Raw genomic sequence first — 288,358 nt, 5'->3', positions numbered from 1 at the left:
TCAGATAAGTTAATGTTATTCATGTTAGTGTAACTCCATTTTTACATGCTAACTAACAATCTCATCTCATCTCATTATCTCTAGCCGCTTTATCCTGTTCTACAGGGTCGCAGGCAAGCCGGAGCTTATCCCAGCTAATTACGGGCGAAAGGCGGGGTACACCCTGGACAAGTCGCCAGGTCATCACAGGGCTCTAACTAACAATGTCCAAGTTAACTAGCTATGTGTTAGCATTAGCCATGGACAAGGCTATGGCAACTTGGCAGGCAAATCCATAGAAAGTCATTTGACTAACCAGACTGCATAGCTATTGTAACATTATCGCTAGCTCTAAAAGCACAGACAACTTTGTTGCAAGCTTTCTCTTGGAATAAAATGCTTATTTACTTCAATATGCTTCCGCAGGTTGGACGGTGAGTTTTTGTAGGCTGTGATTTGCTCCATTTTAGGCAAAGAAAGCAAACATTTAAAACGAAATGAATCTTTAATCCGTATAGAAAACTGAAACATTGGTTCATGGGCCATGGGTGTGTGCATTCCCCAGAAGAACTGCCTCCTTCAATTCTGCCATCAACTGATTGTGTTCAAATAATGCTGCTGAGAAATCATTGAACTTGATTTTATGCAGTCTATGGACGTGACGTGACCCTAGTGATTACTAACAGGCTGTCTCCGTGTCCCCTGTGAAAGAAACAATCACGTTTTCGAAAGGAAAAGAAAAAAAATCCACTTTCAAAGCTGCTTCAGAGTAACAAATAACAAGGACCTTGATAGAAATGTAGTGGAGTGAAAAGTACTATATTTGTCTTTCAAATTTAGTGAAGTTAAAGTTAAAAGTTTCCAAAAAAAATAATACTCAAAGTACAGATACTCAAAAAGTGTACTTAAGTACAGTACTCAAGTAAATGTACTTTGTTATTGTCCACCTCTGGTCAAAGATTACTGATCTAAGATCTGTTGTACTATAGAACTGAAGAACTTGAGCATAACTAATTAAAAGTGGCAGTGTGGAACCCTATTGCAAAAAGTAGGCTAAATATCGCCACTTAGCGGATTTGATCATTAAATCCCATCTTTTAAGGTTTGGAAAAGTGGATGCATGGGTGGCACAGTGATGTAGTGGTGAGCAGTGTTACCTCACTGGGCTGGGTTCAAGCCCAGCAGCCCACGGGGGCCTTGGTTGTCTTGATCGTCTGTACCTTGGTTCAAGGTACAGACGATCTCTGTCGAGGGCTTTTCCTCATTTGAAGTACAGTGTGTAAAAGTGGACTCTGCTACAACTCCATTGGTGTGTGCACTTGTATACAGGCCGCCAAAATCAGATAAAAACTTCATAAATGAGTTCTCGAATTTCCTGTCTCATTATGTTACATTCTATGACTGTCTGTTGGTTTTAGGTGATTTTAATATTCATGTCTGCTGCCCGGAGGCACGGTGGTGTAATGGTTAGTCCTGTCACCTCACAGCAAGAAGGTCCGGGTTCGAGCCCCGTGGCCGGCGAGGGCCTTTCTGTATGGAGTTTGCATATTCTCCCCGTGGGTTTCCTCCGGGTGCTCCGGTTTCCCCCACAGTCCAAAGACATGCAGGTTAGGTTAACTGGTGACTCTAAATTGACCATATGTGAATGGTTGTCTGGGATTAAGGGTTCTGCTCTAAAATGGTTCCACTCATACCTCCAGCAAAGAAACTTTTCAGTGTCCATAGGCCAATACTCTTCACCCCCTGCGTCTTGCAGTGTCCCCCAGGGGTCCATCCTGGGTGCTGTTCTTTTTTGCCTTTATATGCTCCCACTGGGTAACATCATTAGAAAATTTAATATTACATTCCACTTTTATGCTGACGATTCTCAATTGTACCTCCCTCTAAAATCTGGAAATTCCTTGCAGCCTCTTCTGAACTGCCTTAAAGAAATTAAAAACTGGATGGCCAATAACTTCCTCCAGTTAAATGAAGACAAAACTGAGGTCATAATCTTCGGCCCCCCAAAATCCAGAAATTCCATCTTGGCAATTTTGTCTCTTTTACTCCATTTGTCAAAACCCATGCAAGAAACCTGGGTGTTATTCTAGACTCCCAACTCAGCCTTGACAAACAAATCTCTTCTGTTGTTAAGACTAGTTTCTACCAATTAAGGATCATTGCAAAACGTAAATCTGTTCTGTCATACAATGACCTGGAAAAAGTCATCCATGCCTTTATAACTTCACGCTTAGATTACTGTAACTCCCTTTATTTTGGTCTCCCTCAAACACTGGTGTCATGGCTTCAAATTGTCCAAAATGTAGCTGCTAGTTGCTTACTAACACAAAAAAACATGAGCACATCACACCTGTGCTAGCCTCATTGCACTGGCTTCCTGTCCAGTCTAGGATTCAATTTAAGATCCTGTTAATGGTTTTTAAAACTCTTCATGGCTTGGCTCCAAACTACTTAGCTGCTGCTATTCATCCCCCTGAGGCTCCCATGTCTCTTAGATCTTCCAGCAGAGGTCTCCTCCATGTTCCCCGAACTCATCTTAAGCTAAAAGGTGACAGAGCTTTTGCGGTCGCTGGTCCTCAGCTGTGGAACCTTCTGCCTCCTGACATTATAAATGCTCCCTCTATTACTGTTTTTAAATCCAAGCTCAAGACACACTGTGGGGGCGTGGTCAACCGTCGGTCTGTGACCAGAGGGCGGAGTCAGGGAAGGGAAGTGGCAGAATCACTGCACCTGATGTCTATTAACGTGTGTTTGTGTGTCTCCCCCAGTGACTGCGCCCTACATAAGGAGAGAGAGAGTAGAGGAAAGGAGCTCTCTCCCCAACTAGACAACTGATGTGTGCGTGTGTCTGGGAGTGTTTGTATGAGAACTGAAAAGTGTCAAAATAAAGAGTTTTTGGAAACTCAGTTCTGGCCTGCCGTACTTCTGTGCTCCACCCACCTGCTCCTTCCGGAGGGCGACTAGCGCCTGGTGCTGGCTCTGCTGGGCCATGGCGAGGGCGTGCACCAGGTCCGCGAAGGGGGAGGACTTCATGGGGCTGTTCTTCTCTGTGCTCCTTCCCGGGTTTCGGCACCACTGTAGTACTTGGAGCGGGTGGGTGGAGCACAGAAGTACGGCAGGCCAGAACTGAGTTTCCAAAAACTCTTTATTTTGACACTTTTCAGTTCTCATACAAACACTCCCAGACACGCACACACATCAGTTGTCTGGTTGGGGAGAGAGCTCCTTTCCTCTACTCTCTCTCTCCTTATGTAGGGCGCAGTCACTGGGGGAGACACACAAACGCACGTTAATAGACATCAGGTGCAGTGATTCTGCCACTTACCTTCCCTGACTCCACCCTCCGGTCACAGACCGACGCTTGACCACACCCCCGCTGCGACACACACCTTTTCACATTAGCATTCCCTACATTTTAACTGTTTTTGTTTTGTCATGTCAGAAATTAAGTGTTTGTCTTTTGTTACTGATGTTTAATTCAGTTATTTTTGTTTCTATATATATTTTTAGGGCCCGAGCACCGTTCGGTGCAAAGACCCTATTGTTTTTCGAAGGAAAACAATAGGGTTGAGCACCATTTGGTGCAAGACCCTATTGTTTTTCGAAGGATTATTATTATTATTAGGGCCCAAGCACCGTTCGGTGCGAGACCCTATTGTTTTTCGAAGGATTATTAGGGCCCGAGCACTGTTTGGTGTGAGATCCTATTGTTTTTCAAAGGGATTATTATTATTATTCTGCCGCGTTTGGCCTTATTTGAGGCATTTCCCATGCACAAAAACTCATGAAATTCGATACACATATCAGTCATTGTCATCGCTACTCAGTCACAGACTTTTGGCCCTGGGCATGGCCCAGGGACTTCATAGCGCCCTTTTTTCCATTTCCCATTGAAATGAATGGGTAGAACTTTGGAATGATGATATCATAAGGCCATTTGGAGTGAAATTACACATGGTCATTTCTAACATACTCCTCCTAGACAGTTCATCAAATTCATTTCAAACTTGGCAAACATGATGCCAAGATATTGCTGAAGTTGAATTGCTAAGGGATTTTTGATATGTTGAAATATTATAACATATGCCAAGATATTGCTGAATGTTGAACTTGATATCTTGTAATATGATTCTGATACTCTTTAGCCGTTATGGGCCTGTCTGGTATAGCGCCACCAACTGGCCAAGGAAAGAATAGGGTTTTGAATATGTGTGTTTTGACACATGATGAATTTTAACATGCTCCTCCTAGACGGTTCAGGAACGTGAACACACACACAGTCTTTGTCTATCTCTCATCCGTCAAGCAGTCATGGCATTTGCAACATGCACATCACCTTTGAATATTTGATAAGTATATGACATGTGACTGTTTTGTTGGGTGGTGGAATGTCCTGGGTTGCGGAACCACACGTGCGAGGGCCCGTCAAGGCCGCTAGTGGCTTTAATATATCTATTTATTTTTACACTCTGTACAGCACTTTGGTCAGTGTAAACTGTGTTTAAATGTGCTTTAGAAATAAATTTTCCTTCCTTCCTTTCTGTGTGGAGTTTGCATGTTCTCGCCGTGTCTCTTTCCATGTTTCCTCCAGGTGTTCTGGTTTCCCCCCACAGTCCAAAGACATGCAGGTTAGGCTAGTTGGTGGCTCGAAATTGACCGTAGGTGTGAATGTAAGTGTGAATGGTTGTTTATCTCTATTACCCTGTCCACACTAGGGATTTTGTACCGATACGATACTACTTTCGTACCGCAACACTTGTCCACACTAGCAACTATACCGGTACTGTAGCGGTATAACTGTATCAGTACGAAACCCACAAATGTATGGGTTTCGTACCGGTACAGTATCGGTACTGTAGCGCTTCGCTGTAGTGTGGACAGATGAAGAGGTTCTGTATCGATACAAATATAATGCGCATGCGCAAAGTCACACACCTCAATCGATGTCTTTGCTGAATAAAATAGTGAAGAACGGAGATTCGTTTTCTTTGTTTCTTTCTCAACTGCCTCGCGCGTGTTATACGATTCGACTGAATAAATGACCACCAGAAATACAGACTGTACATTGACAACAAAAAGCACACACACGTTGTTTCATCCGCCATATTTTCGGAAGGAAGTTATTCGGTAACCACGGAAACATTTTGCGCACATGCATTTCAACTACCGTGAAAGAAAACCGCAAACATTTCTCGCTAGTGTGGACAGATGCACTAAACTGTACCGGTATACTTTGTATCGATACAGTTATACCACTATCGTACCGGTATAAGTGTGAACGCAGCATATATGTCAGCCCTGTGATGATCTGGTGACTTGTCCAGGGTGTACCCCGCCTTTCGCCCGTACTTTTGAGGGTAAAATCTCAGTGACAGGGGACGGTACAGTTTAATACTATTAGGTTTTTTGTTTTTTCCCTGAGATTTTTTTGGGGGGGCTTTTTATAATTATGTCTAAAAACTTCACTCCAGGCTTTCACTACATTTAAACACAAGTTTGTGAAAAGTACTTTTAGTTTATTGTATTATAAATAAATTATTTTGTCATTTCCATTTGGCTACAGTGACTTACTTCAAACTACAGAAACTATATTAGCCATGTCAAGCCTATGTTTTAGAGGAACATAATTTCCTGTTTCAAAGCAAGATTATGGCAGTCAAAGAGCTTGAAATATTTCAAGTGATTAGCAAAGCGGGCAGCATGGTGGTGTAGTGGTTACGCGCTGTTGCCTCAAAGAAAGAAGGTCCGGGTTCAAGCCCTGTGGCCGACGAGGGCCTTTCTGTGTGGAGTCTGCATGTTCTCCCCGTGTCCGCATGGGTTTCCTCTGGGTGCTCCGGTTTCCCCCACAGTCCAAAGACATGCAGGTTAGGTTAACTGGTGACTCTAAATTGACCGTAGGTGTGAATGTGAGTGTGAATGGTTGTCTGTGTCTATGTGCAGCCCTGTGATGACCTGGCGACTTGTCCAGGGTGTACCCCGCCTTTCACCCGTAGTCAGCTGGGATAGGCTCCAACTTGCCTGCGACCCTGTAGAACAGGATAAAGCGGCATGAGATGAGATGAGCAGGATGAGGCAATTCCAGCCGGAATAAAGAATGGAGAGAGGAAAAAAATTGTGATGTTTGAGTGAAATTTCCAACAGAAGTTTGCTTCAGAAGTTCCAGGGGTGTGACTACACGTTTAAAACCTCAAGCAGCAGCTCACAGATTCACACAGACAAGGAACATGTCTCAGCTCACACACAAGAGATCCTGTCTTGGACCTCTATTGTTTGTCATTTATGCATCCAACCTTTTCGTGATTGTAAATGCACATCAACCTAGCATTCATTGTTCTGCAGATGACTCAGCTCTGTCTCTCCTTTAAACCTGATTCGCAAGCAAGTCAAGAAGAGGCAGTTATGACAATGCAGCACTGTATAGAGGACGTATGACAATGGATGCTGACTGACTGGCTCAAGCTTAAGACGACAACAGTTGTCTATGGTCAGTGAAGGCTCTCTTCTTGTTGGTGACCATCAGATTAGTCCAGCTCAAGAGGCCAAGAATCTGGGCTGCTGGTTTGATCAGCAACTTAGTATGGGGACACATCAATAAGATCTGTAGTGTGTCTTATTTTCACTTGTACAATATGAGAAGCATAAGAAAGTTTTTATCAACTGAATCAACTAAGATGTTAGTGCATACACTAGTTGTTATTATTAGAATTGACTATTGCAATACTGTGATGACCTGGCGACTTGTCCAGGGTGTACCCCGCCTTTCGCCCGTAGTCAGCTGGGATAGGCTCCAGCTTGCCTGCGACCCTGTAGAACAGGATAAAGCGGCTAGAGATAATAAGAGATGAGATGAGACTATTGCAATAGTTTATTATATGGTTTGCTGCAAACCCAATTGTGTAAGTTGCAGCATGTCTAGAACACAGCTGCGCACCTTATTTGCAGTGTTTCCTGCTGTGGCAGCGGGGGCGTGGTCAAGCGCCGGTCTGTGACAGGAGGGCGGAGTCAGGGAAGGTAAGTGGCAGAATCACTACACCTGACTGCAATTAACCTGTTTGTGTGTGTCTTCCCAGTGACCGCGCCCTATTTAGGGAGGGAGAGCAGAGAGTAGAGGATCTCTCCCGAACCAGACACCTGATGTGTGTACGCATGTTCCACTGCAAAGTGTAGCAATAAAGCTATTTGTTGAACCTGATCTCTGTCCTGCCGTCCTCTGTGCTCCAGGTCCCGGGTTTCAGCACCACTGTAGCCGTTCTTATGAAGGGGTGGAGCACAGAGGACGGCAGGACAGAGATCAGGTTCAACAAATAGCTTTATTGCTACACTTTGCAGTGGAACATACACACACAGCCAGATACACGCACACACACATCAGGTGTCTGGTTCGGGAGAGATCCTCTGCTCTCCCTCCCTAAATAGGGCACGGTCACTGGGAAGAGACACACAAACAGGTTAATTGCAGTCAGGTGTAGTGATTCTGCCACTTACCTTCCCTGAAACCGCCCTCCTGTCACAGACCGGCGCTTGACCACGCCCCCACTGCCACACCTGCATTGATCATATATCGCCTGTGCTTTTTAAGCTTCACTGACTGTCATTGCAATTTAGAATTAAATTTTAAATAATAATAATAATAATAATAATAATAAGATTTAATGCTATTCCTGGGCTAGCACTTGAATATATTAATGATTTAATTAACATAAAAGTTACATTGTGCTATTCTTTAAGATCAAATATTGAGCTACTCCTTGAGTTTCCAAGAGAGTGAACAAAGCGGACATTGGGGGACAGGGCCTTTTGTGCTGCCGTGCCTAAATTATGGAGTTCACTACCAAGTAGTATTCATAACTGTAAAACTCTGGAAACACATTTATTTAAGATAGCTTTTATAAATAAGCTCTAATTAGAACCTTGATTATCTTTTTTTGTGTTTATCTTTATCATGACTTGATTGTAGTTTTAGCTTAATATCTACAGTATATCTCTCAGGAGTGCTTTGACTACTGCCTCTGAGTCTTGTTTAGCTATGGGAAACACTTCAACCCATTTTGAAAACATGTCAACTATTACTAGGCAATACCTTTTCCCTTCACTTGGTGTCAGTTCAATGAAGTCCATTTGGAGGTGATCAAATGGTTTGTCTGGTATTGGGTGTGCTGCTTGAGTTAGTTTGATACCTTGACCTGCATTATTTTGTGTGCATATCAAGCATTGCTTGCAAAACTTCACAGCATAATTTGAAAACCCCTCTGTGAACCATCTCTTTGTTACTTCTGCTACCATCCCCCCTTTTGACACATGGGTGAGCCCATGTGCCAGTTTTGCATAGAAAGGGAACATGTATTTTGGTAGACAGGGACAGCCCGAGGGACAAACCCAGACCAAGTTTGCAATGATACAGCCTGCCTGTTTCCAGACTCGTCTCTTGTCCTGGGTGGCAGTGCTCTGAAGGTCCGCTAGCTGTAAACAGGGGGTAGAAACCTGAGGAAAAGCAAGGTTAGAGGGTGAACTGGAAGCTGAGGCTGCACACTTAGCTGCCGCGTCCGCCCTGGCATTCCCTTGAGACACAAGATCAGTATTGTTAGTATGGGCAGCACACTTACACATAGCAATGTCTCTAGGGAGTAGACTAGCATCCAACAACTCAGAGACCAGTTTATGATGTGCAATGGGAGATCCTGTGCTAGTGAGAAAATTTCTGTTTCCAAATGGTGCCAAAATTGTGCACAATGCCAAATGTGTACCTGCTGTCTGTAAAAATATTGACAGATTGCCCTGCAGCCAATTTGCATGCCTCAATGAGGGCCCAGAGCTCTGCGGCCTGCGCCAACAGGTTTGAGGACAGACACGATGCCTTGAGGACCTCGTGATCTGAGACTACGGCAAAACCTACTTTCTTCTTTCCTGTCTCTCAATCTCTGGAGGCTGAATCATCCACATAGAGGACCATGTCTGGATTTTCCAAAGGGTCGCTCTTTAAGTCTGCCCTGGGGGAACAAAAATCATTAGTGAAAGCAACACAGTCATGTGGTTCTCCATCATCCTCTGTAGGGAGAAGAGAGGTAGGATTCAGAACAGTACAACGTTTCACAATGATGTTAGGCATATCAAGTATGACAGTGTTATACTTCAACCATCTCTGTGCTGACAAATGTGACGTCTTTTTCTCCAACAGAAGCAGGGAGACAGCATGTGGGACCAAAAGGGTGAAGTTAGAATACCACACAATATTTCTGGAGGCAGTTACCGCCTTTTCAGCTGCAGCAACTGCACACAGGCAAACAGGAAGTCCAGCCGCTACTGGATCCAGCATGCTGGAGAAGTAAGCTACAGGTCTCAACCTATCCCCATGTTCTGCAAAAGAACAGAGGTCATAAACCCTTCTTTTCACCTACAGTTTGAACAAATGGTTTATTGGGGTCAGGCAGTCCCAGAGTGGGTGTGGTCTGCAGAGCGCTCTTTAGGGACGTCAGGCGCGCGCAGGACAGCCGCAGCATTGACTGCTTGGAGATCTTGGACAAACCTCCACTCATCGGGCTGGGATGGTTTTCTTGCCTTCTTAACTGGAAAAAATAGGAGTGCGCACTGGAGAGTCCTGGCAAGGGACAATTACATCTGCCTTCAGCAACGAATCAAAGACCGGTCTTATACATGCGATTGCTTCTGGTTTGAGTGGGTATTGGGTCTGTCTAGGCCTGAAATCTGATTTGGGGGTGATCACCACTGGTTCAGCATTCTTTATTAGGCCTACATCATGTTTACCCTTCGCCCAAACGGAATTTGGAACTCCCGCCAATTTGGGGTGCACCTCTGCTGGAGTTATGCCTGTGGAAACGGAGACAAACAGGCCACTATGGCCGGGGTCCCCAGGATCCTGGTCATCAGTGGCTAATATTACGCTGCGCTTAACATACACACACATAGCATGACTTTGTTTGTAGACCCCAAGCTTTGGCAAAACAACACACTCGGGTCCTCTGTTTGGGACCATTCATTGCCATTGACTGTGCACTTCTTGACCCATTTCCCCACGTCTTTCCAATGGGTGGCTTGTGGCCTTGCTAATATAGAATATAGGGATTGCTATAGGGATATAGAATTAATGATGTCAAAGAAATCATGTTGGCAGCAGCCGACCCCAGAGTCCTCTGACATGAGGCCACGTATAACATGTTTTGAGAACACTGCAATGAACAATGATGCACCTGTTTGGACAATGAGTAAAGTGGACCTGCACAGCGCAGTAATGTTTAGACCAATACATAGTTTGAGGGTCAATCTTTCATGTGCAAGGGGGTCTGCAAACCAAGTCTTTTCAAACTCTACATCTTGCCCCTGGTGAACATGTGCTGTGCAGTGTAAATCTTCCTTTTTCATATAATCTGTGTCAAATGATGAGTTGTTCAAGTGTGCGAGCTGTACAAGGTGTTTGGGAGTTTGTGCGAGTTGATCTGAGCAGAGCCGCCAGACATACACATACAGGGGGCTTCCAAACCCATACTGCACACTGCACATTTCAGTAACTTCAATAGTTAGTCCATCTGGAGTGGACGTGAGATTTACTTCTAATTTGCACATTAAATCGCGTGCTAACAAATTTACTGGACATATATGTGAGATGAGGAATGAGTGGGATGTAACTATTCCTCCCTCACTTTTACACGGGAGGTTGACTGAGAAAGTTTCGGTTACAGGTCTTCCTGAGATGCCCATCATCTGAATTTAATTTGAGCTGAGCGGTGGGTCTACTGGAAGTACCCCATGTTGTATCACTGAGTGTCCTGCTCCAGAATCTACTAAAAAAAAAAATTAAAAAAAATCAACACATGCCCACATACAGTGAGGGGCATACAAGGGAGTTTAGAGAAGGGAGTAGTTGTGTGTTTTAACAAACTTAATGTAACTTCAGGTGTATCTATCTGGACTGGTGTATCAGGCATTTCTGTGTGGTCTTGCTGTTGCATGCAGGTGCTGCTACTAATGTGTTTAACATTGTGTGAATGTTCCTGTCTATGTGTATCATCAGGTGTGTGTTACCTCCCCTGTTCTCTGTGTGGGGCCCATTCCCGGAGTCCGCCCGTCAGTCTGCTTTGCTGTACTCCTCACAGGGCCTCTGGCTGCTACTGTGGAGACAATTTCGAGCAATGTGTCCCTTCTGATTGCAGTTGTAGCAGGTTGCACCTTTTATCCAGGACGAGTCACTCCAGGTCATCCTGTCTCGGCCCCTACCTCGACCTCTTCCTCCTCTTCTTCCTCTTTGTCCAGGCTGAACAGTCTGGACAAGAGTGAGAGTGGCAGCGTGTAGGTCTTGGTCTCTTTGTGCCGACTTTGTCTTCTTCTCTTTCAGCAGCTTTTCTGCATGCACAGCGTACTGCTCGATCTTGGTGAGGCTCAGGAGTGCCCTCCACTGCAGCCAGGTTCAGGGGCCTGGTCAGGCCACTGTGGGTTTTTTTTTTCCTCATGCGCGGTGGTGAGACGGGCGAGAAACGCTGACACCACTTCACCATCTTCTTGCTTACACATACTGATCTTAGTAATGTCTATGTTCAAGGGAAAAGCACTGTCCAGACGAGCACAGAGAGCAGATGGTATCTCTGTACTCACTATTGCCAGCCGCACTCCAGTCTGGTGTAGTCATTCGCTGGTCAGCTTTCGGCCACTCTTTGGAAACTTTGTTCCAATCTATACCCATCTTGATCATGATTAGGCGGTGAATTTCATGGGTGGTCGGCACAGGTGGCTTCTCCAGTGAGGAGAGGGAGGAAGCTCCTCCTTAAAAATTCTAAGAATAAAAAGTTGAAATTGTCTTGACCAATTTAATGAATTGCTGTCCTTGAATATTACTATTTTACTGCCAAATACAACATGTACATTATATTCGTTTCTCTGGGTGAAATTACATTAGCACCCCCTATCGCTCGCTATTAGAAATTACTGCACGGAGGATCTTCCTCCCTTCGGCTCCCATTCACTCCGATTCAAACAGTCTCCAGCACTGGCGGCTCGTGGTTAACATAGACTTCAATGAGAGAGAGGAGGAAAATCCTCCTCTAAGAGGGTGGGACTAGCTAAGAGATCTGACAAGTGCTACAAAATATCAACCAATAGGCTGTAGCCCTAGTTGCGCAATGAACCAATAAGTAGAGGCCTTAGCTGCCTGGGGGGAGGGGTTATCTTATCAAACTTAACTTCTAGATCCGGTGACTCGGGCACTTCGGCAGTCAGAGTGAGAACGGCGAGGTGGAAGTGGATTGACTATGTTATAGATATTCTGCGAATAAAGTAATGGAAACAGAGGATGTGGTGAATGTTTTGCTTGCAAAACCCTTCCATGGGCTGAGCTAAAGTGAAAAATTAGCCATCAAAGCAGCAGGTAGACCAACCCCTAAAATCGAAATCACAAAACCCAATGGCAAAGGCAGTACAGTGAATGCTACATGGTTTGCTAGGTACACATGGCTCACTGGTAGCGTTACCACCCATCGATTATATTGCTGGCCCTGTTTGCTAATGAACAATGCCAAATCACAAACGTGGAGTGTTCATGGTTTCAATGATTTAAAAAATCTAGATAGGGCAACCAAACGCCATGAGAAGTGTCAAGACCACGTTGGTGCTGCTATCCGACTGTCCTTACTAGGCACCATGCCAATAGATAGGGTGGTAGACGAGGGTGTGCGGCTGCAAATCCAGCAGCACAATGCTAAAGTGAGTCGCAATAGAGAGGTATTAAAATGTCTGATAGATGCAACAGCCTACCTAGGCATGCAAGAGTTGTCACTGAGGGGACATGAAGAAGGGGGGAATTCGGACAATAAGGGCAATTACAGGGAGCTAGCGGAGGTTATTGCTCGCTATGATCGTGTTCTGGCAGAGCATCTGGAAAGTTCGACTGTCTTCACAGGCATGTCAAAAACAATCCAGAATGATCTAATATCCGCTATAGCTGGTTCAATTAATTCAGAAATCCAAAAGCAACTTAACACGGCACCCTTCTTCTCGTGGCAAATCGACGAGACCACAGACATAAGCTGTCATTCACAGCTGTCTGTCATCTTGTGCTATGTCGATAATCAAGGTACAATTCAGGAACGCTTTCTAGGATTTTTTGATGTGTCCAGTGGTCGCAGTGCACAATCCTTGTTCGATTTCGTGCAGACTGAGTTGTCAGGTTTCAATTTCAAGGATAAACTTGTCGCTCAGACTTACGATGGTGCCGCGGTCATGGCCTCGGACTTGAATGGCCTTCAGGCTAAAGTGAGAGAATTGGCTCCCTGTGCAACATTTGTCCACTGCTATGCACATCGCTTAAACCTAGTTTTAAGTCAGGGTGTTAAGACCATTCCCCAAGCAAAATACTTCTTTGCTCACTTGGGTGGCTTCACGTCTTTTTTCTCCAAGTCCAGCAAGAGGGTTTCTTTACTCGAGGAGTTCAGTTGCGCCCGCATTCCCCGGAGCGCTCCCACTCACTGGAACTTTTCCTCTAGGGTCGTGAACACGGTTGCTTCAAATTATGATGAACTACTTCAGATTTTCGAGAACATTACTGAGCGCCCAATGATGGATGATGAGACAATACGTTTAGCTGATGGTTTGAGGTCGAAAATGCAAGAGTTTGAATTTGCGTTTTTACTCTTCACTTTTGAGCAGTTGTTTTCGCACACTGACGTGGTGTTTGACATCTTGCAGCACAAATCCATGGATGTCGCCTTTTGCAAACGGCGAATAGAGAATCTCCTGCAAATATTGGATGAGCTAAAAGTACAGAGCGCCTTTGACAAAATCTACGTCAGGGCTGCCTCTCTAACAGAAGACCCTGACTTGTCTCACAGGGTCAAAAGAAGGCTGCTTAATCCCCGTCAGTCCTACAGAGCACTTTATGATTCCATCCACGACAACTTGCGCACTCAAATAACTCAGCGCTTTCAACACCTCGACCGCTTGCGCTTCATGGAGCTTTTGGATGCGGCGAAATTCGACTCGTTCAAAATATAATTTCCTACGCAGCTACTGTCAAATTTGATGGAGACATATGGCCACCTTTTTGATCAAGAAAAGCTGAGAATCGAACTGCAGCATTTTTATCACAATGCAGAAATAAATTCATCAAGAAAACTTTGCGATGCCCTTGGCTTCATGAAGTCCAGCGGTCTTGATGGGGCGATGCCACAGTTGTACAGGCTCATGTCCCTGATTGGAACAATTGGCGCAACCTCTGCAGGGGTTGAAAGGAGTTTTTCGTGCCTCAAGAGAATTAAAACGTACACACGCAACGCAATGGGGCAGGAGAGATTAAAACATCTGGCCATTATTTCAATTGAAAAAAAGATTCTCAAGACACTCCAAAAAGATCCAGCGTGGTACGATCAGGTCACAGATAGATTTGCAAATCAGACAGCACGGAGAATTGACTTGATATATAAATAGGGAGCCTCAATCAGTTGGCCTGAATCATTCCTTAACATCAATGTTTGTCTTAAACACGGCTATATCCCATGTAAATAGTTGTGAAATAATGTTATTGTTGTTCTTTTACTTGTTGACTGTTGCCAGTTGTTTGACACCGTGGAAAGGATGTTAATGAATTATTCAGGAAAAACTATTATCAACTCAACCCGTGCGTGTAACTATAGCCGGTCCAGCAGGTGCGGTCGCATTGGGGCCCGTGACCTTCAACCAAGCATTCCTTCCTCCCTCACTTTTACAAAAGCCAGCCGCCACTGGTGGTCGGTTGGAATTCCCTGCAAAACATCAACAGTTCGTTACCAAATCTCTTTCCTCCTACCTCTCTCACATTGGGAAGAGAAGCCATGCTTTCCTTGATATCAGCTGTCATCCAGGGTCTGTGGACTAGAAGCACGCTGTCAGCTCCAGCCACTTCCACCATTGGAAGATGAAGAACTTCAGACTTTAGGTTATGGCCTTGTGGACCCACTGGTGAGCACGTGGTCAGGTCCAGGAGGGTGTCTTTTCCATTGCCATATGCAAGACCAGATCTCGTGTGTGACAGAGAAGCGCTGAGAGGCGCTGATGCTGGAGGCGGCTGGTAGGCTGGGAGAGATTCCAGAGGCTCAGTTTTTTTTGTTTTTTTTGTCTCGATTTCTCCCTCTTTCTGTAGATGAAGCACTTGTGGGAGTGATGCTCCGCCTTGCTGAGGAGGCAGTGTGTGTCGGGGTGGTGGGGCAGACTCCAGGTCAGGGTCCATCTGAAATTTCAAACACTGAGAAGAGGGTGAGAGCCCTGCCTGTCGTTTCTCTCTTTTGTACTCTCTCTTAAGTGTTTCTTCTTTCCATGCAGAAAACGCCCTCCAGTCCCCTAAGAACTTAACATTATCTGCAGACTCTTCTTTTTCCTTCCGTTTCAACTTTTCTTCTAACCGTTCTATCTGCCTGGGACTAAAATTGCCCTTTTCAGGGAATTCTAAGTCCTTTACCCATATATCAAACTGTGCTAAGCAATCCTCACCATACAAGGTTTTCATAAACTGGATGTTTGGGCTGTCATAGGAACATCCAATTCTTATTATAGCACATGTAGCTTCACACTTGCTTGCTTTTATCTTTTCTTTCCCTAACTTACCGTTTCTGTTCCTCATTGTACACTGTTATATCAATAGGTTATGACAACAATGGCTGACTTTTTTTTATCTGGATCACAAGAAGAACAAGTTGGACTATGTCCAAAAATGCGACACAATAATCCTTTAGGTATGTTCTTATTAGTAAACAATTTATCTGACATTTGCCTTAAACTAAAGTAGGTATCATTTAGCACAACAACCTCAAAGACAACTCACGCACGTGTACAAAATCTGTTTCTCTGTTTCAGAATTTGGAGGAGGACAGTACTCTGTTAATTCATCAATATTTTGCGTGCACACCAGTGTGTCTTTGCGACTTTGTAATCGAACCTTTCTATCCCGTTCCTCCGACGGGCCAGTTGTTCACGCAGAACAAAGGGAGCAAAACTCAATTCTCTCCCAGTTACGAATCGCTGAATGTGAGTCCATCGAGACACGAACCTGTACTTCCCTCGTTCAAGTAGGTGAGCCGTTACCCAGTCGTCACTTGGGCGGATTTTTCTCTTACACAACCCAATAAACTACTCGCGCTTTATTGTCTCAAAATTGTGTTTTATCCGTTTCGGCAAGCATATTGATGGTACCACAGCTTAGCAGTCCTCCTGGGCTTGGACAAACTTCTGTCTGTCTCTTATATCAGTCTTCCTTGACTGGGACAATCTCTGTCCATCTCTTATATCAGTCTTCATTGACTAGGACAAATCTCTGTCCGTCTCTTATATCATTCTTTAAATACTAGGACAAATCTCTGTCCATTTCTTGTATCATTCTTTAAATACTGTTTCCACTAATTTCTTTACACAAGAATACAAAGTTATCACTTACTGGTTCGGTGAGCCCTGATGGCCTGGTCTCTCGTCCGAGTTCTCAGCTCCGCACCGTAGCCTTGGGAGTGTTCCGTCGTCCGAGGATCAGATGCATAGGGCCCACCCAGGGACGCCAAATTGTAATGGAAACTTCTAATAAACACTTCAAAACGCTTAGCAGTCGTCTTTTCAGTTATTTATTATAGTAGATCATATAACAGATATATAAAATAGGAAAGGAAAGAGAAGAATAGAAGACACCACTTCTGATGATGCCGAGAGTATGCGCACTCTGAGTTGTGTTTTAGTGGCTGGTATCTATTATACTCTAAAGGCATTCACTTACTGCTTGCATCTTCACGTGATTGGCTCAAGATTTTCTATGAAGCTTTGTTAAAGCGTGCACCTGGCGTGCTCTGGTATGTGCAGGCGAATGCGTAGTTATGGAGAACTCGGGCACCCTGCTTATCACCAGCCAAGGCCACAGAAAGGCGATTACAACATGGGAAAAACATCTTTCTCAGTACACTAAGCTACTTTAACTCAACATACAGAAACACAGAGAATAATAATGTTCATCCATTAAATTTCCCTCACACATGTTATTTAGTCTATGGCTGTATTTATTCTGCAGGAAAGAGATCAACACAGGTCATGATTTCTCATTTAAAAGTACTTTAATTTCCATTAGAAGAAAGTGATTTTCTCAAAACAAAGTGCAGGACAAACTTTAATAATAAAACATTAATAGGGAGTAAAGGAGCCATCTTCCATTACTACATTTAATATTAATAATATATTGAACTAATGATCTAATCATTACAACAGTAATCTTCATGTCTTATCCACAGTGTGTGTGTGTGTGTGTGTGTGTGTGATTTTATATATATATAAAAATTTGGAGACGAATGATCCGCTGTGGCGACCCCACACTGTAAGCAATTGATGTAATTTTTACAGTAACTTTTACAACAGTGTTGTATTTGTCTTTTTTACAGTATTTATGGGCAGTCCTTTATTATTACTGTAACCTTACTGTACATGCGGAGTTTTACAGCGCTTTTACAGCATTGCATCATGGGATAAGTCTGGATTTTGAATTTTGGGCGGCCAGCAATGCAGCTTCTGGGACAAAGGTAACTAAATGTTAGCCTATGTAACTTACTGTTAGTGTAATGTGTAGCCTATTTTTTTAAAATTAATATCGTAGTTACAGTATATAGATAGTTCTGCTTATCTGAGTGGATAGCCTGTGACGTTATGGACTTTAGCGATTGCATTCAGACGAAGTCTCAGGCTGCTTGAAACTATTAGATGCCTTGGCTAAAAATAAATCTATGAAATAAACGTTTGTGAATCTGAATGTCATGTAGAATATATGGAAAGGATGTGAATTCTCTCGTGTGGAAATCTTTGATAACAGCAATGAAAGCTGAGCCATCTGCTAATACCGTTAACAGCGGTGGGCTTGCAGCAACACATGATGGAAGGCGGGTCTGTCATACGTGCTGTCACAGCTGCAGCAACCAATCATATTCGCTGGCACAGCCCCAGCAGCCAATTGTGTTCGTTCACTCTGAGGGAATGGGAGAAGCAGCTCGGCTGATGGCAGCTAGTCACCCAGTTAGATAGCTAGCGGCTAATGGCTGTTGATGGCTGATGAAGGCTGAATTGTTTGAGAATCCCACATAACTGTTTTCATGGGCCAGTTATTATCATTGTATCACCCACATACCATCTAAACGCCGTAAAAAAATATTGTGAAAGAAGTGGTGTCTTCAGGTGTTCTCTATGCAAAGCTATGAAGGGATACAGGGGATACCAAATCAGGTGCCTCACCGTGCTTTTGCTGCGGTCAGTTTCCCTTGGCATTCATTAGTAGTACCTCAGTACCCAGCAGTACTACCATCATGCATGGCCGTGAACTGAAGTAATTGGATTGTGAGTTATGAGGTAAATGTTTGCTTCATGTTCTTTTCTCTAATAATCGCCATGAACATATTTTGGAATTGTTTTTTTCCACAGCATATTTGGAGCGGTACAGTAGGCTACCACGTCCATCAATCGGTAAGTTTGTTTCCTTTTACTGGACTGCGCATGTGCATCTGACCCATAGTGAGAAAGTGCTAGAATGTTCTCGCAGCTCCATTCCAATCTCGACTTCTGATAGGAGCGTCACGTTTGCCTCCTCAAGTTAGCGTTAATGCTAGTTGTATTTTAAAAGAGCTCTTCTGTTTTGTTTTTGTATATTTTGACCTTATATTAACTGTTTCTACTTTTTTTTACATTATTCCTCATTATTTTTGTCCGTTCCTCCATTTATATGGACACGTAAGTAACAACCACCACTCCACGTGTTGTGAAGGTGAGCCTGGCCAATGGCTAACTAGCATTAGGCTAGGCTAGTGCTATTAAGTGAGTTACATAGACATTTTCCATCTTTCCATTTTCCATCTTATGCACATCTTACAATGTTTCAATGTAAGTTTAGTTTGTGTGGGAAGGAATTTGATAAAGTCTGTGAGTATACACAGCACATTAAGTTGCACAGCAATACTGCAAATTGTAGATTTGCATGTGGAGTGCCTGAATGCTCCAGACAGTATGCAAAACTCCGTGCTCTCAAGGCTCATATGTACCGAGACCACAAGGCAGTCACACCCTCTAGTAGTAGTGGTGATAATCTAGTGTGTACTCCTTTGGCGTGCGATATATGTGCAGTACGGTGTGAATCATCATCTTCACTTGTAATTCACTTGAGGTCTCATTTACGCTGTGGATTACACGTTGAATGCCCTTTTAGAGGATGCAATGCAAGGTTTTCCGTTTTGTCCAGTTTTGCGTCTCATGTCTCTAAGAAGCACCGCAATGACTGTGTTGAACATGAAAACCCCTGTAGTGTTGAAAGACCTGATGCCAGTGAATCGATGAGAGTGAAATATATGTTAGCAATTATTCTGATGAGCAAGAAGTACCTCTTGCTGTTGATGAATCCCTCTTTCTACAGAATATTACACTTTTCTATTTAAAACTCCAGGCTAAACTACTCTTGCCGGCACCTGTGATTCAAGCCATTATTGACAGATACCAAGATGTCCATGATTTTAGTCTGACTAATATGCTGAACACCTTGAGTCAGAAGTTAACTGCCCTGGGAATCCCAGAGGCCACAATTGTTGACATTATAGACGAAATTAGAAAAGATGACATCTTAACAGCCTGTAATAGTGGTCTGAGCACAGATCAGAGGAGAAAGACAGCTTTTAAAAAGCATTTTAATTATGTTGAGCCAGTGTCTCATTTATTAGGAATTAATGAGAAAGGTAAGGAATCATTTGCCCAGTATGTTCCTATTAAAGAGACATTGGCAGCACTTTTTAAAAGCAAGTCTATGCAAGAGCAGTATGCTGCAACACGTTGCAAACGATCACCACAGGGCATTTTACAGGACGTAGATGATGGTAAGGGAGTTCAGTGTAACCCCTTATTTAAAGCCGATCCATCTTCTCTAGGTATAATTCTCTATCAGGATGCATTTGAGGTAGTGAATCCGCTTGGCTCCTCTAAAAAGAAGCATAAGATACTCTCTGTGTACCTCACGCTTACTGATATCTTGCCGCACAACAGATATGCCATCGATAACATGCAGCTGGTTCTCCTGTGTAAGGAGCAAGATTTTAGGTATTTTGGGATGGACAAGGTGTTTGAGCCCCTTATTAGAGATCTTAAAGCACTTGAGGAGTCTGGCGTGAAGATCAACAATGGACAGGCTGTCAGAGGTCGACTCTGTGCGATTTCAGGTGACAATTTAGGGTCTCACAGTATTGGTGGGTTTGTGGAGAACTTCAGTGTGAGCCACTACTTTTGTCGATACTGTGATGTGAAAAGGTCACAATTTGAGGGTTCTCCATTAGTTCGTGGCAACAGCCGTACACCAGAGTCATTCTAGAAACATGTACAGGAATTGGGAAAGGGTGACCTAATTTCTGAATGTGATGTCAAATCTGACTCTCCCTTTAACCAGCTGGCATTCTTTCATGTTTGCCAGCCTGGATTGCCCCCATGTCTGGGCCATGACCTGTTCGAGGGCATCGTTTCCAGTGACCTTAGTTTGTTGATTGGCCTTCTACGCTACGTTCACACTGCAAGGCTTAATGCTCAATTCCGATTTTTTTGTGAAATCCGATTTTTTTGTGAGGTTGTTCACATTAACAAATATATGCGACTTGTATGTGATCCTCAGTATGAACGAAAAGCGACCTAAAAGTGTTCCGCATGCGCATTGCAGGATACGACGATGTCACACGCAGTGAGCATGGCCAGTGTTTACGGAAGTAAAACCGCCCGGTTGCGGTATGACCCATCCAATCTAGCTTGAATAGCTGTATCCCCCCAAATGGAAATCAGCTCCCTAACCTCTGCGTCCTTCCATTGAGAAGATTCAGAACCTTCACAGCCCGAAGCGTCCCTCGCATTGATGTCATGCGCAGGGGCGCAGATACGTTTTTTGAACTGGGGGGGGACAAAGCTGCCAGCAAACCAACCCCAATATGCCTGTCAAACTTGTTGTGGGTTACCATAGCAACCAAGCTCGAGCTCGCAACCTGTGCAGTCTGCGTAGCTCAACCAACCGAATATCAGTCTTTGTTTTATGTGAGTTGTTGCAACTATGTATACACTGCTGTGCACCTCAATAAACCGAATGGTAATTAGTCTTTTGATTTTTCCGTGAGGTTTGCCTTATGCAAAGAAAGACAGCATAGACGTTTTTTCCTCCCTATAAGTGGGGGGGACCAAACGAGGTGAATTTAAATCTGGGTGGGACGAGTCCCACCCTCTATCTGCGCCCGTGATTATGCGCCATGTTGTTGTAACTTTTTTTGAGAGACCCGCCGCCTACTTCAGCGCAGAATAGTGACGTTTGTGGCTTGTTGATGACGTGTAAGTCAGATGAATGCGACCTGGCGGTTCAGACTGAAGTCGCATATGAAAAGATCGGATAGGAATCGGAATTAGGACCACATATCCAAACGGCCTGGGTCGGATTTGAAAAAATCGGATCTGTGTCATTCATATTGTCAATAAAAGATCGGATACAGGTCACATATGGGCGAAAAGATCGGATTTGAGTCACTTCAGCCTGCAGTGTGAACGTAGCCCTAGTGTCTGAGAATCATTTCACCTACACCCAGCTCAATAGGAGCAAAGACCAATTCAACTACAAAGGAAACGATGCCCTGGACAAACCAGCCAATGTTTCCCCAGGTACCAAAAGGCTTACGGGTCATGCAGTCCAGAACTGGTGTTTTCTGCGTCTGCTCCCTCTACTGATAGGTGATTGCATCAGAAATCCATGTCACAATGCTGCCTGGAAACTTGTGCTGCTGCTCAGGGAAATTGTAGAGCTGATTTGTGCACCAGTAATCACCACTGATCAAGTTTCCTATCTTAAGATAGTTATTGAGGAGTACGTCTTCTTTCGCAGACAGCTTTTCCCCAATGTGCCTCTAAAGCCGAAACACCACTACTTCCTCCATTACCCAGACCTCATCATCCACTTTGGCCCACTAATTTGGCTTTGGACCCTCCGTTTTGAGAGCAAGCATACATTCTTTAAAAGATGTGCTCGGAAATTGCAGAATTTTAAGAACATCTGCAAGACCGTTGCCGAGAGACATCAGCTCTTGCAGGCATACCTGAGTGCAGGTGAAATGTTTCAGCCATGTGTATTGCTGGAGAAAGAAATGCCATTCTATGTGAATGATTACAATGTCAAAATCCAACAGGCTGTTATTGGTTTGCATTTCGAATCTAACAATGCAGTAGCATCTCACACAGTCACGGTGAAGGGCACCTCATACAAAAAGGGAATGTTTGTTTTGCTGCAGAAAACTGAAGATGAACTTGAGGTTGGTAAGATAGAGCTGGTCATAGTGCACAGTGACTCTGTGTCTTTTGTCTCAGAAAAATATTGTTTTGTGAAGTTGAGGGATATGGGGGTGTATAGTGTTCTGGGGACACCCCAAGATGAATTTGTTTGTGTGAGGTATGATGATCTACTGGATTATTATCCCTTGGCTGCCAACAATATGTGTGGCATTACAATGATTTGTCTCCATCACTCTTTTGCAGAGACATATGGCTTCAGCACAAGATGAACTCAGGACGGCTGTCCTGGCAGTGCTCCTGGGCCTTCCTGCTGAAACACTAAGCACCTTGATGGGAGGCCTGGAAGACCTTGGTGTGGAGAGCAAGGAAGATATGAGCCTTCTAAGTGAAGAGAATCTTCTGCCCTTTCTCCGTGCCTTTTCATCTCAAGGTAACCATAGGTTGGCTGTGTCTTGTTCAAACACACTTAAACCGTGTTAACACTTTTTGTGTTTTTTGACAAATAAATGGTTGCTAAATTAGAAGTGAATTTAGAAGTGTAGGAGATCGCTGCAATGTTTAGAAATAAAAATCAAAACACAAACATTGAAAGGGGTGTGAATGTATGTTATGAATTTAATATTCTCCTCTTTGTTCTCTTCCTTACATCTTACATTGTTATATGGTTCTATTTCATTTATTCTTTCAAAAAGACAAAAAAAAAAACTAATCCTGTTGAGCTGGCACCTTGCCGTGGTGGATTAGCTTGCGTGTCTCTTTCCATGTCAGCTGTTGACATTTGACATTTTCGTTTCACTATTGGTGAATTGATTTGGTAGAGACCAGACAAAGATCAGCTCTTAATCATTTATCTTTGCCATAATCTCATCTCACTACACGTTTTAGACAAATATCTGTATGTATGTGGCAAATGAATGTTCTTGTATTTTGTGTTGAATTTAGGGAGACTAGTGATTCGGAAACTGCTTGGAGTACACCCCTAATCTCTTAGCTGTGCAATCTCTAGACTTAGTTCATGGTACATTTGGTAGACTTTTTGTATGGCGAAAATGTGATGGGTGTTTAATACACCATAGTATGTATGGGTCATAATGGAGTAATGATAAATATTTTTCAGGTTCCTTCTCAGCCCTATCTCCTCCTGGGTCTCCAGAACCATCTTCAACCTGTTCCCCTGCAGGGAATCCACAACTCTCCACACCTGGGACACTCTGTACATCAAGCCCAACTCTGCCTTCACCACGCACATCATGGCCTGGAAATTTCAAGGTTTGTGGAGGGCTGATCTTAATCTGTTTTACTTGTTAGGTATGCACATAGATGCAGTCGGCACCTTTGGCCCGCCCCAGCGAGGAGGAAAGGCGGAGCCATCGAGGGGGAAAACATTTACTTATACATGGGTTTCTCCGTTTGCAAACAGCTGCGCTGCACGCGCATCCAGAGATGCCAGAAATGCTAAGTGGCTAGGTGTTTAACATTGAAAGTCCCATTGGAGCAGTATAGTGTGTGGTTAGAACCTGTTTTCTAGTCGGCTGGCTGTTGTAGCTGTTTCTGTGGTTTCTGTACTCCTACTGACTCTGTTTGGAAGAACAAATGTCATCGTGTGTACATCAGAATAGTTTTATATGCGCTCTAAAGTTTTATTGTATCGCGCCAATCACATGTGAGCGCAGCCTTTGAGTGACAGCAGCTTCCAAACAATCAGAGGCTGCATCTGATCCCGAAACCCCGCCTTGTAACCAGTGGCTACCACTGGGCTACAGAATATTATGTTATTTAGAGAGCATACCAAACAATTCCGAGCTACATGACAAAATGTTCTCCTAAACTGCGTCCGCAAGAGTACAGAATCCACGCAGGTGGATAAAACAGCCAGCTGACAACAGGTTCTTATCATACACTGTGCAGAGCTCCAATGGAACTTTCAATCACAAAAATATCTCTCCATTCAAGTCCTTTTTTCTTGCTGTTATGGGATTAAAACCCATGACTCATTGATTCCAAGACCAGCCAGGTTTTCGTATATTGTAACTAATTGTAACAAATCAAAGTATCATAAAAACATGTTTTAAGTTCAAGATAAGTTGGAATGCTGCATGTTGAAATTGGCCGGAATTCTCCTTTAAGATAAATAAACTTCAGGATAAGTTCTCGCAGCAGGTTGCGTTATATTATCAGTTGGCTTTTTACAGTGATACTACAAAATTCCTATCCTTGTGTCCTATTTATTCCACATTTTTTGTTTGCATTCTTTAAGGTTAACTGGTCGAAGATGCCACAAGAGATCAGGTCAGCCATCACTAATTCCACCAGGCCAAATCCTGCCGCCAGAAGAGCAATGGTCAGAGAGCTGGTTGACCAAATGAGGGTGCACAATGTGAATCCCAATAGAGGGATCTGCGTGAAGGTTGTGAATGAGATAATACATCAGTACCCTGTATGTTTTGGGGATGTAAATGATGACACAGTTGCTGGAGCATCACTCATCCAGCAGGTAAAAACTAGAATTGAACACGTCAACCGAAACGTCACATTGGCACGGTTAAGAAAAACTAAGCAGAGCAGTCCCCAGGTACGAGCAAATGGCGGACAGCCTGTTGACCAGTATGGATGTGTCCAATGGGCACCTCAACAACTCCCCTCAGGCGAGACCGAAGAAACGTTGCAAGGGATGAAGATTCAGATGCAGCAGCTATATGCCCAGGTAGATGTAGTGGAAATTAATGTTAATAATTAATATCTTACATCTTGGATGCACAAACTTGTATTTTCTTTTTGTTGTTACCCCCCACCCAGGAAGGAATGTCAGGTGTGGAGAGAGGAGCGCTGCAGACTTGGCTCCAAAAAATGTACATTCTCCAGCGCCAGGACCTAAATTGTGACCCACCACACAGCATCTCGAAGCTGAAAGAAGACTGGCCGTATCTCTTCTCCCTGCATGGCCTCTTCCAGCACTTCACCGAGCTGACGGGAGTCCCCATCCGAGAGAAGATGGCAGCCGCCATAAACGACAAGCAGCACAAAATGTTGGAGTACTTTGCACAGCAGAAGACGCCAAGTGTAGAGAAGGCTGTACAAAAATACAGAAGTGGCAACCAGTCAATTTGCCTGGTCATGTGCCTGCTGGCCCACTTTAAGGAGCAGGATGATGGTATCTTCCTCATAGTTGATGTGAGTATAACTTGCATTACATATTCAACCACTCCCTCCCTTCACTCTGTCCTGCTACTTTTTAATTGTTAATAGGGCTTGGGATTGTGACTTTATGTCCATGGCAGACATGTTACCAGCTTGTTCCTTTGTTAACTCTGACCACTGCGCTGTTCATAGACGTACTCGCTCTCGTGCGGCCTAATTTTTACTTACTATTTGCTATCTATACTATTGTTATTATTATCCTACCTGCTGGGGGAGCAACCACGGAGACCAAGTAAGTTATTATTTAGATATTGTAATACTCCACTGACTGATTAGCCTGGCCATCAGACCGCCATCTATACTGGCATCATACATTGAAGCTGATTTGCCTCTTGGTGTTGAGTACAACCTCGGTTTTGCCTGATGGATGTGGTTCTGCCTTGCTCCACACATACATCTGGGAGAGTGCTGTGTTGGATTTGTTTTCAGAAGGAGTGGCCTTGCCACCAATAAATTCCTTCAAAACCATTCTCTGTTTGTCTTTTAAAGACGCAATATGTTGTAGATTTGACAATACAGTTGAAATTACAGAGTCAATGCTGATGCGTCACTTCCACCATTGTTGTCCTACTTTGAGGCTCCCCAAATAAGTGAGGAGCTAATATGAGGAGCTAAACCCCCTTGTGGAGGTTTGCAGAATCACCTATATCTGGCGAGAGCCAGGTTAGAGTACTAATGACAGGTCTTGTTTTCTTTGTTGTGGTGTACTCAACTTACTCATGGTTACCTTATTGTTTTTCTTCTCCAGCCCTCTGCCACAACTGCGGACATTCACACATCATCAATCGCCCCATGCACACCTCAATTAATCGTACCAGGTATAATTTTTCCTTATTTTGTAGAAGTTCTTAAAAGAATGCCTGTGGTTGAGGGAAGCTCTATTTAGTGTTCTTTGAGAGTGTGTTGCGCAAAGTAAATCGTACAGTACATTTGTGAGATTAAAGGATGCATTGTAGGTAGCTCTAGTGTGCTGTGTAGTTTGTAGTTATGTTGTTGATGGATTTCAGGTGAACTTCTACATGCTGACACGTGGTACATGTCCATCGAAGGTCTGTGTGTGTGTGATGGGGCCCCATAGCAGCCTGCTGCATGGCTTAATTGCTATGTTTGCGGCATATTACGTCTTTAACCTGCAGTATCCTGCAGAAGCAGCAGCCACCCTAGAATTCATCCAGAGGTGTGTTTCAATTGCACTAGCATTAAAATGCCCATTGCCAAAACTTGTTCTACTGTACACACATACACGCCACCACATTTCTCTCTTCCTAACACACAAACACACCCACATACACACATGCACACACACAGTAATCTCTTCCACTGAAATGCATCAGTATTTTTATTTATTTCAATAATTAAAGGAGAATTCCGGGCCATTTCAACGTGCAGTGGTGACGCTACCTTTGACTTGATGCTTTTTTTGTTCATCCCTTTCCGTGATCCTTGCCTGCTAACTGGGGGGCATACTGGGTTTATTTTTTACATAGTGGTTGAAGCGTCTTAACTTACTCCAAATATCATCCCAAAAGTTACGCAACATCAACAGACACCTTGCAACACAACACTTAACTTTTTGTAATGATATTTTGAATATGTTAAAACATAGTACAACTACATGTTGAAATTGGCCAGAATTTCCCTTTAATTATTTGCCCACTAGACCCTCTACACCTATTGCCAGTAGGTTATTTGTTATTACCAACATGCACAGCCCAATTGTGTTTTTCCCCCTCTGTCTTTTCAGAGCCTTTTGTGGCATTAACACCCAGACAGGCAGCAAGACCGGGCAACGACGGGGGCTGAACACACCAGTGTGCACTTTGTTGCGAAAAATGTTAGATTTTCAGTTGGTGGGTTGCCTGTAAACTGGTGAGTGCTGGGGTTAGGTAGGGAGGGAGTTGGTGTAGCTACCACCGCTCTGATGTAGCCACCACCACTCAACACAAATAGGAGGTGTCTCTCTCTCTCTCACACACACACAGTAAAAAAAGTTTGTAGTGTTTGTTAGTTTTTCACGATATTGAATAGATGAGAAGATGCAGCACAGTGTGTTACTATAAAGGCTACAGTACATTCTTCTGTTTTTTGAAAGTGGATCAGGTGCATTTTTGTGCATATTATGCATTTTGTGCACCATAAAACTTCATTACAGTTTTTTCACAATTGCTAACACACATTTTCTGAAAGCATGTCTCACATTGCCTCACATGTCTCAGAGCTCTACACACAAATCCCAAAACTCAGTGTCATAAGAACACAAATACATTTTTGCCACCCTTTCATGTGCGCTGCGAGTATAAAAGCAATATTTCATAACACATACCATCTGTAGTAAATTGAACACTGAACAAAAAAAAGGTCTAGGTCATTATGATGTTTTTCCACTCATCTTACAATAGTGTGTTAGCATATGCACATTGGAGGTCAATGGTTGTTATGAGTGTCTATTGAAATGATGGCTGTGTGTCATTTTGACAACAAAATAGCGTTTTTTAAAGTTAAGTGTTTTGAGTGAAGAGTGTCATTTTGCAGGAAAGTGAGGTGTTTTGCCCATTGTGTGTGAGTTTGTTGGATTTGTGTGTAGAGTTTTGAGAATGTGAGACATGTTTTCAGAAAATGTGTGTTAACAATTGGGAAAACTGTAATGCTCATAGCGCACAGACAGGGTGGCAAAAATTAATTTTACGTATATTCCTGACACTGTGTGTGAGTTTTGGGATTTGTGTGTAGAGCTCTGAGACATGTGAGACATGCTTCCAGAAAATGTGTTAGCAATTGCGAAAAAACTGTAGTGAAGTTTTATGGTGCACAAAATGCACAAAAATGCACCTGATCTACATTCAGAAAACAGAAGAATGTACTGTAGCCTTTACAGTAACACAATGTGCTGCATCTTCTCATCTGTTCAATATCACATGTAATGTTTTCCCTTGTTAAAAAGCTCTGATTTTTTCTAGTTAACAGTTGTGACAAGTGTTCATCCCAGTGATGAAGTATACATCGAATGGTAATGGAATTTAGAATTTTGAATGTCAGTGTGTTCTTGACAAAAACAAGTCATTTTCTTCATGAAAATTGTGCCAAATGCAGAGAATTGTGTGTAGTGTTTTGAAAAAAAGTGTGTTAAAGAACTGCAATTTGAGTGTGAAGCAGAAATTGTGTTTGTAGTTTAGCTGAATTGGTTAAGGGAGTTGGTGCATGAGTGACATGTTGTCATCATTGTGCTACAAGTACCCAGAATTGTGTGTAAACAATCGTGAAAAACTGTAACAAACACTACAAACTTATTTTACTGTGTGTGTGTGTGTGTGTGTGTGTGTGAGAGAGAGAGAGAGAGAGACCTCCTATTTGTGTTGAGTGGTGGTGGCTACATCAGAGTGGTGGTAGCTATTCACAATTTCCCATCTGTCCCAACTTTTTCTGTTTTGGGGTTGTAGTTCATTTCCAGAATTTATGCTGGCGATTAATTTTTTTTCATTTTCTGTTTTTTTATGAATGTTTACTACCACCATCAATGTCTATGATTTCTGTAAAGTCTGTTATACATTTAAAAAATAACTCCACAGGGTCTTCATTTGGTTTTTTGTCTCTTTTAAATATGATGCATGAAGAGACTGTTACTTGTTATAGGGCAGCCATGTATGAATTCAGCAGCCCCCGTGAGCTTTTGTTTCATTTATTGTTACTGATTGCATTAACTGTTGTAGACAGTTGCTGTATTTTAAATAAAAAAAGTGGATAACATATACTACTTTTTTGTGTTTCTTTTCAGAAGGATGAAAGAATTTATCCAACACTAAAAAAATTTACTGTAAATTTTACAGGAAATTCCTGGCTAATAGTTGCCGCAAATTTACTGTAAATAGGATACAGGACTATTACCGTAGAATAAACACAAGGTACTGTACTTAATACAACACACTACTGTAATATATTACAATATCTTCATGTAAATTTCCAGGAATTTCCTGTAAAATTTACAGTAAATTTTTTACAGTGTACACTCAGTGTTCGAACTATGCCGATATTTTCGGGGGGGGTCCCTTTTTTCCCCTGGGGGGGGGGGGGGGGGGGTGCTTGCGCTTGTCTCAGAGCGCGGATCTCCAAACACATGAGAAGCCCATCTTACGCACATATCACACGGACTCCACACCTCCACACACGCATCGCGTCTGAAGTCATAACTCATCAGGGGAAATCGTGTCCGCATTGGCATGTTCAAAAAACAACCTCGCGTCAACAATGATACCACACGCAAGAAAAAAAAAAAACAGTCAGGCTACTCAACAACCAACCTGGCAGCAGCAGTCGTTGTCATATCGGTTTATTTTATCTTTGATGTAAACACAACACTTCGGATATGCAAATGCTTCCTGTTACACACGATTGCTATGTCAATAAACATCATTTTGCCAATATTTTAGAGACCCCCCAACATTTCCCAAATCATGTTTTCAAGGGATCTCATGTCTGTTTTAGGGGATCTCGGATCCCCCGAGTACCCCTGTAGTTCGAACACTGCCTACACTGCTGATGACTTGAAAGCCTCCAAAGGGCTACAGGCTTACAATTATGTTGTTAGTGGCTTGGTTCGTGATATTACAGCTGTTATTAAGAATAACCTACACATAGTTATGGCCAAGGTAATCTTGTTGATATTTATCTTTTAATAATATATCTTTTCAGTTGAAAAATGAATACTTTTTGTTACTATTAAGGTATCCCTAATTTAGGTTAATTTATCCAAATTATACATATGTATTTATGATATGCCTACACAACAACTGCTTTATTTATATAATAGGAGGGAGAGCAAGCCCCAAACCATCCTTTATTATTATTATTATTATTAAATTGTAGAAGTCTGGGAGGCTTGCTCTTCATACAGTTATCAACTTGGGGCCAATTTAGCATGTTTTAAATCTGAATTTCTTGCGTTTGCTTACCTCAAATGGCCCTTTTCCACTACCCTTTTTCAGCTCGCTTCAGCTCACTTCAGCCCGACACGGCTCGCGTTTCGACTACCAAAAAACAGCACGACTCGGCTCGCTTCAGCCCTGCTTAGCCCCTAAAACTCGCACCGTTTTGGAGTGGGGCTGAAGCGAGCCAAACCGTGCCGAGTGAGGCTGGGGGCGTGAGGAGACACTCCCCTGTGCACTGATTGGTGAGGAGGAGTGTCCTCACATGCCCACACACGCCCCGCGAGCACGCTGGGATCTGTAAACACCGTAAACCCGGAAGAAGGAGAATTACGAATTACGAGAATTATGAAGCCTTATGCGCCTCACCTCATCTATACGCTCTTGCCAGTATCTGTTGGCGTTGTCGGTGACAACAAGCCACAGAACCAAGACCAGCAACACTAACGACTCCATGTCCTCCATGTTTATTGTTTACTATCCGGGTCGTGAGACTACCGCTTAAAAGATCACTGATGTCACTGTTTGCGCTGCTTAACGACATCACGTGACGTCCACCCATTTTCGCTAACTCCACCCAATGTGTCCAACCACTTCCAGCCAGCACGGGTCAGCACGGTTGTAGTCGAAATGCAACTCCAACAGCCCCGCTCAGCTCGACTCAGCACGGCACGGCTCAGCCGCGTTTGTAGTGGAAAAGCGGCAATAGTGTCCGCAGATCATGTAGACTTATCCATTATATCCACAGTTTTTTGCCAAGTCTCACACAGGTTTCTTTCAAGTCTACTGTTGGGCCAATAAATCATAAATAAAACAGCTCAGATTTGTTTGTTTAAGTCGTTTGCCACTCCACTTTATTCTCGTGGGTTCACTTATTTCCCCCTAATCATGAGTTTGTTGGTCTTCCAAAATGGCACAGGGTCTGTTTACTTCCGGTTTTGGGTGACGTCAGTGAAAGGGGTCTATATGTGAATCGGAATTGCTGGCCCGTTCACTTACTGCAACCGATAAAACTAGCGCCCATAAACGGCTCATGCTGGCTTGCATTAACCGTGATGAAAGCTGTCTTCCTTATTTTAAAACGATGAACACGGAACGGGCGGCACGGTGGTGTAGTGGTTAGCGCTGTCGCCTCACAGCAAGAAGGTCCGGGTTCGAGCCCCGGGGCCTGCGAGGGCCTTTCTGTGTGGAGTTTGCATGTTCTCCCCGTGTCTGCGTGGGTTTCCTCCGGGTGCTCCGGTTTCCCCCACAGTCCAAAGACATGCAGGTTAGGTTAACTGGTGACTCTAATTGACCATGAGTGTGAATGTGAGTGTGAATGGTTGTCTGTGTCTATGTGTCAGCCCTGTGATGACCTGGCGACTTGTCCAGGGTGTACCCCGCCTTTCGCCCGTAGTCAGCTGGGATAGGCTCCAGCTTGCCTGCGACCCTGTAGAACAGGATAAAGCGGCTAGAGATAATGAGATGAGAACACGGAACAGAACAAACGAACAGTAAACTTAGTACGCCAACACAAACAAACAAACTGTGCTGCAGGTCGCCACTGTGCAGCGCCCCCTCTCCTCAATTAATTACATTAATATAAGATATAATAAACGTAATTGAGAGAAAGAAATAACTGAGTCATATGCATGAATGAAACTCACTGAAACAGTATAATTCTCAGGAAAAAAAACTATATAAAACTTTTATATTAATAAAATGAATTTAAACCATTCCTCTGTGGTTCATAAGGTCCAATTATGTACCTTCACTTATTTTTGTAACTTTAATTCATATTCGGTTAGAAATAGAGACTAAAGGTAGAAACAAAATGTACCCTTATGGGTAACTCCACATTCAGTGAAAGGGAAGGTTTAGTATTCAGGCAGAATGACAGCACTTACCTCATTGTGGTCAGTCTCTGTGTATCTCACACTGTGAAAACAGATCAGGGAGACTACAGTGATACAGATAGAAGCGATTTAAATCCCCACCCATTTGTTCAGGAAAGGAAACCGAAAGTGTTCTCATTTCAAATGCAGCCTCAACTCTTTGGATGGCATCATCAGCAAATAACTATAAACATCTGGATTGAAATCGTAAATGAAGTAACTGAGTCTCAAATATCAAGTCATACTCATTTTTAACAACATAATTTACAAAACAGCACATTTGTGCATTATGCAGTATTAAGCAGAAGATGATAAGCTCCTTCCTTTAACTTAAATTTCCTTTTCTCCACCCACAGCACCACACTGGAGTCACAGAACATGAATGAATGAATGAATGAATGAATGAATGAATCCAAAAATAAAGGCAGAAATAAACAAAAAGAAAATATTTTAAAATGTATTGAAAATATATTAGTTTTGGACAGACCTCCTATACTTTTATCTACCACACATTTTTTTATTTCACTGAATGTGGACTTTAAGGGAGCAACAGCCACAGAAATGAACAGTGTGAATGTGTGATGGGGGGCATGCATGTGTTTTTGACAGTGTAAATTATTTTGAGTTGAATAACTAATGGTGTCCTTTAATGTAACCATGCAGGCAAAACAACATAACTGCCAGTTAATGTGTGTACAGTGTCAAAGAATAAACCATGATATAAGACACACTGTCTGGGTCTCTCTGGAGAGCCTTGAAAAAGTCAGAATTCTTGTTTTCTAATGGACAATCGAAAAGGTGTCGAGAGCCTGACACAGCTTTTTCTAGGTAAATGTCCACATGTCTAAGTGATAGTGTACCACTGCAAAGCTAGAGATGGGTCACTGCATGGTGGATTAATTGGTTGTCTTTCTTTTTTTATTCTAAAAATTTTCAGACATGCAGCCACTTTTCCTTCCATCCATCCATCCATCCATCATCTGTAGCCACTTATCCTGTACAGGGTTGCAGGCAAGCTGGAGCCTATCCCAGCTAACTACGGGCGAAAGGCGGGGTACACCCTGGACAAGTCGCCAGGTCATCACAGAGCTGACACATAGACACAGACAACCATTCACACTCACATTCACACCTACGGTCAATTTAGAGTCACCAGTTAACCTAACCTGCATGTCTTTGGACTGTGGGGGAAACCGGAGCACCTGGAGGAAACCCACGCAGACACGGGGAGAACATGCAAACTCCATGCAGAAAGGACCTTGTCAGCTGCTGGGCTTGAACCCAACCCAGTGAGGTGACACTGCTCACCACTACATCACCGTGCGACCCATGCATTCACTTTTCCAAACCTTAAAATATGGGCTTTAATTATCAAATCCGCTAGGTGGGGATATTTAGCCTACTTTTTGCATTTGGGTTCCACACTGCCACATTTTAATTAGTTATGCTCAAGTTCTTCAGCTCTGTAGTACAGCAGATCTTAGATCAGTAATCTTTGACATTCAGCTCTTATACACACTCAGAAGAAATGGTGGTGGGGGGGGGGGGGGGCTTTTTATAATTATGTCTAAACACTTCACTCCAGGCGGGGCGGCACGGTGGTGTAGTGGTTAGCGCTGTCGCCTCACAGCAAGAAGGTCCTGGGTTCGAGCCCCGGGGCCGGCGAGGGCCTTTCTGTGTGGAGTTTGCATGTTCTCCCCGTGTCCGCGTGGGTTTCCTCCGGGTGCTCCGGTTTCCCCCACAGTCCAAAGACATGCAGGTTAGGTTAACTGGTGACTCTAAATTGACCGTAGGTGTGAATGTGAATGGTTGTCTGTGTCTATGTGTCAGCTCTGTGATGACCTGGCGACTTGTCCAGGGTGTACCCCGCCTTTCGCCGGTAGTCAGCTGGGATAGGCTCCAGCTTGCCTGCGACCCTGTAGAAGGATAAAGCGGCTAGAGATAATGAGATGAGACTTCACTCCAGGCTTTAGCTACATTTAAACATAAGTTTATGAAAAGTACTTTTAGTTTATTGTATTGTAAATAAATTATTTTGTCATTTCCGTTTGGCTACAGTGACTTACTGCAAACTACAGAAACTATATTAGCCATGTCAAGCTTATGTTTTAGAGGAACATAATTTCCTGTTTCAAAGCAAGATTATGGCAGTCAAAGAGCTTGAAATATTTCAAGTGATTAGCAAAGCAAGACCAGGCAATTCCAGCCGGAATAAAGAATGGAGAGAGAGAAAAAAAAATAACGTGATGTTTGAGTGGAATTTCCATGGGAAGTTTGCTTCAGAAGTTCCGGAGGCGTGACTACATGTTTAAAATCTCAAGCAGCAGCTCACAGATTCACACAGACAAGGAACATGCCTCAGCTCACACAGACAAACATGTCTCAGCTCCAGGGAATCTGGGACTGTATCCTACTGTACAAGACCTGGTTAAGGTCTCCTCTTTTTCCTGTACTGTTTTCATTGACAGTTTACTTAAGTTTCTGTTTACCTTTTGTGCTTCTGGACCTCCTGTCATCCAGAGTGGACCTGGTGAGAAGATACAAAATCCAGCAGAAACCAGTTACCTTGAGGATGATGTGGACCTGTCTGGCTCTCTCCCTCTACAATCACTTGGTGTACATCTTCCCACTGAGTGTGCTGCACTGGTATTGGAGACCTGTCATCTACCCAGCAGAGGCTCCCTGTTTCCTCGAAGTCATCGGGCACTTGGTGAGCTGTTTGCTGCTGTTCGATTTCAAGTACTTCATCTGTAGCAAAATACAACATCCGTGTCACCACACATAGCTTTTAAGCTACGCAACACTTCCACAACATGAAGCTGACCACGACAACATTCACGTTGCCCCACGTAGCTTTTCCACTATGTATACACCAAACAACTCCAACTGCACCGAAACGCTACACCTAGCACTTAACTGCTCATTTCCCAAACTCAGTGGCTTACACAAATCACTCATACACAACACTAACAACACGCCAACCAACACATATGATTTTCGGCTCCCGGACGAGCCCCCACTTGTTACGACCCCATGGATGTAGGTACAGCAAACAAATGCTGTAAATGCTCACACGTCTAGGGATCTAACAAACAATCCTAACATCCAGAGACCCTAACCTAATGTGTGCGGTTAACATGACAGTCTGTATGTACAACACTAAAGTGTGTGTGTATGTGCCCCAGGGGAGAAAAGGCTTACCTCAGGGGCCAACGCAAGCAAGGCCCAGTGCCGACCAACTCAAGCGATTAGTTGTCCATTCAAAGATATTAGAAGAAAAAAAAAACTCCTCGTCAAAATCCACAAGGCCTAGGCTGCTGAGGAAAAGCTGCTCCCGTCATTCAACAGATGGAGATAGGAAGTCGTGGCTCTTCGACTTCTCTCCCCCCACTTCCTTATAGTGACACCCCAGACTGGCAGCCAGCTCCCCCGGGGGGAGTATGAGGTGTGGAAATGCATTGTGTAGTGCCTGGTGCATCTCCTGCACTTTCCCTACACTTCACCTACCGTGACAGTTACCAAATCTCTTTCCTCCTACCTCTCTCACATTGGGAAGAGAAGCCATGCTTTCCTTGATATCAGCTGTCATCCAGGGTCTGTGGACTAGAAGCACGCTGTCAGCTTCAGCCACTTCCACCATTGGAAGATGAAGAACTTCAGACTTTAGGTTATGGCCTTGTGGACCCACTGGTGAGCACGTGGTCAGGTCCAGGAGGGTGTCTCTTCCGTCGCCATATGCAAGACCGGATCTCGTGTGTGACAGAGAAGCGCTGAGAGGCGCTGATGCTGGAGGCGGCTGGTAGGCTGGGAGAAATTCCAGAGGCTCAGTTTTTTTGTTTTTGTTTTGTTTTGTCTCGATTTCTCCCCCTTTCTGTGCATGAAGCGCTTGTGGGAGTGATGCTCCGCCTTGCTGAGGAGGCAGTGTGTGTTGGGGTGGTGGGGCAGACTCCAGGTCAGGGTCCATCTGAAATTTCAAACACTGAGAAGAGGGTGAGAGCCCTGCCTGTCGTTTCTCTCTTTTGTACTCTCTCTTAAGTGTTTCTTCTTTCCATGCAGAAAACGCCCTCCAGTCCCCTAAGAACTTAACATTATCTGCAGACTCTTCTTTTTCCTTCCGTTTCAACTTTTCTTCTAACCGTTCTATCTGCCTGTGACTAAAATTGCCCTTTTCAGGGAATTCTAAGTCCTTTATCCATATATCAAACTGTGCTAAGCAATCCTCACCATACGAGGTTTTCATAAACTGGATGTTTGGGCTGTCATAGGAACATCCAATTCTTATTATAGCACATGTAGCCTCACACTTACTTGCTTTTATCTTTTCTTTCCCTAACTTACCGTTTCTGTTCCTCATTGTACACTGTTATATCAATAGGTTATGACAACAATGGCTGACTTTTTTTTATCTGGATCACAAGAAGAACAAGTTGGACTATGTCCAAAAATGCGACACAATAATCCTTTAGGTGTGTTCTTATTAGTAAACAATTTATCTGACATTTGCCTTAAACTAAAGTAGGTATAATTTAGCACAACAACCTCAAAAACAACTCACGCACGTGTACAAAATCTGTTTCAGAATTTGGAGGAGGACAGTACTCTGTTAATTCATCAATATTTTGCGTGCACACCAGTGTGTTTTTGCGACTTTGTAATTGAACCTCTCTATCACCGTTCCTCCGACGGGCCAGTTGTTCACGCAGGACAAAGGGAGCAAAACTCAATTCTCTCCCAGTTATGAATCGCTGAACGTGAGTCCGTCGAGACACGCACCTGTACTTCCCTCGTTCAAGTAGGTGAACCGTTACCCAGTCGTCACTTTGGCGGATTTTTCTCTTACACAACCCAATAAACCGCTCACGGTTTATTGTCTCAAAATTGTGTTTTATCCGTTTCGGCAAACATATTGATGGTACCACAGCTTAGCAGTCCTCCTGGGCTTGGACAAACTTCTGTCCATCTCTTATATCAGTCTTCCTTGACTGGGACAATCTCTGTCCATCTCTTATATCAGTCTTCATTGACTAGGATAAATCTCTGTCCGTCTCTTATATCATTCTTTAAATACTAGGACAAGTCTCTGTCCATTTCTTGTATCATTCTTTAAATACTGTTTCCACTAATTTCTTTACACAAGAATACAAAGTTATCACTTACTGGTTCGGTGAGCCCTGATGGCCTGGTCTCTCATCCGAGTTCTCAGCTCCGCACCGTAGCCTTGGGAGTGTTCCATCGTCCGAGGATCAGATGCATAGAGCCCACCCAGGGACGCCAAATTGTAATGGAAACTTCTAATAAACACTTCAGAACGCTTAGCAGTCGTCTTTTCAGTTATTTATTATAGTAGATCATATAACAGATATATAAAATAGGAAAGGAAAAAGAAGAATAGAAGACACCACTTCTGATGATGCCGAGAGTATGCGCACTCTGAGTTGTGTTTTAGTGGCTGTTATCTATTGTACTCTAAAGGCATTGGCTTACTGCTTGCATCTTCACGTGATTGGCTCAAGATTTTCTATGAAGCTTTGTTAAAGCGTGCACCTGGCGTGCTCTGGTATGTGCAGGAGGATGCGTAGTTATGGAGAACTCGGGCACCCTGCTTATCACCAGCCAAGGCCACAGAAAGGCGATTACAACATGGGAAAAACATCTTTCTCAGTACACTAAGCTACTTTAACTCAACATACAGAAACACAGAGAATAATAATGTTCATCCATTAAATTTCCCTCACACATGTTATTTAGTCTATGGCTGTATTTATTCTGCAGGAAAGAGATCAACACAGGTCATGATTTCTCATTTAAAAGTACTTTAATTTCCATTAGAAGAAAGTGATTTTCTCAAAACAAAGTGCAGGACAAACTTTAATAATAAAACATTAATAGGGAGTAAAGGAGCCATCTTCCATTACTACATTTAATATTAATAATATATTGAACTAATGATCTAATCATTACAACAGTAATCTTCATGTCTTATCCACAGTGTATATATATATATATATATATATATATATATATATATATATATATATATATATATATATATACCGTAAAATACCAAATAATAGCCCGGGCTATTATTTGTCTCAATCACGTAAGAGACCCGGCGCGTATTAGAGACTAGGCGGCTATTTGGAACAGGCGATTAATTCCTTCTTCACAAACACCTTCCCCAAAATCTACCTCAAAACGGGGAAAAAAATCATTCTCAGATAGGCCTACTTTTAACCAGTATAACTTACAGTTTGTTTAGAGTTAGATTACAGATAGCACGGTGCCGACTTCGGGGAATTTTGAAGACGCGCAGAATGCATCTTCGCATGGCACAGTCGGGGTGGATAAAGGATAAATCACACACCTTTTCCTGTTAATGACTAGTTAAGTGCATGCTTTACAAAATAATCAAGAAACCACACCATTGTCTGTGCGCAGCACTGTGATTTAATTACTCTGCAAAGTTATGGTCACTTGCTATCACCCTCACCCATGCAGCCTCCACCCTTTGCGCTTCGCGATGTCTGTCAATCTGAAATTGCATGGAGGGCGCGACGTTGAAGCAACATAATTAGGGTGCGAAGTGTCAAACCAAAGGGTTTTTTCTTATGCTGAAAAATAAGTGACCTGCAGTGGCTACATACTGTCATCTTGCATCACGTTTCTCTCCAAGACGTCTCCCTATTTGGCGGATATGAGCCTATTCCCCGAGTGAGTTGGTACGGTGGCTCGACCCCGTAGAAAACTTAAAGTTCGGATGAAAGTTAGTTGAATAGGTTACTGACTTGTAGGCCTACATGTTGCCTGCCTGACGCGTGCTTCTGCCCAACTTGCACGACAGATTACTTGTTGAAAAGGCCCCTTGGATTAGATTGGCCGCGAGCAGACTGAAATGCATGTTAGAACGCTCTCACCTTTTTTGTAAAGCGTCTTCCAGATCCGAATGGGTAAGGGCAAGTGAAATGGTATAAGGTCTTTAATAAAACTCAGTGTGTGCTTTGACGCATGCATTCGGCAATTTCGGTCGTTTAACAGAAGCAGCAGTCCAACCTTGGAAACCCGCAGTCCTCAATGTCACCACACACGCTGGCTTTCGTTGGGTATACCCAAAGGGGTATTCCTCATTCGATGACGTAAGTGATATCCCACACACCCATGTCAAACGTAATTGGCTAAGACATCTGTCAGAAGTTACGGAGTTGCATTCCTCAAGAAATATTACGGTAGACCAAGATTAACATTGAAATGGCATGTTTATTATCACGCAAGTTACGTGTAAGTTACGTGTCATTCTGAGATGCGCAGATAGACAGTAAAGGGAATTCCGAATTCCCTTTACTGTCTATCTGCGCATCTCAGAATGACACAGGACAATGGGCGAACTAGATTTTTTTTTCCCCCAGCCACGGCGCGCCGGAACGCTATCACCCCTGCGTAACAAAATGTTGTAAGCAGTATTATAGAAATAATTTCATTCATATTGTTTCGGTAGAAAACTATGCAATGCAAAATCGTTTAAACACCAGAAAACCAGAAAAGTGCTGGGCCTCAAGATTCTAGATAGAACGTTCGGACGCTTTTTTTTTTTTTTTTAGACCCCGGCGAGTATTCGGAACCGGCCTTTATTTGTCACAACACACGCGTACACCCGGCCGTTAAAGGGAACTCGGCGGTTAATTGGAACTCGGCTATTATTTGGTATTTTACGGTATATATAAATTTGGAGACGAATGATCCGCTATGGGGCGGCACGGTGGTGTAGTGGTTAGCGCTGTTGCCTCACAGCAAGAAGGTCCTGGGTTCGAGCCCCGGGGCCGGCGAGGGCCTTTCTGTGTGGAGTTTGCATGTTCTCCCCGTGTCCGCGTGGGTTTCCTCCGGGTGCTCCGGTTTCCCCCCACAGTCCAAAGACATGCAGGTTAGGTTAACTGGTGACTCTAAATTGACCGTAGGTGTGAATGTGAGTGTGAATGGTTGTCTGTGTCTATGTGTCAGCCCTGTGATGACCTGGCGACTTGTCCAGGGTGTACCCCGCCTTTCGCCTGTAGTCAGCTGGGACAGGCTCCAGCTTGCCTGCGACCCTGTAGAAGGATAAAGCGGCTAGAGATAATGAGAAGAGATGAGATGAGATGATCCGCTGTGGCGACCCCAAATCGGGAGCAGCCAGAAGAAGAATATATAATCTAAAATTTCAGATAGCATACAGTCACCATTAACTATCATGAATGTGCAAGTAATCGGCTATATATCAAACAGGTTATTAATTAAAAAATATTACTGGATTGAAATCTGAAGTTCACAAAGATGACTGAGATAATCCTCATTGTCTTCACAACTCAGCGCTTTCTCAAAGCACTCTATGGCTTGTTGCTTTTCTCCTTGTTCCTTATGAATTATTCCAAGTATTCCAAAGGCCTCTCCGTCCTCTGGGTTGTTCTCAATTCTTCTCTTTGCAATCTTTTTCAGACTTCCAGCACTTTTCTTCCCATGACATGTCTTTGGATTTAAAGTCAGACATTCAGTGTAGTGTTTGATGGCAGCAGGCTCACATTTCATACTGTACTGCTGGAATTCTGCATAACAGAGATGAACATACTGGCAGCCCTCATTTCTTTCTTTAGCTGTCTGAAATGTATTCTGGAACATTTCTTCTGCTCTCTGCATATCCCGCTTCGCCCCATACTGGAGGGCCAGATCGCTCATAGCAAGGATGAAGCCAGTCTTCAGTTCGGTCGCCATCTCCAAATGGTAGATGCACTGCTCTTGAGCTTGCTTAATTTCAGCACCTTTTTTGTGGTGGCTTCCTGCAAACCTCAGATTCTGGATCTTTTTCTTATAGGAAAGCCCCAGCTGATGGTGTATAAAGGCTGCATTGGTCACTTTCTCTAATGCTCTCTTTAGGAGGGCAATAGACCTGTCCACAGACCCTTGATTCCGCAAAAACTTTGCAACATATCGAATCACATGTGGATGTTCTGGAGAGCTCTCTAAGGCTTCCTCCACTAGGCTCTCTGCCTCATTGCGCTTCTTGTGAGCAGCCAATCTAAGAGCAAGCAGAACCTTAAGAACATCATCATCTGGGTTCGTGGCTATGGCCCGTCTAAGCTGATCAATTGAATTTTCAGTTGAAGTTTCATTTGACGCCGCTGACTCTTGGAGTATATACTCCAGCCGATACAGAACAATAGCAAGGCCGCTATTCCATTCACCCTCCTCTGGTTCCAGCTCCAGGGCCTTCTTGAAGCACTCTTTAGCCCTTTCATAATATTTGCGAGAAAACTTAAGTAATGTCCATCCTTTTTCTCCAAGCACCTCAGCATATGGGACAGATGGATATTTCACTTTAATCTCGCTCAGCTTACTCAAGTAGCTTTCACACTCTGTGAAATTACCCATGTGATAGTATAACCATGCAAGATCTCCATAAGCAACAACAAGCAACTTGTCACAGTCATTTCCATGAGACTTTGTGAGCTCTACAGATCTCTCAAAGTTGCTGAGAGCCTCAGTATTGGAGCCAAGAAGAAATTTCACAAATCCCATATAGCTGTGTGCGCGTGCAACTCCTGCCTCTCCTCCAAGATCCAGGTTAAGCTGTTCTTCTAGCCTGTTCAGAAGGTCAGTGAGATCTGCATCATTTTTGTTCAGAGCCCAGGTAAAATGGCATTCCAGCTGAAGAAGTCTGGGTTTGAAAATTGTGTCTTGTGTTGAACTAGTAGAGAAAGAAATATGGTTAGGTTTTTTTCTTTATCAGACATCTAGTTTTAGGTTTGTTTACCTGACATGTTTCGACATACGTAACTGTCCTCTTCCTCAGAGTGTCACCAGATGTTGTTGGTGACACATCTTATCAGCTGATGTTTCCGAAGGTGTGACCTTCCTGTCTGGTTTGACAGGTCGGTCATGTCTTCTGCTGTCCGTTCGTCCCCTGCAAGATGGCACTCCAGGTATGGGAGAGCATGTATGCTCCCTCATCCCGGTTGATGGTCCTCGGGCTTCGCTTTCGGATCTCCGTGGCCCCCCTGATCCAGTGCTGATGTTTGTTATCTTCTGTGCGGATGACTCTGGCATTCCCCCAGTCCATAATGTGATTTTCTCTTTTGCAGTGGTCTGTTATGGCTGACTTGTAATTTTCCTGTTGTGCCTTTTCTTTTATTGTTCGGGTTTGTCTTATACAGTAGCTGTCTCCTTTTCGCTCTCTCTTTCTTATGTTCATTTTTCCTTGTGGTGAAGCTCCTCCCTGTCTCCCCGATGTAGGTCTTATTGCATGATTGGCATGGAATCTCATATATAGTGTTGCATTTGTTTTCCGGATGTATTCTGTCTTTGGGATGAACCAGAATCTGACGGAGTGTTGTGTGTGGTTTGACAGGTGTGTTGATGTTGTGTTTCCTCATTACTCTTTGGATGCGTTCTGTTATTCCTCTGATGTATGGCAATATTACTACTCCCCTGTGTTCTTGTTTGTTGCTTTGTTTTTTCTCTTTCTTCTGTGTTTTGTTGTTCTTGACCTGTTCTGCCCCTTTGGATATTGCCCACTGTGGATATTGACTCACAGACAGGACTCACAGACCAACACTGCAAAAACTCAAAACAACTGGCAGAAGAACTAAACAACATCAAAATGCAGCAAGACAAAGTTTTCATATCACACGACGTCATATCTCTTTTCACCAGAACACAAACGGAAGCCACCATACAGGTAGTACAAGACAGATTAAAAATGGACAGGACACTCAGGAAACACACAAACCTCACAGTACAAGACATCATTCAACTCCTTCAATTCATCGCCACATCCACATACTGTACTTTCAGTTTAGGAATATAATATACAGACAAAAGGAAGGTTTTGCCATGGGAGACCCACTATCGGCCATCATGTGTGGTTTTTTCATGGAAGACCTGGAGCAGAAAGCTCTCACTACAATACCGGCAGAATACAGACCAACACTCTGGAAAAGTTACATGGATGATATACTGGAAAAAGTGAAGACGGGATACACTCAACAACTCACCGACCATCTCAACACCATAGACAATACCGGCAACATAAAATTCACACATGAAGAGGAAACGGAGCAGTCAATAGCATTTTTGGACCTAAAAATACAACACACAGAGAATGGGGACATCAAAATAAAAGTACACAGAAAACCCACACACACCAACCAATATTTAAACTGGACTTCCGAACACCCCATAATGCACAAATTATCAGTAGTCAGAACATTACATGAATGCGCAACAATAATCACAGATCCACAGGACAAAGAACAGGAGGAACAACACATACAACACACACTGAAGGCATGTCAATGTCCACAGTGGGCAATATCCAAAGGGGCAGAACAGATCAAGAACAACAAAACACAGAAGAAAGAGAAAAAACAAAGCAACAAACAAGAACACAGGGGAGTAGTAATACTGCCATACATCAGAGGAATAACAGAACGCATCCAAAGAGTAATGAGGAAACACAACATCAACACACCTGTCAAACCACACACAACACTCCGTCAGATTCTGGTTCATCCCAAAGACAGAATACATCCGGAAAACAAATGCAACACCATATATGAGATTCCATGCCAATCATGCAATAAGACCTACATCGGGGAGCATGGGCGCCGCCGGGGGGGAAAGGTTAGAACAATTCTAGGGGCCCAGCACTGCCATGGGGCCCTTTAAGGGGCTGATAATATGCTTTAAATGATTTTAATAAGACTTTTGAAATAACAACAATGCAATATTCCATCTGGTAAAATGAGCTAATTGAACAAGGTTGTCTATTTCTTGAGTTCTTCAACATATTGTCATTTAACCCTCCCCCTTTTGCGAAATGGTACGGTCCAGTTCTGGTAGAAGCGCGATGCATTAAATCTGTGTGCTGATCAGTGCAACGCTACTTGCTGCTGTGTCGCGGTGCAGCAGCCAGACAGCCAGCAGTGGAGTGCGTACAGTCTCATCTCATCTCATTATCTCTAGCCGCTTTATCCTGTCCTACAGGGTCGCAGGCAAGCTGGAGCCTATCCCAGCTGACTACGGGCGAAAGGCGGGGTACACCCTGGACAAGTCGCCAGGTCATCACAGGGCTGACACACAGACACAGACAACCATTCACACTCACATTCACACCTACGGTCAATTTAGAGTCACCAGTTAAACTAACCTGCATGTCTTTGGACTGTGGGGGAAACCGGAGCACCCGGAGGAAACCCACGCGGACACGGGGAGAACATGCAAACTCCGCACAGAAAGGCCCTCGCCGGCCACGGGGCTCGAACCCGGACCTTCTTGCTGTGAGGCGACAGCGCTAACCACTACACCACCATGCCGCCTTGCGTACAGTCTATGATCGCTAAATATGAAGAGTGGCTGTCAAAAACGTAAAGAAAGGCAGCAGAAAGCTGAGAGGGACCGGAGAGGCAGACAACTGGTCACTCAGTTTTTCCCAAAGAAAGGTAGCTAATCGCTCACATGTGTGTTCAAAATATTAGCGAATGGTAAATGAACAGTATGAACGTGGTTGGATTAGCCTATCAAGAGAACACTTTTACAGTTTGTACAGTGACATTTTTTCCATTTTAATAACTGAACTGACTTGTGTGATAAACAAGATGAAATATTACGTTATGCTGGTGCTAATAACTAGTGCTAATAACCAGTTTCATAACTAATGGGGTGCCCTAAATATGCACAGATTCAGCCTCAGGGGGACCTCCGCCCTACCAAACCACTGAACCCCCCTTTGGAGAAGGAGGTAAGCAGCAATACAACCCATAAATACTTTAGGATTGAAGTTTTTAATGAGCGAGCGCCATATACAGTTTGCTAGATTAAAGTGTTGCTAATAACGGACACCAGTCAAGTGTTTGACATGGTTACGTGTGTGGAATGTTCACACGTTCTAAACCATTGGTTTCAAATTGAGGAGCTGGAGAAAGCGCAGCACACATAAAAGAGGGATAGAGGTTACAACATATGAAGAAATACGTACGTAATTGATCAAATTGAAATGTCACTCCGTGTCACTTTGAAATAAATTTATAATAAGATGTTTCCTGTCTTTTATGGGTAACATTTGTAAGGCTACTGAGTATGGAGTTCATTTAAATGCATCAAACTTTTTCATGCATTAACTAACTAGGTATTTTGATGCTGGGTAGAAAACTTTTTCTATGATTTATTAGCAGTCACATCACACATTTCACTACCAATTGTCCTAGCACAAGAAGGCATGTGGTAAAATCTTGAATTTTCATTTGTGATTGTAAATGCACCAGAATTAGTCACTGACCAGTTTTCATCTAGTCCCTGGTAGGTTAATACATAAAATGTAATAACAAAGTCACAAACTCAAGGTCCATGGGCTATCAAAAGTCAAATAATGACAATAGGGCAATTGTGACGAGGGTGGGCAAAGTTGGGGGGCCCAAAATTCTAATCTTTCATGGGGCCCAAAATTTCTGGCGGCGCCCCTGTCGGGGAGACAGGGAGGAGCTTCACCACAAGGAAAAATGAACATACACTGTAAACCCAAATAAGTTGAGTTTACTTAAAAAAAATTGAGGAAAGTGGTTGCCTTAAAAAAAAATAAGTAATTATTAATGATTGAATTGAGTACCTTAAACTTACAATCTTCTGGTAAGTTTAAGGTACTCAATTCAATCATTAATAATTACTTTTTTTTTTTAAGGCAACCACTTTCCTCAATTTTTTTTAAGTAAACTCAACTTATTCGGGTTTACAGTGGAAAGAGTGCGAAAAGGAGACAGCTATAAGACAAACCCGAACAATAAAAGAAAAGGCACAACAGGAAAATTACAAGTCAGCCATAACAGACCACTGCAAAAGAGAAAATCACATTATGGACTGGGGGAATGCCAGAGTCATCCGCACAGAAGATAACAAACATCAACACTGGATCAGGGAGGCCATGGAGATCCGAAAGCGAAGCCCGAGGACCATCAACCGGGATGAGGGAGCATACATGCTCTCCCATACCTGGAGTGCCATCTTGCAGGGGACGAACGGACAGCAGAAGACATGACCGACCTGTCAAACCAGACAGGAAGGTCACACCTTCGGAAACATCAGCTGATAAGATGCGTCACCAACAACATCCGGTGACACTCTGAGGAAGACGACAGTTACGTATGTCGAAACATGTCAGGTAAACAAACCTAAAACTAGATGTCTGATAAAAAAGAAAAAAAACCTAACCATATCTAATATACGACATAATAAACGTAATTGAGAGAGAGAAAGAAATAACTGAGTCATATGCATGAATGAAAATCACTGAAACAGTATAATTCTCAGGGGAAAAAAAACTATATAAAACTTTTATATCAATAAAATGAATTTAAACCATTCCTCTGTGGTTCATAAGGTCCAATTATGTACCTTCACTTATGTTTGTAACTTTAATTCATATTCGGTTAGAAATAGAGACTAAAGGTAGAAACAAAATGTACCCTTATGGGTAACTCCGCATTCAGTGAAAGGGAAGGTTTAGTATTCAGGCAGAATGACAGCACTTACCTCATTGTGTTCAGTCTCTGTGTATCTCACACTGTGAAAACAGATCAGGGAGACTACAGTGATACAGACAGAAGCGATTTACATCCCCACCCATTTGTTCAGGAAAGGAAACCGAAAGTGTTTTCATTTCAAATGCAGCCTCAACTATTTGGATGGCATCATCAGCAAATAACTATAAACATCTGGATTGAAATCGTAAATGAAGTAACTGAGTCTCAAATATCAAGTCATACTCATTTTTAACAACATAATTTACAAAACAGCACATTTGTGCATTATGCAGTATTAAGCAGAAGATGAAGCTCCTTCCTTTAACTTTCATTTCCTTTTCTCCACCCACAGCACCACACTGGAGTCACAGAACATGAATGAATGAATGAATGAATGAATGAATCCAAAAATAAAGGCAGAAATAAACAAAAAGAAAATATTTTGAAAGTTTTGGACAGACCTCCTATACTTTATCTACCACACATTTTTGTTTTATTTCACTGAATGTGGACTTTTAGGGAGCAACAGCCACAGAAATGAACAGTGTGAATGTGTGATGGGGGGCATGCATGTGTTTTTGACAGTGTAAATTATTTTGAGTTGAATAACTAATGGTGTCCTTTAATGTAACCATGCAGTCAAAACAACATAACTGCCAGTTAATGTGTGAACAGTGTCAAAGAATAAACCATGATATAAGACACACTGTCTGGGTCTCTCTGGAGAGCCTTGAAAAAGTCAGAAGTCTTGTTTTCTAATGGACAATCGAAAAGGTGTCGAGAGTCTGACACAGCTTTCTCTAGGTAAATGTCCACAAGTCTAAGTGATAGTGTACCACTGCAAAGCTAGAGATGGGTCACTGCATGGTGGATTAATTGATTGTCTTTCTTTTTTTATTCTAAAAATTTTCAGACATGCAGCCACTTTTCCTTCCTTCCATCCATCCATCCATCCATCCATCCATCATCTGTAGCCGCTTATCCTGTACAGGGTCACAGGCAAGCTGGAGCCTATCCCAGCTGACTATGGGCGAAAGGCGGGGTACACCCTGGACAAGTCGCCAGGTCATCACAGGGCTGACACAGACACAGACAACCATTCACACTCACATTCACACCTACGGTCAATTTAGAGCCACCAATTAGCCTCACCTACATGTCTTTGGACTGTGGGGAAAACCGGAGCACCCGGAGGAAACCCACACAGACACGGGGAGAACATGCAAACTCCATGCAGAAAGGACCTTGTCGGCTGCTGGGCTTGAACCCAACCCAGTGAGGTAACACTGCTCAACACTACATCACCGTGGCACCCATGCATTCACTTTTCCAAACCTTAAAAGATGGGCTTTAATTATCAAATCCGCTAGGTGGCGATATTTAGCCTACTTTTTGCATTTGGGTTCCACACTGCCACATTTTAATTAGTTATGCTCAAGTTCTTCAGCTCTATAGTACAGCAGATCTTAGATCAGTAATCTTTGACATTCAGCTCTTATACACACTCAGAAGAAATGGTGCTAAACTGGACCTTTCTTTGTCACTGTACGTTCAAGAGCACATTTAGTTTTCACCTGGAGATAGTGCACCTTTAAAAATAATTAAATGACCTAACAGGTTTTATCGTAAAGATTTAAATATACAGTATGTGCACCTTACTAGATAAAGGATACATACAAAAAAATACTCTTGAGGGTAAAATCTCAATGACAGGGGACGGTACAGTTTAATACTATTAGGTTTGTTTGTTTTCCTGAGATTTTTTTTTTTTTTTGGGGGGGGGGTGGCTTTTTATAATTATGTCTAAACACTTCACTCCAGGCTTTAGCTACATTTAAACATAAGTTTATGAAAAGTACTTTTAGTTTATTGTCTCATCTCATTATCTGTAGCCGCTTTATCCTGTTCTACAGGGTCGCAGGCAAGCTGGAGCCTATCCCAGCTGACTACGGGCGAAAGGCGGGGTACACCCTGGACAAGTCGCCAGGTCATCACAGGGCTGACACATAGACACAGACAACCATTCACACTCACACCTACGGTCAATTTAGAGTCACCAGTTAACCTAACCTGCATGTCTTTGGACTGTGGGGGAAACCGGAGCACCCGGAGGAAACCCATGCGGACACAGGGAGAACATGCAAACTCCGCACAGAAAGACCCTCGCCGGCCACGGGGCTCGAACCCGGACCTTCTTGCTGTGAGGCGACAGCGCTAACCACTACACCACCGTGCCGCCCTTAGTTTATTGTCTCATCTCATCTCATTATCTCTAGCCGCTTTATCCTTCTACAGGGTCGCAGGCAAGCTGGAGCCTATCCCAGCTGACTACGGGCGAAAGGCGGGGTACACCCTGGACAAGTCGCCAGGTCATCACAGGGCTGACACATAGACACAGACAACCATTCACACTCACATTCACACCTACGGTCAATTTAGAGCCACCAATTAGCCTCATCTACATGTCTTTGGACTGTGGGGGAAACCGGAGCACCCGGAGGAAACCCACACAGACACGGGGAGAACATGCAAACTCCATGCAGAAAGGACCTTGTCGGCTGCTGGGCTTGAACCCAACCCAGTGAGGTGACACTGCTCAACACTACATCACCGTGGCACCCATGCATTCACTTTTTCAAACCTTAAAAGATGGGCTTTAATTATCAAATCCGCTAGGTGGCGATATTTAGCCTACTTTTTGCATTTGGGTTCCACACTGCCACATTTTAATTAGTTATGCTCAAGTTCTTCAGCTCTATAGTACAGCAGATCTTAGATCAGTAATCTTTGACTTTCAGCTCTTATACACACTCAGAAGAAATGGTGCTAAACTGGACCTTTCTTTGTCACTGTACGTTCAAGAGCACATTTAGTTTTCACCTGGAGATAGTGCACCTTTAAAAATAATTACAAGACTAACAGGTTTTATAGTAAAGATTTAAATATACAGTATGTGCACCTTACTAGATAAAGGATACATACAAAAAAAAAATACTCTTGAGGGTAAAATCTCAGTGACAGGGGACGGTACAGTTTAATACTATTAGGTTTTTTTGTTTTCCTGAGATTTTTTTTTTTTTTTGGGGGGGGGGGCTTTTTATAATTATGTCTAAACACTTCACTCCAGGCTTTAGCTACATTTAAACATAAGTTTATGAAAAGTACTTTTAGTTTATTGTATTGTAAATAAATTATTTTGTCATTTCCATTTGGCTACAGTGACTTACTGCAAACTACAGAAACTATATTAGCCATGTCAAGCTTATGTTTTAGAGGAACATAATTTCCTGTTTCAAAGCAAGATTATGGCAGTCAAAGAGCTTGAAATATTTCAAGTGATTAGCAAAGCAAGACCAGGCAATTCCAGCCGGAATAAAGACTGGAGAGAGAGAAAAAAAATAACATGACGTTTGAATGGAATTTCCATGGGAAGTTTGCTTCAGAAGTTCCGGGGGCGTGACTACACGTTTAAAACCTAAGCAGCAGCTCACAGCTTCACACAGACGAGGAACATGCCTCAGCTCACACAGACAAACATGTCTCAGCTCCAGGGAATCTGGGACTGCATCCTACTGTACAAGACCTGGTTAAGGTCTCCTCTTTTTCCTGTACTGTTTTCATTGACAGTTTACTTAAGTTTCTGTTTACCTTTTGTGCTTCTGGACCTCCTGTCATCCAGAGTGGAGCTGGTGAGAAGATACAAAATCCAGCAGAAACCAGTTACCTTGAGGATGATGTGGACCTGTCTGGCTCTCTCCCTCTACAATCACTTGGTGTACATCTTCCCACTGAGTGTGCTGCACTGGTACTGGAGACCTGTCATCTACCCAGCAGAGGCTCCCTGTTTCCTCGAAGTCATCGGGCACTTGGTGAGCTGTTTGCTGCTGTTCGATTTCCAGTACTTCATCTGGCACTTGCTGCATCACAAGGTGCCATGGCTTTACCGCACATTCCACAAGGTGCACCATAAGCACACGTCTACCTTCGCCCTCACTACAGAGTACTCGGGGGCTTGGGAGACGCTCTCGCTCGGCCTCTTTGCGGCGGTGAACCCCATGCTGCTGGGCTGCCACCCATTCACTGAGATGCTCTTTCATATCCTGAACATGTGGCTGTCAGTCGAGGATCACTGTGGGTATGACCTGCCCTGGGCCACACACAGACTTATTCCTTTTGGATTATATGGAGGCGCTCCACATCATGACCTTCATCACCAGAAGTTCAAGGCCAACTACGCTCCATACTTTACTCACTGGGACAAGCTGTTTGGGACACTTCACTCAGAGTGAACAAAGAAGGACTTTCAGAACAAAATACTATTTTGCATCAAAATGAACTCAGACTTTTTTGGATTCAATGAATCTATAAAATGTAAAATAATAATAATAATTATTATTATTATTATTATTATTGTTGTTGTTGTTGTTATTAATATAAACCTGTATTTGCTATTTATTGAAAGCACATTTTGAAATCTTTGTATGTATTTAATTGGTATATATGAAGTATACCTTGTATGGTTTGTTTTGCTTTTTGACCAAGAACAAAACACCATAAGCTGTATTAAAAAACACTCTTTTAAACATGAAGTACAAAGTGTGTTTGTGTGTTGAATCAGAATTTTTATATTAAACATCAGATTAATATAACTGGGCATTAATTAATTTCTTTTAAAATATCAAAGCACAAGGAATAATTTAATCTTTTAAGAGAGTAAATATGATTTCACAGCTGCATGTGTAGCTGATCACAGCTGGCATTAAGTGAGTGGGAAGACATGGGTGGACAGTACAGTGTAATTACGTACACATTTGATAAATACCTTGTCAGATTAAAAGATGATGAATGTGATTCAAGTTGAGCATATCTCTGCTAGGCAACATTGTTGAATTCTAAGTGCTCGAGCGTAGTATTTTAGCTTTGCTCTTAAACCACAAAATATGTGCTGTTTAAAACGGTCTTGTAATTAGAGAACAAGGCATTCAATTACAGCCTCCACCTGTTTTTGTTCACTTATTATCTGAAGCAGTTTTAATACAGCAGCAGCAGCTCAGATTTGAATTGACATCCAAACATTCCCTCATTTTCAGTTATTTCTTTGTCATGGCCAGGGTTATGATGGAGCTGGAGCCTATCCTTGGAAGACTAGGTGTGTGTATATAATTTTTTATATAAGAATAACATAATCTCATCTCATGAGATTGTTATTCTTATATAAAAAATTATATACACATCTAATCTTCCAAGGATAGGCTCCAGAATAACATAGTACATATAATAATCATCCCATAATCACTTTATTTGATGTCACCTACAAGAGGATGGGTTCTCTTTTGAAGCTGGTTTCTTCCTCACGTCATCTCAGGGGATTTCTCATTGATACCGACTGAATAATTATTCAACTGAAAGTTTCTTTGTGCTCCTGTCACTTCTGGTTTTGTCATTAGAGAGCCAAATATAAATCTGCATCCAGGTGTCTGTCAAGCTGCTTTATGGCAATGACTATTGTTAAAAGCACGAAGCAAATAAAAAAGTAATTAGTAAGGAAATTGTGCAAGAGGTGAGAACATTTACTTTCATCCCACTTCCTATTTCCAAATCAGACATTCCTTTTCATTTTGAGGAACATTGTTGGGATGCCAACATACATACATACACACATTATCTGTAGCCACTTATCCTGTATAGGGTTGTAGACAAGCTGGAGTCTATCCCAGCTGACTATGGGCGAGAGGTGGGGTACGCCACACAAGTCGCCAGGTCATCGCAGGGCTGATACATAGAGACACACTACCATTCACATTCACACCTACGGTCAATTTAGAGCCACCAATTAGCCTAACCTGCATATCTTTGGACTGTGGGGGAAACCAGAGCACCTGGATGAAACCCACACAGACACGGGGAGAACATGCAAACTCCAAACAGAAAGGCCCTCGCCGTCCGCTGGGCTCAAACCACGGGCGCAGATAGAGGGGGGGACGGGGGGGATTCGTCCCACCCAGATTTAAATTCACCTCGTTCGGTCCCCCCCACTTATAGGGAGGAAAAAACGTATATGCTGTCTTTCTTTGCATAAGGCAAACCTCGCGGAAAAATCAAAAGACTAATTACCATTCGGTTTATTGAGGTGCACAGCAGTGTATATAGCTGCAACTGCGCAGACTGCACAGGTTGCGAGCTCGAGCTTGGTTGCTATGGTTACCCACAAGTTTGACAGGCATATCAGGGATAGCTCCTCCTAGTTCAGGACCCCAACACGGCATGATGAAGGGTGCCAAAAGGCAGAAAACGATTGCATCGTTTAAAAAAAAAAAAGACTGTAAGTAAACTGTGCCTTACTTTATCATATCACCTTGCAATTTTTTGATAGTCTGTTCAAAGTAATGTCGTAGTGAAAGTAAAATCGTACGGAGTAGAGAAGCCTTTCTGGTAGCCTCCTTCTTTCGGTGGTAGCCTGTAGATACAGGGCTCAGAAGGCAGTTTTAATGTTTAATCTGGCGTTCCCTGCCATAATTTCAGCGAGCATATTGTTTCATAAGGAAACTTTGCGAAGAGTTGTTGACTGACTGCCGCTCACGCAACACACAGGCACAGTTAGAAAGTCAGGATGCACTGGTTTACACTTTACACACACACGCGTAGCCCAGCCTCTCGCTATGTTTAACAGTTGGAACTTAGCGGTTTTAAAACTAGTTTTGCAATTTCTGTGCGTGATGATAATGTGTAAACTTTGGATTTCCATAGGCTATGTTAAAATGTTATCATTGTCCTGGCCTGCAGGTAGTTCCTGGTGATGGCAGTGAGGGAGGTGAAATAACATGTATACACACTACCGTTCAAAAGTTTGGGGTCACCCAGACAATTTTGTGTTTTCCATGAAAAGTCACACTTTTATTTACCACCATAAGTTGTAAAATGAATAGAAAATATAGTCAAGACATTTTTCTGGTCATTTTGAGCATTTAATCGACCCCACAAATGTGATGCTCCAGAAACTCAATCTGCTCAAAGGAAGGTCAGTTTTATAGCTTCTCTAAAGAGCTAAACTGTTTTCAGCTGTGCTAACATGATTGTACAAGGGTTTTCTAATCATCCATTAGCCTTCTGAGGCAATGAGCAAACACATTGTACCATTAGAACACTGGAGTGAGAGTTGCTGGAAATGGGCCTCTATACACCTATGGAGATATTGCACCAAAAACCACACATTTGCAGCTAGAATAGTCATTTACCACATTAGCAATGTATAGAGTGGATTTCTGATTAGTTTAAAGTGATCTTCATTGAAAAGAACAGTGCTTTTCTTTCAAAAATAAGGACATTTCAAAGTGACCCCAAACTTTTGAATGGTAGTGTGTGTATATATATATATATATATATATATATATATATATATATATACACACACACTATATATATATATATATATATATATATATATATATATATATATATATATATATATATATATATACACAAAATGGAATCATTTGCTGACAGCTCAGTCCCCCCCAGTTCAAAAATTCTATCTGCGCCCCTGGCTCAAACCCAGAACTTTCTTGCCGTGAGGCAACAGTGTTAACCACTAAACCACCATGCCACTGGATGCCAACGTGTACTTACTATTTGATTATAATTTTAAACCCCGACCAGTAGCAGAGAATTAAAGTATGTGGGTTTACATATTACAAATAAATGGTGAGGCGTTTTATTAATTGCAAACCGCATTTTACATCGTGTTCAACTCTTAAAGAGCAGACAGTCTGAGCTATATCTCCATTTAGAAAGCAGTTATGGGAAATTTCACACTTCCTCTTTTCAGCCCCATGTGCATGCTCTGGATTGTGCTGCTCTGTGGGTTAAAACACTATTTCTTTAACTCTTTCACTGCTGTGTAATTTTTTCCAGAAGGGGTTTCCCTACTACAACGAGACCGAAATAGCGGTCTGTAGTGGTGAAGCGGTTAATACGATCTCTGAGCTCCTTACTTGCAGCAAATTTTAAAACAAATTGAAGTGTGTTTCTGGGGAAACAAGATATGCTGGAACTGAATCACAAATTAATGAGTACAACAAATAAATTAAATTAGCTGAAGCCAAAACCCTAGATTACCGTCTTAGATTATAGAAAACCAACTTTAAGTGTTAATGTTCATGTTAACTGCAAGAACAGTTTCATGTTTAGTTAAGTGTGGCAAAAAGGTTGAAGCAGTTTGTTGAATGCAGTCACATTCTTAACAAAAGCCTTATCTCATCTCATTATCTCTAGCCGCTTTATCCTGTTCTACAGGGTCGCAGGAGCCCATCCCAGCTGACTATGGGTGAAAGGCAGGGTACACCCTGGACAAGTCGCCAGGTCATCACAGGGCTGACACATAGACACAGACAACCATTCACACTCACACCTACGGTCAATTTAGAGTCACCAGTTAACCTAACCTACATGTCTTTGGACTGTGGGGGAAACCGGAGCACCCAGAGGAAACCCATGTGGACACAGGGAGAACATGCAAACTCCATACAGAAAGGCCCTCGCCGGCCACAGGGCTCAAACCCGGACCTTCTTGCTGTGAGGCAACAGCGCTAACCACTACACCACCATGCCGCCCCTTAACAAAAGTATTAAATAAAATTAAAAATACTGTCACCACCAAAAGCTTTACCATAATTCAGTGGCATTACAGACATAGTGTCACGCTTGTACCTGCTCATACTCAAGATTCCACTTCCCAGAGTTTGCAGTGGCGTCCAAACATGGCCACCACAGACTACAATAACCGACTACAATAACCAACCACACCGCCTGTTGAAATACTGATTATCACTGCACCTGTTCCCAATCTCACCTAATCACCACCATGTGTATACACTCATCGGCCACTTTAATAGGAACTTGTTCTTGATTCTAAGATTTCTATTCTTGGCTGGCGGGAGTGGAACCCAATGTGGTCTTCTGCTGTTGCATGCTGAAATGGTTTTCTGCTCACGGTTGTAAAGAGTTGCTATATCCTTCCTGGCAGCTCAAAACAATCTGGCCATTTTCCTCTGACCTCTCTTATTAACAAGGCATTTCCACCCATAGAACTGTCGCTCACTCAAAGTTTTTTGTTTTTTGCACCATTCTGTGTGTAAACTCTAGAGACTGTTGTGTGTGAAAACCTCAGGAGATCAGCAGTTTCTGAAATACTCAAACCAGTCCATCTGACACCAACACCCATGCCACAGTGAAAGTCACACTTTGAGATCACAATTTTTCCCATTCTGATGTTTGAAATGAACATTAACTGAAGCTCTTGATTTGTATCTGCATGATTTTATGTATTGTGCTGCTATCAAGGGATTGGCTGATTAGAGAACTGCATCAAACAGCAGGTGTATGGGTATACCTAATAAAGTGGCCAGTGAGTGTAATGGCTCTCTGCATACACACATACATTTGCAAAGTAAACGCTCAGTGTTCCCTTGCCTGACTTTACCAAGCCTTTATACTCATACTAACTTGCTGGTTATTAGTATTGTTGATTGTGGCAGTGGGGGCGTGGTCAAGCGCCGGTCTGTGACAGGAGGGCGGAGTCAGGGAAGGTAAGTGGCAGAATCACGTCACCTGAGAGCAATTAACCTGTTTGTGTGTCTTCCCAGTGACTGCGCCCTATATCAGGAGGGAGAGCGAGAGCAGATGAAGCTCAACCCTGAACCAGACGCCGGTTGTGTGTGTGTCTGCGAAAAGTATTGTTAGACTGAAAAGTGTGGCAATAAAGCCAATTTATAAAACCTGATCTCTGTCCTGCCGTCCTCTGTGCTCCACCCACACGTAGGGTCGCTTACAGTGGTGCCGAAACCCGGGACCGTGGAGCACCAAACCAGCAGCCCCATGGAATCCTCCCCGTTCGCAGATCTGGTCCACGCCCTCGCCACGGCTCAGCAAAGCCAGCACCAGGCACTCGTCACGCTCCGAAAGGAGCAGGAGCAGCGCTTCGAAGCCCTGGTGCTGGCCCAGCAGGAAGATCGCGAGGCGTTCCGGCATCTCCTCGCGTCGGCGGGGTCCACCAGCGCTCCGGCCGCGGGCCCGTCTCCCCTCATTGTCACCAAGATGGGCCCGCAGGACGACCCCGAGGCGTTCATCACGTTGTTTGAACAGGTCGCCGAAGCCTCGGGGTGGCCGATGGAGCAGCGCGCGGTGCGCCTCCTCCCCCTGCTCACGGGAGAGGCACAGCTGGCCGCGCTACAGCTCCCCGCCGACCGCCGGCTGGCCTACGCGGACCTTCGCTGGGCCGTCCTCCAGCGCGTGGGGCGCACACCGGAGCAACAGCGCCAGCGCTTCCGCGCGCTGCGACTGGAGGAAGTCGGCCGGCCGTTCGCGTTCGGCCAGCAGCTCCGGGACGCCTGCTGGCGGTGGCTGAGGGCCAACGATCGCGACGCCGAGGGAATCGTCGACCAGGTGGTACTGGAACAGTTCATCGCCCGCTTACCAGCCGGAACCGCGGAGTGGGTCCAGTGCCACCGCCCGGCGTCGCTGGATCAGGCAGTCGAGCTGGCGGAGGATCATCTGGCGGCTGTCCCGGCGGCAGGACAGCAGATGGCATCTTCTCTTCTCTCCTCTTCTCTCTCTCTCTCTCCCCCTCCTCCTGTGTCCTGTCCTCGCCCCATTCCCCCTCCGCGGAGGCGGGGGCCGGCACCCCCCCAGCCGGCCCGCCGCACCCGCGGTGCCCTCCCGTTTCTCCCTTCTGTGTCTGTCTCTCCCCCACCTCAGGTGAGTGAGCCCCAGATCACCGGTGCAGAGGGAAAGCCCGGGCCGGTTTGCTGGCGCTGCGGGGAGCCGGGCCACCTTCAACAGCAGTGCACGGCAATGGAAGTGGGCGCGGTGGTTCGGATCCCCGACGCGCCAGAGGCCGCCCTCGATCGGGCCGGAGCGTATCGCATACCGGTGAGTATCCAAGGGGCTACATATCAGGCGTTGGTGGATTCTGGTTGTAATCAGACCTCAATTCGCCAAAGCCTGGTTCAAAACGAGGCATTGGGGGGAGCACAAGGGGTGAAGGTGTTATGTGTGCACGGGGATGTTCACAGCTACCCTTTGGTGCCGGTCCACATTATTTTCAGAGGGGAAAAATTTATAGTGAAGGCGGCGGTTAATCCTCGCCTTACCCACTCTCTAATTTTGGGGACTGATTGGCCGGGATTTCGGGGTTTAATGACACACCTAGTCGAGAGTGGGTCCTGCCATTTGACAGGGGGAGGTCCCGGTGTCACTTTGGCGGGAGCAGCTGTCACAGAGCCGTCTACGTCATCTCCGCGTCAGAGTGAGGAGCCGCCGGCTCCTCCTCTCTCTCTTGGGGAATCCCTCGCGGATTTCCCATTAGAGCAGTCACGAGACGAGACTCTGCGGCATGCGTTTGACCAAGTGAGAGTAATCGATGGTCAAACGCTCCAGCCGAACGCCACCCCGTCCTTCCCCTACTTCGCGATTATGAAGGATAGATTATACCGAGTGACGCAGGACACTCAAACTAAAGAGCGAGTCACGCAGCTTTTAATTCCGAAGAGCCGCCGGGAATTGGTATTCCAGGCGGCTCACTTTAATCCCATGGCCGGACACTTGGGGCAGGATAAAACACTAGCCCGAATAATGGCCCGTTTCTATTGGCCGGGGATTCGCGGCGATGTTCGTAGGTGGTGTACGGCATGCCGCGAATGCCAGTTAGTAAACCCAGCGGCCATTCCAAAAGCGCCTTTGCGCCCTCTACCGTTAATCGAGACCCCGTTTGAGAGAATTGGGATGGATCTCGTCGGGCCATTAGATCGGTCAGCACGAGGGTACCGCTTTATATTAGTTCTGGTGGACTATGCAACGCGATACCCGGAAGCAGTGCCTCTGCGCAATATCTCAGCACGCAGTATTGCAGAGGCACTCTTCCGCGTCATCTCCCGAGTTGGAATCCCGAAAGAGATTCTGACTGATCAAGGCACTACGTTTATGTCACGAACACTGCGCGAACTGTATGGGTTATTGGGGATTAAGCCGATCCGCACCAGCGTGTATCACCCACAAACGGACGGTTTAGTGGAACGATTCAACCGCACCCTCAAAAATATTATTAAAAAATTCATAAGTGAGGACGCACGTAACTGGGATAAGTGGCTCGAACCCTTGCTGTTCTCAGTGCGAGAGGTCCCCCAAGCCTCCACGGGGTTCTCCCCGTTTGAATTATATGGGCATAAGCTGCGCGGCATCCTGGACGTGCTGCGGGAAAATTGGGAGGAGGGACCTTCACAAAGTAAGAACGAAATTCAGTACGTTATGGACCTGTGCGCAAAACTCCACACACTCGCACACCTAACTCAGGAGAATTTGCGGCAGGCCCAGGAACGGCAAGCCCGCCTGTACAACAAGGGTACGCGCCTTAGAGAGTTCACTCCGGGAGATAAGGTACTCGTACTGTTGCCCACGTCGAGCTCCAAATTGATCGCCAAGTGGCAAGGACCCTTTGAGGTCACACGGCGAGTCAGGGACGTCGACTATGAGGTGAGGCGAACGGACAGGGGTGGGGCGCTACAGATTTACCACCTCAACCTGCTTAAACTCTGGAACGAGGAGGTCCCCGTGGCGTTGGTGTCGGTAGTTCCAGAGAAGGCGGAGCTGGGGCCGGAGGTTCAAAAAGGGACATTGGCATCACGTACCTCTCCGGTCCCCTGTGGAGACCACCTCTCCCCGACCCAACTCACGGAGGTCGCCCAGTTGCAGGCCGAGTTTTCGGATGTGTTCTCGCCCCTGCCCGGTCGCACTAACCTCATAGAGCACCACATAGAGACGCCCCCGGGGGTGGTAGTGCGTAGCCGCCCTTACAGGCTACCCGAACACAAAAAAAAGGTGGTTCGGGAAGAACTTCAGACCATGCTCGAAATGGGCATCGTCGAGGAGTCCTACAGTGACTGGAGCAGCCCGGTGGTCTTGGTACCCAAGGCCGACGGGTCGGTCCGGTTCTGTGTGGACTATAGAAAAGTCAACGCGGTGTCTAAATTCAACGCGTACCCAATGCCTCGTATTGATGAGTTGCTCGATCGACTCGGCACTGCTCGCTTTTATTCGACACTGGATTTGACGAAGGGATATTGGCAGATCCCCTTGACTCCACTATCCCGAGAAAAAACGGCCTTTTCCACAACGTTTGGTTTACACCAATTCGTCACCCTTCCGTTTGGGCTGTTTGGGGCGCCCGCGACGTTTCAGCGGCTGATGGACAGAGTCCTCCACCCTCACGCCACGTATGCAGCAGCATATTTAGATGACATAATCATCTATAGCAATGACTGGCAGCGGCACCTCGAACATCTGAGGGCCGTCCTTAGGTCACTGAGGCGAGCGGGGCTCACAGCCAACCCAAAGAAGTGTGCGATTGGGCGGGTGGAAGTACGGTATCTGGGCTTCCACTTGGGCAACGGGCAGGTGCGTCCCCAAATTAATAAGACGGCAGCAATTGCGGCCTGCCCGAGGCCCAAGACCAAAAAGGGGGTGAGACAGTTCCTGGGGCTGGCTGGCTATTATCGCAGGTTTATACCTAATTATTCGGACGTCACCAGCCCGCTGACTGATCTCACTAAAAAGGGGGCACCAGATCCGGTCCAGTGGACGGAGCAGTGCCAGCGGGCTTTCTCAGAGGTAAAGGCTGCACTGTGTGGGGGGCCACTTCTACACTCCCCTGACTTTTCTCTCCCTTTTATGTTGCAGACCGATGCGTCGGACAGAGGGCTGGGGGCGGTTTTGTCCCAGGAGGTGGAGGGGGAGGACCGCCCTGTCCTGTATATCAGCAGGAAGCTGTCGGTGCGTGAGGGGCGCTACAGCACCATAGAGAAAGAGTGTCTGGCCATCAAGTGGGTGGTTCTCGCCCTCCGGTACTACCTGCTGGGGCGCCCTTTCACCCTCTGTTCGGACCACGCGCCCCTCCAGTGGCTCCACCGCATGAAAGATGCCAACGCGCGGATCACCCGTTGGTATCTGGCGCTCCAACCCTTTAATTTCAAGGTGGTCCACAGGCCAGGGGCGCAGATGGTCGTGGCGGACTTCCTCTCCCGTCAAGGGGGGGGGGGAGTCGGCTGCAGGCCGGACGGCCGCCCGGCCTGAGTCGGGCGGTGGGGGTATGTGGCAGTGGGGGCGTGGTCAAGCGCCGGTCTGTGACAGGAGGGCGGAGTCAGGGAAGGTAAGTGGCAGAATCACGTCACCTGAGAGCAATTAACCTGTTTGTGTGTCTTCCCAGTGACTGCGCCCTATATTAGGAGGGAGAGCGAGAGCAGATGAAGCTCAACCCTGAACCAGACGCCGGTTGTGTGTGTGTCTGCGAAAAGTATTGTTAGACTGAAAAGTGTGGCAATAAAGCCAATTTATAAAACCTGATCTCTGTCCTGCCGTCCTCTGTGCTCCACCCACACGTAGGGTCGCTTACATTGATATTGTTCTGTATTTTGATTTACGTTCTTTGTCTCTGCCCATGGTATCCAGTTTGTGCCTCACCTGACCATTGCCTGCTGTCTGACTTTGCTTCATGATTTTCATTTGTTTGCCAGCTTGCCTTTAATAAACTCTCTGCCACTTTTACATCCATCTGTCACCTGCATTCCTGACACATAGTGGCTATGTACCTTGTTTTATACACCTTTCTCAATTTGTGACCCCTTCTGTGAGACATACATGTTTATCAAAATATTTCATTAAGGATTCGCTCTATTAACACACTAACACAAATTATGTTCAATTTTTTTTGTCTGTCACAAATGTGGGTGTGCCAGCTGTATATGTATGGGGAACAGACACACCATGACATATCTGTGATTATGTCATGTTCATAAGAAGCCAAGCTGATACTATTATATACTTCCTCGTTTGACCAGTTATGGAGAATCCCTTAGGTGTAAGCACTTTTCTTTGTACGTCATCTTCCACTGACCAAGCTTCTATCTATCTATCTATCTATCTATCTATCTATCTATCTATCTATCTATCTATCTATCTATCTATCTATCTATCTATAACATCACTTCTTGTTATTTGCATTTGTCTAAATACTGTTCGACTTTTTTAATAATAATATGATCTTATTTTCTTGTAATTTTTTTTCAGTTGCAAACTAACTGGACAGTGGTAGGTGATTAAGAAATACAATGAGTTTTAAAGTTCTCCTTTTTTTTTTCTTTCCTGCAGATCCACAGTTTCGGTCACAGCCCTCATATTCTTATAAGCAAAACAAAATTATTTTGGTTAAGGCTTTGAGATGCCTACATATGATTTTGGCAACCTATAATATAATCTGATTTCATTCTCACTGCATTGTGCTGGAGCTGTTCCGCACTGTTCATGTTGATCACAGTGGCAGTTGAAGCTTGAATTCTCAGTTTTTCATGGTGCTTGTGTATTCCCAGAAAGCATGAGGCAACAAAATTTTTAGGTGATAATTTATACATTTTAAGTGACTGAGTACTGAGATATCCTGATACTTATTTATCAGGGTTGCAGGGAAGAGAGTCAGTGTACACACTGGGCAGATGACCAATCTATCACAGTGTGCATGGTGGCAGGGTTGCAAGGAGAAAGCCACTGCTCTCCAAAAAGAGCATTGCTGCTTGTCTGCAGTTTACTAAAGATCACGTGGACAAGCCAGAAGGCTATTGGAAAAATGTTTTGTGGACAGATGAGACCAAAATAGAACTTTTTGGTTTAAATGAGAAGCGTTATGTTTGGAGAAAGGAAAACACTGCATTCCAGCATAAGAACTTTATCCCATCTGTGAAACATGGTGGTGGTAGTGTCATGGTTTGAGCCTGTTTTGCTGCATCTGGGCCAGGACGGCTTGCCATCATTGATGGAACAATGAATTCTGAATTATACCAGTGAATTCTAAAGGAAAATGTCAGGACATCTGTCCATGAACTGAATCTCAAGAGAAGGTGGGTCATGCAGCAAGACAACGACCCTAAGCACACAAGTCATTCTACCAAAGAATGGTTAAAGAAGAATAAAGTTAATGTTTTGGAATGTCCAAGTCAAAGTCCTGACCTTAATCCAATCGAAATGTTGTGGAAGGACCTGAAGCGAGCAGTTCATGTGAGGAAACCCACCAACATCCCAGAGTTGAAGCTGTTCTGTATGGAGGAATGGGCTAAAATTCCTCCAAGCCGGTGTGCAGAACTGATCAACAGTTACCGGAAACGTTTAGTTGCAGTTATTGCTGCACAAGGGGGTCACACCAGATACTGAAAGCAAAGGTTCACATACTTTTGCCACTCACAGATATGGAATATTGGATCATTTTCCTCAATAAATAAATGACCAAGTATAATATTTTTGTCTCATTTGTTTAACTGGGTTCTCTTTATCTACTTTTAGGACTTGTGTGAAAATCTGATGATGTTTTAGGTCATATTTATGCAGAAATATAGAAAATTCTAAAGGGTTCACAAACTTTCAAGCACCACTGTACATGTCTTTGGACTGTGGGAGGAAACACACTGGTACAAGAAGAACATGCAAACTCTACTCAGAAAGGCTTACAAGGTTCAAACCCAGAACTTTCTTCCTGTGAGATGACAGTGCTAACCACTGTGCTGCCACAATGTGGTTCCGTTTTTCCACCCTGAGCCCTGGTTTTGCTCTCAGTGTAGATAGAAACAATAAAGATATGTTCACGGATTTTCAAAGAAAAAGGAGTCCCAAACAAATTGACTAAACAGTTGAAAAGGGACTATCACTTTCCCTTTGGTTCAAAAGAATACAACTGCAGCTTCACTGATCTTGAACTCCAAACACAAGAATTTCTGAAAATAAAATACATATTTTGACTCCTATTTAACTTATCAGTCACTCAAACACAAGTGAAACATGATCAGGACACAACACCACTTGACTGATAATGTGCCATACTGCTCTTATTCCATGAACAAGGGATGCAAACATCTGTGAGTTGCTTTAAATTATTATGGTCATCCTGACTTGAACTTTTTTTTTACACAAAACTACAACACTCAACGGTAACAACAAAACAAAGAGGGATAACGTGAATCAACATTGTTATGATGTAGTGAAACCATTTTAACAGAAATGCTTAGAAGAATTTACAAGAAAGATCTTATCTGGCATGTTTACTCCCCTAGTTTCAGATTCCAGATGATGGTACCATGTTGTGTACCCTTTTCCTCTAGTGTTTTAATCTACACTGAGGTCACACCCAATCAAAACAAACAGGATCCTGGGTTTCCAGCTGGTGATGATGAATTGACTGGATTTCCCATCTACCATTAAAGTTAGCAGATTTAGTATCAAAATTAGAATAGGTAAGTACTGTGTGAATTTAGTAAGGAACTAGCGCGGTGCCAGTTCTAGTTCAGGGTGTACCCCGCCTTTCGCCCCGTAGTCAGCTGGGATAGGCTCCAGCTTGCCTGCGACCCTGTAGAACAAGATAAAGCGGCTAGAGATAATGAGATGAGATGAGATGAGATGAGATGAGATGAGATGAGATGAGATGAGATGAGAACTAGCGCGGTGCCTCCACTGAAGAAATACTTTACCACTGGTCCCTGGTAAAAACCATGTAAATCTTCAGAATTTATGTACAGTAAAAAACAGTAAATGTAAAGAATAGTTCTTATCACCAAGAAGTGTCAGTTAAACTACAATAAGGCAATGCCACACTTCAGATAAATTTTAACAAATAGGTGACATTTATTTTACCTTATGTTCAAATGAAATAAAGTGTAAGAATGTATAAATGTGTGTGTGTGTGTGTGTGTGTGTGTGTGTGTGTGTGTGTGTGTGTGTGTGTGTGTAAAATGCATGCAAATGTATGTAAAGAAAATATAGTTAACTAAATATGAAATAAAAATAAGAAACCTCAATTCACTTCCGTCACCTTCATACACAACTGTATAATGAACTGAAACATATCACAAATCCTCTGACAGTACCCCTATTCAACCACTACACTGAGTGGTGCTATTAATCCCACTAATGGAAAAGAACAAAAGAAAAATACCCTTTACAAAAGCTTAAAGGAGATACGCAGAACCTTTATTTTTAAATAAATTTCTGAGTGGATAGTATCTCCATCCTTGACTCTTGTATGCTGCATAATTGGGAATAAAAAAATATATATTTTTGAGAGTTAAAATCAACCGCCAAGTTGGCATTCGAGCTGCCCCTCTGAGCCAGCCAGCCCTGAGTGAGTGACGTCACTGCATTAACCGGTTTTAAAGCGGAGGCCTTTGACAGCTATAGACCAGTGCCGGACTCGGCAGGTGAGAGCGGTTGCAATGGCCTCTTCGTTCGGATTTATTGGAGATTCTTCGGATTCCTCAGACAGTAATACATCTGACTGTGATAGTCCTGAAATTGGAGTGTGTGTACATGCTACTGCTATGCATGTAGAAGTGTATCAGTTCGAACCATCAGAAAGTGAATCCAACAGTAATACGTCGGCCACAGAGGCCCCCACCTTACGAAATAAAGCCAGAGAACAAAGCCGTCTAGAGAATTGGATGGAATTGAACTGACAGTCTCATGTGACTCTCATTAAAACAGGATAGGTGTTCTAACTTATGCAACATACAAGTACATGCACACATTTTCACTGATAAAACGTAAAAGGCTAATTAAATAATCAGATGAACTGAGACAATCACATTCTGAAGCGAATTAAATAAATCTTATACCAGTAACTTAAATTACCAGTCTCCAAAAATGTTAAATAAGCCTCTTTTTATGAACTTAGCTGCTCCAGCTCTACATCCGTGAACTTCGTAGCCTGAAAAATTCCCTCCTTCACCTATGTGTCGTAGGTAGCAGCAGATTCGAGATTAATCATCCCTAAATTATAATTGGCCCAATACACATCACTACTTCTAAACTCACACAGGATTGGTTACATCAAGGTTTTTTTGTTTGTTTGTTTCTTTGTTTGTTTTTTTAAGAAATTTCAATGGGAAACATGCATCATGTCCAAATAAAAGAAACCAATGCATTGTGGTAATTGCAGTCATTTTTCATAAACATAGTGTAATTAATTTACATAAAATTATTAACATAGTAAAGACCAAATCATTGCTATTTTAAAAGGGCCTTACATGTAGAACTGATAAAGTCCTATTTTGGAGTGGTGAAACTTTATTCATGCACGTTCAGTTGCTAAGCTTTAAGAAATTACTCTAATCATACTAGTTAATAGTTAATGTTCCTGCATAGATATCAGCTAACTGTGGAATCTGTATTGTAAATCACAGAAGATGCTGAAGAACTTCTTAATGTATTGGCATGTCGCTTATGTTGTGCTAACCACCATGATGTCAGTTTTATAACATTTTATAACATGCAGTAATGAAGGATAATAACTTTGAAACAAAGCTAAATTTGATTAAAGCCTAAGGGCAGTGGCAGTGTTAAAACCAAGCAGAGCATCATATGTCGAGGCCAGTATGGGTTCGTGATCCATCCAGCCAAATGTAACCAACCAGACAAACCTCAGTGTCTGTGTTAGATATACAGTAAATGAAACAAAAACCAAAGCATGAGCTTGCTAACTTTGATTATTATGCTAAAGAAAATTATGACATTAACTGATAGTTCAAGGATACAGTATGTTTGAGCTTTCAATGTTTGAATGTTCGCAAAACAGAACTGCCACTGTCGCAGTAAATAACACAAGCTGTTAAATCCATCTTTATTTCTCACACTTATTCCACAAAATTGAGTCATGCATGAGCTGATAGCCAACAAGGTATGTAGCACCGAGTTGGCTGTAAGCTATGTATGACAAGATTGAGTGGAATAACTGCTTTCTTCTATCCACATTCACTGGATTTTGAAAAACAGAGCATTTTTTTTTAAATTTGTTAAATAAAAACTTTGTACAAAACATCTGACAAAATCATTTCCATTTAGAATGTAAACAAACCGGCGAAATGACAGTAGCTATCTGTGAAAAATGTGATGATAATACTAATTCTTGAAAAATAAAAAAAAAGATACGTTCTTACCATCAAATACTTTTATTCCATATTTTGCTGCTTTTTTTTTTTTTTTTATTGTTACCTCACCCGGGATGGAGTCCACCAGGGGGTGAGGTATTGTTTTCGGTCAGGTTTGTTTGTTTGTTTTTTGTTAATGATGTTACAGGAAAACGGCTGGACCAAGCTTCATGAAACTTTCAGGATAGATGGGCATTGGTCTCAGATAGAACCTCCAAAATTTGGGGGGTCATCTAGTTGAGGTTTTTGTGGCTACTGTATCATATAGAGGCGGTAGCCACTATGCCATCATGCTGTAAGATTGTAAGAGTGTAACAATCACGCAGTATGGTGTGAGAGCAGTATGGTGTGTTCTGATTGGCTGAAAGCAGTACGGTGTGTTCTGATTGGCTGAGACCAGCAGAGACTCAGAATCATGTTTATTGGCCAAGTATGTTCACACACAAGGCCAAGATCAAGGATCGCCAAAAAGGTCAAAATCATTTTTTCACGATATCTTCCTTCATATTCATCATAAGTGTTACCGGGCGACGTTTGTTTTGCCTAGCAACACTTGTTTGGGGTTTTGCTTTTGAGTAGAGTTTTTATTTCATCCTCGGTTGGTTCAGTAACACGGTCTGCCATTTTCTTCTTCTTCTTTAGGGTTTTTTGGTGGTTGGCAAATCAACTTAAAGGTGCATTACCACCACTGACTGGGCTGAAGTATGGAACAGGAGATTTGGGGGGTGGGGGGGTGGGGGACATCCTAGTAGTAGAGTAGCCAATCACAGCGCACGATTGCTCATATCCAGTGAATATGGACAGAATAAAAAAGAATAGATAGGGTGAAGTATTGCTCATGTTCATTTCCATATACTGCAACATACTGTCCAGTCCTGGGGGTGTTCCTGCCTTGTGTCCAATATTCCCTGGATCAGCTTTGGATCCACCAAAATACTGACAAGGATAAAGTGGTTGCTGAAGCTAAATGAATATTCAGATTTATAACTAGAGACCTTGTAATTGTTTATGAAGGAGCAATAAAAAATATTACATTTTAAAAAATATTGAAATCTACTATCAGATCTTAAAGTGCATATCGGGTAAATTCAGGAGCGAGATCAATGTAATTCTCCTATTTTATATTAAACTTTGGTCAAGTATCTGTCATGTTTTGCATTTTGTGCAATTTTTTTACCTTGCGCAAAACCAGAAAAATTCAGTTGAAATCAAGCCATTTGAGGCGAATTGGTCCGCCTCTGAAAAAACTTGGCATTTGGATTTCCCGGGAAACATTGATTTTTGTGACGTCGCGTGCGGGACGCCACCCTCTGAATCCTACATCAGAGCTGGTTTGTTTATGAGAAAACGACCTGGTGGTTTTCTGCAAATTTCTTCAACGTTATCACGTAATTATTAAAATGGTTAACAGATGTATCGTAGGAGGGTGTAGCAACACCAATCTTGATGGGATTAGTACTCATCGTTTTCCAAAAGACCGGACAATGAGAGAGAAATGGGAGCGCTTGGTTTACACAGGCTGTGCACTGAAACTGTGCAAGTTCGCGCAGCCTGCTGGCACTTCCACAGGTGACGTCATGAATCTGGCTCCAGACTCCCTTGGGATTTTTCCAGACGTGTTTTGTCATTTTATTTTTTTTCTGCTGTAGACAGATGGCCTTGTGCAAAATTACCCTTCTGGATGAGTGTGTAAAGGGACATACTTTCATATAAAAAAAAAAACACAAAATTGGTCCAGAATATGCACTTTAAGATGAAAAGTTAAAGTAATTGTCTTCAGTGTCCCACTTAATTTTTAAATGGCTCCTATGCATTTGTCAGTGATAGATTGTGTATGTGTGTGTGTGTGTGTGGGGGGGGGGGGGGGGGGGGTTGAGTGTGTAAAATCCTATTTATGTTGTGATTCGGTCCAAAAACCCCAGGATGGGAAATCCTGGTGACTTCATTCAGGATGCAGCGTTTCCTGGAGAATGTGGAGAAACATTGTACTGTTCAATGACTAACAGTACAATGTTTAGTTATGAAGTTGCACACGATTTGTTCCTATAGGGTGGGATTTCAGCAAAACAAAAATTTTCTCACAGGTACAGTCAGGTCCATAAGTGTTTGGGCACTGACAATTTTCATAATTTTGCTTCTGTACACCAGCACAATGGATTTGAAATAAAACAATCATGATGTTATTGAAGTGGAGACTTTCAGCTTTTGAGATTTAACAAAAATATTGCATTAACTATTTAGGAGTTATAGCCATTTATTACAGAGTCCCTCCATTTATACAGGCTCAAAAGTAATTGCATAAACAAACAATTATAAATATATAAGGATTAATTTTTAATACTTGGATGCAAATCCTTTGTAGTCAATGACTGCCTGAAGTCTGGGACCCATGGACATCACCAAATGCTAAGTTTCCTCCTTTGAGATGCTTTGCCAGACCTGTACTTCAGTCGCCTTCATTTGCTACTCGATTGTGGGTTTTTCTGCCTTCAGTATGTGAAAAGCAGGCTCAACTGGGTTTAGGTCATGTGACTGACTCCACCATTTAACAACATTCCATTTCTTTGTCTTAAGAAGCTCTTAGATTGCTTTCGAATATACTGTATGTTTTGGGCCATTATCCATCTGTACTGTGAAGCACTGTTGTATCAGTTTTGCAGCAGTTGACTGAATCTGAGCATAATGTATAGCTCTATACACTTCAGAATTCATCCTGCTACTTCTGTCAGCAGTCACATCATTGATAAACACCAGTGACCCAGTTTGCCATGTTTGAGAGATGATGTGTCTTTGGACTATAAGAGTTAGCGTTCCTTCTCCATACTCTTCTCTTCCTATCATTCTGGTACAAGGTAATCTTGGTTCCATCTGTCTAAAGAATCTTTTCCAGGACTGGGCGGACTTTCTAATCTAATCTGGCCTTTCTTTTCTTGAGTGTTAACAGTGGTTTGCATCTTGAGGTAAACCCTCTGTATTTGATTGTAGATTTCGAGAATGATACCCCTACCTCCTCAAGAATGTTCTTGACTTGGCTAGATGTTGTGAAGGGTTGTTTTCTTCACCAAGGAAAGCATTCTATGATCATCCACTTTAGCTGTCTTCTGTGGTCTTCCAGGTCTTTTGGTGCCAGTGTGTTCCTTCTTTTTAATAATGTGCCAAATTGTTCATTTGGTCACTCCTAAAATTTCTGCTATATCCCTGATAGGTGTGGGGTTTTTTTTTCTAATGATGTCCTCCTTCACTTGCACATCTTTGGACTGTATATTGAGAGATCTCATGAAGAGCTGCCAAACACAAATTCAACACTTCAACTCTTGACTCCGAACCTTTGATCTCTTAATCTGTCATGAAATAATGAGGAAACAGGCTGCACTTGGCCATGAAACTGCTTATCAGTCAATTGTCCAATTACTTTTGGGCCTGTGAAAATGGAGGGATTATGTAAAAAGTGGCTGTACTTTCTAAACAGTTAATGTGATATTTTTATTAAATGCCTTGAATGAAAGCTGAAAGTCTACTCATCAACCGCATATTTATTACTTAATTTCAAATCCAGTGTAGTGTCATCCAGGGGCAAAATTAAAAACATAAACACCATCAAAGTACTTATGGATCTGACAGTATATAAAGTCCATCCATCCATTATCTGTAACCACTTATCCTGTACAGGGTCGCAGGCAAGCTGGAGCCTATCCCAGCTGACTATGGGTGAGAGGCAGGGTACACCCTGGACAAGTCACCAGGTCATCGCAGGGCTGACACAGAGACAAACAACCATTCACACTCACGGTCAATTTAGAGTTATCAATTAACCTAACCTGCATGTCTCTGGGGAAAACTGGAGCACTCAGAGGAAACCCATGCAGACTCCAGGAAGGAAGACTACAGGAAGGCCCCCATCAGCCACTGGGCTCGAACCCAGAACCTTCTTGCTGTGAGGCAACAGTGCTAACCACTACACCATCGTGCCGCTGCTCTAAAAACATTTGAAGACCAAACATGTCTTGGCTGATGGACTGTAATAAAAAAAAGTATTTGTGTAAAGGTGATTTGTGACTGAAAACTTTTTGTATACCTGTTGGGTTCGCCCAGAAAGAGACCCTGGATTCCTTCGTGAATGCCTTTCCCTCGGGCCCGAGGTGGACGAATCAACAGCTCGAACACAGACAAGGGAACACGTGAGAGTTGTTCACATGCCAGTTTATTCGCTCAGTCACTTCGTCCACCTCGTTACAAGAACGTTATAAGAGAATAAACATAAAGACATTAAGAACAACTTAACCACAAGAACAATGAGAATATGTCTGAAAGAGAGAGAACAATTAAACCACTAACAGGATTAAACTTATAACTAAATTAGGTTAATGCTCTTAAACTAAAAATCCTTAGAATCATAAGATCTTAATTATAATTATGAAACTAATCTAGAACTATGAAACTAACATTAATCACGGAATGCATTCATTAATTACGGGCTCTATAAAACTAACATTAATCATTACCATAGTATATTTCAATATATTTCAGTATATTTCATAGCCTTTATGAAGCCATGACCTAAGATTCAACTGAATGAATAAGCATGATCATGAACTTTAATTCTACTATTTCAAAGTGGGTATGAGTCGATCTGACACTAAAACAGACCTTCAGACACTTCTCTGTTCAAAATACACATTCATAAACAAAATGTTCCCAAACAATGTCCAGCCGGACCTAAGGTCATTTTAAACTAAATTTTAACACAGAATAAGCTAAGAATTACTATTTCACTAAACTTATATATACCTACATATATCCTGATTTAATCTACTGATTCTGATTCATATTCTGATCATAATCTACATATAATAAATTTTGACCCAACAATCCCTAAGCAAAAATTTCTGTCTTTCAAACCCAAACAGCATGTAATGTGAACACTTAATTTAGCAGGCTGAGATTTTACGTAATAATTTGAAAACATGATAAGCTCTAGCTTGCCTGCGACCCTGTAGAACAGGATCAGCGGTTATAGATAATGGATGGATGGATTTGAAGAGGCTTGTAGTATTTGCTTCAGCACTAAGAACACACACACAAATTCCAGAAAACCAAATCTGTGGCAACTTCAACTAAGGTGCATCAAAGTGAATGCCTGTATGAAAGGGGAAAAAAATTAAATGCAAGACATCCAAGTCAAATCAAAGTCTCTTGCATAAGGTACATTTTGTCATAGTAAATACCGGATGCCCAGAGGCGGGACTGATCTGCTGAATTGACGCATGTAGGTTGTGTGTGGGCTGGCTGCTCATAATTACTTAACTACTTTGAGTAATTCATTTTTAAGGCCTTTAAAGGCTATACCAGTTTAACAAGGACTTTTGAATAATATGTAGTTCACATCTCAAATACTTCAAAGTCATACAATTTCCTATCACACCTATAGTCCAACACTCCCATTTCCAGGCTTGGGACCAACCATTCACACACACATTTACACCTATGGTCAGAATAAAACTAGTTTATTATTTTTTTTTTTATTAAAAAAAAGAAAAACCACAGAAATAAGCAATTATGATCGTGACAGAGAAAAGCTCAGTCCAAGACTGAGGACAGGACAAATATTTTGGCCAATATTTCTATGATTTGCATAATTGTAAACCATAAAAGGTCATTACAATTAAATACACAAATATAAATAAATATCGATGTCAAATATAAATATAGATATCAATATGGCAAAACAGGCAGTAGTTGATTATTGATATATTTCACTGCAACAATTGTTACATCTTAGCAAATGAACAGATCTTCTCATCTCATCTCATTATCTCTAGCCGCTTTATCCTTCTACAGGGTCGCAGGCAAGCTGGAGCCTATCCCAGCTGACTATGGGCGAAAGGCGGGGTACACCCTGGACAAGTCGCCAGGTCATCACAGGGCTGACACATAGACACAGACAACCATTCACACTCACATTCACACCTACGGTCAATTTAGAGTCACCAGTTAACCTAACCTGCATGTCTTTGGACTGTGGGGGAAACCGGAGCACCCGGAGGAAACCCACGCGGACACAGGGAGAACATGCAAACTCCGCACAGAAAGGCCCTCGCCAGCCCCGGGGCTCGAACCCAGGACCTTCTTGCTGTGAGGCGACAGCGCTAACCACTACACCACCGTGCCGCCTGAACAGATCTTATGTAGAGTCAAATATATCTAGTATCACCTATTATAAGACTTAAATAAGATTCGTAAACATATTTCTAGACATTTTTACCAATGTTCTCATTTAAAATTCTTCTTAAAATTTGTGTGTTTATTTCAGGATAGCAGGAAATATGTGCAGACTAAAGTTCCTCTTTCTGATGGCAAGTTTTTTTTATTTCATTTTCAGCATTCATGCCCGGTTAAGTAATACAGTGTCTTGCAAAGTATTCATCCACCTTTGTGTTTGTTCTGTTTTGTCGCATTCCAAGCTGGAATTAAAATGGAATTTGAGGATTAGCACCATTTGATTTGCACAACAGACCTACAATTTAAAGGTGAAAATTGTTGTTTTATTGTGACACAAATAATAATTAAGATGAAAAAACAGAAATCTGGAGTGTTCATAGGTATTCACCCCCCAGTCAATACTTTGTAGAGCCACCTTTTGCTGCAATTACAGCTGCAGGTCTCTTGGGGTATGTGTAGGTGCAATAGGCTTACCAAATCAGTCTCATGTAAAAAGGGATCAGTTTCATAAATTCATTACAGTTATTTTCAACTGCTTACACACATTTTCAAAGCTCTGTGTCTTTTTCTCAAAACTTTACACACAAATCCAACTATTGCTCACACGAAATGCAAAAAGCGCCCTATCTCCTGCGAAATGAAACACAGTATTCAGAATATTCTAAACACACCTCAAAAGCAAGCATTTGTCTCACATCATAAACACATTTCCCACAGTATCACATACGTGTGTATATCATTTACACACTGTTGCTCTAAATCTAAAGCTCTTTTGTTTTTATGTTTTTTTATATATTGCCATACAAGAATGAAAATACAGTATTATGCAAAAAAAGTCAACACAAGCAATATTGGAACCAAAAATATTAAATTTTCTGAATAAATCGGTTGCTGTGTGAATGCAGTATTGTACAGCATATAAGAAAAAAAGAAAGCAAAGTGCACCAACCACCACATACTGTGATACAGCAACCAAAAAATAGACATGTATGAAAAAGTGTGTGTGTGTGTGTGTGTGTGTGTGTGTGTGTGTGTGTGTGTGTGTGTGTGTGTGTGTGTTGATGGGGAGAGCAGGTTGGGTATGTATTTAGGATCAATCTCTCCTCCGAGCTGGGTCTGGCCACAATATTTCATCAACATGGCGTCTCTCTGTGTGCGTCACAACATGGCGGCAGGAACGAACGCCACTGCACCACACTAGATGCGTCCTCACCCGTCGTAACTGCCGGCGAAAACGCAGGGAAATTTAAACTGTAAGATTCGGTATGAAGATGATCAAACTTCTGATAGTCATGTGCGTCTGTGCGGTATTAAAATCTGCTTTGAAAGCAGCCCTACCTACCGGTAGAATCAGACAGCAGCAATGGCGCATCCATGACCCGACGCCCAAGAACCCTGGAGAAGAAGGCCTGTGGTTTGATTTCTCCAGATACACCCGGCCTCTGTCCCCAGAGGAATGGACAAAATTCCAGCAAGACGAGAGACTCTTCAGGAGAGGTTTGGATACCAAACGGCTTGAATCGGAATACAATTTTGTTTTTACTGGCGATACACCGGACAAATGGACCAAAATCATCTGCATTCTAAACGGATTATACTTCAAAAATGGAACATTCACAGCGTGTAACAGCAATGGCAAACCTTTTGGATTACCTCTTTTAAAATACACTATGAGGATTTTAAAAAAGTTTCCATGCTTCAACCAAACACTTCCTGACACAACATCCGCGACCCACCTCCTGGAGTGGATAGAAGCGCAACTGTGCTTCATACGAGGTGTCATTCAACCTCACCTTGCCAACAGGAGAACAGAGCGTGAACAACAGGTGGGTCGCAATAAACTCTCTTTCTTATGGCAGAATAGAAGATCAAGAGCAATTGAAATAGTCCTAAATAATGGGCAATATCCAAACCCGCCACCAGCCATTGATAATGTAGATATAGTCCAGAAATATTACGCTGATAAATATACTCAAAGTGACAGCGCGCCGCTAGAGGCTGTACCGTGGCAACAACCTTTCGTGGCACAGCCCCCTTCCAGCGAACTACAATCGCAGGCCTTTACAGAAAGTGAGGTAGAGAAGGTCATATCTGCTCTCCCGAACAATAAAGCCAGCGGATCTGATGGAGTAACATATGAGACTTTTAAAACCACAAAAGAAATATCATGCTCACTCCTTACAAACATATTCAATACCTGTCTGTTAAACGGCAAAGTGCCTGAGTCATGGAAGGGTGCCCTTATTCACAGGATCCCCAAAAAAGACAATATTCCCGAAGACCCCTCCACATGGAGAGATATCTCACTGCTGCCCACAATATACAAAGTTTTTATGAAATGCCTACTATCACGCATCCTGCCCTGGCTCACGGACAATAACATTCTTTCACCCTATCAAAAGGCGTACATCAACCATCAGGGCATGCATGAACATGTGTTTTGCCTAAAGACGGGAATTGATGATTTTAAACACGATTCCAGTAAATTCTATGCCGTATTTCTGGACTTCCGTGATGCGTTCGGCACCCTGCCCCATAGCGTAATGCTACATGCGCTAAAAGAAATACATCTCCCCCAGGCTTACATAAACATTATTACAGATGTCTACAGATCATCCTTCACCCAGGTGATCTGTGGAAAGGCCCTTACTGATCCAATCTCATTGAAAGTAGGGATTAAAACAGGCTGTCCCTGGAGCACCATCAACTTTGTTTTGGCCATTGACAACTGGCTGAAATGGATGGGCCAGTGCGCACCTGAAGGGGTGCGCTCACCAAGTCCAGTACAGGGATACGCAGACGACGTACAGATTGCCTCAAGACATGAGTCAGTCATACAACACATGCTCACTCGCACGGAACATTTTTTGTTGTGGTCAAAGCTTGAGGTTAAGCCCACTAAATGCGCTGTTTTTTATGAGAGGCACAGCGGAGGAAACCGCTGGTATCAGTCGCAACGCGACAAACCACCGGCCTTTTCATTACTACAGCAACCACTACGAGTGTACTCGCGCAATGAAACCTACACCTACCTCGGCCATCAATTCAATGTTGCAGGCGACTGGGAACATCAACAGTCAGAACTCATCAGCGAGTACACTCGTAGATTGCAACTCATAGACTCAGCCCCCCTACCCATTATGTTCAAAGTACAAGCCATTCGAGAAATAGCCCTGTCCAAAATTCAACACCTTTTTGCAAATCTTCATCTCCCACAAAAAACCCTCACTGAACTCAATAACATAACTGTCCGAACTGTAAGACAATGGTTCGGGCTAAACACACACTCAACCAGGGACATACTTTTTCAGTCTAAAAGGAAGGGGGGGCTGGGAGTACCCAACATCGAATAGATCTACACCGCTTCCAGAACCAGCCACCTGCTCAACATGCTACACAGTGACGATCTACAGATCCAAGAAATGGCCCGGGCTTCATTATTTCAACACCTAAAGCGACGGAAGATTCCCGTTGCGCATGATGCCGACGCTCAATTTCTAGGATTCCAGGTGAAGAGCAACGGTAAACTGGATGTTAGAGCAACCGGATTTGGTGTGAGGTCAGACTGGATTGATCTAAATGATCTTTGCATCCGCACAGGAATACATCTGCGATGGGGCAAACTAGACGGCACAAAAATTACACCCGATGACAATATAATCACAGACCCACTCATCTACCCATGCGCAACTTATGCGCAAGGCGACGGTGAGCAAGAGCTGCCCGCGAAACATGCGCGGGCCTTCATCCTCCAAATGAAGCTGTCAGAGCGCGCACAGCACTGGGCCAGTCTAAAGCTGCAAGGGAAATTGGCGGGTTTAGCCTTTGCAGATCATGCGTTGTCACACTCTGTGCTCTCTAACTGCTCCGTTGGTGAGGACATATTAATGTTTACCATCAAAGCCCGCCTCCAAGTCCTCCCAACGAAGTATAACTTGGCCACCTGGTATCCCCATAATCATGACCCACACTGCATCCTTCACTGTTCTACTAGGGAAAATGAAACAACTGCCCATATCTTTAATGGCTGTAGTTTTTATAAAGGACTCTACATTGTAAGACATGACCGACTGGTTGACCTGATCTCAGAGAGCATTAAAGACATTCTAGATGCAACTACAAATATGCATAAACACAGTGCGGTGCAGATCAACTGGTTTAATACAGAAAATCATGACAATGTTCAATTGGATAATCTCCCAAACACTCCAGATATTACCATCATTGATGAAACAAACAGAACAGTAACCATTGTTGAAATAGGCTGCTCTTTTGATTTATATATGAACACTTGTTTTAATGCCAAAATGTTGAAGTACCAGCCACTTCTTGAATCAATCATGGGTCTTGGGTATAACTGCAAATTAATTGTTCTTGTATTTGGGAGCCTTGGACATATACATAAACTGGTCATGCGAGGCTTGCAACTGTGTGGATTATGCAAAACAAGCGCGAAGAGACTGGCCAGATACTGTTCAATTTCTGCCATAATAGGAAGCTTGTCCATTTGGAGACGGAGATGTCATATTTATCCATAGAGACTACTGGACTTATTATTTTTATATGATCACACTTGCCAATCTGCAGAATATTTCCAATAATGTTTGGATTTGTAATCCTTCCCTGTGCGACAATCCAAATAAAAGTATTAAAATGTTGATGGGGAGAGCAAGTTGGGTATGTATTTAGGATCAATCTCTCCTCCGGGCTGGATCTGGCCACAATATTTCATCAACATCGCATGCTATATTTTCTCTTGCCAAACATCGAGGAAAGAATCATCTTGTGTGGAGTATCCAACCTTGGATAGAAGGATTAAACAGGATTAAATCCTTCTATCCTGTTTAATCCTCAGCATCCGCAGCATCAATGTCACCACATGCTTCCTCCATTGCCTGGAGAAGTGTAAGGCGGGCATAGGGACGATGATCATACACTTTCCAACGCCATGTTGAGAAGAATTCTTCGATTGGGTTAAGAAATGGTGAATATGGAGGCAGATTGACAACAGAAAAATGGGGATGGTTGACAAACCAATTTTGGACCAGCTGGGAGCGATGAAAACTGACATTATCCCATATAACAACAAATCTTGCCTGTTCTGGATTCTCTTCCTTTGGAGCAAGAATACCATGAATATTGTCCAGAAATGTTAGGATATGACCAGTGTTATAGGGGCCAAGTGTTGCATGGTGGTGCAGGACACGATTCTGCTTTATGGCGGCACACATGGTGACATTTCCTCCACGTTGGCCTGGGACATTGACAATTGCCCTCTGTCCAATGATGTTTCTCCCCCTCCGTCTTGACTTTGTGAGGTTGAATCCCACCTCATCCACATAAATGTATTCATGGAGGATGGGGTGGGCATCCATCTCCAAAATTCTCTGTATTGGACAAAAGAATAGATTAAGATACGCACAATACAATATTCTGTCTCAGCAGGTGAAAATCTGATGTACTGGCAGTGCTATGCACATACCTCCACATAGTCATGCCGCAGGTTCTTGACTCTGTCACAGTTCCTTTCAAATGGGACCCTGTACAGCTGCTTCATCCGTAACTGATTCCTCTGGAGGACCCGATGTATCATAGATAGACTAACAGCATCAATATTGTTGAATATGGTGATGTCTTCCAAAATATGATTTTGAATCTCGCGGATTCTAATGGCATTATTTGCCAAAACCATATTCACAATTGCGGTCTCCTGCTCTTGTGAAAATATATGACCTCGTCCTCCATGATGCTGTTGTCTTTCCACTCTAGAAAATTCAGAAATACAGTAGTACTGTAAGAGTGCTGTATAAAGTCAAGGTTGTACTGCCCTGTGACCATTCATACAGTGTAGTGCAGTAAAATGGATGCTTGGAGCTACAATAGTATACATGTATTTTACAGCTATGCAGGAATGGCTATTACATGTACATTACAGTACTGTTGATTGTTGCATACCTGTTCTCATTTCAAAAAGTTCGAATTATGGCTGCCACTGTAAATTGACTCAAGTTGGGCTGGACTCTGAGTCCAGCCTCTCTCATGGTCAACCCATGATTGATCACGTGATCAATCAGAGTAGCCCTAATCTCATCAGAGACTATTCTTCTTGGTTCTTCGTCCCTTCCTCCTTCAACTCGTCCTCATCCTCTTCCTCTTCCTGCTCCCCTTCCAAAGTGTCCTCCACGAACCCGAACTCCTCGTCATCCTCTGTGCCTTCCTCTGACTCCCCTGGCTCTCTCTGCATTGTTGTTATCCATTGTTCAAGACTGATAACTTGACCTTTACCCTGTTTATAGGCCTATGACAGGCAGTGATTGGTTGGTGTTCATTAAAGCAATTATTGTTTGCACATATGAGGACATAGTCTGAGGCACTGATGAATAAGTGTGGGATTTTGATTGGTTGTGTTTGAAATAGGAAATCAAGTTACTTCCTGTTAAATTTTCGTGTGTTAGGTAGAGAATTGTGTGTATTGATTTGCAGAAAGTGAATAGCTAAATTGAAAACTGTGCTAAGGCTGAGAATTAGTTTATGGTTTTGCTGATTTGAGGTGGGGTTGTGAAGTTTGAGCAACAGAGTTTAGAAATACTGTAATATATAAAGGTTTTGTGTGTAAGCAATTGAAAAAAACTGTAATCATTAGTTCAAGTGTCTAATAGTTTATAGCTAAACTGTTAAAATCACTGGAATAACTTGATGTTGCTATAGTTTATTGAGCATTGTAGCTCTAATGTAACATGTTTACTTTAGATCTATAACATTCACATAACAACCAAATGGGTGAAGGCAATTAGAATACTTGTTTGGCAGAGGTTGGCATTCAGTGGGTGTTGTAGCAATAAACAGGACACAGTTTATTCCAAAGATACCATTTATTGAGATAGCTGACATGAATTAGCAAACTAATACTGATCAGATATAGCAACAATAGCAGCCAAAGAATAATTCAATATAAATGGTGATACAATGTATACAAATAAGAATCAGTAGTGTATATGATGATAATTAAGGCATTAGTGGTGATCAGAAGTAATAAGCTGTATGCCAGTGTTACAGTGTAGGGGCTAGTGGATGTTAAAATGTGATAGAAATCATGTGTGTGTGTGCGTGTGTGCGTGTGTGAGAGAGAGAGAGAGAGAGAGAGAGAGAGAGAGAGAGAGAGAGAGAGAGAGAGAGTGCGAGAGAGAGGGGGTGTATGAATAGGTGTGTGTGAGTGTGTGTGTGTAAGTGTGTGTGTATGGAATGCGAATGGAATGCGCGAGCCTTGTGCCAGGCCTTGCCTAGAGGGGGATGGTCAACAAGGAGAGTGCACAAAGGAATCTGTAGCTTAAACTAGTCCAGCTAGGCCTTAAACCCAGCTTCTACTCAACCCTTAGCTACTCCTGAAATCCCAATGTTGAGAAGTGTAGTACGACAGAGGGAGTTAAAAAGAGAGAGAGAGAGAGAGAGAGAGAGAGAGAGAGAGAGAGCGCATGTACAATCTAACCAAATACAGATAGTAAACAAAGTAAATCAAACACACGGTGTAAGACTGACTTTCATGTGAATCAGAATGCGTACATTTAAACCATAAATTAATTCAAATAAATAACACTTCACATTAACTAGCCACAACTAAGACTAACAATTGCCCAGATGCCAGCCTTACTTGAGATCGCTCTTGCTTGGCGACTGAAAGTGCGCCTTCTGTTATCCAAAGACAGTGCGGAGCGTAGGTCCAGGGAGAAAACAGTTCTGTTCCTTTCACTTTTACAGCTCATCAGCTGAAGATCTTCAGTGTCCTGTCGGTCGTCCGATGATCTGGAAGGAATCTCGTTTGTAGTTCGTCGACATTGCGAAAGGGAAAAGGGATCCGGTTGCCTTTTCTCTTTAAAATACTGCGTGGGCTGCAGTAACTAACTGGTTCAGTTATTATTGCAACTATGCGAAGATCAAATACATTGAACTTTGGCTAAAGGTCCGGGATCAATAGTTCATTCTTTGTTCTCTGTTCTGTAGCACAGATGCACATCTCTCTTTCATGCGTGGAAACCCACCACCAGAGAGAAAGAATTTTGATTCCGCTGCGGGTTTAAAGCACAGTCGTGATGTCAATGTATTTGGTATCCGGTATCATCTCTGTATCCAATACCATTACATAGAGTCAGAAGAATGGGCAGAGATAGAACATGGCATTGAGTACAGGGATTGGTGTGTTCAATGCTGTACAGTGAAAGGGAGAAGATGGTTCATAAATGGTTACTATGACTATGGGCATGGCAATCCATCCCTACATATGTCTCTATTAGCTTAGCACATCTAGCCACTGGGATTTTTGCCCATTACTCAAGGCAAAACTGATCCAACTCCTTCAAGTTAGATGGGTTGTGTTGATGTACAGCAATCTTCAAGTTATGCCACAGATTCTTAATTGGATTGAGGTCTGGGCTTTGATTAGGCTATTCCAAGACATTTACATGTTTCCCTTTAAACCACTCCAGTGTAGCTTTAGCAGTATGTTTAGGGTCATTGTCCTGTTGGAATGTGAACCTTCAACCCAGTTTCAAACCTCTGGCCGAATCAAACATATTTTCCTCCAGAATTACCCTGTATTTAGTGCCATCCATCTTTCCTTCAGTCCTGACCAGCTTTCCTGTCTCTGCAGGTGAAAAATATCCCCACAGCATGATGCTGCCACCACCATGCTTCATTGTAGAAATGGTGTTCTCAGGGTGTTAGGTTTGCGCCACACATGGCATTTCCCATGATGGCCAAAAAGTTAAATTTTAGTCTCATTTGACCAGAGAATCTTTTTCCATGTGTTTGGGGAGTCTGCCGCATGCTGTTGGACAAACTCCAAATGTGTTTTCTTAAGCAATGGCTTTTTTCTGGCCACTCTTCCAGAAAGCCCCACTCTGTGGCGTGTATGGCTTAAAGTGGTCCTATGGACAGATACTCCTATCTCTGCTGTGGATCTTTGCAGCTCCTTCAGTGTTATCTTTGGTGTCTTTGTTGCATCTCTGATTAATGCCCTCCTTGCCTGGTCTGTGAGTTTTGGTGGGCGGCCTTCTCTTGTCAGGTTTGTAGTGGTGACATATTCTTTACATTTTGCTATAATGGATTTAAGTCAAGTCAAGTTTATTTGTATAGCGCTTTTAACAATGAACATTGTCGCAAAGCAGCTTTACAGAATTTGAACGACTTAAAACATGAGCTAATTTTATCCCTAATCTATCCCCAATGAGCAAGCCTGTGGCGACGGTGGCAAGGAAAAACTCCCTCAGACGACATGAGGAAGAAACCTTGAGAGGAACCAGACTCAAAAGGGAACCCATCCTCATTTGGGCAACAACAGACAACATGACTATAACATTGACAGTTTTAACATGAAGTCAGTTTCATTGATGTTGTAACTCTTCATTGATGGAAACTTGAGTGCAAAACTGTTCATGACAACTGCAGTCCTAAAGTTAGCAAGTCAACTGGAGTCCTCAGCCATAAAAGCATTACTGTAAGTGTCCAGAGCGTCCTCCAAGTGTGACTTTCAACTGTCCACATGGGGCCGTCCTCGACAGGAGCGGTGCGATGAGACTCCAACCAGACACAGGGCACCAGAATGGATCAGGCAGGTCCGAGGAGCAGAAGAGGTCAGCATCTCGATCCCAGGACCAACATGTAACTCAGAGGGACAGATTGGGGGGGGACACAGGTTGTTAGGTATGACCATTGTCACCTGAATAAGTAGGAACAGTATACATATTGCACTGAGTACAAGCAGGGACTCCGGCAACTAACTATGACAGCATAACTAAAAGGGGAGAGCCAGAAGGTAACACAGGCATCAGTGTTGTTTTTGGCAGCCATTTTTTATTTAGTTTTAGTCTTAGTCTTTTGGATGAAATACTTATTAGTTTTAGTCACATTTTAGTCAATTCTATCCTTGATAGTTTTGGTCTAGTTTTAGTCGACGAAAACTAAAAGGGTTTTAGTCCAGTTTTAGTCAGTCATTCATTTTAGTCGAAAAAATAATTACTTTAAAACATTAAATTAGGCCAATACAGAGATAGGAAATTGTAATCAAGGTTGACAGGTTGTGCATAACATACTCTCTCCATAAACGCTGTCTAGTGCGCATGCTCTCTCCATAAACGCCGTCTAGTGCGCATGCTCTCTCCATAAACGCTGTCTAGTGCACATGCTCTCTCCATAAACGCTGTCTAGTGCGCATGCTCTCTCCATAAACGCTGTCTAGTGCGCATGCTCTCTCCATAAACGCTGTCTAGTGCGCATGCTCCATTGTTCACAGACTCGTGTTTCTGCCTCCATTTAACATGTCGCAATGTGCTGATAGAGCACAAACATGTCATGATGAACACACAACTAGAAGATGACCACGCTGTCCGTTAATGTAAATATGATGGCTAAACATGCTGCTAACGTTAGAGTAGCTAGGTGTGCTGCTGCTCATTTAGACATATTAAGGCACAGCAACAGGTCTGAAAAGCTACATTTCCCCCCATATGTTTCACAGCAGACATGTGGACTCGAGTCATGTGACTTGGACTCGAGTCAGACTCGAGTCACCATTTTGATGACTTGAGACTTGAAATCCCTAGATGAGGAATGACTTGCAACTCGACTCGGACTTGCACGCTGTTGACTCGAGACTTGACTTGGACTTGACAGTTTTAGCTTGCAGTGACTTGGCGTATCAGGTATAAATATTCTCCCCCCCCCCGATTTTGAATCCAAGTACACTCGTTATTATTTGAATGCGGTGTAGCTCCTTGTCCTAGGCTACGGCAGCTCAATCCACTAGCACTAGGTGTCACTCAAGCACAATGCCGGGGTGGCCCTATATTTAGCCGGGACCATCCCCGGCCCAAACCATCAATGGTGGCCTGCTTGGAGCATGGGGAAAATAATTTTCACTAATTTTGGTCACTGATCTTTATTCTTGCATTAATCATCAATTCAACTGCGCTCTGCATTTTCACATGGCAGCCCAGACGCCGACAGCATCGCAGCAGATTAAATAGGCGCTACCAAATAAGGAAATTCTCCCCTCCCCTCTATTGCAGTTGGTTTGGTCCAAGACTCCTCCTCTGTATTGCGGGGAACTTAAACAACATTGGTGCGAAACAGCGCGCGTCAGTGATGGAGGGCTGAAAGAGGTCAGGTGGAACCGAAAGGGCGAAGCTTAAAAAAGGTGGCAGCAAAATGTGCCAAATTGACAGATATGTTCTCAAGACCAGCTGGTAGGTTACGAAAGATATGGAGTATGATAACCCTGTTTGTCGATTTTATCAGTCTATGCTAGGCCTATAATGTGTCGATAGTTTGCGATGTCAATTCAGCTTTTTGATGTCATGTGAAATCTCGCAATTTACACGGTATAGATGTGGTGTATGTCTTAATTCTAAGAAGAACCGGACATTGCTTTAGATCCCAGTTATTAACAATTTTAGATGAACAGGTCCCAAATGTGCTGTTGCGCGTTATTTCCTCATCCAGCCTATTTCATCTCGCTGTCACACCGTGCATTTCCACAGGCGTGCGCACATTGTGGTTATGAACACACAGGCCTAGAAGTCATAAATTTGATGTTAAATAATTGTTGTTAAATATATAACTTAGAAGAGGTGTATGCCAATATTCTAAGCAGAATCGAACACTTGCTTTAGCCTACATTTCATTTAATCATTTTTGAGTTGCCTAATGCGCCCTCACGCTTTATCTGCCGGTTGCTGAGTACCCAGCATTGTTGATTTGCCATTATTTTCGAGGCGTATGCGGCATGTAATGCACAAGCATTGGTTCAAATGCACGCGAGATGGGTGCTTTCGTTGTTTTAAGACTATGTGACTAAAAATGTGTTGTGTAATTCGTCTTAAATAACGCGAAACAATCAGCCATACTCGCTGCTTTGCTATTTGGAGTGGCAGTCAGCTGGATTTCGCCCCCGACGTAAAAGTTCATTCCCACACCCGGGCCGAAGATGCCGATTTCTGAAGATGCATGTCCTTTGGATGTGTTTTCAAATATTTTCACTAAGGAACTTTGGGACATGTTGGTGACACAGATAAATGTATATGCGGATTAGACACGCGGCCACACACCATCCAATTTTAAGTGGAGCCCCGTCTCATACTAGATGAAATCGTTCGTCGGTCTCTGCATTACGTTTGTGGTCATTAAACTACCGCGTAATGGAAGTTTTATTAACCCTAAAGTAATGCAGAGAACGACGAACAACATACATTGTCACTACCTGAATTTAAACCAAATAAAAAGCATTGTGAAAGAACAGTTATTTGTTTTATCTTTTTTAATGTACTCAAATTCTTCCTCCATTTCAAAGTGGCCTGAATGTGAATTAAACTCCCGGAGTGAAAACAGGGCCCACTCCGGCCCTGCTCAAGCACTTCAACTGGTTCAAATGAAAAACCAAACGGTGATGGGCAACGAGGACGCTGAATGATGAACGGACGGATAAAAACATGATTCCCCGCGTAATTTCCTTTGGATTTAAAGAATACTCCAATACTAGATGACAAACGCATTGCTACGTGCAGAACATGTGGAGCCACAATTTCGGACAGCCAGTCAACCACATCAAACTTCGCTTGTCACCTGAGGCTGCATAAGGAAAAGTAAGTAACAAAGCCAGGTAGCAAGAATCTGTACAGGCTAGTTGGTGGCTAGAAGTGGAATGTGTTAATGTATTAACGCTGTCAAGGATTTGTTTTGCTTTGCTGAATATAAAATAGTGAAGTAGATTTTTTTTTTTTATTGGATTGCTTTTGTGTTCAGTCTAGTGTTAGATTATGTGGGCTAGGCTACCAGTTAACACACATTGGGAAGGCATAGCCAGAAGGTGGTGATTTGGTCAGAGCAGAGAAAGTTTACAAGATTGTTATAAAGGCTCTGGTCAGAACGACACAGACTTATGATAAGAACCGGACAGCAAAGGATAAAACGTGAATCAAATAAACAGTTACCCAGGCTGCAAACTAAGTATGTAAAACAGAAGTTCGCTCTTTGCAGTGGGAAAGTCAGTGCTCGTCATGAAAGGCATTTAAACCACTGAGACGAGATGACTAGCAATGCAAGTTAAACCAGGCGTTTAACTGTTTGCTACGTACTGCACCAAGTCATGGACGCTGTGCGATGTGTGTTATTAGTGCTGGGATTACGTGTCATCAGAGACATTCAATTCTATTCTCTTCCTCTCTCTGGTGTCATGTAGGCAATGTGAATAATGGGCCATTTGGGCTATGTAAAATGTAAGCTCAGCTGACGTTTTATAGCGCAGTACATCCTGACAGATTGGAGTGTAGCCTACTCCGACGCGAAGCATTATCCCACAGTCTTACCCAAACGACAGGGCACACAATGCCTCTACATAGCGTGGCTTTACCAGTGCATTTATTAGTCTCTGGCGAGAAACCAAATTCGCCAAAAGCACGCAACTTGGATCTGGAGGATTCCGCTGAACATTCTGAAATTCACAACAACTGTTTATTCTACTTTATTATACGGCTCTCTAGAATGTTGCCAGGGCTTCATTCTCACATTCTGGCCAGAGCCCTAGAGGACTCTGATTCTGGCTACATCGTCACAACGTTCTGTGTTTACTGAGGCTACCGGTATTTTAGCGAGTATTTAGTGAATGCATTGTGATCTAGCTAAACTGCTTAAGGGAACATCCTGGCTGGCTTGTATTAAACATTATACTGTGTATAAACAAATGTTCGGATTAAATGAACTCAGACTTTGATATTGAAAATGATAAAAACATGTTAATGTCTACATGATTAAAAACAGAAAACAAGTAGGCCTACTAATTTTACTTTTTTTCTTGTTTAGATTTGCAGAATATCTGAAGAACAAGATCATCCCAAGTGAGACAGAGCAGCCGTCCATTTCTGGATTCCTTACTGCAAAAGATAGACAGTACAATGCTACCCACCCACAACAAAAAGCCATCACAAATTCAATACTAACAGATTTGGTCATTGGATGCAACATCCCTCTCTCAGTAGTGGAGAACAGATATTTCTGGAATTTTGTCAGTTAGTTGGTCTCTCTCACACACACACAAACATACTCAAGTCACATTGTATTGTGTTAAAGGCATGTCATGTTGTATGTTGGGACAGTGCCTAACTTCAGAAGGAAAACCATTCTTTGATTCTAAAAGTACACAGATCATCTGTTAGCTTGGACTTTGAGTTTCATGTCTTAAAATGCACATGAAAAGCATTTTTATGTGAAAAATGACATGAATGAAATGAAAAGAAAATGATTTTTGTTACACAGTACTAGTTTTGTTTAGAATTTTGTTTTAATTTCTCACTAATTTTCCAATAAAAAATTTAAGGAAATGGTCATACTTTCACTCATTCTCACACCCTTAGCCTCAGATGTACACTGACTCACTCAAACTAAACTCACTGAAAATTTAGGATGCTTTACTAACGTTAACTAACTAATCATTGTCTCCTCTGAGATTCTTTGATTGTCTTGGGGCACAAGCTCTAAAACATTTTAAAATGGAAAAGAATGGGTGTACTGTAGTTACTTGTGCTGCCTCTATGAATCATTGACATTACATTACATTTAGCAGACATTTTTATCCAAGGTGACTGGCAAAGGAGGACATACACTGCAGTGTGGAGAGGTAATACATTTGTGATCAAAAATGTGTTGATTGCTTGTAGAATAAATGGTGACTTGTTAGGGACTTGGAAAAAAATGAGACTTGGACTTGGACTCGACTTGGCTTGGGTAGGACTTGGACTTGGACTTGACTTGGTCAAAAGTGCCTTGACTTGTGACTTGACTCAGACTTGAGTGGTAGGACTTGAGACTTACTTGTGACTTGCACATTAGTGACTTTGTCCCACCTCTGTTTCACAGTAACTCAAATATGGGTCAATATATGACAAAGCATTCAGTTGCTGTCCCACCAATAATCCCTGCAGGACAAGTATTACTCATGACATGTTAATTGAATTTAAGTTAGCTTAACCAAGCCAACTTTAGCATGAAGCTAGCGGTCCCATTCATTTTCGCCAGGTCACGGTGTTTTGGAAAACTTCATAGGAAATTCATCACAGACTGATTGTTGAGTGACATTAACCAAAGCTAGCAAGCATATACATGAACTGTTAAGGACTTCTTGTAACGTTAACTTACTGTCGCAGAAATAGCAGCATGGTGAGCCTTTGGATGCCTCTTGAGGTTGGTCGTATTCTTGCCACGTAGTTTATAGCCACAGCGTGTACCTCTGTCTCCCACTACAAGGCATTCAGTTTTATTTTCTGCTGGATAATGTGTAAAGTATGTCCATTAATCATCACGTCTTTTCCGCCCACCAAGACCTTGTGCTGGCGTTGCCACCGCCATGGTCCATGAACTGTGTGTGGCTGCCCCGGTGTGCACTGTGCCTGGACATGCCTGGTGGTGGGCGTGACCAAACAAAGACATGATGCAGGTGCATTGCTGATATTTTCAGCATTTGGCAGACAGATTGCACGCACCGTTGGAGGAAACGCCATGCATTTTGATAGTCCTATAGCCAACCCACTAACATTTTCGTCTTGTCTCGTCAACGAAAACATATGTCTCGTCATATTTTCATGATCAAAGAGTTATGTTTAGCTCATCACTGTCTCGTTTTAGTCATGAAAAAAAGGTGTGTTAACGAAATAATTTCGTCATCGTCATTGTTAACGAAAACAATACTGACAGGCATGAGGGAGCCCCGGGAAAATAAAGCAGCCAGCCACTACACTGTCAACAAACTCAAGTGAACAAGCGAGTGGGGGACTGACAGCATCCATACATCCCAGTTTATCAAAACATTCTATGTCTGAGGACCCTCCAGATCTACACCTTTACCTCAAACACCATTAACAAAAGGCTTGACTAAGCAGATATGTTTTCAGCCTAGACTTAAATGCTGAGACTGTGTCTGATTCCCAAACACTACTTGGAAGGCTGTTCCATAACTGTGGGGCTTTGTAAGAAAAGGCTCTGCCCCCTGATGTAGCCTTCACTATACGAGGTACCAGCAGATAGCCTGCACCTTTTGATCCAAGTAGGCATGGTGGGTCATAGAGGACCAGAAGTTCACTCAGGTACTGTGGAGCGAGACCATTCAGTGCTTTAAAGGTCAATAGTAATATTTTATAATCAATACGAAATTTGATTGGGAGCCAATGCAGTGTGGATAAGACGGGTGATATGGTCATATTTTCTAGTTCTAGTAAGGACTCTTGCTGCTGCATTTTGAACTAACTGGAGCTTGTTTATGCACTTATTGGAACATCTAGACAGTAAGGCATTACAATAATCCAACCTGGAGGTAATAAAAACATGAACTAGTTTTTCCACGTCATGTAGTGACATTAAATTTCTTATTTTAGCAATATTTATGAGATGAAAGAAAGCTATCCAGGTGATGTTATCAATGTGAGTTTCAAATGAAAGACTGGGGTTAATAATCACTCCGAGGTCTTTTACTGCTGCATGTGAAGAAACAGAAAGGCCATCCAGAGTTACTGTGTAATCAGAAAACTTACTTCTAGCTGCATGTGGTCCGAGTACAAGTACTTCAGTCTTGTCAGAGTTAAGCAGAAGGAAGTTAATAAGCATCCAGTGTCTAATGTCCTTCACACATTCCTCAATTCTATTAAGCTGGTGTCTCTCATCAGGTTTTGCAGAAACATACAACTGTGTGTCATCACCATAACAGTGGAAACTAATACAATGTTTACGAATAATATCACCCAGAGGTAACATATAAAAAGAAAAAAGCAGTGGACCCAAGACAAAACTTTGTGGAACACCAAACTTTACTTCAGTATGTCTAGAAAAATCACCATTTACATCAACATACTGATAGCGATCAGTTAAATAAGACCTGAGCCAGGAAAGGGCCGTTCCCTTAACTCCCACAACATTTTCTAGTCTATCTAGAAGAATGGAATGATCAATGGTATCAAATGCTGCACTAAGGTCAAGCAACACAAGCAGCAAGACACAGCCCTGATCAGACGCCAACAGTCAGTCATTTACTACTTTAACCAGAGTTGTCTCTGTGCTATGATGAGGTCTAAATCCTGACTGATACATTTCATGGATGTTATTCCTATGTAAATATGAGCATAACTGCTGTGCGACAGCTTTTTCAAGGATCTTGGAGATAAAGGGGAGGTTTGATATTGGCCGATAATTGGACAGCTGACCGGGATCAAGGTCAGGTTTTTTAATCAGGGGTTTGACAACTGCTAGTTTAAAGTATTTGGGTACATAACCAATCCTAAGAGAATAATTTATTATTTTTAGAAGTGGTTCAATTACTTCAGGTATTATCTGTTTGAATAGACGTGTAAGTAAGGGATCTAGTACACAAGTTGAGGCTTTTGATGCGGAGATTCATCTCATCTCATTATCTCTAGCTGCTTTATCCTTCTACAGGGTCGCAGGCAAGCTGGAGCCTATCCCAGCTGACTATGGGCGAAAGGTGGGGTACACCCTGGACAAGTCGCCAGGTCATCACAGGGCTGACACATAGACACAGACAACCATTCACACTCACATTCACCCCTACGGTCAATTTAGAGTCACCAGTTAACCTAACCTGCATGTCTTTGGACTGTGGGGGAAACCGGAGCACCTGGAGGAAACCCACGCGGACACGGGGAGAACATGCAAACTCCGCACAGAAAGGCCCTCGCCGGCCACGGGGCTCGAACCCGGACCTTCTTGCTGTGAGGCGACAGCGCTAACCACTACACCACCGTGCCGCCCTGATGCGGAGATTAATGAAAGTAATTCAGTTTCTCTAAGGGGAGTAAAACATTCTAATTGCTGATCTGATACAGTTATATTGTTAACTACAGGGTCACTTACATTGTCTGACCTTAAATGAATCATTTGAATTTTTTGTCGGATATTCTCAAGTTTGTCATTAAAAAAAATTCATGAAGTTGTTGCTACTACATACTGCAGTTGTGCATGTGTCTATAGTGGACTTATTCCTGGTTAATTTTGCTACAGTATTAAATAGGAATCTAGTATTATTTTTATTATCTTGTATTAGGGAGGAGAGATACTGTATGTTGATCTAGCAGCACTAAGAGCTTTTCTATACTTCAGGAAGCTCTCCTTCCAAGCTAATTTGAATGCTACCAATTTTGTTTGATGCCATTTATATTCCAATTTTTGAGTGGTCTGTTTTAAAGTGCGAGTGTCATCATTATACCAGGGTGCTAATTTTTGTCTCTGACCATTTTCCTTTTAAGTGGAGCTACATTATCTAAAGTATGGCGGAACGTTGACTCTAAGCATTCAGTTGCCTGATCAAGTTCTGCATGGGGCTGACAGTGACCCAGTCAAAGTTGATAACTCTGGGAGACCATTTATAAAGCTCTGTGCAGTAGTTGACATGAATGTACGTTTAATACAGTAGCGTGGTGAGGTGCATTTTTTTTTTTTTTAGAAGAAACCTTTATTTGTCACATGCACACTTCAAGCACAGTGAAATTCATCCTCTGCATTTAACCCATCTGAAGCAGTGAACACACGCACACACTCAGAGCAGTGGGCAGCCACACCAGAGCGCCCGGGGAGCAGTCAGGGGCCAGGTACCTTGCTCAAGGGCACCTCAGCCCAAGGCTGCCCCACGTCAACCTAACTGCATGTCTGGATTGTGGGGGAAACTGGAACATCCAGAGGAAACCCACGCAGACACGGGGAGAACATGCAAACTCCACACAGAAAGGCCCTCGCCAGCCCCTGGGTTCGAACCTGGAACCTTCTTGCTGTGAGGCAACCGTGCTAACCACTACTATTACTCAGACGTATTTTGAATGAGATGAGAATGATCTGCGATAACTTCAGACTGTGGAAGTATGACTAGGTTTTCTACATTTAACCCGAATGTTAGTATTAGATTGAGGGTGTGACCACCATTATGGGTCAGTCCTATGACATTCTGATTAATCCCTACTGAATCTAAAATGGAAACAAATGCTGTTTTCAAAGGGTCTTCTGGGTTATTGAAGTGAATATTAAAATCTCTGACAACTAAAGCTTTGTCTAAGGAAATAACCAGATCTGAGATAAAATCTTGCAAATTCAGAAAGAAACTCAGAATATGGCCCCGGGGGCCTGTAAATAATAAGTAACGGAATTAACTGGGTAGACCTATTTTTCGAGGCTACATACATTATATGAGTATGAAGAACTTCAAGTGTATTAAATTTATAACCAGGTTTCTTTGTTACACCTAAATAATCATTATAAATAAACACGACACCTCCTCCTCTGCCAGTTAGATGCGGCTGGTGTATACCGTATAACTGTATCCAGGAGGACTCGCTTCATTTAATGCTATATATTCATTTGGCTTAATCCATGTTTTAGTTAAACAAAGTACATTAAACTCCTGATCAGTAATGAGTTCATTAACCATTAGCGCTTTTAGATGTAAGAGATCTAATCTTTAATAGCCCCACCTTTAGATCAAAGGTGCTGTCAGCAGCTGTACAGTCAGTATGATCTAATTTTATATTGATTAGGTTACTGAAACAAACTCTGAGTATTTCTACTTTTTTGTTGAGCTAAGGGAACAGGCACAGTCTCGATGTAGTGGACCCTGAGTGATGACTCTGTGCAGCTAGCAGACAGTTGGTTTAGCCTGTTCATTTGCTCCCTGGCCTTGGCTCTGGATTGTCAGAAATTAACTAGACCTGTTCTGAGACTATGAGCTATGCTGCAGGAAATGAGAGTAGCACCTTCCCGAGTGGGATGGATACCGTCCCACCCTAACAGGCCAGCAGTGCCCTCAAAATTAGCCCAATTGTCTATAAAGCCCACACTGTTTTCAGAGCACCACCTGGCCAACCAGCAGTTCAATGACCATAACCTGCTGTAAGCTACATCGTCACACCGCATTGGGATGGGGCCAGAGCATACTACAGCATCGGACATCACTTTCGCTAATTTAAACACCTCTACAAAGTTACTCTTAGTAACCTCAGACTGACGAAGGCGTAGATCATTAGCTCCTGCATGGATAACTATCTTTGAGAACCTGTGCTTGCCTAGGACCCTAAGATTACCTGTTATGTCTGGCGCCCTGACTCCCGGTATACACCTGACTAAAGTTGCTTTAATGGTGCTTTAATGGTGCTCCCTGGGATATTCAAAGTTTGGGATATTATTTATAACCCAACCCTGATCCATACTTCTCCACAACTTTGTCTCTGACCTGTTTGGAGCGCTCCTTGGTTCTCATGTTGCTTGCTTAGAAGTGTTGCAGAGTCAGGGTCCTTCCAGAACAGGTTGATTTATACAGACATCATGTGACAGATCATGTGACACTTTGATTGCACACAGGTGGATCATAATCAACTAGTCATGTGACTTATGAAGTGAATTGGTTGGACCAGCTCTTATTTAGGGGTTTCATACGAAGGGGGTGAATACCTATGCACACTCCAGATTTCTGTTTTTTCATCTTAATTATTGTTTGTATCATATAAAACAACAATTTGCACCTTTAAAGTGGTAGGCATGTTGTGTAAATCAAATGGTGCTAACCCTCCAAAAATCCATTTAAATTCCATCTTGTAATGCAACAAAACAGGACAAACACCAAGGGGGATGAATACTTTTGCAGGACACTGTATGTAAAATTATAATTGACTACTATTGCAAATCAGGTTTATTCATAATAATATATTTGGTTTATTGTGATCTTATTATAGGATATACTACATCAATCTGACTTTATTCAATTTGACAATATTGCCCCTTGCTAAAATAGCATTTTATTTGCAATGTTGTTTCTTTTTATTTTACACTCATTTTGTATGATCTATAAAACAATCATTTCATATACAGTTAGGTCCATAAATATTTGGACAGAGACAACATTTTTCTAATTTTGGTTCTGTACATTACCACAATGAATTGTGAACAAAACAATTCAGATGCAGTTGAAGTTCAGACTTTCAGCTTTAATTCAGTGGGTTGAACAAAATGATTGCATAAAAATGTGAGGAACTAAAGCATTTTTTAAACACAATCCCTTCATTTCAGGGGCTCAAAAGTAACTGGACAAATTAAATAATTGTAAATAAAATGTTCATTTCTAATACTTGGTTGAAAACCCTTTGTTGGCAATGACTGCCTGAAGTCTTGAACTCATGGACATCACCAGGCGCTGTGTTTCCTCCTTTTTAATGCTCTGCCAGGCCTTTACTGCAGCAGTTTTCAGTTGCTGTTTGTTTGTGGGCCTTTCTGTCTGAAGTTTGAATGAATTAATTTATTTTTGAATGAATTTATTTTTATTTCGAACATAAAGTTTAGTCTTTAACAAGTGAAATGCATGCTCAATTGGGGTGGGATCAGGTGACTGACGGCCATTCAAGAATATTCCACTTCATTGCTTTTATAAACTCCTGGGTTGCTTTGGCTTTATGTTTTGGGTCAATGTCCATCTGTATTATGAAACGCCGACCAATCAGTTTGGCTGCATTTGGCTGGATTTGAGCACACAGTATGTCTCTGAATACCTCAGAATTCATCCGGCTGCTTCTGTCCTGTGTCACATCATCAATAAACACTAGTAACCCAGTGCCACTGGCAGCCATGCATGCCCAAGCCATCACACTGCCTCCGCCGTGTTTTACAGATGATGTGGTATGCTTTGGATCATGAGCTGTACCACGCCTTCGCCATACTTTTTTCTTTCCATCATTCTGGTAGAGGTTGATCTTGGTTTCATCTGTCCAAAGAAAGTTCTTCCAGAACTGTGCTGGCTTTTTTAGATGTTTTTTAGCAAAGTCCAATCAAGCCTTTTTATTCTTGAGGCTTATGAGTGGCTTGCACCGTGCAGTGAACCCTCTGTATTTACTTTCATACAATCTTCTCTTTATGGTAGATTTGGATATTGATACGCCTACCTCCTGGAGAGTGTTGTTCACTTGGTTGGCTGTTGTGAAGGGGTTTCTCTTCACCATGGAAATTATTCTGCGATCATCCACCACTGTTGTCTTCTGTGGGCATCTAGGTCTTTTTGCATTGATGAGTTCACCAGTGTTTCTTTCTTTCGTACCAAACTGTAGATTTTGCCACTCCTAATATTGTAGCAATTTCTCGGATGGGTTTTTTCTGTTTTTGCAGTTAAGGATGGCTTGTTTCACCCGCATGGAGAGCTCCTTTGACCGCATGTTTTCTTCACAGCAAAATCTTCCAAATGCAAGCACCACATCTCAAATCAACTCCAGGCCTTTTATCTGCTTAATTGAGAATGACATAATGAAGGAATTGCCCACACCTGCCCATGAAATAGCCTTTGAGTCAACTGTCCAATTACTTTTGATCCCTTTAAAAACAGGGTGGCACATGTTAAGGAGCTGAAACTCCTAAACCCTTCATCCAGTTTTAATGTGGATATCCTCAAATGAAAGCTGAAAGTCTGGACTTTATGTCCATGTCCATTATATAACTATAACTTGAATATTTTTCAGTAAACAGGTAAAAAAACAAAATTTGTGTCAGTGTCCAAATATATATTGACCTAACTGTATGCTCTCTGACAGATCTGCCACATTTTCTTTTCTATGTGTTGCTACTGAGTGGAAAAATATTTTCCACAGCAGTTAAACATTTGCATACCGTACCTCCCTCAACACTCATTATTAACTTGTCCCAGCTGATATACAGGAAAAGCATTCCTCATTCTTTTGTCATCTAGCAAAGCACACTTTGAATAACAGTAGTGCATGATCTACAATGAGCAACATTAATCCAATAAAAAAAAACACCACGACAGTTCTCAGTAGTTCTTCTGCGTTTTTCTTCAGAATTCTTTGGTCTCTTGTTGACCAACCCATTTACCACCCTTTGAGGCAGCGTAAACAGAGGTTATGGTTCAGCTCTGCTTTTATCAGTAAAGACCTGACTCATTTAGCTCAGTAAGTATGGACTCATGCAGTTCTTAATAAAGTTTATGATTTCTGATTACTCCAGTGATGTGGCTGCTCTGACAGTGTCAGCCATCAAAGTTTCTCGGGAAGAATTATAGTAGTGGTTTCCTGTCACTTTCTGCTGAATTATTATAGAGGTTTTCTCCTCTCAACTATTCACACACACATTCACACCTATGGGCAATTTAGAGTATCCAGTTAACCTAACCTGCATGTCTTTGGACTGTGGGGGAAACTGGAGCACCCGGAGGAAACCCACACAGACACAGGGAAAGCATGCAAACTCCACACAGAAAGGCCCCCATCGGCCACTGGGCTCGAACCCTAAACCTTCTTGCTGTGAGGTGACAGTGATAACCACTACACCACGACTACATACTCATTACAAATGGCATCAGAAATAGTTATTTCTTACGTTTATTACTTTTTCAACCCCAAATTATTAGATTTTTTTTTCTCTGCCATGTTGTCATGTTTGGAAAAATCAAATATTCTATATCGCCAGCCACACCACAATTTTAGATAACTGACATTCAGTAAAAAATGTCTATTCACTAATGTCTATTCACCACATCTGGCTGTGAGGCGACAGTGCTAACCACTACACTACCGTGAGCTTTGCTATAAAATACAGAATTAAGTAAATATTTACCAAAATCTTTAAAGAAATATATTGTGATTTTAAGAGTTACTATTTCATAATTGTACACTGCATTCATTTTCTTCAGTTGCTTCTGCCAAGTTGTGGTCAGGGAGTTTCAGGAGTCGCAATATGGCTAATAACAAAATCAGTCTAGAAATATACTTCTGAAACTTTTCAAATCAGCTGCACCAGGCCATGGTGAGATAAAAATTTCAACACTTAAAAAATGTCCTCCATACTTCTCTAAACCACTCCTTCAGGTTTTAAATCTTCCTTTGGAAACTGTGTATTTCCAGAACAGTCAAAATGGGCTCAAGTAATCCCCCTTTTTAAAACAGATGATCCATCCTTATATCCATCCTACCATGTTTTTCCAAGGTTTTAGAAAAAATACTTTATAATCCTTTGATGAAATATCTTAATGAAAATAATATTCTTTATCCCCATCAGTATGGATTCAGAGAGAAACACTCCACTCTGTTGGCCCTCATCCAACTTGTTGATAACAGCACTAAAGCTCAAGACAATAAGGAAATTACACTTGGAATGTTTATTGATTTATCAAAGGCACTTGATGCAGTTAACCATGACATATCATTCCAGAAACTCTCTCTTTATGGCCTAGGTGGAATTGTTATGGTTTAAAACGTACCTACCAGATAGAAAACAATTTGTATCATGGAATAACTCACCCTCAGAATACAGGTTAATGTGGTGTGCCACAAGGATCAATTCTTGGGCTGTTATTATTTCTCATTTATGTAAATGACCTATACATGACTTCATCAAAAGTATTTTTTATTTTGTTTGCTGATGACTCCAATATTTTCTTATCTGGACAAAAACTAGTATCTGAAATGAATGCAAAGTTGATAAAACTTGATTACTGATTTAAAGCTAACAAACTATCAGTCAATATAAAGAAAAGTAATAAACATTTATCCTAATGTACATATAGCAAATAATATTTTAGAATGAGTTTCAGTTCTGGCGGCACGGTAGTGTAGTGGTTAGCGCTGTTGCCTCACAGCAAGAAGGTCCGGGTTCGAGCCCTGTGGCTGGCGAGGGCCTTTCTGTGTGGAGTTTGCATGTTCTCCCTGTGTCTGCGTGGGTTTCCTCCGGGTGCTCCGGTTTCCCCCAAAGGCATGCAGGTTAGGTTAACTGGTGACTCTAAATTGACCGTAGGTGTGAATGGTTGTCTGTGTCTATGTGTCAGCCCTGTGATGACCTGGCGACTTGTCCAGGGTGTACCCTGCCTTTCGCCCGTAGTCAGCTGGGATAGGCTCCAGCTTGCCTGCGACCCTGTAGAACAGGATAAAGCGGCTAGAGATAATGAGATGAGATGAGTTTCAGTTCCTAAATTTCTAGGAATTCTTATAGATGAAAACCTCACTTGGAAAAATCATATAACATTTGTTTCCAACAAGGTAGCAAAAAATATTGGAGTCATCAGAAGAATAAAACATATGTTAACTAGAAAAATTCTTCTCAACTTTTATCATACAACAATTTATCCTTACGTGTCATATTGTAATACTGTTTGGGCAAACACCTTTAAAAGCAACCTTAATGGTATTTTTACTCTGCAAAAACGTTTTGTCAGAATGATAATATTTTCCAACAGAGTTGTCAGTTCCACTCTTTTGTTTAAATCCCTATGTATTCTCCCCATTTTTTATTTAAACCATTTTTTTAATCGGTTGTTTTGTTTTTCAATCTATCCACAACCTACTCCCAGTATGTTTTCAAATTTTATTTCACTTCAACTGCCCTGTGATGACCTGGCGACTTGTCCAGGGTGTACCCCGCCTTTCGCCCGTAGTCAGCTGGGATAGGCTCCAGCTTGCCTGCGACCCTGTAGAACAGGATAAAGCGGCTAGAGATAATGAGATGAGATGAGATGAGATGAGATGAGATGAGATGAGATGAGATGAGATGAGATTTCACTTCAACTTTCAAATTCATAATTACAATACAAGGTGACTCTAAATTGACCGTAGGTGTGAATGTGAGTGTGAATGGTTGTCTGTGTCTATGTGTCAGCCCTGTGATGACCTGGCGACTTGTCCAGGGTGTACCCCGCCTTTCGCCCGTAGTCAGCTGGGATAGGCTCCAGCTTGCCTGCGACCCTGTAGAACAGGATAAAGCGGCTAGAGATAATGAGATGAGATGAGACAATACAAGGTCCGCCAATCATCTCCACCCCACCTTTCCTAGGATAACTTTTTCTAAACTTTCACTTAGATTCAGAGGTCCTTCCTGTTGGAACCGATTACCTGTTCATATTAGAAATTCCACATATATAAAATCATTTAAGAAATTAACCATTCTATTCTTGCTGGACCAATTAGTAATACAACATCATAACCACTATCACTATCATATTCTTTGCATCAGTACATTGTCACCGTTCTTGTTACACTTGTCACACCTTAGTTTTTTATGTTCTTGTTTAGCTTTTGTGTGTATTTGTCTGTATTTCCTTACTTTGTTTATGTTGAATGTCTCATCATAGGAGGGCCACTCAACAAGCCCTTATGGGTTTTATTGGCTCCTCCTGCACATTTCTTTCTTAGTTATTGTTTTCTGTTTTCAATCTCAAAAAAATTGTGCATGTACTACTTGTTTTGTATTATGTATTTTTTTAATGTGCAAATAAATAAATAAACAAACACATAAATAAACTTGTACATTTGACTTGACCTTTAGCACGACCACAAGATTCAAATGTCAGACAGACATTTAAGGAACTACAACCACACAAAAGAGAAAAGGCTGACGACAATTTCAACAGAAAGGGAAATGGACCATGGTTTTGAAAAAAACTGAGAGAAACACTGATATCAGCTGGTTTTCTCGTCCAACTGTGTAGATGACGGTTTCGTTAATAGCAGTACTTTTTGCTGACTGCAACTATTCCAGCTAAGCTGATGCATATGAAATGAAAATCCACAAGAGTCTGCAAAAAAAATAAAATTTAAGGGGAAATTTGTTGTTTTCTCTTGCAGCACCATTTGGAACATTTAAATTATTTTATTTTATTCGATTCATTTTCAGTTTGGAAGTTTCATACCACATAAAAGCCCTACGCAAATATGACCCCCTTTAATGAGAGCCAGTGGAAAAAGTCAACTGTTGAGTAATAGAGGAAAAGACATAATATGAAAGTTCATTGAAAATCCACAATGAGAGGCTACATTCCTTCAAACATGAGTCATTCATCTGAACATGTTGAAAAACTGCCTTAGATTCTGTTCAGTAACAATCTTCAGTACATCACAGGATGTGTTCATTCATTACTGATGATTGGACATTTGACCCTGGTAGAAATATTTAAAAAATCATCCCATAAGGAATGAAAAAAATTTTAATCTTTTTTATTGTTCTGGTGCGCACAATAAACTGCCTGAGAGAAGCCTGAACTCCATAAATGAGATGAAGCGTTTCTGGTAGGAGAATTGCTGTATAGAGGGATATATGCAAGAACGCAAAATGTACCAGAAGATATCATCAATCAACTAACAAATGAGGTGCACACCAGATATAGTACCCATGTGTACCAGATACTTTCTTGTGTGCACGAGAATCTTTCAAAAACTTTCAATTTTTTTACACATCCCATTAGGGACTCTGTATTACACAGCATCTTGGTGCTATGTCTTTTTTCTTTAACTATTTTCATGTATACAGTCTGGCTGAGGCGGCACGGTGGTGTAGTGGCTAGCACTGTCGCCTCGCAGCAAGAAGGTCCGGGTTCGAGCCCCGTGGCCGGCGAAGGCCTTTCTGTGTGGAGTTTGCATGTTCTCCCCGTGTCCGCGTGGGTTTCCTCCGGGTGCTCCGGTTTCCCCCACAGTCCAAAGACATGCAGGTTAGGTTAACTGGTGACTCTAAATTGACCGTAGGTGTGAATGTGAGTGTGAATGGTTGTCTGTGTCTATGTGTCAGCCCTGTGATGACCTGGCAATGTGTCCAGGGTGTACCCCGCCTTTCGCCCATAGTCAGCTGGGATAGGCTCCAGCTTGCCTGCGACCCTGTAGAACAGGATAAAGCGGTTAGAGATAATGAGATGAGATGAGACAGTCTGGCTGAAATATGCAGCTCTGGGCTGAATATTGAGATAGTGACATGAACATTAACAGGTGAAATAAATCCAACCAATCTACCAACTGCTCAAATGTGGAAATTGTGTTGCTTTTAAAAACACTGATTTGAGGAGAGTGAAACAAGTCAATGAAACAGGTAAATATTTTTTGTTCAATGATTGACAGCTCAATCTGTAAGGTGAAGAGTTATTTCCTGGTTTTTGTCATTGAGATTAGGAGCCTGTGTCAACAGTGATTTAGGCGTGATGTAAGACTTTCAGCCTTGGGGCTGATATCAGTAGAAAAGCAACGACTGCTTCAATAAATATTACATGACTTCATGTAGGGTGTGTTTTAGGAAATGCCATTTAGTGTGTATGACGTACATACACACACACACACACACACACACACACACATATATATATATATATATATATATATATATATATATATATTAGTGCTGTCAAGCGATTAAAATATTTAATCGTGATTAATGTCGCGACAGTCATAGTTAACTCGCGTTTAATCGCAATTTAATCGCACATTTTTGTCACATAAAAGACCATTGTAATTCTCTTATCAGCATAAAAAAGTGAATGGGCTTGCTTTGTACCAATGGTTTTTTTTTATTGCAAAGCATAACACGTCTTGACACAGCCACTGCAAAGTAAAACCTAAGCCGAGTACCGGCGCAGGGCTAGCAAGAGAACCATGAGGGAAATGATCTACTGTTTGAGTTAGTCTACAACTTTAATCAGAGAGACAGGTTACACAGTGACGGTAGGCTTGACATGCTTGATTATAATATAAAGTACACTATTATATTAAGTTTAAGTTGTTCGTTGATAAATATTGCATTGAATCTGATCTTTACTGTTTCAGCTCACTTAACACATTTTGTACTTTTACACTTTCTGCCTGTTGATGCGTCGCGCTGTCCAATCAGAGGCAGCCAAATTTGCATATTACAGGAAGGATTTCTGGGATAGCATTGAGTTTACAGTTCAGAGGGATCTGGCTTCTTTAGACGCTGTCTTCTTAAAACTGAATAAATATTTAAAAAGAGCCAAATGAGCCAGTCTTTTGAACGGCTCTTTTCAAAGAACGGATCACAAAGATGTGGATCCCATCAAAGAGCCATAAATCCCATCTCTACTAGCGCGCCCTGCCCGCGCTGGTTCTTTGGGGGAGGAGGGCAGAGGATTCTGGCTGTGCGGGGCATTACAGTCTAGCTGCTATCGGTTTTCTAAGTAAAGTCTCTGTTCCAAGTTCCTGGCAGTTTCAAAAGCTTATGAAAAACCTACATCATGTCACAGAGCGTTAATCTCGCGATAAAAAAATTATTGCCGTTAAAATTGAGTCAACGCGTTAATAATGCGACATTTTTGACAGCACTAATATATATATATATATATATATATATATATATATATATATATATATAAAATTCTCCACTCATCCTTCCTTTGAGCAGTATTTTTTTCCCCTCAAGCTCGGGTCCTCTACCAGGATCTGTTGGAGCCACTCTCCCAGATTGGGGGCCACTGCACTGAGGGCTTCTATCACCGCAAGGACCATTGTTGTCTTCATCTTTAACAGTTTTTCTAGCTCTTCTTTCAGCCCTTGATACTTCTCAAGCTCCTTTTTCCTCATGTTATTGTCACTTGGTATTGCCACATCTATCACCAAAGCTTTGCTCTCTTGTTTGATCACCACTACCATGTCTGGTTGGTTAGCCATTACCAGTTTGTCTGTCTGTATCTGGAAGTCCCACAGGATCTTAGCTTGGGCCAAGTTTACATTAGACTGTATCTGTCTCGTTTTCTTCGCGGATGCACTGTCTGTTTACATTAAAACGCCTGGAAACGCCGGGAAACGGGAATCCGCCAGGGTCCACGTATTCAATCCAGATCGTGTCTGGTCCGGTGCTGTGTAAACATTGAGAATACGCGGATACGCTGTGCTGAGCTCTAGCTGGCGTCGTCATTGGACAACGTCACTGTGACATCCACCTTCCTGATTCGCTGGCGTTGGTCATGTGACGCGACTGTTGAAAAACGGCGCGGACTTCCGCCTTGTATCACCTTTCATTAAAGAGTATAAAAGTATGAAAATACTGCAAATACTGATGCAAATACTGCCCATTGTGTAGTTATGATTGTCTTTAGGCTTGCCATCCTTCCACTTGCAAGTGGTAAGTGACGCGCATGCCCAATATGCACTAGGATCACGCACACAGCGGCTCAGTCCCAAATCACTGCTCGTGTGCTTCACTCGCGCGCTCTTGTGAGCTGCGCAGGGCCGGAGTGCGCACCCTCCAGAGGGCACTCACTGTTCAGGGCGGAGTGATTTGGAGCGCAGGATGCCTGCGGAGCCGAGCGTATCCGTGTATTGGCGTTGCTGCATGCACGCGAATCGTGTATTGGCGTTGCTGTGTGCACGCTAATCGTTTTAAAAACGTTAATCTGATGATCCGCTGATACGGTCTAATGTAAACCCCACCTTGGTCATAAACAAGAGCTTTTATATGTGTGTGTGTGTGTGTGTGTGTGTGTGTGTGTGTGTGTGTGTGTCTCAGGGCTTTACATTAACTTTTTTGCTCACCAGCCACTGTGGCTAGTGGTTTTCCCGAGTCACTAGCCATTCAGCCTTTTCACTAGACACAATTTTGTTGCCAGGAAATCGCATTTTTTTCTTCACCATGATGCGTTAAAGTTCGGAAGATCTAGATTTAATTATGAATGGCAGCGTATAATGTATCTCTACAGTAGCACTCAAGTATTCAGTGCTGTTAAGGCAGCTCCCTATATGAAAACATGCAACCAGTTCAGACAAAAATATAAACAGAGTATTCTGTTTATTGAACTCAAATTCAAGCCCCTTACAATATGAAATGTCGTATAATATGAAAAATAACATTCAGTACAACTGAACTGATTCTAATATTAAAAGTCCAATTCAAAACATTTATCATTGAAAAACATTTGATGTTTTGATATGCAAGTATTATGTGTATTATCAAGTATTATTATGTATTATCTATTAATTGTGTGTGTGTGTGTGTGTGTGTGTGTGTGTGTGTGTGTGTGTGTGTGTGTGTGTGTGTGTGAGAGAACATGTGTAGAGAGAGACATTAAATGTCCTCATTACATTCATCATCAAATAAGTCTGAATGGTCCATGAAAAATGGTCTTCGTGACCTGAGGCTTCCAGCATGCCATAAGTTGATAGCTGGGGCAGGATCAAATTCTTTCCAATCATGTGAACATTTCTAAACAGCAGCTCCACCCTCTCCAGCTCAGCCGACTTCATGACAGCCAGGGACTTGAAAGCAATGCTGTCCTGTAGTGAACTAGCCGTCTTCGCCTGTTTTGATGTTATAGTACCGATGTGTGCATTTGACTTTTCATGGTCCTTTATAGTTTCGAGTTTAAAATTACTGGTGCCTGTCTTTGCCAGACTTTCTACAGTCTTCGCAGTACAGGGTATTTTCGGTTTTGCTATGAACTAGCCAATCTCGCCCTAACTTCCATTTGTCATTGAACTGTCTTATCTTCCTATTAGTGTCTTGTTCATCTCCATGGCCGTAGCCAGCTATGAGGCCACCAAGGACCGGACCGCGGTCATTTTTAAGAGCTGAAAATACATTTGTATGCTAAATATTCAACTGGATAATAAAAATAAAGAGTAACATTAAAATGTCTCCTTAAAAAGTGCATTGTTAATTATCTTAAATGTTGATTCTGTCTTCTGTGTCTGTTTCGTGCGCGTGGCTCTGAGACCAAGAACACAAAAGCGAATGAGCGCGCGACTCGGCGGAGGAACGCAGTGCAGTAGACCCAGGTTTTTCATGGTAACCATCAGCGCACTTTCATGAAGCTGTTAAATTTACATTTTCAAAGCAGCGCAGTTGTAGTTTACCTTGTTTGTGATTTTAAAAATAAATCATTCGATAAGCCAAAGCAATAGAGTGGAAAGTTTCAACTTATCTTTGCCTTGGATAACTTTGCCTAAAACATGGTGGTGTATACTGATTTTTTTCCCAGAATTTTTTTTTTTTGTGTGTAGGTGTAACAGATGCCAGATTGTTAATGTATCTTATGCTTAGTTTACACGTACCCGGGTATGTATAGAAACGGATAACCCCGCCTCTCTGTTTTCAAAAATATCCACGATTACACCAGACCGTTCTCCAAAATATCTGCATTTACACGGATCCGCATAGATACACAGCTAAGCGCTTTTATGAGCATGCCAAACATATAGGAGGCAGTATAAGGAGAAGTATAAAGCCATATTAGCCTATCAGAATCGTAAAAATACAAATGACATGACGGCGGCGACGTTGGTAAGCAGCAAGCCTTTGTCTTGGTGGGAGAAAAAGTGCCTGAAAAACTGCGACCATCCTCGCAGTCCTTCTCTTCTGCTCCTCATAAAGCAGTTGTAGTCTTATTTGCAAATGCAAACAAACCAAAAGTATTTGCAAATATGTAAAAAGGACAACCACCCGTGTTGCATCCATGAGACCATCAAACCAAAATATTCAACGCCTGATGCAAATATTGTTCTGTGACGCATATCGTGACATCAGGAAAACCTAAAACTCCGTTTTCCACTATTTACACGCAGGCATGAAAACGGAGTTTTCAGAAATCTCCACTTTGCCCGGAGTTTTCAAAGATATCCATTTTCAGTGACTGAAACCTCCGTTTACGTGTAAATGAAAGGTGCAACCGCATAAATACATATGCGTCTTCATAGATATCCGGCTACGTGTAAACGGGGTATCAGTTCCATAGGCTACATGGTTAGGGTATCTTTTGTCCTTATTGCTTGGGCCAGATCAAACCATTAAACAAGCTTAAATTATTCTTACTCTTGCCACATACATGATTTTTTTTCAAAACTGATGATATTCAGTTCAAACACCATTAAAAGTAATTTCAGGAATAGATCTCGTGTGGTGTGTAATTCACCCTTCTCATTTAAATATGTCGAAAATTTTTCGGCGCGCTTTGCGCATCATGGACCTCGGTGATTTTAAAATGCTGCTCCGGCCCTGCTCATCTCTGCCCCTTTTTTCCTGAGCAGCAGGGTTTGAAACTCCAGCTATACGCTGCCACATAGTGCGCTTGTCAGTCGTCAGCAACTTTGTTGCTTTGTTCATTAACCGCAGATTACCGTATCACTGATTTTATCTGAGCCTTTAAAGAACGTTCTAAACAATTCTAACATGTTGTGTCAGAATGTTTATGCAGGTGCTCATGGGAGTTGTAGGCGCATAATATCACATTGCAATGTGTTTATTATATCAGATGCCTTCAGAGAAAACTACAATTAAAATATATTGTCATACCACAGAATAAACCACCCACCAAAGTGGCTAGTGGGACTAAAGTTATTACCCGCCAAAGCCGAATTTTACCCACATTTGGCGGGTGGGCAGGTGCTAATGTAAAGCCCTGATATACACACACACACACAGCATTTTTGTCAGAAAAACAGACAAAAATGGAAAAAGCTAATAAGTTTACGGTATATGTGGTCATTTCTTCTCTCTTCTCCTTTCCTTCTGTGTCTCATACTGTACGATTCTCTTCAAGTTGTAGGAGTCGCACACTAAACTTTTTAGCTTTTTCCATTTTTGTCTGTTTTCCACCCAAGTTTGCTATACATCTAAGAAGTGGCCGCACTTTAAAGCACTCTTACAAGTGTCTTTAAAGCACAGTTTAGGATGTCCTATTGGTCGAGAACCATGAGCCAGTTCACCATATAAGAGTTCCTTTGCTGGTCTGCCATCATTCATTCGACAGACATGGCCAAACCACCGTAAGCGACTTCACTAACTGCAATTCAATGTCGTCGACCCCCGCCCTTTTCAGCACATCTTCGTTGCTGACGAAATGATCCGTCATAGATAGATAGATAGATAGATAGATAGATAGATAGATAGATAGATAGATAGATAGAAAGTGATGCTTTTTGGAAAAATTGTGCCTTAATATGGGCAGGCCAATAAAAAAATTTGAATGGAGTGTGTGAGACACTGTGGAAAAAGGACAGTGAGTAAAACAGTGAATGAAAGAGAAACTAAGTGATGGAATAAAAGAATGAATGGGTAAAATGACTGAATGAATGAAGTGCAAGTAAGAGTTTGGGAAAGTGAATGGGTGAATGTGAGTGAGGAAGTAAAATAGTTTGAGTGAATGAGAATGAGTAACAGTGAGTGAGTGAAAGTCTAAAAAGGTGAGTGAAAGTGAGTGAGACTGTTTGTGAGAGCAACTGTACATGGACATGATGTGTAAGAGTGAGTGAGTGAGTGAGTGAGTGAGTGAGTGAGTGAGTGAGTGAGTGAAAATGGTGACACTAATCCAGATATCGGCTATTTGTACAGGCAAAGAATCTTGAGGTAGCACATAAGTTTGAGGTGACATTTGACTTGGAGCTCTCGTTTAAAAAAAAAGTAAAGAAAGTTGTGAATAGAGTGAAATTTAGTTTGGTTAATGTAAGATTTAGTGAAGATAATCTGACTACAGAAACAGTGAAATTGTTAATGTATGCCATGATTTTTCCATATATAACTTATCAAACCAGCTCGACACAAACATGTAAGGCTACTCTTAAGCCTAGTGAGACAGTATATAAACAAACGTTATAGATTTTAGATCAAAAGTCAAATCAACATCATTATTGTAACATTCTACATAAATATGAATTTATAAGCAAAAATTCTCAAATGTATTATTAGTTTAAAATCCTAAATGATCTTGCTCCTCCACTGCTTGGAGAACTTGGGTGCTCTTGTGCAATACCATGAAAGAAACATGTTCAATCATGCAATCAATTTTGTTTACTTTCATGAATCACATGAATGGAACTAACTTCCTGCTGAATAAAGAGCTATGAAAGTTATTGATTTGTTCTCCAAGGGAATAAAAATATGGTTGCTGGTAAATCAGAGGTGCTAAAATGATGTTAAGTACAACAATACTCACATAAATTCATGTTAGGTCTGCTTGATCCATCCTGGTGCCCTACTTTGTATTGATTAATGTGGGGAATGCACTCAGTATAATACAGTTAGGTCCATAAATATTTGGACAGAGACAACATTTTTCTAATTTTGGTTCTGTATATTACCACAATGAATTTTGAACAAAACAATTCAGATGCAGTTGAAGTTCAAACTTTCAGCTTTAATTCAGTGGGTTGAACAAAATGATTGCATAAAAATGTGAGGAACTAAAGCATTTTTTAAGCACAATCCCTTCATTTCAGGGGCTCAAAAGTAATTGGACAAATTAAATAATTGTAAATAAAATGTTCATTTCTAATGCTTGGTTGAAAACCCTTTGTTGGCAATGACTGCCTGAAGTTTTGAACTCATGGACATCACCAGACGCTGTGTTTCCTCCTTTTTAATGCTGTGCCAGGCCTTTACTACAGCGGTTTTCAGTTGCTGTTTGTTTGTGGGCCTTTCTGTCTGAAGTTTAGTCTTTAACAAGTGAAATGCATGCTCAGTTGGGTTGAGATCAGGTGACTGACTTGGCCATTCAAGAATATTCTACTTCTTTGCTTTAATAAACTCCTGGGTTGCTTTGGCTTTATGTTTTGGGTCATTGTCCATCTGTATTATGAAATGCTGACCAATCAGTTTGGCTGCATTTGGCTGCATTTGAGCACACAGTATGTCTCTGAATACCTCAGAATTCATCCGGCTGCTTCTGTCCTGTGTCACATCATCAATAAACACTAGTGACCCAGTGCCACTGGCAGCCATGCATGCCCAAGCCATCACACTGCCTCCACCGTGTTTTACAGATGATGTGGTATGCTTTGGATCAAGAGCTGTACCACACCTTTGCCATACTTTTTTCTTTCCATCATTCTGGTCGAGGTTGATCTTGGTTTCATCTGTCCAAAGAATGTTCTTCCAGAACTGTGCTGGCTTTTTTAGATGTTTTTTAGCAAAGTCCAATCTAGCCTTTTTATTCTTGAGGCTTATGAGTGGCTTGCACCGTGCAGTGAACCCTCTGTATTTACTTTCATACAATCTTCTCTTTATGGTAGATTTGGATATTGATACGCCTACCTCCTGGAGAGTGTTGTTCACTTGGTTGGCGGTTGTGAAGGGGTTTCTCTTCACCATGGAAATTATTCTGCGATCATCCACCACTGTTGTCTTCTGTGGGCATCTAGGTCTTTTTGCATTGATGAGTTCACCAGTGCTTTCTTTCTTTCTCAGGATGTTCCAAACTGTAGATTTTGCTACTCCTAATATTGTAGCAATTTCTCGGATGTTTTTTTTTCTGTTTTCGCAGCTTAAGGATGGCTTGTTTCACCTGCATGGAGAGCTCCTTTGACCGCATGTTTTCTTCACAGCAAAATCTTCCAAATGCAAGCACCACACCTCAAATCAACTCCAGGCCTTTTATCTGCTTAATTGAGAATGACATAATGAAGGAATTGCCCACACCTGCCCAAGAAATAGCCTTTGAGTCAATTGTCCAATTACTTTTGGTCCCTTTAAAAACAGGGTGGCACATGTTAAGGAGCTGAAACTCCTAAACCCTTCATCCAGTTTTAATGTGGATACCCTCAAATGAAAGCTGAAAGTCTGGACTTTATGTCCATGTCCATTATATAACTATAACTTGAATATGTTTCAGTAAACAGGTAAAAAAAGAAAATTTGTGTCAGTGTCCAAATATATATGGACCTAACTGTATGTATTTATCACAAAAATACATGCATGTATTTATTATTTTGAAAACCCACCAGCCAGCTGATCTGGCATGTTTTAATTGTGTGACAGTAATGACGTAAATACCAGCGCGACGGACTAGTGTCCAAAAGCATTTTTTCATTTTACCAATGAGCTCATTATGTAGTCCTCTATATAGTAATTCCCTATATAGGGAGTAGGGAGTAGTGAACGAGTGAGTGATTTCAGACACAGGGTTAGAGTTTTGCTGTGATGGCTGAGGCTACAATTGCCATGATAACTTTAGGACTGCAGTTGTTATGAACAGTTTTGCACTCAAGTCTCCATCAATGAACAGTTCAACAAAAACTTCAACAAAATAGACTTCAAGCTAAAACTATAATGAACTTCCTGGTTACACAGTTGTACTTTTTGACCATATAGGCGAGTTATTTAGAATAATGCCATTTGTTATCACCCAGAAGAGGATAAGTTCCCTTTTTGAGTCTGGTTCCTCTCAAGGTTTCTTCTCGAGGTTGCCCGAGGGAGTTTTTCCTTGGCACTGTTGCCGCAGGCTTCCTCATCAGGTATAAATAAATGCATTAGGGATAAAATTAGTTCACATGTTAAAGTCTTTATTTTTCTGTAAAGTTGCTTTGCAACAATGTCTGTTGTTAAAAGCGCTATACAAATAAACTTGACTTGACTGTTAGGGATTGTGTTATGTGTTTTTATATGTTTGGTGTTTTATGTGTTTGTTCTGAGTGTCACGCAATTATGTCTTTTTAATGTTGCTTTATGAAATTATTATTTATTTTCCCTTTTCCTTAAACATCAGCTTGCCCAGGAACATCTGATGAAAATGAGCCATTTGGCTAAATCTGACACATTTACATGATTAATACAAATGTTACTTTATGTGTTTTTGTGAAATCAGGATGTGAGCAAGTGAGTAATTTTCATGGTAAATTGCTTACAACGTGCAAGTCGGAGTAGTATTGCAACAGAAAATGCAATTTGTTTAAATCATCCTGGATCATTTCATTTAAGACGTAGATGTTTAATTTCACAATTCATTCCACAATCCACATATCGAGCCTGAACATGCCTGTTCCGCAACACTGCTCCATCAACTAGTTAGTTTCTCACAGCATAGTATAGCCTCTCAATGACTTCTCATCTTTCATGATTCACTTGTTTTAACTTATCTCTTAGATGGCTTTTCATGTGAAAATCTTCCAAGCCTCTACAGGGGGATTCTGGTATGTGTGTGATGCAAGATTGTTATTTGCTGCAGTTCAGTTAACATTTGTCAACACTCACTTCACATTTCTGAAATAAAAATAAATATCAATAGTATGTATTCGAGAGAATGATAGAAATCTGAAACTGCTTTCATAACTGTTTTTATCTAAACACACACACACACACACACACACACACACACACACACACACACACAAGGGAATCACATTTCTACAGAAACTGAGTTGACATGTCTTGACAAAGTGTGTTGATTCTTTCCAGTGAGACCCTATTTAACATTCAGTAATGAGATAGAATTTATTTAAATCTACAAACCTTTTTGTAAGCCATCAGTTAGGCTTACAACCAGCTGACTGAGTAGAGTTGAATCAGATGTATTAATGTTAGGTGACACTTTTTCTAATGGCTGTAGGCTCTATCGGATCAACACTGAGAAGCACAGAGGCCATTGTGCAGAGAAATGAACAGATGATCTACAGATGATAATTATCTTTGGCAACTTGCCCAAAGGTGGGAGGTTTTGGCTTGTGAATTTTTTTTTTCTCTAATGGAAAGTCATCATAAGTTTTTCCCTTGTTTTCTTCCAAACCAGTATAGCCTGTTCCATTGATGGTGAATAACATCATTATCAGAGCCATCATGTTTTCATTGTGTACTAATTCTGATTCAGACAGTGATCAAGCAGTGGCACATGGGAACATATGCAGTGCCTTGAAAAAGTATTTATTCCCCTTGAACTTTTTCACATTTTTCCACCTTACAACCATGAACTTAAAAGTTTTTTATTGAGATTTTATGTGATAGACCAACACAGAGTAGCACATAATTGTGAAGTGAAACAAAAATGATAAATGGTCTTCAAAAATTTAAACAAATTAAAATCTGAAAAATGTGATGTGCATTAGTATTCAGCCCCCTGCGTCAATACTTTATAGAGCCACCTTTTGCTGCAATTACAGCTGCAAGTCTTTTGTGGTATGTCTCTACCAGCTTTGCACATCTAGACACTGAAATTTTTGCCTATTCTTCTTTGCAAAATAGCTCAAGCTCAGCCAGATTGGATGGAGAGCATCTGTGAACAGCAATTTTCAAGTCTTGCCACAGATGCTCAATGGGATTTAGGTCTGGACTTTGATTGGGCCATTCTAACACATGAATATTCTTTGATCTAAACCATTCCATTGTAGCTCTGGCTGTATGTTTAGGGTCATTGTCTTGCTGGAAGGTGAATCTCCTTCCCAGTCTCAAGTCTTTTGCAGCCTCCAACAGGTTTTCTTTCAGGATTGCCCTGTATTTAGCTCCATCCATCTTCCCATCAACTCTGACCAGCTTCCCTGTCCCTGCTGAAGAAAAGCATCCCCATAGCATGATGCTGCCACCACCATGTTTCACAGTGGGGATGGTGTGTGCAGGGTGATGAGCAGTGTTAGTTTTCTGCCACACATAGCGCTTTGCATTTAGGCCAAAAAGTTCAACTTTGGTCTCATCTGACCAAAGGACCTTCTTCCACATATTTGCTGTGTCCCCTACATGGCTTCTGGCAAACTGCAAACAGGACTTCTTATGCCTGTCTTTCAACAATGGCTTTCTTCTTGTCACTCTTCCAAAAAGGCCAGATTTGTGGAGTGTACGACTTATAGTTGTCCTGTGCACAGATTCTCCCACCTGAGCTGTGGATTTCTGCAGCTCCTCCAGAGTGATCATGGGCCTCTTGGCTGCTTCTCTGACCAGTGCTCTCCTTGCTCACTCTGTCAGTTTAGGTGGACGGTCATGTCTTGGTAGGTTTGCAGTTGTGCCATACTTTTTCCATTTTTGAATGATGCTTCTTGAGATGTTCAGAGCTTGGGATATTTTTTATAACCTAACCCTGCTTTAAACTTCTCCAGAAGTTTATCCCTGACCTGTCTGGTGAGTTCTTTGGTCTTCATGATGCTGTTTGTTCTTCAGTGTTCTCTAACAAACCACTGAGGCCTTCACAGAACAAGTGTATTTATGCTGAGAGTAAATTACACACAGTAGGACTCTATTAACTAATTAGATGACTTCTGAAGGCAATTGATTGCACTGGATTGTATTTAGAGGTATCAGAGTACAGGGGGCTGAATACTAATGCACACCACATTTTTCAGATTTTTATTTGTTTAAAATTTTGAAGACCATTTATCATTTTCATTTCACTTCACAATTATGTGCTACTCTGTGTTGGTCTATCACATAAAATCTCAATACAAAACTTTTAAGTTCGTGGTTGTAAGGTGGAAAAATGTGAAAAAGTTCAAGGGGAATGAATACTTTTTCAAGGTACTGTACTTTCTATTGTTTACATGCACTTTCATCAGTTTCACCTACTTGCAGCTTGACTGATGATGTAATCCCCTGCCCTTCCTTTGTGGAAAGTCATTGCGTGTATAGAAGACAAAATTGAAAAAGGGGAAATTCCCAGCACTTCTAGCATTAACTAAACATACAGCATAACTGTAAAACAAAACTAAACTAACATGTTTAACAACTACTATAAAAAAAAAACTTAATTGGTGTAAGTATTTAAAGACCATGAGTGACTCTGATCTATTTATAGCTGTATTCTTGTACTTCAGATTGGGGATTATGTGTTCTAAGTTGTGTGTGTGTGTGTGTGTGTGTGTGTGTGTGTGTGTGTGTGTGTGTTGTGTGTGTGCGTGTGTGTGTGTGTACCTTATGATTACTATCAAGGGGAAAATGCAATTATAAATATATACAAACGCAATTACATTTCTCATTAGATACCTACAGCACACGTAATTGCACATTTCAAAAAGGTGTACTCATTATCACAGTAAGTAGTGTTACTGCCCTGCGTTTGCTCCTGAGTTCAGGTTACTCTCTCATGCATGCCAAGGAGTTCTACAAGTTTTTTCAGTCTCCTCCCACCTACTTTTAATACACATGTTGATGGATTAGCTACGTACTCAAAATGAGTCCTAGGTGTGAATGAATGTGTGGTTCTGCATTTGCATGATGTGCTGTAATGGACTGGCATCCCATTCATGGCGTATTCAACCTTCACACCCACTGTTTCCCTGATAGGCTCTGGATCCATCGTGACCCTGAGCAGGATAAAGAGGTTACTGAAGATGAATGAATGAATGAACGAATGAATGAAGCCATTATTATTTCAGTGTGGTGCAGTTACTTCTGTTTGCCAATGCAGAGCAAAATAACAACAACAATAACAATAATAATAATTGGACATGCACAAGAACGACTTCCATTTTAGTAAGACTTTAACTGTGGAAAAATATGTTTTTAATAATAATAATAATAATAATAATGTAAAACTTTGAAGAAAGTTGTCCCATTAAAAACTTGGATATTAGGGTATGCCATACTAATATCCTAAAAAATGCTAACTAATTGATTTATATTAAACAAATCCATAAATAAACTATAGGTGTATACAGTACCAGTCAAATGTACAGACACACCTACTCATTCATAGGTTTTCTATATTTTGACTTTTTTTTCTACATTGTAGAGCAATACTGAAGACATCAAAACTATGAAATAACATCTGGAACATATATGGAATTGAAGAAAAAATGGGTTTAAAAATACGTTTTAAAATATGTTTCATATTTTAGATTCTTCAGTGCGGCGGCACGGTGGTGTAGTGGTTAGTGCTGTCGCCTCACAGCAAGAAGGTCTGGGTTCGAGCCCCGTGGCCGGCGAGGGCCTTTCTGTGTGGAGTTTGCATGTTCTCCCCGTGTCCGCGTGGGTTTCCTCTGGGTGCTCCGGTTTCCCCCACAGTCCAAAGACATGCAGGTTAGGTTAACTGGTGACTCTAAATTGACCGTAGGTGTGAATGGTTGTCTGTGTCTATGTGTCAGCCCTGTGATGACCTGGCGACTTGTCCAGGGTGTACCCCACCTTTCGCCCGTAGTCAGCTGGGATAGGATCCAGCTTGCCTGCGACCCTGTAGAACAGGATAAAGCGGCTACAGATAATGAGATAAGATGAGTTGTGCCTCGTCAAAAGTTAATTAGCAATTTCTTGCCTTCTTAATGTGTTTGAGATCAAACAATAAATAATAAAAATACAGTAAACAGCCCTATTCCACAACTGTAGGAATCCATATTATGTCAAGAAACCGCTCAATTAAGTAACAAGAAACAACATCCATCATTTAATACATGAAGTGTCTTTTAATTAATAAAAATAAAGAAAAGCCATTGAATTAGAAGGCATGTCCAAACTTTGACTGGTACTGTTTATTCAAGTCATATGTTTATAATCGTGCTATTTATAAATTGCAACAAAAGTCCCAGGTCTGTGATCGTGGGGATTTCCTGTTTATCAAATAAAGCATCTGGCCACTGGGTGGCAAAAGATGCAAACTAAAACCATGCATGAGTCAGACAGAAAGAAGGGGTTTGTGAGGGATCGGTCCTCATTTAGTCACTTTGTTTTCTTCTTGAATCAGAATTTAATATACCACGCATGTATAAAAGTTACCTTCATGCTACTTTCTTGTGTGTATGAACTAATCAGGGGTGGATTTCCCAAAAGCCTCTTAACGCTAAGAGCATCTTAACTAGGAGAGTGTTCATTGTGCTGCTCGCTCTTCCATTTAACAAATATCTTTGTGCTGGAATGCTTTTGGGAAACTCAGGCCAGTACTCTATTCTAAACATTACTTTTCAGTTCATCAGCTTTGTCACCGCTTATCCTGTGCAGGGTCACGGGTAAGCTGGAGTCTATCCCAGCTGACTATGGGTGAGAGGCGGGGTACACCCTGGACAAGTCGCCAGGTCATCGCAGGACTGGCACATTTGACCTGATGGAGACAGATGGACATACGGAAGGATATCATGTCAAGTTGGCGTTTGTTGGTACAGATGAGGATCTGAGTGATAATGTGCTGTGTTTAGGGAAGTGTGCCTGGCTTGAGGTCATAAATAGAGTGGAATTTTTTCGGGGACTGTCTTTGACTTTATGAAACAGCCCCTTCTTTTGTGAAAAAAAAAAGCCACTTTTAGATATTTACACTGTGAAGAACAATATCTTAGCAAGTAAAAATCTCTAGAATATAGCCAACTTTAATATTTCTCTTTCTTTCACCAAGTTCCACTATTTTCGCTCATTTAAAGCATGAAATTGTCTAATTCCATCTATTATCCGTAACTGCATGTCCTGTGCAGGGTCACAGGTAAGCTGGAGCCTATCCCAGCTGATTACGGGCGAAAGGCGGGGTACACCCTGGACAAGTCGCCAGGTCATCGCAGGGCTGACACATAGAGACAAATATTCACACTCACATTCACACCTACAGTCAATTTAGAGCCACCAATTAACCTAACCTGCATGCCTTTGGAGGAAACCGGAGCACCCGGAGGAAACCTACGTACACAGACACAGGGAGAACATGCAAACTTCACACAGAAAGGCCCCCATCAGCCACTGGGATCGAACCCAGAACCTTGCTATGAGACAACAGTGCTAACCACTACACCATCATGCCAGCCTTGTCTAATTCTATTGGCAGATAATTTTGCTTATTTCAACTGTTTTGTTTTGTTGCTGTTGGGTTTTTTTTTCTGGAAATAAGCAAAATTATTGAATCTGCATGAGTTCCAATTAATGGGGGCCTTTCTGTGTGGAGTTTGCATGTTCTCCCTGTGTCTGTGTAGGTTTCCTCCGGGTGCTCCGGTTTCCTCCACAGTCCAAAGACATGCAGGTTAGGCTAATTGGTGGCTCTAAATTGACTGTAGGTGTGAATGTGAGTGTGAATGGTTGTTTGTCTCTATGTGTCAGCCCTTCTTGCACATGAGATCATCATGACTTTATATTCTATCCAAATTTTATACCAACTCAATGGAGACAAATAGGAACTACATTATATGGCCAAATGTTTGCAGATACCTGACCATCACACACCTATATGGTTCTTCCTCAAACTGTTGCCACAAAGTTGGAAGCACACAATTGTATAGAATGTCTTTGTATGTTGCAGCATTACAATTTCCCTTCACTGGAACTAAGGGACCTAAACCTGTTCCAGCATGATAATACCCCTGTGCACAAAGCAAGGTCCATGACGACATGGTTTGCCAAGATTGAAGTAGAAGATTGAAATGATCTGCACAGAGTCTTGACCTCAGTCACACTGAACACCTTGGTGATGAATTGGAATGCAGACTGCACACCAGACCTCCTCATTCAACATCAGTGTCTGGCCTCACTTCTGTGCTTGTGGCTGAATGAACACAAATCCCCACAGCCACATTCAGGAAATCTAGTGGAAAGCCTTCCCAGAAGAGTGGCAGTAATTTTAACAGTAAAGAGGAATAAATCTGTGCCATTCCATATGGGTGTGATGGTCAGGTGTCCACAAACTTTTGACCAAAATATGTTATTAGAAGTCCTGCTGTCAGCTACATGAGGGGAGAAAATGGAGAATTAATTCAGAAAGCAGGAAATGCACTAAACAAGAGAGTTTATTGAGCACTATATGCAATCATATTGTCACTTTAATTTTATCCATGCTTCATTTTATTTATTTGCCATATTTTATCTGCTGTTTTTTTTTTTTTTACTTTGTTACTGGCAGCAGGCCTGCCATTGTACATTGTACATAATACGCTGATTTTTGTGGGGGGTTGCCCACCCACTTTTGTGATTTTATTCTTTTTGTGATTTTATTCTCTTGCTCTTATTTTAATGTACCGCTCTTCACCCTTCTAATTGCCCTTCGGGGATAAATAAAGTTTTGTCTGATGATGTCTGATAGAGAAAAACAAATTGCAATATTGACTAACCCTTTATAATCTGGTGCTTATTAGTTGACAGCAGAATCGAGTCTAATGTGTTGGCTAAGAGTGGGTTCTGGGGGGAACTCAATCATCACACTAAATGGGACAAAAATCCAGCAGCTCGGCAGGCAGAATTCTGCAAATTGATCTTGAAAAGTCTTAGGAACACTCCAACAAATGAATACAATGGAGAATTAGGTCTTTTCCACTTATATATAAACACAGAAAAGAGAAGAAGAAGAAGAAGAAGAAGAAGAAGAAGAAATGAAGACGAAATTTCACTGTGCTTGAGTGTGCATGTGACAAATAAAGACTTCTTCTTCTTCTTCTTCTTCTTCTTCTTCTTCTCATAGTGTCTGTAGTGGTTTGTGTTGTATTTGAATTGGGATTCAGGGAGGAGAGGGACTGATGTACTGTGGGGAGAGTGGAGTCGGTGAATCTATTTCCATATCTTTTTCTGGCCCAGCCACTGGCAATCTGGAAGGCTGTGTGGTTGTAGGCCTTAGTTTCTGGATGAACAAAGACATCATTCCAGAGAAACTCTGGAAGACAAGACCCAAGAGCTTAACCCTGTAACCAGCACTAACACAGAGCAGAAGCAGATGAGAACTGCTTTACACAGCTTCAGTAAACGCCAAACAAAATCTAGAACACAAGCAATGAGAGGCTATAGGTCACTGTAAGGTGACTATCAGGCCCTAAACAGAGTGTGAATTGGCTTTGCACTGTCAGTGCTGCAAAGCATAGACAGATCCTGACCAGGGATAAGTTCAATGCCCACAGTCCTGCCATCAAAAAAGGCAAAGAGGGAAACAAATGACTGACCCAGAGAGGAGAAAAGTATGTAACAACATACATCACCGTCTGATATATCACTCTTCCTCAGTCTTTAACAAAACCCACTCGTGCTTTGACTCATTGTGGAAAAAACTATGATGTGATTATTGGCACATTTGCGCCAAAATTGTTGCAATATTTAAGGGTTTCACAATGTTTCATATGACCAGGAATTGGTCATCATGTTTTGATCACAAGATCAAGCTGAATACATGCTAGCAGGCAAATCTGTGATGAACCTGTGTCCATGTTAAGCCTTTGCCAAAACATAGCAGATAAAGAAATACCAAAATAATCTTACTTTAGAGACCAAAAGAGACCGTGTAATTTGTATAATAAGACAATATAAGTTTGAATTCTGAAGAATGACTACGGCGGCACGGTGGTGTAGTGGTTAGCACTGTCGCCTCACAGCAAGAAGGTCCGGGTTCGAGCCCCGTGGCCGGCGAGGGCCTTTCTGTGCGGAGTTTGCATGTTCTCCCCGTGTCTGCGTGGGTTTCCTCTGGGTGCTCCGGTTTCCCCCACAGTCCAAAGACATGCAGGTTAGGTTAACTGGTGACTCTAAATTGACCGTGAGTGTGAATGGTTGTCTGTGTCTATGTGTCAGCCCTGTGATGACCTGGCGACTTGTCCAGGGTGTACCCCGCCTTTCGCCCATAGTCAGCTGGGATAGACTCCAGCTTGCCTGCGACCCTGTAGAACAGGATAAAGCGGCTAGAGATAATGAGATAATAAGAAGAATGCCTACAGTTAGCGTTAATGATCCTCCACCAGAAGGCTACCTGATCTTTATTAACTGAAATGGCACTACTGATCTTGTTACCCTGTTACAAAATGTATTACTGTATATATTTCTAATGTTGTAATTTATGTTAACAGTTAATGCTTTTCTGTTAAAGTATTTCATGTTGCAGTATTTTGTATTTTGATATATGTACATTTCAGAGAGAGGATGGATGCCAGATCCACATAGAAACAGTGAGAATTTTAGAGATTCAGACACAGAGCAAGACAGAAAAGAATTCATACATTGCACTAAGGCTTTCTCATGCTTATTCTGAGTTGAATCGTGTTAATCCTAGGCATCCAATGAGGTGCTGAGTGGAGGAGTCCTTTAAGAGAACAGCTGCCTTGCCATTTTCGGTCAAAGCACATGCCAAAAGCACATAAGTTTGTTCACCGCCCAGTAGCAAACATTACTCCACGCTGCTGCTCCTAGTTCTGATGAAATGCTTTTCTACCGAACCAGAATGAAAGAGTTTCAGTTAAATAATTCACTGAACTCATTCAGTTATTCAAACATTTGAGGGTATATTATTATCTGAGGCTGATCCTGTTTGATTTTAAAGGTTTCAAGGTGATTTAACACACTTTACCACTAGTTTTTGTAATAGTCATTGTTAGGAAGTGGTAATGATACAGCATGTCAATGCAAGTTCATAACATTCTTATGCAGGTACAGTTGTGGTCAGAAGTTTACATACAGTGACATGAATGTCATCTTGGATATAAATATCACGGCAATATTTGGGCTTTCAGTAATTTCTTTGAACTGTTCTTTTTCTGTGGCAGAATGATTGTACAGTATACATCTTTAATTAAAAAAACTCAAGAATTTGGTGCACAAGTTTTAATTTTCTTTGGGTTTTCTGAAATCAACACAGGGTCAAAATGATACATACAGGGTCAAAAGTTTACATATGCTCACTTAGATTATTACAGTGCTCAGCGTAAATGAGTACACCCCCTTTGAAAAGTAACATTTTAAACAATATCTCAATGAACACAAACAATTTCCAAAATGTTGACAAGACAAAGTTTAATATAACATCTGTTTAACTTATAGCATGAAAGTAAGGTTAATAATATAACTTAGATGACACATTTTTCAGTTTTACTCAAATTAGGGTGGTGCAAAAATGAGTACACCCCACAATAAAAACTACTACATCTAGTACTTTGTATGGCCTCCATGATTTTTAATGACAGCACCAAGTCTTCTAGGCATGGAATGAACAAGTTGGCGATATTTTGCAACATCAATCTTTTTCCATTCTTCAACAATGAGCTCTTTTAGTGACTGGATGCTGGATGGAGAGTGATGCTCAACTTGTCTCTTCAGAATTCCCATAAGTGTTCGATTGGGTTCAGATCAGGAGACATATTTGGCCACTGAATCACTTTCACCCTGTTCTTCTTCAGAAATCCAACAGTGGCCTTAGATTGTATGTTTAGGATCATTGTTATGTTGGAAAAGTGCACGACGACCAAGGGCACGGAGTGATGGTACCGTAGCATCTTCTCTTTCAGTATAGAGCAATACATCTGTGAATTCATGATGCCATCAATGAAATGCAGCTCCCCGACACCAGCAGCACTCATGCAGGCCCACATAAGGACACTGCCACCACCATGTTTCACTGTAGGCACCATGCATTTTTCTTTGTATTCCTCACTTTTGCGACGCCATACAGTTTTGAAGCCATCAGTTCCAAAAACATTTATCTTGGTCTCATCACTCCAGAGTATAGAGTCCCAGTAGTCTTCATCTTTGTCAGCATGGGCCCTGGCAAACTCTAAGTGGGCTTTTTTGTGCCTGGGCTTTAGGAGAGGCTTCTTTCGTGGACGGCATCCATGCATGCCATTCCTCTGCAGTGTACGCCATATTGTGTCACGGGAAATAGTCACCCCAGTTTGGCTTTCTACTTCTTTAGATAACTGCAGTGAACTTGCATGCTGATTTTCTTCAACCCTTCTCATCAGAAGACGCTCCTGTCGAGGTTTTAACTTCCGTGGACAACGTGGACGTCTCTGTGAGATGGTTGCAGTTCCACCTTTCTTAAATTTTTGTACCACTTTTGCTACAGTATTCTGACTGATAAGTAAAGCTTTGCTGATCTTCTTGTAGCCTTCACCTTTGTGGTGTAAAGAAATTATTTTCTTTGGGGAATTCTGAAGAGACAAGTTGAGCATCACTCTCCATCCAGCATCCAGTCACTAAAAGAGGTCATTGTTGAAGAATGGAAAAAGATTGATGTTGCAAAATGTCGCCAACTTGTTCATTCCATGCCTAGAAGACTTGGTGCTGTCATTAAAAATCATGAAGGCCATACAAAGTACTAGATGTAGTAGTTTTTGTTGTGGGGTGTACTCATTTTTGCACCACCCTAATTTGAGTAAAACTGAAAAATGTGTAATCTAAGTTATATTATTAACTTTACTTTCACGTTATAAGTTAAACAGATGTTATATTAAACTTTGTCTTTTCAATATTTTGGAAATTGTTTGTGTTCACTGAGATATTGTTTAAAATGTTACTTTTCAAAGGGGGTGTACTCATTTATGCTGAGCACTGTAATTCAGAGGTGTTGAAACTTCCAAAATATCTCTTATCTTGCCAAGGCCGAGGTCTCTTAACTTCCTATTAATGATCATGCTTGACTACAGCTGGTAGCTTCTCTGTGCCTTCATAAAAATGGTTTGTTTACAGCACTCATTGGATTGACCAACACACAGTAAAATGGGAAAGTCCAAGGAGCTCAGTGCAGATCTGAGAAAGAGGATCACAGATATACACAACTCCGGAATGTCTCTTGGAGCCATTTCTAAACAACTGCAAATTCCAAGGTCAGTTCAAACAATTGTATCCAAGTAATTGTGAGGTGTAGTCACTTTGCCAAGCCACTTTGCTTCAAGAAAACCCAAACTGTCACCCTCAGCTGAAAGGAAATTGGTTTGGATGGTCAGGAACAACCTGGGAACCACCATGGCACAGCCCTGCCATGAACTAGAAGCTGATGGATCACTGTCTACAGTTCAGATCACCATGGACTAAGAGGCTGCTATCCAAGAAATAACCCCCTGCTCCAAAACTGACACCTTCAATCTTAACTAAACTTTGAAGCTGATCACACGGACAAAGAAAAAGCCTTCTGGAGGAAAGCTGTATGGTCAGATGAGACAAAGATTAAGTTGTTTGGCCACAATGACCACCATGTACAGAGGGACACTGTACTAGCTGCTGGTGGTGGTAGGATCATCATGCTCTAGGGCTGTTTTGCTGCCAGTGGAATTGGTTCATTGCACAAAGTGGATGGAATAATGAAGAAGGAGGGACTACCTCAGAATTCTTCAGCACAAACCATCAGAAACTTGAATATGACTTGGGACTTGGGCGTTACAACAGGACAATAAACCCAGATATGCATCAATGCTGGTTGTGGAGGATAAAGCAGGCTAACATTAAGCTTAAAACAAGTCCTGACTTCAACCCTATTGAAAATATATGGACCGTGCTTACAAGTCAAGTCCATGCCAAGAAAAAAAAATTTAATTGAACTCTACCAATTCTACCATGAAGAGTCATGAAATATCAAACCAGAATTCTGCCAGAAGCTTGTTCATGGTAAACAAAAATCTTTGGTCAAGGTGAATCTTGCGAAGAGGCATTTTACCCCTCTGTGCTGTATGTATATTTCTGACCCTGTATGTATAATTTTGACCGTGTGTTGATTTCAGAAAACCCAAAGAAAATTAAAACTTGTGCACCAAATTCTAGTGTGTGTATTTTTTTTTATTAAAGATGTATGCTGTACAATCATTCTGCCACAGAAAAAGGACAGTTCAAAGAAATTACTGAAAGTCCAAATATTGCCATGACATTCATGTCACTGTATGTAAACTTCTGACCACAACTGTAAATATAGTGGCTATGAAGGGCAACATTAGTGGCTCTTAATCCTGGTCACGTGGCCCTCATGTATTATACAGTTTTCTGTTTTCTCATCTATAACACAGCTGATTAACCCCCATTCAGCAATTATCAGGCCCTTCATGTGTTGAGTCATGAAAAGCTTAATAATGTATATAGTACTTCAGAGGCCTTGTTTTATCATATAAGTGTGTTGAAGGCCGGGGCATGGGGAGAGGAAGTCTAAATTTGGATGAGAGCACATCTAAACATGGCAATGAAAATGTGCTCAGTGACCTACTAATATGAATAGTATTAAGGATATCCTGCTCTGAAGCCGTCATTTATGGTTAGCCCTCCCAGAATGCACATCCCAGGCTCAATAATTCCCATTCCCTTGCCTTTTATTGCCCCTCCTAGATGAGCATGCATTACACATACAGGTAGACAGATAGGCATTCATCCATATATACACACACTGTAATTCTCCATGCTAGACTGTTTTTTTTTCCCGGCCCACTCCTTCCGCAGGGTTCTTTTCTTTCCTTACATGCCTGAGAGAGGAGCAGGCTGCCAAGTCTCTCTTTATTTACCGAACAGCTCCTTTTTTGGTGCTGCATTAAAGAGAGCTAACAGGGAGGAGAAAACTGTAGCATTTCACTGTGAACCACTGAGTGTGGAGCATGGCTTTTTTTTTTTTTAAAGGGCAGACACATGCTAGTGAAGTGTTTACATGAGAAAGAGATCCTTAACTTGACTAGCTGTAGACAGGAATGTATCCAAAAAAGAAAAAGTGGCCAACCCTTGGTGAAGGATGAACCAAAAGTGAAGAGCTAAGACTAGTAAAGGTATCATCACCAATATTTATTATTTTATATATATATATGTGTGTACATAATGTGTATAATAATGTACAGTAATAGTAATGTACTGTAATAACAGTATTCTAAGTTCACAATCTTGTGCACGTGTGGACTTCTTCCATTCATTGCAGTCTTGCAGATGTTTTCTTTCTTTTTTGGTAACTGATAGCTAATCTTGTACATTCCTCACAATTTTCCATTAAATAGTTGAGCAAGAAATTCACATGGCAAGCCTGATAGCAAAAACAAGGTGGAATCAGCCTCACTGTAGCTGCAGATAAGGGAACCAGAGGCAGATCAAGCAGGCTTTTCAAGAGCAGAACTCATTCCCTCTGTACAAAGAACACATCCTGTCAGTTACAGGTCATGAAATCTGAACGCATTCTGAGTCAATGTTTAGTGACAGAACCCTGTCATGCACCCAGGACTAATTGTTAAGTTTGCGTGGACAGAAGGGATGAGGCATGCAGCGCCACTTCAACAGTTCTTACTTTTAAGATCTGTCCACTTGTTCCTCGCTGTACTGTTCTGTATTTCCTGTGTGATGTGGATGACAGAGAACAGTGAACAAAAGGAAACTGCAGCATGCATATAGTTTTATCACTCCTGATATATTACGTTGTCACTTCATTTCTGTCACTGTGATTGCTAATCTGTATTTAAGCAATTAAAAAAAATCTACTAAATTGTGTTTCTTCATTGCCATGGTGTATTTACTGACAGTGTACTAACTTCTGGAAATAAATAACATTCAGAATACCTGAAAATATATTGTACATTATCCAGCTTTCTTTTGATTCTTCATAATGAAACCAGTGACTGGCATCATCATGACTCATTTCACTTTCTCAAACATCCATCCATTATCCGTAACCACTTATCCTGTGCAGGATCACAGGCAAGCTGGAGCCTATCCCAGCTGACTGTGGGTAAGAGGCGGGGTACAGCCTGGACAAGTCGCTAGGTCTGACACATAGAGAAAAACAACCATTCACATCTACGGTCAATTTAGAGCTGCCAATTAGCCTAGCCTGCATGTCTTTGGACTGTGGGGGAAACCGGAGCACCTGAAGGAAACCTATGCAGCAGGCGCGCAGATAGGATTTTTGAACTGGGGGGAACTGAGCTGTCAGCAAATGATTCAATTTTGTGTAAATGCATATATATATATATATATATATATATATATATAATGTGTGTGTGTACTGAAGCTTCAATATACATTCTAATTGTGAGTTTTCTAACTGAATGAACATTGGTAGACAACAGGGCCGTGCAAAGACCTTTGGAGGGGCAGGGGCTCAACATTCAAAAAAGGGCACTTGGAACAAATTTTTCACACAAGTTAACTTTATCTCATTCACTCTCATTATCTCTAGCCGCTTTATCCTTCTACAGGGTCGCAGGCAAGCTGGAGCCTATCCCAGCTGACTACGGGCGAAAGGCGGGGTACACCCTGGACAAGTCGCCAGGTCATCACAGGGCTGACACATAGACACAGACAACCATTCACACTCACATCTACGGTCAATTTAGAGTCACCAGTTAACCTAACCTGCATGTCTTTGGACTGTGGGGGAAACCGGAGCACCCGGAGGAAACCCACGCGGACACGGGGAGAACATGCAAACTCCGCACAGAAAGGCCCTCGCCGGCCACGGGGCTCAAACCCAGGACCTTCTTGCTGTGAGGCGACAGCGCTAACCACTACACCACCGTGCCGCCCCAAGTTAACTTTATTCAAAACTAAATTTCAATTGCAACTGAACATTCTGTGTGTCTTGTTAGAATATGTTGTGGACGTCGTCATTCAGCCTTAAGTTTTCCAAGCTGCTAGAATGTTATTAACGCCGTCGTTCAAACTAAAGTTTCCGAATCTGCCACGTTAATGAAATGGATGGAGCAAACGGTTTAAAGATAGCCTAGGCGGCTTCATTAAATGATAAACAACCCTACGCATTTACTGTTGTGTTCTAAGCTGCACAATATTGCAGCATGTTCAGATAAGAAATGAAAGGAGACTTTCAGTGTGACCTTACCATGCCGTTCCTCGCACTGTCTCCCACTGTCAACCGCCTGCATGCGCTTTCTGCACGGAGGCTCACTGAATGCATGACATCACGGATTGATGCCCACATTTACATAGAAAAACGTTATTTTATAGATCTATAATTTCATATATTATTGTCAAATTGTAGAGAATATTGATGTTGGAGCTAACTCTTTTACAAATATTTAAAAAAAAAACAGTCCCTATGAAAAGGGCACTTTGGACAGCAAACAGAAAAGGGGCAGGGGCTCGAGCACCTGTAGCACCGGTTCATTGCACGTGGGTGGTAGACAAAGGCCTACCTGGTCAACATTGCTCGGTTTTTGAAAAAACACTGTAGCTAATTGTTTTTTGTTTTTTCATTGTTGACCCCACCAGGGATTGCCTGCAGGCCAGGAGGACAATGTTAACATCTTGAATCTCATAATTTCAGTTAACAGTTGCTGCTTACTAAAACAACATTATACATAAAAATAACAACATTAAAAGATATTCACCTACAGCCTAGAATGCTGTTATGTAGAATGCTGTTTAGCCTACTTCAGGTAAGTCCAAATTCCTTCTTATTATTATCAGACTAGCTACTCAACATTACAAAACAAGTATTTGTCACATCTGGGAAAGGCAGCAGGCATAGGATATTTACATCTTTTGGTTCTTGAAACAAACGCTGTGATTTTTTCCCCCTATTCTCTGGCTTAATGTGGCAGAAAGATCACCAGCTCGGTCATTAGACAGTTGTTTATGATCACTATGGTTACCGCGACAGGCAAAGTCCCCAGCTCCCCTTAGGACCCCGGGGTCGAGATGGTGCGTTACATTTACATTGGAAGTCGGAACTTGGAGCTCCGAGCAACATAACCTCAGAACTGAGCGCTTCCCAGTTTAAAAACTGGGACATCATGGAACATGGAATTCGAAAAAAATGGCCAGTTAATGAAATGAAACGAAAACCCCAACGTTTATGCTGGGAGATGCTGGATTTCACTTCTTTTCCGACTTCAAACTTCCAACTTACGAGTACAACTGAACGCACCATTAGTCGCAGCAGAAACACCGCTGCTATCAAATGGATGAGCTGTGCAGTGTTATTAACCGAGAATTACGTGGAAAATGAACACCTTGCTTTCCCAACTCTGCAAGGATCTGCTCCAGCCTACACCGATTCAAGAAGGGGAAAATGTGGATTGATCACTGACAAGGCTGCTGCTGCTGCCATTTCAACTTTGTGCTGCAGTGTAAGTTAGTCTAACTAACGGAACATTAATCCTCACTTTTTCTACCTATGTGTGGCGCCTTATGTAGGGATGGTGGGTGGGGGGGGGGACAGATGGGGTCACTATAAATCTGGGGGGGACATGTCCCCCCCGTCCCCCGTGCTATCTGCGCCCTTGCTATGCAGACACAGGGAGAACATGCAAGAACATGCCACACAGAAAGGCCTTCATCGGCCACTAGGCTCAAACCCAAGACCTTCTTGCTGTGAGGCAACAGTGCTAACCACTACACCACCGTGCCGCCAATTTGATATCATTTCACAATCTAATAACTTTGTGAATTCTCGTTCAATTGACCTCAAATTTTAACAGCATGTGTGGAAACAGGTCAAAATGTTATCTTTAATGGTTTTTTTGTTTGTTTTTATCTTTTTAGGTATCGAAATGCCATTCACTGGAAAAGAAAAGGCGTTTTGTGTGTTAGAGTACACTCGAACACAGTCGAACAAGACTGCAGCGTGCATTTATGAGAGAATTCTCTAAAAATGCACCAGCTGCAATGCAGATTTGGACATGGCACAAAAAGTTCAAAGAGGAAGACTGTCTGTGCAGCAGGGCAAAAGGATCTGGATGACCACCAGGATCTGGCACGCATATTGAAAATTTGTGAAATCGTTCATGGACTCCGCATACCTTTGAATTTCTCATTCAAATTTTGAGGAATAAATCTTATATTGCTCAACATTAAGCCTGTTCAGTTTCATTTGTCTAGACTATGTAGTTTCTGGGATATTTACATCTCAAATAATATAAATTTTTTGAAACACCCTGTATACTAAAAGACTAAATGGTACCAGTAGATTTCTAGTGTTTTGAGATAGTGTCAATAACTGTCCGACACTCTGTATTCTTGACGCGCCATTTTCAGGTATATCTGTACAAGTCCTTGTGTGTGTATGTGTGTATTACGAGGGCTAGCCTCAGTTCTATGTTTATGTTCCTGCACGATGAGGTCTCCATCTTTTCAGAGAAAAAAAAAAAGTAGACACAGAGAGACAGTGGCTGGAATGCCCTGAGTGATGGCTGCCCAGATTGGAGAGTTCTCCCCCAGTCATCCCTATAAGGCTGTAGTAGAGTGAACCCGGTGGGCTGCATGCGGACCTGGCTCCATGTTTGGGAGGTGGGAGGCGGCAGAGAACCACAGACTGGAGATACATAAGAGCTCCACACACTGGTCCGGGCCACACCATCACCAAGTGGCTAAACCCCCCGGCCCAGCACTGTCAGGGTAAGTGGCCTCCGCCCACTTTCTTTCATTCCATCTCTGTCTTTCACCGTTTTTTTCACACCCTCTGAGGCATGGTGTGTTAATTCAGTTGTTTTGAAGTGTGACTTTTTACAAAACTGCAGACAGTAGATAAGAACTTACTAGAAGTTGGCGCCTGATTACAGCTTGTGATAACTTGTAGGTTTACACAGGTGCATGCTGCTGAGATTGTTTGAAATAGAAACTGAGCTGAGTTGACTTGTGATTTCTATATTGTGCGGCAGATATTGAAGAGGATGGAGGTAGCTTGGCTATAATGTGACATTTAATATCAGTGGCATTACAATGCAGATATATCAGTAATGATGTAAAAATGCATACTTGTCAAGACTGGTGAGTGTTATAATGCAGATTTATCCTTCATGCCATTAAAAATGCAGGTTTATCTATGATGGTGCTATAGTGCATATGTATCATTAATGGATGTTACAATGCAGAGTTATCAGTAATGGTGTTACAAACCTGTAATACATTGCTATATGCATGCATAGTTTCAGCACATCTGTATACATCTGCAGAACCTTTATAGGCTGTGTGAAATATATCGGATGTTTGGAGACAAGACTGTCAGGCTCGATGGTTGAGGCCCCTGCTGGATTAAAGTCCCCATGATTTGTGAGGTTTATGCCTAAATATGGTTTTCTTAAATGGAGCAGAGGCATTAGTGTGACTCCCTAACTTTTCTCTCCATTTTAATCTCTCACCCCCCGCCCCCCTCCATCTCTCTTTTCAAGAATTGTACACAGGGAGGGCCAGAGAGAGTTTGTGAAGTCCAAAGACAGACATGCCTCCCCGTTATTTCCAAATTAGGAATTTTTCCCATGGCGAAGCATTCATTCATCAGGGACAGGAGTGTACGATTCAGGATGCATTACAATGGGGCAGTGGATGAATTCTGCAGAGATATACCTGTTTTTTGAACAAGTTGGATTACTTGGGCATATTTTACTATCAGTAATTTTAGTAGAGCATTATTTTATCCTTTTGTAAACACTGGAACTTTTAAACTGTTCCATGCATTTATGATTTTGTGGAGTAGGGTGTGGTCATTAACTCACACGTGCACACGTACAGAGAGAGATACACAGACACACAGAGAAAACGACACACACACACACACACACGCAACTTTTAGACATTCAAAATTCATTAAAATGATATTCCCAATTACCCACTCAAACTGATCCCAAATGTTTTCAAAAGCAAGGTTCTTTGCATGCCCAGAAAGCAGATTTATTGATGTTTGATTGGTGCATTTGCAGTGATTGTTTCCTGTTGGAGTGAAGAAGGAAATCTGAACTGAACCATGTGTGAGGACGAAGAAAGCACTGCTCTGGTGTGTGATAACGGCTCAGGACTGTGTAAGGCAGGCTTCGCCGGGGATGATGCCCCCCGAGCCGTGTTCCCCTCCATTGTGGGTCGTCCCAGACACCAGGTAAACCTTCCCTAACCACATTGCGTAGGGACAGTATACGAAAAATATACACCTACAAGAATCATGACATTTAGCTTAGTGGAATGGAAAACATTACTCTTTTTGTTTTTCCATTTGTCTGATGAGTTATGGTGTTGAATGCGTTTGCGTCTGTTCTCAGGGTGTGATGGTGGGGATGGGGCAGAAAGACAGTTATGTTGGTGATGAAGCACAGAGCAAAAGAGGTATCCTGACCCTCAAATACCCAATTGAGCACGGCATCATCACAAACTGGGACGACATGGAAAAAGTAAGTAGACCTTACTAATTTGGGCATCATTACGAACCAGAACTTGTCAAGAACAAGAGACCAAATAGTTGCCCAAAATAGTAACACATAGCATGTGAGTGTTCTGCTTGATATGTTGCTGAAATGAATACACACTTGATCTTATTACTACACTTTATTTTATTTCTGTGTGCAAATAGTCCCCACTGATACCTGGAAGAGCTGTGCTGTCTTATGACTCACTGTGCACATGACTCATTCACACACACATGTACGAACACAGATGCACCCACACACACTAATGTGTCAAACAGTATCCTTCACGTATGCACTAACGGAATAGCAGATGCATGCAGCAGATGGTATTATTCACTTGGCTCTCTGTGACTACCCCATATCTCTTTCAATATAAGCATCATGTGTCGCAATGAAGAAAACTACAGGTTTTCATAGATGATCCATTAAACTTTAATGAGCCCATTTGTAAGTGATTAATTATAATCTGGTCACTTTGACTTGATTTGCTCATAAGCTTGTACTCTTTTGAAAGATCTGGCATCACTCCTTCTACAATGAGCTCCGTGTTGCCCCCGAGGAGCACCCAACCTTGCTGACAGAGGCCCCCCTCAACCCCAAAGCCAACAGGGAGAAGATGACCCAGGTCAGGCTCAGCTTGCACTGGTCGCACCAACCAATTTTTAGATACCCTCTATAAGATTAAAGGAAATAAATAAAAAAAGAATAGTACCCTATCTCCTTTCCACCTGCAAACATTACTGTCTCTTCCTTCAGATTATGTTTGAGACCTTCAACGTTCCAGCCATGTACGTAGCTATTCAGGCGGTGCTATCCCTCTATGCCTCTGGACGCACGACAGGTCAGTTCTCTTGTCCCCTTTGGAAAAACCTTTTCCCATTTTGTATCTTCAGAGTGACAGAACATTTGTCTGATCAGATATTTGTTTTGTGCAGGTATTGTTCTTGATTCTGGTGATGGTGTCACCCACAACGTGCCCATTTACGAGGGCTACGCTCTTCCTCATGCCATCATGCGTTTGGACTTGGCCGGCCGTGATCTCACTGACTACCTCATGAAGATCCTGACTGAACGTGGCTACTCCTTCGTGACCACTGGTGAATAGACACTATTAAAATGCTCTCTGTTTATTAAAAAAAATAATCTAGTTTATATATATATATATATATATATATATATATATATATACTAGATTAAGAGTATTCTGATTTGCACAGTACTCTGTTAAACTCTAAAACACAGACTTTTTGGTGTGTACTGTTGGGTATGGAAGCACAAATGTTTTACATGAGAACAACAGTGTCAATTTAGTGACGCAATATGTCTAATACAGCTGAAAGAGAAATTGTCCGTGATATCAAGGAGAAGCTGTGCTATGTCGCATTGGACTTTGAGAATGAGATGGCTACTGCTGCCACCTCTTCTTCTCTGGAGAAGAGCTACGAGCTTCCTGATGGGCAGGTCATCACCATTGGCAACGAGAGGTTCCGCTGTCCTGAGACCCTCTTCCAACCATCTTTCATCGGTAATGCCTTTTTGCTTTTTCCTCAGTTTCTCCCTAAACCATTTGATCCACTAATGTCAAGTTATGATTTTCCCTCTCAGGTATGGAGTCTGCGGGTATTCATGAAACGACTTACAACAGTATCATGAAGTGTGACATTGACATCCGTAAGGACCTGTATGCCAACAACGTCCTGTCTGGTGGTACTACTATGTACCCTGGCATTGCTGACAGGATGCAGAAGGAGATCACAGCTTTGGCTCCCAGCACCATGAAGATTAAGGTGAGTACTCTGACTGGTTGGATTTCCAGATCATAAAAGTTTTAGCTCGGTTTTAATTAACTAGTCCTTGTGTTACGACTGAAGATCATATTATCATCATTTAACTTTTTTTTTTTGTAATTGTTATCTTTTGTGAATGCCGGGTGTGTGTGTTTGCATAGATCATCGCTCCACCAGAGAGAAAGTATTCAGTATGGATTGGCGGCTCCATCCTGGCTTCCCTCTCCACCTTCCAGCAGATGTGGATCAGCAAGCAGGAGTATGACGAGGCCGGTCCATCCATTGTGCATCGCAAGTGCTTCTAAACTCAACAGCCCAAAGCCCTCAAAATTCTGCTCTTGCTTCTTAGCCTGTAAACTGTGAATGTATCCTCTGGTTTCTCTCCCATTTTGTCTTTGCACTGCCCACACTTGCGTGAATGTTTGGATTTTTTTTTTCTCGTCATTGATTGTTTTTGTTACATTGGATGAGCTAAGCCGCCAACATGAACAGATTGAGAAGATTCCTGGGGTTTAGTGAGGCTCTAGATGGAGGGAGAGCGAATAAACGCAAGGTGTTTTGGAATGGTTTATAGAGGAACAGAGCTCACATACTCCCTCTTGTGTTTCAAACACCACAAGATACCCCTTGCATGTGATTTCTCAATGCTGTGAGCTTTGAGACAGTTTGTATGGCTGTCTATAGAATAACCCCAGGAACGAATAAAACTCTGCATCCTGAAACTGTAGTTTGTCTTTTTTTTTCTGTGCACGATTCTGTTTTAGACCATGATAAGAAAAATTACAAGTGACACCATCGTGCAAATAATACATCATCGTTTTGCAAGAGCTCTTCCTTTTTCTGAAGAAAAGGGAACTGAATGCTGCACAAATAAGCCATCTAACCTAAAAGGTCAATTATTAATTTCATCACTTGGACACTTAAATACCAACAGCCCACACGAATTCCAACAGGGTTATCAAATTATTTTGTTGGTTTTTGAGAAGGACAGAAACATGTTCATTAAAACACAGCAGCAAGTTTTGAAATCAGTAGAAACTTTTTGCGATGATCTAACAGATTTCAGATAAAGTGGATTTCTGCAATCATTTTAAATACCTTCATTGTTAAGGTTTGTTAAATATTAGGCTAGTATGATTTGAAGAATGCTACCATTAAGCACACAAGCTCCTTTTTTTCGTCTTTTATTTAAAAAAAAAAAAAAAGGCAGGTTGGGGGGTGGGGGGGGGGGGGGTATTGTACAGTCACTGCGTCATATTGCCCACAAGTTCCTGTTGCAGAGTAAAAGTTTCAGAAAAACCCAGACAGACATACCTCAAAAAATATATATAATGCCACAGCACACACAAAATCCACAATATGCTAACAAGACTTGCTGAACATCAAAGAGGATATCGAAACTCAGAAAGTTGTAATTTTCTACTGTGCCAGTATGTAATGGAAAAGGTGAACAACAGAGCAGTCACTGTCTGATTTAGGTTCGCATGTCATGTTAACACGAGAGGATGATACCTGAGATCACTGGGTCTATCAATCCTCTAGTTCCATGGCAGTAGCTCCTCTAATAAGGCGTATTAGGCTTCTTTGCTTATTCTACTGTAGGTGCTTTGGTTAAGGAGAAAGTGAGGCAAAACTGAGGGACATCTGTCTGTTTATGCTGCTCAGCTTTACCATTCATTCTAAGGTTCAAACTCCTGAGCACCAAGACTAATGCCAAACAGGTCAACGTCATAAACTGCTTCAGTTACAATCACTCCTTCAAGTCAAACATCACCTTCACTGACTTGAAGTTCTCTAGAAGCTAGAAATGGCTGCTTTTATTTGTATATTACACAATACATACTGATTATTGTTTGAGGTTTCTTGACTGACTAAACATTGGCGCTGTACCAATTCACTTCAGCATAATTGACAGGATACAAACTTTGCAAATACATATTGGGTAAAAGGTACTGGAGGAGATTTTTTATATATATGAGAAATTTTAAAAATCTAAATCACATCATTTTACATAAGGCAACTCTCTAAAAATAACTTTGCATCCTGGTAAAAAGTTCACATTTTGGTTGTGGCATTAATAGCTAAAAAAAGATACCACCTTCAGGACGCACTGTAATATCGAACCTGACGAGCAGTCAGGTTGGATCACAAAACTGTCCAAAAAGATTGCTTTTGAACAGGCACAAATGCTAAAGCAAGTGGTTAAGTATTCCATAACCAAACAGAGACAGAGGGAAAAAAAAAACACCACTTAAAAGCTTTATAGCTTCATTACAAGATGCCAACAGCAACCTGTGCAACACAGACTCCACTTCACAGTACTTTTTTGTTTAATAAATAAATAAATACAAAAAAGCCTTCAAGTAGCCGGAGATAAAAAAGAAAACTCCTGGGCCTGTGGCTTCTACTGAAGCATTTCCTCCCTTCATCTGTCATCTGAGGTCCAGCACTGTCGTTTTGGCGTCCTTCACAACCACGTGCTTACAGATCTGTAAATGACACACATTTGATTTTCACGTCTCCTTAAAATAAGAGCTGTGTGTGTTGTTTTTTCACTTACAGAGCCAAGAGTCTGCAATAAAATGTTATTTAACTTGGATATAGAGTTGGGTCGGGATGATAAGGATTTATCAGGAATACTGAAATCTCCCTAATAGTATTTTCAGTGATGTGTCATTTCTATTAGTGCCACAGGGTACAGCAATCACAAACGCCTCACCATACGGCACTCGTTTGATTGGCTGTTTTTTTCAATTAAAGGTTGGATTTTTCTCTTTTTTTTTCCCCCTCAATGGGAGGTGAAGCTACGTCACCAAAAGGTGGATTTTTTTTTCAAACCCTTCTTAATAACCTTTACAAAGGATGCCAATAAACATCGAGGGCACGATTAGACAGACCGACGTTTAAAATAGTCCATTAGATGTGCGCTATGTTTTTCAGTGGACGTGGACTAGCAGAAATGTTGGTGCTAGGTAGCTAACGGTACTTTTTGTGTGGAGTTTGAATGTTGTCCCCATGTCTGCGTGGGTTTCCACCGGGTGCGGTTAGGTTAACATGGGGCAGCCATGGCCTGAAGGTTGGGCTGAAGTGCACTTGAGCAAGACACCTAACCCCTAACTGCTCCCCAAGTGCTGTAGCATGGCTGCCCACTGCTCTGGGTATGTGTGTGTGCTCATTGCTCACGTGTGCACGCGCATGTGTGTGTTCGCTGCTTCAGATGGGTTAAATGCAGAGGAGGAATTTCACTGTGCTTAAGTCTGTGCTTGAGTGTACATGTGATAAATAAAGGCTTCTTGTCTCCAAAACGGTTAGCTAGTTAACAAGAGTAACTGCGTAATGCTGTAATTTATTGAACCAGCACTGAGTTTTTAGTAAGAGACAAGAACACCACAGAAGTATCTCTGACTGATGTAGCAAATGTTGCTGCAGAGTCTCTGGTGTGATTTTACAGTGGTGTAATGATGAGGTCTACCGTATATAAAGCTATACTAGGAAGGTTTTTTTAAGCGGTAATAAAAAAAAAAATGGGCTCAGTATAAATTTTTTTATATTTATGTGTATTTAATCCTTAGCCATTCAGTACTGTTAGTCGCAATGTTAAAACCAAATGTATCCTTTTGGTATTTAATCAGAAGGCGTACACCTGAGGTTCTTACACTGAAGAGGGCTGTAACATTCATACTGCAGTAATGTTGGCTACCAAGGATGGATTTTTCTAGCTCTACAAGTGTCGTTAGCTAGTACGTAGGTATATAGCGCTAGCCGCCTTTCCCAAAGTTAAAGTTGTGATTTGGTCATCACTTTTCGCAACATGGTACTGAAAACGCCAAAAGGGATATTGTAATGGGCGACATGGTGGTGCAGTGGTTAGAACTGTCGCCTCACAGCCAGAAGGTTCCAAGTTCGAACCTCACGGCCAACGGGGGCCTTTCTGTGTGGAGTTTGCACATTCTCCCCGTGTCTGTGTGGGTTTCCTCTGGGTGCACTGGTTTCCCCCGCAGTCCAAAGACATGCAGGTTACAGTATGTTAACTGGCTACTCTAAATTGCCCATAGAGGAGAAAACCTCTGTAATAATCCAGTAGAAGGCAACAGGAAACCACTACCGTAACTGCCTTAGAAACTTTGATGGCTGGAAGAAAAGCCATTGGAGCGGCTACATCACTGGAGTGACACACCAAATAGAGAAAATACTGAGAGCTTTTTGTTTAACAAATAGGGCCAATGAATGTGCAAGAAATGTTACCTTGGTTTCCAGTGGAAGAGGATTAGCAGAGACATTAGTACTAGCTAACTCTAGTCATACATTAAATTACATAGACGACGTAGATTACATAGACTGGTTAGCTAGTTTACATTAATGTTAGCTGGTTGACCTTTTTTATATTTACAGTACCAGTCAAAAGTTTGGACACACCTACTCATTCAAAGTTTTTTTCTGTATTTTGACCATTTTCTACAGTGTAGAATAATACTGAAGAAATCAAAACTATGAGCAAAATATTATAAGGGCACTAAAGCAACCTAATAATAATAATAATAATAATAATAATAGGCGGCACGGTGGTGTAGTGGTTAGCGCTGTCGCCTCACAACAAGAAGGTCCGGGTTCGAGCCCCGTGGCCGGCGAGGGCCTTTCTGTGTGGAGTTTGCATGTTCTCCCCGTGGGTTTCCTCCGGGTGCTCCGGTTTCCCCCACAGTCCAAAGACATGCAGGTTAGGTTAACTGGTGACTCTAAATTGACCGTAGGTGTGAATGTGAGTGTGAATGGTTGTCTGTGTCTATGTGTCAGCCCTGTGATGACCTGGCGACTTGTCCAGGGTGTACCCCATCTCTCGCCCATAGTCAGCTGGGATAGGCTCCAGCTTGCCTGCGACCCTGTAGGACAGGATAAAGCGGCTACAGATAATGGATGGATGGATAATAATAATAATAATAATAATAAAGCATATGAACCATTGAATTGTGTATTTTGCATCAATAAACTGCTGCATTGTCTTGTGACAGTGATATCAATAATGAGATACATATCACAGTTACGATACACATTTATTCCTTTCTTTGACACCGCATGCCATGCGCTAGAAACCACCACGACATTTATCATGGTGTGACTCTGCTGGGTGCCTGGTGGACAGCAGTGAACCAGCGCTTTCACGTTACATCATTACTATATAGTTACCATTAAATATTAATCAGAAATAAGAACTAATCGATATCGGTCTGCGCTAGTTTTAGATTATCTACAGCTAAGGAAACCTGCTCAGAATTGCTACTGAACTATACAATAATTATGTTTACATGAGTGTGAGAAAGAAATCTTTCAGGTTTTAAAAAAAAGAAAAGCAGGATAAAAACCTCACGGAAAACATCCTCCTCGGTCAAATGCAGCGTATGAGCTCTGAGGGTTAGAGCTGCAATCTTCATATTTTAAACTTGATGTGAAGTGTACGTTCTGTACCCTGCCTCTGACTTTACCAAGCTTTGTAATTTGTATTTCCTGGTTTGGAATCGTGTTTGTGTTCTTGGATTTTATTCCTTTGTCTTTCCCTCGGATATCCTGTCTGTATCTCCCTTTCGCCCGTTTTTCGACTCTGCCTTTGTCTGATGTTTCTGGATCTGTTTGTTAGTGTGTTTATTAATCAGCTCTTTCTGCACTTACATCCATCTATTGCCCAAATCCATGACACCAACAGTCTAGTGCACTAATAAAACTGTTTTAACTAGTTTTATATGAAACTCATGAACATTTTCTGTAAAATGTGTTAGTAAATAATCCCACGTTATTTTTTTTGAAAAGCAAATTAAAAATAAGTGCTGGATAAAAACCCATCTATCTTATGGAAATAAAGATACAAATTCCGTTGACCAGTGGTCAAGTGTTTATGAGATACATTGCCTTGCACTTATGATCTGATATCCTGTGGTGGTACATGTTCATCGTTCGTACGGGCAGAATGACATCCAGAAGTCATACCGTCACAAAAGCCATGAAAAATCAGGTCGATGCATTACTATATTCTCTTAAGTATGGAGCAACATATGGAACACACAGAGGATATTACACAGTGGAGGAAGATATGGAATTTATCTTTGAGTGGTGAATGGATACATCACGAGTGAGCAAAGTGAACGAGTGACATTTTTCAATACTAGAAGAACAACTTCATATCTTCACGCCACCATGTAAATGTTCTTTACCTTATATGGACACATCCACAAAATAAAAAATACATAAGTTAATTTAAAAAAAATTTAATTTTGGACTGGGTTGCCATTTTGACAATGGGTCTCCAGTCAGCGGGAAAACACTGGGAGTGATGTCATCCAAGTGAAATATTGGGAATTATTATACAACCCCGATTCCAAAAAAGTTGGGACAAAAGTACAAATTGTAAATAAAAACGGAATGCAATGATGTGGAAGTTTCAAAATTCCATATTTTATTCAGAATAGAACATAGATGACATATCAAATGTTTAAACTGAGAAAATGTATCATTTAAAGAGAAAAATTAGGTGATTTTAAATTTCATGACAACACATCTCAAAAAAGTTGGGACAAGGCCATGTTTACCACTGTGAGACATCCCCTTTTCTCTTTACAACAGTCTGTAAACGTCTGGGGACTGAGGAGACAAGTTGCTCAAGTTTAGGGATAGGAATGTTAACCCATTCTTGTCTAATGTAGGATTCTAGTTGCTCAACTGTCTTGGGTCTTTTTTGTCGTATCTTCCGTTTTATGATGCGCCAAATGTTTTCTATGGGTGAAAGATCTGGACTGCAGGCTGGCCAGTTCAGTACCTGGACCCTTCTTCTACGCAGCCATGATGCTGTAATTGATGCAGTATGTGGTTTGGCATTGTCATGTTGGAAAATGCAAGGTCTTCCTTGAAAGAGACGTCGTCTGGATGGGAGCATATGTTGCTCTAGAACCTGGATATACCTTTCAGCATTGATGGTGTCTTTCCAGATGTGTAAGCTGCCCATGCCACACGCACTAATGCAACCCCATACCATCAGAGATGCAGGCTTCTGAACTGAGCGCTGATAACAACTTGGGTCGTCCTTCTCCTCTTTAGTCCGAATGACACGGCGTCCCTGATTTCCATAAAGAACTTCAAATTTTGATTCGTCTGACCACAGAACAGTTTTCCACTTTGCCACAGTCCATTTTAAATGAGCCTTGGCCCAGTGAAGACGTCTGCGCTTCTGGATCATGTTTAGATACGGCTTCTTCTTTGAACTATAGAGTTTTAGCTGGCAACGGCGGATGGCACGGTGAATTGCGTTCACAGATAATATTCTCTGGAAATATTCCTGAGCCCATTTTGTGATTTCCAATACAGAAGCATGCCTGTATGTGATGCAGTGCCGTCTAAGGACCCGAAGATCACGGGCACCCAGTATGGTTTTCCGGCCTTGACCCTTACGCACAGAGATTCTTCCAGATTCTCTGAATCTTTTGATGATATTATGAACTGTAGATGATGATATGTTCAAACTCTTTGCAATTTTACACTGTCGAACTCCTTTCTGATATTGCTCCACTATTTGTTGGTGCAGAATTAGGGGGATTGGTGATCCTCTTCCTATCTACTTCTGAGAGCCGCTGCCATTCCAAGATGCTCTTTTTATACCCAGTCATGTTAATGGCCTATTGCCAATTAACCTAATGAGTTGCAATTTGGTCCTCCAGCTGTTCCTTTTTTGTACCTTTAACTTTTCCAGCCTCTTATTGCCCCATCCCAACTTTTTTGAGATGTGTTGCTGTCATGAAATTTCAAATGAGCCAATATTTGGCATGAAATTTCAAAATGTCTCACTTTCGACATTTGATATGTTATCTATGTTCTATTGTGAATACAATATCAGTTTTTGAGATTTGTAAATTATTGCATTCCGTTTTTATTTATAATTTGTACTTTGTCCCAACTTTTTTGGAATCAGGGTTGTACATACTGGACACTTTTTCAACAGAATAAAAACATGTATTCTATTCCCTTCTAGCAGGTTTCATAGCATGCAATATTGTTAGCATATCGCTTATCCTACGTATATTACATCACTCTACCCAATGGAGAATGAGCGTTGAATATGGTTTACGATACTGCATGGTTGTCAGAACAACATGACATCGCACATCAAAGATGTAAAACTTCCACACTAGTGAGAGACGGTGACAATTTGCAAACAAACATGGCCACCAGGTTTGCTTCAATAAATACGGAAGATTTTGAGAGAATTTTGAAAGAGAAAGATGCATTGAACACCCAAAAGGAGTGTGTATGTTGTAATAATAATAATAATAATAATAATAATAATAATAATAATAATAATAAACAACATTGGCTGGCTTTTTCGTGGTATATCAGATATATTCCATTCAGCAAGCATGATATTAAACTCATCTTCGACTCGCTCAGTATCATGTGAATGGAATATATCTGATATACCGCTCAACGCCAGCCAGTATTATTTAAATACGTCCCTCAGATCCGCGATGGATTTCATATGAAAAATGCGAGTTTTTCAACACAAGAAGCAAACTTCATATTTTCAAGCCAATGTGTGATTTTCTTTTTATTACAGAGACACAAACAAAAAGTCCTCAAATTTATCAAAACAATTCTTGATTTCCTCACAAGCAACATATAGAGATTTAGGTCACGGTTTTGAATCTGCATGTCTCAGATGTAGCTCGGATGAAAAATACAAGTGGCGTATTTCCCAGTAAAACATTTGTGTATGTAATATATAGAATTACGTGGTAAACAAACAAACAAACAAAAAAAACCACCAAAAGTGTTTTATATTTTAGACTCTTCAAAGTAGCCAGCGTTTACCTTGATGGCACTTTGTACACTATTGGCATTATCCCGGTGCGTGATCAGGGCATGTAATTCCAATGATGTAATATCACCTTTTTATCTAGTAAAGAGTATATATAGATTTGAGAACAAAGGGACGATGTGAGGGGTGTGCCGAACCCTCATCACTTGTCCGTTTCTGCAATAAACTTTCTTTGTTTTGCAAAAGGATGAGACTGGTGTCGGTGTTTGTCATTTTTCCACAACATACTTTAATACATGAAGTGTCTTAATTAATAAAAATAAAGTCACTGAATTAGAAGGCGTGTCCAAAAACTTTGACTGGTACTGTATATTCAAGTCATATGCTTATAATCGTCTCATCTCATTATCTCTAGCCGCTTTATCTTGTTTATAATCGTGCTATTTATAAATTGCAACAAAAGTCCCAGGTCTGTGATCGTGGGGATTTCCTGTTTATCAAATAAAGCATCTGGCCACTGGGTGGCAAAAGATGCAAACTAAAACCATGCATGAGTCAGACAGAAAGAAGGGGTTTGTGAGGGATCGGTCCTCATTTAGTCACTTTAATATACCACGCATGTATAAAAGTTACCTTCATGCTACTTTCTTGTGTCTATGAACTAATCAGGAGTGGATTCCCCAAAAGCCTCTTAACGTTAAGAGCATCTTAACTAGGAGAGAGAGTGTTCATTGTGCGGCTCGCTCTTCCATTTAACAAATATCTTTGTGCTGCGATGCTTTTGGGAAACTCAGGCCAGTACTCTATTCTAAACATTACTTTTCAGTTCATCAGCTTTGTCACTAAAATGTATTTGACCTGATGGAGACAGATGGAAGGATATCATGTCAAGTTGACGTTTGTTGGTACAGATGAGGATCTGAGTGATAATGTGCTGTGTTTAGGGAAGTGTACCTGGCTTAAGGTCATAAATAGAGTGGAATTTTTTCAGGGACTGTCTTTGACTTTACGAAACAGCCCCTTCTTTTGTGAAAAAAGCCGCATTTAGATATTTACACTGTGAAAAACGATATCTTAGCAAGTAAAAATTTCCAGAATATAGCCAACTTTGACTAATATTTCTCTTTCTTTCGCCAAGTTCCATTATTTATGCTCATTCAAAGCGTCTCATCTCATCTCATTATCACTAGCCGCTTTATCCTGTTCTACAGGGTCGCAGGCAAGCTGGAGCCTATCCCAGCTGACTACGGGCGAAAGGCGGGGTACACCCTGGACAAGTCGCCAGGTCATCACAGGGCTGACACATAGACACAGACAACCATTCACATTCACACCTACGGTCAATTTAGAGTCACCAGTTAACCTAACCTGCATGTCTTTGGACTGTGGGGGAAACCGGAGCACCCGGAGGAAACCCACGCGGACACGGGGAGAACATGCAAACTCCGCACAGAAAGGCCCTCGCCGGCCACGGGGCTCGAACCCAGGACCTTCTTGCTGTGAGGCGTCATTCAAAGCGTGAAATTGTATAATTCTATTGGTAGATAATTTTATTTAATCTTATGTCAACAGTTTTTTTTTGTTTTTGCTAGAAATAAGCAAAATTATTTTATATATATGTGCACGAGTTCCAATTAATACGGCCTATGGCACATGAGCTCATCATGACCTTATATTCCATCCAAATTTTATATCAACTAGATGGAGACAAACCCATGCTTTTGCTATTTAATTAAGAAAAATTATGGCTGAGTGTCTTACGGTGAAGAGGGGAGGGTCCTTCGAGTGCGGATGAAAGCCTTTCAGTCTGCAGCCAGCCACCTCGCTCATTCCCGCAGTGGTGAGGCGGAACACCCCGGTACTGCCGAGAGGCACAGGGTGTGAGAAGACCATCTTCATTTTTATACAGTGTATTTTTTTTCTTTTCACACAACCAAAACAGCAAAATAACATTAACTATTGACTAATGGAATTTCTAGATATACAACAAACCACAACTTTTTGCACAATATAGCAGCATGGATATTAACACATATTAGAAAGTGAGATCATGTTGCACCAGTTTTAGCATCACACCACTGTCTGACTGTTTCCTTTAGAATTAATTACTGTACAACCCCTTTTTTTTTTTTAAACTTGTTTTTAATCTCTCAATGGTTTAGAATGTTCAGACATCTCTGAATGCCGGATAAACAGGTAAATGTTCCAAATCGTGTCTTATCATCATCACCATCATCATCTCATTTTCATCTTCTATACATTTTTTTTTTTAAACAGACCTAGAACACTATCAATAAACATCCGCCTGACTTCATCCATCACTAATTTATTATTAAAAAATAAAAACATGATTTGTCTTATTATTTGACTTACTTTTCCTGACATGTTACGTTTACATTACTTATTTTTAATCTATTTCGACAGACTTTCTTATAATTTTTCTATTTTTAATGTTTCCTTTCTGGTAGTGCTATTATTATAACAACTGTGATGTGTATCAAACAGAGCTTTAAGATTAAAATGTTCAGTGATTTGTTCTAAAATTAAAATCTTATTGAGGCTTATTGAAGTTTATTCACAATGCATGGCGTCATTCTGAAAAGTAGCCTGGTCATGTTCCCTGCATGAAAACTATGAGATAGTGAGGAGAGTGTGTGATTATACTCACTCGTTATGCTTGGGTGAGCAGACAATGGCAACGGCCTCAGGCAGCATCAGTTGATAGGAACTGTGCGTGTGCAGATCTACACTGGACAGAAAAGCTGTCTGTGTGGGATGTGTCTGTAGGCATGCATATATACAACACACACACACACACACACATTAATAACCAACATCTTTACATAATCATTTATTGCGTGATCACAAGGTGACTTGACAGGGACTGAGAATAACTCTGTAAAATGATTAGGGATGTTACCATGGCGACCCACTGCCTGAAGCCCCATTATTGCAGCAGGTAATAGGAGCAACTTAATGGGGTCATTTTGAATAAACCGCTCTGCTTTTCACTAACATCCCATTATGTTTCGAGAAAGGACTCGTCTTTCAAATCTGTACTTTGTTTTCTCTGCCAATACAAAAAGGCTGCAGAAAATAAATTAGACAAAGAAGGCAACTCGATGAAAACGACAGAGAGTGTCCTACATGGATCCAGCCGAGGGTCAGTAGGTTATGATGGTCCTGATAACTGAACAGCTCCTCCACATTCTCCATGTCACAGTAATCTGGCCCAGATGACTGTTTGGGCACAATCACGTGGGTGAGCATGAACTCGTTGTGAGTCTGGGGGTTAGAACACAAAAACAAAGAGGGATTTTTTTTTCCTGTCCATTGTGGGTCAATTTTAGCTAACTAAGCAAACAAAACCAAAGTGCTACCTTTTAACAAATGTTTATAGAACCATTGTGTGAGAAGTGACTAAGTCCTGAATACACTCACACCCAGTTGCAGTATCACCACAGCTATTAACATAGCCACTTTTATGCCAGAAAATGCAAATGGAGAGAAACAGGTTGGAATTTTATATACATTTTACACACACACACACACACACACACACACACACACACACACACAGGGGGCTGCAACAGTAGGTATACAGTAAGGATTATTCCAGTATTATAATAGTGGTGCTAGGTTTCATTTAATACAGGGGTGGGCAATTTTTTTTTCCATGGGGCCACATGAGAAACAGAAAATTTTGTGGAGGGCCGGACCAAAAGGCTGAACTAAATTCTGCATAATATTAATTGTATTTCTTTATATATAAAGCAGTAAATAACATTGTTTTTACAAACTGGTAAGAGTATGGAAAAAAAAACGAGGTTGCCTTACAAAAAATGTCATTTATTCAATCAAATTTCCCAAAACAATGGTTAACAAAACGTGAACGTTTGTACCATTTTTTTTCAGTCACATTCACCCCAAAACACAATAAAGACATCACAATATTGTCTTTCTACTCCAAATATTAAGCAAGATACATCATATTATAATAATGATGCCCACATTTGTAGTCTAATCACCTCATTTGGTGTTTTTCAGTTTTTTATTTGTTCAGTGAGAGAAATCTAGTCTCTGTTGGTCTTTAACGAGCGCATCAGAGTCAGGTTGAATGTCTGAGGTGGAGATGCGAAGCACAGCTGACAGATGATTATCGGTGAGAGAGGATCTATACCTGGATTTGTTAAACTTCATCACTGAAAACATCGATTCGGTGTAGGTATCAGATCTACAGATCGGCTCGGGCTCCGGCGCCTGCTGGTGACGTCACACTGTGTGATTGGCTGGATCATTTGAAGGATGACGTACAAGTTTGTGGTTGGTCTTGACAAATTACGGAAGTAGTTATCGCGGGATTAGGTTTCGTGGGATTTCATGTCGCGCGCATTGCGTTTTTGTTGAACACAACTTCAAAATAAAAGCAATGCACATTCAGTCCATGCATGAGGTAAAATTAGAAAATACGTTTATTTTGTAATTTCTAATTAAGCTTACGCGGGCCGGTCAGAATGAACCAAAGGGCCGGATGCGGCCCGGAAAATGCCCAGGTCTGATTTAATACTAGAATTTGTTTTTCATTCCTGTATACCGACTTTTGTAGCCCCCTGTGTGTGTGTGTGTGTGTATCAGTTATTCCATGAAATTAAGTCGTAAATGAGCTGGCAGCCAATGAGGTGTGTAGCACCAAATTGGTTGTAAGCCATGTACGATGAGTGAGTGGAATAACTGTTTTCTTCCATTCACATTCGCTGGATTTTGAGAAAGAGCATTTTTTTCTTTCAAATTTGATAAATAAAAACTTTATGCAAAATGTCCAACAAACTCATTTCCACTTAGAATGTAAACAAAATGGCAAAGTGACAGTAGCAATTTGTGAAAAATGTGATAATTCTTGAAAAATAAAATATATATATTTGCTCTCTTACTATGAAATACTTTTATTCCATATTTTGTATTTTTTGGTGTTTTGTTTTCAAGTAGAGTTTTTATGTCGTCCTTGGTTGGTTCAGCAACATGCTACGCCATTTTCTTCTTCTTTCAGGATTTCGACGGTTGGGAAACCAACTTAAAGGTGCATTACTGCCACCGATTGGGCTGGAGGGTGGAACAGGAGATTACGGGGGGGGACGACTATGTTCTTTTAGCTATTTCTGTTTCTTTTAAATACTTGATAACCAAGTGATATATCAGACTTGATGCACGCCACCATTTTGTTTTCCTCTATTCACGGTATATGAGCTGATAGCATAGTAGTAGAGTAGCCAATCAGACTGCGCGATTGCTCATATCCAGTGAATGTGGAAAGAAATATAAAACCATGGAACAAAAACCATGACCAAATGACCTCTTTCACATTACTGGAACTGCACCTTTTCCTGTATCCCTACTCCCTTGAACAGATCAATTAAATTTCTAGCAATAAATAAATGCAGAAAAAGAAAGCATCATGGAGCTGGTAACCTAAAGGACGTAAACACGAACAACATAAAGTTGTTTGAGGAGACAGAGCTCATATCATAGGCATAAATTTATATTTTATATCCAGATTCTTGTAAAACTGCTGGGTGACAATGTCTATTGTTCAAAGCGTCCACATAAAAATTGAACCGAGTTGACTTGAATACCAGTTTTCCGCAGAGCACGCCACATGTCTCAACGCCTCTAGCTGTGTTGCGGTCGGCCAGCAGCAGGAACCTGTATGTCAGGTCTCGAGGAATTAGAACCCGCCTCAGGCCTTCGACTTGCTGATCTAGATAGACACACGCATACACATGCAGTGACTACATGCACACTGATTAGACACATGGTGTGGTGTGGACACAAGGCAGTCACCCTGTGTGACTCACTCTGAACTGCAGCTAACGTGGCCGCAGGTTTTGGGAGAGGTGTGGCTTGTTTGTTGCGGTTGGGATCGAGGCGTGTGTGGTTTTTTGGAGTCTGGGACAAGCACGAGCCATCCGTTTGTTCAGGTTCTTTAGGGCCGGCATCCTGTTTACGGTTGGCCTGCTCCTGACGCCGCAGCTGGTCCTCAAAGTAGCGGAACTGCTCTGACTCCAGCTGCATCTTTCTCAACTGTGCCACGCGCTGTTTCTCTTCCTCCAGCAAAGAGAGCCTCTGTAACTGTTCTCCACACACAGCTACAGGCACAGCCTGGCTCTAAGACACACACACACACACACTTGCTTAAAACAACACAAAAACATACAAACACAAGGTCTGTATCAGTTCTAGCTCTACTTTCTTCAATGGCTTTTCTGATGCAAAAAATGAGACCACGATAAATCATTTCAAACTTTTCCCACCTTAAATGTGACCTATAACCTGTACAATTCAATTGAAAAACAAACAAATCTGTAAGGGGGAAAAACATTTTAAAAAAAAAAAAACATACAATAAGCTGGTTGCATAAGTGTGCGCACCCTTAAACTAATACTTTGTTGAAGCACCTTTTGATTTAATTACAGCATTCAGTCTGTTGGCGTCGGAGTCTATCAGCCTGCCACATCTAGATTTGGCAATATTTGCCCACTCTTACTTGCAAAAGCGCTCCAAATCTGTCAGATTGCGAGGGCATTTCTTGTGCACAGCCCTCAGCCCTCTTCAGGTCACCCCACAGATTTTCAATTGGATTTAGGTCTGGGCTCTGGCTGGGCCATTCCAAAACTTTTTGGGGGTCATTGTCATGCTGAAAAATGAAATTCCTCTTCAACTTTCTAGCAGACACCTGACGGTTTTGGGCCAAAATTGACTGGTATTTAGAACTGTTCATAATTCCCTCCACCTTGACTAAAGCCCCTGTTCCAGCTGAAGAAAAACAACCCCAAAACATGATGCTGCCACCACCATGCTTCACCGTGGGTACGGTGTTTTATTGGTGATGCACAGTGTTGTTTTTGCACCAAACATAACTTTTGGAATTGTGGCCAAAAAGTTCAACCTTGGTTTCATCAGACCATAACACATTTTCCCACATGCTTTTGGTAGAGGTTTTTTTTTTTTTTCCGCAAAATTTAGCCGGGCCTGGATGTTTTTCTTTATAAGAAAAGGCTTCCGTCTTGCGACCTGACCTCATAGTCCAGACATATGGAGAATACGGGAAATCATTGTCACATGTAGGACACAACCGATACTTGCCAGAAATTCCTGCAGCTCCTTCAGTGTTGCTGTAGGCCTCTCGGCAGCCTCTCTGACCAGTTTTCGTCTTGCATTTTCATCAATTTTGGAGGGACGTCCAGTTCTCGGTAATGTCACTGTTGTCCCATATTTTCTCCACTTTTTGATGACTGTCTTCACTGTGCTCCATGGTATATCTAATGTCGTGGAAATGTTTTTGTACCCTTCTCCTGACTGATACTTTTCAGCAATGAGATCCCTGTGACGCTTTGTAAGCTCTCTGTGAACCCTGGCTTTTGCTGGAGGATGCAACTGAGTAAATGTCTGAACTTTATTTGGGGTTAATCAGAGTCATTTTAATTGATGGCAGGTGTGAACCCAAAAAGACCGAATGCTGTAATTAAATCAAAAGGTGCTTCAACAAAGTATTAGTTTAAGGGTGTGCACCCATGGCGGCTGGTAGTCTTTCAAACAGGGGAGGCTGGTCGGTTACGATATTTCCAGATTTTTAAAGAAAAAAGAAAAAACACATCAGTTTTGCCCATACTCTTGCCTCTGATCTGGCTGATTGTTGGCAGGGTCACAAATGCCGCTTTTCCACTACAAACGCGGCTGAGCCGTGCCGTGCTGAGTCGAGCTGAGTCGAGCTGAGCGGGGCTGTTGGAGTTGCATTTCGACTACAACCGCGCTGAACCGTGCTGGCTGGAAGTGGGTGGACACATTGGGTGGAGTTAGCGAAAGTGGGTGGACGTCACGTGATGTCGGTAAGCAGCGCAAACAGTGACATCAGTGACAGTGGCGGAACAAGTCAGAGCCGGGCCGGGGGCGGGGCAAATGACCGGGCCCTTTATTAAAGCTTATCATAACATCATTTTAGGCTACAAAATGTCCGCAACTGCGGTGTTTACCAATTTCAACACTACCGGGTGCAACTATGTTATTTAGTACATCAAGTCCTTCAAACGAACATGTAACTCAGAAACAAAAAAACATTAGGATACTGTACATGGCTCATAATAAAACATCAATAGCCTATACTGCGCACATTATTTGAAGGGCATACGAATGAGCGCTCAGAGGTTGCAACGGTGACAGGAAGAGTCAGAAATAAAAGGAGGGCGGTGCAAACCTCACTGAATGCACCGTGTTTACCAATTTCAACACTCCGGGGTGCAACTATGTTATTTTGTACATTAAGTCCTTCAAACGAACATGTAACTCAGAAACAAAAAAACAGGTGACATACTGTACATGGCTCATAATAAAACATCAATAGCCTACTGCGCGCATTATTTGAAGGGCATACGGCGAGCCTTGCGCTCCGCGAACTCGTCCACGATGCTCTGTATGTCACTGATTCAGTGAGCTTTTAAGCGGTAGTCTCACGACCCGAATAGTAAACAATAAACATGGAGGACATGGAGTCGTTAGTGTTGCTGGTCTTGGTGCTGTGGCTTGTTGTCACCGACAACGCCAACAGATGCTGGCAAGAGCGTATAGATGAGGCGAGGCGCATAAGGCTTCAGAAATTCTCGTAATTCGTAATTATTCTCCTTCCGGGTTTGCGGTGTTTACAGATCCCAGCGCGCTCGCGGGGCGTGTGTGGGCATGTGAGGACACGCCTCCTCACCAATCAGTGCACAGGGGAGTGTCTGCTCACGCCCCCAGCCTCACTCGGCACGGTTTGGCTCGCTTCAGCCCCACTCCAAAACGGTGCGAGTTTTAGGGGCTAAGCAGGGCTGAAACGAGCTGAGTCGTGCTGGTTTTTGGTAGTCGAAACACGAGCCGTGTCGGGCTGAAGTGACCTGAAGCGAGCTGAAAAAGGGTAGTGGAAAAGGGCCAAAACTGTGAAATAACAGGTTCTTTTGGCCCATTAGCCTACTGTCCAATATACATGATGGTGGTGTTGGGGGGGGGGGGTATAATTTAACATTTTATATTTTAAAATTGTGGCATGTTGTTTAAAAATTGATCATTATTGAAAGCAGCTCTTTGTCAGGAACCTCAGCAGTAACAGCAGAGTGTTCTGGAATAGGCACAAGCACTGACCTTGGGGAGCCAAACACAGAGCTGGGTGCCACACATTTCATTCAATGACACTTTCCCTATATTTTACTTATTTTGACTGAGAAATGTTTTATTGACAATTTTGATAATCCTTCACTTTTAATCCAGGTCTGTAGAATGAAATGTTCTCGGCTGTGTTTTTGTTTAAAAATGTTTTCCAAATTGTAGCTGTGTTTAATTCATATCCAGAAAAATATATATTCCAATATAATATACTCAGCATAAACATTTTAAATAGATTCTATATTTTTGGTCCATCCATGACATATTACTAAAGTAGCCTATTTACTGTTGTTGATGTGGGTCACTTACTGTTAGCCAATTCACTTTCTTGTACCAGGAGAGCTGAAAGGAACGAGTATTATTCCCTACCTTTTTCACCAAGTCAATTTGAGGCGTTGGTCTACCCTGCTCTTTAATTTTAATTTTTTCCTCAAAAGGAAGACTGGCAAATGGCTTCGCCAAAATTAAATCAGCAATGCTTGGCATCCGTGCGCAGCTTTCTTGCTAGCTGACTAGCCCCCTCAAGTTCAAGTTCAGTCACTCAAATAAACGAAATTTCTGGAACTAAGATAGCAAACTTGACAACACTATATTTACACTTTATTTACAATGAAAATATATACAAACTAAAAAAGCTGGTAGAAACCGTATGTAATGAATTAAATCGAAATGTAAGCTGATCTCTTACAATACACCACAGCACTTCTGATCAGTGTTGCCAGATACTGCTGACGTTTTCCAGCCCAAAATATGTTCAAAACCCGCCAAACTGTACTTAAAACCGCCCAATCTGGCAACACTGCTTCCGATTCCGCATGGGATTGAACTGAGATTCACCGCTGCCTGTCTATAGTTGAAACGAGCTGTCAATCAAAGAAAATATCCGGCCACTTTCACCAATCACCAGCCTCCTCGCGGAAACTGCCATATCCCTCCCATTGTGAGGCTCGGAGTCTGTGGGCGGGCGTTTTCGCAGTATTTGTCCAATAACCGTCTTGCATTTTGAGATTGACAAGCGCATAGCTCCCAAATGCCATTGAAGTCCACTGAGGCTGGGAGTCCATGAGACTCCGTGGGCAGGCGTTTTTGCAGTATTTGTCCAATAACCGTCTTGCATTTTGAGATTGAAAAGCGCAGAGCTCCCAAATGCCATTGAAGTAGCCTAGTAAACTAGACCCAACCGCCTAGCGGCCAAAAATATTTTTTGCCTAGCGAGTGGGTCTAGCCTCGCACCATATAAACAAAAACACCCCGGGCATCAAATCGTGCCCGCCAATCACAACGCAAGGTTTTTGTTTGGATTCTTTGGGCGGGCTTTTGCAGGAGTGACGACAAAGCTGCGCGACACTGGAGAAAGCGCAGCAGGAAAGATGGCTACGGCTAGTGAACAGCGCGCGTTTGACTCCGCTTTGGAATCAGTTTTAGAAGAATTAGACTTGGAGTTTTCGTTGAAACATGAGCAGGAAGAGGCTGTCCGCTCATTCCTTTTCAAGAAGGACGTTTTCGCTGTTTTGCTGACCGGCTATGGCAAAAGTCTGATCTACCAGCTGGCTCCGCTCGTAGCCAAAAGGATGGGGCTAGTTTGTGCAGTATGAAGAATTAATAAACAGCTTTGAAACATTACTTTGATTGTTTCTTATTTTCCCGTTATTTTAAATTTAAGGGAAATTATTTCACCAAACACCAATAAATAAAAATAAAAACTCTCAAACAGTTTAAGCAAACCCTTGAAAAACACTTGGAAAAAAAATGTGTACGTGGTACAGACTCCAAACTTGTGGTCATTATCTCCAAACTTAATATCTAGAACCTGTTTATTAATTAATATGCATTTTGAAAAATTATTTAATTTCAAGGCCTCCCCCACTGCTTTCTGTCGCTCTGACTACGTCACAGTCACTGTTGCGCTGATTGGTCAGAGCGTTGGCCTATACGCACAGAGACAGTTTGAAAGACAGCGGGTTGTTCCTCCTACCCGCTTCGGAAATGTCTACGGATCGAGGCCAGACTAAACATTCACATTTAGTCTGGCTTGCCAGGCTATCATTGAAGTGCACTGAGGCTGGGCTGCATCGCGCTGTCACGAGGGGGAAAAACTCACGCACACATTAGGCGAACTGGGGAAAGTTATAATGGAATGATTTCGCACTGTAGTTGGGTTGAGCACATATATTTCTATGATTCTGGATCTGAAATAGCAATGTTATATGTTCGTCATTTTTAGAGGAGGCTGAGCCTCCCTCGTTGTCTTAGAGCAATCGCCCGTGGTGTGCACACTTATGCAACCAGCTTATTGTATGGTTTTTTTTTTTCCCTCCTAACAGATTTGTTTGTTTTCAATTGAATTGTACAGGTTATAGGTCACATTAAAGGTGGGAAAAAGTTTTGAAATTATTTATCTTGGTCTCATTTTTTTTTTTACATAAAAAAACCTGTCATTTTAACGGGGTGTGTACACTTTTTATATCCACTGTAAGTAAAACCTAATGCAGCTCAGATTACAAAATGGTGAAACAGAGCTTAGAGTCACAAAGAGCTGACAGTACAATGCAAGTTTAATCTGTTCAGGTGCACCCTGAGCTTACCTGCCTCTTCAGATATTCACTGTATTCTTTGCTGTATTTTTCATGAAGGAGCTTCCTCAGCTGATCCTTGCGTGGAAAAGCCACTTCTTGCAATTTCTACAAAAAGGCAATGTGTGAAAATGAGGGTGTGAAAGGAATTTATAGTTAAGGAATATTTGCTCTGTGCAAGATGACAAAAAAAAGTGTGAATAATAGTGTGAAGTTTTCCTACAGTTTGATGATAATCAGAGATATTGTCAAGATGGTTTGTTGACTTTGTAGTGTATCCAAAGTGGAATATCCACCTTCTTTTTAAAAGTTTTGTTGGCACCATAGACCGCGGAACACATTTGAACAAGGGGGGGGCCCACAATCGCAAGAGGGTGTCACCGAAATTTTAGGTCGGACATGATGCATACAGGCTACATTATACACGGACACGCACGTAATGCTATCAGTCATGACAGCCAGCACAGAACCGCGCAGATTAAAATGCACAAGAAAAGCACCTCGGTGGTCGGTGGTAACTCAACTTAAACTGCTTGCTTGTACCAGTACTAAAGCACTATAGAGAGAAACACTGAACACAGAGAAGTGCACTCGGCGGTGCTCGGTCAGAGGAAAGTATGGGAATATGCCTGCAGTTTTGTCAGAGCTGCGTGTGTGTCCGCGCGTCTGTGTGTGTGTGCGCGTGTGTGTGTGCACGTTTCCACAATATGCCAGCACATAACTGCGCAGAAACTGTGCTGTGTACATTTTGCAACATTTCACGCACGACGTATACACGTTGCTCAACGTCAAAAAATATTGGTTTAGGAAATGTTTAAGCAAATGTTTGATTAAATTACAGCATGCGTTGGGTTTAAGTTCGATTTTGTCGACATGTTTTGAGTTGAAAAACACTCGCAGGCCAACATTTTATTTTTTTAATAATTTTCAAAAAGTTACCCGGGCCACGGCCCCCCTGGCCTGGGCGGTTCCGCGGTCTATGGTTGGCACTGCTATGCTCAAAAGTAGGAGAGAGTGGGGAGACTTGGGATGGGGGGAGACTTGGGAACGGTTTGTATTACCATAAATTAATTTCAACCAATCAGGCTTTAGATTACATCAGAAGTTAGATGTTGCCCCTTAGAGTAACCTACTTCCTTTGGAGCCATAAAGCTGGACACTGTAACAAGGTACGTGCAGTAAAATATTTTTGTCAACCAAAAATTGTATTTTCTACTTCACAATCCACCTCCGTTCTATGGTGTAACGTATGCTGGTGAATTGGGCATTTGTTAGGAATTAAAGTATGTAGCCTAGAGTTACCATATATAGTATTATTTATGGGCGGCATGGTGGTGTAGTGGTTAGCGCTGTCGCCTCACAGCAAGAAGGTCCGGGTTCGAGCCCCATGGCCGGCGAGGGCCTTTCTGTGTGGAGTTTGCATGTTCTCCCCGTGGGTTTCCTCCGGGTGCTCCGGTTTCCCCCACAGTCCAAAGACATGCAGGTTAGGTTAACTGGTGACTCTAAATTGACCGTAGGTGTGAATGTGAGTGTGAATGGTTGTCTGTGTCTATGTGTCAGCCCTGTGATGACCTGGCGACTTGTCCAGGGTGTACCCCGCCTTTCGCCCGTAGTCAGCTGGGACAGGCTCCAGCTTGCCTGCAACCCTGTAGAAGGATAAAGCGGCTACAGATAATGAGATGAGATGAGTATTATTTATTAAACTTCAATTCTGGGGGAAAACATTTAAGGATTTTTTTTAAATGGCCAGATGAGGAGAGTTGGGACAGTTCGTCATGTTACAGGTTTTTTCTTGTGGTTTACAAATATAAAATAGTTTTAAAATGCTTGTTAAAAATGTGGGCGTGTACCTGCATGAGGATTAAGCTGATTTCATTCCTTTGTGAAAATGGAACTGTTGTTTTGTCGAGTCAGGTTTTGGGTAAACTGACATTTTTCTATCACTGTACCAGCACTGTGTGTTCATACAGTTCATATGTTACAGGGTTTGATAAATAAGAATTAAACATGTCGACCTAGGTATTTTTCCCCCATGATGTCCCAAGTCTCCCAACATAATGTCGCATGTCTCCTTGCACAAAATAATGACAGAAAAATTGAAGCCTGAAGGCCAGTATATGTGACAAGCTGAGAAACTAATATTGTGGTAAGAGAATATAGTAAATCCTCTCTAATGCAATATAAACGTGACGTTACCTGCAAAGCATTTCACACAATCTACAAAAGCTGAAAACTTGTCCCAAGTCTCGCCGCTGTCCCCTACAGTCGTATGATATTTCTGCCCACCCACACTAAAGCGCATCACATTAATTAGTACTCATGCCAGTAGGACATGGGGGTTTATCAAATCTCTCACTTCTACAACAGAAAGGACAGTCTCCGGAGTCACGAGTCAAGAATAAACAGAATAGAAATAGCAATAAACCCAAAAAGAGGAAGTGATAGATTTTCTAGCTGCTAACACACAGAAATACTCCGTTTGCCTAAAAAAGATTCTGACCTGACGTGCACCATGCAGTGAGTCTGCATTTCTAGACAGAACTGCCTACGCAACAACAGTAGTACACTGTAGACATGTTCTCTGATGTCTCAGTGGGAGCGAGTGCGTTAGTGTCTCTGTGCTAATGAAACATAATGCTAATAAGGTTTACAGCGGGCTCAGCGCCATCCAGCAGCTCCATCACCCAATGCAGGCTGCCAGGGGCTTACCTTCATTATGACTTGTTTCTCAGGGACGTTGCACTGCTGATAGTCCCGATGACTGGGGAGTTTCTCCACAAACAAACTGCAGAGTGACAACAGCAAACATAAAGCACTGTATGTTAAACGCAGTGAAAGTATAATGGAAGACTATGCTCTTGATATAGAAAATTATTTTAAAGGTTCTTTCCAATTATAAGCCGTTAGTGCATAAGGGCCCGGTCCCATAACACCAATAACTTTGACTATACCTACGGTATAACTACAACTAGGATTATACCTCTGCCTGAATTTAGTTCCAGTCTGGAGCAGTCACACCACAACTATAATCCCGACTATAATATCGCTTGGTCCTGCCACTCAGGTAAATAAATGCGTGCATGCAACTTAGGAATAGTCATGGAAGTTTTTTCCAAGTAGTAGCACATTATTCCGGGTCACACTGTACAGCTTGGATATCAAAACAACCCATGCACATACTCTGGTGGTTGACAAAATACAGATACACTACCGTTCCAAAGTTTGGGGTCACCCAGACAATTTTGTGTTTTCCATGAAAAGTCACACTTTTATTTACCACCATAAGTTGTAAAATGAATAGAAAATATAGTCAAGCCATTTTTCTGGCCATGTTGAGCATTTAATCGACCCCACAAATGTGATGCTCCAGAAACTCAATCTGCTCAAAGGAAGGTCAGTTTTATAGCTTCTCTAAAGAGCTCAACTGTTTTCAGCTGTGCTAACATGATTGTACAAGGGTTTTCTAATCATCCATTAGCCTTCTGAGGCAATGAGCAAACACATTGTACCATTAGAACACTGGAGTGAGAGTTGCTGGAAATGGGCCTCTATACACCTATGGAGATATTGCACCAAAAACCAGACATTTGCAGCTAGAATAGTCATTTACCACATTAGCAATGTATAGAGTGGATTTCTGATTAGTTTAAAGTGATCTTCATTGAAAAGAACAGTGCTTTTCTTTCAAAAATAAGGACATTTCAAAGTGACCCCAAACTTTTGAACGGTAGTGTAGGTCACAGATTACAGAAATATAATTTTAAAAAAAGAATACAAAATACGGAGTGGTTAAGGATTTTAATACGGATGTGTCACGGATGCTAATAATTTACGGATTGGTGACAGACGTTTCAGTAGATTACAGATTGGTTACCGATTTCAATACAGATGATAAATCACGGATAAAAAATTAAGAAGTCTAAAACAATTAAATGTTTGGACTGCCGAAGTTCATAATTAAAATATCTTATCTGCATTTATATGTTTACTTTATTAATTTACTATTGATTTTTCAGAGAAAAATCACATATCCATGAATAAAAGATCTGTGCTTTAATATTTATTTATTATTTTTTATTTTTATTTTCCGTGAATCTGTATTCCGTGACTCTATGATGCAACAAGGATGTACAAAGATGCCCGGGGGAAACAGCACGTGCTTAGACAACGTCACATATAAACAATTACCCGACTGGTTTTATCGGATGTTTTATCAGATCAGGTCCAGGTCTGGAAAAAATTGCTCCAGAAGCCATCTCACCGATACCGATAAACCAAGGCCTGGGCTATAGGTATCGTTATGGGTCTGATGTGATCACCAGCCACATAAACTGCAGAGGACCGATTTATTTATAGTTATCAGCATTGTAGGACCGGGCCTTAATGGCCCACGGATAATACACTTCTCAAGGTTTCCATCATTAAACACTTGTAAGTAACTACAAGACATCCATCTTCTGCAGTAATTGGTGCATTCAAATCTCATCTCATCTCATTATCTCTAGCCGCTTTATCCTGTTCTACAGGGTCGCAGGCAAGCTGGAGCCTATCCCAGCTGACTACGGGCGAAAGGCGGGGTACACCCTGGACAAGTCGCCAGGTCATCACAGGGCTGACACATAGACACAGACAACCATTCACACTCACATTCACACCTACGGTCAATTTAGAGTCACCAGTTAACCTAACCTGCATGTCTTTGGACTGTGGGGGAAACCGGAGCACCCGGAGGAAACCCACGCAGACACGGGGAGAACATGCAAACTCCACACAGAAAGACCCTCGCTGGCCACAGGGCTCGAACCCGGACCTTCTTGCTGTGAGGCAACAGTGCTAACCACTACACCACCGTGCCACCCCTGCATTCAAATTAGCGATTAATTTTTTTTAAATTTCATAATCATGCAGACTGAGACCCGAGCTACTGTTATTAATTTTTTGTGCATGACTCTTTCAGAGATGGAAATAACTACACGGACCATCATTTACAGTCAGCCAACATCATCTGCCGCTTGCAATACGAAAGAAAATGAACGGGTGATTAATTCAGAATGTGCGTTCAGTGTGCATGGACCATAAGGCAGCCAACAACGAGGCATGGTGCAAAGTTAGGTATACACAGACTTGCAAATACCAATGACAAAACAACAAATAACAGAAATTCTTATAAAACCTATGTCTGATGATCATGAATTTGGTTATGGATGTGTATAGAAATATAGCGCTTTGGCTTCCATATCAGTTTTGTTTTTTGCCATTGTGAAGCCTATCAGCAGCAACCGAACAAAAAGTAATCACCGATACCGATACCAATGCATTCATCTTAGTGACTCACTCAAAGACTGAATCGCTCACAAATAACACGCCTAGTTCAAATAGAAATTGGGAGTTTGACCATTCAACATACGAAGTGACTAAAACTGTAAGTGAACTATTACCAGGCGACTGCGAATCATGGACTTTGAGTGAATTTAACAATACAACTAGCTTGTTTATAGCCATTAAATCTTTTCTCCAGACCATCTGAAGGCCTAGTGACAATGGAAACATGAAAAAACTGCTGGTGAGAATATCCCCTTTCTCTCTGCTGGTAAATTTTTAAGAAAAATGACATTTTATGGACTAAAAAAAAAAGAAAGCTTTACATACCGTATGCTTTGTATTAACTGCAAATTGATCAGAGGTTGCACCACGTTAACAAATAACAGTTTGTGAATATAAAAAAGAGTGAATGATTTCATATAGAATATCTTTGTAAAAATGACTGAAGCTTAGAGCTGCCTTAATGGTTAAACGTACCACAATTCATCCTTTGACAAAGTCCAGATCACAATCAGTAAGGCAGAGAACGAAGTGCACTTCATTCGTACTTTGCCCGACTGATTATATGTACCACAATTACCCTATACCTTCGTGGAAAATGTGTGTGAAAGCTCTATTTGGTAAGTACGTGATAAACTTGTTGTAGAGGACGAAAGCATTTTCCAGACTGCCCTCCTCCAGGTAAACGGCAGCCATGCGCTCCATCTCTACCCCTGAGCGGAAGTAGCGGCGTGGCGCGATGTCCTCACTGATCTCGATGCTGTAGCCCATCTTACTGAGCGCTCGCACACGCTCCACCGCTGGCAGCGTCACATCCGTATAGTCCGGCTCAGCTGCCAGCTTCTTCTGCAAATAAAGAGCAGAGCTGAATCACCACATGAAACACAGACACACACATAAATTAGCTCTGCTTGTTGTTCGTTCTTGGTGCTCCTTCAGAAGTGAGACAGACCGGAAGCCACAAGCAGTGGCCCTCGGCACCCATACTAACCACCACACAGAGCCGCTTTTGAATGGTCATGAAGGAGAGAAGGCTTTTTATTAACATTCAAAAGGGCACCACAGAGCGAGCTGGAAGGAAGATTGGCTCAACGCTCGACACTTGCTGGAAATGATGACCAGATTCACTTCTGTACACAACAATGCAGAGTTTAACTGAAGCTCCACAAAAAGCTTCAAAGTTGTTCGTCAGTGAGAGGAAAGAAGCAAGAAGCAAGAGGGCACATTTATTTACTGAACCAAACGCTGATAACACTCTCTTTGTCTTTAATCATCTATTCACGAAGAAGGGAAGCAAAGTGTGAAGGGGGCTTACATCCGTTCATCCTTCCTTCCTTCCCCACTCCCTCCCACTTCAGGATGGAAGGATGTGAATGACGGCGCAGCTGCACTGAGCATGATAATGGATGAGTCAGAGATACACTCCAACCCTTCTGCCCCCTCACACTTTTCCCCAGCACTCAGAAAACTGACCCATTAAGCACGCCATCCCAACACAGACCCTTCCACCCCCCCAATCGCTCACCAGTGCGGTGAAGCTGAACTCCTGCTCCATGGTGCATTTAGGATGCAGGCTGGCAGGCTCCGATCCTCCCAATGTCTCCATCTGTCATCTCCCAAGATGATTCCTCACTGAGGAAATAAAAAACAAAATACACGTGTCAGTTCTGACATCAGGACATCATGAGCCGCCTGCTGCGAGGCCACTGGGTCGATACGGCCTCCTTAAACGGCCATAAAAGCCTGCTGAATGTAGACCTTTCACTTTACCTTCCGACTCCACCTTTCATTACTCAAATTAACACCAACCAAGGATTCTATCGGGGTTTTTTTTAGATCCGGTATATCAGTCTCAAGGTCCACAGTACTGCAGAGTTTCGCACTATAGCTCACTTAACCTTCTGATTCGACTTCGTTAGGTGCCGAATTGAGCTGCTGTCCTCCTGAGTTTGACATCTCTGCTTCCGATAGTAGTCCTTAATTCATTTACAGGGTTACAATGTGGGGGTGCATCAATCTCCTTAGAGAGATTATTAATTATATTATTCACTAAAACACAGCGAGTTTTGGTCCAGAACAGCTATACACACTTTTATTCAGAGTAGAAACAGTGCTACAGTTGCTATGACAGCTTGTAACCATGCAGAAAAATATGGTGAGTCATGAATATCAGCTGTGTAACAAAACAAAAAAAAAAAAAAAAAAAGGAGAGAGACTTGGTGGGCTTCTACACAAACCTTGGACACTTCTTTTCTATAAGGCTTTTTCACTCGTCCATCACCAAGCCACACTTGAATTTATGATAGATGCAGCAGAAGAACGGTTTTGTTACCGAACACTGTGGTGCTCACGTTGATGATTGCCATGGCAACGTGAAATGGATGTGGAGTAAGAATAAAGACCTGGTGCGAAGGAGATGTATACACGCAATTTAGCACTGATCAAATCACATCGAGTACCTCACACATCTGATTTGTCAGCTTTTACATCAACATAAATTACATTAAATCATGTGCATGGATGACTAGTAATGAAAAACTGGGTCAGTCCATTTGCAGATGAGTGTGTAACGTGAATGTGCGCCAGCTTCAGCTCGACTAATGTTCGCAAAATAAAGAACAGAATGCGTATTGTGTGTGTGAAACTATACAGGCGTCTCTGAAAGATTGTATTCTTTCAGCTTGCAAAATACTCAACGACGAACTCTAATACTACATAGTACAAGACCAGCTAGCCCTTAAGAGGTGTTTTTAACAAGGAAATGAAAACGATATACACTCAGAAAGCCAATATTTACTGAATAATTGATTTCTGAATAATCATCATCATCATCATCATCATCAAAGCAGGCTGTATGAAGAAGAAGAAGAAGAAGAAGAAGAAGAAGTAGTGGCTTGGCAATCTCAAAAATCCTCGTTCTATCATACAGATTTTTGAATACAACTGAGATTGTTAAAAGAATCAGACAGAACAGAGATGTTGTCAAAGTGACTGAAGCAATAAGTGGTTGTACAGCATACCTTTAGTGCTGACTAAACAAAACCAACACCCATACTAAGCACTCGTTTGAAAAAGGAAACTTCCACGATCTGTATTCCTAAAGCTTCACTGGACTACGTTCTGGATTTCTCTGTTCCATGGTGACCAGCGTGGTCCAGACTCCAAACACTACACTTACCAGGCTTCACTCGGGTGTTCTTGGGCTCTTAACGTCCTAAACGGGATCTAGTCTGGAACCATTTCTGAGAAACAAATCAAATGCAGGGTTCTACGTTGAACCTTTAAGAGTTGAACATGTCAAGCTTGACAAGTAAAAAAAAAAGGTTTTAGTTTTGCTTTCTAAGAATAACAAACTGGCTGACTGACTCTCTCACAGTACATCTACAGTATAATACACTGATTTTCATACACAATCTGATACTGCTCTGAAAGCAAAAGTGCAACAGGAAGAGTCTCAGTGCTAAAGCACCTGGATTCAGCTTAACCTGAAGAGTGAGTTATTGCAAATCTGGAGGAGTCAAATAAACAGGAACCTTATTAACACACAAAGCATTGAGACCAGCAAGCAGACATTCTGCATGAAAATTAGCAGACTGATCATATATCCAGACTATATAAAATGGTAAATAATAACTAAGTATATTTAAAAAAGAGACCATATAAAGCTTTACCAGTAAGTGGAGTGCTGGTGTCCCATGCTCCTCATCCCTCCTGGGCTCCTGTCCTCCTCACATGCAGCACATGCTCTTACACAACACAACACTCAGCTCAGCTCTTTCTCTTGACAAAAGCTGCGATTTGTTTCACCTCTGCACTTCATAAACAGTGCACTTCTTCTCTCAGCCAGAAGCACAGGCCAGGTTTACAGCAGCTCTGCCTCCAACTTGCTCTTTAACGACAAGTACGCGTTTAGAAACAGAAGCATCAGCAGCACAGCAGCTCTCTGACACACACCGTGGGTGGAGACAACCAATGACACTACCCTGAGTCCTGCTCTATGGAAAGCCACAAGTGCCAAAGTTTCTCCACATACTGCAGGGCTACATTTTTTTTTAAAGGAGAACTGCATACCTGTCAACCAGGGGTGTAGTGGAGATTTTTAAAGTGGGGGTACGCGATTCGTGACGTCATCGATTTGATATCATGTCAGAAGCGGTAGCCTTTGTTTGGTATGAATCTCATCTCATCTCATTATCTCTAGCCGCTTTATCCTTCTACAGGGTCGCAGGCAAGCTGGAGCCTATCCCAGCTGACTACGGGCGAAAGGCGGGGTACACCCTGGACAAGTCGCCAGGTCATCACAGGGCTGACACATAGACACAGACAACCATTCACACTCACATTCACACCTACGGTCAATTTAGAGTCACCAGTTAACCTAACCTGCATGTCTTTGGAATGTGGGGGAAACCGGAGGAAACCCACGTGGACACGGGGAGAACATGCAAACTCCACACAGAAAGGCCTTCGCCGGCCCCGGGGCTCGAACCCAGGACCTTCTTGCTGTGAGGCGACAGCGCTAACCACTACACCACCGTGCCACCCTCAGACATTTTTATGTGTGCAATTTTTATTTGTGTTTGTCAGTACAGCCCAACTGTTATGGCGAAAAGCCGCGGTTTATTTTGTCTCATTCTCATCTCATTATCTCTAGCCGCTTTATCCTTCTACGGGGTCGCAGGCAAGCTGGAGCCTATCCCAGCTGACTACGGGCGAAAGGCGGGGTACACCCTGGACAAGTCGCCAGGTCATCGCAGGGCTGACGCATAGACACAGACAACCATTCACACTCGCATTCACACCTACGGTCAATTTAGAGTCACCAGTTAACCTAACCTGCATGTCTTTGGACTGTGGGGGAAACCGGAGGAAACCCACGTGGACACGGGGAGAACATGCAAACTCCACACAGAAAGGCCCTCACCGGCCCCGGGGCTCGAACCCAGGACCTTCTTGCTGTGAGGCGACAGCGCTAACCACTACACCACCGTGCCGCCCTCAGACATTTTTATGTGTGCAATTTTCATTCGTGTTTGTCAGTACAGCCCAACTGTTATGGCGAAAAGCCGCGGTTTATTTTGTCTCATTCTCATCTCATTATCTCTAGCCGCTTTATCCTTCTACGGGGTCGCAGGCAAGCTGGAGCCTATCCCAGCTGACTACGGGCGAAAGGCGGGGTACACCCTGGACAAGTCGCCAGGTCATCGCAGGGCTGACGCATAGACACAGACAACCATTCACACTCACATTCACACCTACGGTCAATTTAGAGTCACCAGTTAACCTAACCTGCATGTCTTTGGACTGTGGGGGAAACCGGAGCACCCAGAGGAAACCCACGCGGACATGGGGAGAACATGCAAACTCCACACAGAAAGGCCTTTGCCGGCCCCGGGGCTCGAACCCAGGACCTTCTTGCTGTGAGGCGACAGCGCTAACCACTACACCACCGTGCCGCCCTCAGACATTTTTATGTGTGCAATTTTCATTCGTGTTTGTCAGTACAGCCCAACTGTTATGGCGAAAAGCCGCGGTTTATTTTGTCTCCAATAAATATGCCGAAATGGCTAAAGAGGAACAAATTCGCCTTCTCCTTCCGAATGCATCGTCGTAGACAGCACCACTCTGCTGCTGGAACTCAACATAAACCTTGCATAGGTTTAACATGGACTATCAGGCGTGAAGCCAAAATATTGGAAATTATGATACACAAACACCTTTGTTCATGTTCGATTCATGTTCATTTGAGCCGAGCTGCATTCGGAATTTGATATTTTTACTAGCCTACTTACTGCCGTGGCAACAGCTACAGCATGTGTCCAGAAGTTCAAAAAAAGTCACGTCACTCACTCACATCGCATACAAACCAGCAATGGGCTGAAATTTATTATAAAAGGAATCGAATAAATCAAGCATTTAGTCTGGCGCGATTGAGGCACCTGCGTATACAAAATACATGACATGCGGCCATTGGGTTAAGCCCTACCATGCACTCCTTCTTAAAGACTTGAGTATTTCTTAAAATTTATTGTCATTTCACATTTTTGGATGTACAACAAAACACTAAACAGGAAGGCCACAAAGATTATGAATTTCAAATCATATATATAATACAGTATGTGGTGAAATTATCCGCGTAAGGATGACCAGGCAGGCGATTATATCAGTTCTGTTGCCCTCTCGGTGCTGCTACCATGAACGCCTGGAAATCGCACACACACAGAGAGAGAGAGAGAGAGAGAGAGAGAGAGAGAGAGAGAGAGTGTGTGTGACTGGTTATGATTGGTGATGGTGGCTCACTCAAGGTCGCTGGATTTGGTGTCGCCGGTGTCGGAATGCTTTTTCTGAAATAAAAATCGATGTTTTTCTGCCGAGTCTTTCCTGTCGAGTCATTTTCCCCTTGATCTGCCATTCTGTCGAAGCTCTCTAGTTGGTCGAAGCAACATTAAAATGGCGGAGTCAACCGTTTACATAATTCTAATATCTCGGCTGCATTTAGAATGCATTCTACTTTGCGTCGCTACATTTTACGTAATGTTCGATTGGGGGGGGCATTGATGATGAGCACAAAGGCACGTGTCACTTACTGTAGAGCGTATAAACTCAGGCCATTGAATGACTTTTTTTTTTTTAATCTCACCTCGGGAGAAGTGGGTGGACAGCGTACCCCCGCGTACCACGCCCACTACACCCCTGCTGTCAACCCTCCCATTTTTCCCGGGAAATCCCTTATTTTGACTTATTTCCCGCTGTCTTCCCGTTTTTTTTTTTTCCCGAAAATATCCCATATTTTCACATTCTATAAAAGTCCCGTATTTTCACAATATAAAAAAGTTGGTAGGTCCAGAATTCATGACGGGCCTCTGACAGGAGTTTACAGCAGGAAGTCGGGCCATGAATTCCCGTCCCCGCCCTCTCAGGCATCAGTAATTACAGAACTCCATCCGGAGGCGAGGCTGAACAAGTGATTAGGTCCAGTGTTGCCAGATTGGGTGGTTTCCTGCCCAAGTTGGGCGGTTTCAAGTGCATTTTGGCGGGTTTTGAACATATTTTGGGCTGGAAAACGTCAGCAGTATCTGGCAACACTGATTAGGTCTGAGGTGAAGATGGCGATGCTAATAGCTAAGAAAAACATTAGCCTCTCTTTCTTTGATGATTTCAACAAGTGCGTGGCTGGAATGTTCCCAGACTCTTCCATCGCAAAGAAATTTTCCATGGGGAAAACGAAAGCCTCCCAAATAATCAAAGGTAAGCTACACATGTTTACATTAAGTATGTCCTGGCTAAGACTGCATAAATAGCCTAGTGTAAACTAATTGGTGTATTAACTGTTTTATCCACTCATTGTCTATTTTATTTTCTATCTGAAACTTACCCATTTTAAATCACTCTTGGTTTAATATCTATCTATCTATCTATCTATCTATCTATCTATCTATCTATCTATCTATCTATCTATCTATCGTTCCGAGGCCATGACTATGGTAAAACCATAATAAATTGCAATGGAATTGAATTTATTGACTGGTTATATAATGACCTTTCTTATTTTAACATAAGATACGTATTTTAGCCCTTAATTTGGGAAATAACTGGTAACACTGAAAGCAAATAAAAATAAATGCATAGTTTATTCACAAATGCACTCTATAAACCATAAGCATATTGAGTTTGGGTCTTGGCTATCACCAACATGCACCAGAGTACAGGAAATCACAAATACTAGATAGAAAATTGCCCCCCATTCAACTACACACCCACTTTTGGTGAAGGGTATGACTTTCCGAAATTTTCCCTTATTTTGAGTTAAAAATCTGGGAAATATCCCTTTTTTTCAAACCTCAAAGTTGACAGGTATGGAACTGTATGGAATCAATTTTGTGCCAAAATGTTCATACAATACTTTTGAAATATCAAACAAAAACGCTAAATCAAAATTTAAAAAAAATGTAAAAAAGTCAATTTTTTACGGAAGCCACAAGAGTCCCTTCATATAATCTTTTTTTATTCACTTTGTTATCCCGAGATAACGACATAATTAACACAACACAACTAATTCGAGAAAACAACACAACTAATTCGAGATCTCGAGAAAACAAAACCGTTATTTCATGATCTTGAGTAAACAGCTGAGAAATGGTTCATTCAGGTGCGCCAAGAGACTTGTGATATGCTGACTTTGGGGCTATTTCTCATTCTGTATAGACGCAACTTTGGTCATTAGAATGTCTGGAATAATCGATCACCTAATAAGACAATATTTTGATCAGGGGTTGACACAGGGAGAGATTGCATTAAGTCTTTTAATAAGGGATCATTTCAAAATTAGTCCGCGGCACCTCCGCAGAAGACTGGCCCGGCTTCGTCTCTACCGACGGAGATACAGTGATCCAGCTGAGATCATGAAATAATTGTTTTGTTTTCTCGAGATCATGGAATAATTGTTTTGTTTTCTCGAGATCTCGGAATAACGGTTTTGTTTTCTCGAGATCTCGAATTAGTTGTGTTGTTTTCTCGAGATCCTGAATTAATTATGTCGTTATCTCGGGATAACAAGGTGAATAAAAAAAAAAGGATTATATGAAGGGCCTCTCTCGGCTTCCGTAATTTGTTTTTAGACTGGCAAACAAATTATTCGTGTAATCGCGCAAAATATCAGTCAATAGGGGTGTTCACACGGCAACTTTTACTCTGGTGTAGCACCGGGGCTGCCCCGGTAGAGCGTTCACACGGTACAAAGTTATACCGGTGTAGCCCCTGAAAGCTGCTTAAACCGGTGCAAATCTAACCCTGCTCGGGAGGTGGTTTAAGAAATTTACTCCGGAGTAAATGCTAGTTTGCGGGGCAGCACCGATATAAAATGGGACGTCTGAACGCTACAGGGGTAGACTCGCTACGCGTGAGGAGAGTTGATTACATACGGGCATTGTATAATTTGTGTCCTGGTATTTTGCGCTTCCAAAATGGCGAATATCAACAACAACAGAACTGCGTATCTTCCAGCATTGCCAGATTGGGAGGTTTTAATTGCATTTTGGCGGATTTGAACATATTTTGGGCTGGAAAACGTCAGCAGTATCTGGCAACACTGGTGTCTTCATCCACGTTGTTTTCCCGGCGCTTGGTGATGCCATGACAACCAGGAAAAGGAAGTACATTTTCACACATGTGCATATTTCATTTCTGCATTATTACTATCATATAGCATGGTCGCAAAAACTGCCGTGTGAACGCAAGTGGGGCTGCACCGGTGCTAACACGCTTCTCTCTAGTAAACAGGTTTGTGACGTGTGAACGCTCCACAAAATTTACACCGGTGTAAGATATATCGCAACAAAATACATCGGTGCAGCATCGATGCAAATATGTGCCGTGTGAACACCCCTTATTACTCTTCAGAAACCTTTTAATTTTGTTCCGCGTCTTTCTCAGTTTTGTTTGACATAATTTATTTTGGTTGCGATTCCAGCTTTCTTGTTTGCGCTCCTCGACTTTTTGCTTGCAGTTTTGGCACAAACTTCACGTGTGGGTGGGCTGTCCAGGAATGCATTCCCATTGGCTAACTTGTGTTTGACTGACAGCTACGCTCAGCGATTCCCCCGGAAGCTGTTGCGGCCATTTCCTACTCGGATTTTGGCGGACTGTTTGACGAGTGACCGATCCATTGACGGTAAACAAGGATCGAGTGGACTTCAGTGGCGACTATGATATTGAATTAATTCAACAAAGGGATACTTTTGTCCGAGTACGGGACAAATTATGCAGGTGTTTCGTGGCAAGTCAAATGTTAGACTTAGTTCCACTACCCAATATAATAGCTGTCTTGCTAACGTTAAACACACCTGCATAATGTGCACTACTGCAACACACAACACATCTGTCCCGTACTTTCACTTTGTTGAATTAATTCAATATTATAGTTGCCACTGAAGTCCACTGGCTCAAACCCAGGACCTTTTTGCTGTGAGGCAACAGTGCTAACCACTACACCACCGTGCTGCCCCTATTGGCAACTAATTGCAATTAAATATTATACTTATCGGTCCTATTCGGTTTTTAGCCATGTTGAATTTAGTTTGTTTGGTCCTCGGCAGGCGTCACTTATCCGTGCAATCTTCGCGAGACTTCGAAACGTGAAGTGTCAGTCAGGTGCAAGTCCACCAAATAGAGGACAGGATTTCATTCCAAAGGTGTAGCGGCCACAGACCCACTAAAAGGCGCACGAAAACAAGTCCCACACCGCCAGCACAGCTGCCGCGACGACGCCGGGCAGCATCACTCGGAACACCACGCCATGGATCCACAAAGTGAGCACAGAAGCACCGCCACGCAGAGCGCCGGTACATCCCAAACCGCCTGCACAGCCGCCGCGACGCCACCGAGCAACATCGCTCGGAACTCCACGCCAAGCACTAAAGCACAGAGTGCTGGACAACCACGATGTTAAAATGAGCAACAAGCTCACTGCAGTCCATAGCTAGGACCACAGGCATCACCCATGGCGAACCAAGGCCTGGAGGGAACCGACGCCCAAAAATGGGTCCGGAGCTCCACCACCAGCGGACAAAAACACTCAAACAAAAACAAACATCAAACTACACAAACACACAAATTTTTTTAATTAATTAATTAATTAATTAAAAAAGAGAGAGAAAATAAAATAAAAAGCTCCGGTGAGAAGCGGCAGCCAGAATGTGCACGATGTTGGTCACTTTGATTTCCGCTGTACGTTTTACTTCCATCCTACGATGTCTCACACAGGTCTCAGCAAATCTCGTTTACGGCCATTGCTTTGACACATGGACTGATATATTACGTAGTATATTTCAAACACTCATAACTTGCTATAGTGACAAAATGGCTATCAAAAATTCATTCCTATATTTACTAAAATGAGATAAATAGAATTTTGATCATAAAAAATTTGCCTTCAGTTCTCCTTTAAAGGTAGACTGCCTTTCAGATTTTTTCACGTATAGGTCATAAAAAGAATTTTCCCTGACACCCAATTATTTTTGTTTAGTGAACCGAAAGCTACTGAATTCGAATCACACCCCTTGTCCGAAATCGCTCACTCGTTCACTACTCCCTACTCCCTATATAGGGAATTACTATATCAAGGCATATATATATATATTGAGCTCATTGGTAAAATGAAAAAAAAAAATGTTTTCGGACACTAGTCCGTCGCGCTGGTATATACATCATTACTGTCGCACAATTAAAACGTGCCAGATCAGTCAGCTGGTGGGTTTTCAAAATAATAAATACATGCATGTATTTTTGTAATAAATACACATTATACTGAGTGTATTTCCCACATTAATAAATACAAAGTACCTGCGTCTTTCAGTTCTTTTAAATCAAAGCTGACTACTTTCTTCTTTGCTGCTGCCTTTTATTAAAACAAATTTGAGACTTTTGATTTCTTTCAGCGTGACCACAATGCATGATGGGATATATTGCTTTGATTAGTGACCGTCAGTTGTACACTACTTTTCGTGATGCATTGTGGGATACTTTGAGCGCACTATATAGGGTGTAAATAATCCTCCCTAAGGTTTCGGACAGCACTACAAAATGGCGTCCCCACTATATAGTGCCCTATATAGTGAGTAGGGAGCGATTTCGGACACAGGGGCAGACTTCCAATTTTATTAGGTTTTTGTTTTGTTTGTTTTGTTGTTTTTTTAACCCTTGACTTGCAAGTGACGTCAAAGCAAAATAGAAACCCAGATGTCAGCCATGTTAGTGGATAGACAAATGTGGGGTCAAGCGGCATTCCATAGAAAACAGTTACGCGTGCACAACTCTCTTTGTTTTTCCACTGCTTTAAGCGTTCTTTTAGCTATGCCATATCTTTGTTGTGGTCACAACAGTACTCATGACAGTGACACGTTCCAATTTTTTAGAATTCCGTCCGTGATTTGGAAAGAGGAAACTCTGCGGCTTAGTACAGAGAGGAGACAAGCACGGCTGAACAACATTGGCAGGGTTGATCTAGTAGAGGCTAAAACCAAAACAGCTTGTGTTTGCAGTAATCATTTTATCTCAGGTGAAATTCAAAAGCTTTCTCAGTAATATCATGGAAGAATTTTATTTCGTGTTGCTAGAATCTTACTATAAAATGAACGTTCTCTTGACATGGTTCACTCAGTCGTTGTTATAATTTTATAATTACAGTATATGATAATTTTATAATTATAAAATTGTTACAATTTTAGAGTGGTTGACCTGAAATAAATTGTCAGCCATAAAGCTAGAGGCTTGTCAAAATGTCACACTTTGTCTGTTGTTTAGACATAGAAGTAAACTAAATGTAAAAGAAGCCCTAACTTACCCTTGCAAGTACAACTGCTTTGACATCGTTGACTGGTTTAATTAATAAGGCATTTACCCATCCAGAGACAAAGTAGTTATAGGCTTCCATGGACTTATAAGCCTTCATCTGAGATTTGTCGACCCACGACAACCAGATAGAATGCGATATCTGGGTACTCGATGGTCGGTAGAATCGTCTTATCCTCAGAAAAATCTGACTTTTTTAAATAATACGAGTCAAAACCACACATATCTGTCTTCTCTTTGTATTGAATCTTCACTCAACTGTTGAAATCGTGGTAATACTGAAAAAATTCAGCATTGTTTACAGACATGTTTTCAGCAGCTGCCATCCTAGTCGCTTTGCGGACGCTCATGATGTAGCACATTTTGATCACATGGTTGCAAGTCATCTATAGGACAAAAAATAAATTTAAGGCCACGTGGCCCTAAATTCTCAGCTATTTTTTCTTGCTTCACCGTGACCCAATTCAAGATACTACATCATGCATCACATGGTGGGCTTTCCCTGTTCGCGCAAGGCATTGTGGAACACAAATTTGAAACAGGAGAGAAAAATGGAGGACACAACTGAAACGTGAAAGACCAACTACAGTAACAGAAAGCGAGAAGAGAAGATATTATGTCGCGAAGGAAAAGAAATGCTGGACCAAATTAATAAATATCTTCGGTCAGCGAGCACCTCGGTGTGATCAGCTGTTCGTTTAGCGACAGAATGATGTAACTGTCAGGGCATGCTTAAAGGTAAACCTGTAGATGGCAGTAATGCAACACTGGATGCCAGCTGCGGTAAAACCCAAAAGAAGAAGGAAAAAAAGAAGAATCAGGTAAACCTGCACATGCGCACACCGGACTTCCTCTGTCTGCTTGACTGCACGAAACCAGTGATTTCATACACATTATTTGCTCGGGAATCCCTTCAAATTAAATAACTTCCCAGCCACAGAATGGCCTGATATTTTAGGGTTGTTTTTTTTTTTTTGAGATATTGCAGAAATAAATATATATCACAATGACCAAATTTCAGAGGGAACTAAATTTCACCCATTTTATGAAATCAAAAGGCCATATAGCTTTAAGATACCTTTATTTAAATAAAACAACAGGGTAGTCCAATCAGTGGCTATACGCCTCTGCTATCAAAGGGAGCCCTGCTACACATATACAACACACAATCAATAAAAACTAAAAAAGAAACTAGTTATGATCAATATCAAATTACAATATCCACAATATGTACATATTCAATATATTCAAAGTAGTTACAAATACAAAAAAAACTACGCAAATAAAATATATTAATGTATAAAATACAAAATATGAACTATAAACTACAAACTATAAACTTAATCTATTAAAAACAAGTGCGGCCAGGCAAAACAAACCTCACCTGGCAGCACTTATTTTATACCTATATGTTGATAATGGGGGCGGCACGGTGGTTACCCTGTAGAAGGATAAAGCGGCTACAGATAATGAGATGAGATGTTGATAATGGTAATATTTCTCAGTCATCAGGTTATAGTTCCATGAAAATCCATGACCTTGAGTTGGACATTTCAAAGTCATTCAAAAGTCAAAGGTCATGGCGGCAACTGAAAGCCCATATGGGACTTCTTATATGTTGATAATGGTAAACATCTGTCTACCATCAACCATTTTCAAGTTACAGCCCTCTGAAAATCCATGACCTTGAATTTGGCCTTTCAAGGTCACCCAAGGTCAAAGATCATGGTGTCAAATGAAATGCTATATGGGAGTTCCTATATGCTCATAATAGTAAACATTTGTCTATTGGCAATCGTTTTTGAGTTATAATAGAAAATGTTATTTTGACCGATGACCTTGACCACCCCCCCCGACTTTTAACCCCCAACCGCTACAGAGACTGTCCAGCCTACCCCATCATGCAGCATATGGTTGGAAACAGAATTGAAAGATGCACATTTTGGTTTTAAGTCAAAATGATGAATGTGAAGAAAGTTAGTTATCGCAAAAAAAAAAAATTATTTCAAACTTTCCAGTGACCTTGACCCGATTACCCCCAAAATTTAATCAGGTAATCTATGGACCATTGCGCACCTACCCTGAAAATTTGAAGTCAACCAGCGCAAGCATCAAAGACAACCTACCCGCATGTCTTTGAACTGTGGGGGAAACCGGAACACCCGGAGGAAACCCACGCAGACACAGGGAGAACATGCAAACTCCACACAGAAAGGCCCTCACCAGCCACTGGGTTCGAACCCAGAACCTTCTTGCTGTGAGGCGACCGTGCTAACCACTACACCACCGTGCCGGCCAAAAGGACATGTTAAAAGCCTGATGTCCAGTGCGCATTAATCTTTATTCCCATTAAAACCCTTATTTGAATTCCCTATAGCACCCAAAAGAAGCACAGCACTAGTTTCTATCAGCACTGTGTCGGAGGCTTCAGAGGAGATTTTCATGCAGGCAGCACTGTCCACCAAAAAGTTTGTGTCACATGAACAAACAGCATGATATTGCAGTGAGATATTTGATAATTGGATTAACTAAAATATTGAAGTCCGCCAAGCTGGATGAATAATATAGACACTATTTCACTTTGGTAAACATTTCATTACTGCAGTTTAATGAAATTTTAGGGGAAGCCAGGTTTCCCATGTAGTCTTAAAGTAATCACCTGTGTTATACACATGTATAGACCCACTGCTGCATATACCAGTTCAGTAGAAAGGATACTAGCATGAGAGTTTTTATGGTGTAAAGAAATGAAGTAAGTATAGATAGGTGGAGTGTTTGTGGAGGAGTGTCTGAATGATGAGAGTGTTTGCAGTGACAAGTCAAGTCAATTTGTATAGCGCTTTTAACAATAAGCATTGTCGCAAAGCAGCTTTACAGAATTTGAACGACTTAAAACATGAGCTAATTTTATCCCTCATCTATCCCCAATGAGGGCGGCACGGTGGTGTAGTGGTTAGCGCTGTCGCCTCACAACAAGAAGGTCTGGGTTCGAGCCCTGTGGCCGGCGAGGGCCTTTCTGTGCGGAGTTTGCATGTTCTCCCCGTTTCCATGTGGGTTTCCTCCGGGTGCTCCGGTTTCCCCCACAGTCCAAAGACATGCAGGTTAGGTTAACTAGTGACTAAATTGACCGTAGTTGTGAGTGTGAATGGTTGTCTGTGTCTATGTGTCAGCCCTGTGATGACCTGGCGACTTGTCCAGGGTGTACCCCGCCTTTCGCCCGTGATCAGCTGGGATAGGCTCCAGCTTGCCTGCGACCCTGTAGAAGGATAAAACGGCTAGAGATAATGAGATGAGATGAGATCTATCCCCAATGAGCATGCCTGTGGCGATGGTGGCAAGGAAAAACTCCCTCAGACGACATGAGGAAGAAACCTCGAGAGGAACCAGACCCAAAAGGGTCTGCCCATCCTCATTTGGGCAACAACAGACAACGTGATTATAACATTAACAGTTTTAACATGAAGTCAGTTTCGTTGATGTTATAAACTCTTCATTGATGGAAACTTGAGTGCTAAACTGTTCATGACAACTGCAGTCCTAAAGTTAGCAAGTCAACTGTAGTCCTCAGCCATAAAAGCATTACTGTAAGAGTCCAGAGCGTCCTCCAGGTGTGACTTTCAACTGTCCACATGGGGCCGTCCTCCACAGGAGTGATGCAATGAGACTCCGACCAGACATAGGGCATCAGGCTGGATCAGGCAGGTCCGAGGAGCAGAAGAGGTCAGCATCTCGATCCCAGGACCGACATGTAACTCAGAGGGACAGATTTGGGGGGAGGAGAGAGAAAGAGAGAGAGAGAAAACACAGGTTGTTAGGTATACCCAATGTCACCTGAATAAGTAGGAACAGTATGCATTGCACTGAGTACAAGCAGGGACTCCGGCAACTAACTATGACAGCATAACTAAAAGGAGAGAGCCAGAAGGTAACACAGGCATGAGGGAGCCCCGGGACATAAAGCAGCCAGCCACTACACCGTCAACAAACTCGAGTGAGCAAGCGAGTGGCGGACTGACAGCATCCATACATCCCAGTTTATCAAAACACTATGTCTGAGGACCCTCCAGATCTACACCTTTACCTCATAAACACCATTAACAAAAGGCTTGACTAAACAGATATGTTTTCAGCCTCGACTTAAACACTGAGACTGTGTCCGATTCCCAAACATTACAAAAGTGCGTGTTTGTGTTGTGTGTTGGACAAAAAGCCCCATGGGGGTGCCCATTGCCCACAAAAAGTTGAAAACTAAAAATGATAGTGTTATATTATTGTTCTAATAATTTTTATGATAGTCCCACAGTTTCCTGTGTTGATTTAATGCGTTTGAGAGGCTGTCCACACGGCAATGGATTCAGGTGAATCTGATAAAATTGTTTATCGTTTCGGCCTGGCATCCACACGGCACCGGCGTTTTGGGTGCCCCAAAACGATATTTTTTGAGAACGGGTTCCAGAGTGGAAAAATCTGGCAACGGCGCCGTTGCGAAGTCGTCTGGATGAGTAGAACGGATTTGTTTACGATGACGTCACAACCACATGACTAGAACAAGCAGCACTCTCGCTGTTGTGTATGAACCACTGCATTGCATTCACTTTTGTATACAGCTTTTCTTTTAAATAAACAAGTAACTGAACCATTTCTTGAATTTCTTTTTTTTTTATTGGATAAGACTGCTTTTCAAAATGTTCACACACAATATAAAAAGTTATATAAATTATATAAAAATGATTTTCAAAATGTTCACACACAATAAGAAAATTAAGTTATATAAAACTATGCACATTAATAAAACTAATTCGTACACACAGAAGGCACGATTTCCTCGCGTAGTTGCAGCCATCTTCTTCTTGTTGTTGTGTGTTTGTTCCTGAGAGTGCTTCACGCGGGTAGAAGAAGGGGTTTATGCGCATGTGTCCTGCTTCTTCTATTGTTCTGGTGTCTCCGATGGGACCGTCTTACAGCGCACGTAGAGGTGTGGCATGTGTATTGCATCGTTTTCAGCAAGCGTTGTGTTGCCATATGTACCTGATATTTTACTGATCCATTGCCCATGTGGACACGATATTTTTTTTAATAAAATCTCGTTGCCGTTGTCGTGTGGATGTAGCCTGAGTCTGTAAAATAAAGCTAATAATAAAATGTTAATAATTGTCTCACACTGAGGCTGGCCTCCAACAATTGGTGGATCGCTTCTCCTATGCCTGTAAAGAGTTCAGGCTAATGATTAGCACCAAGAAGACTAACATTCTTGCGCAGGGTGCTGACTCCCCTCCAGAGGCAGTTGAGGGCTTTACGTATCTGGGTTCAACGATCACTAGTTCCCTCTCCTTGGATGCCGAAGTCAGTGCAAGAATCGGTAAAGCCCCAGATGTCATGGCAAGATTGAACAAGAGAGTTTGGTCCAACCGCCAGTTATCTTTGAATACCAAACTTCGCATGTACCAAGCCTGTGTTCTTTCCACTCTACTGTATGGCAGCGAGTCTTGGGCACCATATGCCAGACAAGAAAAATGGCTGAACAGCTTCCATCTCCACTGCCTCAGGTGCATCCAAAACATCTCTTGGCAGGACAGACTGACCAACACAGAGGTCCTCGAACTTGCTGACATGCCAAGCATCCACACTCTGCTGATCCAAAGGCGTCTCAGGTGGCAAGGACACGTGCACCGTCTGGACTCAGGGCGCATTTCCAAGGATATCTTGTATGGGGAATTGCGTGAAGGGACTCATCCTGTTGGAAGACCTCACCTCCGCTTCAAGGATGTGTGCAAAAGGGACCTGAAATTGGCGGGTATCAACCTTAACACCTGGGAAAACATCGCTGCCTCACGGGAGTCTTGGAGGGCTTGTGTGAGAAACAGCTTGCAGAACGCTGAAAGGGACAGGAACAAGCATCTTGAAGTGAAAAAAGCTGATTGTAAAGTGAGAGCCACATCCTCATGAGCTCCATCTGAATTTGTTTGTGCCAAATGCGTGAGAGACTGCCACTCCAGAGTCAGCCTATTCAGCCACTCTAGAAAGTGCAACAGCCATTGTCCTCTAAGACAAACGGATGCCTACTAATAATTGGCTAATCCTCATTTTTAGTGAATAATTTTTTTTTTAACTGAATGACAGTTACCTAAAATTATGTTAAGGCTGGCAATATAGAACATTTGATTTTTCCAAACATGACAACATGGCAGAGAAAAAAAATCAAATAATTTTGGGTTGAAAAAGTAAAAAAAAAAAGAAAGAAAGAATACGCTATTTCTGGTGTCATTTGTAATGAGTATGAGCGGCTTTCTGTCTGGAGTTTGCATGTTCTCCCTGTGTCTGCGTCTGCTGCGGTTTCCGTCACAGCCCAAAGGCATGCATTTAGGTTAACTGGCTACTCTTAATTGCCCATAGGCGTGATTGCACAGAAAGGAACTGGCCACCCGACTGCTGCAATTCTGGCCAAGTCAACCTCAAGCCCAGATCAGGTTTGGCAGTGATGACAACGATGTTGAAGATCTACATGAAAATATAAGGAGTAAAAAGTTTTTTTTTTTTTAAATGTAATTAAGTGTATAAAGTATTCAATTTCAATAATACTCATAAAAAGTAAAATACATAAAAATAATAGTTAAGTGTAGTACTGAAGTACAACTGCACAAGTATTTTTCACCCCTGATAATAATTTAGGTCTTAAATGCCTAAAATAAGCCCCAGCTATAAGATCTCCTTTCTTTTGTATGTTCTCCCTGAGTCTGTGTGGGTTTCCTCCAGTTGCTCCGGTTTTCCCCCACAGTCCAAAAACACGTGGTTAGGTTAACATGGGGCAGCTGTGGCCTGAGGTTGGGCTGAAGCGCCCTTGAGCAAGGGCACCTAACCCACAACTACTCCCCGGGTGCTGTAACATCGCTGCCCACTGCTCTGGGTATGTGTGTGCGCTCATTGCTCACTTGTGTGTGTTCACTGCTTCAGATGGGTTAAATGCAGAGGTTAAATTTCACTGTGTGCTTAAGTCTGTACTTGAATGTATGTGTGACAAATAAAGGCTTCTTGGCTTGGCTTCTTCTCTTCTGTTCTTCTTCTTCTTGCAATGTGAAATACTACAAATTTAGTGTGGTGCCATTTGCCTTCCAACTTTCATGTGGTCTGTTTTAAGGTGTACATGTGATCATACCATGTTATAACAGAGTGCTATTTTTTTTCTCCAAGTATTTTTAGTGGGGCTACATTATTTAGAGAGTAGCGGAAAGCCGACTCTAAGAATTCAGTCACCTGATAGAGTTCTGTGGGCTCAAACGGTGAACCAATCAAAGTCAACAATTCTGGGAGGTTTTCAGTAAAACTGTACAGTATCTATGCTTAATGTAGAATCATGAAGTGCATATACAGGGTTAGTCAAAATTATGTTAACACTCAAATGGTAGAAACCATTTATTCACAAAACATACATCATATGTGCAAGATGATTTACAGGACGGTCTCAACCTGTTCGCCATCATGTTCAACACACAAAAACCAGCGAGCAACAGTACCATTTAATCTGTCACCCATGGTGTACATCTATCTGCAGGAGAAAAATCATCCATCATAATTTTGACTAACCCTGTATTATGACTAAGACACATTTGAAATAAAATGGCATTGTGAAGATAGTTTCAAATCTGTATAATTATATGTTTAATTCAAATGTCATCCATATTAAGTGGTTCTTTTATGCTCTGATTAACCCCTTCTGAGTCTAAAATGGACAAAAATGCTCTTCTTAGGGAGTCTTGTAGATTATCAAAATGAATATTATCGTGGGGCGGCACGGTGGTGTAGTGGTTAGCGCTGTTGCCTCACAGCAAGAAGGTCTGGGTTCGAGCCCCGTGGTCGGCGAGGGCCTTTCTGTGCGGAGTTTGCATGTTCTCCCCGTGTCTGCGTGGGTTTCCTCCGGGTGCTCCAGTTTCCCCCACAGTCCAAAGACATACAGGTTAGGTTAACTGGTGACTCTAAATTGACCGTAGGTGTGAGTGTGAATGGTTGTCTGTGTCTATGTGTCAGCCCTGTGATGACCTGGCGACTTGTCCAGGGTGTACCCCGCCTTTCGCCCGTAGTCAGCTGGGATAGGCTCCAGCTTGCCTGCGACCCTGTAGAACAGGATAAAGTGGCTAAAGATAATGAGATATTATCGTCTCCAACAATTATTGCATTTTCTACAGAAACAACCAGGTTCAAGACTAAATAAGCAAATTTAGGCAAAATTTCAAAACATGGCCCTGGGTTTCTGTAAATACCAATTGGGGGAATGATGGAGTAGACTTAATTTTTGTGGCTATGTATGTCATGTCAATATAAAGAATTTCAGATTATTTAAATTCATATCCAGGTTTTTTGTGGTACTCAACTGTGAAATTTAAGTTTCTGTTAAACACAGTACACTGAATTTCTGACCAGTAATAGTTTGAATTATAAAAATTATAATATTATAATAGGCGGCACGGTGGTGTAGTGGTTAGCGCTGTCGCCTCACAGCAAGAAGGTCCTGGGTTCGAGCCCCGTGGTCGGCGAGGGCCTTTCTGTGCGGAGTTTGCATGTTCTCCCCGTGTCTGTGTGGGTTTCCTCCGGGTGCTCCAGTTTCCCCCACAGTCCAAAGACATACAGGTTAGGTTAACTGGTGACTCTAAATTGACCGTAGGTGTGAGTGTGAATGGTTGTCTGTGTCTATGTGTCAGCCCTGTGATGACCTGGCGACTTGTCCAGGGTGTACCCCGCCTTTCGCCCGTAGTCAGCTGGGATAGGCTCCAGCTTGCCTGCGACCCTGTAGAAGGATAAAGCGGCTAGAGATAATGAGATGAGATGAGATAATATTATAATAACCACTTTAGGTGTAAGGAATCTAATACTTACGAGTCATAGTTTCAGATCAGTGTTGCTGACTGGCTGTCATTCTGTATGATTTAACTGTATGATAATTGGGCCACTAAAACAAACTTTCTCTTTTTGTATATATACTGTATTGGCATACATACATGGTGCATATATTGATTTTCCCACACAACCATCTCTAGAGTTTACTCAGAATGGTGCAATAAAGAAAAAACCTCCAGTTCTGCGAACAGAAACATCTTGTGAATCAGAGGTCAACAGAGAAGGTCCAGACTGGTTCCAGCTGACAGAAAGACTACAGTAACTCAGATGACCACAGATGTACAATTGTGGTGACTAGAAAGTATCTCAGAATGCACAACACATCGAAACATGAGGTGGATTGGCTACAACAGCAGAAGCCCACATCGGGTTCTACTTCTGTCAGCCAAGAACAGAAAGCTGAAGCCGCAGAGGGCACAGGCTCACCAAAACTGGACTGTTGAAGACTGGAAACATGTAGCCTCGCCTGATGAATCTTGATTTCTGCTAAAGCACACACATGGTAGGGTCCGAATTTGGTGCCAAAAGCATGACTCCATGGACCCAACCTGCCTTGTGTCAACAGTCCAGGCTGGTGGAGGTGGTGTAATAGCGTGTGGAGTGTTTGAGTGTTTTCTTGCATACTTTGGGCTTGTTAATACCAATCAATCAACAATTGAATGCCACAGACTATTTGAGTATTGTTGCTGACCCTGCACATCTCTTCATGGCCACAATTTATTAATCTTCTAATGGCTAATTCCATCATGATAATGCACCCTGTCACAAAGCAAAAGTGGTCTCAAACTGGTTTCATGAATATGACAGTGAGTTCAGTGTTCTTCAGTGGCCTTCCCAGTCACCAGATCTGAATCCAGTGAATACCTTGGAGATGTGGTAGAATGGTAGATTCGCAGCATGAAATGGGACCTGAAAAAGCTACAGGAATTGTATGAATTGTGATCATGTCAACCTGGACCAGAAACTTAAAGGAATATTTCCACATCTTGTGGAATCCATGCCTTGAAGGATTTGAGTTATTTTGAGAGTAAAGGGAGGCCCTATACAGTATTAGTGTAGTGTTCCTAATAAAGCTCACGCTGAGTGTATATTGACCCGAATGTCTTCTGGGTACAATTTTCTGGATTGCTCATTGTTGGAGTTTTGGCACCAGTGGCCTTCCATACTACTACAATTTGTTCTCCTATAGCCTGCCAGTAAAAATCACACTACTGATATTAAATTAATGATATTTATTTCTGATAGACAAAACTTGAACATTTATTGCATAAGTGTTCTCTTGAATGTACAAAACATCTTGTTTCATGCACTTGTCTCATGTGTGTCTCAATGATGCTTTAATAAACCTGATCTTGACACTGTGCTTCAAGTGAATTTCATTTTCTAACCATTTTCCTTCAAGTCTAACACATTTCTGATGCTATTTTAACCTTTTCTTGCTATTTAATGAACGGTAACACAAACTGTCTACACCTCTGCCTACCTCTTACCTCAATAATATATGTTTTTACAACCACATGCACCTTATTCTCTCAGTCACCTATATTTATTTATTTATATTGCTCCTGTTCAACTGCACTCTGTCAACATGGGCAAATGTGCAATTATCACACCTAATTGTGCAATACATTCACTTATTACTGTTTTGATGAGCCACACCATGAAGCTATGGGAAAGGGTATTGGAGGCGAGATTGAGAAAAGAGGTAGCAATCTGTGAAGAGCAGTACGGGTTTATGCCAAGGAAGAGCACGTCGGATGCAATTTTTGCTTTGAGAATGTTAATGGAGAAGTACAGAGAAGGCCAGAGAAAGCGACATTGTGTGTTTGTAGACCTGGAGAAGGCATACGATAGAGTGCCGAGAGATGAGTTATGGTATTGTATGAGAAAGTGTGGAGTGAATGAGAAGTATATTAGAGTGGTGCAAGACATGTATGAGAACAGTGAAACAGCAGTGAGGTGTGCAGTTGGAACGACTGCAAGTGAAGATGCAAGGAGTAGATGTAAAGAAAGTTGGTGAATTCAAGTAACCGGGGACAACTGTGCAGGAAAATGGGGGCTGAGAAAGAGAGTGCAGGCAGGGTGGAGCAGTTGGAGAAGGATTTCGGGAGTCATTTGTGATAGGAAAGTCCCAGCAAAAGTGAAAGGTAAGATGTATAAGACAGTAGTGAGACCAGCTGTGATGAATGGATTGGAGACCGTACCCTTAACAAAGAGACAGGAGGCAAAGTTGGAGGTGGCGGAGTTGAGGATGTTAAGGTTTGCGATGAGAGTGACGAGGTTGGACCGGATAAGGAACGAGCACATCAGAGGGACAGCACATGTGGAGAGCTTGGGAATGAAGCTAAGAGAGATGAGACTGAGATGGTTTGGGCACATCCTGAGAAGAGATGTAGAGATGTTGGAAGGAGAATGTTGAGGATGGAGCTGCCAGGCACACGAAAATGAGGAAGGCCAAAGAGGAGATACATGGATGTGGTGAGAAAGGACATGAAAGTGGCAGGTGTGGTAGAGAAGGATGCGGAAGACAGGGAGCAATGGAGACGAAAGATCCGCTGTGGCGACCCCTAATCGGGAGCAGCCAAAATAATTATAATAATAAGAAGAATTCAGGCGGCACGGTGGTGTAGTGGTTAGCGCTGTCGCCTCACAGCAAGAAGGTCCTGGGTTCGAGCCCCGGGGCCGGCGAGGGCCTTTCTGTGTGGAGTTTGCATGTTCTCCCCGTGTCCGCGTGGGTGTGCTCCGGTTTCCCCCACAGTCCAAAGACATGCAGGTTAGGTTAACTGGTGACTCTAAATTGACCGTAGGTGTGAATGTGAGTGTGAATGGTTGTCTGTGTCTATGTGTCAGCCCTGTGATGACCTGGCGACTTGTCCAGGGTGTACCCCACCTTTTGCCCGTAGTCAGCTGCGATAGGCTCCAGCTTGCCTGCGACCCTGTAGAAGGATAAAGCGGCTAGAGATAATGAGATGAGATGAAGAAGAATTCACTCATTACTGTGCAATAGCCCGCTGTATCATGAATCACAATCTAGATACATAGAAACTTTTTTTAATTGACTTATCTATCTTGTATAGATTTGTTTATCTTGTACAGATCTGACTTTTTTCCCCCCTTTCTTTCCCCTTAATACTGTTTGTATGAATACACTGCGTGCTTCAATTTCAATGTACTGTACGGTGCAGTGACAGTAAAGGAATCTTGAATCGTGGCACGGTGGTGTAGTGGTTAGCACTGTTGCCTCACAGCAAGAACGCCCTGGGTTCGAGCCCAGCAGCTGGCGAGGGCCTTTCTGTGTGGAGTTTGCATGTTCTCCCCGTGTCCGCGTGGGTTTCCTCCGGGTGCTCCGGTTTCCCCCACAGTCCAAAGACATGCAGGTTAGGTTAACTGGTGGCTCTAAATTGACTGTGAATGGTTGTCTGTGTCTATGTGCCAGCCCTGCGATGATCTGGCAACTTGTCCAGGGTGTACCCCGCCTCTCACCCATAGTCAGCTGGGATAGGCTCCAGCTTGCCTGCAACCCTGTAGAACAGGATAAAGCGGCTAGAGATAATGAGATGAGATCTGACTTTTTTTTCCCCTTAATACTGTTTGTATGAATACACCAACTGGATTGTGTGCTTCAATTTCACTGTACTGTATGGTGCAGTGACAGTAAAGGAATCTTGAATCTTAAATCGTGGCACAGTGGTGTAGTGGTTAGCACTGTTGCCTCACAGCAAGAACGCCCTGGGTTCGAGCCCAGCGGTCGGCGAAGGCCTTTCTGTGTGGAGTTTGCATGTTCTCCCCGTGTCCGCGTGGGTTTCCTCCGGGTGCTCCGGTTTCCCCCACAGTCCAAAGACATGCAGGTTAGGTTAACTGGTGACTCTAAATTGAGCGTAGGTGTGAATGTGAGTGTGAATGGTTGTCTGTGTCTATGTGTCAGCCCTGTGATGACCTGGCGACTTGTCCAGGGTGTACCCCGCCTTTCGCCCGTAGTCAGCTGGGATAGGCTCCAGCTTGCCTGCGACCCTGTAGAACAGGATAAAGCGGCTAGAGATAATGAGATGAGATGAGATGAGATGGATGAATCTTGAAGACCGACATCATGCACACACTGATCATATCTCAATACACTCGCTAGATGGCGCGCGATCCTACTTTTTCATAAATATGCTCGTTGATCTAATAGTCAGGTTTAAATGGTTCGTGTCCAGCAGTAAACGAGCAATTAGACAAGTTTTGGTTGAACATCTTCATTAAAGAGTCGCTAGCTATGCAGTGAGACATTCGCATTGCCTACTTTAATATAGAATACGCGCTCAGGTGAACTGCCTCTACCTGTAAGTGTTGTGTAACACCTGTGTTAATAACTTCCGGGTGTGAGCGCATTGCTTTGCTGGGTGGGAGGCTCTGTCTGTCCTGCGGCTGATGACGTAATGTTACAGTTCCCAAGCTTGTAAGAAAGGTTACTGAGTGCTCGGAAGTAGAACGGTTTCAGAGGTTTATATTAACAAAAATATAAACCCACAGCGTTACTATTTTCACACAGCCACCTAAAGCGGAGACCCAGGAGACCGGATCATTCCTCCAGAGGGACAGTCCCATACACGACACGTGACTGAGACAAACAGAGTTATGGGGGTCCGATATTCAGAGGTGCGTAAACAATAAGATACACTTACCTTTTGTGCTGATTACTGATTAGGTTTCCAAAGGGTTTGTTTATATATATATATATATATATATATATATATATATATATATATATATATACTACCGTTCAAAAGTTTGGGGTCACTTTGAAATGTCCTTATTTTTGAAAGAAAAGCACTGTTCTTTTCAATGAAGATCACTTTAAACTAATCAGAAATCCACTCTATACATTGCTAATGTGGTAAATGACTATTCTAGCTGCAAATGTGTGGTTTTTGGTGCAATATCTCCATAGGTGTATAGAGGCCCATTTCCAGCAACTCTCACTCCAGTGTTCTAATGGTACAATGTGTTTGCTCATTGCCTCAGAAGGCTAATGGATGATTAGAAAACCCTTGTACAATCATGTTAGCACAGCTGAAAACAGTTGAGCTCTTTAGAGAAGCTATAAAACTGACCTTCCTTTGAGCAGATTGAGTTTCTGGAGCATCACATTTGTGGGGTCGATTAAATGCTCAAAATGACCAGAAAAATGTCTTGACTATATTTTCTATTCATTTTACAACTTATGGTGGTAAATGGTGGCACGGTGGTGTAGTGGTTAGCGCTGTCGCCTCACAGCAAGAAGGTCCGGGTTCGAGCCCCGTGGCCGGCGAGGGTCTTTCTGTGTGGAGTTTGCATGTTCTCCCCGTGTCCGCGTGGGTTTCCTCCGGGTGCTCCGGTTTCCCCCACAGTCCAAAGACATGCAGGTTAGGTTAACTGGTGACTCTAAATTGACCGTAGGTGTGAATGTGAGTGTGAATGGTTGTCTGTGTCTATGTGTCAGCCCTGTGATGACCTGGCGACTTGTCCAGGGTGTACCCCGCCTTTCGCCCGTAGTCAGCTGGGATAGGCTCCAGCTTGCCTGCAACCCTGTAGATCAGGATAAGTGGCTACAGATCATGGATGGATGAAGATGTGTATATATATTATCTGTAGCTGCTTATCCTGTTATTAGCCTTACTGTATGTCCGTAAAATATTTTTATCCACTGATATTTGAATGACCTTGTGTATATATTTGAATTTGGTGCTCCAGCTAAATGTATTCCAGGTGTAAATGCTGATTTATTTTTTGGTTACTGAATGTCTTCTGTGTAGCTATAGCTAATGTCCTTTACTTTCACACACACTGAGTCTATATAACTCTTATACCTGGGATTCTCAAACTTCACAGTTTGAGGCCCATTTAACTCAAACAAACAAACCCCACCAATTATCCGTAACCGCTTATCCTGTGCAGGGTTTCAGGCAAGCTGGAGTCTATTCCAGCTGACTATGGGTGAGAGGCAGGGTACACCATGGACAAGTTGCCAGGTTATCGCAGGGCTTAGACATAGGTAGACAACCATTCACATTCACACCTATGGTCAATTTAGAGCCACCAATTAGCCTAACCTGCATGTCTTTGGACTGTGGGGGAAACCAGAGCACCCGGAGGAAACCCACGCAGACCCGGGGAGAACATGCAAACTCCACGCAGAAAGGCCCCCATCAGCCACTGAGCTGGAGCCCAGACCCTTCTTGCTGTGAGGCGACCGTGCTACCTGCTACACCACCATGCCACCAAACAAACTCTTTTTTTTTTTTTTTTTTTAAATGAAACCTAACATACAATCCAAGTTGAGATTATTTATAAGCTGACATTGTATTGAGTTATTGAGGTTTGGATGAAATTTAACTGCATGTGTATATGTGATTTTATATAAATACAGGACCAGTCAAAGGTTTGGACACACCTACTAAATTTAATGTTTTGTTATTATTTTTATGAAATTAAGTCAGTTCTTCATGTCTTAAAGTAATGATGGATGTCGTTTCTCTTTACTTAGTTGAGCAGTTCCTGACACAATATTTATTACTACAGTTGTGGAATAGGGCTATTTACTGTATTTTTATTATTTACTATTTACTGTTTGAGCTCAAACACAAAAGAAGGCAAGAAATTGGTTAAGATAATGTGTGCAAAGCATCATCAAGGTAAACAGTAGCTACTTTGAAGAATCTAAAATATCAAACATATTTTGTTTTATTAACACCACATAATTCCATACATGTTCCATATGTTATTTCATAATTTTGACATCTTCAGTATTGTTCTACAATGTAGAAAATAGTCAAAATACAGGACAACCTATGAATGAGTAGGGGTGTCCAGACTTTTGACTGGTACTATATATAATTGCTTGAAAGTAATGCTTTTAAATATGTGATGTGACCTGAAAATTTGTGAACGCTTCAGAATTTTCTGTATTTATGCATTAATATAATATAAAACATAAGATTTTCACTCAGGTCCTAAATGTAGATAAAGAGAACCCAATCAAACAAATGAGATAAAATATTATGCTTGGGCATATTTATTGAGGAAAATGACCTGATATTACACATCAGTGAGTGGTAAAAGTATGTGAACTCTAGTTTTATAGAATAGAAAGCCTTTATTGTCATCACACAGAGTATAATGAGATTCAGAGCTGCTCCATAAAGTGCACACACACACATAGAATAAAAAGAAAAGGTATGTACAATATACAATACACAAAGGTAATTTTACCTTCAAATTATCAATTAATTTGAAGGTAAAATTAGAGTCAGATGTTTTACAGTCAATGGGACGACAATCAGGTGTGAGTAGGCACCCTGTTTTATTTAAAGAACAGGGATCTATCAAAGTCTGATCTTCACAACACATGTTTGTGGAAGTGTATCATTGCATGAGTAAAGGAGACTTCTGAGGAGCTCTGAAAGAGTTGTTGATGCTCATCACACTGGAAAAGGTTACAAAATCATCTCTAAAGAGTTTGGACTCCACCAATCCACAGTTAGACAATTGGAGAAAATTCATGATCACTGCTACCCTCCCCAGGAGTGGTCGATCAACAAAGATCACTCCAAGAGCAAGATGTCTAATAGTCTGCGAAGTCTCGTGGGAACCCAGGGTAACTTCTAAGCAACTAAAGGCCTCTCTCACATTTGGCTAATGTTCATGAGTCCACCATCAGGAGAACACAGAACAACAGTGGTGTGCATGGCAGGGTTGCAAGGAGAAAGCTACTGCTCTCCAAAAAGAACATTGCTGCCTGACTACAACTTGCTAAAGATCACGTGGACAAGCCAGAAGATTATTGGGGGGATTGTGGATGGATGAGCCAAAAATATAACTTTTTGATTTAAATGGAAAGCATGATGTTTGTGAAAAGGAAAACACTGCATTCCAGCATAAAAACCTTTTCCCATCTGTGAAACATGGTGGTGGTAGTATCATGGTTTGGACTTGATTTGCTGCATCTGGGCCAGAATGGCTTACCATCATTGATCTCTCCTGTGGTTCAAAAGAGGAACATGGGCCACTGACAGTCGACCTTCACTTTGTCTTGTTCTGTGCTTCTTTCTCCAACTGCTTCAAGGTGTAGCCAGCTGTCTGGATTGTTGCTGTTGTGTTCCATCTCCAAGTATTCCAGGGGTGACCTCTCTTTCTTTCCTCCTGAGAGTTCCACTGTAATGCCTGTGATGATGTTCCTAGGTTTTCGTAGGGTATGGCCAATCCACCCCCATTTTCTTCGCTGTATTTAAGTTACCACGGGTGTTTTTCTTTTGTTTTTGTCAGCAATTCTTCATTGGTAATCTTTTCTGGCCACCATATCCTTAGGATCCTACGTAGGCATCTGTTGACAAAACCCTGGATGATCTTTTTGGAGCGTTTTTGCTGTTTGCCAAGTTTCTGCCCTATACAACAAAACTGATTTCACGTTTGAGTTGAAGATCTGTAGTTTTGTGGAGATCAAGATGATGTGTGCCTTCCAGATGTTTCTCAGCATTACAAAGGCTAGCTTTTCCCATTCTAGCTCATAGATCCTTTTCTGTTCCTCCTATGATGATGCCAAGGTAGATGAAATCCTTGACTTCCTCTATGATGTTTCCTTTTATCTTCACTGACTCTCTGTTGATCAGATCTGTCGACTGGATCATGCGACAAACAACAGTAAACAAATGTAATGGGATCCAGTGGACAATATGACCAGCTGGGTGACCCTGATTTTGTGGATGACATTGCTCTGCTGTCACACACCCACAAATGGATGCAAGACGAGGTAACTCTACTGGATGAATACAGTGGTGCTTGAAAGTTTGTGAACCCTTTAGAATTTTCTATATTTCTGCATAAATATGACCTAAAACATCATCAGGTTTTCACACAAGTCCTAAAAGTAGATAAAGAGAACCCAGTTAAACAAATTAAACAAAAATATTATACTTGGTCATTTATTTATTGAGGAAAATGATCCAATATTACATATCTGTGAGTGGCAAAAGTATGTGAACCTCTAGGATTAGCAGTCGACTTGAAGGTGAAATTAGAGTCGGGTGTTTTCAATCAATGGGATGACAATCAGGTGTGAGTGGGCACCCTGTATAATTTAAAGAACAGGGATCTATCAAAGTCTGATCTTCACAACACATGTTTGTGGAAGTGTATCATAGCACAAACAAAGGAGATTTCTGAGGACCTCAGAAAAAGCGTTGTTGATGGTCATCAGGCTGGAAAAGGTTATAAAACCATCTCTAAAGAGTTTGGACTCCACCAATCCACAGTCAGACAGATTGTGTACAAATGGAGGAAATTCAAGACCATTGTTACCCTCCCCAGGAGTGGTCGACCAACAAAGATCACTCCAAGAGCAAGGCGTGAAATAGTCAGCGAGGTCACAAAGGACCCCAAGATAACTTCTAAGCAACTGAAGGCCTCTGTTCTGTATGGAGGAATGGGCTAAAATTCCTCCAAGCCGGTGTGCAGGACTGATCAACAGTTACCGGAAACGTTTAGTTGCAGTTATTGCTGCACAAGGGGGTCACACCAGATACTGAAAGCAAAGGTTCACATACTTTTGCCACTCACAGATATGTAATATTGGATCATTTTCCTCAATAAATAAATGACCAAGTATAATATTTGTGTCTCATTTGTTTAACTGGGTTCTCTTGATCTATTTTTAGGACGTGGGTGAAAATCTGATGATGTTTTAGGTCATATTTATGCAGAAATATAGAAAATTCTAAAGGGTTCACAAACTTTCAAGCACCACTGTATGTCACATCAACTGGATTATGCATCAGCATCAACAAAACCAAGGCGTTGATGGCCATCATTGATGGAACAACGAATTCTGAATTATTCCAGCAAATTCTAAAGAAAAATAGAGCATCTGTTCACAGAAAGTGAGTCATGCAGCAAGACGGAGACTAATCATACAAGTCATTCTACTAAAGAATGGTTAGAGAATAGTAAAGTTTGAGTTTTGGAATGGGAACAGGTCTGACTTACTGCCGGCAATGCGAACCAGACTCCTGCTCCATTCGTACAGGGACCGGACAGCCCTTAGCAAAGAGCCCTGAACCCCATACTCCCGAAGCATCCCCCACAGAATACCACGAGGGACACGGTCGAGTGCCTTCTCCAGATCCACAAAGCACATGTGGACTGGATGGGCAAACTCCCATGAACCCTCGAGCATCCTATGAAGGGTATAGAGCTGGTCCAGTGTTCCACAACCAGGACGAAAACCGCATTATTCCTCCTGGATCCGAGGTTCGACTATTGGCCGAATTCTCCTCTCCAGTACCCTGGAGTAAACCTTCCCGGGGAGGCTGAGAAGTGTGATTCCCCTATAATTGGATCACACTCTCCGGTCCCCTTTCTTAAAAAGAGGGACCACCACCCCAGTCTGCCACTCCAGAGGCACTGTCCCCGACCACCACGCGATGTTGCAGAGGCATGTCAGCTAAGACAGCCCCACAACATCCAGAGACTTAAGATACTCAGGGCGGATCTCATCCACCCCCGGTGCCTTGCCACCGAGGAGCTTGCAAACCACCTCAGTGACTTCGGCTTGGGTAATGGATGAGTCCACCTCTGAGTCATCAGCCTCCGCTTCCTCAATGGAAGATGTGACGGTGGGATTGAGGAGATCCTCGAAGTATTCCTTCCAAGCCAAAGCCCTGACCTTAATCCAAAAGAAATGTTGTTTGAGAAGATCATGTGAAGAAACCCACCAACATCAGAGTTGAAGCCGTTCTGTACGGAGGAGGAATGAGCTAAAATTCCCCCAAGCCAGTGTGCAGGACTGATCAACAGTTACAAAAAAAAAGTTTAATTGCAGTTATTGCTGCACAATGGGGTCATACAAGATACTGAAAGCAAAGGTTCACATACTTTTGCCACTTGCAAATATTATTGGATCATTTTCCTCAATAAATAAATGACCAAAAATAATACTTTTTTTGTCTCATTTGTTTAATTGGGTTCTTTTTATCTACTTCTAGGACTTGTGAGAAAATCTTGATGTTTTAGCTCATATTTATGCAGAAATATAGAAAATGCAAAAGGATTCACAAACTTTCAAGCTCCTGTGGTTTGTGTGTGTAATATACAGTGCCTTGCAAAAGTATTCATCCCCCTTGGCGTATGTCCTGTTTTGTCACATTACAAGATGGAATTAAAATGGATTTTTGGAGGGTTAGCACCATTTGATTTAAAAAAAAAAATACTTGCCACTTTAAAGGTGCAAATTGTTGTTTTATTGTGACACCAACAATAATTAAGATTAAAAAACAGAAATCTGGAATGTGCATAGGTATTCAGCCCCTTTCGTATGAAACCCCTAAATAAGAGCTGGTCCAACCAATTCACTTCATAAGTCCCATAATTAGTTGATTAAGGTCCACCTGTGTGCAAAGTGTCACATGACCAGTCACTTGATGTCTGTATAAATCAACCTGTTCTGGAAGGACCCTGACTCTGCAACACTGCTAAGCAAGCAACATGGAAACCAAGGAGCCTCCAAACAGGTCAGAGACAAAGTTGTGGAGAAATATAGATCAGACTTGGGTTATAAAAAATATCCCAAACTTTGACTATCCCAGGGAGCACCATTAAATCCATTATAGCAAAATGGAAAAAATATGGCACCACTACAAACCTGACAAGAGAAGGCCGCCCACCAAAACTCACAGACTGGGCAAGGAGGGCATTAATCAGAGATGCAACAAAGATACCAAAGATAACACTGAAGGAGCTGCAAAGATCTACAGTGGAGATGGGAGTATCTGTCCATAGAACCACTTTAAGCTGTACACTCCACAGAGTGGGGCTTTATGGAAGAGTGGCCAGAAAAAAGCCATTGCTTAAGAAAACACATTTGGAGTTTGCCCAACAGCATGTGGCAGACTCCCCAAACACATGGAAGAAGATTCTCTGGTCAGATGAGACTAAAATTGATCTTTTTGGCCATCATGGGAAATGCTACACGTGGTGCAAACCCGATACTTCCCATAACCCTGAGAACACCATTCCTACAGTGAAGCATAGTGGTGGCAGCATAATGCTGTGGGGATATTTTTCATCTGCAGGGACAGGAAAGCTGGTCAGGACTGAAGGAAAGATGGATGGCACTAAATACAGGGTAATTCTGGAGGAAAACCTGTTTGAGTCAGCCAGAGGTTTGAGACTTGGATGAAGGTTCACATTCCAGCAGGACAATGACCCTAAACATACTGCTAAAGCTACACTGGAGTGGTTTAAAGGGAAACATTTAAATGTCTTGGAATGGCCTGATCAAAGCCCAGACCTCAATCCAGTTGAGAATCTGTGGCATAACTTGAAGATTGCTGTACACCAACGCAACCCATCTAACTTGAAGGAGTTGGAGCAGTTTTGCCTTGAGGAATGGACAAAAATCCCAGTGGCTAGATGTGCTAAGCTAATAGAGACACATAGCTCAAGAGAATTGCAGCTGTAATTGCAGCAAAAGGTGGCTCGACAGAGTATTGTCTTTGAGGGTGTGAATACCTATGCACACTCCAAATTTCTGTTTTTTTTTTGGGGGGGGGGGTTCATATTAATTATTGTTTTTGTCACAATAAAACAACAATTGCACCTATAAAGTGGTAGGCATGTTGTACAAATAAAATGGTGTTAACCCCCCAAAAATCCATTTTAAATTCCATGTTGTAATGCACCAAAACAGGACAAAACACAAAAGGGGATGAACACTTGCAAAACGTGTGTGCGTGTGTATATATATATATATATATATATATATATATATATATATATATATATATATATATATACACACTAGTGCATCTCAAAATATTGGCATATCGTGAAAGTTTTTTTTTTTTCATAATTTAATTCAAAAAGGAAAACTTTCATATTCTATATTCATTACACAAAGTGAAATTTCATGGAATTTTTGTTTTAATTTTTGATGATTTATGGTTTATAGCTCATGAAACTGGATTTCTGATTATCTCAAAATATAATATTCCATCTTGAGTTTGAGTAAAACAGTATAAATACTGTGTATGTCTCCATCTAGTTCAGTACATGCAACCACAATCATGGGGAAGACTGCTGACTTGACAGTCGTCCAGAAGCTGATCATCAGCTCCCTCCACAAGGAGGGTAAGCCACAGAAGGTCATTGCTGAAAAGGCTGGCTGGAAAAGGTGCACAAGTAACAGGGATGAGCACAGCCTCTTTTCATCTTGTCAGGTCAAAGTAAATTTTGCATTTCATTTGGAAATCAAGGTCCTAGAATCTGGAGGAAAAGTGGAGAGGTACAGGATCCATGGTATTTGAAGTCCAGTGTGAAGTTTCCGCAGTCTGTGATGATTTGGGGTGCCATGACATCTGCTGGTGTTGGTCTACTATGTTTTATCAAGTCCACTGAGCAACAGTCCAGTTCTTTCTCTCCTTAGCCCAGGTAAGATGCATCTGACGTTGTCTCTGGTTCAGGAGTGGCTTGATATTAGGAATGTGACAGTTGTATCCCCTTTCCTGAAGACGTGTGTGTGTGTGATGGCTCTTGATGCACTGACACCAGCCTCAGTACACTCCTTGTGAAGTTCTCCCAAGTTCTTGAATCAACTGTTCTTGACAATTCTCTCAAGGCTGCGGTCATCACTGTTGCTTGTGCACCTTTTCCAGCCAGCCTTTTCAGCAACGACCTTCTGTGGCTTACCCTCCTTGTGGAGGGAGTTGATGATCATCTTCTGGACAACTGTCAAGTCAGCAGTCTTCCCCATGATTGTGGTTGCATGTACTGAGCTAGACTGAGAGAGATCCATGGTATTTATACTGTTTTACTCAAAGTTGAAATTAAATTCTAATATTTTGAGATACGGGCGGCACGGTGGTGTAGTGGTTAGCGCTGTCGCCTCACAGCAAGAAGGTCCTGGGTTCGAGCCCTGGGGCCGGCGAGGGCCTTTCTGTGTGGAGTTTGCATGTTCTCCCCGTGTCCGCATGGGTTTCCTCCGGGTGCTCCGGTTTCCCCCACAGTCCAAAGACATGCAGGTTAGGTTAACTGGTGACTCTAAATTGACTGTAGGTGTGAATGTGAGTGTGAATGGTTGTCTGTGTCTATGTGTCAGCCCTGTGATGACCTGGCGACTTGTCCAGGGTGTACCCCGCCTTTCGCCCGTAGTCAGCTGGGATAGGCTCCAGCTTGCCTGCGACCCTGTAGAAGGATAAAGCGGCTAGAGATAATGAGAATGAGATGAGATTTTGAGATACTGGATTTTTGATTTTCATGAGCTATAAGCCATAATCATCAAAATTAAAACAAAAAACCTTAAAGTATTTGTTTACATGTACTGAATATAGAATGTATGAAAGGTTACCTTTTTGAATTAAATTATGAAAAAAGTGAACTTTCACGATATTCCAATATTTTGAGGGGTGTGTGTAGGCTCTTATAACAGCAAAGGGGAACATCTTGGTGTGATGGTCAAATGTCCACATAGTTTTGGCCATATAATGTAAAATATAGTTGTAATTTACAGTGATAACAGGAACTAACTTGTTTCATGGGCACTGCACAATATTAAATGTTGGTGTGTGGGGCACTGAGTGCAGAATTATTAGGCAAGTGAGTATTTTGACCACAACATCCTTTTAATGCATGTTGTCCCACTCCAAGCTGTTTAGGCTTGAAAGCCTACTACCAATTAAGTATATCAGGTGCTGTGCATCTGTGTAATGAGAGGGGGTGTGGTCTAATGACATCAACACCCTATATCAGGTGTGCATAATTATTAGGCAACCTCTTTTCCTCTGGCAAAACGGGTCAGAAGAGAGATCTGACAGACTTTGAAAAGTATAAAATTGTGAGATGTCTTGCAGACGGATGCAGCACTCTTGAAATTGTGAAGATGTTGAAACGTGATCACCGAACAATCAAGCGTTTCATTGCAAATAGTCAACAGGGTCGAAAGAAGCGTGTGGGGGGAAAAAAAAGGCGCAAAATAACTGCACATGATCTGCGGAAAATCAAGCGTGAAGCTAACAAGCAGCCATTAGCATCCAGTTCTGCCATATTCCAGAGTTGCAACATTCCTGGAGTGTCAAAGAGTACAAGGTGTGCAATACTGAGGGACATGGCCAAGGTAAGGAAGGCTGAAAAATGACCACCACTGAGTAAGGCACACAAGATAAAATGTCAAGACTGGGCCAAGAAATATCTTAAGACTGATTTTTTTAAGGTGCTGTGGTCTGATGAGATGAGAGTGACTCTTGATGGGCCAGATGGATGGGCCTGTGGCTGGATCAGTAATGGGCACAGAGCTCCACTCTGACTCGGACGCCAGCAAGGTGGAGGTGGAGTACTGCTATGGGCTGGTATCATCAAAGACGAGTTTGTTGGACCTTTTCGAGTTGAGGATGGACTCAAACTCAACTCCCAGACCTACTGCCAGTTCCTGGAAGAAACCTTCTTCAAGCAGTGGTATAGGAAAAAGTCAGCATCTTTCAAGAAGAACATGATTTTCATGCAGGATAACGCTCCATCTCATGCGTCCAAATACTCCACTGCGTGGCTAGCCAGTAAAGGTCTGAAAGGTGAAAAAAATAATGACATGGCCCCCTTGTTCACCTGACCTAAACCCCATAGAGAACCTGTGGTCCATTATAAAACGTGAGGTCTACAAAGAGGGAAAACAGTACACCTCTCTGAACAGCGTCTGGGAGGCCGTGGTTGCTGCTGCACACAATGTTGGTCGTGAACAGATAAAGAAATTGACAGAATCTATGGATGGAAGGCTTTTGAGTGTCCTCATGAAGAAGGGTGGCTATATTGGTCACTGATTTGTTTTTGTTTTGTGTTTGAATGTCATATGTTTATTTGCAAATCTGGAGTTGTCATATCAGTGTACCTGGTGAAAATAAATAAGTGAAATGGCTACATATTTGGTTTTTATTAAGTTGCCTAATAATTCTGCACAGTGAAAGTTACCTGAACACATACATATTCTCCTAAAATGGCCAAAACTAAAAACACCCCACTCTAACTTCCATACATATTCAGCTTTGATATTTGAGTCTTTTTGTTTGATTGAGAACATAGTTGTTGTTCAATAATAAAACTAACCCTCAAAAATACAACTTGCCTAATAATTCTGCACTCCGTGTATGGGTAAAACACAATAGAACCTGTCTTTCAGTAATAAATTAGAATTGGCAAATTGCTGTGAACACTGAATGTGTGACTCATGACCCTGCCTATACAAGTTGGTGTAGATGATGGACATGATCTAAAATGTGTGGATATAATGGTTGTTTTAGACCTCCCAAAGGCTTGTGTATTGAATCAAGTTCTAGCATGAGTTGTTGTGTGGAAATTTTCATTTTCGTGTGTATTAGAGCAATGTTTAAGACCTTTTGTACCCAACTTGCATCTGTATTATGTGCTTGATTATACTAATTAGTTCTTCACATGATAAATATACTATTGATTTTGTTGGTATAGGATCCAACATGGCATACGTTCACATGGATTTTGATTTTTTTTTTCGTAGCCCATTTGCCATGCAGCTTACCAGGGTGAACTCCACCAGGTGTACCATCTGCTCAAGGCTGATGCCAAGAAATTAAATGTTCAGGATGAATTATTAGGAGACACACCACTCATAGCTGCCTGTAAGGGTGGAAGAGTCCGCGTTGTCAAATACCTTTTGGATAAAAAAGCTGATGTATCCATAAGAAACAAGGTATCGCTTGTGGTTTGTGTCTCAGCCTTCTGTAGTAACTCATGTAGTGAACTTTTAAATGCTTAAAACTTTTATTTTAAATGTAGTTGGTGTGAAATGGTGTGTGGATGCATTTGTCAGTTTGCATGGAATAATGGTATACTCTTTTGTCTTTAGAAACAAAGGACTTGCCTGCACTATGTTGGAAAAAGGGCACTTTCCTTCTTGGATTACCTCATGATTGCTATTCTCATGCCCATTCTACTGATTGGGTATCTCATATTGGTACAGTATAATTTTATTGTTGAATAGTGTCATGCTCTACACATGAATCTGCTTGAGAAGGTGGAAAATGACATACAAAAAGCACATGCATGCTGATTACGCTTGACTTGCATATCTGATATGATGGTACTTCTTTTTTTCCCATCAAGTCACACCAGATAACTGGTTTTACCACTTTAACAGTACAAGAAACAGAAGCAGAATGTGACACTGCTGGAGATGGTGTTAAACAGTAAAGCAGATATTAATGCTGTAGACTATGTGAGTAATGCTAAACATTGTTATCGCCCCGAAACGATGTTCATCAACATGTTTGCTGTGTTATTCATGTGTGTTTCTTTAACAGAAAGGGAACACTGCACTTCACTATGCTTGCCAGCGTAAAAGTCACCGACTTGTTCTATTGCTACTGGAGGCAAATGCAGATATTTCGATACAAAACAATGTAAGGTTCCTTTTTATGCATGACTGAATATTGCAGGTAGTATAAACCGTTGGTCTTTTGTTCTATATCAGTGATGGAGAAATAAATAAGAATCAAACCATAATGCAGGTGGAAAAAAAAATGATCCATCATGGAGCAGGTGTGTGGTTTTTTTTTTTGTTTTTTTTTTTTTAATTCTTATACCACAGCAGTTGGCCAAAGATTACAATGTTTTTATGACTTAAAGAACACATCACACATGTTCTTCCCTATAGCCAGCAAGGGCATAACTGATGACATTAACAGTCCATCATTGGATGGTGTCTAGGACATTTTTTTAAACTTGGAGCCCATCCGTCTTGAAGCTCGATCAGTGGACAATTTATAGTTGCCACTTAGCCTAACTGCATGTCTTTGGACTAGGAGGAAACCTGCGCAGATACGTGGAGAACATGCAGTCTCAACACAGATAGGGCCCTCATCGGCCGTGACGTTTGAACCCAGAACCTTCTTGCTGTGGGGCAACACTGCTAACCACTGCACCACCATGCCGCCCCGTACGTTTACATTTACATTACAGGCATTTAGTAGATGCTTTGATCCAGACCAACGTACAACATACCCGGAGCAGTTGGGGGTTAGGTGTTGCTCAAGGGCACTTCAGCCATTCCTGCTGGTCCAGGGAATCGAACTGGAGACCTTTTGGTCCTAAAGCTGCTTCTCTGTGCTTCTCATTAGACCAGGGGTGTCAAACCTGATCCATAAAGGGCCTTGTGGCTGCAGGTTTTCATTCCAGCCATGCAGCAGCACACCTGACTTGGCTCATTCAATCAACTGAACTGTCTTCACACAGTCAAATACTTGCAGCCACACCCACCCTTGATTAAAGGGTGGGTGTGTCAGTTGATTGAATAAGCCAAATCAGGGTGCTGCTGCATGGCTGGAATGAAAACCTGCAGCCACACGGCCCTTTATGGATCAGGTTTGACACCCCTGCATTAGACCATGGCTTCTCCATGTATTTAAATACAATGTTGTGGAAGGCCAGTGAAACACGTTCCTGTTATTCACTTGTGTTATAGCAGCTATAAATGGTTGTTTCCACACCACCTTCTGTTTTTCTCTCGAAGTAGATAAGACAAAAAAAAAATCATCCTGAAGTTTCTCCTGTGTCAGAAAACCTGGTTACTTTGGAGACCCCCTCCAAAAATGTGAAACATATTCTTACAGAAATCTTCCCCATATCAACAACTTATACTTTTTTTTTTTGCTTTTTTTTTTTTTTGTTATGAGGAGCATCCATCGTGTAAATCCATATGCAAGTTGCTACTAGAGAAATGATAATGGATGAGACAAGCATATTAATATAAACCTTGCAGCCAGGATTAATGTCCAAGTTGTCCTGCTTTCAAAAATTAATCCTTACCTTCTTCCCAAGAATCAAGCATTCAACAACACTGTGGTATAATAGAATAAAATGTACCTAAAGCATAACTCCTATGTAAATAGGATGTGTGGAGTGTTGTACATAATCGGATAAGTAGCGATTCACTAATTATAAGGAATTTTACGGAGTTTAATTGGATAGCAGTGGCAACACATTTACAGCAGTCGCACATTTTGAAAGTCTTCTTAAAATGGAGGTAGTTTTATCGAAGTATTACATGGGTATAATATGTAATACGTTTTAAGAGTGAATACTAACTATGGTTATGGTTGTCTTTTATTTTTACAGGATGGTGAAACACCGCTGGATATTGCAATCAGACAGAAATTCAAAAAAATTATAGTAATGCTGGAAAAATCAAAATGACATGTCCTTATGCACCCCAGTAGGCAAGTTTTGAAATTTTTGGTGTACAGCTGTGAAATGAAATGGCCACCATTCTAAAGTCCACAATGAAAAGATGTCCTCAGGTTAATAAACCAGTATTCACACAAACTCAACTTTAAAACGTAACTGTACATGCTTTTTACCATTTCTGATTTAAACACTTACAATGCAAGGTTGTGTCCTTTCTGTTTAGTTTTTGGGGTATATAGTAAAACTTTAGTCTCCTGCTTTAACAGTATTGGGTATGAATGTTGCACTTTAGGAAAAGACTGACCTGACGAATACAGGTTTAAAATGTTTATTGTTACTGATGGTTTGTGTTTAACATGTCGGGGTTGACGATACTTCTCTCTATGGTGGAAATTCATGTGGTGTATTTCAAAAATGTGGTTTATCCATTTTTGCACGTGTGCAATGTATTTCAAATGTGTTTTATAAAGATTAAAAGCTGTATGGTTTTACTGATATACAGTGCTTCATATATCATGTTAAGTCTCCTCTCTGTCACAAGGAACATGGATCTGACACCCATTTTCACTTTCTTAAACAAGTAAGGCTGGTACTACTCGCTTTACCAGTAATTCTATACAGTGGTGCTTGGAAGTTTGTGAACCCTTTAGAATTTTCTATATTTCTGCATAAATATGACCAAAAACATCATCAGGTTTTCACACAACTCCTAAAAGTAGATAAAGAGAACCCAGTTAAACAAATTAAACAAAAATATTATACTTGGTCATTTATTTATTGAGGAAAATGAGCCAATATTACATATCTGTGAGTGGCAAAAGTATGTGAACCTCTAGGATTAGCAGTTAATTTGAAGGTGAAATTAGAGTCAGGTGTTTTCAATCAATGGGATGACAATCAGGAGTGAGTGGGCACCCTGTTTGATAGATCCCTGTTCTTTAAATAAAAGTCTGATCTTCACAACACGTTTGTGGAAGTGTATCATGAAACGAACAAAGGAGATTTCTGAGGACCTCAGAAAAAGCGTTGTTGATGCTCATCAGGTTGGAAAAGGTTACAAAACCATCTCTAAAGAGTTTGGACTCCACCAATCCACAGTCAGACAGATTGTGTACAAATGGAGGAAATTCAAGACCATTGTTACCCTCCTCAGGAGTGGTCGACCAACAAAGATCACTCCAAGAGCAAGGCGTGTAATAGTCGGCGAGGTCACAAAGGACCCCAGGGTAACTTCTAAGCAACTGAAGGCCTCTCTCACATTGGCTACTGTTAATGTTCATGAGTCCACCATCAGGGGAACACAGAACAACAATGGTGTGCATGGCAGGTTTGCAAGGAGAAAGCCACTGCTCTCCAAAAAGAACGTTGCTGCTTGTCTGTAGTTTGCTAAAGATCACGCGGACAAGCCAGAAGGCTATTGGAAAAATGTTTTGTGGATCGATGAGACCAAAATAGAACTTTTTTGTTTAAATGAGAGGCGGTATGTTTGGAGAAAGGAAAACACTGCATTCCAGCATAAGAACCTTATCCCATCTGTGAAACATGGTGGTGGTAGTATCATGGTTTGGGCCTGTTTTGCTGCATCTGGGCCAGGACGGCTTGCCATCACTGATGGAACAATGAATTCTCGATTATACCAGCAAATTCTAAAGGAAAATGTCAGGACATCTGTCCATGAACTGAATCTCAAGAGAAGGTGGGTCATGCAGCAAGACAACGACCCTAAGCACACAAGCCATTCTACCAAAGAATGGTTAAAGAATAATGTTAATGTGTTGGAATGGCCAAGTCAAAGTCCTGACCTTAATCCAATCGAAATGTTGTGGAAGGACCTGAAGCGAGCAGTTCATGTGAGGAAACCCACCAGCATCCCAGAGTTGAAGCTGTTCTGTACAGAGGAATGGGCTAAAATTCCTCCAAGCTGGTGTGCAGGACTGATCAACAGTTACCGGAAACATTTACCGGTAGTTGCAGTTATTGCTGCACAAGGGGGTCACACCAGATACTGAAAGCAAAGGTTCACATACTTTTGCCACTCACAGATATGTAATATTGGCTCATTTTCCTCAATAAATAAATGACCGAGTATAATATTTTTGTCACATTTGTTTAACTGGGTTCTCTTTATCTACTTTTAGGACTTGGGTGAAAATCTGATGATGTTTTAGGTCATATTTAGGCAGAAATATAGAAAATTCTAAAGGGTTCACAAACATTCAAGCACCACTGTAAAACAAAAAGCTATTAATGTTTTCCCCTGAGGTTGCTGGTTTGAATGTGATGCTTGTTTTTATTTGATTTATGAATATTTATTGGATTTGAGTCCACTGATTTAGAAAGCAAGTCAAATGATCCTTCTAAAAATGCTTTGGTCAGTGCCTTCAGAAAATTTAAATTACAATCTCACAATGGGGAAAAAATCAAAGATTACATTAAAATTAGGTGAAAAGGCTAATGGTCAACATTCACATTAATCTCAGCATATCTTGTGAAACACATTGGGGAAAGTACCGGAGTGTCTTATCATCATATGGCTCAATAAGTGCTCATACATTCATATAAGAAATCAGCTCTTGTTAGCAGCATGTTTACTGTGTGTTATGTGTTAGATTAGGTAAGACAAACTTGAGGTAAAATATAATGCAAAAGGAATAATTGCTATAGTTCCTTGCTAAGGAATCATTAAAGACGGCGTAGTGCTGGTGGCTGGACAGATATAAAACTCCACATAAAAAGGCATAAAAATTGGTCCTATTGTTAAGAGCTAAAAGGCGGTCAGATATTCTGCCTCATCATCTTGATCATCGGCTCGTACAGCTCCTGTGAGGCGTCCAGGCCCCAGATGAAATCCAGGTGCTCCCAGTGCTTGATGTCACGATGGAACACCAGGTTAGGGATCTGTGTGAGCAGCACTGCTATATCCTTTGGGTCTGCAAGTGTGTCGTGTCCTCCGGACCACAGCGCTGTGGGCACTTTCATGTCCCGCACGTTGTACAGAGGAGGGGTTGACTGATGTGAGACAGAAGAAGTTAACAGAATTAGCTATCCACCACAAATTAGGTGCTAGTGCGAGATTGGAGTTGGTTCAACTTGCAAACCATCTACATTTCATTCCATTACAGGTATTTAGTAGATGCTCTTATCCAGAGCGACACACAACATACCCAGAGCAGCCTGGGGAGTAGTTGGGGGTTAGGTGTCTTGTTCAAGGGCACTTCAGTCATTCCTGCTGGTCCAGGGAATCAAACCAGTGACCTTTTGGTCCCAAAGCTGCTTCTCTAACCATTAGGCCATGGCTTCCCCTTAAGAACTAGTTTGTTTTTCCATGGGCTAGAGAGCACCATAGAGCCACATCACTATGGTGGTGTGTACATCTCTGCTTTCCCAGCAGCACTAGCGCCAACAATGGCAGACTACTGAATTGCACAGACTAGATGCTACACTAGCTGTGTTTTTTTTTAAATCATGCTTACAAAGTTTTAGTTGGTCTTGTTGGTCATGATAATCCCGCCCCAGACTCTGACGTAAGCGGTTCTTGGTTCTAGACCAGAACAATGTTAGTGCTGCTCTCGCACCAATTTTGCTGGTTAAGAGCTGGTTCTTTAGCTGTCAAAGCACAAATAACTGGTCTGAGGTGAGGCACCAGTTCCGAACCAGCCCTCGAACTGACTTGGTGGAAAAGAGGTACATGAGAGATCTTAAGCACTTAAATTTGTGCTTGTATAATGATTTCTGCTTATAAGGTGTTGGAAACCTGTGAAAGTGTAATAGATATTTGCTTTTATAGTGTACTCTTACTTACCTGATTATAATGAGCAATATTTCCAGCTGTTCCGTAGTCATATGCCATCAGTTTCTTACTCTTTATAGCCTGTTAAAAGAAGTCTCCATGAAAAATTTGTCACCGTTTCAACTAAACTACAATAGAGACATTGTGTGAATCCTGATCTACTGAGAACCTTTCTTAGAGATAAATACAAGGCTTTATTGATGGGTGTTATGCATAACATTTCTATTGTTATTGCATAAAATATCCCCAAGGAGCACTGGAGGTGAGTAAATATTTTCAAGAAAATATATAGCTTAGGTAAACTTAATGTAGTGGGATTTTATTTAAAGTCATATATAAAACACTAAAAGGAATTAGCAAAAGCAATTTTGACTAAAAATGTACAGCCAGAATAATTTGCGATTCTTTTTCATAACCAGTTGGGTAAAGGAATGCAATTGAACCTAATGAGGGAGCTCTAAAAGTTTTTAAGTGTGTGTTTTAGAAGCGTTGCTAAATATTATGTCTCATTATTATAATATTCTGTATTACACAGATGTAATACAGGTGTAGAATAGAAATGAACATGGACTTGAGATGATGTGAACTGTGCTGACCTGAGACCAGTGCACCATGTTCTGGACAGAGGTTCCAGCTGGACAGTGCGTCGTGTACACAGGCGTTCGGGTCTGGTGAGAGAAAGAAAATTCCAGGGCTATGTACTAGTATTAAATATTTTGTGGCCTAGAAGAAATACAAGACGTCGCTTCAAATTTTCTTATCCTAGCGTGAAAGCGTGCAGCTGCAACACGTACCATGTTTAGGTTTTTCTCATCGAAACCACACAAGAGAAAAAATATGTTTCCACACAACACGCTGATTGGTTTCTTGGTGCAGAATTCGGTGGCAAAAAACTTGATGAGAGCACTCTGAGGTAAAAAGTCTTTCTTGCCGAATAATTTCTAAAAATTGAAGAAAAATATACAAATGTTGAACGTCTGAGAGGAGGGCCGTGTGTTAGCGATGAATATATACATGCGGTACCAGTCAAAAGTTTGGACACACTTACTCATTACTATGAATGATTGAGTAAGTGTGTCCAAACCTTTGACTGGTCCTGTAGGTGTAACGGTGAATCTGAAGTGTTCATACTCACCCAGATGAGACACTCTGGGAGGATACTCAGTCTGCCCATAGGACTGTTTGTGAAGGCTACTGTGGCTACAGGGGCCAGTGCAAAAAACATCTTGATTTTGCTAGCCAGCTCTGGCATTGTGGAAAAAGCCATAAAGGCTACAAAAGGCATTAAAAGGTCAGGTCAGACATTAGGCATAGCGTCTTGTTTTGTGTTTGATTCTTGGATGCTTTCAGATATTAAAATCTACACATTTCTTTTCAAAGGCTTCCATGATGTTGAAATAATAAATGACTTCTAAATAACTTCCCCAAAAAAGTTAAAATGTCATGTTATTTCTGGAACAACAAACTGAAGAGCACACATTTTGTGGTTCAAAGTACAGAATTATGCAATAAGTATGCAAAACTAGATCACAAGCCACATCTGACTTAGTAAGAAATCATGCTCAGTTTATTCAGCATAGCATCAGAGAGCGAGGTTTAGAATAGATTACCAATGGTGGTTCCCTGAGAATGGCCAACGTAGAAAATCTGTTCCTGTCCTGTGTTTTTTGTGATGAAGTTTATTACTGCTGGAAGGTCCTTCTTAGCCATTTCATCATGGCTGCCTCAAAGACAAGCAATAGCCATGAAAAAAAACCAACAAAAAAAGAGAATTGTGAGATCTGGGTTCACATGAAACAATACTTAGTTGCTCAAAGAGGATGCTCATTAACCTGCAGAAGCTACAGTTAGGTCCATAAATATTTGGACAGAGGCAACATTTTTCTAATTTTGTTTCTGTACATTACCACAATGAATTGTGAACAAAACAATTCAGATGCAGTTGAAGTTCAGACTTTCAGCTTTAATTCAGTGGGTTGAACAAAATGATTGAATAAAAATGTGAGGAACTAAAGCATTTTTTAAACACAATCCCTTCATTTCAGGCGCTCAAAAGTAACTGGACAAATTAAATAATTGTAAATAAAATGTTCATTTCTAATACTTGGTTGAAAACCCTTTGTTGGCAATGACTGCCTGAAGTCTTGAACTCATGGACATCAACAGACGCTGTGTTTCCTCCTTTTTAATGCTCTGCCAGGCCTTTACTGCAGCGGTTTTCAGTTGCTGTTTGTTTGTGGGCCTTTCTGTCTGAAGTTTAGTCTTTAACAAGTGAAATGCATGCTCAATTGGGTTGAGATCAGGTGACTGACTTGGCCATTCAAGAATATTCCACTTCTTTGCTTTAATAAACTCCTGGGTTGCTTTGGCTTTATGTTTTGGGTCATTGTCCATCTGTATTATGAAACGCCGACCAATCCGTTTGGCTGGATTTGAGCACATAGTACGTCTCTGAATATCTCAGAATTCATCCGGTGAATAAAGGTGAAAAAATAAAGGTGAAAAAAGCCAAAAAAAATATCTTAAAAAAAAAAAGAATTCATCCGGCTGCTTCTGTCCAGTGTCACATCATCAATAAACACTAGTGACCCAGTGCCACTGGCAGCCATGCATGCCCAAGCCATCACACTGCCTCCGCCATGTTTTACAGCTGATGTGGTATGCTTTGGATCATGAGCTGTACCACGCCTTCGCCATACTTTTTTCTTTCCATCATTCTGGTAGAGGTTCATCTTGGTTTCATCTGTCCAAAGAATGTTCTTCCAGAACTGTGCTGGCTTTTTTAGATGTTTTTTAGCAAAGTCCAATCTAGCCTTTTTATTCTTGAGGCTTGCACCGTGCAGTGAACCCTCTGTATTTACTTTCATGCAGTCTTGTCTTTATGGTAGATTTGGATATTGATATGCCTACCTCCTGGAGAGTGTTGTTCACTTGGTTGGCTGTTGTGAAGGGGTTTCTCTTCACCATGGAAATTATTCTGTGATCATCCACCACTGTTGTCTTCTGTGGGCGTCCAGGTCTTTTTGCATTGATGAGTTCACCAGTGCTTTCTTTCTTTCTCAGGATGTACCAAACTGTAGATTTTGCCACTCCTAATATTGTAGGAATTTCTCAGATGGGTTTTTCTGTTTTCGCAGCTTAAGGATGGCTTGTTTCACCTGCATGGAGAGCTCCTTTGACCGCATGTTTTCTTCACAGCAAAATCTTCCAAATGCAAGTGCCACACCTCAAATCAACTCCAGACCTTTTATCTGCTTAATTGAGAATGACATAACGAAGGAATTGCCCACACCTGCCCATGAAATAGCCTTTGAGTCAATTGTCCAATTACTTTTGGTCCCTTTAAAAACAGGGTGGCACAGGTTAAGGAGCTGAAACTCCTAAACCCTTTATCCAATTTTAATGTGGATACCCTCAAATGAAAGCTGAAAGTCTGGACTTTATGTCCATGTCCATTATATAACTATAACTTGAATATGTTTCAGTAAACGGGTAAAAAAACTAAATTTTTATCAGTGTGCAAATATATATGGACCTAACTGTATTACGCAGTTCTCGTGAATTAATCAGTATTACCTAATCAGTATGAAACAGACCCTTAACTGTTTAACTGTAGTCTGTATTCAAGTTTCAGTTCTGTTTTCCATAGTCTATATTCGAATGCTTAAAAAAAAAAAATTTAAATCATATAATTTTAATTTGGATTGAAACCACTTCCTCTCTTTTGGTATTTATAGATTCATTTTATTTCTCCTTACGCTTTTTTGTACATGCATTTGTACTGTGTTCATTTCACCTTTTATTTCACCTGTGCATTACATTATATATTTTAATCATTTAATCTTTACTACTTGATTGTACTGAACTTTGAGTTGCTTGTCTGAAATGTGCCCTATATAATAATTATTATTATTATTATTATTTTTAATGTGTAATCACTTTGGATAAAAAGCAAAATGAATGTGTGGAAAAGAAGACAGTACAATTGAATCTTACCTAAATTGCCAGTACTCTTTTTGATCAGGGGTGAGGCTGACGTGTTTTTTTGACCACGTGTTCCCGCGGCTGTTTCCGAGCCACACATCAAATCCAGCATCAGCTAGCACAAAACCAAGGCTGGTGTTGGGAAGGTTGGTCACCCAGTTACTTCCTGCAGCCAAGAGCCCATGCTGAAGGTACACCACAGGCTTGGGTTCTGCCACAAACAGGAAAGAGAAGCCGCAGTGGTGGCTTAGTTGTTAAGGCTCTGGGTTACTGGTCAAAAGGTCAGGGCTTTAAACCCCAGCGCTACTAAGCTGCCACTGTTGGGCCCTTTAACAAGGCCCTTAACCCTCTCTGTTCCAGGGACCTGCATCATAGCTGACCCTGTGCTCTGACTCCAGCTTGAATAATAATAATAATAATGTATTATAATGCATGTATAGAGTATGTGACAAACGAAGGCTTTATTCTTCTTCTTCAAATAATTAATGCTTATGTTACAGACATTCTGCCATTGTGTTCTTCCCACAAAGCAGTGATTTTGTGTGCAGCCAGCAGAGGGAATGTGTGTACCAGCTTTAGGCCAAAGTCAGTCACCCGCTGCATTTCCACATTTTCTTTTTAAAGGCTTTATCACTGATCTGCATCAGAAACAGGAAGTAAGCTGGTCCTCTCTGGAGCACAAACAGAGCCTGACCTGATAGGATTGTTTTACTTCATACCAGCCATTCTTGGTGCTCCATCCCCCACCTCATAACCCATAACCCAAAGTCACAGCTTGACCTGCAAAAATGAGGTTTACCATGTTGCATAAACGACTGGTAATCTCATGTGAAAGTTACGATTGCACAAGATTTAGCCGCACTGAACACGAGAAGGGAAGTGCAGCCGTGAGAAAATGTCAATTCAAGACACATTTGAATTTGAAACAAATTTACCACTGCATTTAAGACATAATTAAGAAACTAGAGAAACACTGAGTTTAAAATTCAAATTTAGAAAAAAATGCTAGACGGACGTCTGCCATTCTGTAGCAGCTCCCTTAGGTTTTTACCTTAAACTAACTGGTAAGCCTGAATGAAATCACTTCTTTCTTCCAGAAATTGTTTAGTTTTGCTCTCTGAGGCATGTTGTACTCTGTCTATCCCATGTGGCATGGAGAACCAGGACAGCAGGAAATGAGATGCGTCTCCAGAGCTACTGCCGAGCTCTAAAGCTCATCACGCTGCATACGCTCAACGCCCCTCCACGCAACCAACATAAACTGTCTGATGAGCTTTTTACTCATCACACATCAGAATTCATTATCAGCAGTTACTGGAACGTTTAACTGTCATACACAACTACCAGAGACCTTATGAACATACAGGAAACACTTCAAAGCACACACACTTATTTTTAATGAGCTTAAATACATAGCCTTGCATTTCATTAACACACACACACACACACACACCACACAAGACAGGGCCGAGGTTCCATGCAGACCCTGAACTCTTTATCAGATTCATCAGCGAAATCATTTCATGTTGGTGTAAAGAAAGAAGGCTGATGTACAATAGCTGAATTCTTTTTTTCCTACTCTAGCGGTTTTCCTCTGGTGAAAATATCATATGCGTGCAGCTTTTAGAAATCACTATGCCCATTTATGAAATATGGAGAATATAAATGATGAAGGAACAGAAGGATGATTTCCACCAGCAACATTTTACTGAACTGTAGATGCAGAAATAATATAATGAGCGCAACCTTGTGCAATTTGTGCCATAAAACTAAATGCAGAATCATCCCTGAATCATAAATATGTCACTACACAACCTAGTTATCAAAACCATTACAGTATCCCCCTTTTTATTTCCTGATGCAATGAATAACACGGGCGGCACGGTGGTGTAGTGGTTAGCGCTGTCGCCTCACAGCAAGAAGGTCCTGGGTTCGAGCCCCGGGGCCGGCGAGGGCCTTTCTGTGTGGAGTTTGCATGTTCTCCCCGTGTCCGCGTGGGTTTCCTCCGGGTGCTCTGGTTTCCCCCACAGTCCAAAGACATGCAGGTTAGGTTAACTGGTGACTCTAAATTGACCGTAGGTGTGAATGTGAGTGTGAATGGTTGTCTGTGTCTATGTGTCAGCCCTGTGATGACCTGGCGACTTGTCCAGGGTGTACCCCGCCTTTCGCCCGTAGTCAGCTGGGATAGGCTCCAGCTTGCCTGCGACCCTGTAGAAGGATAAAGCGGCTAGAGATAATGAGATGAGATGAGATGAATAACACTACCCAGGGTGTGTTTAAGCATGAACCATCAGCCTGTGAATAGCTCAAATAAACATATTTGTGAGCAAATTTTTCTTCAAAAGAGGAAGAATGATGATGATGATGAGTTTATTTTATTCATTTAGTAAACAGCCGTATGGAGTACAGAGGTGTCCTATGAAACTGTGGCTCACAAGACTGAAATGTTACTTAAAACCAAGGTCACGCGTGGGTTGCACCTTCTGTTCAAGTATGGTTTTAGAATAGCATGAGTGATCCTCCCCTACACACAGAAAGCTGACTAATTCAAAACCCACTTCTCTTTTGCTTTGTGGTGGTGTGACTGTTTCCAAATGGAGGATGTTTGAGAACATCTGAAACCAAGTTTGAGTGCGTTATTATTTCTACCTTGTTTCAGATAAAGGGCGCAAGAGGAATCAGTTCAAGAAACGCACATACGCACGTGTCAAAAAGCGTGCTCACATACAGTGTCTTGCAAAAGTATTCATCCCTGTTGGTGTTTATCCTGTCTGGTTGCATTACAAGATGGAATTAAAATGGATTTTTGGAGGGTTAGCACCATTTGATTTATACTTACCACTTTAAAGGTGCAAATTGTTTTTTTTTTTTTTTTTGACACAAACAATAATTAAGATGAAAAAACAGAAATCTGGAGTGTGCATAGGTATTCACCCCCTTTCGTATGAAACCCCTAAATAAGAGCTGGTCCAACCAAGTCACTTCATAAGTCACATAATTAGTTGATTAAGATCCACCTGTGTGCAATCAAATGCCGCTTTTCCACTACCAACGCGGCTGAGTTGGGCTGAGCCGTGCCGTGCTGAGTTGGGCTGAGTCGAGCTGAGCGGGGCTATTGAAGTTGCATTTCGACTACAACCGCGCTGAACCGTGCTGGCTGGAAGTGGGTGGACACATTGGGTGGAGTTAGCGAAAGTGGGTGGACGTCACGTGATGTCGTTAAGCAGCGCAAACAGTGACATCAGTGAGCTTTTAAGCGGTAGTCTCACGACCCGAATAGTAAACAATAAACATGGAGGACATGGAGTCGTTAGTGTTGCTGGTCTTGGTTCTGTGGCTTGTTGTCACCGACAACGCCAACAGATACTGGCAAGAGCGTATAGATGAGGCGAGGCGCATAAGGCTTCAGAAATTCTCGTAATTCGTAATTATTATTCTTCCGGGTTTACGGTGTTTACAGATCCCAGCGTGCTCGCGGGGCGTGTGTGGGCATGTGAGGACACTCCTCCTCACCAATCAGTGCACAGGGGAGTGTCTCCTCACGCCCCTAGCCTCACTCGGCTCGCTTTGGCTCGCTTCAGCCCCACTCCAAAACCGTGCGAGTTTTAGGGGCTAAGCAGGGCTGAAGCGAGCCGAGTCGTGCTGTTCTTTGGTAGTCGAAACGCGAGCCGTGTCGGGCTGAAGTGAGCTGAAGCGAGCTGAAGTGAGCTGAAAAAGGGTAGTGGAAAAGGGCCAAAAGTGTCACATGATTGGTCACATGATGTCTGCATAAATCAACCTGTTCTGGAAGGACCCTGACTCTGCAACACGACTAAGCAAGCAACATGAGAACCAAGGAGCGCTCCGAACAGGTCAGAGACAAAGTTGTGGAGAAGTATGGATCAGGGTTGGGTTATAAATAATATCCCAAACTTTGAATATCCCAGGGAGCACCATTAAATCCATTATAGCAAAATGTGAATATGAAAAAGAATATGGCACCACTACAAACCTGACAAGAGAAGGCCGCCCACCAAAACTCACAGACCGGGGCAAGGAGGGCATTAATCAGAGATGCAACAAAGACACCAAAGATAACACTGAAGGAGCTGCAAAGATCTACAGTGGAGATGGGAGTATCTGTCCATAGGACCACTTTAAGCTGTACACTCCATAGAGCAGGGCTTTATGGAAGAGTAGCCAGAAAAAAGACATTGCTTAAGAAAACACATTTGGAGTTTGCCCAACAGCATGTGGCAGATTCCCCAAACACATGGAAGAAGATTCTCTGGTCAGATGAGACTAAAATTGATCTTTTTGGCCATCATGGGAAATGCTACACGTGGTGCAAACCCAACACCCTGAGAACACCATTCCTACAGTGAAACATGGTGGTGGCAGCATCATGTTGTGGGGATATTTTTCATCTGCAGGGACAGGAAAGCTGGTCAGGACTGAAGGAAAGATGGATGGCACTAAATACAGGGTAATTCTAGAGGAAAACCTGTTTGAATTGGCCAGAGGTTTGAGACTGGGACGAAGGTTTATGTTCCAGCAGGACAATGACCCTAAACATACTGCTAAAGCTACACTGGAGTGGTTTAAAGGGAAACATTTAAATGTCTTGGAATGGCCTAATCAAAGCCCAGACCTCAATCCAATTGAGAATCTGTGGCATAACTTGAAGATTGCTGTACATCAACACAACCCATCTAACTTGAAGGAGTTGGAGCAGTTTTGCCTTGAGGAATGGGCAAAAACCCCAGTGGCTAGATGTGCTACGCTCACAGAGACATACCCCAAGAGACTTGCAGCTGTAATTGCAGCAAAAGGTGGCTCTACAAAGTATTGACTTTGGGGGGTGAATACCGATGCATACTCCAGATTTCTGTTTTTTTTTTTCATCTTAATTATTGTTTGTGTCACAATAAAACGACAGTTGCACCTATAAAGTGGTAGGCATGTTGTGTAAATCAAATGGTGCCAACCCTCCAAAAACCCATTTTAATTCCAGCTTCTAATGCAACAAAACAGGACAAACACCAAGGGGGATGAACACTTTTACAAGACAATGTATCAAGATGAAGGCATCTAAAGGGTTTAAGAACAATCCATATCTAAAATCTCACCTTGCTGGAATTTACTGTGGACGCCGTGTGGGATCCTGTTAACACTCAGGATGTAGCCATCCTCAGTGACCACCTCGAACTCTTCTGCTGGATAACCCCAGTGTCTGATGATCTCACTCTGTCAAACACACACACAGCCAACAACTCTGAACAAAGTCCAAGTGGCACATCAGCACACAGGCATCAGAGGAAATGCGAATAGAAAATCAACAGCAATCAAGCCCATAGTATCAATATTCTATAATAACAACAAGCACAAAGTACAGCAAATGGTTTCCAATAATTGTTTGTCTCATATATCAGCTTTTTTTTTCCCACATTGGATCATGATGTCCATCCATCTATCCATTATCTAGAAAGCTTGTCTGTCAGGATCGGAGGGGAAGCTAGAGCCAATCATTGCTGACTCTGGGTCAAGGGTCGTATTGTAATGCACTATAAATAAATACAGTATGTGAATGACACTAGCTGTGTGGGTGAAAGGCCTGAGAATCAGGATCTCAACTGCATACACACTGATAGTGTTTCAGTCATAGTGAAACGAGAAATGCATCATGTAGAGACGTATAAATAGATGATGAGCAAATATCTATTTTCAGAATATCTCATCTCATCTGTAGCCGCTTTATCCTTCTACAGGGTTGCAGGCAACCTGGAGCCTATCCCAGCTGACTACGGGCGAAAGGCGGGGTACACCCTGGACAAGTCGCCAGGTCATCACAGGGCTGACACATAGACACAGACAACCATTCACACTCACATTCACACCTACGGTCAATTTAGAGTCACCAGTTAACCTAACCTGCATGTCTTTGGACTGTGGGGGAAACCGGAGCACCCGGAGGAAACCCACACGGACACGGGGAGAACATGCAAACTCCACACAGAAAGGCCCTCGTCGGCCACGGGGCTCGAACCCGGACCTTCTTGCTGTGAGGCGACAGCGCTAACCACTACACCACCGTGCCACCCCTATTTTCAGAATATATACAATATATTTTTTTCCTCAATAGATTTTTTTTCCTCAAACATTTCTCGGTTCACTTAGACCCATTTCTTACTTAGACGTCATAATTCTCGAGATTTACTTAAAGCCACTTCTTCAATTTTAACCAAAAATGCTAATACACTGGTTAGGCACAGTGGTGTAGTGGGTAGGATTGCTACATCACAGGATTCACAGTTCGATCATGTTACTGTCTGGAGTTTCATACGTTCTACTCATATCTGTGTGGGTTTCCAATGGGATCTCTGGTTTCATTCCACCTCCCAAAAAATGTCCCAGGAGGTGGATCGTCTGTGTTACATTTCCCCTAGGTGTGAATGAGCAAGCTTGTGTGTGTATATATATTGCAACCCTGACCAGGATAAAGCACTTACTCCATCCATCCATAATCTGTAACTGCTTATCCTGTACAGGGTCGCAGGCAAGCTGGAGTCTATCCCAGCTGACTATGGGCGAGAGGCGGGGTACACCCTGGACAAGTCACCAGGTTATCGCAGGGCTGACACATAGGTGGGGTTTACATTAGACCGTATCAGCGGATCATCAGATTAACGTTTTTAAAACGATTAGTGTGCACACAGCAACGCCAATACACGATTCGCGTGCACACAGCAACGCCAATACACGGATACGCTCGGCTCCGCAGGCATCCTGCGCTCCAAATCACTCCGCCCTGAACAGCGAGTGCCCTCTGGAGGGTGCGCACTCCGGCCCTGCACAGCTCACAGAGCGCGCGAGTGGAGCGCACGAGCAGTGATTCGGGACTGAGCCGCTGTGTGTGTGATCTCAGTGCATGTCGGGCATGCGCGTCACTTGCCACTTGCAAGTGGAAGGATGGCAAGTCTAAAGACAATCATAACTACACAATGGGCAGTATTTGCATCAGTATTTGCAGTATTTTCATACTTTTATACTCTTTAATGAAAGGTGATACAAGGCGGAAGTCCGCGCCGTTTTTCAGCAGTCGCGTCACATGACCAACGCCAGCGAATCAGGAAGGTGGATGTCACAGTGACGTTGTCCAATGACGACGCCAGCTAGAGCTCAGCACAGCGTATCCGCGTATTCTCAATGTTTACACAGCACCGGACCAGACACGATCTGGATTGAATACGTGGACCCTGGCGGATTCCCGTTTCCCGGCGTTTTAATGTAAACGGACAGTGCATCCGCGAAGAAAACGAGACAGATACGGTCTAATGTAAACTTGGCCATAGAGACTCAGACAACCATTCACACTCTCATTCACACCTACGGTCAACTTAGAGCTACCAATGAGCCTAACCTGCATGTCTTTGGACTGTGGAGGAAACCGGAGCACCCAGAGGAAACCCATGCAGACACGGGGAGAACATGCAAACTCCACACAGAAAAGCCCCTGTCAGCCACTGGGCTCAAACCCAGGACCTTCTTACTGTGAGACGACAGTGCTAACCACTACACCACCGTGCCGCCCTTAAAGCGCTTACTGATGATGTTAATGTAAGTTTGATTCTCTTATGATTAACATTTAACTGCCAAATATTTAAGTGTGTTTGAAATGTGATGTCTCCATTTAACGATGCCTCAAATTACTCCTGCCACATAATAACAGTTCACTCTGCACATTATTACACAATGGCATGAGGCAAAATCTCTATAAATAGAATGCATTTCTACACTTCTGCACTGAAAAGTAATCCATTTGTCACTTCAGGAGCAGTTTTAATTCTGTTGTCTAGGGTCAACTTTCTGCTCGCTCTATATATGAAATGCATCCTAATCAGGAACTTCAAAGTAACTGTGTGAGCTTGTTGGTTCCAGGGCCTCCGTACAATCTCCTCATGCATAATTAAAGGCACCGCAATTTCCCACTCCCCCCGGGGCCTGCAGTCTGCATGCTCTACTTTAGACCACTTTAGGATAAACCCACTGCTGCCTCACGCTTATCTCTCTCTGTCTCTGCTCACTTCTAGTCCTGAGCATGAGCGACGGCAGTGTTGAGGGGAAAAAAGCAGGTCTTCAGCAATGAAAGCCAGAAGAAAGACCCTGAACAGATTTACAGCTGAAAGAAATATAATACAGCCAACTGTTCTGTTTCAGAGAAAACCTTTGACATATGAATCAATACACTTATCTGATTCAGTTTCCTTGATTTGCTGTAAATTGGTTGTTTAACTGTGCAAATGTTTAAACAATGATTGTGGTTTATCCAGCAGTTTAAACAAAACAGCATTTCTGCTAGTTTCCCTTCATTATGCACGTTCAGCGTTTTTACCTACAGCACAAGCTGCTGGTGAGGAAAATATTATTTTTATAATAATATGTTAAGTATGACAGATTTTCAGTCAAGTTTTCCAATATTTTTTTCCAAAGGATTGGCATACAGGACAAAGATTTTCTTCATTTGTGCTGCAAAACCAATAAATACAGCCTTTAACTAAGTACGCAGTCCTTCAGTTGGCATATCAGGTGAAAATTCAAATTCAATCCAAATTGCTTGAAACTGCTCTCATTGAATTCAGAACAACATACTTTTTCTAGACTTAAAATAGGTTTACCCGTTCTTGAGATATTACAAATCAAAGATTAAAGAAACGGCTTAATTTTTAGAAAACTGCCGTAATATTCTGTATGAGGATCACATGGTCCCAAATGGGCCTCATTAACGAATGAGATCAAATGTTTTTTCTTAATAACTTTTTTTATTTTTCAAGATATTTACATGGAAATTCACAGGCACATAGATGGTTGTATACTGAAGACAAAGTTTGAAAATTTAGTAAAAACCAATTATGCTAATTAGTATTTGATTAGTAGTAATTATGCTAATTATGTAAAAATGTTAAATCGGCACACTCTCTTCTTCAAACTTTCACCAAATGGCTTTATTTGTGCAATATAAAGCTGATCTTAACTCTCATTTATACATCACAAAGAAGGAGAAATCAATGTTTATTATAAAATATGCATAAATAAGCACTGAATGTCATTCACATCTACGATTCTCTATCAAAATAAAAAAGTAATCAAAGAGCATTTCTAATACCCTCTTTGTGCTCTTTAGACCTTTGTATTTTTAATTAGGGCCTACTAGTGTTTATATGAAAGAATATAAATTATTATTTCGATTAATATTCACAGCTTTCAAGGTGAACCTCGAAAACACTGTGTGAGCCACATCCAATAAGCAATTCGATTTAAATGAATTGAAATTGACACTCGTGTTTCTGGCTCCCGGTTATTTATTTACATAAATCAGTGTGATTCGAAAAAATAAGTAGGCAAAGCTATGAAAACTCACTTCAAAGTCTCCCAAAAGCATAACATCAAAACTAGCAGATGGAAATTTTTGCTGAATACTTCAGAAACAGTGAGAGCGAGAGAACATCCCTATAAAAGTTATCTGATTGATATTTACAAGTAATTCAGTCGGAAACTGATCAGAAGAGAGAGAGAGAGCCTGACCACTTTCCCGTGACTCAAAAAGCACTGGCAGTTTCCTGACATCATGCGAGCCGAGGGTGCACTCTGTTGTACCAACTTTAATCTGCCGTTACTCCCAAAGTACTGAACAGATCTTAACAAGATACATTTATTTGGAAAGCAGAATTTATAAGCTTTTTAATGATAATATTCACAATAGAAAATATTCAAGAGTTAAGCAATGACAGATTTGGAAACTTTAATGAGCATCTGCATGCACAGTTTTCACACCACAGCCAGCGAACGTCTGATACGCCTATCTTCAGAGGATTACAGAGTTGAGAATAATATACCAAAGTCTAAATTATTTATTTTTATATTCTCTCGAGCATTTGATATGCAACAAATACATATCAGCAACCATGTACATTCCTAAATACCAGCAAACACAACAATATCTCCTGTAACCACACTGAAAAAAGTGAAACAAAGCTGTTGTTCATTTAATGTATTTGTTTTCATTCCAGTGAATAAAAAAAAAATAGTTTGCTCCCATATTCAAAAGTTGTTTAAATGAATTTAAAATATTCAGGTTTAACAAATATTATTTATAAATAATCTTTGTTAAAGCTGAATATTTTAAATTCATTTAAACAACTTCTGAATATGGGAGCAAACTATTTTTTTTTATTCACTGGAATGAAAACAAATACATTAAATGAACAACAGCTTTGTTTCACTTTTTTCAGTGTACATTAAGTAATAAAACCAATGTATTTGGGGGCACTGTGGCTCAGTGGACTAAGGTGCCATGCCATAAATCCAGGGACCCGGGTTCGATTCTGACCCGAGGTCATTTCCCGATCCCTCCCTGTCTCTCTCCAGCTCATTTCCTGTCTCTACACTGTCCTATCAAATAAAGGTGAAAAAAGCCCAAAAAAATCTTTTAAAAAAACAATTTATTTATTTTAATTTAGGAAAATCTGAAATAATTGCTTTGGTTCAACCATCAGAAATTGGTTTACATGAAGTTAAATATTTCAGGTCAAATCAAATGAATTATTTATATTGTATAACACTACAATATTAGGTGTGATCGATTACCTCAATTTTTTTAATTTGAGCCAATGTTTCATTTTTTTCAGTGCATCCTGAAGTTATTTTCTTCCAATAGCATGAATGTTTTATTCCTTTTATCCCACAGCAGTTTACCTACCTACTTCTACCTTTTATTGCTCTTGAGGGTCATTGATACGCAACTTGGATGGACTGATAATAAAAGTCAAAATGAAAATTTTGACTTGTTATCCATTTTTTATTTTCTAAAGAATGACGTCATGTTTTATCCAGTTATAGTTACATTTAATCTTGTAGAACATTCGCAAAACAAGTTAGTTCCTATTGTCTTTTATTTTATAACAGCTAGAAATTGGCATTGCCACACCATCCTCTCTCTGTTTCCTTTGACTTGACATTTATAAGACAAGAAGAAGCAGTCTGTCAAGTTACTGAGAAACCACAAAGCCATCTATCATGAACACTCATCATGAAAAGTCACCGCTTTATTTCTGACTGTTACAAAGAACAGACATTTGAAACTGTTTTCAAAAATGTTAAATAAATATCTGCTTACAGAAAAAAATAAAATAAAACATGCTAGTGTCTGCCATACTAGTTGCTGTGTAAATTGTTACTATAAAACTGATAACATAAAAATCAATGCATTTATATAAACCTGTGATTTTCCTTGGAAACACTTTCTGACACCAGTTCTTCCTAATACAGTACATGTACCAACATGTGGAAAATTCTTCATTATAGTGAATATCATGCGTTTCACTCTATCTTTCTCACATGTACACAGGAGTAGGTTTTTAAATAATGCTAACAGTTCAATAAAATGTTCAATCCTCTTTTTCAACTATAATCATCAAAGTTTATCAAAAGTTGTCAACAGTTGCCAAATATGATTTTTGAGCAACTGTCTGTAGGCGTGTGACATGCTTGCACTTGTCTCGGAAAGCCAGAAAACAGTGCAAATAGCATGATAAGATTTTCAGTGATAACAGTTATGCTCTGTATGCAGCAGTGGCTCTCCGGGTCAAAGAACAAAAAGTTTAAAAAGAGAGATGTTCCCATTTGAAGATCACATGCTAAAGTGTGGGAACATTACATTCCATGTAAAGAACAGCAGAAATGCTAAGACACACACACACACATTATATATATATATATATATATATATATATATATATATATATATATATATATATATATATATATAAAATTTCCCCCCCGAGAAACGCTATTGTTTTTTTAAGTGTAATGAAATAAATTGGGGTTGAGCTTCAATAATAATGTAATGTAGAGATCATGAATGTGCGAATATAAAGAATAAGAACAAAATTCAACAGTCTGTAATTTCTGAAATGCATCATACTGACAGATACAGAATACTTACAATATTCATATAGATTTCAGGATCAAGCTTTTTGGTGTTTTTGAAGGCAGGCTGCGTAGCTTGTACCAAACAAAAAGCAAACAGTCCCAAACATAACTGGAGCCACATGACGCCTGCAGATCCAAAAACAAAAGACAACAATCAGTCAATCGATAAAGAAATAAATGTTTTTGGAAAGTAATCTAGAAGTGCAATAATTCCACATTGATATTAGCTTAATATAGTTTTATCAATTTCCCATGAATCATAAATCATACTTTATGCCTGAATATGCATTTTATTTCACGTTTAGGAAGTGTACAAAATCTAACAACATATCTACCTCCTTTTTGCTCCGTCGAATGTCAATATTGGTTCCATCTCAAACCGCAAACTATTTTATGAAATATTCCCCTAGGCTTTGCTATAGTACTGTAAGGATTTAGGACGTAGTAATCACTGAAATAAAATCATTAACCTCTTCATAACATTCACAGGATCAGCAAGTCCACAGGTGTCAGTGTATATCAGTAAAAGGATTAAACATATCAAATGAAATATCTCTTGACTGTCGTGCTTTAATTTGTAAATGATGTGGTACAGAGGTGCAGTAACAACAAACACATCTGAACTCTGCTTTATTAAATACACAACACTGTAACAACAGTGCAATAACGCAAACAACACACCGCTTATTAACGATGCGCATGTTATTTATCCTTAGACTGAACTGCTCTATAAGGAGTAAAAGGTATTTTTATTAAATTATTACAAATAACTAATAACTCCAGACCTGAACATGTCAAAAACACTCACCCATTCTCATTAAAACTGGGTCCTGAAATCATGTGAGACTTCAGAGATGTCATTTTTTTTTATGCATCCGTATTCTTGATAATCCCGCCTCCTTTGCCATGGGACTGTCGTTCTGAGCTATTATTGGTTGACGGCACCAGCAGACTGTCTTCTTAGCCAATAAGTATGGCAACCTATTGGCTAATCATGTATGAGGGGGCGGGATTTTGTAGACGTACACAAAAGGGAAATGGCCTGCCTTAAAGTCCTGTGACGTTTTCAGTCTCTGTGTGTGAGAGATATATATATATACACACACATCACTGTATTTTATTGTTATTGTAGCATTAAGGTGAGGATAAAAGGCTTCAAAATAAAAATGTACTGCTTTTGGCCTATTCAGTTTTTTTTTTTAGTTTTGACTTTATATCCATGTTACATAAAACTATACATTCGAATTATGTTTATTTAAAACAAACAGAATTAGCAATGCACGATGTTCTAGGGTTTGTTTGTTTGTTTTTTGTGATTTTCTAAACAGAATACTTTCAACCAGAGGAAAGTTTCAGTTGGCCAACAATATAAGTCTTAAAGAGACAGGGCGTGTTTACAGGGTTGTTTATAAAGGACACTTGGCGGTGTAGCAAGTAACTTTAAGCTCGGTGTTATGAGTGTAATTATTTTTTCTTTCTCAGCATGTCTCGAGTGCTTATAGTCGGAGCTGGACTGACAGGAGGGCTTTGTGCATGTCTCCTGCGCCGAGGATTAACAAACCCAGTTCAGCTAGTGGTGTGGGACAAGGCGAGGGGAGCAGGTTAGCAATCAACACTCTCTCTCTCTCAGCGGTGTTTATTAGCTCACACTAGATGAATATTGTGTCTGTTGGAAGTGTGGGTTTTAAATAAAGACGCTGGCTGTGTAACATATTTGGAAGATAAGTAAAAAGTGTGAGTGACTAGCGAGCTAATGTAGCTATATAAACAACAGCAGGGCTGCCGCATCCATGCTCAAAATGTCGCTTGCAGTCTCTAGATGATGTCATATGGTCATTTGCATAGTCATTTACATATTCATCATGGTCATTTGCATATCATCATGTGTTACATGAAGAAGGAAGATTTTCTGAACACACTGAGGATAAAATAGTTTTAATCAGAATAGTAATCAAATATACTATGCACTGAGAGTTGAAATAATGGATTCTCAGAGGTGACTGGCACAGTACTATTTTGTAACGGGCACAGCTCTATGCCAGCCACTGAAGAGAATGCATAATTACCGGTGCCTCTCAGTAAATGGTATATTTGATTTTACAGTGCTCGGTGTAAATGAGTACACCCCCTTTGAAAAGTAATATTTTAAACAATATCTCATCTCATTATCTCTAGCCGCTTTATCCTTCTACAGGGTCGCAGGCAAACTGGAGCCTATCCCAGCTGAATACGGGCGAAAGGCGGGGTACACCCTGGACAAGTCGCCAGGTCATCACAGGGCCGACACATAGACACAGACAACCATTCACACTCACATTCACACCTACGGTCAATTTAGAGTCACCAGTTAACCTAACCTGCATGTCTTTGGACTGTGGGGGAAACCGGAGCACCCGGAGGAAACCCACGCAGACACGGGGAGAACATGCAAACTCCACACAGAAAGGCCCTCGCCGGCCCCGGGGCTCGAACCCAGGACCTTCTTGCTGTGAGGCGACAGCGCTAACCACTACACCACCGTGCCGCCCAACAATATCTCAATGAACACAAATTTCCAAAATGTTGACAAGACAAAGTTTAATATAACATCTGTTTAACTTATGGGTTGTTTTACAATCAGGGTACAAAGTTTGTGTCACAGGGGTCCAAAATTCAAACTGATTCAAACTGGTTCTTGTAGCAGTTTTTAAATAAAGGACAAGTTAAAGAACAGATTTCAGGTAATTTTTTGACATGTGTGTATGGTAGTTTTGTGTAATCTGCTATAAGATGGGAGAAACAAATGAAGTAATTCTCGGAGAGGACTTTTTTTTTTTTTTTTGACAATTCAGAATCCACTACTTCCACAGTGCTTTTAAATATAAGGCTGTAAGCTTTGTGTTAGTTGTCTCTAATATTTATGTCCCAATATCTTGACCACATTTTAGGATGAAAATAATCATTTTAGATATGTTATTTTATATTGAAAAATTAGCTGTCTCGGAGAGGACATTTTTTTGACACAATTGCATACTAATTTGATCAAAATAGTCTGAAAACTTACTGGCATTCAACATTAAAACTTAACTATGTTTCCAGTGATATGGAACCAAATATACTCAACAAAAATAAAAACTTTACACTCGTTTCAAAGTCAACAATTTGAACATTTTGGAAAATAGGTTTGAAATAACGATTGTATTCAATTATCTTGTTATTAAAGATGCTATAGCATACAGATCATGTTTGTCATGGAATCGATTCCACCGGAAATGCGACGACAATGTCCATGATCAAAAACTGTGAGTCACAACTTAATGAAATCATGTCAATATCGGGTGTGTCCTCCATGGGCGTTCACAACTGCGATACAACGTCTCCTCATGGATTGGATGATGCGTCTGAACACAGCTGGGGAATGCACCACCATATTTGTACCAACATGGCACCAAGCTCCTGCAAGTTCTGTGGAGGGTTCCTTACGGTCGGCTGTGGTGCCAGTTTGATGGAGACGTGTCTGGAGATTATGGATGGTCTGTCGACTGCATCCCATAACCCTCGCAACGTCAGTGACGGATGTTCCCGTATTCAGCATGCCAATGGCACGTTCACGCTGAATGTTTGACAGTCGTGGCATTGCAAATTAACGAATAATTAACCATAAAACCTTGTTTTTCTGAGATGACACTCTACTCTGCTACCGTGAGATCAATTGCACGTGTATCAATAGGTCACGTCACTTGTGTCACATGGAAACTTGATTTTAGCGTGCAGTGCTCTCGCACGTGCTACGTAGGCCCGACCAGTAGAATGAATGTGTGACGTAATGCCCTTGACAATGCATTTAACCATAATCACAACAAGAACTCTTTCAAGAAAAGTTTCTAAACACTATTTGAAATATAATGAGTGTCAAGTTTTTATTTTTGCTGAGTATATTTGTTTTATGGTATAAAGAATGATTTAAGTGCATCCCTTTTGGAGCTACCTGTGGTCAAAAAAGCACTTTTTCTAAATGACACGAGTAATTTTGCTAAATATGACACACATTGACATACATTCACCAAAAATAACGTTATCACCAAATTTTTTTTTTGCATGGTAAATAGAGCTATCACAGGGCTACAATAAACAACCAAGTTTATTTAGTCAAGCCTTTTGATATTGAAGATAATAAGTGTTAAATGTGATTTTTAGCTTGTGTACCCTGATTGTAAAACAACCCTTATAACATGAAATTAAGGTTAATAATATAACTTAGATTACACATTTTTTTTTCAGTTTTACTCAGATTAGGGTGGTGCAAAAATGAGTACACCCCACAACAAAAACTACTACATCTAGTACTTTGTATGGCTTCCATGATTTTTAATGACAGCACCAAGTCTTCTAGGCATGGAATGAACAAGTTGGTGATATTTTGCAACATCAACCTTTTTCCATTCTTCAACAATGACCTCTTTTAGTGACTGGATGCTGGATGGAGAGTGATGCTCAACTTGTCTCTTCAGAATTCCCCAAAGAAACTAATTTATTTACACCACAAAGGTGAAGGCTACAAGAAGATCAGCAAAGCTTTACTTATCAGTCAGAATACTGTAGCAAAAGTGGTACAAAAATTTAAGAAAGGTGGAACTGCAACCATCTCACAGAGACATCCAGGTTGTCCACAGAAGTTAACACCTCGACAGGAGCGTCTTCTGATGAGAAGGGTTGAAGAAAATCGGCATGCAAGTTCACTGCAGTTATCTAAAGAAGTAGAAAGCCAAACTGGGGTGACTATTTCCCATGACACAAAACGGCGTACACTGCAGAGGGATGGCATGCATGGATGCCGTCCACGAAAGAAGCCTCTCCTAAAGCCCAGGCACAAAAAAGCCCGCCTAGAGTTTGCCAGCGCCCATGCTGACAAAGATGAAGACTACTGGGACTCTATACTCTGGAGTGATGAGACCAAGATAAATGTTTTTGGAACTGATGGCTTCAAAACTGTATGGCATCGCAAAGGTGAGGAATACAAAGAAAAATGCATGGTGCCTACAGTGAAACATGGTGGTGGCAGTGTCCTTATGTGGGCCTGCATGAGTGCTGCTGGTATCAGGGAGCTGCATTTCATTGATGGCATCATGAATTCACAGATGTATTGCTCTATACTGAAAGAGAAGTTGCTACCATCACTCCGTGCTCTTGGTCGTCGTGCTCTTTTCCAACATGACTAAACACGCATCTAAGGCCACTGTTGGATTTCTGAAGAAGAACAGGGTGAAAGTGATTCAGTGGCCAAGTATGTCTCCTGATCTGAACCCAGTCGAACACCTATGGGGAATTCTGAAGAGACAAGTTGAGCATCACTCTCCATCCAGCATCCAGTCACTAAAAGAGGTCATTGTTGAAGAATGGAAAAAGATTGATGTTGCAAAATATCGCCAACTTGTTCATTCCATGCCTAGAAGACTTGGTGCTGTCATTAAAAATCATGGAGGCCATACAAAGTACTAGATGTAGTAGTTTTTGTTGTGGGGTGTACTCATTTTTGCACCACCCTAATTTGAGTAAAACTGAAAAATGTGTAATCTAAGTTATATTATTAACCTTACTTTCACGTTATAAGTTAAACAGATGTTATATTGGCAGCCATGTTTGTTGTTTACAGTATGTCGGTGCAACCTTCGAGCTGCACATGTGCAATGTATTATGCTATCGTCTGCCTCGCTAGGCATGATTATGATACGTAGATCTACACACACACACAAATTCTCACCGAGCCACAGCGGTGACTCGAGCCGGCCGTATAGCTTGAAATTGTGACGTCTGTTCATGGTATATCCAGGATATACCATGACTGACTCACACCATCTCATCTCATCTTATTATCTCTAGCCGCTTTATCCTGTTCTACAGCGTCGCAGGCAAGCTGGAGCCTATCCCAGCTGGCTACGGGCGAAAGGCGGGGTACACCCTGGATAAGTCGCCAGGTCATCACAGGGCTGACACATAGACACAGACAACCATTCACACTCACATTCACACCTACGGTCAATTTAGAGTCACCAGTTAACCTAACCTGCATGTCTTTGGACTGTGGGGGAAACCGGAGCACCCGGAGGAAACCCACGCGGACACAGGGAGAACATGCAAACTCCGCACAGAAAGGCCCTCGCCGGCCACGGGGCTCAAACCCAGGACCTTCTTGCTGTGAGGCGACAGCGCTAACCACTACACCACCGTGCTGCCAACTCACACCATATCCTTTTTTTTTTGATGTCACAAGATGCGTTGCTTAATCAATGGTGGAACTATTTTATGTCACGTGAGCCATCCTTAGCCAATCCCTGCATTGGAATTTTTTGATGAGGAGTATAAAAAATAATAGATTATAACAAACTCTAAGCTTAACCTTTTACAAAATACTATAGTTTCTATCAGGATTACGATTGTTCCATTAGGCCATTATTAAAAAATGTTCTGTTTCCGGTCCACCGGCCGGGTGAGTGCCGTTTTTTGTTTAACGCCAGTTTTTCGACATTTTTTCGGGTTCGTAAATCTAAAATCGAACTTGACATTCCGTGCAGAATATAGAATTGAATCAGCTCTGCGCATGCGCCGTGCGGCACAAAAAAATGGCAGCCACCATGAAGGAAGGAGATCCAGAGTTTTCAAACATTTGCTTAAGTGTGAAATCGCAAAATGGTATTCTAGCGAACAACAAACTAGTAAAGATTCAGAAAAGCAAATCATTCAGTGATCATTTTAATTGTGTAATTTCATCCGAACTAGGCCTAACGGTCGATTTAGAACTACAAAAAGTCTGTGTGTCGGACATTTTAAGTACCTTTGTAAAAGTTTTGCAAATGTTGCAGTCAGCATTTAAAATGCTAACTTAAAGTTTTTGTACAAGTTTCAGTTGATTTAACTGTCAGATTTTATTAAATGTGTCTGCTTTTGTAATCAAAAAGTACTGAAAGAAAAAGCAAACACAGCATTGCGATTTCTTATCCATCCATATATATATATATATATATATATATATATATATATATATATATATATATATAAAAAATCCCTCCCTCCGGACTGAAAATTTTTTTGCTCACCCGGTGGACAGGAAACGGATTTTTTTTTTTTTTTTAAGGATGGCCTTAGAGACAATCAATAGCTACATTTACATGGACCCTAATAAATCATTAATAATCGGATTCAAGCTTGATAGGAATGAAATTGCTTCATGTAAACAGCCCATATGAAATGCCCCATTCCAACTGAGAATTTAATAGGCTTGAAAGAGGTGGTGTAGTCCCATGATAATATGTTCAATTGAAAAAATTAGTCATGTAAACATTCAATCCAATTGCCTTCTGCGCATGTTCAGTACGCCTTCGCCCAGTGGTGATATCATGACATTTTATGGACGGCAGAAACATGACAGGAAACATGCCAGCTACATGGGATTGTCGACATGTGAGAAATTCTATTCCGATTGTACGCTTGGGACATATACACATGCACATCTGTCTGATTGCCCTCATGTAAACGGTATGTTTGGAATCACTGATCAGACCGAATTCAGTCTGAATGTAAAAATGTGGGTATGTAAACGTAGCTACTGAGTGTTTGTTGGGCTCACACAAGTGCAACCTGGTCAGGCTTCACACACTCAACAGAACCTATTCTCAACTTGCATAACCACCAGCTGTGATGTAAGCTGGAGAGCCGTTGAGTGCAAGGCAGTCGCTAATGTCTGCTCAAAAAATCGTTGGATGTGTCACTAGGCTCTAAAAGTCACCAAATCTAGCGACAGTGTTGCTACGTTGTCAGTTGATGTTAATTCATGAACACTGCTCATGGTGTAAGTTCATGAAGGCCAGCAAGATTAACTTTATATACAACCCCAATTCCAAAAAAGTTGGGACAAAGTACAAATTGTAAATAAAAACAGAATGCAATAATTTACAAATTTCAAAAACTGATATTGTATTCACAATAGAACATAGACAACATATCAAATGTCGAAAGTAAGACATTTTGAAATTTCATGCCAAATACTGGCTCATTTGAAATTTCATGACAGCAACACATCTCAAAAAAGTTGGGACAGGGGCAATAAGAGGCTGGAAAAGTTAAAGGTACAAAAAAGGAACAGCTGGAGGACCAAATTGCAACTCATTAGGTCAATTGGCAATAGGTCATTAACATGACTGGGTATAAAAAGAGCATCTTGGAGTGGCAGCGGCTCTCAGAAGTAAAGATGGGAAGAGGATCACCAATCCCCCTAATTCTGCGCCCACAAATAGTGGAGCAATATCAGAAAGGAGTTTGACAGTGTAAAATTGCAAAGAGTTTGAACATATCATCATCTACAGTGCATAACATCATCAAAAGATTCAGAAAATCTGGAAGAATCTCTGTGCGTAAGGGTCAAGGCCGGAAAACCATACTGGGTGCCCGTGATCTTCGGGCCCTTAGACGGCACTGCATCACATACAGGCATGCTTCTGTATTGGAAATCACAAAATGGGCTCAGGAATATTTCCAGAGAACATTATCTGTGAACACAATTCACCGTGCCATCCGCCGTTGCCAGCTAAAACTCTATAGTTCAAAGAAGAAGCCGTATCTAAACATGATCCAGAAGTGCAAACGTCTTCTCTGGGCCAAGGCTCATTTAAAATGGACTGTGGCAAAGTGGAAAACTGTTCTGTGGTCAGACGAATCAAAATTTGAAGTTCTTTATGGAAATCAGGGACGCCGTGTCATTCGGACTAAAGAGGAGAAGGACGACCCAAGTTGTTATCAGCGCTCAGTTCAGAAGCCTGCATCTCTGATGGTATGGGGTTGCATTAGTGCATATGGCATGGGCAGCTTACACATCTGGAAAGACACCATCAATGCTGAAAGGTATATCCAGGTTCTAGAGCAACATATGCTCCCATCCAGACGACGTCTCTTTCAGGGAAGACCTTGCATTTTCCAACATGACAATGCCAAACCACATACTGCATCAATTACAGCATCATGGCTGCGTAGAAGAAGGGTCCGGGTACTGAACTGGCCAGCCTGCAGTCCAGATCTTTCACCCATAGAAAACATTTGGCGCATCATAAAACGGAAGATACGACAAAAAAGACCTAAGACAGTTGAGCAACTAGAATCCTACATTAGACAAGAATGGGTTAACATTCCTATCCCTAAACTTGAGCAACTTGTCTCCTCAGTCCCCAGACGTTTACAGACTGTTGTAAAGAGAAAAGGGGATGTCTCACAGTGGTAAACATGGCCTTGTCCCAACTTTTTTGAGATGTGTTGTTGTCATGAAATTTAAAATCACCTAATTTTTCTCTTTAAATGATACATTTTCTCAGTTTAAACATTTGATATGTCATCTATGTTCTATTCTGAATAAAATATGGAATTTTGAAACTTCCACATCATTGCATTCCGTTTGTATTTACAATTTGTACGTTGTCCCAACTTTTTTGGAATCGGGGTTGTAAATGACAGACCTAGACTGCAGAAGAAACAATCACTGAATAATTGAAACCAACACAATTAATCGGATACATAAACTGTAAGAAAATATACACTGTACAGTTAACAGTATCTTATTGTTTCTGAAATTATAGTGTGCAAAAATGTCTTTTTTTGCATTTCTAGGATAAAATGCGTGTAGTGTACAATCTTCTTCTTTTGGCTGCTCCCGATTAGGGGTTGCCACAGCGGATCTTTCATCTCCATCGCTCCCTGTCTTCCGCATCCTTCTCTACCACACCTGCCACTTTCATGCCCTCTCTCACCACATCCATGTATCTCCTCTTTGGCCTTCCTCGTTTTCGTGTGCCTGGCAGCTCCATCCTCAACATTCTCCTTCCAACATCTCTACATCTCTTCTCAGGATGTGCCCATACCATCTCAGTCTCATCTCTCTTAGCTTAAAGTGCCATTCCACCATTGGATGTATTTTTTTGGCATAAAATACAATATATTTTATGACAACATGACTAGACAGAGAAATCTTTTAGCTTCAAAATGATATATCAAACATAATTTTTTGACAACGACAAGTATATTAATTTTGCGACCAAAGTCACCTACCCTTTTAATTTCCGCACGGTAGTGAAACGTGATGTCATCGGCAGGTTCCCCTTCTTGTGTACCACGTCACGTGTGACGTGGCACAGATTATCAGCAATGGCGGCTAGAACGCGATTGTCAGCTTCGGAAAAGAAGCGAAGGAAAATAGCAAGTGATGCCCAAAGGAGACGGTCGATGGTGAATATCGGCACAGCAATCGACAAGTGGAAATCGCGTTCTATCCGCCATTGCTGATAATCTGTGCCACGTCACACGTGACATGGTACACAAGAAGGGGAACCTGCCGATGACATCACGTTTCACTACCGCGCGGAAATTAAAAGGGTAGGTGACTTTGGTCGCAAAATTAATATACTTGTCGTTGTCAAAAAATTATGTTTGATATATCATTTTGAAGCTGAAAGATTTCTCTGTCTAGTCATGTTGTCATAAAATATATTGTATTTTATGCCAAAGAATACATCCAATGGTGGAATGGCACTTTAATTCCCAAGCTCTCACATGTGCTGTCCCTCTGATGTGCTCGTTCCTTATCCTGTCCAACCTCGTCACTCTCATCGCAAACCTTAACATCCTCAACTCCGCCACCTCCAACTTTGCCTCCTGTCTCTTCATTAAGGGTACGGTCTCTAATCCATACATCACAGCTGGTCTCACTACTGTCTTATACGGTGGTGCTTGAAAGTTTGTGAATCCCTTAAAATTTTCTATATTTCTGCATAAATATGACCTAAAACATCATCAGATTTTCACACAAGTCCTAAAAGTAGATAAAGAGAACCCAGTTAAACAAATGAGACAAAAATATTATACTTGGTCATTTATTTATTGAGGAAAATGATCCAATATTACATATCTGTGAGTGGCAAAAGTATGTGACCCTCTAGGATTAGCAGTTGATTTGAAGGTGAAATTAGAGGCAGGTGTTTTCAATCAATGGGATGACAATCAGGTGTGAGTGGGCACCCTGTTTTATTTAAAGAACAGGGATCTATCACACTCTGATCTTCACAACACATGTTTGTGGAAGTGTATCATGGCACAAACAAAGGAGATTTCTGAGGACCTCAGGAAAAGCATTGTTGATGTTCATCAGACTGGGAAAGGTTACGAAATCATCTCTAAAGAGTTTGGACTCCACCAATCCACAGTCAGAAAGATTCTTCAAGAATCTTCAAGCAAGTCCAGTTGCTCTCTTTTACCACCCACAGTTTACCATGGCCTGGATGACTGAGAATCTTCACAGACAAGTCAGACAGATTGTGTACAAATGGAGGAAATTCAAAACCATTGTTACCCTCCCCAGGAGTGGTCGACCAACAAAGATCACTCCAAGAGCAAGGCGTGAAATAGTCGGCGAGGTCACAAAGGACCCCAGGGCAAATGAAAGGCCTCTCTCACATTGGCTAATGTTAAATGTTCATGAGTCCACCATCAGGAGAACACTGAACAACAATGGTGTGCATGTCAGGGTTGCAAGGAGAAAGCCACTGCTCTCCAAAAAGAACATTGCTGCTCATCTGCAGTTTGCTAAAGATCATGTGGACAAGCCAGAAGGCTATTGGAAAAATGTTTTGTGGACAGATGAGACCAAAATAGAACTTTTTGGTTTAAATGAGAAGCGTTCTGTTTGGAGAAAGGAAAACACTGCATTCCAGCATAAGAACCTTATCCCATCTGTGAAACATGGTGGTGGTAGTATCATGGTTTGGGCCTGTTTTGCTGCATCTGGGCCAGGATGGCTTGCCACCACTGATGGAACAATGAATTCTGAATTATAGCAGTGAATTCTAAAGGAAAATGTCAGGACATCTGTCCATGAACTGAATCTCAAGAGAAGGTGGGTCATGCAGCAAGACAACGACCCTAAGCACACAAGTCGTTCTACCAAAGAATGGTTAAAGAATAATGTTAATGTTTTAGAATGGCCAAGTCAGGCCCTGTCCACACGGCAACGGATTCAGGTGACTCCGATACAATTGCTTATCGTTTAGGCCTGGCGTCCACACGGCACCGGCATTTTGGGTGCCCAAAACGCAATCTTTTTGAGAACGGGTTCCAGAGTGGAAAGATCTGGCAACGTTGCCGTTGTGAAGTCGTCTGGATGAGTAAAACGGATTTGTTTACGATGACATCACAACCACATGACTGTGAGTGCTTCACGCCGGGTAGAAGTGTAACGAATATCACCAGGAAAAAGCCTTACAACAGGTTTACCGTCCAAACGAGATCACATGGGATTACCTTTCACAGGTGAGACTGGAAAAATACTTTTCATTGTATTTGGTCATTATAATGTAATTTTACAAACAGATTTTCCTGACTTTGTGGCTAATATGAAGTCTTGCGCATTATGCGCATGCGTCCTTACTTCTATTGTTCTGGTGTCTCCGAAGGGACCGTCTTACAGCGCCCCTAGCGGTGTGGCATGTGTATTGCATCGTTTTCAGCAAGTGTTGCGTTGCCATATGGACCAGATATTTTACTGATTGTTGCCCATTTGGACGCGATATATTTTTAAATAACATCTCGTTGCCGTTGTCGTGTGGATGTAGCCTCAAAGTCCTGACCTTAATCCAGTCGAAATGTTGTGGAAGGACCTGAAGCGAGCAGTTCATGTGAGGAAACCCACCAACATCCCAGAGTTGAAGCTGTTCTGTACAGAGGAATGGGCTAAAATTCCTCCAAGCCGGTGTGCAGGACTGATCAACAGTTACCGCAAACGTTTAGTTGCAGTTATTGCTGCACAAGGGGTTCACACCAGATACTGAAAGCAAAGGTTCACATACTTTTGCCACTCACAGATATGTAATATTGGATCATTTTCCTCAATAAATAAATGACCAAGTATAATATTTTTGTCTCATTTGTTTAACTGGGTTCTCTTTATCTACTTTTAGGACTTGGGTGAAAATCTGATGTTGTTTTAGGTCATATTTATGCAGAAATATAGAAAATTCTAAAGGGTTCACAAACTTTCAAGCACCACTGTACATCTTACCTTTCCCTTTTGCTGGGACTTTCCTATCACAAATGACTCCCGAAATCCTTCTCCAACTGCTCCACCCTGTCTGCACTCTCTTTCTCAGCCCCCATTTTCCTGCACAGTTGACCCCAGGTACTTGAATTCACCAACTTTCTTTACGTTTACTCCTTACGTCTTCACTACACTCATCCCCATTCTCACTGATGCACATGTATTCTGTTTTGCTACTGCTCACCTTCATTCCAATGCATACCTCCGTCTCTCCAAACCCAGCTCAATCTCCTTTCTACTTTCACCACATATCACAATATCATCCGCAAACATCATGTTCCATGGTGACTCTTGCTTCACTTCGTCCATCAAGCTATCCATCACTATGGCAAACAAGAAAGGACTCAAAGCAGATCCTTGATGGAGTCCCACCTTCACCTTGAACCATTCAGTCGTTCCAACTGCACCTCACTGCCGTTTCACTGTTCTCATACATGTCTTGCACCACTCTAATATACTTCTCATTCACTCCACACTTTCTCATACAATACCATAACTCATCTCTCGGCACTCTATCGTATGCCTTCTCCAGGTCTACAAACACACAATGTTGCTTTCTCTGGCCTTCTCTGTACTTCTCCATTAACATTCTCAAAGCAAAAATTGCATCCGACGTGCTCTTCCTTGGCATAAACCCGTACTGCTGCGTGTAGTGTACAGTAGAGTCAACAATTATTATTTTATGAATGTTCCTGGATGCCATGATACAAATTCAAAGATTTTTTTTTTTACTTCAGACTAACACTTTTGAAATACTAGCAGCTGCAATTATTAATATTCATAGTTATGGAATATTGTGGTTTTTGAAACCATCTAATCATATACTCACTGGCCACTTTATTAGGAACACCTGTTCCCAATCGTGCACAAAATCCTACAGATTATTGCTGTGTTCACACTTATACCGGTACGATAGTGGTATAACTGTATCGATACAAAGTATACCGGTACAGTTTAGTGCATCTGTCCACATTAGCGAGAAATGTTTGCGGTTTTCTTTCACGGTAGTTGAAATGCGCGTGCGCGAAATGTTTCCGTGGTTACCGAGTAACTTCCTTCCGAGAATATGAAACAACGTGTGTGTGCTTTTTGTTGTCAGTGTACAGTCCGTATTTCTGGTGGTCATTTATTCAGTCGAATCGTATCAAACGCGCAAGGCAATTGAGAAAGAAACAAAGAAAACGAATCTCCCTTTCTCCCCCCTCACTTTCTCCCTCTTCCCTTCTCTTCCCCTCCCTTTCTCTCCCTTTTCCCCTCTTCCTCCTTTCTTCCTCCCTCCTTTTTCCCCCTTTCTTTGCTCCATGTAGCTCCACGGTCGTTTTGAGCCATTTTGACGTTTTATTTACAGCTGGAAAGCACGTGCGTATTGCCGGAAGAAGTAGGAATGGTTCATTGCGCATGCGCATTATACTTGTATCGATTGATTGATTGATTGATTGATTGATTGATTACTTTATTCTGAACAATAAAGAAGAAAGAAATAAAAATTTAAATAAAAAATACAATAATCAAAACATCATCATAAACAAACAGAATAGCGTAGCCACAAGGCAATAACATAATGTTCAGAAAGGATTAGGAAGAAGTAATAACTTATCCAATCCTAACCCTCTATACCACCGCTAATCAAATGTCACTTTCCACCATAATAAACTATATATACATAATAAATAATAATAATGTGTGATAATAATAATAATAATAAATAATAAATAATAATAATGTGTGATAATAAACACACATTAGGACTAGAAAACTTTGTATATACAGAACAATACTTGTATCGATACAGAACTGCTTCATCTGTCCACACTACAGCGAAGCGCTACAGTACCGATACTGTACCGGTACGAAACCCATACATTTGTGGGTTCCGTACCGATACAGTTATACCGCTACAGTACTAGTTGCTAGTTGCTAGTGTGGACAGGTGTTGCGGTACGAAAGTAGTTTCGTATCGGTACAAAATCCCTAGTGTGGACAGGGTATAAGATTAAGAGCGTCTGTTAATGTTCACATCTAGCATCAAAATGAGGGAAAATGTGATCTCAGTGACTAGCATGGTTGTTGGTCCCAGACAGGCTAGCTGCTGAGCTCCTGGCATTTTCATGCACAACAGCAGCCTCTAGATTTTACACAGAATGGTGTAAAACAATTAATATCTGGCAGTTCTGTGCGAAGAAGCACCTTGTTGATGAGCAAAGTCAGAGGAGAATTGCCAGATTGGGTCAAACTAAAAGGAAGACTATGGTAAGTCAAAAAAAAAACCACTAACCGTGGTAGACAGAAAAACATCCCTGAATGCCCAAAATCTTGATGGGCTACAACAGCAGAAGACCACATCAGATTCCACTCTTTCAGTCTTCGACTGTCCCGTTTCCATGAGCCTGTTTGATGTGCTCTGCATTCGGAGATTCTTCTTGATTTAAACGTGATGTTCATTATTAAAGGAACAGTCCACCGTACTTCCATAATGAAATATGCTCTTATCTGAATTGAGACGAGCTGCTCCGTACCTCTCCGAGCTTTGCGCGACCTCCCAGTCAGTCAGACGCGCTGTCACTCCTGTTAGCAATGTAGCTAGGCTCAGTATGGCCAATGGTATTTTTTGGGGCTGTAGTTAGATGCGACCAAACTCTTCCGCGTTTTTCCTGTTTACATAGGTTTATATGACCAGTGATATGAAACAAGTTCAGTTACACAAATTGAAACGTAGCGATTTTCTATGCTACGGAAAGTCGGCACTATAATGACAGGCGTACTAACACCTTCTGCGCGCTTCGGCAGCGCATTGATACAGAGCTCAGATATCAATGCGCTGCCGAAGCGCGCAGAAGGTGTTAGTACGCCTGTCATTATAGTGCCGACTTTCCGTAGCATAGAAAATCGCTACGTTTCAATTTGTGTAACTGAACTTGTTTCATATCACTGGTCATATAAACCTATGTAAACAGGAAAAACGCGGAAGAGTTTGGTCGCATCTAACTACAGCCCCAAAAAATACCATTGGCTATACTGAGCCTAGCTACATTGCTAACAGGAGTGACAGCGCGTCTGACTGCGTCTGACTGACTGGGAGGTCGCGCAAAGCTCGGAGAGGTACGGAGCAGCTCGTCTCAATTCAGATAAGAGCATATTTCATTATGGAAGTACGGTGGACTGTTCCTTTAAACCTCAAGCCTATTTTACTACGTGAATGATACTTGGCAAAATAAGAATGAAAGTCTAAAATTAACAAAGAAAGCTCTGAGAAGACTGTTGTAAGGATGTGTGAGCCCAAAATATAAGGGTAAGTGAAAAGATAAATGGAAGTCCAATTGCAGAATGCACTTACCACTTACAGTATATACAAAAAAAAATGTAACTTCTTTTTTTTTTCTGGAGCGGGAGGAGGTGGCTTTTCTGAAGGAGCAGTTTCTAACTGTGAAACCAGTACCCATGTGATTAACCACTTATACTGTAACAATAAATCACAGTGCTGTTCAGTGTAGTGCTGCTCAAATCTTTTAACTAAGTCTTTCATACGTTCTTCATAGAATATTAACGTGTGTGTGTGTGTGTGTGTGTGTGTGTGTTCCAGGGGGAAGAATGTCTACATGCAGAAGTCCAAAGAATTTGCTTTGCACAGTGGATCTCGGTGCTCAGTACATCACTGCCACACCATATTATTCCAAAATTCACAAAAGGTGGGACTGTTTCTGTCCTTATACTTTTTGAATCATTTTGCATTTCTGCTTGACGTCATGCAGTCTTTTCAGTTTTATTTTTCTTCTATCCAGTTTTTATCAAGAACTCCTAATGCATGGTATTTTCAAACCACTTGTGGGCACAGTGGAGGGCATGATGGCAATGGAGGACGGCACTGTAAACTATGTAGCTCCATCCGGAACGTCGTCCATTGTTAAGCACTATCTCCGAGAGTCAGGTTAGTCGTCTTCAGCTGTAAATTAACATATAATCTTCGGGAAAAGAGGAAAATCTAGCACTCTAAAGGATTCACTGGCTTGTCTGTATTGGAAAATCCTTAAAGTGCATATCACGGGTAAATTCAGGAGCAAGGTCAATGTAATTCTCCTATTTTATATTAAACTTTGGTCAAATATCTGTCACATTTTGCATTTTGTGCAATTTTTTTACCTTGTGCAATACCAGAAAAATTCAGTTGAAATCAAGCCATTTGAGGCGAATTGGTCCGCCTCTGAAAAAACTTGGCATTTGGATTTCCCGGCAAACATTGATTTTTATGATGTCGCGTGCGGGACGCCTCCCTCTGAATCCTACGTCAGCGCTGGTTTGTTTATGAGAAAACGACCTGGTGGTTTTCTGCAAATTTCTTCAACGTTATCGCGTAATTATTAAAATGGTTAACAGATGTATCGTAGGAGGCTGTAGCAACACCAATCTTGATGGGATTAGTACTCATCGTTTCCCAAAAGACCGGACAATGAGAGAGAAATGGGAGCGCTTGGTCCACGCAGGCTGTGCACTGAAACCGTGCAAAGCTCGCGCAGCCTGCTGGCGCTTCCGCAGGTGACGTCACGAATCTGTCTCCAGACTCCCTTGGGACTTTTCCAGATGCGTTTTGTTATTTTATTTTTTCTGCTGTAGACAGATGGCCTTGTGCAAAATTACCCTTCTGGATAAGTGTGTAAAGGGACATGCTTTCATATAAAAAAAAACAAAACGAAATTGGTCCAGAATATGCACTTTAAAGGTTCTATATGGAAACCTGCAGCAGACAGTTTACCTTTTGCAAAAGTTAAGGTCATTAAGCAGCCATAAGGACCAATGAAGCATCTTTTTTTATGAGCGTAATCTAATGTGAGCTCCTTGTTCCTGAAATGATTACAACTATAGCTAGTATGTAAAAATAGAAATGCAACTATATAATATTTCTAATTATTATACATACAGGACACTTTTATGATGGAATAAAAACATATATTCTATTCCCTTCTTGCGGGTTTCATTCATTTGGTTTGATAGCATGCAATATTGTTAGCATATTGCTTATCCTACGTGTATTACATCACTCTACCCAATGAGGAATGAGCACTGAATGTGGTTTACGATATTGCATGTTTGTCAAGACAACATGATGTCACACTTCGGAGACATAAAACTTCCGCGCTAACAAGCGACTGTGACAATTTGTAAAAAAACAAACAAACATGGCTGCCAGGTTTGCTCTGTTAAATACAGAAGATTTTGAGAGAATTTTGAAAGAGAAAGATGCATTGAACACCTAAAAGGAATGTGTATGTATAGTAATAATAATATTGGCTGGCTTTTATTCATGGTATATCAGATATATTCCATTCAGCTCGCATGACATTGAACTCATCTTCGACTCGCTCAGTATCACGCTTGCTGAATGGAATATATCTGACATACCACTCAATGCCAGCCAGTATTATTTAAATATTATATGAGCATAAGTGTTTTACTGGGAAATACGCCAGTCATTTTTCATACAAGCTACATCTGGGACATGGTGAACCAAAACTGTGATATAATTCTCTTTATTTTTTTTCACGGTCTGGTTTCCATCAAATCCTGCGCTCTGATTGGCTGGCGAGCGGGTCCGTATCCTACGGTATGGACCTCTGGTGACTTGCTCGTTCACAACAACAACAAACATAGTAGCAATTTTTTGTCAACATTTATTTTTGCATTTCTCAGAAGAATAGCATTAATTTTACATCATGGATAGCGATAACGACAGTGTTCACAGCGAAAGCGAGTTTTACTACCCTGAGGAAGAAGAAATAAAAGAAAACATTTCAGGAGAAAGCTAAAAACCTGTACCTTGCTAACGCTGAGGAAAAACATGGCTGAGTCCTGAATGACTCAATTTTGTATAAATAAGGGACTACATAGGCGGCAAAATGTAGTTTTTTTTTTTTCCTGCTATGGAAGCGCACTTGTATACCGAGGAGAAAGCAATTTGCATTACAGCCGTGAATGAGGACTCAAAATAGCATTAATTTTACAGCATGGATAGCGATAACGACAGTGTTCACAGCAAAAGCGAGTTTTACTACCCTGAGGAAGAAGAAATAAAAGAAAACATTTCAGGAGAAAGCTAAAAACCTGTAACTTGCTAACGCCAAGCAAAAACATGGCTGAATCCTGAATGACTCCTATTTGTATAAATAGGGGACTACATAGGCAGCAAAATGTAGTTTTTTTCCTGCAATGGAAGTGCACTTGTATACCGAGGAGAAAGCAATTTGCATTACAGCCGTGAATGAGGATTCAAAATGGCGGCTCGGCTCGGTTTTCCCTTTCGGGTGCTCTCGTTTTCTGTTAGAATTTGGTAAAGAAAAAAAATAAATATATTATTTACCAGCTTAAGGTCGGTCTGTATGGTGAAATACCGTGACCTCGGCCCAGAGGGCCTCGGTCAGTACTTTCAAGACCTCGGTCACGGTATTTCACGTATCGTGAAATACCGTGACCGAGGTCTTGAAAGTACTGACCGAGGCCCTCTGGGCCGAGGTCACGGTATTTCACCATACAGACCTCCCAGCTGGTAAATAACATATATACCTCCCAGCTGGTAAATAACATATATATAATGTGTGTGTGTGTGTGTGTGTGTGCGTGTGTATATATATATATATGTATGTATATATATATATATATATATATATATATATATATATATGTATATATATGTATATGTGTGTGTGTATATATATGTCACTAGTGAGGAAATTGATGAATTGTTTTGATAAATTTGGGGACTTTTTGTTTGTGAATGTGTCGATATAATAAAAAGAAACTCGTATAGCTTGAAACTATGAAGTTTATCTTCTCGTGTTGAAAAACTCGCATTTTTCATACAAAATACATCACGGATCTGAGTGACATATTTCGTGATATTTCACTATGATGACGTCACTCCCAGTATTTTCCCACTGACTAGATGCGCATTGTCAAAATCTTACCTAGAGTGTTTTTACTGTTTATATTGTCTGTTTATGAGTGTTTTAGTCTATATCTAGTTCTTATCTAGAGTGTTTATACTGTTTGTTTTTTCAATTATTCTGTTTTTATTTATTGCATTGCCTGTTTGCACCGTGGGTCAGAGAGGACTGAAATTTCATCTGTGCTGTATGTCGAGCATGTACGGTATAGCATATTTGACAATAAAGTTGACTTGACTTGATGTAAAATGGCGAACCGGTTCACAATTAAAATCCTTTAATTAACTTGCATATTTTTTTTGTGGATGTGTCCATATAATATAAAGAACATTACATGGTGGCATGAAGATATGAAGTTTATTTTCTCGTCTTGCAAATATTTTCACTCGTTCGCTTGTCTCTGCATTCACCACTCGAAGATAAACTTTATATCTTCGTGAAACCATGTAATATCCTCTATATATATTTGAGCGCAGCTCCAGTATGATAGTATTTCTATACTCGGTTATTTATATTCACAGTGTTTTATGGTATACAGTATATTCATTCACTTTTATGTAACAGATGCCATTCACTCTGTGCTGAAAACTTTAGTAACTTTTTAATAAAATTTTAATAATCATATTTTTATTTTATATTTTGTTTTTGACATCATGGCTTGACAGCTGTTGAGTTAATCAGGGGACATTGTAAGTGTCAATTTTGCTGGTTGGCAAGCAGATTGTTGCTGTAATAAATAAATCAGTTCCTCCCAAATCCCATGATTTACTCAAAAGCATCCATTTTATAATTTCAAAACAAAATATAGATTGATGATGATAAAACAATAACACTATTCTCAACATGCTGCCTATAAGTAATTTCATAACTGAGTCACTTTAGCTTTTGTGGGCTCACCACAAGTGGCCATATGTTCTTTGGCCCCTACTAGAGAACCATGTTGCCTGAAAGCAAATTTGAATCAGGAACTTTTTTCAACCAACATTTCATTTCTTTTGAAGTCTATCCTCAGTTTCCTAGAGAGAGCAAAGGGCCATTTGGCAAGGCTATATACACTGATTTATGGCACTGAGATCATAGGGAATGTTTAGAAACTGATGTTCTTAGACTTATTAGTCAGTGTAGGATGTTTTGATTTATTACATGTGTAAGAACAAAGACCAAGATGTGAGAAAACATAGTTTATATCTTTTATATCTAGCCTAGTTTATATTAAGGCTAAATTGTGTGTGTGAAGTATATTAAATCATTTCCTTTTACACCAACAACAGAAATTTGATATTAAGGTATCGTATATAAAGCTGTAAATGTTTCGATTTTTCATTAATAGGTTTCAGACATTAGAGTCATCAACCAGCCTATCTGACCATAGCACATGTGTTTGTTCTTAAGCCTTTTTAAAAGTCCATTATTCTCCCCGCAGTATACAAATACAGACATTGTATGTAATACTGCATGCTCAAATACTCCTACACATGCACTGCTGCTTTTCGAAGCCTTTCATGGTTTGAGTCATAATTGTGGTACTCTTGTTTCAGGATCATGGGAGCGATTTAGCATGTTCAACATGTGTGATGAATGCATCTTCGCTTGTGATCTCTCTTCTATGGTCACCCTCTTTCCACTGTTTTCATTCTTTCTTCTATCCTGAAAATATTGCCAACTCTGCCTCTCTGCACCCAAACAGGAGCAGAGGTGCTCTTCGGTCATCACGTCACCCACGTTTACCGCAGAGGCCCATGCTGGGAGGTGCACCGGAAAGAGGGCTCACCAGAGCAGTTTGATGTGGTGGTTTTAACTATGCCCATCCCACAGATACTACAATTACAAGGAGACATTGGCTCCTGTGAGTACTTTTATGAGACATGTGCACACATACACCAGCAAAGTAATTACAGTCATTAACTGTGCTCACTGTTAAAAAATTTTGTTAGGATAGCGATGCAGTAGATGACCGCATACTGTTTAAGTATTTATATTTTTATATAAACAGGGGTAGAAAAAGTACTGATAAATTATATGATCTAGATAATTTGCAAAAATTGTACTGTCAAAAGTGGACGATTCAGCCAAAAAATGAAAGTCAGGAAGTTGTACCTTTTGGTTTGCAAAAAAACACGCAAAAAAAGTCCAATGAGGCAGAAGATAAGAAAAAGGATACTGTATTTGGTGTTTTTCCAAGTTTCCACAGTCCAGTTTGGGGGAGTTTGTGCCCACTGTAGCTTCAGATTTTGGCTACAGTTCCTGGCTGACAGGAGCAGAACCCAGTGTGGTCTTCTGCTGTTATAGCTCATCTGCCTGAATGTTCTGAGATGCTTTTCTGCTCACCATGGTTGTAAAGAGTGGTTATGTAAGTTACTGTAACCTTCCTGTCAACTCGAACCAGTCTGGTCATTTGCCTTTGATTTCTCTTATCCACAAGGTGTTTCTGCCCCCGGAACTACTGTTTTTTGTTTTCACAACACTATGTCAACGCCACAGACTGTTGGGTGTGAAAATCCCAGGAGATCAGCAGGTTCTGAAATATTCAAACCAGGCCATCTTTCACTATCAACAATGCCATGGTCAAAGTCACAGGCATCACACTTTTCTCCATTCTTATGTTAGATGTGAACGTTAACTGAAGCTCTTGACCTGTATCTGCATGATTTTATGCTTTGTGATGCTGACACATGATAATTGCAAAATGAGCAGGTGGACAGTTGTTCCGAATGAAGTTGCTGGTCTGTATATACAGTATACCATGTACATTATGGTTACTGGTGCATGCAACAGAATATGTACAAACCCCATTTCCAGAAAAGTTGGAATATTTTCCAAAATGCAATAAAAACAAAAATCTGTGATTTGTTAATTTCTGTGAACCTTTATTTATCTGACAAAAGTACAAAGAAAATATTTACTTAATAGTTTTAGTGACCAACTTAATTATATTTTGTAAATATAAACAAAGTTAGAAATTGATGCCTGTAAAACACACACACACAAAAAAAACTTGGGACAGAGTCATTATTGCCATTGTTTTACTTCACATTTCTTTCAATAACACTTTAATCGTATGGGATCTGAGGATACTAATTGTTGCAGTTTTGCAATTGGAATTTTTGTCCATTCTTGCTTGATCCAAGACTTCAGCTGCTCAGCAGTCCGTGGTCACTGTTGTCTGATTCTCCTCTTCATGATGCACCATACATTCTCAATAGGAGACAGATCTGGACTGGCAGCAGGCCAGTCAAGCACATGCACTCTGTGTCTGCAAAGCCACGCTGTTGTAGCCCGTGCAGAATGAGGCCTGGCATTGTTCTGCTCAAATAAGCATGGACTTCCTGGGAAGAAACGTCATGTGGACTCATCTGACCACAACACGCATTTCCACTGTCTTTCAGTTCATCTGAGATGAGCTCAGGCCCAGAGGAATCAGTGGTGTTTCTGCATAGAACTGATGAATGTCTTCCTCCTCGTGTAATACAGTTTCAGGTTGGATTTCTGGATGCAGTGGTGGACCGTATGAAGTGACAGTGGTTTTCTGAAGTGCTCCTGAGTCCATGTGGCTATATTTGTCACATTAGCATGACGGTTTCTCAGGCAGTGCCGCCTGAGGGCTCGAAGGTCACGCACATTCAACAGTGGTTTCTGTCCTCACTCTTTGCGCACTGAGATGTCTCCAAATTCCCTGAATCTTTTCACAATATTATGTACCGTAGATTTTGAAAGACCTACATTCTCTGCAGTCTCATCTCATCATCTCTAGCCGCTTTATCCTGTTCTACAGGGTCGCAGGCAAGCTGGAGCCTATCCCAGCTGACTACGGGCGAAAGGCGGGGTACACCCTGGACAAGTCGCCAGGTCATCACAGGGCTGACACATAGACAACCATTCACACTCACATTCACACCTACGGTCAATTTAGAGTCACCAGTTAACCTAACCTGCATGTCTTTGGACTGTGGGGGAAACTGGAGCACCCGGAGGAAACCCACGCGGACACGGGGAGAACATGCAAACTCCGCACAGAAAGGCCTTCGCCGGCCACGGGGCTCGAACCCGGACCTTCTTGCTGTGAGGTGACAGCGCTAACCACTACACCACCGTGCTGCCCTCTCTGCAGTCTTTCTTTGAGAAATGTTGTTTTTGAATTGACTAACAATTCTCTCACGAATTTTGGCACAAAGGACTGAGCCACGACCCATCCTTGCTTGCAAAGACTGAGCCTTTGGTGCTGCTCCTTTTATACCCAGTTGTGATCCCTTCACCTGTTATCACTTAACCTGCTTATTGTGGAATCTTCCAAAATAGTGTTACTTGAATATCCTATAAACTTTTCAGTCTTATTTTACCTCTGTCCCAACTTTTTTTGGAGTGTATTGCCGGTGTCAAATTCTATCTTCATTTATATTTACAAAGTGCAGTTAAGTTGGTCAGTAAAACTACTGAAAATCTTTTTTTTTTTTTTTTTGTATTTTTGCCAGTTAAATAAAGGTTCGCATGAAATAACAAAATCACACATTTTAGTTTTTATTGCATTTTGGAAAATATTCCAACTTTTCTGGAAATGGGGGTTTGTACATTACTAAAAATGCTGTATTTTTAATCAGCCATTACTGCTCATGCATCCACAAATGAATTATTTTATCATGTCTTCTGGGGGCGAATCTCATTTGGAGAAATAAAGAATGGTTTTAAGCCCTTTTTTTCATACTCAGAATTAAGGACCTTTTGAGCATTTGACATGATGTTAATGACACGCTTGGCATTGCTAGTTGGTGCTATACTAGTAATACAGTAAGGAAGCGATCAATAAGACACAAAGTAATCTGTAGATTTCATAATCCGACAAAATGAATATTTTACTTTTGCTCTCTTAGGAATTTTGTTCATATTAACTGGCTTCACTTTGTACACCACATTTAAGAAACACTTCACTTGCACAGCTGATGAGGAACTTTCTAAACTCCTGTCATGAAACTATTTCAGAACTTTCCTTCAGTTTAACCTTTCTAAATGTGTGTGTGTGTGTGTGTGTGTGTGTGTGTGTGTGTGTGTGTGTGTGTGTGTAGCACAGTGGATGAATAGTCTCTTGTCCAAACATCGCAGTTCTGTCACCTGCAAAATGGAATAATTATTGGAAGATTATTCACCATCCCATTGAGACAAAAGGAGTTTTATAGCTCTGTTTTTAGCACCTCCAAAACAATAATACACTAATCCTCCTTTATTTCCATGAGAACGCTGGAATCCATCACTTTTGAGTGACATGGTCACACATGGCAGTCAGACTGTGTTCATTAGCCTCCTCCCTGGTTTCACATTTATTCTCCTGCCTCTTCTGACAGTCAGCTGATTGCCCAGCGGCTGGAGTGGGACTGCTGAGAGCGATGGCTCCTTCTGGCTGCATCTTTAAATTGGTCTCCAGCTGTCTGGCTGCACTGCAAACCTCTCATCGGCCTCCAAATTGGTATTCGCAGTATGAAGTCCTAAATCCAACACGCTTATTTGAAATGGTTAAACAGGGGGCCAAATATGGAAATGGGGAGGGGAGGCAGGCCAGGGCCTCTGGGGTGCGCAGTGGTTCTGGGAAACGGTGAATAATGGAAGGAGTGGGCAGAATGTCGTTGCATCTGGAGCAAAAAGTAAGGGGGGGGGATCACAAATTAGATAGTGGATGGAAAATGGAATGAGACAGCTGAAAACGGTGGTGGAATTGCTTTCGAGGAGAAGGGGAGCAGAAGAAGGGCAGAGTCAGAGTCGGTTGCTTTTTCGACACTGTTGACACAATCCCAAATGATTAGTCTGTAGCTGCTGAAAGATTCATGTAAAGTGGTCTTTGTGGAGATGGAGGGCTGTATCATTACTATTACAGGACATGTGTATGGGACATCAGCATAAATTGTGGAGAAATTAGGAAGTGTAACAGCATTAGAAGCAAAATCTCTTTGATGGGATGTGTACACAGGACAGGTATATGATTTGGTAAATCATACATACACCAACGTATTATATACCCACACAGGCATGACCTAGGATATGCTTGTATACAGTAGAGTACTCAACTCATGGAGTTTGCATGTTCTCCCCGTGTCTGCGTGGGTTTCCTCCAGGTGCTCCGGTTTCCTCCACAGTCCAAAGGCATGCAGGTTAGGTTAACTGGTGGCTCTAAATTGACCGTGAGTGTGAATGGTTGCTTGTCTCTGTGCCAGCCCTGTGATAACCTGGCGACTTGTCCAGGGTGTACCCCGCTTCTCGCCCATAGTCAGCTGGGATAGACTCCAGCTTGCCCACGACCCTGTAGGACAGGATAAGCGGCTACAGATAATGGATAGATGACCATACAAAACAAAGAGTGTGCAATCAACCAGTATCATAACCGAAGTGTCAGTGAAAATGGCACAGTGTGCATCGAGTGTGAAAAGAATGGCAAGTAAATATATTGGAAGTGAGTGTAAGTGTCATGGTGCAACCTTCTAGTAAGCATTACACACTGATATTAAGTCTGGTAATGCTCAGTAATCATTTTCACCGGGAGCTGAAGGAGGATGGTTAGGTCGGGGTGCAGGGTGTCATTTCAGGTTATCTAAGGTGGTTTGTTGAGCAGAGACACTGTTAAGATTCAGAAATAATGACTTAAATTGTTCTTCCTTTGGTGTTCATTCATCACTTTGTGATAATTTTGCTTCAGCGCATGTCTTGGAGGGAAATGGGTGATTTTAGCATTTGGGAAGCTCCAATAAATACATTATTTAAATGGTCATTTGTCAAGCCATGATTTTTAAAGCCACAACCTGTCTAAGTATTGTCTCTTTGTTGTTGTTGGGACATTTGCTGTAATTCCTGGACATTCCTTATCACACTTTTGTCTTTTTATTGTAAGTATAATATATGCCTTTTTTGAGTTTGCATAAACATTTTGTCATTATTATTATAATTATGCAGGCACGGTGGTGTAGTGGTTAGCGCTGTCGCCTCACAGCAAGAAGGTCCGGGTTCGAGCCCCGTGGCCGGCGAGGGCCTTTCTGTGCGGAGTTTGCATGTTCTCCCCGTGTCCGCATGGGTTTCCTCCGGGTGCTCCGGTTTCCCCCACAGTCCAAAGACATGCAGGTTAGGTTAACTGGTGACTCTAAATTGACCGTAGGTGTGAATGTGAGTGTGAATGGTTGTCTATGTGTCAGCCCTGTGATGACCTGGCGACTTGTCCAGGGTGCACCCCGCCTTTCGCCCGTAGTCAGCTGGGATAGGCTCCAGCTTGCCTGCGACCCTGTAGAACAGGATAAAGCGGCTAGAGATAATGAGATGAGATGAGATTATATTATGCAAGCCAGTGTATATACACCTATCAGCTCATCATATGTCTTCTATTAGATAGGATCTGTAATAAAGGATAAGCAGGTATAAATATGAGAGAAGCTCTTGATAGATACTCACTTTATTACAGCCATACATGCTACGTCCTACATTCATTTGTGTAATGTAGTAGGAGAAAGCTGGCTGAAGATATTCCCAGGCTGTGAATTGTGCTAGGAATGATGTCACCCGGTGGCAGTTTTGCAGTGGCACACAGTGGACAGTTGGGGGCAGCAGGCAGGTGTGAAGCCTCCCTGTTTGAAAAGTCACAGAGATGCAGTCTGGAAACAATTTACACCGATTTAAGATATACACCAAAAAAAAAAAAAAAGACTCGCTTCCTGCCTTCTCAACAAAATATTTAAAAATCTCAGAAGAATGTCAATTTTATGTATTAACTTGATTTTTTTTTTTTTTAGTTCAGTGTATTCTTCATGATCCCAATCCACTTTCTAGAAATCAGTATGCAAATATGTCTTTACAATCGATTGAAAAGGTTATGTCATTCTCAGTAGTGCCTATTGTTGGCTCGAGGGATGTTTTGCACTTGTGCCAAGTGTATGTGGGCTATATCTGAAGTAGAGGAAGAATGAAAGTACGTGTGTGTGTGTGTGCGTGTTAACGTGTGGGCCAACATACAGAAAACATTTTATCATTTCTTTCATCTCTTAGTATTCCCTCAAAATAAAATAGTGGACTTCCTTTGCCAGGTTTTGCTAAGCAGTGCAGTTGGATAAATTTTATCTCAGAAAATAAAGTAGAACTAAAAAGAGGTACCAACTGGGATCGAACTATTTTTCACAATCCAGATGGATGCCAAATAGGAAACCTTAGCTTTTATGATTGATACTAAACTGCTGCCAAAGTACAGTATCAAAAAGTTTGGACACACCTACTCATTCATAGATATTTCTGTATTTTGACTATTTTCTACATTGTACCGGTAAACTATAGAATTGTGTGGGAAACAAAAGTGTTAAACAAAATATGTTTCATATTTTAGATTCGAGGGGTGGCACGGTGGTGTAGTGGTTAGCGCTGTCGCCTCACAGCAAGAAGGTCCGGGTTCGAGCCCCGTGGCCGGCGAGGGCCTTTCTGTGTGGAGTTTGCATGTTCTCCCCGTGTCCGCGTGGGTTTCCTCCGGGTGCTCCGGTTTCCCCCACAGTCCAAAGACATGCAGGTTAGGTTAACTGGTGACTAAATTGAGCGTAGGTGTGAATGTGAGTGTGAATGGTTGTCTGTGTCTATGTGTCAGCCCTGTGATGACCTGGCGACTTGTCCAGGGTGTACCCCGCCTTTCGCCCGTAGTCAGCTGGGATAGGCTCCAGCTTGCCTGCGACCCTGTAGAACAGGATAAAGCGGCTAGAGATAATGAGATGAGATTTTAGATTCGTCAAACTAGCCAGCGTTTACCCTGATGACACTTTGCAAATTATTGGCATTATCTCAACCAGCTTCATGAGGGAGTCACCTGGAACGCTTTTCAATTAACAGTTGTGCCTCGTCAAAAGTTAATTAGTGCAATTTCTTGCCTTCTTAATGTGTTTGAAATCAAACCGTGAATAGTAAATAACGATAATACGGTAAATAGCCCTATTCCACAACTGTAGTAATCCATATTATGTCAAGAAGCTGCTCAACTAACGAGAAACGACATCCATCGTTACTTTTAAGACATGAAACATCTTTTAATGAATAAAAATAAAGAAAAAACATTGAATTAGGTGTGTCCAAACTTTTGACTGGTGCCATACATCACAAGGCATGTCCATAAAATGATTCAGTATTGTTCAGTTTTCAGTCTCCTGATGGAGTCCTTTTAATAGTCAGTACTAACATGTCACTATGTACAAATAATTCCCTGTATTTACTCATCAATAATTTGCTTTGATAAATGATGTAAAACTCATTTACATCTATGAGCAATTCAGACTAGCCAGTCCATCTACAGGCATGTTTTTTGGACAGTGGAAGGAAACCGGAGAACCTAGAGAAAACCCACACGGGCACGGAGAGAAGATGTGAAATTCCACACAGACAGAAACTTGAGCTCAAGATCAAACCAGGAACCCTGCTGCACCATATTGCTGATTTAAATAAAATTCAATGTTGTTGTTCTCAAATATGAAACTTCAGAGGGGAGCTGAATTTTATTATTTTAAAATATATATTTATTTTCCAGGTTTTGTGGTTAGAGTTAATACTAAGTTATTCACTTGTTTCCTCCGCTGACTGTGAAATAGCAGGCCCACTAATCCTTAAATGAGCACCATCAATTTTGCAACATCTCTGCCGTACAAATGTGAACATTAATTAAAAAAGTGAAAGTTGTATAAATCGTTCCATTCACCACATCGCAGTGTGACATTTGGAGAGAGGCCTCCGTGTGAATTATTGAATGTACTGTGCATGCAGTGAGCCTGAGACTGCTGCAGAGCTGCTTCTACGTCTTTTACTTCAATCCTTTGGCCCTTCCACTGGATTTTCATGTGCAGGGGGAGGAAATATGGTAGTGTATCGTTTGCAAAAGATGAATGAACTCGAGGAACTCTGCCGGGCTGTGACACGCCTGATGTAAATCAATGCAGGACTCGACTCTATTTGTTCCCCATAATGTATAACTGAACATTTTGGGTCAGCGGTTTGACTCGGTTCCTGGAGCGCAAGCTCAGGGGAGAGGTGTCTTTTCATACACAGAGTCATGCCAATTACAGTGCCAAAACCTTAATGCATTCAGCTACAGCCAAATCCCTGATGGATTCTGTTTGCTTTTTTGGACAGAACCCGCCCTCTCTCCATAACGTTTGGATGTTTTTCATCGTTTTATTGCCGAAGTTCTGCTTTTATTTCTTGGTTAAGCCTAAATGCATGCTGTCACTGACATTCTCCTCCAGCTGCCAGAAATGAACACAAGTGAACAGAATGCAGCTTTTGCAAGAGTTGGCACAGTTTGGGTGAATGTGAATGACATAAGAACATTTGAGTGTTCTCAGACCTCAGAGCCTCATTTGTGGTGACTCTTTACTTTTTCTCCCATTCACTTACACAGGATACTGACTCAAGTGCACTCGCACACAAACACACACACAGCAAATATGTTTTAACTGATATTGTGAGACAGGCACATGTTGTTCTGATGACCTCCTAGGTTAAATTCCAGTTTTTTTGATTATGCTAAAAATGGTCTATGCTTCTGTTTGTGATCGGAGAATGTCATTAATAAAAGGTGATCAGGCTTATTCTTCAGTAATGCAGAGAAAGGGATAGTATGTCAGTTTCAAAATCAGAACGTGAACAAAATTCACTTCCAGCTTGTCAAGCGCAGTTGGGCATACGAGGAGCTAGTTCTGCTTTTGTGGGTAGAGACAGAGAAGATGTAAAAGAGGAAGCTAAACCTCTGCCTCGAAAAACTTAACAGGCTACGCTTCTGATGTTTTGTACTACTTAGAAAAATATTCATCATTGTGGTTTTTATATATATATATTATATATGTTGCATTTTGTAAAATAAAATATTTGTTCTCTGTGATTTTAATCCCCCTTTTACAACTTGTTAAACGGCCTAACGAGCTTTGTGTAAGATTAACACTTTCTGTTTCCCCCAAACTAGTTTTACGTTCCACGTAAGTCAGTGTTGACCTTTTAAGATCCAGTTGACTGCATCCAAGGTGAGCGGATATCTGTGTGGCAAATCATGAACCCAGATTCAGTCTTTTTAGGCATCTTCAAAGTATGATTCGAGATGGAGGGAAGCACATCCCTTTTATCACTTGCAGCTGTCCAGAGGATGAGCAGCCGTGAACTCCAGAGCCCGTTTCATTACCCGTGCCTCGGGTGTCCGCTCAGCCACTGAGTGATGCCGAGCTCACACCCTTTCCTACTGTCAAGCCCTTTCTTTTATTTCCTGACCACTTCAGCCTACTCATGCACTGTGAGCTTGCACTGAACTCCCACAGCATGCAAGCCTTTTATTTCCAGATTACGTCATTTTGCAGACATTTGAATGGCTGCTGTATCTTTTTTTTTTCTTTTTCTCTAGTGTACTCCATGTGTCCAACAGTTAAGCTTGCATCGATTTTTTTCACCTAAGTTTCATCCCCCTGCCATCCTTGATACTCTGCTGATATTGAGAAACATGAATCTTCATTTCTAATGAAATTTAAGCTCTATTTTTGTCAGGCGAACTCTCTTGTGTGGTAATCAGTCTTCCTGGCTGCATTATTCAATTTGGGGCTCGACTAAGAGATAAGTACCATACTTTTTTTTTTTTTTACTGTTTAAAAGCAATCATTTATCAGCTGATATTGTAACAGATATGATGGGAAGATGTAGCGTGCTTACAATGTAGCCGTCCTGTCCCCACCGCCATACATAAATATCTGAGTGTATCATTTTGCAACCAATTACCTCGAGCTCCAGTCCATCCTTGAAATACAATTAATGTGTCAAGTTACATCATCTTCCTCCAAGATACGGAGTCTCTTTTTGTTTCCCGTCAAGTGTGTGGCTGTCTGGCTTTGCTGCTTTTAAGTCTGCGAGTCTGGCATGATGTAATCCTTTTTCTGATTCCTGACAGAGATGTATAGCTTGTCTGCCCTCCCCCTTTCCCCCTTCCCCCACCCCACCCACTGTCTGGTTTCTTGGATTTAAATGGATGCTCTATGTCTCAGCAGTTTAGAAGACTCAGCAATGTAGGTGTTCTTTAGAATGCAGTCTTTACTGCGCTGCTCAGTGTAGAGTCTAATGACCTTGTGACAGGAGCAAGAGTTGATATTACAGTATTTTAGCCTTGGTTCATGAATTTTGAATGGATGTATATGGTTGCATATTTATACGAACAAAGAAAGGATCAGGTAGCTGTTGAAAAGGATTATAGATTGCAATAACCTAAGCTAATTAAAGGTCGATTTGAAAAAGCACAGGCTTACCGAAACTAGACAGTGGAAGATTGAAAATGGATTGAAAACGAAAGTGGAAGATCGCCTGGTCTTTTTTTCCGATCATCAAATGCCCAGTTTCAGATTCCTGTTCTCAGCTGACAGAAGTGGAGCCCGATGTGCTTTTCTGCTGTTGTAGCCAATCTGCTTCAAGGTTTGAGGTGTCGTGTGTTCTGAGATGCTTTTTTTGTTCATCACGGTTGTAAAGAGTGTTTATTTGAGTTACAGTAGACTTCCTGTCAGCACGAACCTGCCTGGCTGTTCTCGTCTAACTTCTCTCATCAACAAAGTATTTCTGTCTGCTGAACTTCCACTCATAATGTGATAACAATGAAATAACGCATGGCAAAACTGTGATATTTTAAATACTTCTACATGACTGGTAATGCGGTCTGCCATTCATTCTCTGCAGTTCGCCACTGTATCAGTGCACAGACTCTCTAATAAATGGACATAATGTCCTAATGGCATAATGATTCATCAAACCTAAAGAATGTACACTCACCAGCCACTTTATTAGGAACACCCATACACCTACGGTTTTATGCAGTTATCTAATCGGCCAAACTCTTGAGAGCAGCACAATGCATACAGTACAGATACAAATCAAGAGCTTCAGTTAATGTTCACTTCAAACATCAGAACGGGAAAAATTGTGATCTCAAAGTGTGACTTTCACTGTGGCATGGGTGTTGGTTTGAGCCAGATGGACTGGTTTGAGTTTTTCAGAAACTGCTGATCTCCTGGGGTTTTCACACCTAACAGTCTCTAGAGTTTACACAGAATAGTGCAAAAAACACTAAGTGAGTGACAGTTCTGTGGGTGGAAACGCCTGGTTGATGAGAAAGGTCAGAGGAAATTGGCCAGATTGGTTCGAGCTGCCAGGAAGGATATTGCAACTCATCTCATCACTCTTTACAACTGTGGTGAGCAGAAAAGCACCACATGCAACAGCAGAAGACCACACTGGGTTCCACTCCTGCCAGCCAAGAGCAGGAATCTTAGAATCAAGAACAAGTTCCTATTAAAGTGGCCGATGACTGACTGTATATGTACAGTACATGGTCCACCCTTGTATTTGTGGGCAAACAGGCCTCCTGCATTACCGTACAGACACTGTGAGAGAAATAGCTCACCTGACGAGACATTATAACGGCATAGATGAACTCTGTTCTGGTTTCAGAGCACTAGTTACACCATTCAATAGGCATGCAGGAAGTCGCAGGTTTAAAGGGCCAGTCAGGAACCGGTGTAACTGACAGCTTGGCTGAGATGACGGTAACTTTTACAACAGAACCACTGCTACAGGACTGCTAAACTACTGTAACAAATTTGCAATGAATTTCATAGTTCTCTACTTCTGCGGTCTCTAATTTGACCAAATATTTTTGAAATAATTTGTAATATCAAGCTCATTAAAATAAAATTTGGGAAATAAAATTGTTAGAAGGTGCTTGTTTCTGTTTTAATTATGTAAATAGAATGTACCAGGTACTATAATAGTCTCATCTCATCTCATTATCTCTAGCCGCTTTATCCTGTTCTACAGGGTCGCAGGCAAGCTGGAGCCTATCCCAGCTGACTACGGGCGAGAGGCGGGGTACACCCTGGACAAGTCGCCAGGTCATCACAGGGCTGACACATAGACACAGACAACCATTCACACTCACATTCACACCTACGGTCAATTTAGAGTCACCAGTTAACCTAACCTGCATGTCTTTGGACTGTGGGGGAAACCGGAGCACCCGGAGGAAACCCACGCGGACACGGGGAGAACATGCAAACTCCACACAGAAAGGCCCTCGCCGGCCACGGGGCTCGAACCCGGACCTTCTTGCTGTGAGGCGACAGTGCTAACCACTACACCATCGTGCTGCCTACTATAATAGTTATTAATTAAATGCCATTCGAGTACAGTATAAAATATACCATGGCACTGACAGGCTCCGGTTGAAATTATGGATTGTCTTTGGTGACGACATACATTGCTTAATCAATGATGGAACTATTTTATGTCACGTGAGCCATCCTTGGCCAATCCCTGCATGGGAATTTTTTTGATGAGGATATAATATAAAATATTGTGATATTGGTAATATATCGTCTAATAATGTTTGATGAACGTTACTTTTTTTTCATTAAAGTTAGAAAAGTCATGTTGTCGTCACCTCCTGTATTGTGTTATTCCTGAAAACTTGGAGTAAAGTTTGATTCAGTGTAAAACTTGAGCAGAGAGCCAGATCAGAATCTGAGGCCCTGAACTGAGCGCCTCCCTGTAGGACACTGTGCTGATCTGTATTGGGATCAGAATGGAAGATGATTCAGCACTGAATCACCCTCCAAATTAAAAGGACCTCTGAAAAGCCTGTTTCTGATTTTCCTGATTAAGGAAGTCTTTTTTTTTTCTCTCTCTCTCTCTGACAGAGAGGCAAGGAAAATTTTAGATACCATGATGGATCTGCCGTCACTGCCAAATGATTTTTATTATGAGTAATGGCAGCTTTTACATTCGTGTGTCGATTCTCTTCTTAATCTGTTTTAGCATGCACTCCTTCTTTCACTTAAGCGTACTAGGAAAATAAAATGGTCACCCCTAAAAATAGGCATCTTACAAAAAGTCTGTCCCCTGAGATGTGAGTGCTTTGGTTTTCAAATACAGGAACAAAGTGTGTCTTTACGACAATTAGTCAGATGTTTGAGGAAACACATTTTGCCGCATTCTTTTCCTAGGTAAATGTCAACTCTATAAATGTGTGCTTTGCCTGGCTGCTCACACATCAGCAAATTTGGGCCACCGTTGCAGCCTAATTCACTTTCAGACATGTTCCTGAACACCTTCGACTGCTGTGTGATTACACAAATATTTGGCTTGATTTAGTTGGCTTGCAGTAGCAAGCATGTGAAGCAATGCCCCCCTAAATGAATTTACTGTAAATTAGATAACTAAATTGATCTTGTTGTCACAGTAGAGCTGATTTCATTTGCTGCCTGAATTAGTCTGGAGTCAGAAATGGGACGTATTGATTTCCTATAGACAATCACTGATTGTCCACTGCAGCACTTGTCAACATGCTGTGCAACTAGATGAAATGGGCGCTTGATTTATTCATTTAAAAGGTGACAGTTGTCCTGTAATATGGGTCTTGGGTGTGTTTCTCATGTCAGTGTTACATTTCTCTAAAAAAAGGCCTGCCTAACAGGCTACCTTTGACCAGCTGCTTAAAATAAAGCATGTGGCTTGACGTCAGCGGTGAAGCCCTCGGGTTGCTGCCCTAAATGTCTGCTTGGTCCTGAATTAAACTGGAGTTTTCTTTGAAATAAGCCTGCCTGTGACCAGTCATGTTTACCCACCCAGATATTTTAGCTGACATCAGAACCATGCCAGCTCCTTATACTACCTGCCTACACAAAGGCATCCTGTTTGCAGATGGATTAAAAAAAGTCCCTGAAGTGAAGAGATTAATAAACATCCCTGTAAATATGTAGTTGCGTGCACAATTGAGGAATAACGCAAAGTTTTATTTACTGTCCTGAGGTGTAACTTGTATTTCACAGAACTTCTGTATTTAGTCCATTAGACTTTTATGGCTTGCAAGACGGTTACTGCTTAAACGCTGGTGTGCGCTGATTAACCGCTTCGGTTATAAAGGATGCACCATCACTACTGACCAGGGGCGATTTCTCAGAGACAACAAGGGAAGCCGAGCTTCCCCTAAAATTCTCTCCCCAAACTGCGGCATCTATGACGTTGAATTCTCATTAAAACAATAACTTGCATAACATAATATATGCCCAAGATTGTATTTACGTTCATAACTATCCTGTAACTTATTTGAGTGATGTCTGACAAACTTGCAGTTCGCTACGAGAATCACCTTTGCTGCCAGGCTGTAACCAGCGTTGCCAGATACTGCTGACGTTTTCCAGCCAAAATATGTTCAAAACCCGCCAAAATGCACTTAAAACCGCCCAATCTGGCAACACTGGCTGTAACCTTTCTTATTTCAATGGGCTCTATGGACTGGCAGCCGGGTATCCGTTGCAGTCTATGAGAGGGCTCTGAACAGCCAATTTCGGCTAGTTGTTATTGGTTAAAATCGACAAAATCGTCACTTCCAGGGAAGCCGGGCTTCTCTGGGACTAAACGAGACAGTGGGAGGGGCAAGAAGCCGGGCTGATGAAGGATTATTGGAGGTGGTGTTTGAAAGACATGAGGAGGGCGGGCTCTGTACTTCGGCGTCGGTGAGGAACACGGAAGCATGATCAGTCCCTAGCGGATGTCGAGAAAGTGTAGTTGTGTGCGAAAGTGCTGTCCGAATTTCTTTTCATATAAACGTTTCTTCTCATTGATGTCTCTGTACATTACTCTGTAAATAAATGTAAATATTACTCGTTGTGCTCCGTTAACTTTCATCCATTCTATCAGTTTGATCATTCGTGAATTCACTCGTTTATTTCATTTGTAGTTCAATCTGGTTGTAGGCTAGCTTGAGCCTTATTGGGATCTGCAGTGCTAGCTGCTAACAGAAATTGGTGAAGTCTCTGGAAAGCACAACCAGCTAGTATGACAGGGTCACAGACCATTTTCTGGAAAAGGAGCGGAGGGCAGAATTTGTGTATAAATAGTGTTCATGTTCATGAATCTGAAGTGTGTATATTGTTCAGTAATGTTAAGAGAATGGTGGGCTCTGTGTTATAGGTTATACCTGGGTATAATATTCAAGGTTCTGTGTGTTGCATAGCCTACCTGGTTATGAATTTCCAGACTGTGTTGCAGAAGATGTTCAAGGATGTGTTGCACAGCTGGGTGTTGTGTTAAAGACTCTGTGTTGCATATCAGGGTATGATGTTCAAGGCTCTTCATTGAATAGCCAGTGATTTTTGGATGTTTGATATTTTTGATTAAGGATATGAGGCACTAGCCTGGCAAGCCAGACTATAACATGAAATGTACAAGCAAAAATACTTTCTGCCACTAGGTAGGGTTGTCTAGTTCACTATGCTAATGGAGCACACCTTTCTATGCTTTGAAATCCGGCCTACAGGTTTTACGATGAATGCGTAAAATGGGCTTCACCTGTTTTAAAAACCAGCAGCCGCCACTGCTACTGACGGTACAGTTACACATTGGACAATTCTTTGTCCGTTTTGTTATGACATTCAAAAGTCAAGTTCGTGTCCAAACCGGAGTCCTAATTGTTGATGAAGATGCTAATGGGTTAATTACTTTTGAGAACCAAATCTCAGGACCCAGCTGCGAGTTTAAACCTCTTTCATGTGAAGTTTTGTGAATAGTGTAGGGAGAAAAGCTCAGCATTTGCTATATGTATGTGTGTCGTTATTTAATAAATGAGAGTAGTGTTTTATCAGTGCTTTGGATTTGCAGCTGCTTGCCAAAAGTTAGCTTGGAGGCATCTGCAAAGCGGTCTTCATCCGTTTAATTGGATACATGAAATAAAGTGTTTTCTCTTCCAGGTGGTTTGGCTTTTGAACTCCTCAGCCTGGCTTGTTGCTGAACGGATCTCTTCAGCCAGTGACTTGACCTGACTCTGAATGTGCACTTGGAAAAGCAGTTCAGGTTTCGGCCCTAAACGTATATGTATATCATCACTGTCAAATATTATTTGATCAAACGGATGTTGAAAAAGGGTCCGTACGGAATCCTCACTAATGACAGCCCGCTCACATCCGCACATTATCCCCTCGCTTTGCCCTGACTAAAGCTGGATACAATCTCAAAACACTAACAGTTCACCCTGCCCCTAAAAATGCTTTACTTATCATTGGGCACAGTTCACCGAGTGCATTAAATGTTAGAAAAACAACTTCCGACACCTATATATATATTTCCTAGTTTTTGGGAGGCTTTCCAGAAACTCTCAGGCAACTATTAAAACAACCTTTAAGGGGCTAAGAGAGATCATAAATTGTGAAACGGTGCAGTTCTCTCAAGCACTGTGAATAGATTTCCAGTATACTGCACTGCCGTGTGGACCGACTCCCTGAGGATAGTGACAAAGGCCAGTCTTGGCCTGGGAACAATGAAAAATACATGGGAGTTGGTGAGCTCTCTTAAAACAATATTTCCTTGAACAATACCGACCCTACATAAATCAAGCGCCCACGTTCAAAAATAAACTTTTGCCTTTGTGTTTTGGGTCATGCTTTTAAGTGTTCACTACTTCATGTATACTGTGCACCTTCAGTGCGAATGAAAATTTGAAGCACCTTTATTTTTTTTTCTGAAAGCAGTGGATGAAAATTGTGGATCCATCGCGTAGATCTCCATATGCTCAAGGCTTGATTTCTGACTATGGCCTGTTTTTCAATCTACTTCAGTGACCATAAGTTGGAGAAAGGCATGCTCATCAAGCCTAGCTTACAGTAGACGGCTCTTACTCACTCTGTGGATCGCGCCCCCATCCACAGTGTTCTCTCAGAGGATAAGTAAGCAACTAGGGAAATTTGGTTTCCTAGTAGTTAGCCAGAAGATGAACTTTGTGAGAAAACGCCCTTGTGCTATTATTCCCTGCGCTCTCTCTCTCTCTCTCTCTCTCTCTCTCTCTCTCTCTCTCTCTCTCTTTGCACCCCATTGATTGCAAGTGAGCCATAGAGCATGTTTCACAATAACATTTTTATAGTTGTGCCCCTGCTAGATGGGAGGAGACCGCACAGTTCATAATGTGTTACCAACCTGGCATGCAAACATGAAACTCTACTCTCTGTTCTGTACCTGTAGAGGCAAAAGCTAGATTACCAGTCTATTCATTGTATTAGAAATAAGCAAAGAATTATAATTATTATCATAAATTATATTGATATGCTGTTTTTCTTACAATTTTTTCAGAAAATACAGACAAGCCGACATCAGCGGGGGGAAGAATTAAAAAAATGGCCTGTCAGCAAAATTCTGTTTAATTTTGGGTAGTTCTGTCTGTACACATCTCTCTCTCTCTCTCTCTCTCGCACTGTGTGTGTTTATACCTCACCTCTCTGACCTCTGATTAATGCTCAAACTCACGCGCACACACATGCGTGCATGCGCGCGCGCTCACACACACACACACACACACACACACACACACACACACACACACGTGCTTGTGGAGGAAGCTCTGTGAGGAAACCTCATATCTCATGTTATAACATGAGACCAGCAGACCGTGTGTTTGGGAGCTGTTCAAGTGCAACTTCTGTATTCTGTTTAACTTCTAGATTTCGTTTTTGAATCGCGGCTCATGCAGTTGAGGTTCCTTCTGATAGATTTGTTACCATCTGTTACATCTTCCTCTAACTTGTCAGAGCAGTGCGACACTACAAACTAGTGCACTTCACAGCTTTTGTCATTGACTGTACTTGGAAAAGTGCAGCTTTCCTGCAATGCAGTATTCCGGCTGTGGGGGTATAAAAGGCTCAGGGACACACAGAGAGAGAGAGAGAGAGAGAGAGAGCAGCTGCTTCCCCCATGCTGGAGTGCAAGGCTGAGCGTATGCTATGGCCTGCATTGTTCGGCCACGCTCTGTCAACATACTGAGCCTAAGCGAGTCTTGCACTCATTCCCCACATCAAAGATCCAGGGGCAACGAGAGCCAGCCACCGAACTGCAGACTGGAAAACTTTAACCTTGTCATCTCACACACACACACACACACATCCTCTAATGTAGTCACTCTCCTACTCGGACATGTGAAGGACTAATGTTCTTGCCGCAGGGGCCAGCGGTGGTTTACTTTTGCAGGTTGGGGAAATGAGGCACTGCCAGTCAGGCGATGGCGAACACATAAGCAGCACGTGTTAGCTCGTGTGTGTGTGTGTGTGCGCGCGTGTGAGTGAGAGAGGAAGTGTAAACTCTCAGCCAGTGATGGGGAAAATGTCCAGGACGGTTTTAGAAGTGTAGAGGAGTGGTAAAGGTGTTTGTACTAGGCAAATTTATAAGGTATAGACAGACACAGAGCAGGTTCCTACGCTCCTGAGAGTTCTGTGGTGACAAGTGTGCAAAGAGGAAGGTGTGTGAGGGAGTTTCTGCACCTCAGGATGTGAATACTCTTGAGATTTATGCTGCGCTCATTTTCTCTCTTTCAGAGCTTGTGAGAGGCCCCAATGAATTTGAGTTTTCTTTACACTTTCTTATTGTGTAAATTTGGAAGAGTGTACTGTGTTCATCGTGGCTTTTTTGAGACTGCAGTGACACGCAATTACAGTGTTTCTCAACGAACCTTTAGTGTCCTAACCACTAGCTTCGTGATTATGTGGACACACCACTGAAATATTTTCTTACCCTGTTTAGGAAATGAGTGACCTACCTGACAATACTAATTGCATTTTCCTCTGGGCTCCCATCACACAGCCATATCTGAGCCAAATCTTAGACTTGAGTCTGCACCGTTCTGAGCCCTGAGAATTATATAGAAAAAAAGCAAACAGGAAGAGAATAGTGTTCATCTCAGCGCAAACTGTGCTCCCCACCTGTTGGACAGCTGTGTAAGGAAAAGGGTAGCAGAGCTAAATATTCCTCCAGATGATGGCAATTGAACATCCATCTGGAAAAATGCAAACCATTCCATCAGGTCCACCTACAACAAACTGCTGGAGCACCATTTCTTCCACCACCCTGAGAGAGTGCAGAACGAAGAACTCTGGAGGTCAGGTTGAGATCTCGATTGTACTGCATTGGAGAGAATCAAACGTTTCGTGAGCTTTTTAACACTCCTCTTGAACTAACCCCTTTCCTGAAATCCTAATCTTAACCAGTATAAGAGAAGCACAAATACACATCAGAGATCCGAGTTAAAAATCAACCAGCAGCTTTACTTCAACAGTGACATGACACCAGACACAGCTGGTTATGTAATAAACATCTGGAAATAAGTATTAATGAAGGCAGGAGAGAAGCTTGACGGTATTCTTGGGGCCCGGCCTGTTGAACCAGGCCCGTTTTTGGAGACTACAATGCACTCGGCTCTGGATAAGGGCATCTGGATAGGCTGAAAATGTAAACGTAAAATATAGAAGCCTTGATTTGACTGCAAAGAATTGACAGGTTTGCTTTGTGTTTTCATTTGAGCGAGTATTGTATTAAACTCTGTGAATGCGGCATGTGGTTGAAGTGCACTCCAGAAGAAGCACAGTATGACTGTTATTAGACAGCATGGGGTGGCATGATGGTGTAGTGGTTAGCATTGTCACCTCACAACAAGAAAGTTCTGGGTTTGAGCCCAGTGTCTGACAGGGGCCTTTCTGTATGGAGTTTGCATGTTCTCCCCGAGTCTGCGTGGATTTCCTCTGGATGCTCTGGTTTCCCCCACAGTTCAAAGACATGCGGTTAGGTTAACATGGGGGCAGCATTGGGCTGAAGTGCCCTTGAGCAAGGCACCTAACTCCCAACTGCTCCCGGGGCGCTGTATCATACAGTGGTGCTTGAAAGTTTGTGAACCCTTTAGAATTTTCTATATTTCTGCATAAATATGACCTAAAACATCATCATTAGATTTTCACACAAGTACTAAAAGTAGATAAAGAGAACCCAGTTAAACAAATGAGACAAAAATATTATACTTGGTCATTTTATATATTGAGGAAAATGATCCAGTATTACATATATGTGAGTGGCAAAAGTATGTGAACCTCTAGGATTAGCAGTTAATTTGAAGGTGAAATTAGAGTCAGGTGTTTTCAATCAATGGGATGACAATCAGGTGTGAGTGGGCACCCTGTTTTATTTAAAGAACAGGGATCTATCAAAGTCTGATCTTCACAATACATTTGTGGAAATGGAATCTTGGCATGAACAAAGGAGATTTCTGAGGACCTCAGAAAAAGCGTTGTTGATGCTCATCGGGCTGGAAAAGATTACAAAACCATCTTTAAAGAGTTTGGACTCCACCAATCCACAGTCAGACAGATTGTGTACAAATGGAGGAAATTCAAGACCATTGTTACCCTCCCCAGGAGTGGTCGACCAACAAAGATCACTCCAAGAGCAAGGAGTGTAATAGTCAGAGAGGTCACAAAGGACCCCAGGGTAACTTCTAAGCAACTGAAGGCCTCTCTCACATTGGCTAATGTTCATGAGTCCACCATCAGGAGAGCACTGAACAACAATGGTGTGCATGGCAGGGTTGCAAGGAGAAAGTCACTGCTCTTCAATAAGAACATTGCTGCTCATCTGCAGTTTGCTAAAGATCACGTGGACAAGCCAGAAGGCTATTGGGAAAATGTTTTGTGGACAGATGAGACCAAAATAGAACTTTTTGGTTTAAATGAGAAGCGTCATGTTTGAAGAAGGGCGGCACGGTGGTGTAGTGGTTAGCGCTGTCGCCTCACAGCAAGAAGGTCCTGGGTTCGAGCCCCGTGGTCGGCGAGGGCCTTTCTATGCGGAGTTTGCATGTTCTCCCCATGTCCGCGTGGGTTTCCTCCGGGTGCTCCGGTTTCCCCCACAGTCCAAAGACATGCAGGTTAGGTTAACTGGTGACTCTAAATTGACCGTAGGTGTGAATGTGAGTGTGAATGGTTGTCTGTGTCTATGTGCCAGCCCTGTGATGACCTGGCGACTTGTCCAGGGTGTACCCCGCCTTTCGCCCATAGTCAGCTGGGATAGGCTCCAGCTTGCCTGCGACCCTGTAGAAGGATAAAGCGGCTAGAGATAATGAGATGAGATGTTTGAAGAAAGGAAAACACTGCATTCCAGCATAAGAACCTTATCCCATCTGTATCATGGTTTGGGCCTGTTTTGCTGCATCTGGGCCAGGACGGCTTGCCATCATTGATGGAACAATGAATTCTGAATTATAGCAGCGAATTCTAAAGGAAAATGTCAGGACATCTGTCCATGAACTGAATCTTAAGAGAAGGTGGGTCATGTAGCAAGACAGTGACCCTAAGCACACAAGTCGTTCTACCAAAGAATGGTTAAAGAAGAATAAAGTGAATGTTTTGGAATGGCCAAGTCAAAGTCCTGACCTTAATCCAATCGAAATGTTGTGGAAGGACCTGAAGCGAGCAGTTCATGTGAGGAAACCCACCAACATCCCAGAGTTGAAGCTGTTCTGTACGGAGGAATGGGCTAAAATTCCTCCAAGCCGGTGTGCAGGACTGATCAACAGTTACCGCAAACGTTTAGTTGCAGTTATTGCTGCACAAGGGGGTCACACCAGATACTGAAAGCAAAGGTTCACATACTTTTGCCACTCACAGATATGTAATATTGGATAATTTTCCTCAATAAATAAATGACCAAGTGTAATATTTTTGTCTCATTTGTTTAACTGGGTTCTCTTTATCTACTTTTAGGACTTGTGTGAAAATCTGATGATGTTTCAGGTCATATTTATGCAGAAATATAGAAAATTCTAAAGGGTTCACAAACTTTCAAGTACCACTGGAGCTGCCCACTCTAGGTATGTGTGTGTGTTCACTGCTTCAGATGGGTTAAATGCAGAGGACGAATTTCACCGTGCATGTTACAATTAAACTGTGCATGTGACACAAATTTTCTGACTGACACATAATGAATAAGTGGATGGTCCTTTTCAGACAGTATAAACTCCTGGCATGGCAATTAACCCTATCTTGTGGGCTACCTAAATTAAAAGAGACATTTAGAAACGTTTATTTAACCTTAAATAAACATTACAAATCTAAATCACATCAATCACCTCTTCCTCCTTAAAAGTGCATCAGTTCTGTTATGTGCTCTGTCATGCAGTTTTGTAAGCGATGTGGCTGGTCGGTTCTTCCAACAATCTTGAACTTAAATTTACACTTGCCCTTATCCAGAGTGACTTACAGAAGCGCTTTGTATTCTCCATCAAAAACATTTCCTCACACTAGTACAAATAGGTCAGGGTCTAAGAATAGTATGAAGGTAAAACCCTGTTAGACAGCAACAAAAACACACAAGTCAAGGTTTTTTTTTTTTTTTTAATCGGTGCTAATTTAAGCACTTGGTGAAGAGGTAGGTCTTCAGTCCTCGTTTGATGAGAGGCAGTGACTCAGCTGTTCGGACAGCCAGAGGAAGTTCATTCCACCATCTGAGTGCCAGGACCGAAAAGAGTCATGATGAATGTCTCCCTTGTATCTTGAGGGATTGTGAGTCAAATCTAGCCATGCTAGACAGGATAGAGGTTTAATAAGTGCCTTTAGGTAGGTAGGTAAGTAGGGGCTGGTCCATTTTTTGGCTTTTAAGGCAAGCACCAGTGTTTTGAATCTGATGCAAGTGTCTACATGAATGAGTGGTGTGGGATGACTTGGGGAGATTGGAAACAAGTAATGCGACTGTTTTGTGGATCACCTGGATGGCACGCAAGGGAAAACCTGCCAGGAGTGAGTTGCAGTAGTCCAGTCTTGAGCTGACAAGGGATTGAAAAAGCACTGGAGGTGCCTTCATAGTGAAAAATGTCCAGATCTGGTTGAGGTCGAAAAGGAGAAACCGTCATGAACAAGTCAGGTTAGCAATATGAAAAGAACCTGCCACAGTTCAACAGGCTTTGGCTGTTTCAATGAAGGCAGACATATCGCATCTAAAAATAATTGTTTATGGAGCCATTTATTTAGAGGAAGATGCATTGGCTATGATGAATGGATTCATTTAAAACAGTCAGGCAGTGTGTAGCCTTGACACTTAACCACTTATCATCGCAAGAAGTACATAGATACAGTAAATTCATTTCATTGGGTCCTGTGTTTTGGGGTCTTTTGTGCAAAATGGCAAAATGTTCCGTAACCAGATTCCTTTACCACAAGAGAAGAAAAAAGCCTTCTTATGAATTCTGCCCTCAGGGTTTGCATTGTTTCCAAATTCCCCACGCTCAGATGCAGCACCAGAGTTCTCTGTACCAAGGGGCACATTTACATGCTGTTAATTCACAGCAGATGTGATGCAATGACACACAAAAAAAAAATCCTAGAAGGTCCAGGGACTGTCATGTGACCTGCCAATTTTGGCGGTCATCATCTTCTTCTGTGGTCTGACTGTTCGCGGCATAATTAAATGAACATTGAGGAAAGTGTTCTCAGTGTCATCTGGAGTCCTGTAGTGGTGGAGATATGAAAGAAGCTCACATGGCATTTTGTTTTTGTTGTCCAAAACCACTCAGCCACAGCATTTAAAAAAAAAAAAAAGTTTCATATGCTCATTGATTTATTGTAGAAGCAGCACTGGGATTTTTTTTTTCTTTTGAACATTCACACATGTTTGTAAACCTCATGATATGTTTGGACTGTATTTCACTATTTTTAGCAAGCTTGTGAAACATCTGCAAGTCGACATGGGAGGAGGATGCGCTTTGGTTAATAATTTTTTCCTGAGACTCTGTTCACTTTCTGTACATTTTTACATTGCCAGTGGTAGGAGTGGAGCTTTTGAGTTCGAGTATCATCTCCTCCAGAAGTGAACTCTAACCTTTGGTATACTCAGAAATCGTGGGTAGATGACTTAAGCCGGGCCAAGCATGAATTGCTCGGACCAATAAACAACAGATGTTCCTGACCGGAAACAAAGACGAGCTTTCTCAAAAATTTAAAAAAAAAAAAAAAAAGAACAAACATCCAGATTCCCGTGTAGAACAATGAATTAAATCGCCTTTGTACTCCAGTTCATCAGTCAGAGCCTCAAGTGGCCAAGTGCACCTGCAGTCTATAGTTATATAGTCCTTAAAATTTAATTAGTCCCTCTGTGGTACTGTAATATTGATTTGTGTGTAAAGATTTTTGCGACACATTTTCAGACTCAACTTCGAGAGAACTCACATGGTTCCTCTTATTTGGTTAGTGAAGGCCTGGAGGCTCCTCGCGCACACAGCTGTCTGACAGGATAAGTGGAGAAGTGATGTGATGGAAAAGGTTGGCAGATGTCTTGATCTTGTGCTGTCTTTCTGTCTGTCTCTTTGTCTGTGTGAGTATATAGTGCTGAGTGAGAGGCAGAAACTAGAGGATGTCAGCTATTCCTCTCGCTACGCCTTGGGGCTTTTCTACAAAGCCAGCGTGCAGATCAGCGTCCCCTGGGTGGCCAAGTATGTCTCCAATAATCCCTGCATTCGCTACATCGCTACAGATGATAAAAAGCGCAATTTAGGTCAGTGCCTCGGTTTTTCTTTCTCCTCTCTGTCTGTGTCACACTCTACCGTGTTTCAACTCCCTTTCGGTTTCTGAACATTTTAGATAATTTCTCACAATCCTTCCTTGTCTCCCCCTCTCTGTCCCTGCTCTCTTGGGTTTATCCCTCTTTTTTTTTTTTCCCTGCAGTCCTCATCCTCTCGATGTTCGTCATACTTTCCCACTCCATAAATGGGAGATGTTTAATGCATGTGTCACATGACCATCTTTTGTCAAATTGAGGGTTCGTGCTTCTTCCTGTCAACCCAGCTTCTGTCAGGCATTTGTATGTACAAAGAACTATAAGAGCAGAACATTCCAGAAATAAAATGGAGACAGTGTGAAGATGGCGTGAAGTGGAGAAGTTGCTCTGTTTGTGATTGGCTTAGCTGCTGGCTGGCTGTGTGACCCGCTTCCTGCATGCACAGCACACTAGCCCACTTCATTAAGCTTCACTAAGCTCAAACTCGTCACTGTTTTGGGATCTAAATATATAACTCGTGCTGCTGCTAATCATTCAGTCATAAATTCATAATGTCTATGAAATTAATAGAGAAGGTGCATGTGAATGTTACACAAGAGAAATGGTGTGTAATTGGTGTATGTGCGCATTGGACTGCCAGGAAGAGTTAGCCTCATCACTAGGGCTGCTACACCTGCCACCTCTTATTCACGCCACAGTTCTGAAGGCAACATCATAATTAGTGGGCCTGTTGAATTTTGCATCAGGCCGCAGTGTTCTTTCAGGCTGGACGGCTCCCTGCGATCCTCCTCTGCCTCTCTACTGCTATGCTTTAATCTCCATTTTCACTGCTTTAATGTATTTAGCTTGTAGCTCCAGTAAGTATATCTGGGTAGGAGTTCATAGAATAGACTCTTTGTTTTGAAAAGTCTCAAATTGCTGCCACAGAAAGACTAAAGTGTAGCACATGAAATACAAACCTTTTAAGATTTAGCTGCTCTAAATCTAGCAGTGGTGTATTACTTAGAAAATATCCAATTCATGATTGTTCCAAGTCCATTTTTTTTTGTTCCAAGTATGATATCTGATATCCAAGTTTTGAGTATTAATAATACCCGATACTGATCCAATCCAACTTCTTCATAGTGTCATAGTAGCTGAAGTGCTGTTTATGCGAAATATTACAGATGTCAAGGCAACATGCGTTAAGACAGTTCGTGTAGTATTTTAATGCTCATTCATGTTTTATCAGTCAAAATCACACACACTGAGAACCTAAAATACATCAGTGGATTGGAGAGCAAAACACATCAAATCAGATCCAGTCCCAGTGTACCTGCTAGAAACACTCAATATCCAACTGGTGAATCTGTCATTACAGTCGCCATGAAATGGCTTCTTAGCTCTCGTATGATTCCATATCTTGATATATTTCTTTCTGAAGCAGGAAGTCAGCGTGACGTCGTGTTGAAATGCTTGACCGACACCCCTACCCTACCCAACCTTAACAAACCCGACAAACCATGTTTGCTGATAATGCACTGCTACTATCGAGCAAGATCCACCTCCAGATGTGAGGCATGTGTAACTTGGAGATTGTCCAATTAAACAATCACAAGGAGTTGCAAAAATCAGCACAAAAATTTATTTGATTGATTGATTGATTGATTGATTGATTGATTGATTGATTGATTGATTGATTGATTGTTTTCCTGGAAACACGGTCAAATGTCTATAAAACTAGGAGGCAAGTACAATAAGGTCTGAACCATACATTTTTATGTCTTCTTAGATGGCTGATAGATTGGTATTTGCGTGAAATTTGCTAATGCAGCACTACATTTACATTTCCCCATTTAAAACGGTCTCCGTAAATCCTTAAGGAAAACGGATTCAGAGATTGTTATATACGCTATGTGGTGTATTTGTAATCTCACAAAATGGCTACAGATCCTGCATGTTTGGCTGGCTAACTTACTGAAAAGTAGACTGCCTGTTAGATTTTTCAAGTGTAGATCATGAAAAGAACTTTCCCCGACACCCAGTTATTTTTGTTTACTGGACCAAAAGCTACTGAATTTGAATCACAGACTTCCAATTTTATAATTTTTTAAAAATAGAACAATTAATGAATTTAATGCCACGTGGCCCTAAATTCTCCACTAATTTTTTCCTGCTTTACCATGACCCAATTCAAGATATTACATCATGCATCACGTGGTGGGCTTTCCCCGTTCACACAAGGCATTGTGGGATACAAATTTGAAACAGGAGAGAAAAACGAAGGACGTGAGTGTGCGAATGAAATGTGAAAGACCGACTACAGTAACGGAAAGCGAGAAGAAAAGACGTTATGTTATATACGAAGGAAAGGAAACGCAGGACCAAACTAATAAATATTGATGCTCAGCGATCACCTCGGTGTGATCAGCTGTTCGTGTAGCGACAGAATGATGGAACTGTCAGTGCACGGTCAAAGGTAGACCTGTAGATGGCAGTAATGCAACACTGTGGATGCCAGCTGCCGTAAAACGCAAAAGAAGACGACGACGAAGGTAAACCTGCGCACACGGACTTCCTCTGTCTGCTTGACTGCGCGAAGCGAGCGATTTCATGCACATTATTTGCTCGGGAATCCCCTCAACTTAAATAATTTCCCAGCCACAGAATGGCCTGACGTTTTGTGAGATATTACAGAAATAAACATCTATCACAATGACCAAATTTCACCGATTTTATGAAATCGAAAGGCCGTCTCACTTTAAAGTTGCTGATGAACATGTGATGAAATTATGATTTAAGATGTTCTCTTTGGGTCGTTTTGACCACAGTTAAATGAACCACTCAGAACATGACAATGCAAATCGAGTCTCTCATACTGAAATCCCAGTTGTGGAAAACTGTGTCAAATGTGAGCTAGTTATCAAGTCAGCGAGGTAGTTTGGAGAGCAGGATGACATGGAGCCACTTCAGTTTGTTCCTGGTATTCTTTATTAGGGGAAAAGCTTTAGAAATATTCCTGTTCCATTTTTTTTCTTGGGCAGCAAAAACATATGAAACAATTTATTATTCTACAGGGCAAGATATTTTCTGCCATGCAATGCCTGCCTTCTCCTCACCCTGTGAACTTTGTGACCTGTGCTGCCCACTCCAACAAATAAGTGACTCAACCAGCAGGCATGGTGCCAGCCTTCTGCCCACGCACCATGACCCTCTCTCTCTCTCTCTCTCTCTCTCTCTCTCTCTCTCTCTCTCTCTCTCTCACACACACACACACTCCCTAATGTCCCCCTCTGCCCCTCTGTCTTTCATTCTCTCTCTCCCTCTTTTCTACTCCACTTTACTTGGCTTGATGCCACGTGCATGGGTTGTTTGACACTAAGTTCCTAAGTGAGTGACTCCCCTTCCATGTTGCAACTGCACTGTATTGACATTAATTCTCTTATTCAGAAAGGTAGAGGTAATTGCCGTCATACTGATAAGTGTGCACACTAAACCTGGTGATAAGCCTATTGAAATGGTCAGTGATTCAATTCTTTTACAGTCTTGGCTCAAACGCCTTTGTGCTAAATCCTGTTCACTGGGAGTTACCATTTTGCTGAAATAGCAAGTTTCGCCAACGTGTCAAAACTTCAATACAGAAATGACATTATAGATTTGGCTCAAATACTAGTATGATAAAGTTGGCCAGCAGATTAGAATAACTGTCTATACAACAGATAAAAAGTCACTTCCTCTTTCGCCTCCATGCCTCTGACTACATGGAAGTTCTGCAACTTGTATAGAAGCTTCCTGCCCAATCATCTGAACCAAGAGTTGCTTTCCTGTGCCAATATCCCTGATTTCACCTTTTTTTTTTGTCACTGTCCACAAACATTTACAGAGCACGTCTCATTTTGAGAGTAGATCTCAGTGAACTGGTGGTCTGAAATGGAAAGCTCTTTGTCATGGGTCACTATAAAGTCAATGAAACGAACATCTGTGATTGCCAATGGCTTCAGTGTGTTTAGACTCACTCAGCCACTTTGTTTGTATTTAGTGGTGTCCCTCGTTCCCTAGGTAGTCATCAAGGGTGGGTTATAGCATCACCCATCCCGCTTCAGAGCGCCGACAAGGCCACAGTATCTCCAGCTGCTCAAACATCCGGTGTGTTTATTGAGCACAATAAAGCTTTATTCCCCCAAATCAGGTTATATGTGCATTTTAAAACCATATCATTAGAGAGATGACTACATGCCGCAATGGACTAATAAATTAGGACTGGCCAAAAGGCACGGGTCATAGCTGTCCTGAGGGACTGCGTCTGTAAGACATTAGCTCATGTGGTTTTTCAAATGCCCACAGATTATATCACTGTGTACCATGGCTATCATGAACATCTATTAAACACCACACTTGCGCTAACCTGCTGCGTTCACGAGATTATTTATCGAATGAATGTTGGCTGTGTCGTTTGTCAAAAACGGTTCTGCTTGTTATATACAGTGGTGCTTGAAAGTTTGTGAACCCTTTAGAATTTTCTACATTTCTGCAAAAATATGACCTAAAACAACATCAGATTTTCACACAAGTCCTAAAAGTAGATAAAGAGAACTCAGTTAAACAAATGAGACAAAAATATTATACTTGGTCATTTATTTATTTAGGACAATGATCCAATATTACATATCTGTGAGTGGCAAAAGTATGTGAACCTCTAGGATTAGCAGTTAATTTGAAAGTGAAATTAGAGTCAGGTGTTTTCAATCAATGGGATGACTATCAGGTGTGAGTGGGCACCCTGTTTTATTTAAAGAACAGGGTTCTATCAAAGTCTGATCTTCACAACACATGTTTGTGTATCATGGCACGAACAAAGGAGATTTCTGAGGACCTCAGAAAAAGCGTTGTTGATGCTCATCAGGCTGGAAAAGGTTACAAAACCATCTCTAAAGAGTTTGGACTCCACCAATCCACAGTCAGACAGATTGTGTACAAATGGAGGAAATTCAAGACCATTGTTACCCTCCCCAGGAGTGGTCGACCAACAAAGATCACTCCAAGAGCAAGGCGTGAAATAGTCAGAGAGGTCACAAAGGACCCCAGGGTAACTTCTAAGCAACTGAAGGCCTCTCTCACATTGGCTAATGTTCATGAGTCCACCATCAGGAGAACACTGAACAACAATGGTGTGCATGGCAGGGTTGCAAGGAGAAAGTCACTGCTCTTCAATAAGAACATTGCTGCTCATCTGCAGTTTGCTAAAGATCACGTGGACAAGCCAGAAGGCTATTGGAAAAATGTTTTGTGGACAGATGAGACCAAAATAGAACTTTTTGGTTTAAATGAGAAACTTTATGTTTGGAGCAAGGAAAACACTGCATTCCACCATAAGAACCTTATCCCATCTGTGAAACATGGTGGTGGTAGTATCATGGTTTGGGCCTGTTTTGCTGCATCTGGGCCAGGACGGCTTGCCATCATTGATGGAACAATGAATTCTGAATTATAGCAGCGAATTCTAAAGGAAAATGTCAGGACATCTGTCCATGAACTGAATCTCAAGAGAAGGTGGGTCATGCAGCAAGACAACGACCCTAAGCACACAAGTCGTTCTACCAAAGAATGGTTAAAGAAGAATAAAGTTAATGTTTTAGAATGGCCAAGTCAAAGTCCTGACCTTAATCCAATCGAAATGTTGTGGAAGGACCTGAAGCAAGCAGTTCATGTGAGGAAACCCACCAACATCCCAGAGTTGAAGCTGTTCTGTACAGAGGAATGGGCTGAAATTCCTCCAAGCCGGTGTGCAGGACTGATCAACAGTTACCGCAAACGTTTAGTTGCAGTTATTGCTGCACAAGGGGGTCACAGCAGATACTGAAAACAAAGGTTCACATACTTTTGCCACTCACAGATATGTAATATTGGATCATTTTCCTCAATAAATAAATGACCAAGTATAATATTTTTGTCTCATTTGTTTCACTGGGTTCTCTTTATCTACTTTTAGGATTTGTGTGAAAATCTGATGATGTTTTAGGTCATATTTATACAGAAAATTCTAAAGGGTTCACAAACTTTCAAGCACCACTGTACACTAGGTCATCCTTTAACTTGGTTCCACTATTTTTCTATTAAAAATTTGGGTAAGGTAAGTGCTAAGAAAGTTTTTTGTTACTTAGGAAAATGATTGCGGCCTTTTCAGCCCACCTTGCTCAGCTATCATCTTATTCACCTCAAGCTCAGTCTGGTGTCTGTAGCTTCACTACACTAAGTTTAACATATGAGCTTTTCTTGTTTTCCCCATTCACTTGTGGGTTTGCTTGAAAAACTTACTGATTCGTCCCTGTTCTTCATTTGTACTCATAGACACATGATTAGAACTCATAAACGTATGCTGTGTTTGATAGTTCTATGTGTGTTTAGTGTCGGAAGAGTTTGGTCCCACTGTGGTGGTGCACACCAGTGTGCCTTTTGGCATAGAGCACATGGAGGAGGCAACAGAGGAGGTCCAGGCCATAATCCTGCAAGAGCTGCAGAAGGTGATGCCAGGCCTCCCTGAACCTGAAACCATCAAGTGCCAGAAATGGAGATACTCCCAGGTGAGAAAACAGTCTGCCAGTGATCCTTCATCTGTTGATATCCATCCATTATCTATACAGCTTATCCAGTGAGGGTCACGGCAGAGCTGCAGCCAATCCCATTGGGCTATGGATGAGAGGTGTGGTACACCCTGGACAGGTAGGTAGTCCATTGTAGGGCTAACACAAAGAGACAGACAGCCTTTCACACTCACATTCACACCTATGGGAGTTTAGAGTAGCCAGTTGGCCTAATCCACGTGTCTTTGGACTGTGGGAGGAAACTGAAGCACGTGGAGGAAACCCACACAGGCATGGGGAGAACATACAAACTCCACACAGAAAAGCTCCAGTTGACCAGCAGGTTCGAACCCAGAACCTTCTTTTTGTGAAGCGACAGTAACAACTATGGCATCACCATGCCGCCCCATCTGTTTATATTTGAGCATTGTTTCATTTGGTCCTTTAACAGTATGGTAATTTATCAGAGACACAGTTAGTGGGGTTTTTATTTATTTATTTCTCATCTCATTATCTCTAGCCGCTTTATCCTGTTCTACAGGATCGCAGGCAAGCTGGAGCCTATCCCAGCTGACTACGGGCGAAAGGCGGGGTACACCCTGGACAAGTCGCCAGGTCATCACAGGGCTGACACATAGACACAGACAACCATTCACACTCACATTCACACCTACGGTCAATTTAGAGTCACCAGTTAACCTAACCTGCATGTCTTTGGACTGTGGGGGAAACCGGAGCACCCAGAGGAAACCCACGCGGACACGGGGAGAACATACAAACTCCGCACAGAAAGGCCCTCGCCGGCCACGGGGCTCGAACCCGGACCTTCTTGCTGTGAGGCGACAGCGCTAACCACTACATCACCGTGCCACCCTTATTTATTTATTTATTTTATTTGTTTTATTTGTTTTACACTTGCCCCAAATGCTGGCTGGATTTTGGACTCATTTGATTGAGGGAGTCAGATACGTTTCAACTTTTGTACAATGTGAAAGGTTACTTCGCCTGTACTAATAGATACAGTACTTTTATTCGTATTTAATCTTATAAATAATGTTTATTTAATTCACTCTAACACTTTTCAGCTGTAGTAGGATGTAACAAGGCGAGTATAACCAATCACGTTATTAGATGCCTCGTCCTGAGAACAGATGACTTTCACACATGGTACCTGCACTTGAACTGAACCCCAAAGAGCCATTTTTAAGTGGACCAGAGCTCAGTTCTCTGTATCATAGCAAGGTTCAAATACTACTTTCGCACTTGACCAAACATCAAGTGCGAATGAATTTATATCTAGAAAAAAAGTGCAAAAAAGATCTAAGAATATTGTATTTAAATAAATTTCAATTATTCCACTGTAACGACTACAACTGAGAGAAGAAAAATTATCAGCAAGGTGTGGTCATCTTTTGTTTAAAATCTCATTTCTGGTTATGTGACTGTGTGCAGGGTGTATTGTTGTCCATCCTGTAACTTCTTTTTTGTGTGTGTTTTGTTCAGTGTCCCATTTCACTTTTCATGTGTTCTTTTAAAAAAAAAAAGGGAAGTTTTTTTTTTTCTTGTAGAACTCCTCTAGGAGTTTTGTGGTCACGTTCAACAAGAAGGAAGAAAGATGGGGGCCGTACCTTGTAGTTTCCTCTGCAAACACGCTTAAGTGCTGCTAATGAAAAGCTCCTCTACTATACAGCGAATGGCATTCATATTTAATAGAGTGAAGCGTAATGGAGGGGTATAGGCCAGAGTGGTGAGGAGCTGACAGAAGGAAATGCTCAAACAAGCTCTTTTATCTGAGGGATGGAGTAAAAAAATGCATAATATTATATTTTAATGATGCACGGAAATGTTTTCTCTGACACATACAGTGAAGTTGTGTTCTTACTGACACACACACACACGCACACACATACAAATGCATGCTCACCCCCACACAGCTGGCTCACATGCACATACACTTACAGTAGTTCACTGTGCACGGTTTCTCACACACTTCTGCATGCTCTCTCTGTTTCTCTCTCTCTCTCTCTCTCTCTCTCTCTCTCCACCCCCATGCCGGGCTCCTCTGCGACACACATAGCACTGGGCCTCTGCTTAAGGTCAGAGGACATGGAACATCTGTGTGGGAGCCCACATCTCACTACAGGCCAAAGAATGGGCCAAGGCCTGTCTGGGCTGCACACACTCTCTTCTCTCTTGGACACATGCACACACATACTCTGTATGAATGTGTCAAAGGGGTTGTCTACTGCCTAGAGGTTTTAATGGCTAGAAAAAAAAATCTCTTAATTGCTTTTCAGAAAATGGTAATTCAATCCCTTCTGCAGTCCTTCCTGCAGGGAACAGAATGTCAGAATTTCTTTCAGCTGTTGCCTGCTGTCAGAGAGATGTGTAGAGAGAAGTGAATGGAGAAAAATTACATAACCACAATCCAAAAGTGTGACTTGTTTAGGAAATGTCACAAGCACAGTGACTTGCTGCATGCTGTCACATGTATACACAGTCTCTATGTGCCAGAGTGTGATTCATGTGTACACACTGTTTATGGTCAGAAGAATCCTTATGTTTAGAGGATTATGAAAGCTGCATGTTTCATTTTTTTTAATAGATTCTAGCAAGGGCGGCACGGTGGTGTAGTGGTTAGCGCTGTCGCCTCACAGCAAGAAGGTCCGGGTTCGAGCCCCGTGGCCGGCGAGGGCCTTTCTGTGCGGAGTTTGCATGTTCTCCCCGTGTCCGCGTGGGTTTCCTCCGGGTGCTCCGGTTTCCCCCACAGTCCAAAGACATGCAGGTTAGGTTAACTGGTGACTCTAAATTGACCGTAGGTGTGAATGGTTGTCTGTGTCTATGTGTCAGCCCTGTGATGACCTGGCGACTTGTCCAGGGTGTACCCCGCCTTTCGCCCGTAGTCAGCTGGGATAGGCTCCAGCTTGCCTGCGACCCTGTAGGACAGGATAAAGCGGCTAGAGATAATGAGATGAGATTCTAGCAATTTTTTTTCCCACCAGCATTTCAGATAAAGTTCAAGTTTGTATTTATATACAATACCAGTTAAAAGTTTGGACACACCTATTCATTCATCATATTTTTTTCCTGTATTTTGACTATTTTCTTCATTGTAGAACAATACTGAAGACATCAAAACTATGAAATATCATTTGGAAAATAAAGCGTTAAACAAAATATGTTTCATGTTTTAGATTCTTCAAAGTATCCAGTGTTTACCTTGATGATGCTTTGCAGACTACTAGCATCATCTTAACCAGCTTCATGACGTAGTCAGCTGGAATGCTTTTCAATTAACAGATGTGCCTCGTCAAAAGTTGATTAGCAATTTCTTGCCTTCTTAATGTGTTTGAGATCTCATCTCATTATCTCTAGCCACTTTATCCTTCTACAGGGTCGCAGGCAAGCTGGAGCCTATCCCAGCTGACTACGGGCGAAAGGCGGGGTACACCCTGGACAAGTCGCCAGGTCATCACAGGGCTGACACATAGACACAGACAACCATTCACACTCACATTCACACCTACGGTCAATTTAGAGTCACCAGTTAACCTAACCTGCATGTCTTTGGACTGTGGGGGAAACCGGAGCACCTGGAGGAAACCCACGCGGACACGGGGAGAACATGCAAACTCCACACAGAAAGGCCCTCGCCGGCCACGGGGCTCGAACCCAGACCTTCTTGCTGTGATGCGACAGCGCTAACCACTACACCACCGTGCCGCCATGTTTGAGATCAAATAGGAAATAATAATACATTAAATATCCCTATTCCATAACTGTAGTAGTAAGAAGAAGAAGAAGCCTTTATTTGTCACATGCACACTCAAGCACAGTGAAATTCATCCTTTGCATTTAACCCATCTGAAGCAGTGAACACACACGCACACAACCAGAGCAGTGGGCAGCTATACTACAGCGCCCGGGGAGCAGTTAGGGGTCAGGTACCTTGCTCAAGGGCACTTCAGCCCAAGGCCACCCCACGTTAACCTAACTGCATGTCTTTGGACTGTAGGAGAAACCGGAGCATCCGGAGGAAACCCATGCAGACACGGGGAGAACATGCAAACTCAACACAGAAAGGCCCCCGCCGGCCACTTGTTTTTAGTCCTGCTGGGAGAAATGCCACCCTCCTCACCAGTATGACACTGGTAGGGGAGCCGGTTTAGATGCCAACCACCCGTCCATGCAGGACATAATCCATATTAGGAGAAACCGGAGCACCCGGAGGAAACCCATGCAGACACGGGGAAAACATGCAAACTCCACACAGAAAAGCCCCCATCGGCCACGGGGCTCAAACCCAGAACCTTCTTGCTGTGAGGCGACAGTGCTAACCGCTACACCATCGTCCATATTACATTCCATCCAGCTAGATTCAAAGCTTTCCCTATCATCATCTTGTTCTTTTTCTTGCATCCTAGCATACTTTTCACTGGCCCCCTGGAGCGGGAGGTAATCAGCGCGAACCTTGTTGACCCAGGCGATGTTCGAACCAGTATGATACAAGTTCCTTTCAATCATAGCATGAAACTGCTTGCAAGTATTTGGAAGCACTGCTAGCTTTTGCAATACTAACAGCACTATCTTAACAGAACAATGATGTAGCCCAGTGGCAAGGACAGGCCTAGACAACTGGCATCAATGTTTGCTGCAGCGGTTGACTGGAAAATAGGTTTGTTTATTCTCACTCTTTGGTGATGCCACGGGTTACCTAAATGGGTTTGCATGATGGCCGTTGGCTCACAGGGAGCTCCTCCGCCTTTTGACAGGTCTTGTTTTTAGTCCTGCTGGGAGACATGCCACCCTCCTCACCAGTATGACACTGGTGGGGGAGCCGGTTCAGACGCCGACCACCCGTCCGTGCAGGACATAATCCATATTGCGTCAAGAAACCGATTAACTAAGTAAAGAGAAACGACATCCATCATTACTTTAAGACGTGAAATGTCTTTCAATTAATAAAAGCAAAGAAAAACCTTGGAACTGTAAGGTGTGCCCAAACATTTGCATGGTACTATATACTGCATCCATGATTTATTTTCTTTCTGAATAGTTTGTACTATGAAATCTATCTTGGTAGTTGTAAAGTTGTCCTACAGCCAGCTATTTCTGAATATCTGTCTCTCTTCTGCTGAATTCTGGCGACGAGTGTAGTGAAATACATTTGAGGAGGTGGAGGAGGTCAGTCCTGCTAATATCAACTTACTCCTTGAGTAAACCAAACAATTTGTTCTTGGCCAAGTTTCAGCCGGAACATTCATCATTTGATTTACATACAGATTATCGTTTAAAGCTACAAGTGGGAAGGGGGCAGACAAAAAAACCTCTTTTTTGGAGGCAGTGATAATAGCATGTCGTCTGTAGATGCCTATTAAAAGCCCCAGGAAATGGATACTATTTCCTTGGCTTTAGTGCACTGCACCTCGATGTTTATCAGGAGTTCTGGGGCCAACAGAAGCCTCAGCAATGGGCCGTACATTCAGGAGGAATGTGCTTACACCCAGCTCTCATTAACAAACTGCATTTTTATTTTTTACTTTACTAGATCACTTAACTATTTAAACATTGTGTAAAAGGAGCAGTTGAAGCACTTTTCACGAGAGCCAGTATTGACTGAAGCAGAATTTGCTTTTTTTTGTTTGTTTGTTTGTTTCTTTTCTTATATTAAGATTTAGATTTTTTTTTTTTGAACAACTGCTTTTTTCCCAAAGCACCCATAACATAACCGCAACTATTGAAGTGCATGCTTCAAATATACAACAAGGTGCAACAGAGAGGGAGGCAGGTCATTCACTGTAAAGAGTCATCCGCAAGTGGGTGTACTGTTTTACAGGGAGAAATTGGGAGCATTTCCTAGCTTTCTATGGGAGTTTCTGCAATGTTATATCACATCTGGCACACAGCACTGTGCCCACAGGAAAGCTTAGCCTTCTCTATAGACCATGCATTCATTCCCATTGCTCAGACAGATTTCACTCAGGAGATACCAATATTTCAAATAATTTCTATAGAGTTTACCTTCCATTCTTCGAATTTATTCTAACACTTAATTGAACCCACCTTACCAGAAAATCTGCATGTTTTAGTTAGTGTGAATAATAGATTGGCATGATGGTACAGTAGGTAGTGTTGCCGCCTCACAGCTCGAAGGTCCCTGGCTCAGTCTGTGTGAAGTTGCTGTGCATTGTTTCCCTGAGTTCATCTGGGTTTCTTCCATGTTCTCCAGTTTCCTCCCACTACCCAGAAATATACCAGTAGGCAGATTGGTTACAGTAAATTGCGTATGTATGTGTGTGTGTTTTCCCGGGATCGGCTCCAGATCAACTTCAACTCGGACAAGGATGAATGAATTGGTTGCTGAATATAAATGAATAATAGATTCAGGTACTTTAGGTTGCATTAAAGGCTTCAAGAGGATAGCTTTACAGTTCTATAGGCTACTATAAGGTCTTAACCTGGGAGGTCAGAGAGTTTTCCTCTGTCTTTTTAATCTGTCTTGCCCATTTATTAACACAACTTGTAGGTTAGAAGACTAGTAGACATGTCTCTGTGTTGCTAAAGCTTTGTATTTGATCATATGACCTTCATACGAGTCTACATCCCCAATTCCAAAAGAGTAAAATGTAAATAAAAACAGAATGCAATTATTTGCAAATCCTTTTCGACCTATATTTAATTGAATGTAATACAACGACTAGATATTTAATGTTCAAACTAATAAACTTTTATTGTTTTTTTATAAATATACACTTGTTCTGACTTGGATGCCTGCAAAACGTTCCAAAAACGTTGGGACAGAAGCAACAAAAGACTGGGAAAGTTGTGGAATGCAACAGTATGGGGTAGTAGTTGTTGCATTTTTTTTTTTTTTGGTCTCAGAATTAACCACACATTCTCTATAGAGATCTTGCAGTCACGTCACCCGAAAGTACACAGCCGCCATCTTGTCGGTAAAAAACACCGCTGAATACTGCTGCACTCGTGTACAAAATGGATAAATTTCAACCGATGGACTACACGGCTCATTTTTCTAATGAACAGATAACTAGATATATGTCTAAAATAAACGACCTACAGATTAGTGACCCTTATCGATTACCGGACGTAGTTTTCACGACCGTGTCAGTGGATATTGAACTGCCAGAGGTGGAATACCCAGACGTGTATAATTACCTCATTAACTTTCCCTCGCTGTTCAGTGGTGAAGCACTGCGTGCTTATAAATCTCTGGACAGTTATCTTTACAGAAATTCAGGATTTGTCAGCCGCCTTCAGATGTGGCATCTTGTAAACAAGAAAATAACAATCCTCATTGGACGGGTAAGTCACTTAAGTATTACTAGTACTGATACTAGATATATCAGTAGTGTCTAGTATAGCACTGACCAGCCGATTATAGAATAGAATAAGGTAATTCCAGCTGTAATTCCAAATTGTCCATCTTGTTTACCATGGATCTGGCGTTGGAGAGATAGAGGCTTGGCAGTGGAGATTTGAGTGGCTGTTTTCTGAGCTTAGTCAACAGGCTGGCTCTGCAGCCTCGCTTTTGCTTCCTCTCCCGACGCCGCCTCCTTCGCCTGCCAGACCCGATAACAATCCACGGAGACCCTGCTGGTCTCGCTATCTCATCCGGAATGTTGTGCATGTGATGGAAATCGCTACAAACCGTCATTTTCTGCTGGAAACCAATGTCCAGTAAGTCCATATGGTTGTAGTGGATATTGAAGTCCGGTACAGATGAACAACACGCAAAAATACACACAAAAAAACATAAAAAACGTGCACAAGTAGGGAGAGCTTGTAGCCGCAGCCGTTGTAGTAGAATTGTATATAGTAGGGTTTTCCAGAAGAAAAGGTAGAAGCAGAAGTAGAAGGCGGAAATATGGCGTTTGACTGACAAGATGGCGTCTGTTACAATCTGGATCGGCTGTGACGTCACATGCAAGATCTCTATTGGGTACAGAGGGGACAGACACCCTCTCCGACCACAGCCACGCCTTTGTAATGTGTGCAGAATGTGGTCTTGCGTTGTCTTGTTGAAATATCCCTGGAAAAGATGTCGTCTTAAAGGCAGCATATGTTGCTCCAAAATTTCAGTGTACTTTTCTGCATTAATGCTGCCATCACAGAAATGGAAGTTACCTTTGCCAAGGGCACTGACACAACCCCATACCATGACAGACCCTGGCTTTTGGACTTGTTGCTGGTAACAGTCTGGATGGTTCTTTTTCTCTCTGGTCACACACGGAGCACACGGTCTCCATTTCTTCCAAAAAAATACCTGGACTACTGATTCGTCTGACCACCATACATGTTTCCACTGTGTGATGGTCCATCCCAGATGCCTCCAAGCCCAGAGAAGTCAATGAATCTTCTGGACATGGTTAACATAAAGCTTCCTTTTTACACAAAGTTTTAACTGGCATCTGTGGATGTAACTCCATATTTTAGTGCTTGACAAAGATTTGCCAGAGTAATCCCGAGCCCATGTGCTTATATCAGCTATAGATGAATGACGGTTCTTGGTGCAGTGCCGTCTGAGGGATCATACATCATGGGTGTTCAACTTAGGCTTGTGCCTTTGCCTTTTATGTACTGCAATGCCTCCAGATTCCTTGAATCGTTTAGTGATATTATGTACCATAGAGGGTGAAATATCCAAATCCCTTCCTGTCTTTCTTTGAGGAACGTTGTTTTTAAACATTTCAATAATTTTCTCACGCATTTGTTAACAAACTGGAGCTCCATCTTTGCTCCTCAAGTACTAGGCCTTTCCTGGATACTGATTTTGTACCAGATCATGATTACAGTCGCCTATTGACATCACCTGTTTCAAATGACATCATTTAATTGTTTTACCTCATTATTCACCCTGAATTGCCCTCGTCTCAACTTTTTTTGGAATGTGTTGCAGGCCTGAAACACAGGAATGGATGTATAATAACAAATAAAATTAAGTTAACCAGAGCAAACATGAAATATCTTGGGTACAAAGTAAATTTAGAAATCACTGCTTTCTATTTTAATTTCCATTTTCCATACAGGCCCAACTTTTTTCTGATTTGGGGTTGTATATGACTCTTTGTTGGATCAGCTGAACACATCACCACTGAATTGAAACATCTCCTCAGTGTAGGCATGAGTCAAACCCATTGGCCAGGTGTTGGCAAAGCTATGTGCCGTCTGCTTCAGTCTGCCAGGCCAGGTTTGTAATCAGGCTGTTACTATGTGTGCTCTCCTAAGCCAATGTAAAACATAGTGAGTGGCCCCTGTAATGCTGAGCCAGACCCACATTACACCCAGACATACTGAAACTACCTGTATGATTAAAAAACAGTCTTGCTTCTATGGTGTAATCATATGAATAGACTTATACAAGTAATTACGCATCTGCATCTTGTCCTTGTTCATTGATTTTACTGTATGCTTTACAAATGAACTGTTGTATCACTTATCACAGGTCTGGAATATCCTCTTACTTTTTTTTCAGTTTCTTTATCATTTATGCCCCTATTGTCATATTTTTCGAGTTTATGTGAATATACACCATGAATGTATCTACTGTATCATGGTAAAAAGCACACAAACACTCTGTCAAATATGAGTCAGCTCTGTAACACGAGCTTTCAAGGCTGTATGTAGGCACAGTGTATTTGGGACAGTAGTGTACAATCCCACTCAGTAGGAGCACAATATGGACGTTACATCAGCTATTGGAAGCCGAATTGTTAGTGCAGCACTAATGCAGCGTACGCTCAATTGTGGCTTTAGGTGACAAGATCAGTGGCTGACTGCCCGGGGCAGATGACACTGCTCACCAAGCCTCTGCTGGTGTGTGGGGGCGACGGCTTCACACACTCCAATTTCGACGGCTGCATCGAGTCAGCCCTGAAGCTCTTCGAGGTTGTGAAGTCCTCTCTCTAAAGCAGCCATTGGGAGGGAATGCTGTATTTTGGGGGGCCGTGGAACTGGAACAGGTTTACCAGTGATGATTCAGACACCGCACCTCCTACGCATGTACTGTATGAAGAACAGTGATACTATTGGGCAAGAAAACCAATTACATTGCTGTTAGAGATTCGGAGAATTAGAAGAAGACTGAATAAACTGTGAAGTATGGGTAGCAGAAATATTCCTTATATTAAGTTTTATGCCATGGTAATGTTGAGCACAAACGGGCTTTCACACATTTCCTAACATGTAAATTATAAATGTTGAATGATTTCATATTCCTTTTGCCATTTGTGGGTTGAGATGTAAGAAAACACCAATAAAAAAATCCTTAACACCTGATCCGAGTGTTTTCTGCATTGTTTTTTTTTATTGTTAAAAAAGCTTAAGAGATCATCTGTGCAAAGCAGACTCATGGTGAGTGTGAATGTGTGTTTTGGAGGGGACACTGTGCCAGGTTGCTGAGCAGCTATTGACCAACGTGCACTGTTTAGAGGTGCTGCAGCTGAGCCTTAATCTGGGACAAAATATTTGGCAGGCCGGATGGTGAAAGAGCCTCTCTTAATCCAGCCATAATTATGGCTCAGTGGGCCTCAGATCCAGTGCACAGCTGGGTCTGCCTAGTCCATGCTCTGTCTGTCTCTCACTCACTCTCTTTCCCATCCCCCCTCATTCCATTCTAATACATCAGACACAGTATTACTAGTGTATCTCAAAAAATGAGAATATCGTGAAAAAGTTAAATTTTTTTCGTAATTTAATTCAAAAAGATAAACATTCATATATTCTATATTCATTACACATAAAGTGAAATATTCCGAGCCTTTTTTATTTTTATTTTGATGATTTAATGTTTATAGGTCATGAAAAATAAGAAATCCAGTATCTCGAACTATTAGAATATTTCATTTTGAGTTTGAGTAAAACAATATAAATACCGTGTATCTCTCGGTCTAGTTCAGTGCATGCAACCACAATCATGAGGAAGACTGCTGACTTGACAGTTGTCCAGAAGATGATCATCAACTCCCTCCACAAGGAGGGTAAGCCATAGAAGGTCATTGCTGAAAAGGCTGGCTGGAAAAGGTGCACAAGCAACGGGGATGAGCGCAGTCTTGAGAGAATTGTCAAGAAATGTCAATTCAAGAACTTGGGAGAGCTTCACAAGGAGTAGACTGAGGCTGGTGTCAGTGTATCAAGAGCCACCACACACAGACGTCTTCAGGAAAGGGGCTACACCTGTCGCATTCCTAATATCAAGCCACTCCTGAACCAGAGACAATGTCAGAAGCGTCTTACCTGGGCTAAGGAGAGAAAGAACTGGACTGTTGCTCAGTGGTCCAAAGTCCTCTTTTCAGATGAAAGTAAATTTTTGCATTTCATTTGGAAATCAAGGTCCCAGAGTCTGGCGGAAGAGTGGAGAGGCACAGAATCTAAGGTCTCTGAAGTCCAGTGTGAAGTTTCTGCAGTCTGATGATTTGGGGTGCCATGTCATCTGCTGGTGTTGGTCCACTGTATTTTATCAAGTCCAAAGTCAACACAGTTGTCTACCAGAAGATTTTAGAGCGCTTCATGTTTCCATCTGCAGAACAGCTTTATGGAGATGCCGATTTCCTTTTCCAACAGGACTTAGCACTTGCTCACAGTGCCAAAACTACTACCAAATGGTTTGCTGACCATGAAATTACTGTGCTTGATTGGCCAGCCAACTCACCTGACCTGAACCCTAAAGAGAATCTGTGGGATATTGTCAAGAGGAAGATGAGAAACACCCGACCCAAAAATACAGATACACTGAAGGCCACTATGAGTGCAAGCTGGGCTTCAATAACACCTCAGTAGAGCCACAGGCTGATCACCTCCATGCCACGCCACATTGATGCAGTAATTCATTGTAAAGGAGCCCCAGCCAAGTATTGAACGTATAAATGAACATACTTTTCAGAAATTGGACGTTTCTGTATCATAAATCCTTTTTTGATTGATCTTAGGAAATATTCTAATCATTTGAGAGACTGGATTTCTGATTTTTTGAGGTATAAGCCATAATCATAAAAATTAAACAAAAAAGACTTGAAATATTTCACTTTACATGTAATGAATATAGAATATATGAAAGTTTACCTTTAACTTTTTCACAATATTCTACTTTTTTGAGATGCTCGAGTATTTTCCTCTCTCATCCTACTCTTCTGTTGGTTGTTCTACATCACTACTATGGGGAAGTTAGATTAGTGTGTATTACTTAAGCAGAGATGTACAATTTTTGGATGCTTGGATATGAATACATTGCAGTTCAGTTACTCAAATCACTGTAATTGTTGGCCGCTTTCACCAGATTTCCAAAGCCATCCAAGACGCTCACCAAAGCTCTTCTTCAAAAGACCACTACACACACGGCATGATGATATCATGATATAGCATCATGATGCAGAAAGTACTGGTGTGGGTGCATGGTTTTTAGTTTCACACAAGCAGATACACTCCTCATTCTAGATTTAAAAATGCCTATACTGATTTATAGAATTGGTTCATTGCGGCTGCTTGGTTGGATCAAAAGTATGTACCCCTGTTTGAGCTTTTATAAGTCTCATTGAAGCAAATGACACACTGAACAAAAATATGTTACTATGAATGTATCTCTGCCTATCTGTCTCTACTGTGTAAAGATACTGGGCTGCTGAGAGAGAGAGAGAGAGAGAGAGAGAGAGAGATTACTTCTTATGGATGCATAATTCATACAAGTCATCCACTGAGAAACAGAATTCAGCTGCCTGGATTGCAGTAGCCTTGCCATGGTGTTGCATCAGCTATGTCTCGTTTTCATTAACACACGCATTACTAGCTCCGGCTCTTTGATCTTTTTATAGCAGCCGATAAGAAAGAATGGGTTATGGTTGAACACTCAAGGGGATGAAATCATCAGTCATTTGACTCGGGTGGTTGATGGACATTACGAGCTCAGTAGAGCAAGTGTATTGAGGGCATTAGGTAGCCCTGAAATGTTGTTGAAATCTTGTAGCTCACGGACAGACTGGTAAATGAAAGCCTTTATTTTCCCTTAAAATTGTCCCCCAGCTCCTATAGCTCACTGTATTTGATTTGCTGTGTTCCCCAGCTTTTCTTTTAATATACACAGATGCAGCACTACAAATGTCGAACATTCTCTCCAAGCCGGGTTCTCCTCACACACGGTGCTCCAAAGGATGTTCCCTACAGACAATGAGGAGCATGACACATTTTTGTACGGTATGTTGTTCTGATGGAGCACACTGACTGCCATTCATTCTGGATAGTCGATTTGCATTTTTGCAAAGTCCTAAGCAGACGACACGATAGTAGGTTAATCCTTTCCAAGTGCACAGATACAGTAACATGCACAATGTCTACACAAAAACTCGACCGCAATTCCAGTACAGTGTTACATGAGGCCCATCCCCCACACGGGAGCCAGCAGTCCTGGAGTGCAGTCATGTGTGTCCTCTTTATTTGGAACCCCCTGAAGATGCTTAAAAGGCCCTGTCATTCCACTCAGAGCTGTGGATGGATTTAAGACCATCACTAATTGTGCATGACTTTTTTCTTCTCTCTCATATTTGATAAGGGGATAAGTTGGATATGTTTCCTAAGGGGGGGATACTGTCTGGTTTTAGGAATATGAGGGCGTGCATGTGTGTAAAGGAGACAGGAGATTGGGATGTTTAGACTTCTCTCTGCTTTAGTTCCCAGGGGAGCTCAGGCCTGTTTAATTAGAGGGGCGGTGCCATGGGTAATGGGAGCTGACGTCCTCGACTTGTCTCTCTGTCTCTTTCCTTCTCTGTATCAGTCCAAATAGCACAGTACTCTTTCTTAGCAGTCGATATCCAAAAGCCCGGTATTGATCTGGGAGGGTCAGCATAAGCCACATGGCTACAATATAGCTTCTGCCAAAACAGCCATTACTGTGCAACTCAACCATGCAACTTCACTGATAGCTGTGCCTGTCAAATACTTTATCAAAGGTTATTAAAACAAAGGAGAAGGAAATCTGTTCACGAGCATGTCATTTTTTCAGCCTTCTTTCAACAGCTACACAGTAAGCTCTTTGTCCTGCCAGTCAAATACTTGGAAAATGCCAAGATGTCAAGGTGACTTCAGCATGAGGTCCAACAAGCACAAATGTAGCTTCTATCTTGAATTTTTTCGAGGGAGCACAGACATTACTGATAGTGCTTATGCTTTTGCGCAGAAAAAAAAAAACCCTCGTGTCATCTGTAGCTCATGAACTGATGCCACACCACAAAGTAGGTTTTGTCACCATTGTGTGTCTCTAATTTACACAGTGCCACAGAAGAATCTGGTTGTGCACTACTTTTCACATCCACTTTTCTCATTGTTCCTCCTGCAGCCTTTGAGTTGTCTCAGTACTGAAAGGCTTTCTGATAGTTTCTTTGCTTGAAAATATGGGAAGACCATGTTAGTTTATGCTTGTGTAATCACAAAGAACAGTCTTATACAGTGCGTTTACATGCACATCCAAATCGAGCTGCTGTCGGTAATCGAGCTAAGGGTCCCAGCAGGGGTGCCAGAGAAATCCAATCCTACATGCACACAAGGAAATCGAGCTATTGTGTGAGGTACATTGTGCACCCGAGCCACAGGTGGCGCTACACGCCCCATCGTGTTGGTACACTTCCGGTTGTCGTCATGAAGAAGAGCTATTCAAGAGTATAAACAAAGTTATCAGTTCCGTGTTCACAAGAAGAACGACAACGAGGACAGCAACATCGAGAGAGAGAAGATGGTCGCTACTACTACTGCTCGCTACTACTACTGTTGTCATGCCGACCGAGGCTGTTGTGTTTCCCGCTTGTGGTCTCGTCACTCGTCACTTCCGGAAGGGGCAGTGCTGAAGTAAGTAGCTCAACTACGTAGCTCAATAGGGTTTACATGCACTAAGTAGCTCGGCTACAATCGCATAATCTAGGTCGCATAGCTCGATTATGAGAAATCCAGTTCGGTTCAATTTCAGCTGAGCTAAGGTGTTTCCATGGCATTTAGAACTTCGATTTCAGTCGAGCTACGGCAGAAATTCGATTTTCTCTATGTGCATGTAAACGCACTGACTGTGAAGCTCTGACAGATCAGGCAGGCTTTTTAGCTGATCACATGGTCAGACAGACCATTGCCCTGTTAGACCCCATAGATGTACAGGAAATGGAGCTTTTCTGGTTTTCACTGCCATTCCTACTCTATCGATTATAGGCAACTCAAACGAGTCTTAAGTAGATGATCAGACTAAAAAACAAATCACAATTTTTGGTATATAACAATCCCAACCCTGCTTTTTCCCTCTTAAGTTTTAAAAGGTAAATAACTTAAGCCAGAACAACTATCCTCTGGCTGACAGGGTTTTGTTTTTCTAACATTAGTAAGCTTTGATTTAAGAATATCTTCGTGTTCAAATGGAACTCATTATTTTGTGCTTTCAACATGGGAAATCAAACACACAATATGCATGTCAGTGCTAGCCAACTTGGCAACATGGATGCAAAAAAGCCTCTTGCTAATATTCGAATGGAAATTACACTATCATTTCAGCTAGCTAGAACGCTTCCATTAAGTGGACCGTGGTTGTGGTTCATTTTGAATGGATCACAGAATGGCCTACACCATACATAGGCTGCACGATTCACAACGAGAATTCTGTAGGGTCTAACTCTGTAGGTTAAAAATAACAGACAAGTAGCTATCCAGAGTGCAAAAATAATTTATAGCCTAGCATAGTTCACATTTTAGCCAACATTATAGCTAAAAGTTTGGGTATCTACTCACAGCTACAATATACAAGTTATCAAGTATAATTAGCTCACTGTAAATACTACGATCTACTGAATGTAATATTAACATGTTGTACTTGAACTTTACCTGAACTTATTAGCAAATTTTCAAATTGCCATGGCCATCAGAGTAAATAATCGTGATAGCAAAGTGTCTCATCTGATTTTTTTTTTCCTGCCATGCTACAGTATATTGCCATACTGCTATACTGTCATAGCCATAGTCCAAACTGAGGCCTTTGTTCCCATAGTGCATGTTGGAGTTCATTCTAAACAAGTAAGGTGTGTGTGTGTGCGAGAGAGAGAGCATGCAGAGGGCTAGTTAAACATATACAGTATATGGTGTGCCACACCCAGTGTGCACACTAAGTCTCTCAGGGGAATGGAGTCATCCTCCAGACATGTACACGCACACACACACACACACACACACACTAATTAATGTTTCAAGCCTGACACACCACATACTTCCGTTTTACTGCTGCCAGACAACAGTTATTCTCAGCCCAGTTTTTTTTTTTTTTAATAGGGTAGATTTTTAGTACCTTGTTTCTTAGAATTCAGTGAGGAAATGTTAGACTGATCTATAGCAGGTAGTATGTTTAAAACTAACTAACGAACGAACTAACTAAATAAATAAATACATTCGGAAATAACAACTAGGCCACTAGTGTGTAACACCTATTTAGCAAGTGTCACAATTTCCTGATCTTAGGAAGGTCTGTGTCAGTAGAATGACACCTCTTGCAATTGTCCTGTATATTGTCGCAAGCAGAACGATGGTCATTTAGATCTGCGCTTCTCAAAGCAACCCACGGGATTTGTGACATAGCCAGGGTCTGCAGTTAAATTACTTTTCAAACAACTATCAAAGTCGTATTGGTTGTTATCGCTAAATTGACTGGCCACTTTAGTCTAAAACATATAAATCTAAAGAAACATAAATTTAATTCTAACAAAAAAAAATCAGAGGAAATCTCAAAAATGTTAGCATTTAGACAATCTCTCTCTCTCTCTCTCTCTCTCTTAGCAGGACAGTGTTTCACTTGGATAAAGCCTATTCAGCTCAGATTAAGCCAGCTTTCTGTATAATACGCTTTCAAAAGCTTCTTTCCAAGTTGTAAATCTGGAACGGCTCTGGACTTTAGACTGTAAGAGGGGGCGGAAATATGGAAATATGGCGCGTGTGAGCATTGATATTATATTTAGGATTTTGTCAGTGAGAGATGGGAGTACAAAGAGAGATATGTCTGGGAGGCATTATCTATCATATATGAGAATCTACTGTGTCTGTTCATTACACTCAGAAATAAAAGTACCAGCTGTACTTTTCCTTGTCAGTGGGGTGCTACCATGATGGGCATACCTTTTGTACCTTTTAATATCTGTATTTTAAAGCTTTAGACTAAAGCCTAGTTAAAGGTACTCCACATACACCGACCCAGGAAAAAGATACAAAATAGTCGTACAGTATGTCCAATAGAAGTTTTTATTTTTTATGACTGGAAGCGGCGGCACGGTGGTGTAGTGGTTAGCGCTGTCGCCTCACAGCAAGAAGGTCTGGGTTCGAGCCCCGTGGCCAG

General features: G+C 41.7%; 7 protein-coding genes across 15 annotated transcripts; 4 read left to right on the top strand and 3 right to left on the bottom strand.

Moving 5' to 3' along the window:
* Positions 1–39,626: 39,626 nt before the first annotated feature.
* LOC132897593 (interferon-induced protein with tetratricopeptide repeats 5-like) lies at positions 39,627–46,794 on the bottom strand. The gene is made up of 2 exons (XM_060938840.1): positions 46,790–46,794; positions 39,627–41,987 (listed from the first exon to the last, which is right to left on the bottom strand). Exons 1-2 carry the CDS (start codon positions 46,792–46,794, stop codon positions 40,517–40,519), a joined length of 1,476 nt encoding a protein of 491 aa, XP_060794823.1. The 3' UTR covers positions 39,627–40,516.
* A 3,488-nt stretch (positions 46,795–50,282) lies between these two features.
* ch25h (cholesterol 25-hydroxylase) lies at positions 50,283–51,282 on the top strand. Its single transcript, XM_060938949.1, has one exon. The coding sequence runs from the start codon at positions 50,292–50,294 to the stop codon at positions 51,066–51,068; it is 777 nt and encodes a 258-aa protein (XP_060794932.1). The 5' UTR covers positions 50,283–50,291; the 3' UTR covers positions 51,069–51,282.
* Positions 51,283–113,423: 62,141 nt separating this feature from the next.
* stambpl1 (STAM binding protein-like 1) lies at positions 113,424–161,811 on the bottom strand. 3 transcript variants are annotated; one of them, XM_060939764.1, is made up of 12 exons: positions 161,535–161,811; positions 161,042–161,105; positions 159,389–159,495; positions 158,492–158,709; positions 155,251–155,326; positions 152,554–152,649; positions 146,632–146,941; positions 146,410–146,534; positions 143,927–144,064; positions 143,448–143,560; positions 142,541–142,640; positions 133,170–134,477 (listed from the first exon to the last, which is right to left on the bottom strand). In XM_060939764.1, exons 3-12 carry the CDS (start codon positions 159,467–159,469, stop codon positions 134,421–134,423), a joined length of 1,314 nt encoding a protein of 437 aa, XP_060795747.1. In that variant the 5' UTR covers positions 159,470–159,495; positions 161,042–161,105; positions 161,535–161,811; the 3' UTR covers positions 133,170–134,420. The 3 variants fall into 3 exon arrangements, with proteins under 3 accessions (XP_060795748.1, XP_060795747.1, XP_060795746.1); XM_060939765.1 differs by lacking the exons at positions 133,170–134,477; positions 161,042–161,105 and adding an exon at positions 113,424–113,776; XM_060939763.1 differs by lacking the exon at positions 161,042–161,105.
* Positions 128,315–132,710, top strand: acta2 (actin alpha 2, smooth muscle). The gene is made up of 9 exons (XM_060939762.1): positions 128,315–128,423; positions 129,725–129,897; positions 130,058–130,186; positions 130,716–130,826; positions 130,958–131,042; positions 131,137–131,298; positions 131,535–131,726; positions 131,807–131,988; positions 132,150–132,710. The coding sequence occupies exons 2-9, from the start codon at positions 129,769–129,771 to the stop codon at positions 132,291–132,293; spliced, it is 1,134 nt and encodes a 377-aa protein (XP_060795745.1). The 5' UTR covers positions 128,315–128,423; positions 129,725–129,768; the 3' UTR covers positions 132,294–132,710.
* Positions 161,812–183,472: 21,661 nt separating the features above from the next.
* ankrd22 (ankyrin repeat domain 22) lies at positions 183,473–198,807 on the top strand. 2 transcript variants are annotated; one of them, XR_009656474.1, is made up of 7 exons: positions 183,473–183,738; positions 195,629–195,820; positions 195,977–196,084; positions 196,268–196,345; positions 196,431–196,529; positions 196,932–197,065; positions 198,244–198,334. XR_009656474.1 is itself a non-coding variant. In XM_060939761.1 (6 exons), the coding sequence occupies exons 1-6, from the start codon at positions 183,718–183,720 to the stop codon at positions 198,319–198,321; spliced, it is 576 nt and encodes a 191-aa protein (XP_060795744.1). In that variant the 5' UTR covers positions 183,477–183,717; the 3' UTR covers positions 198,322–198,807. The 2 variants fall into 2 exon arrangements, 1 of the variants encoding a protein (XP_060795744.1); XM_060939761.1 differs by lacking the exon at positions 196,932–197,065 and having other exon boundaries at positions 183,477–183,738; positions 198,244–198,807.
* A 2,062-nt stretch (positions 198,808–200,869) lies between these two features.
* lipf (lipase, gastric) lies at positions 200,870–218,949 on the bottom strand. The gene is made up of 10 exons (XM_060939760.1): positions 218,862–218,949; positions 218,067–218,179; positions 211,195–211,312; positions 206,099–206,297; positions 203,713–203,822; positions 203,238–203,374; positions 202,897–203,043; positions 202,699–202,770; positions 202,115–202,183; positions 200,870–201,321 (listed from the first exon to the last, which is right to left on the bottom strand). The coding sequence occupies exons 1-10, from the start codon at positions 218,869–218,871 to the stop codon at positions 201,088–201,090; spliced, it is 1,209 nt and encodes a 402-aa protein (XP_060795743.1). The 5' UTR covers positions 218,872–218,949; the 3' UTR covers positions 200,870–201,087.
* Positions 218,950–219,109: 160 nt separating this feature from the next.
* On the top strand, positions 219,110–281,298 carry rnls (renalase, FAD-dependent amine oxidase). 6 transcript variants are annotated; one of them, XM_060939756.1, is made up of 8 exons: positions 219,110–219,128; positions 219,536–219,654; positions 234,739–234,844; positions 234,917–235,083; positions 239,778–239,936; positions 264,272–264,439; positions 270,827–271,002; positions 280,777–281,298. In XM_060939756.1, the coding sequence occupies exons 2-8, from the start codon at positions 219,537–219,539 to the stop codon at positions 280,927–280,929; spliced, it is 1,047 nt and encodes a 348-aa protein (XP_060795739.1). In that variant the 5' UTR covers positions 219,110–219,128; position 219,536; the 3' UTR covers positions 280,930–281,298. The 6 variants fall into 6 exon arrangements, 5 of the variants coding, with proteins under 5 accessions (XP_060795739.1, XP_060795738.1, XP_060795740.1 ...); XM_060939755.1 differs by having other exon boundaries at positions 219,120–219,192; XR_009656473.1 differs by lacking the exon at positions 219,110–219,128 and adding an exon at positions 280,050–280,210 and having other exon boundaries at positions 219,447–219,654; positions 280,777–280,857.
* Positions 281,299–288,358: the final 7,060 nt, after the last annotated feature.

This window comes from Neoarius graeffei, chromosome 14 (genome assembly GCF_027579695.1).
Source record: "Neoarius graeffei isolate fNeoGra1 chromosome 14, fNeoGra1.pri, whole genome shotgun sequence".
NCBI classification, from domain to species: Eukaryota; Metazoa; Chordata; class Actinopteri; order Siluriformes; family Ariidae; genus Neoarius; species Neoarius graeffei.
This window is presented reverse-complemented; position numbering and strand designations above follow the sequence as displayed.

Bases quoted from the DNA above. Each gene is read 5' to 3' on its own strand.
- ch25h (XM_060938949.1), top strand. From the start codon at position 50,292: ATGCCTCAGCTCACACAGACAAACATGTCTCAGCTCCAGGGAATCTGG.
- acta2 (XM_060939762.1), top strand. From the start codon at position 129,769: ATGTGTGAGGACGAAGAAAGCACTGCTCTGGTGTGTGATAACGGCTCA. The intron at 129,898-130,057 runs GTAAACCTTCCC...GTCTGTTCTCAG, and splicing joins TGGGTCGTCCCAGACACCAG to GGTGTGATGGTGGGGATGGG. The intron at 131,727-131,806 runs GTAATGCCTTTT...TTTCCCTCTCAG, and splicing joins CTTCCAACCATCTTTCATCG to GTATGGAGTCTGCGGGTATT.
- stambpl1 (XM_060939764.1), bottom strand. From the start codon at position 159,469: ATGGAGACATTGGGAGGATCGGAGCCTGCCAGCCTGCATCCTAAATGC. The intron at 158,710-159,388 runs GTGAGCGATTGG...CTTTATTTGCAG, and splicing joins AGTTCAGCTTCACCGCACTG to AAGAAGCTGGCAGCTGAGCC. The intron at 134,478-142,540 runs GTAAGACACTCA...TGTCATTTACAG, and splicing joins AGGACCCTCCCCTCTTCACC to ATCTGTAAGCACGTGGTTGT.
- ankrd22 (XM_060939761.1), top strand. From the start codon at position 183,718: ATGGGGGTCCGATATTCAGAG. The intron at 183,739-195,628 runs GTGCGTAAACAA...TTTTTTTCGTAG, and splicing joins TGGGGGTCCGATATTCAGAG to CCCATTTGCCATGCAGCTTA. The intron at 196,530-198,243 runs GTAAGGTTCCTT...TTATTTTTACAG, and splicing joins ATATTTCGATACAAAACAAT to GATGGTGAAACACCGCTGGA.
- lipf (XM_060939760.1), bottom strand. The intron at 206,298-211,194 runs GTGAGATTTTAG...TGTTTGTGGCAG, and splicing joins CCACAGTAAATTCCAGCAAG to AACCCAAGCCTGTGGTGTAC. The intron at 203,375-203,712 runs GTAATCTATTCT...TGCCTTTTGTAG, and splicing joins TTCTCAGGGAACCACCATTG to CCTTTATGGCTTTTTCCACA.
- rnls (XM_060939756.1), top strand. From the start codon at position 219,537: ATGTCTCGAGTGCTTATAGTCGGAGCTGGACTGACAGGAGGGCTTTGT. The intron at 219,655-234,738 runs GTTAGCAATCAA...TGTGTGTTCCAG, and splicing joins GGACAAGGCGAGGGGAGCAG to GGGGAAGAATGTCTACATGC. The intron at 235,084-239,777 runs GTTAGTCGTCTT...GCACCCAAACAG, and splicing joins GCACTATCTCCGAGAGTCAG to GAGCAGAGGTGCTCTTCGGT.